The 274,092-nt window shown below is 53.1% G+C and overlaps 3 protein-coding genes, 1 non-coding gene and 2 pseudogenes across 12 annotated transcripts in view; 4 read left to right on the plus strand and 2 right to left on the minus strand.

Moving 5' to 3' along the window:
- The window catches only part of SORCS2 (sortilin related VPS10 domain containing receptor 2), a 527,745-nt gene extending 500,258 nt beyond the window's left edge, over window positions 1–27,487 (plus strand). The window contains 12 exon segments of the mRNA XM_058304358.1: window positions 2,380–2,407; window positions 10,310–10,412; window positions 10,415–10,495; window positions 11,690–11,773; window positions 11,776–11,822; window positions 13,013–13,136; window positions 14,369–14,481; window positions 15,447–15,572; window positions 18,903–19,002; window positions 19,895–19,997; window positions 24,123–24,226; window positions 25,303–27,487. Coding sequence (XP_058160341.1) covers window positions 2,380–2,407; window positions 10,310–10,412; window positions 10,415–10,495; window positions 11,690–11,773; window positions 11,776–11,822; window positions 13,013–13,136; window positions 14,369–14,481; window positions 15,447–15,572; window positions 18,903–19,002; window positions 19,895–19,997; window positions 24,123–24,226; window positions 25,303–25,367 — 1,078 coding nt within the window. The 3' untranslated portion in view covers window positions 25,368–27,487.
- Window positions 27,488–59,650: 32,163 nt separating this feature from the next.
- On the minus strand, window positions 59,651–235,603 carry AFAP1 (actin filament associated protein 1). The gene is given in 19 exon segments (XM_058301303.2): window positions 59,651–59,854; window positions 67,552–67,716; window positions 71,456–71,646; window positions 74,330–74,494; window positions 78,591–78,705; window positions 80,958–81,224; window positions 86,112–86,229; window positions 91,038–91,183; window positions 96,679–96,890; window positions 105,348–105,497; window positions 113,487–113,568; window positions 116,584–116,679; window positions 132,103–132,282; window positions 135,964–136,175; window positions 148,877–148,985; window positions 162,713–162,732; window positions 162,735–162,806; window positions 163,156–163,284; window positions 235,518–235,603. Coding segments are annotated over 18 exon segments (2,454 nt in total). The 5' UTR covers window positions 163,283–163,284; window positions 235,518–235,603; the 3' UTR covers window positions 59,651–59,827.
- Window positions 106,658–109,941, plus strand: LOC139438699 (polyadenylate-binding protein 2-like; annotated as a pseudogene).
- A 4,027-nt stretch (window positions 235,604–239,630) lies between the features above and the next one.
- On the plus strand, window positions 239,631–239,737 carry LOC111761395 (U6 spliceosomal RNA). The gene has a single exon (XR_002794773.2). It is a non-coding gene; the product is annotated as a U6 spliceosomal RNA (small nuclear RNA).
- A 16,179-nt stretch (window positions 239,738–255,916) lies between these two features.
- The window catches only part of ABLIM2 (actin binding LIM protein family member 2), a 161,185-nt gene continuing 143,009 nt past the window's right edge, over window positions 255,917–274,092 (minus strand). For all 9 annotated transcript variants that reach the window (XM_071217458.1, XM_071217449.1, XM_071217452.1 and 6 more), the window contains 4 exons: window positions 272,301–272,355; window positions 271,019–271,144; window positions 270,850–270,931; window positions 255,917–257,500 (listed from right to left, as the gene is read on the minus strand). In XM_071217458.1, the coding sequence (XP_071073559.1) occupies window positions 257,458–257,500; window positions 270,850–270,931; window positions 271,019–271,144; window positions 272,301–272,355 (306 nt within the window). In that variant the 3' untranslated portion in view covers window positions 255,917–257,457. The remainder of the gene's footprint in view (window positions 257,501–270,849; window positions 270,932–271,018; window positions 271,145–272,300; window positions 272,356–274,092) is intronic.
- The window catches only part of LOC139438704 (tissue alpha-L-fucosidase-like), a 1,529-nt pseudogene continuing 936 nt past the window's right edge, over window positions 273,500–274,092 (plus strand).

Here is a 274,092-nt window from a genome sequence, read left to right on the forward strand (position 1 = left end):
ATATGCCTCACACACGCTCATCGAGCCGGGGGCTTGCTCGGCAGTAGCACTGGACTTAGGGGAGTCCAGTGTTTTTATAAATATCTGAGAATTTAAAACAAAGTCCAGAGGAGAACCGGAAATGGACCCCCGAATACACAAGCTGAATTCTTTACTTTGGTGCAAAAGCAGTTCCTTTCAGAAGGACGGCCTCCTCCACGGGTGGGGCTGGGGCATTTGGACATCCCCAAACTGGGAAACGCGATTGACCTACCCTCACACCTGATGTAAATCTTAGCTCACAGGCTTATACGTAAAACTATAAAATCTTTGAAAAAACATGGGACATAATCTTTCAGATCTAGGGGTAGTCAAAAGTCCCTAGACTTGATCCAAAGCATGGCCCATCAAAGGAGAAAGTTAGACACTGAGCTCATCCAAGTGAGACTTTTAAGTCTGAAAGAACTTGCGAATGAGATGAAAAGTCAAGCCACAGAGGGGGAAATATATTTGCAAATCACATATCTGACAAAGGACTGGTATTAGAATACAAAAAGAACACTTAGAAGTTAATGTTAATAAAAAACAATCCAATTAGGAAATGGGCAAAAGTATGATCTTACCAAAGAGGATCTCCAGATGGCAAATAAGCAGATGAAAAGATGCTCAACATCATTAGCCTTTAGGGAAATGCAAATCAAAACCACTAGGAGACGGCACTTTGCACCAATCAGAATAAAATAATCAAATGTGACAACACCAGAAACCAGATCACTCATTTGTTGCTGGGGGCGAATGTAAACTAGAAAACGGTTTGGAAGTTTCTCTCAAAAACGGAGCATGTACTTACCATACATTCCAGCCGTGAGGGTGCTGGGCATTTATCCCAGAGAAGTGAAGACGTGTGCACACAAAATCCTTACAGGAATGTTTATTGCAGCTTTAGCCATAAAGGTCAGAAACTGGAGATCCGGAGGGCCTCCTGCCAGCAAGTGGCTAAACCCACCCATCCAAGGGAAGACGCAGGAGTTTGAAGAAGACAAACTGCCGATGGACCTTCCAGGAACTGGGCTGAGTGGAAGAGAGCCAGTCCCCAGAGCTGGATACCGCAGGGTTCCATCCACTTGTCACCCTTCAGGGCTGTGATGGGGGCTGCGACTGTGCCTCTAAGAGCCCCTGGGCTCTCTAACATATCCAGGTCTCAGCTGTGCCAATGCCTCTGTCCTCATTGTGAAAATACAGTTTTGCGAGCCAGTCGTATCCGGGGAACCTGGGGGAAGGGGCGTGGGTGCTCTGTATCACTTCTCAAGCGTGCATGGGAATCTACAACTATCTCAGCATAAAAGGTTTCTTTATCAGGGAACCAATATGGCTCAGGGGTTGAGCACCAGCTTCCCACATGCAAGGTCCCAGGTTCGATCCCTGACCCTGGTACCTTGGGGAAAAAAAAAGATTTTGTTATTTTTTAAAAGTGCTCAGTGATAAACAAGGAAACAAAAAACCCATCTGGGGGACGGGGCAAGATGGCAGCAGAGTGAGGCGCTCCTAGAGTCAGCTCGTCCTACAGAGCAGTCGGTAAACACCCAGAGCTCTCTAAAGCACCTATTTCAGGGGCTCAGGAGACCAGAAGAGCATCCTGCCACATCCTTGAAGGAGTGGAAGGAGACAGCCCATCTGCAGAGAAGACTCATAAGTAAAGCGCTCCATGCCACAGAGGCTGGTGCCATCCTCCACTGGAGACACAAGCCGCCTTGGAGCTTTTCCACAGCTGGAATTGGGGGCTCCACTTCCCATAAACGGGGGAGGAAGAGAAAGCCACTGACTTCAGCTGATGAGTAAATTTGGTGGGCTAAAGTATAATCCTAAGAACAGCTAAAGTTCAAACCTTTCCAAGCCAGAAAGAGGCCAGGAGCCGCCATTTTAACTCTGGCCCTGGCCTGAGGGGAAGCGGGGCGGACTGAAAATCACAGCGCTGGTGGGACCGGCTTCTTTCCACCCAGATCAGCCTGCAGCCCTAGGCCAGGCATCAGTGGGGGGACCTGCACTGGTCTCTCCAGGCAGATGCAGGTGCTCTCGGCCAGCAGAGACTGAGCAGCTGGACGCCTGGGGCTCCATTCCACACCCCAACAGGATAGGGAGAAGCTGTGTTTCCTTGGCCTCTCTGGGCAACTGCGAGCACTTTCGGCCCCCGCAAACTGGTTTGTTGAGTGCCTTCGATTCCCTCTCCACCTCTGCCCCCCTGGTAAGGTAGGAGGGGGCTGGTGCTTCCTCAGCCCCTCAGGGCCACTGCAGGTGGTTTGGGCCTCGACAGCTCAACCGTTGGGTGCCTGTGGCTCCACCCCCACCCCCAACAGGACAAGAGAGGGACTGTGCTTGCCCAGCCTGTCTGGGTAACTGCAGGTGCTTCCGGCCCACCCAGCCTGGACCGGTGGGTGCTTGTGGATCCACCCCCGTCCCCCAATAGGAAAGGAGGGGAACTGGGTGTCCTCAGACTTTCTGGGCAGCAGCAGGCACTTTGACCTGCATGGACTGGACTGGGGGTGCCTGTGGATCCACCCCTACCCCCCAGTAGGCTAGGAGGGGCTGGTACTTCCTAACACTCTCTGGGCAACAACAGGCCGTTTTGGCCTGAAGGGACTCAACTGCTGGGCACCTATGGAGCCACCCCTACCCTAAGAGGCAGAAGGGACAGCACTCCCTCAGCCTCGCAGAGTAACTGCAGATGCTCTTGGTCCACATGGATTCTTGGGCACTCCAGAGGGTCCATCCCCACCCCTGGCAAGGGTGGATTGGGGCAGGGCTATATTAGTCTGCCTGGGCAACTGTGGTCATTTTTACCCACATGTCATCAACTGCTGCCCACTCCTGCAGTTCCCTGCCCTCCCCAGGCAGAGAAGGGGCATGAAGCTTCATCATTCTCTCTGGGCAACTACAGACAGTCTTGTCTGGCACAACTTGGATTATTCCACACAGCTGTGACTCTGTCCCTATCCCTGGCAAAGGAGAAAGTTGGGAGAAGCCTCATTGGTCCCTGAGGCAATGAGGGCAGCTTCAGCCTCCACAGCCCCAACTATATCTTTGGCTCCTACTGCACAACCAACAAGGGAGGAAGGGCAGGAAGCTCTAAACTAAAGAGAAAAACTATACCCAGAATAAATACTCTAGTAAGCCAGATGCGAAGACACCAATAAAAAATTATAATCCATACCAAAAAACAGGAAGATATGGCCCAGTCAAAGGAACAAGATAAGCCTCCAGATGACATAAAGGAGTTGAGACAACTAGTCACAGATATTCAAACAAATCTCCTTAATAAATTCAGTGAGATAGCTAAAGAGATCAAGGACATTAAGAAGACACTGGGTGAGCACAAAGAAAAATGTGAACACATACATAGAAAAATAGTAGATATTATGGAAATGAAATGCACAATGAATGAAATAAAAAATACACTAGAGGCATAAAACAGCAAATTTGAGGAGGCAGAATAAAGGATTGGTGAGCTTGAAGACATGGCCTCTGAAAGCAAACAGATGAAAGAACAGATGAAGGAAAGAATGGGAAAAAATGAACAGGATCTCAGGGAACTAAATAATGGCAAGAGACATGCAAATATATGTGTCATGTGTGTCCCAGAAGGAGAATAGAAGGGAAAAGGGGCAGAAGGAATATTTGAAGAAATAATGGTAGAAAATTTCCCAACACTCTTGAAAGACAGATATCCACATCCAAGAAGCAAAACATACTCCCATTCAAATAAATCCAAATAGACAAATTCCAAGACACATACTAATAAGAATTTCAAATGCCAGAGTCAAAGATAAAATTCTGAGAGCAGCAAGAGAAAAGCAATGCATAACTACAAGGGATACCCAATAAGATTAAGTGCTGATTTCTCATCAGAAAAATGGAGACAATAAGACCATGGTATAATACATTTGACACTGCAAGAGAAAAACCAACATCCAAGAATCTTATATCTGGCAAGACTATGTTTCAAAAATGAGGACAAGTTTAGAATATTCACAGATAAACAGGAACTGAGAGAGTTTGTAACCAAGAGACCAGCTTTGCAGGAAATTCTAAAGGGAATGCTACAGCCTGAAAAGAAAAGATAGGGGAGAGGAGTTGGAAGAGAGTTGAGAAATGAAGATTAAATCAGCAAAAGTAACTAAAAGTGTAAAAAAGAGTGCTGAACATAAAATATGATAGATAAAATCCAAAGATCAAAATGGGTGAAATAAGAACTGCCTTTATAATAATAGCATTGAATATTAATGGCTTAAACTCCCCAATCAAAATACACAGACTGCCAGAGTGGATAAGAAAATATAGGGAAACGGACTTTGGCCCAGTGGTTAGGGCGTCCGTCTACCATATGGGAGGTCCGCGGTTCAAACCCCGGGCATCCTTGACCCGTGTGGAGCTGGCCATGCACAGTGCTGATGCGCGCAAGGAGTGCCGTGCCACGCAAGGGTGTCCCCCGCGTGGGGGAGCCCCACGCGCAAGGAGTGCGCCCGTGAGGAGAGCCGCCCAGCGTGAAAAGAAGGAGCAGCCTGCCCAGGAATGGCGCTGCCCACACTTTCCGTGCCGCTGACGACAACAGAAGCAGACAAAGAAACAAGATGCAGCAAATAGACACCAAGAACAGACAAACAGGGGAGGGGGGGAAATTAAATAAATAAATAAATCTTTAAAAAAAAAAAAAAAGAAAAGAAAATATAAGCCACTTATATGCTGTCTACAAGAGACTCACCTTAGACCCAAGGGTACCAATAGACTGAAAGTGAAAGGCTGGAAAAGATATCCCAAGCATGCAATAACAACAACAAAAAAGAGCCAGAGTAGCTATACTTAGATGAAATAGACTTGAAAAGCAAAACTGGTATTAGAGACAAAGAAGGACATTATATATTAATAAAAGAGACAATTGACCAGGAAGAAATAACAATCATAAATTTATACGCACCTAACCAGGATGCCCCAAAGTACATGACGCAAACACTGGCAAAACTGAAGGGAGAAATAGATCTCTCTATAATAATAGTTGCATACTTGAATACACCACTCAGCATTGGATAGAATATCTGGGCAGAGGACCAATAAAGAAACAGAGAGCTTGAATAATATGATAAATGGACAAAACCTAGTAGGCATATACAGAACACCTACCCCCAAACAGCAGGATATACATTCTTTTCAAGTACTCATAGATCTTTCTCCAGGATGGACCATATGTTGGGTCACGAAGCAGATCTCAGTAAATTCAACAAGATCAAAATTATACAAAGCACTTTCTCTGATCATAATGGAATAAGGTTGGAAATCAACCAGAAGTGGAAAATGGGAAAATTCACAAATATGTGGAGATTAACAACACACTCTTAAATAATAGTGGGTCAAAGAAAAAACGGCAAGAGAAATCAACAAATATCTTGAGATTGATGAAAATAGGAACACAACATAGCAGAGCCTATGGGATGCAATGAAGGCAGTGCTGAGAAGGAAATTTATAGCTTTCAAGGTTTACATATAAAAAGAAGAAAGAGCTAAAATCAATGACCTAATTAAACAGTTGAAAGGAACTAGAAAAAGAACAGCAAACTATTCCCAAAACAAGTAGAAGGAATGAAATAACAAAAATCAGTGCAGAAATAAATGAAATTGAGAACAGAAAACAATCGAATTAACAAAACAAAAGTTGGTTCTTCAAGATTAACAAAATTTACAAACCTTTAGCTAGACTGACAAGGAAAAAAGAGAGAGAAGATGCAAATAAATAAAAAAATGAAAATAAGGACATTACTACTGACCCCGCAGAAATAAGAGAGATAATAATAAGATACTGTCAACAACTGTACACCATCAAACTAGATAATGTAGATTAAATGGAAAATTCCTAGAAACATATGAACAACCTACACTAACTCTAGAAGAAATGGAAGACCTCAACAAATCACTAACAAGTAAAGAGATTTGAATAGTCATCAAACAACTTCTCAAAATGAAAAGCTCAGGACCAGATGGTTTCATAGGAGAGTTCAACCAAACATTCAAAGAAGTTTTAAAACCAATCTTACTCAAGCCCTTCCAAAAGATTGAACAAGAAGGAATGCTAGCAACCTCATTCTATGAAGCCAATATCATCCTAATACCAAAACCAGATAAAGATATTACAAAAAAAAGAAAATTACAGACCCATTTCCTTAATGAATATAGATGCAAAAGTCAACAAAATACTTGCTAATTGATTCCAACAACACATTTAAAGAATTATTCATCATAATTAAGTGAGTTTTATACCAGGCATGTAAGGGTGGTTCAACACAAGAAAATAAGTCAGCATAATATACCACATTAATAAATCAAAGAATAAAAATGACAATTCTTTTGATTGACACAGAATAGGCATTTGACAAAATTCAGCATCTTTTCTTGATAAAAATGCTATGAAAGACAGGAATTGAAGGACACTTTCCCAACATGATAAAGGCCATATATGAAAAACCCACAGCTAACATTGTACTCGATGATGAAAGACTGAAAGCTTTCCCAGTGAGATCAGGGACAAGACAACTGTCACCACTGTCACCACTGTTGTTTGCTATAGTGCTAGAGGCTCTAGCTAGAGCAATCAGGCAGGAGAAAGACATAAAAGGCATCTAAATAGGAAAGGAAGAAGTAAAACTTTCTCTATTCACAGATGATATGATCCTATATCTAGAAAGTCCCGAAAAATCTACAGTAAAGCTACAAGAGCTAATAAATGATTTCAGTAGAATGTCAGGTTATAAGACCAACAGGCAAAGATCAGTGGTGTTTCTATACACTAGGAATGTGCAATCTGAGGAAGGAGTCAGGAAAAAAGTTCTATTTATCAATAGCAACTAAAAATAATCAAATATTTAGGAATAAACTTAACCAAGAATGTAAAGCACTTGTATGCAGACAACTATAATGCATTGCTAAAAGAAAATTTAAAAGACCAAAATAATTGGAAGAACATTCCATGCTTATGGAGAGGGAGACTGAATATCATAAAGATGTCAATTCTACCCAAGTTGATATATAGATTCAATGCAGACCTGATAAAAATTCCACCAGCATTTTTAAAACAGATGGAAAGCACAATAATCAAATTTATTTGGAATGGTAAGGGACCCCAAATAGCCAGAAACATCTTAGAAAGGAAACGTGAAGTTGGAGAACTCTTGCTTCTGAACTTTAAATAACATTACTTAGCTACAGTGGTAAAAACCACATGGAACTGGTATAAAGATAGACACATAGTCCAAAGGAACGAATTGTTGGTTCAGAAACAGACCCTCACATCTATGGTCAAGTGATTTTTGACAAACCTGTCAAACCCACACAGCTGGGGCAGAAAAGTCTATTCAACAAATGGTGCTGGGAGAACTGGATATCCATAGACAAAAGAAAGAAAGAGGACCCCTATCTCACACCTTATACAAAAAATTAACTGAAAATGGATCAAAGACCTAAATATTAAACTAGAACCATAAAGCTCCTAGCAGAAAAGATAGGAAAATATCCTCAAGACCTGGTGGTAGGTGATGAATTTTTAAACCTTACACCCAAAGCTCAAGCAATAAAAGAAAAATTCGATAAATGGGACCACCTCAAACTTAAACATTTCTGTGATTCAAAGAACTTCATCAAGAAGGTGAAAAGGCAGCCCAGTTGATGGGAGAAAATATTTGGAAACCACTTATCCAATAAGGGTTTGTTTCCATTATATATAAAGAGATCATACATCTCAACAATAAAAAGGCAAGCGATCCAATTAAAAAATGGGCAAAAGACTTAGACATTTCTCCAAAGAGGAAATACAAATGGCCAAAAAGCAAATGAAAAAAAAAGTTCAATATCCCTAGCTCTTAGGGAAATGCAATCAAAACGACAATGAGATATCATCTCATACCACATCGAGTGACCATTATTTAAAAAACAAAAAATAGTGAGCGCTGGAGACCATGTGGAGAAACAGGCACACCCTTCTCTGTTGGTGGAATGTAGGATGGAGCAGCCTCTGAGGAAGTCAGTTTGCTGGTTCCTTAGGAGGTTTAAACAGAGAACTGCTGTATGAACTAGCAATTCCTCTACTGGAAATACATCCAGAAGAACTGAAAACAGGGGCATGACCAGACATTTGCACACTAAAGTTCATAGTGGCGTTATTCGCAATTGCCGAAAGATGGAAACAACCCAAGAGTCCATCAACTGATGAATGGATAAACAAAATGTGGTGTATACATACGGTGGAATACTCTGCTGCTGTAAGAAGAAATGAGATTGGGACACATATGACAACATGGATGAACCATGAGGACACAATGCTGGATGAAATAAGCCAGACACAACAGGAAAATATTGCATGGTCTCACTAATTTGAATTAAATACGAAGAATAAACATATGGAGTTAAAACCTAGAGTGTAGGTTACTAAGGAGATAAGAAGAGGCTGTGACGGGGTGCTGATGCTTAAGGCATGTCGAAGTTTTAATTAACTCGGCTGTAAATGCGTGGACGTGGATAGAGTTGGTGGTAACACATGATAGTGAGTAGCAGCTGGTTTAAAGTGGGATTGTGGCTGAAAAGGGTGGTCTAGGAATGTAAACGTCAGCTGAAAGGAAGCTAGAGAATCACCTAGGGACTGAGTAACACCGAGAACCCAGAGGCGGGTGAGGATTGCGCTTGATGGGCCGGATGCAAGTGTCCTCCTGTGAACTGGAACGCACGTACATCTCCATCGCAGGGTGGTGGGGACGTGGAGAAGCACGGGGAAAATGCAATTCATGTACCCTGCGGACCATAGTTAACAGCGATGCCGTGAGTTCTTCCATCAATGTCAAAGGCGTTCTGCATTAATAACGGGGGGTGTGGAAAAATATGCCCAATGTACACTGGGGACCATCGTGAGGGGTCGTCGTCCAGTGACATTGTTTCATAATCTGTAACAAATGTCCCACCACGGTGTGGTGTGTTGGTGGAGGCGTGCTCTGTAGGAATTCCACACGTGTGTGATTGTTTTGTAAGTCCACAACTTCTGAAATGTAAAAAAATTTTTTTAAAAGATTGGAATGAAATCCTCAAAAGTGTTACCAGTGGTTACCACGGGGCGGAGGCCTGGGGGGGGGGTCATCCTTGTCATTTCCTCCTCTTTGCCCTTTGTATTTTCTATTTTTCTACATTGAAAAAGTACTAGTTTTGGGATTAGAAAAATACTGTTTCACAAGCTCGTCTAGACAGTAAAAGCAGCAGTTAGGCTACTTCAGCCCAGCCCAGCGAGGCCCTGGAGCTGAGGGGGGCAGGTGAGGTGGGGCAGGTGAGGTGGGGCAGGTGAGGTGGGGCAGGTGAGGTGGGGCAGCCTGGGAGCCAAGAGAGGGCAATGGACGGTGAGCCAGCCCACAAGCTGGGGAGAAAGTTAGCGGAGGGTAATTTATGGAGATGTACTCTGTCAACTATTAAGATCTGACAAGGGCGAACTTGGAGGATTGCTAAATGGCAACTAATCCTCCTGTTTCATTCTTGATGACCAGAAAATGATCTCCCGGGTATTCCTGGAGGAAAAGCAGGGGGGAGAGCAGGAGGGTGGGAAGGAGCTATGGAGGAGCAGAGGGAGGGAGAGAACAGAGGGAGGAGTGAAAGCGACAGAGAAAATGGGAACGAATCTGAGACCTCCTTACTGCTGTAAAGTTGAAAAGGCTCAAATTGTTTCCTTCACTCAACTGCCCCAACTCTGTGAGAAACACTGGTTGCCATCTGCGGCTCAGGCAGAGAAGTACAAGGGTGGTCAAACAGCCTTGAGGTGGTGAAAGGCCAGGAGCCCGCTGCCCCCAGCCCGTGCCAGCACGCTGCAGGGAGGGAGGGAGGAGACTAGACTCGGCACAGAGCGGCCAGGGCCCTCCTTCCTTCCTGCTGACGGTTTGGAGGCATTGAGGGTCTTTCTAGAAGCAGCACCAACATCCTCCGCAGTGCGAGAGGCCCCATCTGGGCCTCCTGGACCACTGCCCGTGCCCCCCACTTCCCTCCACGACTTCGCCCACAGGCCCTGCAGCGCCCCCTCTGCAGCCCGGCAGCAGCTCTAAGAGGGAATCTGCGTGGCTGCTGGCCTGGCCCCTGGGAGCTCTAGAGCCTTCTGTGTCTGCCTCTCCCAGCCGGCCCTCCCTCTGCCACTGACCCCAGGCTGGCAGCCCCAGGGAGGGCCAGATCCAGTGTCCAGGGGTCCCAGAGCTGCTCATCTCAAGGGCAGGAGGGCGTGAACCGATGAATGAGCGCCCGAGTGAGTGACGCCAGCGTTTCCCTGCAGGGTGACGTCCTGGCCACGAAGTACCAGGTGGACCTCGGGGACGGCTTCAAGGCCATGTACATGAACCTCACGCTGACCGCGGAGCCTGTCCGGCACCGCTACGAGAGCCCGGCGTCTACCGCGTGTCTGTCCGGGCGGAGAACATGGCAGGGCACGATGAGGCGGTGCTCTTTGTCCAGGTCAACTGTAAGTCTGCCGTCCTTGGGGTCCCGAGGGTTGCCCCCAGAGCGAGAGAGCCTGGCGCCTGGGGACAGCGTGGGGAATCCCTCGGGGGCTATCGGGTCCCGGGCCTCAGGAGGGCCGTTGGGTGGGCTGGGGTCCATAGCCCTGGAGATCTGGATGGTAGGAGGTCTGGGGTGCTAGGATGTAGCTGATTACACAGTGGTGATCATTAGTGCTGGTCATCGTGTTGAAGTAGTGGCGATGGCCATGCCGCCGGTGGTCCTAGAGGTGGTGATGATGATAGTGGTGATGGTGAAGGTGGTCATTGTGATGGAGGACGGTGACGACGGTGATGAGGATGGTGGTGGTGGTGGTGGCAGTGGTGATGGCCATGATGACAATGTTTCTAAAGGCGGTGATGATGATAATGGTGGTGGTGGGTGGTGATGATGGAGATGGTGGTGATGGTGACAGTGGTGGTGATGTTGGTGGAGATGGTGGTAGATGATGGTGATGGTGGTGGTGATTTTGGTGGAGATGGTGGTGGTGGTGATGGTGGTGATGGTGGTGATGGTGGTAGATGATGGTGATGGTGGTGGTGGTGGATAGTGCTGGTAATGGATGGTAGTGGTGGTGATGGTGGTGATGGTAGTAGATGATGGTGATGGTGATGGAGGTGATGTTGGTGGAGATGTGGTGGTGGTGGTGATGATGGTGGTGGTGAATGGTGCTGGTAATTGATGATGGAGGTGATGTTGGTGGAGATGGTGGTGATGATGATGGTGGTGGTGGTGGATGGTGCTGGTAATGGATGGTGGTGGTGGTGGTGTGGTGGTGGTGGTGATGGTGGTGATGATGATAGTGGTGGTGGTAGTTAGTGCTGGTAATGGATGGTAGTGGTGGTGGTGATGGCGATGGTGGTGATGGTAGTAGATGATGGTGATGGAGGTGATGTTGGTGGAGATGTGGTGATGGTGGTGGTGATGATGGTGGTGGTGGATGGTGCTGGTAATTGATGATGATGGTGATGTTGGTGGAGATGGTAGCGATGGTGGTGATGATGGTGGTGGTGGTGGATGGTGCTGGTGATGGATGATGGTGGTGGTGGTGGTGGTGGTTAATCAAGTCACTGGTGACAGTAACCAGGAAGCAGCCCCTGAGATGCCTGCCCAGTGCCCTGATGCCCTCTAACCCCTGGCCTTTCTGGGGACCCGGCAGCCCCGCTGCAGGCCCTCTACCTAGAAGTGGTTCCTGTCGTTGGCATCGACGAGGAGGTGACCCTCACAGCCGTGCTGCTGCCCCTGACCCCAACCTCACCGTCTTCTACTGGTGGATCGGCCACAGCCTGCAGGTACGCCGGGCACAGGCCCTTCTCGTGCCTCCTTCCCACCTGCTGCCATCTGGGCTAGAGAGCAGGGGCAGGGCACTGCCTAAGGACACAGCAGAGGACACAGACTGTCCCTGGGGCGTGGAGGTCCCTGGTGCATGGAAGTCTGTGGGCGTGGAGGCCCTGGGGAGGGGAGGCCCGGGCTGGAGGCCCTGGCTGGAGGACGCACACAAGCCGTTCTTACTAACGCCCCCTCTGAGCATCTGTCCAGATGAGGCGGACCCAGGGGTGCAGGGGCCAGTCCCGCCAACCTGGGGAGCAATGCGAGCAGAGGCCTCAACCAAGTGAGGGCAAGCCTGTGTCCAGGAAAGGGCAGGCGAGGCGCAAGGGCCCCAGGGACAGGGCCCGTGCAGTGGGGAGGCACGGGAAGGCTTCCCGGAGGGGGTGTCACTGAGGCGGTTTCAAGAAAGAAGCTCAGGCTTGGGGAGCCTATGAGCAGCGGGGAGCCCCGGCAGCTCCTGCGCAGGAGGGAGCCCGGGTTAGACTGTCCCACGGGAGGCCAGAGGGCCTGGGCAGGGCGAGCCGCCAGCTGGGCTCAGGGACCCCAAGGCCCGCACTGGGGCACCCGGCATTCCTTCAGCAAACAGCCTCCCACACCCCCCAGCAGCACCCCCCCCCCCAGCAGCAAGGAGGGGCCCGACGCCCAGAGCGTCCCCCAGGACAGGAGGGCGAGCACGGGGCGCGGCTACCAGTCGAGGCTCAGCCCCTTCCGCTGGTGGCTGTGCACCTCAGGCTCGCCCCGTCACCCCAGAGCCCCGTCCTCCTGCCTCCGGGTGGAGCGGCCTTTCCTGCCCCCCAGGTCACTTGTCAACGTGATGAGTATCCACCACCCTCCATCCCAAGCCGGGGATGAAGGCGCCTCAGTTTCCCCAGAGCCACTGCAGCCGGGGAGAAAAGGGGATCTGGGCTGTGATGCCCTGACCTGGCAGCCCTGTTAGGCTATGAGGTCCATCAAGGAGAGGCCCAGGCAGCCACGTGATGGAGCAGCCCCCCGTGTTTGCTCGGTGCTGGGGGGCCTCGGGGGCCTCTCCAATGAGGGGTCCATTGCTCTTGAGCCGTCTCAGCGCAGCTCCGGACAGCAGATCACGGGGCCGGCGTCCCGCTGCCCCGCCACCCCCCCGTGTGGGACCCCTGACCCCCCCTCTGCCCCACAGCCTCTCCTGTCCCTGGACAACTCTGTGACGACGCGGTTCACGGAACCGGGGGACGTGCGGGTGACGGTGCAGGCTGCCTGCGGGAGCTCCGTGCTGCAGGACTCCAGGGTGGTCCGCGTGCTGGGTGAGCGCCCGGGCCCCGTCGGCGGCGCCGGGCAGCCTGGGGCGCGGTCAGGAGGCCCGGCCAGCTGCAGTGGCCTGGGGTGGGGGGGACAAGGAGCCGGGGGGGGCACATCCGAGTCCCCAGCTACGCGGCCTCGTCCTACAGGAGAGCTCCCGGGGTCACCTGCGCCGCCCAGGACACAGGTGAGGCCGTCGCTAGGTGCTCTGTCCTCACCGCACGGCGCACCGTCAAGCCAGGAAGGAGCCCGGCGCTCCGGGTCGGCCTGACCCCCAGGCGCTCTGCGCGGGCCACCGGTCAGCCACGCGCTGTCATGATTAAATTTAGGCAAGAGGACACAGTGCTGCGGGCGGTGGTCAGTCCACGCCCGTCTGTGCTCCTGGGGCGTGAGATTTTTACAAGAGAAAACCGGCCGTGAGATGAGCGGGAGATGCTTCCGGCAGCCCGCGAAGCTGCATTTTGCTCTGAGAGTGGCCCTTCCTGTGGACAGCGGCCATCAGTTAATGCTCCACGGGGGCCTGTGTGCAGGGGGGGAGAGAGGCGAGGCCGCCCACGTCGACCTCGCGCAGCGTGGAGGGGCCTCACTCCGCCCTTCTGCCGTCACACACGTGACGTGTCTGCGCCAGGCACGGGTCGGGGGGTCTCTGAAAAAGTCACACGGCCGTGCATTGAGGCGCAGGGTTTGCAGTTTCCCAAGGCACTTTCCCCTTGAGCCTCTCGGCCCTGCAAAGTCTCCTCCCATTCTTATAAATGGGGAAACCGAGGCTCAAGAGGTAAACTGAAAGATTAAACTGGGCTCTGAGGCTCCTGGAACTGGAGCCTGTCCCCTGCCCCCTGCTCTCAGCTGGGAGCCAGGAGCCTGAGAAATGTGAGAGGAAGCCAAAAGAGGCCTCTGGGACCTGAGGACTTGTATTCTGGAGGGGGGACCCGCCCACTCAAAGTCCTCGAATTAGTGGACCGAGCAAAGCCGATGGACAGGCTCGCTCCGCCAGGCCCTCTCGGGTCGGCGTGGCATCATCGCATCATGGTGGGCGCCTCCATTGTCACTGCCCGGGGAGGTGGGCCCCACCGGGGACCGCCCACGAGCGGATCTTGTTTTCCAAATCAGAATCAGGGCCGCTCTCTGACCCGCCTGAGGAGATGCCGGGGCCGGGGCTGGGGTGGGGCCCCTCGGGGTGGGCTCCCTCCGGGGTGGGCTCCAGCCTCACGGGCTCCTCCCCGTCTGCCTCTTCCAGATCAATTTCAGGTGGTGCCGCTGCAGTTTTCCAAGGCCCTGGACGCGCATAACCCCAACATCCCCGAGTGGAGGGAGGACGTGGGCCTGGTGGTCAGCCGGCTCCTCGCCAAGGTGCGCGCCCACGCGGCACCCGGGGTGGGGTGGGGAGCCAGAGGAGCCCACGGGCCGCGGCACAGGCGGGGTGGGGCGGGGCGGCGGCGCCGCACCTGCAGCCACGGTGCTCGGCCTCCAGCAGGGCGCGCGCGGCAGGAGCCTGGCCGCGCGGGGGAGGGACAGGAGCTGGACCTTCCCGCGCATCCACTGAGCACCGGCTGTTTGCAGGAGGCACAGTCACTGTCCCCCAAGAGTTTAGAATCTTAAAAGCCATTGTCATCTTTCACCAAAGTTCTGTCCTGGGCACAGAGAGAAGATTCAGATGTGATCATTGCACTTTGAGGCTCACAGGAAGCAAACAAAGGCAGTGTGTCAGGGCAGCCGTGGGACACCGGGCCCTTGGCTCCCCAGTGAGAGAAGGACCAAACCCCTAAGGCCATCCAAGGCAGTTCTCAGGAGGAGGCCCTGAACAGCCCGTGCATAATGCTGGGAATATTGCCTGGGGCATTGAAGGATGAGTAGGAGTTTGCCAGATGGAAGTGCAGGGATGAGAGGGACACACACAGCAGAGCCTTGTGGGTTGAGAGGGTTGTAGTTGGGTGTGGCCATGGCTAGGTTTGGGGTATGGGGGACTGGGAAGCCAGAGGCAGTGGGGGCGGCAGAGCCAGGCGACGGTGGCCTGGAGTGCTGTGATGACAAGCCTTGGTGCTCTCTGACATCTGGGAGACCGTTAGCCAGAGAGGAACAAGCGCACTCCAGCCACGGGGAGGCCGGTGGGGCGGGACCCAGGGCCTGCACCCGGGAGGGGGCCGTGGGGGCGAGAGCCGGGGGCAGGGGTGACGCAGGGTGCAGTAGGATTCGGGGCGTGCCCAGGAGGTGGCTCTCAGGACACACGCCCGGGACTTGGGTGGGCAGGTCGGGAGAGGGTTTCCTGGGGCCCAAGATGTGGGCAGGACCGGAGCGGCTGGCGTGTGTCCCTGCAGGAGGCCAGCGTCCCCCAGGAGCTGCTGCTGACTGTGGTCAAGCCGGGGCTGCCCACCCTGGCCGACCTGTACGTGCTGCTGCCCCCTCCCAGGCCCACCAGGAAGAGGAGCCTCTCGGGCGACAAGGTACCCCCCCGCGGCCACCCGGGCCCCGCCCCGCACAGCCAAGGGCCTGGGGCACCCACGGGAGGCCCCGGACTCACATCTCGGCCACCCACCCCTCGCGGTGCCACGGCCCGGGGCAGGGCGCTGGCCTCCCAGGTCCCGGGGTAGAGGTGAGCGGAGAGGGAGGGTGCCCCGGCGCTCAAGCCACGCCGCGGGGTGGCCCGTGGCACTTGCGCTCCGGTGTCATCATCTGCACAGCCCTCGGGCAGCTGCAGGGGCTGCTGGGACGTGTCGGCAGCACCCGCGGCGAGCACCCGGGGAACTGACTCGGGACAGCAGGTGCCTTCCTTGCCCAGGACGTCTTCCAGGCCACAGCCCCCTGGAGGCGCCAGGGGGCTTCCCAGTGCCAGGCGAGCCGGGGTCGCAGAGATGCCCCGGAGCCCCTCCCCAGCCAGGGCACAGCTGCCATCCAAACCACGGCCCAGGACGCTGCGGCCAGGACGCGTGGAGGTCACATGGCGCAGCGCTTGGGGAAACAGCCTGCGTGTCTCCAGGAGGTGGGCCTCGAGTGACCAGGGACCCCGCAGTTGCACTCCTAAGAGCTGGAACCCACGCCCACAGAAAGACCCGCCCATGGGTGCTCATCGAGTGTGGTTCACCATCACCAAGAGGGGGAGACGACCCAAGTGCCCACCCACGGATGAGCGAGATGAGCGCGGCATGCAACGGGGTCCTCCTTCACTGTGAAAGGAAAGCAGCGCCTGCTGCCACGTGCCCTGGCCTTGGAAACGTCGTGTTAAGCCAGAGTCCAACACCAAAGGACAAGGGGTGCACGATTCCATTTATATGAAACGTCCAGAATGTGCAAATCTAGACAGCAAGTCGATTAGTGGGCTGGGGATGGGGAGGGAGATGGGGAGTCGTGTTTTGAGGAGCTGGAAATGATCCACAACTGGAGAGTGGACGTGGCCGCAGGGCTTGGCGGATATGCGAAAAGCCATTGAATCGTACCCTCTAGAAGGGTGAATTTTATCACCTGTGAATTTTATCTCCATTCAAAGAACCAGCTCCGGCAGCCCCTCCCAGGCTAGTCAGGGAGACGGATGCGCATTCAGAACATCAAGATAGAGTGGCTGGCGCTGGACAGGGCGCACAGAGCCCGGCAGGCCAGGAGGGGGGCCGCAGTGTCCCCTTTGCCACCTGAGGCCGGGTGAGGCTGGGTGCCTGGGCCATGGCCAGGAAGAGCGGGGCAGGGTGGGCCCCCAGGAGGCCCTGCGGGCATGGGACTCTGCCACGATGCCCGGTAGGCTCCTCCCCGAGCCCCCCGCCCGGGCGCCAGCCCCTGCGCCGGGCAGCTGCACCTCCTGGAGTCTGAGCGGCGGGCTGAGAAGGGACCTGGGCACAGCTCAGACAAGGAAGTGGCCGGGGAGGCTCAGCCGGGAGGCCCGCTTGGGACACAGAGGCCCTGGCCCCATCCACTCCCTGTCCCCAGAATGCTGACCGCCACATCTCCAGCTCCCCGGGACGGAAGGGACTGGCCAGGCCTTTAGGAACACAGGGTCACCCCTGCACCCCTTCTCCCCAAGAGCCCCGAGTCGAGGCTGCACGCCCGGAGGGCAGCAGAGAAGCCCTGCGACGCGGGCAATGCCGCACCGTCCCCAACCGACCAGGGCAGCCCCCTCGGCTCCGAGCACGGGCTCCGGCCTCGGGGCCGTTCCTTTGAGTCCTCACGGCCACCCCGAGCAGGGGGCAGCGGCTCTTCCAGCCCCACGTCAAGGGGCAGGGCCGGGAGGCTTCCCTGGACACGCAGTCCCAGGGGCGCGGGCTGGACTGTCCCCCAAAAGGACCAGCTGGAGGCCCGGCCCCGGCCCCAGTGGAGGTGACCCTGTTGGGAAATAGGGTCTTTGCAGGTGGACTCAGTTAGTGGAGGTCACACGGGGAAGGATCCTAAGCCCGATGGCCAGTGTCCTCATAAGAAGAGAGGCCCTGGACAGGGGGATGCACAGCAAAGGCCACGTGACGAGGGGACAGCGATGGAGCGGCGCGGCCACGAGCCAAGGAGCGCCAGGGAGGCCCTGCCACCCAGAAGTGCAAGAGGCAGGGGAGGCGCCCCCGGGGGCAGCACCCCGCCCCCCTGGATCTCAGCCTTCCACCTTCCCGAAGGTGCAGGAAGACGTTTCCGCTGTTTGAAGGCCCCAGGGCGCGGCGCGCTTCGCAGCAGCCCCAGGAGAGGAAGGCGCAGATTCAGCTCCGCGTCTCAGGGGCTGACATCGCCGCTTGGTGCTGCCACGGCCTGGCAGAGCACCCCGGAAGTGCTCCGCCCTGGGGACAGCGAACAGGGTCCCAGCCAGAGGCCTCCGTCCCCGCAGGCTCCCGCACCCCAGCCTGCTCACGGGGAAGGCGCCCGCTGGCTCCCGGCGGAGGGCCGGGGAGTGACCCCTGGTGACCTCGCAAAGCAGCCGGGTGCCTGGGGGACCTTCGGCAGGCAGCAGCCTGAGGGCCTAGGCCGGGCAGTCTCCCACGTGGGCCACACTGAGCTGAGGGTACGGGAGGGGAGACGTCTCCTGGAGACCAGGAGCTGGGGGCCAGGGTGGACCCCTGGCTGTGCTCCCGCCAGGGCCCTGGGAGGCTCGGGGTCAGTCCAGTGGGACCTAGTATGGTCGGGGACCCAGAGGCCTGGCAACGGGGGACGTGGGTGGGCGAGCAGCAGTGGGGTCTCCAAGCCGGCAGGCCAGGGGAGGCAGCTGGAGGGTGCCTGGCGCTTGGGGAGGTCCAGGGGTCAGAGCCCCACTGCGCGCCGGGTGCCAGGCAAGGCAGCTGAGTGCCCGCCACCGGGTCCCGGGGCGCCCGTGGCCCCCAGGCTGTCTGGGAGGGGGTGGCCTCCTGCGTAGCCTCCCCCACCCCACCCACCCCTCACCCAACCACCCTGAGATCTCACCTCATCGCCTAAGATTTGCTCTCGCTCGTCGGTGGGGTCCCCTGCCCGGGTCACTTGGCTCATTCCACCTCCAGGAAGCCTTCCCTGACCACCTCCGGGGCTGGGGGTCTCCCGGTCCCCCCGTGCTTCCCCCAAGCCCTGCCAGGCTCCGGGGTCGGGCGTGCTTCCCGGGGGGTCCCGAGACCGCAGCCCCGTGCGGGCAGAGCCATGTCGCGTGGCCTCTGAGCTCCGAAGGCTCTGGGTTCAGGTTGGCTCAGGGGCTGTTATTCCCCGTCTACAGATGGGGAAACTGAGGCCCCCTGGCCCCGGAGGGTCAGAGCGGGGTCAGCACCGCCCGCTCCCGCTGGCCGCCGTGGGGGTCGCTGCCCCGCGCCCTCCCTGACCCGGCCCCCGCCCCTCCCCTGTGCTTCCAGCGGCTCTCGGCCATCCAGCAGGTGCTGAGGGCGCACAGGATCAGCTTCCTCCTGCGGGGCGGCGTCCGCGTCCTGGTGGCCCTGCGGGACGCCGACACAGGTGCGTGGCCGGGAGGACAGGGGTCCAGAAGCTTCAGGCCAGGGCGGAGACCCCTCCCCGGCTGCCCGGCGACCCCGGCTGCCACCCACCCCGCCCCAACCCGACGGGACCCGAGGGCCACGTAGGTCCCGGCCGTGGCTGTCCCACCACCCCGCGCCACGGCGGCCCCTTCCCTCGGGGCGAGAGCCTGGCGGAAGCTGGAAGCTCCTTTCTCCCACCTGTGCCTTGGGAAGCCCCGCGGGCCAGCACGGGGTGCGGCTGGCGTCCCCCTTCCGGAAGGAAGGGCCGGCGCTCAGCCTCCAGGGTGCTCCTGGGGCCGCCCACCCCCGCCCCTCTCGGCCACACCAGGGAGAACGAGGCCAGGTGGTGGGGGGAGCAGCCCCCTCCCCTCCAAGGAGGCCGGGCTGGGTTGGGGGGCCGGGCTGGCAGGCGGGGGCTGGACCAGGTCGGGGGCGGGGCTGGGAGTGCTGAGAGGCGGGGGCCGGGCTGGGAGGCGGGGCCGGGGGCTGGGGCGGGGCCGGGGCTGGGGCCAGAGGAGGCGGGGGGGGGGGACCGCGGCCCGGGGGCCGGGCTGGGGCGGGGCAGGACTGGGCCGGGGGGGCGGGGCCAGGCTGGGGCGGGAGGGGCCCGGGGGCCGGGGGCCTGGCTGGGCCGGGGCGGGACTGGGAGGTGGGGGCCGGGCTGGGAAGCGGGGGCGCGGTTGGGTCGGGGCTGGGCTGGGACGCAGGGGCCAGGCTGGGGCCGGGCTGGGAGGCGGGTGGCCGGGGCTGGGTCGGGGGAGGGGGCCGGGCTGGGGTGCGGGGGTGCCGGGGCTGGAAGGCGGGCGCCGGGCTGGGGCGGGGCTGGGGCCGAGGCTGCCCCCGCGGGTCCTCTGACGCGGCTTGCCTTGCAGGTGCTCAGAGCCCGGGAGGAGGAGGCGGCTACTGGGCCGTCGTGGTCCTCTTTGTCGTCGGGCTCTTTGCGGCAGGAGCGTTCATCCTCTACAAGTTTAAAAGGCAAGCCACCCTGACGTCCCTCGCCGACGGGGCTGTGACCACAGGGACCCTGGGCAGCGCCAGGAAGGCTTCCTGGAGGCAGTGGCTTTAGAGCCGGGCCTCGGAGGGTGGGCGCGCAAACAGGCGCCCCCAGGCCGGGCCGCAGGCGTGTGGGGTGCCCGCCTCGCCCTCCACGGTGCTGTGTAGCTGCAGGTCCGCGGAGCGTGCAACCCCATCTCGGTCGGCCCCACCCACCCTGGAGGGAGGATGCTTTAGATGGGGAGGCCCAGGCTCAGAGAGGCAAACAACGTGCCCCAGGCCTCACAGCTGCTGCCGCAGCCCCCGTCGGTTCCTCCCCTGGAGTACGTGGCAGAGCCGCTGCCCGCCGAGTGGCACCAGGCAGGGGCGTGGGCGCCCGGGTGGGGTGGGAGAGGGCTGGTCCTGAGGCTGGGGGCGCTCCGCCTGCTCCCTTGTGGGTGGAATGGCTTAGTCCCCCCCTCATTCCTCGGGGCGGCCGGGGCTGGGGGATCTGAATTCACCTGGATCCTGGGCCTGGGGCCACAGCGGGTCATCAGGCCCGCGGCCTTCCCAGTGCCCCTGCCAGAGGCACGCGGTTCCCCGCCCGCGCAGGCTGGCTCTCCGGGGCCCTGAGGACTGCAGCGGCCCCAGCTCACCTTCCCTTCATCCCACTTGAAACCCTGGGCACCCCATCCCTGCCACAGCCCCCTTCCCCGGCCTGGTCGCCCCGCCCCCTCCCGTGGACCCCCATCCACCCGCTGACCTTTTGAGCGGCAGGCCTGTGCACCCCTGCTCCTGGAGGAACCGTCTCGCAGGTGCGGGGGGGCGCAGGGTGACGGAGGCAGGTCTGTCCCCTGCCCTCGGGTGCAGGGGCTGGCTGGGAGCTGTGTCCAGCAGCCCCTTACCTTCCTGGACACTCAGGTGCTGCTGAAGGAGGTGCTCTAAGACCTGGGGGCCCGGGTCTAGGCTGGAGAAGCATCCAGGGCTTCTCTGAGGGTATTTCTGAAGGGAGGCCCTGAAGGATGCGTAGGAGTTGGCTGGAGCAGAGTCCAGGCTGATCCGCAAACAGATCGAGGGACTGACTTCTAAACAGGTCTGCCTGGGTGTGCCACGGGCGCCTCCAATGAAAGGGAACTCAGACCCTCACCCCGAAGGTGCCTCCTCAGCGAGGGGCGCAACCCCCTGCCAGGCGCTCCCCTTCCCCTCTGCACTCAGACCCCACAGCCACCCGGGAAGCAGGTTCATCACGGCGAGAGGTGGCGGAGGTGGCATGTGAGCCCAAGGATTGGAAACAAGCAGTCTCAAGCGGGCGCTGGCGAGCCCCCGGGGGCTGCTGGCACCGAGCCTGGCAGGCTGTGGAAGCCCCTCTCAGACCCCTGTGGACGCCCCAGGGCCGGCACCCAGCTCCGGGGGCAGGGAGACCCCTCGGGGGCTCTCCCTCAGGAGACCCCAGCCGCCGCCCCCCTCTGCGTGTCTGCCCCTCAAGCACCCTCACTCTGGGCTGCGGAGCCCTGTCCCAGCCCGGCCCAGCACGGGGACGGGGCGCGGGGTCACCTCGAAGCCTGGGCCTTGACCCTGTCCGGCCACCAGCCAGCTCTGGGGCCAGCCAGTGCTTCCCCTCTCGGAACCTCAGTTTCCTTTTCTGTAAGAGGGGGTTAAGGAAGAGTGGGGGGGGAGGATGACGACGACAATGACAAAGAGGAGAAGGGAGAGGAGGAAGGGAGGATGATGATGAGGAAGAGTAGAGGGGGAGAAGGGAAAAGAGGATGAGGAAGAGGAGGAGGAGGGGAGAAGGAGGGGGGGAGAAGGAGGACGAGGAGTAACAGCAAAAAGAAGATGAGGAGAGGGAGGGGAAGAAGAGGAGGGGAGAGGGAGGGGCGCAGCAGCGAGCAGGAGGGGAGCCTGCGGGCGCCTCCAGGCATGTGCCACGAGCCCCCCTTGCTGTCTGTTGGTGTGTTTGACCTGGGAGCCGCCGGCTCGAACCTGGCCCCCGGCGGGCGTGGGGTCACAGCACCTGGGAGGCTGGAAGGGGGCAGGGGGCTCTCCAAGTGAGAATCTTGTCCGACACTGGGGCTGTTGGAAATTGAGTCCCTGCTCCCAGCCCTGCCCGTTCCCCGTCTCCCCTTGGCAATCGGCTGGGCCTGAATGTCCATTCGGGCTGGCCGGGCACAGGGGCTGCCCACTCAGCAGGGGGCGTCCTGCCCCTGGGGTGGAGAGAGCAGAAGCGGCCAGCCAGGCCGTGGGCGCAGAGGCCGAGGGACGCCGGGGACGGCTTCTGGCCGTGCTCGATTTCTTCCCCATTCTTCATACCCAAGGGCCGCGGGGCAGGTCCCCAAATCGTCCCGGGCTCATGACACGTGCTGCAAAGACTTCTGAAGGGACCTGTCCGCCTGTCCCCCAGACCCCGTGCCAGGCCCACGCAGGCAGGTGCCCCCTGCACACGCAAGGCGGCTCTCGCAGATGGCACACCCACCTGCTGCTCACACAGAGCCCCGCTCGCGGCCCCACGTGGGTAAGGGGCGCTGCGGGGAGGCGGCTTGGCAGGCAGAGCGCGGTCAGCGGGTGGCCGGTCAGGAGGACGGCGACGGCCAGGCAAAGGAGGGCGCGTTTCGGTTTCGGGTTATTTCTTTAGGTAACGGGAGTTTGGGGCAGACCTAGGCCTGGGGACTGGACTCGAGGCAAACAGGTGTTTTGTCCCCATAGTCGCTGGGGAGGGTCAGATCCCCTTGGCAGTGGGTGGGGAAGGGGCACGGGAAAGCCAAGAGAGGGGTCCGGCTGCTCATCCGAGGGACAGCCTTGCCCGCCCTCCCCCAGGACCCCACCCACACAGCCCCCTGGAGCCGGGCCATGGGCACGTCTGCAGCCCTGGCTCAAGGAAAGGCCGCGGTGGCCACGCTGTCCCGAGCTGCTTGGCAAGGGCTCCAGGCCCCGGGCTGCACCCCAGGCCCCGCCAGCACGAGTCAGGGTGGGGGGATTCCAGAGGCTGCAGCCTTCTGTCCAGAGTGAGCAGGGAAGGCTGCTTGGAGGAGGCGGAGCCTCGACGGTGCCCAAAGGGGACAGATGCGAGGGCCCGCCTGGGGCCAGGCACTGTTAGGGCGGGAAGTTGCCATGGACACAGCAGGCGCCCAGGTAGGGGCGAGTGTGCTCTCCCCAGGTGCAGGGCTCCCACAGGGAGGAGAGCAGAGAGGCTGCAGCCCGACAGCCGAGATTGGTGCCCGGTAGCCCCAGGGCTCTGTGCTCTGGTGCGTTCTGTGGAACCAGAGCGAGCCAGGCAATTCTCCCGCGGTGCGTCCATCAGGTTGGGCTGCGCTGCGTAACAAGCATCCCTGAGGGCTCAGGCTCACAGAGGTGGTTTCTCCTGTGATCTGCGTGTCACTGGAAGTTGGCAGGGGTGTGGCCGCTGGCGTCGCTGGGAGACGTGGCCTGGCAGCAGGGCTGCTTGGAGCAGGGTGGGAGCCAGGCGAGAGGGAATGGGCTTCCCAGGAGGGGCTCACGTAGGTGCTGAGACACTGCAGCCTGCAGGTGACATGCCTCCCATCCCCCTCCTCTGCCGGAGCTACCCCAGCACCCCACCCCCAGCGCTCCCCAGCCCAAATTTGCACCCTGCCACCTAAGTCCATTGGAATGTTTCCAGAGAACTGGGAGAGCTCGGCAACCTGCCCTGGGAAAGTCCCGTTCTCCTCCTGGGTCCCATCCCCACCCGTGCACTGGGGACAGTGGTTCTCTCAGGTGTGGTTTGGACTAAACGGGGTGTCGGGCACAAAGGAACCTGCCCCCCAGGGAGGTGGAGGGGCTTGTGCCCGTCTCTCCCCTCCCAGAGCGCAGGCAGCTGCTCTTGCAAAGTGGCCCAGAGATGGGGAACACACGTTTTATTCTCAAAAGAGAATAAAACACCCTGTCCTTGCAAAACCCTACCAGAGGGGACAGGCAGATAGTGAGCCCCCCATGTGCTGGTGCAGGAGGGAGGGCTTCCTGGAGGAAGCGGCTTGGCCCAGAGACTTGGAGGTGGAGTTAGGAGCTCTGGCTGGCTGTGCCCTGCGTGGGGATGGCCGGGGGCCCAGCCAAGGGGCCTGGGGGGCCGGCGGGAGGCGCCCCGAGCTGAGAGGCGTCCCCACCTTTGCCCAGCAGGAAACGCCCCGGCCGGACCGTGTACGCCCAGATGCACAACGAGAAGGAGCAGGAAATGACGAGCCCCGTGAGCCACAGCGAGGACGCCCAGGGCGTCATCCAGGGTGAGGATTTGGAGACGGTGCTCTCGGCGAGCAGGCGCGGTAATGCCCGCCCAGGAGCCCGTCCCCGCCGCCCCGGCCAGCGGAGCCGGAGGACATGGCCAGGCCAGCTCGCCAGCAGGTCACGCGGGGCAAGGCGTGTCCCCTCCTGAGTGCCCTCACCTCAGAGGTGCTACCGCAGACCTGCCCGGCTAGGGGAAAGCGGGGTGTGCAGAAGCGGCTGGCACCCCACCTGGCAGGGGCTCTGGGGACCCCTACGGCCCCCACAGAGGGGGGACAGGGACAGAAAGAAGGGCTGGCTTCCCAAAGACACCCCTCAACCCTCCCAGCCGCTTCCCCGGCCCCACTGATGGGAAATGGGATTTAGTAAGCACCATTCATGTGGACGTAAGCGCCTGTGCACCGCACTTCATAGTTTACAAGCACATTGGTCAACACGACCTCGTTCACTCCCGACCCGCCCGGTGGCGGGTTATCAGTCAGCTCTGGCTGCGTAACAAACCACCCCACTCAGTGGCACGGGCAGCGGCTGTCGTTCAGTGCAGGCGTCTGCCTGGTTCTGAGCTCCGCCCAGGAGGTTTCCGCAGGGTCTCTCTGGGGTGGCAGCGGGTGCTGACCCTAGAAGCATGGCCAGTGGCCCCTGGCTCCGCGTCAGCTCTGCATCCAGGGCCTCCCAGCCCACCCGCCTCTGACCCCTCCGCTCCTCCTCATCCTGTCCCCCCTCCTGACCATCCCCCTACCTTCTCCCCAGTGCTCACCTCCCCAGGCCCCAAAGGGACCCTGCCCATTAGGGGCTGCACCCTGAGCCCCCCACGTCCCATTGCTATGAGGCCAGCCTGGTCCCCCGGAGGTCAGTGGGTGCACTGGCGGCCGCGCCCACCTCCAGAGGCCCCACTGGCGACCTCGCTTTAGAAGGCGGCGGGTGCGCCGTTCCTCAGCCACCACCCAGGAGGGAGGGGCCACCCCCACCCCGCTGGGCTGGAGGCCCCCGCACGCAGGTTCAAGGGCCAGGGCACCCACATGCCCTCCCCTCCAGCCCCCCGGGGCCCGCGCTCACGCGTGTCCCTCCTGTCTCCTAGGTAACCACTCGGGCGTGGTCCTGGGCGTCAGCTCCCGCGAGATGCACAGCTACCTGGTGAGCTGAGGCGCCGCCGCTCCCCCCCAGCCGCGGGGGGCGCCCGCCCGCACATGGCCGTCCCGGGGCGCGCAGCAGCAGCGCCCCCGGGCCCGCGACCGTCCGCCTCCAGCTGCCCCGCGAGGGCGGCCCACGCCCCCTCCTGCTCCTCTCTACCATGCGGGGCCCGCTCTGCCCGCCCTCGCCCTGCCGCGCTCGGGGGTCCTGACTGCGGGCTGGGGAGGGGGTGACGCGGGGGAGGGCCGCCGGGGCGTCTCCTGCCTCGCCAGCTTCATGGCGACCCCACCCCAGGCAAGGCAGCGCCCCCCGCCCTCTGCAGGGAGGTCCGCGGCCCAGGCCCGCCCGTGCAGGTCCTGCACCCACCCTCGCCCACCCCTGCCCTTTTTCAACTTCGGATCTTGTAAATACCTCTCTAGGTAGCTGTTTGGGGTGGTTTTGGGTTTTGTTGAACTTTCGCTGTTTTTTAGGGGCCAGGCGGTCGCCCTCCGGGTTGCTTTGCCAGTGCCCATTCTGGGGAACCCCTTTTTCCAGAGCCCAGGGCTCCTCTCTGCCTCTCCTGGCACCCTCCCCTGGGGCCCAGAGGGGCAAAACTCCCCCAGATCTTGCCCTGGGGCTAGCAGGGGCAGAGGTGTGGGACCCCCGGTGCCTGCACTTCCTCCCTTCAGCCAGCAGGAGGCACAGTCCCTCGGGCCTCCCTTCCCAGCCAGGTCTTGGCTGGTGAAGGGAGCGGGTCTCCAAGCAGATAGGTGGGTGGTAAGAGCCTCGAGGGCACCGATAGCTTTAGGGACCCGTGCAGACCCCAAACCTGAAGTTCAGGATGTCAGAGCTGGCGACAACCTACCCCTCATCCTGGAGGTGGGGAAACTGAGGCCCGGAGAGGGAGGTGACTTTCCCGGTCACCCTGCAGGGACCATTGCAGAGCCCAGCGCTCTGCACCCAGTCCAGCTTGCTGGCCGCTGCCCTGCAGCTGCCTAGAAGCAGGGAGGCTAGCGCCCGTCCACAGGGATAGATGGGGGGGGGGCTTCTCCTTCTGCCTTGAAAAGGGAAGTCCGTCTCCTCCTCCCCACCCCCAGCAGGCCTCCTCGATGGCCATGGCCTTGCCCTCGGAGGTGGGGCTCACCAGGGTCAGGCCGTTGACCGACGGCCGTGGGAGGGCGTGGACAGAAAGACGCGCGGCCAGTTGGAGGGGGCACCCGGGGTGCACGCCTGCACCTCCCAGGCCCTCAGTAGTTGTTGAATGAATGTGCCCGTGCAGTCGGCACCTCCTGTCGCCAATGGGGACCCCGAGTCCGGGAGGAGGAGGGAGCAAGTGTGTCCGGGGCACACGGCAGCTGGTGGAGGCGTCCCGGCCACTCCCAAATCCCTCGCCCACCCGGCACCCCCACGACAGGGCCTCCTGGGCCAGCCCTCCTGCGCCCACCCTGCCGGTGGCGCTCTCCCCCTCGGGGAGGGGCCGGGGCCGGGCACCTGCGAGTGAGGCCGGCCAGGCTGCCGCCCTCCAGGGCCTTCTCCACGGCCCCCGCCCGCCGGCTCGGGGTCCTCGGACGGCAGCAGAGGCCAGCGTGCTGCCCCCACCCGCCTGCCCAGGAGCGCAGACACACAGGGCAGACCCCTGTGAGCACAGCCGGGTCTGAGCCGGCAGGGATCTCCCACAAAGGGCCCCCCACCCCCCCACCCCACCCCTGAACTCACCAGTGCCTGCGGGTAGCCGATGGTAGGTCTTTGGCCCTTCCTCAACCACTCAATTTAATTCTGCTGTTTGGGTAGGGTTTTTTTCCCTTAGTTATTTGTGTTTTTCCTGTATTTTATGCTATTATTTCTATCAAGAGCATTTAGGGTGCGTGGACCAGGGACCTGGGAACCAGGTGGCATCTGCTAAAGCCACGCACATTTCCACCTCTCTCACCGTATCACGTAGGTCCACGGATTTATCGGGTTAGGGGGCTGAGGTTTTGTGTGTTTGGCACGTGGGAGCCTGGGAATGAGATGCCACCTGCTCTCGCTGTGTGGTGTTCCTGCCAACCGGCTCTCACACACGTTGCTGTATGCACATAACAAAGATGCGATGCATTCTTCTCTTATTTTTTCCTCTTGAAAATCAATAAATCATTTGTGATGCTTTTAACAAAGATGAAATGGATGCAATTGACTTGTCCCTTATGATGAAGACTCCAACCCCGAAGCGCACGCCGGCAGGGCCCTGCTCGCTGGACGGGGCCCCCCGAGGCAGCGTGGCCCCAGGGGTCTGGGAGGTGCGGTTCCCAAGCGAGGGAGGGGGATGGCAGGTGGCCTTCACCTTGACCCCAGAAGGGGGAGGGCGGGGGGGAACGTGCCACCTGCAAAGCCAGACCGTCCCGCCCGCTTTCAAAGCTCTTTAGCACAAAGCACTTGGCTCATTTCTCCTCTCAGAGCCCCATAGAGTGACCGGAAGCTGCAGCGACTTGCCAGGCAGGGACAGAGTTGTATGCCTTGCCTGGGAGCACGTCGCCAGGATACAGCATGGCCTGGATTTTCTGTGTTTCTCAAATGCTGATTTGTTTAGTCCCTGCGTCCAGAGACGTGGCACAGATTCACTCACCCCCATTGACGCTCTGACCACAAAAATCGGGCATTTACCGTCCCTGGGGCTAGCAACAGCTTCTCTGAAATTTCCCTCAACAGTATCTTGTAAAGAATGTTCTCCTTTTCCTTTCCCTCGCCTCCATTTCGGCCACATGCGAGAGGAAGAGAAGCCATGACCCCACTTTGTGGGCATGCATACACGTGCCGGGGGTTTCCCAAACCCACTTTCAGAACCAAAGGGGGTGGCACTGCGGGGCCGGCTCCCCAAGGAGGGCTGAGGCTGGGCGACGCTGAGCACGCAAAGCCCCCCCGCGCCGGATGTCTTTTCCATGAGGCGGCCTCCTGGAACTGCTCCTTCACGTGTAATAAACTCGCACGTGAAATATTTTAAGCAGTTTCATAGAAGCAGCGAAGGCTTTCTTTTCACACCATGGCGTGGCCACGGGTCCATCTCCGCATTGTGTCTGAGATGCGCTGCAGAGCCTCCGAGGGGGCCGGGCTCAGGGAAATCCCCCCAGCAGCCATCGCCAAGCGGCACCCACAGAAGGCTCTGGGGGGACCGAAGCAAGCGGCTCTCGGGGGTGGGGATATGGCCAAAATGCTTGCATGCGCACGTGCATACACCCATGCCTCCGTCTCTGGGCCGTGACACATTCTTGTGGGGTAAACACAGTCATTTCCACTATCGGCGTCCCAAGAAGTTTCCTGCCACATCTCGTGTCCTTGGGAGCCTGCGCCGGGTCCTGGGCTGGGCACGGGCCTGCAGCAGTGAATGAATCGGGACAGAGGCCCCGGGACAGGAGGGAGGCCCCAAGCTGGTGGAGCGGCAGACCACGAGCTCACGGCTCCCCGGGGAGCCCCATGCCCCAGCACGGCCTAGGTGCAGGGCTGGAAGCCTTGGCACGAGGCCACATTTGAGCTGGGTGGGCAGGAGAAGTTGCTTACGCAGCAGGGGCAGGAGGGGCCATCCGGGGCAGGGGAGCCGATATGCAGAGGCCAGAGGTGTGTGTGCAGAGAGAAAGAGGGAAGTGGACTTGGCTCAACAGAGCATCCGCCTACCACATGGGAGGTCCGCAGTTCAAACCCAGGGCCTCCTTGACCCGTATGGAGCTGGCCCATGCGCATGCTCATGCACGCAAGGAATGCTGTGCCACACGGGGGTGTCCCCCGCGTAGGGGAGCCCCACACGCAAGGAGCGCACCCCATAAAGAGAGCCGCCCAGCGTGAAAGAAAGTGCAGCCTGCCTAAGAATGGCGCCGCACACACGGAGAGCTGATGCAGCAAGATGATGCAACAAAAAGAAACACAGGGAGCGGACTTGGCCCAGTGGTTAGGGCATCCATCTATCACGTGGAGGTCCGCAGTTCAAACCCGGGCCTCCCTGACCCGTGTGGAGCTGGCCCATGCACAGTGCTGATGCGTGCAAGGAGTGCCCTGCCACACACGGGTGTCCCCCCGCGTAGGGGAGCCCCATGTGCAAGGAGTGCACCCCATAAGGAGAGCCACCCAGTGCAAAAGAAAGTGCAGCCTGCCCAGGAATGGTGCCGCACACACAGAGAGCTGAAACAGCAAGATGATACAATAAAAAGAAACACAGATTCCCAGTGCCGCTGACGAGAATACAAGCAGACAAAGAAGAACATACAGTGAATGGGCACAAAGAACAGACAACTGGGTGGGGGTAAGGGGAGAAAAATAAATTAAAAAAATAAGTCTTTAAAAAAAAGAGACAGACTGAGAGAGGGGGCAGGGAGGGAGGGAACGCAAACCGGGCACTTTGAAGAACCTCAGAGTGTTTTAGTCCTGACAGGCCAGACTCAGGGGCAAGGCGAGAATTTCTCAAACGCTGTTTGACCATTTTAATTCCCACCTCGGGGCGCTGGGGCTCTGCTGAGTCTTTTTCCTGGAAAAGGCTAATTGGTGCGATCAGGTGCTCTGCTGCTTCCACATCCATCGTCTGGAACCTTCCGCAGTGATGATCTATCACAGCGGCAGCAGGAGGCCACGTTTACAGGCGGGAGGCTGGGCAGGAGCCAACAGGCCATCATGCATTAGGATGACAACGATGAAAACCTGCCCATCTGCTCCTCCTAAAAAATGCCGCTCATCTGTTATCACCCGCGAATGCCACACACACGGAGCAGGCACGAGACGAGGAGACCCAGCCAGGGCCAGGGGGCTGCAAAGGGGGGCAATGCTTTTTTAGCCCCGATAGGAGTTATTGCTTCAAGGCGCCTGGTGATCCCCTAACCTGCAGGCGGCCTCGAGTTTGGCGCTCACCGAGCACAACCTCCAATGTGGTGTGCCGCCTCGTTTACCTAGATAACGGTGAGTCTCCAGGGAACAGACAGACCAAGCAACACCATGGACCGATGGCAATGAGGATCACTCAAAGATCCGCTGCCAGTGTTATCTAGTCCTGTGCGTGAAATGGAAATAGCCAGTACCTGGAGAAAACCAAAGCAGTTCTCCATCAGTAAGGGTGGCTGCCCACCAGCCGGTCGCCTCCTTCCGGCGGGTGAGCCCCTGGGACATAGGAGCGTCCGTGCGCTCAGCAGTCCCCCGGGGGCAGGTGGCACCAGTCACCACCCCACCCGGCTGGAGAGCCCTTGCTTCCGGCACTCTCCAGCGGGACACATTCAGCAGATGCCTCTCAGCCCCAGCTCTGGCAAGCGAGGGACGTGGCCCGTTGAAAGGCGCTGCCTTTCGTGCGCTGCTTTTGCAGGGGATCCATGTAAAACGGGGTCCACGGCCCTTCTGCGAACGAGCCCGTGGTAGGAGAAGGAGAAAAGCAGGACTGCTGGGAGCCGGTGCTCTCCTACTGACCGTGGACCCGTTCAGAGAACGTCCCCGTCAGACACGGCCCCCTGTGACATGGTGATGGGGCAAGATGAAAGGCGGCGGCTCGGGAGCCCGTCCTGGCGGGCAAAGCGCGGCACTGTCCCCAGCACAGAGCGGAGAGACACGCCCTCCGGGCAGACCTGAGTGGCCTCCGCTCCCTCACAGCTTTCGCCTTCCCTCCAGGACGAGGTCTTCGGGGGTGCACCCCGTCCTGACAGCACCCCAACAGGGCAAAGCCAACAGCCCCCCTGGAGTCCTCCCCACAGGCCACCCACTTCAGGCCCCGCCCTCAGTTCTCGCTCGTCCCCTGTCACCGAGACACCCGCGGATCCCCACGGCAACGCCGGGCTTGTCCCTCTCCAGGCGTGGGCCTGCGCTCTTTGCTAGCGGAGCCCTGCATCCTCACCTGGGGTGGCCGGGGTCAGCGCGTGGCGGATGTCCCCAGCTGTCCCCAGGCTCACTTCCCTGAAAGCTGGAGGTGGGACCCCCCCGCAGCCTCTGCGAGGGGCTCTTCACAGCCGCTTCTCCAGCTCGTGCCAGCTGTGTTTCTTCAGGCCCCAAATCTAAGTGACAGGGGGCTGCCGAAATGATCGCTCAACGCTGCCGCCCCCGCGGGACTCCCACCCCCACGGGGCTCCCCGGCCCCGCGGCACCCCCGCCCCCCGCCTCTCCTGGGCCTCGGCACGTCCCAGTCACCCTGGACGCCCGGTTTTAGCGCCCGGCGTTGCCAGGCCCGGGCAGGTGTTGGCGGCCCCGTGAGCTGGGCCTGCCAGCTCCAGGCACGAAGCGGCGCCGCCCCGGCCTTCGCAGCACACGGCCCACCCTCCGCCGCGTTTGCACGATGTCCTGACGAGACTGTCCATCACAGGCGGCCCCCAGCAAGGCAGACGGCGCCCCTGTGCTCGCCCGCGGCTTGGTGGCCTGCGACCAGAGGGCCCGAGCCCTGGGCTCTGCGCACGCTGGTGTTGCGGTGGGCGCCGTGGGGCCCGCCAGCATGGGCGGCGGTGAGGCCGGTGGAAGCGGCCGTGGTGGGAACGGCTGTGCCTTGGACCCTGCCCCGTGCCAGCTTCGAGAGCAGCCAGCCCTTCCGTCTTCCTTCCCGGCAACGCCTCCCCGCAACGGGCACGGCTGTGGCCGGTGCGTGGTCGAGGACCGAGGCCGGCGGAATTGCGGGGCGCCAGCAGGGCGACTGCGGCTGAGGACGCGCGGGCCTTCCAGGCACCCGGGGCTCCGCGGGCGGGAGGGTCGGCGCGAAAGAAACGGGAGCCAGCAGGCGCGCGGGGTGGACGGGCCAACCCGAAGGACGAGGGAGGGCGGGGCGGGGACACGCTCGGCCTTGGGGACCGGCACCTGGCTGCCAGCTGGGGACGCGCGCAGGAGGCGGCGACGCGGCTGGGCGGCGTCCGGCACGCGGGGCAGCTGCGGAGAGCCTGTGCGGGGGAGCCGGCAGGACGGTGCCGGGCGCGGCGGCCGGAGGGAAAGCGTCGGGGGAGACGGAGTCTGGGTGAAAAGTCAAGACTCCTATTTCAGACTCGTGGCTAAGAGGCCCGCTAGACATGCACAGGGAGAAGCTCCCCGAGCCTCGAGGGGGTGCCGAGCTGAGAGGGGCAGCCTCAGAGGGGGAAAAGGCGGCGGGGGGAGCCTCAAAGCAGGGGCTCGCCAGCGTGCCGGGGGCGGCTCGAAGTCGAGGAATGGCAGGCCGAGCCCCGGCCCTTGGGCTCGAAAGTTGGAGGGGAATGGGGGAGTGGGCCGGGGGCGTCGAGGAAGGGGGAAACGGCTGGCGTGGAGACAGCGTTGTCTGGGAGCTCTGGGTGTCGGGAGCAGAGGACCAGGGCTGAAGCAGCAAGTGTGAGGCTGCGGGTGGTTTTGTGGAGATGGCGGGTGGGTGGGAGTGAGCAAATAGAGGACACGAACAGAGGATGCAGGAGGAGGCCGTACCGCAGCAGCGTCCTGGAGAAGGTGGTGGGACGGCGCACCGCGTACAGGGGGCTGAAGTACAGGTGACAAGGCTCCCCTCCCGCCTGCTCTGTGTTCTCAGGGAAGCAAAGGTGTCCGAAAGCGAGGCGGGGAAGGAGCCAGGAGAAGGCAGGAGCTGTGAAGCTCTCACCTGCAGAGAGAGAACGTGGATCAACCGAGGAAGTTATTAAAAGTGCGGCTCCCCTCAGCAGACTTGCAACTCCTACCCTCTGGTTTATTGGACTTACCCCCGGCCAGCTAACAGGGAGGTGAAGAAGGTCAACCCCCACACCAGGGAGCCGAGAGTGCCTACAGATGCAAGCAGGAGGATTGCATCCATCATCCATGTGGGATCTAAGCCCCCTCTCGATATAGAGGTGGAGTGGACATCACCATCCCAGGGTCCACAGGATGGAGGAATAGAGTATGGATTAGAGTGGACTTACTGATATTCTATTCATGAATTATTGTGACTAGTAATCGAAGAAAATGTGGCATTGGTGTGGAGAAAGTGGCCATGGTGGCTGCTGGGGCTAGGGAGTGGGAAGGAGATGTTATGTGGGGGCATTCTGGGGACTTGGAGTTGTCCTAAATGATGTTGCAGGGTCAGATGCTGGACATTATATCTCCTGCCGTAACCCACTGAATGGACTGGGGGAGAGTGTGAACTGCAGGGTAAACTGTCATCCGCGTGGTGAGCAGTGCTCCAGAATGTGCTCACCGAGTGCGATGAGTGTGCCACGATGAAGATTGTTGGTGTGGGAGGAGTGGGGTGGGGGGTGGGGGTATACAGGAACCTCATATTTTTTAATGTAACTTTTTTTTGTGATGTGTCTATCTTCAAAAAATATATAATTTACAAAAATGATGCGGTAGGGGAGTGGGGAGTGGGTTATATGGGAACCTCTTATGTTTTTTGCTTTTTTCTTATGTTTTTTTTTTAAAAGATTTATTTTTATTTATTTCTCTCCCCTTACCCCCCCCCCAAGTTGTCTGCTCTCTGTGTCCATTTGCTACATGTTCTTCTTTTGTCCGCTTCTGTTGTTGTCAGCAGCATGGGAATCTGTGTTTCTTTTTGCTGCATCATCTTGTGTCAGCTCTCCGTGTGTGCGGTGCCATTCCTGGGCAGGCTGCACTTTCTCTCGTGCTGGGCGGCTCTCCTTACAGGGCGCGCTCCTTCCATATGGGGCTCCCCTACGCGGGGACATCCCTGCGTGGCAGGGCACTTCCCTGTGCACATCAGCACTGCGCATGGGGCCAGCTCCACACGGGTCAAGGAGGCCCGGGGTTTGAACCGCGGACCCTCCCATGTGGTAGGCGGACGCCCTAACCACTGGGCCAAAGTCCGTTTCCCTCTCATGTTTTTTAATGTAACGTTCCTTGTGATCTATTAACTTTAATTAAAAAAAATACAAGCAATAAAAAAAAAAAAGATGAAGAACGAGTCTTTGTGGGGTCCGCAGCTCAGGCTACCCCGCTTGTCCCTCTGGAGGCGTCTCCGTAGCTGTCGGAGTCTCAAGCCCCTGCTCTCCCCCCAACCAGGGGCGGGACTCCTGACCCAAATGAAGGAGGCCAACCACCCCAACAGCAGCAGCAGCCCCCACGTGTCCTCACGGGGGAGAGGACCACGCGGAGAGCAGCCGCCGGTGCAGGCGCCCGCTCTGCCTGCAGGCCTGACATCAGCCGGGGCCACCGGGGGGAGACCCCTCCTCAGCTCAGGAGGCACACGCGTGGGCTGCTGCAGCGGTCTGTCTGGGGGACTTAGAACCTCAAGCTGCCTACAGTTAATGCAGGAGAGGAGGTTTCCAGCAGCATCTAAGAGGGCGGGGAGGGGCAGACAAGACACAGCCGGGGCACCAGGAAACACCCTTTCCAGGCCGAGTGACCAGAAAGGAAAAGAGCTGTGGCATCCTGGGCCCAGGAAGACAGCCCCACAGGGCTACCCTGCGGATTCAGGGAAAAAGGCCTGTTCTGTGGGTACGTTTATTTAAGGAAACCGAAGTCAATGTTAGAAATTGTACGCATTGTGTCTTCATGTAAAACACAAGAAAACACGCTCTCGGAAACAAGAGGGTGAAAAGTCCATGGGCTGATTGGAAAGGTAGCTCACCTGAGTAAGATGAGCCAGGGAAGTAAAAACTGCCTGAGAATTCAGGATGGCCTTGAGACAGGAAAAGAGCAGACCAAGGCTGTGCGAAACTGTGTCACCACTGAATAGACAGATTAAGTGTCTCTAAAAATAGCCAAGGAATGAGGACTAGAGGAAATAAATGGCATGCAAGAGACTGAGTGAGCTCAGCATAAAAAAATCAGCCTTCCTCGGGAATGAATCAACCCAAGCCACACTAAAAAATCTGAGTCTGCTGATCAAAGAGGCTTACTGAGTAATAGGCAGAAGTAGGTTGTGTGGAAATGTTTGAACTGTAAAGATAAAAACTCCTACAAGCTTGTTAGCAGAAGCAACAGACGACTTACTTACTGGGGGGGTGGAGGCGTCACCACTTCTGAGCACCGGGTGACAGTATTAGAGGGATTTCTAACAGCATTGACAGGAAAAGACAGATTCCATTTCCATCCAGATGGTCCTCATTTGTAAAGGAAGCAGAAGCAGCCTTTCAGATTCGTGAACATTAAAAAATATGATTCATGCACCTTTCAGAAAGAACAAAGTTTCAGGATAGTCTTTTGTCAACCAAGAGTTGAATCCAAAGTCTCCAGTAAGGAGTTGTTAGGGGAATAAGACCCTTGTGAAGGCATCAGCACCTCTTTTCATCTAAACAAATGTGAAAATAAAGCAGAGTAAAAAGTTTGAAATCCCCATGCAATTCCTGAACCCCAAGGTTTGGTGTCTGAGACCACTACAGGGTGAGATTTCAGCAATTAAATTGGCTCCACAGGACTTCTGTTTTGGTTTCCTAGCCAGGAGTTTCCAGACAGCGCCTGTAGCCCGCGGTGAGTTTATTTACTCTGCCTTCTACGTGCTGCATTATCTTTTGTCAACTCAGGATCACTAATAGCTCTGTTAGGCCTCCTCCGGAATACAAAGGAGAAGCCAAGAACTACATTTCACAGAACTGCCGCCATGCCCCATGTTTCAGGAGTAGAATCAGCCAGAGAAGAGGCCTTGTTTGGTTTCCCCCGCCCGAGATGGCTCACTCGTCTGTCTGTTTGTCTGCTTGCTGTGTCTGCTCGTTGTCTGTTCATCTTCTTTATGACGCACCAGAAACCGAACCTGGGACTTCCTATGTGGGAGGTGGGTGCCCGACTGCTTGAGCCACATCCGTTCCCCCTTGTATGGATTTTGACAGTAGAACAAGAGCAGAAGCCACTCTTTGCAGGGGGCAGCTATGGGTAGGCATGTGGGCAGAGGCAGGGTTTGAAGCAGCGTTCAGGAGAACCCCTGTGGGCCACTGGTTCTGCTAGTACCAGCTGAAAACCCTTGGCTGGGGTGGGATTTGGGATTCGGTACCCACATGTCTTACCAAGGCGTCTAGAGAACTTGCAACATTCTCCTCACCAGGCCCGATGAGCGTCTTGTCATAAAATGTAGTGGATCAGCAGGTTCCGTGGACCGGTGCTCAAACCACATCCTGGAAAGAGAGCTGTGAAAGAGAGCTGCTGAAGAGTTTATCTAGCCCCAAGGGAGGATGGGAAGGTGCACTTCTCTTCCTACCTGAAAGCAACCTGCTTGCGATGTTCCCACCTGGAGCATTGGCTGTAAATCACCACCTTTCCGTTCACAAGCATTCACTAGTGCTAACAGGTGACCTGAAGGGAGCTGTGATAGAAATCACCACCCCTGCATCCTTCCAGTCTTGAAATTCCTCTGAAACTCTTCTAGTAATGCAGTATTGCTTTCGTTTACCATTTCAGTAGAAAGAGGACCTTTTGGGGGCTCTTCCTACCAGGATAACCCATTGGGTCTGGAATCCAATGTGCAGATTCTGCCAGTTAGCTAGGTATGCGCTCCACCACCCATTCAGGAACCGAGGACATATTCCCAGGATGGGTCCACGGGCACGCAGAGCCTCTTAGCGCTGATGTGGGCCAAAGCTCCACTGATCACCTGCAGTCCACAGGCCCGTGTTCCACCCAGTGCAGCTCATGCGCCTTCTGGTGCCCAGGAATCAGCATCCTGCAGAGCCGGCCCCACTAGCAGCCCCCTGCCAAGTGTGGGAATTTTCCTTTACCCAGAGGACATCACTCCAGCAAGCACCTCGGGAGGCAGGTTAGGAGGAAATGTGCACTACAGATCATCTGTTATTCAAGGGTGGTGGGTGAACCTTTCAGGTCTCAAAATTGGTGAGGGTCCCAGCTCTTGTGGAGACTCCAGATGGTCTCTGTCGCCTGGACCTAGATCTCTTTCTTCTGTACAGATCTGCTAAGTCCCTAGTGGGCTGTTCACTTATTTCAATCCTACGGAGACCAGGACCGATGACCACTGCCACGTGCCTCTGTGGCTCCAAACATTCTGTTACTGCGATGCCCTGCTTCCAGCACTATAACGACACCCACCTTGTCTTGGGCAATTGATAGCCACCGCCTGGATTCTCCTGTTCCAATCCCGTTGTCCCCACTGAACTTGGGGACCCAGTCTCAGGTGACATCTTCCATTCTCTGCTCTGAGGTGCAAGGTTGTCTTTTCTCTTTGTGCACCTCATTATCTTAATTGTTTGACAGACCCATAGAAAGAGCTAAAGGTCTTGGATGATGTCATTTCTCCCCAAAGAGGACCTTCATTTTCATTTCCTCTGCTAGATGCCCGGGACCTGAAACCGAGACTTGAACTTTCTGGGCCCCAGAGGATCCTCCAGAGAACAGTCCATTCCGCCTTTGGGGTCCCAGGCCAGAGTGTGGCCCTTCACCAGGACTCCACTCTTGAGGCTGTGCCTACAGTGTCGGCTCTGCCTGCCTGCTGCCTCCTGGGCCTTGGCAAATGCCTTCAGACTGAAAGGGCTCTGGATGGCACAGCCCTTGAGGGTCTCGGCCCAGAGCAGGGCAGGGGTGCTCGTGAGGCTCCCCTCCCTTGGAAAGTACCTGACTCCATCCTGCTCCCTGCCCTTCACCTCAGGCCTGTCAAAGGGCAGCCCTGTTGGTCCTTCTTCTCCAGGTGGGAGGATGCCCCCAAGGTGACTGTCACTGGCTCCTCTCTCTGGGCTTAGCACTCTCCTTATAATTGACTTGGAATCGCTCTCAACCTTGTGAGCTATTTGATGGTTGGCAGAAGCTGTCTTTTGAATTTAGTCCCCAGCTTTATTTTGTTGTGTCCATGGGAAGATTGAGGATTGTTCCACATTTTTATTCTGCCATAAGCAGAATAAAATAAAATAAAGCTGAGGACTAAATTCAAAAGACAGCTTATTTCAACCATCACAGAGCTCTCTTTTGTGGATGATAGTTGGCTACATTTTACAAGTGTTCTGTAAGTAGTTCCTGAATGGATGATTTAGTTGAAGAAAATGGGAGTGTTTGTCAGGTTGAAAAGATAACCCAGAGAGAAAACGATTTCAGTTGAATTAAGTCTTATAGATGAATCAATAAGGCAGAGTGAGGTGCTTTGGAGCTCCATTGCCCGAAGAAGCTTTGAACAACCAGCAAGAACTGGCAGAAACATCTTTCTCAAAGCTCCAATAAACAGTTAAAAGACTGAATTAACAAGGTGGGTGTCAAATCAAGGAAAAGGCCATGAAAAGCAGTAGGCTGGCTCCAGTAGGCTGGCATGGGGTGGCCCATATGCCCAGGCTGAACCTCTGGTCCAGGCACCTGTCAGGTGGTGGCCTGTGGGACTCACTATGTGTAGAAAGTGGCTCACAGGGCCCTTTTCCAGATGCAGGAGAGCAGGCAAGGGGCTGCCTGGGGCAAGGGGCTGCTGCTGGAGGACATAGAGGGGGTGCTGGGACCATGAGGAAACTTTCCTAGGGAAGAGGGAAAATGTCTGAGTAAACAGGTCACACGTGCACAGCCAAGAAAAGATGCATGGGCACAAAGATGGATAAGCCCTGAAAGAGAGCACTGCTCCAGTCAATCTGCAGGACTGGGAAAAGCATTTTCTTCTTCTCTTTCTCCTCCTCCTTCTTCTTTTGTTCGCTCCAGGTATTCAAACAAAACTCCGTCCTAATACTAATCTGGATAAATGTTAAGAAACATACACCACAGAGTCTAAATTTCAGCAATAACATACTAAAATATCAAAATGTCCCAGTTTCAACAAAAGGTTACAAAACACACAAAGAAATGAGAAGTGATGGTTCAGGCAAAGGAGATTAGAGGCTTCAGGAATTGTCAGTGGGGAAGACCAGACCTGGGACATACCAGACAAAGGCATTTTAAAAATGGTCCTAGGGAAGCAGACTTGGCCCAATGGATAGGGCATACGCCTACCACATGGAAGGTCCATGGTTCAAACCCCAGGCTTCCTAGACCCGTGTGGAGCTGGCCCATGCGCAGTGCTGATGTGCACAAAGAGTGCCGTGCCACGCAGGGGTGTCCCCCGTGTAGGGGAGCCACACGCACAAGGAGTGTGCCTCATAAGGAGAGCCGCCCAGCATGAAAGAAAATGCAGGCTGCCCAAGAATGGTGCCACACACATGGAGAACTGACACAACAAGATGACACAACAAAAAGAAACACAGGTTCCTGGTGGTGCTGATAAAGATAGAAGCAGTCACAGAAGAACACACAGCCAATGGACACGGAAAGCAGACAACTGGGGGCGGGGGGAGGGAAGAGAAAAAAAATGGTCCTAGATATGTTCAAAAAAAAATAAAGGAAAACATAGACAAAGAACAGAAGGAAATCAGGAAAATGATAGATGAGCACAAAAAGAATGTCAATAGAGAGATGGGAATTATGAAAGGGAACCAAACAGAGCTGAAGAGCACAGCAACAGAAACTAAACCTACCGTGGTGGAGTTCAACAGCAGATTGGAGCTGGCGGAAGAAAGAATCAGTGGACTTGAAGATAGGACAACTGAACTCATCTGGTCTGAAGAACAGAAAGAGGTGAGGATGCTGGGGCTCAGAGAGGTTAGGGAACCCCCAAAGCCAAGGCCAAGTAGCAGATCCAGGCCTGAAACCCAGGTTTGTCTGATGACTCAGAAACCTGCCTTCTTTCTGTGACGACTAAGTGCTGACTCTGTGGGGCAAGAAAAGGCCTCTGGGGAATAGGTGGGGAGGGGCGTGGCTCTTGAGGTTGGGGATGCTGCCAGCGTAGCACGGGAAAGAGGGGGCATCCTGCAGTGGGATTTTGTGGGTGCGCCGAGCTGGTCATCCCAAAGATTCCGTCCCAGCCTGAACCTGTAACGGGCGGAGAGGAACAGAAGTGGCTTCTTGCTGGCCTCCCTGCCTGCACCCTTGTCCCCGCTAGCCCACTCCCCACCCAGCCAGCAGACAGCATGAACCAGACCTCAGTGCTTTCCTGCTGGAAACCCTCCAGGGCCTCCCTTTGGGTGTAGAATAAAATCCCTGCCAATGTCCCTCCTCCCCCTACCCCTCTCTGCTCTGCGGCCTCCCTGCTGGCCCACCCAGAGCTGGGTCTCCACCCCTGGGGCCCAGGGCCAGAGGGCAGGGGCCGCTGAACTGGCCCGATTCCCAGTACACTAAACACCATTCCCCTGGGGGTTTTGGAGAATCGATAAAGCCGCCTCGGGCTCCTCTCCCCCAAGAGTCATCCCAAGGTGTGTCCACCCTGCTCAGAGCGGGCTCTGCCCCTCCAGAGCTCGGTGCCAGGCTCCAGGGGCCTCTCCGAGGGGGGGCACAGGATCCCCATCTGGCCTGGGGACGCCTTCTCCAGTGGGATTCAGAGATTTAGGGACCCCGTAGGGAGGACGCCAGCCAGGGCATTGGAGGTGGCTGAGCCAGGTGGGGAGCTCTCACGGGCTGCACTGGATGGAGTCATGCCCCCCAAATCCACCTCCTGGTGGCTTGCAAACCTCCTGGTGGCTTGCAAAGGCCAACCTGATTTGGAATGAGGGTCTTTGCAGGTGTAATTAAGGTAAGGCCCAAAGATCCACAGGAGAGCATCCCGGGCGGGGGGTGGGGCTAAACCCCACGAGGGTCCCTCGAAGGGCCAGTGCAGGCGTCGACCCCAGCGTAAGCTCTAGACCGTGGTTGGGAGCAAGGCTTCACGATTTGTCCATCAGTTGTGACAAAGGTACCAGGCTCACGTACGATGTCATTAATAAGGAAAAATGTGGGAGGGGTGGGGTACGTGGGAATCCTCTCTACTTTTGATGTAACTTTTATGAAATATGAAACTTCTTTAAAAATGAAGTCCATTGGGAAGCTTATTTGGCTCAATGGATAGAGCCTCCGCCTACCACATGGGAGGTCTGCGGTTCAAACCCCGGGCCTCCTTGACCCGTGTGCAGCTGGCCCATGTGCAGTGCTGATGCGCACAAGGAGTGCCCTGCCACGCAGGGGTGTCCCCCGTGTAGGGGAGCCCCACGCATAAGGAGTGCACCCCGTAAGGAGAGCCGCCCAGTGCAAAAGAAAGTGCAGCCTGCCCAGTAATGGCGCCGCACACACGGAGAGCTGATGCAGCAAGATGACACAACAAGAATAGACACAGATTCCTGGTGCCGCTGACAACAAGACAAGTGGACACAGAAGAACACACAGCGAACAGCCACAGAGAGCAGACAATGAGCAGTGGGGGAAGGGGAGAGAAACAAATAAAAAAATAAATCTTTAAAAAAAAAAGTCCATTATATTTTTAAAAAAGGCTATTATGGGGAAAAAAAAAACTCTTGTACATGATAAAAAAATAAGAGAAGGGCCACAGGTGAGATGGAGGCCGAGAGGGGAGGGAGGCAGCGACCAGCCGGGGACGCCACAGCCGCCAGAAGCGGAGGCGGCGGGGAAGGGTGCCCCCCTAGAACCCGCAGAGCGGCCACCCCACCTGCACCTCGTTTCTGACTCCTGGGGGCCCAAACCACGGGAGAAGACATTTCCGGGCCGCCCAGGTCCCCCAGCCGCCCGCTCACCTGCTTCCTGCTGTCTAGGGGCACACAAGCCCCCACTTGGGAGGACCAGAGGCAGCCCCCGGAGAGCTCCGAGGCGGTGCAGGGGGGACGGGGCACAAGGAGCAGGGTGCTTGGTGTGGGGGGGGTGTCAGCCCAGCAGGGGGGTAAGGAATTTGGGGGTAGGGGTCGGGCAAGTGTCAGGGTGGGCAGCGCTGGTCCTCCCCAGGTACCTCTCCATAGGTGGCCTGCAGGGGCCGGGGCTTGCGCAGGTGTCCCGGGCGGGGCAGGAGTCACAGGCCACTCCCACAGGTGCCAAGGGCACGACTTCCCCCAAGGAGCCTCAGGCCACGGAGCAGCCTGAGGCTGGGGTGCGGGAAGATGTGGAGGCGGAGCTGGGGGCAGCTGAGGGGGAGGGGAGGCCCCGAAGGCCTGGCTGAGCAGGTGGACTGTCCCCGAGGCAGGGAGGAGCACAGGAGGGACACGCGGGGCCCGCATTTCAGAAACCCAATGGCTTGCATGGAAGGGCAGGAGACGAGCAGGTGGGGCACCTCGGTGACTCAGCCAGGGCCCCAGGGAGGGGAGTGGGCACGGGGCAGGGCACAGAATCCGGGCACAAGTAGGAAGTCAGATCTGCAGGGCTTGCCTGGCTAGGGCTGGGGGGCAGGCGAGGGCTGGGGACCCCTCCTGGTGTCCTGGAGCCTGACGTGGTGGGGACAGATGGGGAGGCCCGTGGGGCAGCAGGCTGGGGCCAGGGCGCAGGGGACGAGGTCCGCTCGGACTCGGCCAAGGGGCTTGCTGGCGAGACCCCTGATGAGATCCTCCTAGGGCAGCTGCATCCATAAGGCCCGGGGCTCTGGGTGGAGGCGCACGGGGCAAAGCTGCCTCCTTAGACGTTTTGGGTGGCAAGGAACAGAACGTGCCCAGGGGATGCCTGCTGATGCACACAAGGGTCTTGTGACTTCCAGGGAATAGGGGAACCCCCCCAAGCCACCAGCTCAGCGGTCACACAGCCAGGGCCCACGGGGCACTGGCTGCTGGACAGGCTTGGCAGAGCTGGAGCATGCGCCCACCAAGGGGTCCGGGTCCCCACGGGACCAGAGGGCCGGCCCTGCCCACGGTTGCACGTGCTGCCTTCTGCCCTGTGCTCCACGTTCTGCTGCCTCACAGCTTCTGCTGGCTGCTGGCTCTGGGTTGAGCTTCCAGTTACTATCTTGGGTTGTTTATTCACCAGGGCTACCCACAGATCCATTAACAAGTCATCACATCTCCAACGTGTGAGAAGCTAGCTGGGGACAACCACAGCTTGCGCGCAGATGGCTCCAGGCTTTCAGCCGCCTTCTTCACCCCAGCTGTGGCTTCAGGAGGCCGTTAGGCCTGGTTTCCTGGGGCTGCGTAACAAAGAACCCGAAATGTTTTCTTGTGCTAAAAGCTGCTGGGAGCAATAAAGCAGAACCAGGTTGGCTTTTGTAATGGACTTTATTAGGTTCAAAGCTTATGGTTCTTGGGAAGCAGACTTGGCCCAGTGGTTAGGGCGTCTGCCTACCACATGGGAGGTCCGCGGTTCAAACCCCAGGTCCTCCTTGACCCGTGTGGAGCTGGCCCACACACAGTGCTGATGCACGCAAGGAGTGCTGTGCCACGCAGGGGTGTCCCCCATGTAGGGGAGCCTCACACACTAGGAATGCGCCCCGTAAGGAGAGCCACCCAGTGCAAAAGAAAGTGCAGCCTGTCCAGTAATGCTGTCGCACACATGGAGAGCTGACACAACAAGATGATGCAACAAAAAGAAACACAGATTCCCGGTGCTACTGGTTAGGATAGAAGTGGTCACAGTGAATGGACACAGAGAACAGACAACTGGGGGAGGTGGGAAAGGGGAGAGAAAGAAATAAAAATAAATCTTTAAAAAAAAAAAAAAGACAAAGCTTATGGTTCTGAGACCATGGAAGCATCCAGATCAAGGTGTTATCTGGAGACCGGCCGCCGGCAGTTTGGACTCCTCGCTCATGTGGCAGGGCTTGGGGCGTCTGCTTCTCTTCCAGCTCTTGTGCCTTCAGTTTCTGGCTGCTCTGCCTGTGGCTGCCTCTCTCCCAGCTTCCTCTCTGAGCTGTCCACCTCTGCGGCTCTTTCTCTGTATGTCTGCTTCTCTCAGGCTGCCATTTATAAAGAACTCCAGGGAAGTGGATTTGGCCCAACAGATAGAGCATCCACCTACCACGTAGGAGGTTCAAGGTTCAAACCCAGGGCCTCCTTGACCTGTGTGATGAGCTGGCCCATGCACAGTGCTGATGCACACAAGGAGTGCCATGCCACGCAGGGGTGTCCCCTGCATAGGGGAGCCCCACGTGCAAGGAGTGCACCCCATAGGAGAGCGCGAAAAAAGTGCAGCCTGCCCAGGAACGGCACTGCACACACGGAGAGCTGATGCAGCAAGATGATGCAACAAAATGTGACAGATTCCAGGTGCTGCTGACAAGCATATAAGCAGACACAGAAGAACACAAAGCGAATGGACACAGAGAGCAGACAACTGGGGGTGGGGAAGGGGAGAGAAATAAATAAAAAATTAAAAAATATATATATATATATAAAGAACTCCACCCAAGCACAACAGCAAAGACCAAAAAAGAATGAAGGTCCAACAATGAGCCCTTGATACTGATGACTATGCTTGTGAGCCTGTGCACCAGAAATAAGAACAAGGCCTAGAGCTGCAGGGTGCCTAAGAGTTACCTCCTGAGAGCCTCCGTGTTGCTCAAATGTGGCCAGTTTCGAAGCCAAACTCAGCATGTAAATCCGTTGCCTTCCCCCCAGCATGGGACATGACTCTTGGGGATGAGCCTCCCTGGTGCCGAGGGATTACTACCAAGTACCAGCTGATGATGTAACTAGAAAATGACCTTGAATAAAAGGGTCAACTCGGACCAGCAGAATATCTCAGTCTACATATAATACCAGGAGTTAAAAATGCTTTTTGACCTGAATAAAAGGGGGAAATGGAAAGGACAAATGAGTTTATATGGCTATGAGTCTCCAAAAAGAGCTGGGAGGTTATCAGAGGGGTTGCCCTTATGCACACCTCAGCAGAGTCCCAGAGACAGATAAAGTAGATAAAACCCTGGGTATTGGGTCTTCTGAGGGCTACAGAGACCCACAGGTTCTATGAACATGGCAGACGGAGTTCAGTGCCATGCCAATTGGCCCATCTTTGGAGTTTGTGCTTCTGTGTGATGGAGCTGGACTCAGATGTGATCTTTTTTCACAAGCCTCTCCTATTACTTTTACAAGAACTGTAGTTGGTGCTGGGGTTTAGTGTATACCCAGGGGACCTGAATCTCTGGACTGACCATATGATAGCCAGGCCCTGAGCCTTAACAGACTTCAGCCCCTACACTCTGGTTTATTGGACTTACCCCACTCAACTAACATGGAGGTGAAGAAGGTCAACCACCACACCAGGGAGCCAAGAGTGCCTACAACTGAAAGCAGGAGGATTGCATCCAGCATCCATGTGGAACCTAAGCCCCCTCTTGATATAGATGTGAAGTGGACACAACCATTCCAAGGTCCACAGGATGGGTGAATAGAATATGGATTAGAGTGGACTTAATGATATTCTATTCATGAACTATTGCGATTAGTAATTGAAGAAAATGTGGCATTGGTGTCGAGAAAGTGGCCATGGTGGCTGCTGGGGGTGGGGAATGGGAGGAAGAGATGAGATGTGGAGGCGTTTTTGGGACTTGGAGTTGTCCTGGGTGGTGCTGCAGGGACAGTTACCGGACATTGTATGTCCTCCCATGGCCCACTGTGTGGACTGGGGGAGAGTGTGGGCCATCGACCATGAGGTGCAGCAGTGCTCAGAGATGTATTCACCAAGTGCAATGAATGTCTCATGATGATGGAGGAGATTGTTGCTATGGGGGGAGGAGCGGGGTGAGGGGGGTGGGGGGTATATGGGAACCTCATATTTTTTTAATGTAATATTAAAAAAATAAAGACAAAAAAAAAGAACTCCAGTGGGAGGACCAAGACGCACCCCAGACCATGCAATCCAGTCAGCGGCCCCAGCAGAAGGGATCCACTCCAGGGTTCCCACCCACCAGGGGTTCACACGCGCAGGAACGGATTAGCCCTAAGGACGTGATCTTTTCTGGGATCCACAAAAAGCTGCCAACTGCTACTACTCCACCGTCTGGATCCCCCAAAGACGTGTTCCTTCCATCTGTAGCATACATTCATTCCATCAGTCTTTCAAAAAGCCTCAAGCCATCTCAGTAACAATGCTAAGTTGAATTCCTCTAGGTTCTTGGCTATGTTGCATAAAAGAATTCAAGAGCATGCCAGTTCAGTTAGGCCAGTAAAGAGAATTTTTTTGGAAAATGAGGGAAAGAACTAGAGCTTGCTGAGAAATGGGAGAGAAAGATGAAATACACACCAAGATCTGGTAGAGAGAGTGGGCTCAGCCTTGTGTGACTACCTTTTAAACTGTTAGTTAGGCGGCAGACTTGGCCCAGTGGTAGGGCATCCGCCTACCACATGGGAGGTCCACGGTTCAAACTCCGGGCCTCCTTGACCTGTGTGGAGCTGGCCCATGCGCAGTGCTGATGCGCGCAAGGAGTGCCCTGCCACGCAGGGGTGTCCCCTGTGTAGGAGAGCCCCACGTGCAAGGAATGTGTCCCGTAAGGAGAGCCACCCAGCTCAAGAGAACGTGCAGCCTGCCCAGGAATGGTGCTGCACACATGGAGAGCTGACACAAGATGACACAACAAAAAGAAACACAGATTCCCGTGCCGCTGACAACAACAGAAGCGGACACAGAAGAACACCCAGCAAATGGGACACAGAGAACAGACAACCGGGGGGGGGGGGAGGGGAGAGAAATAAATAAATAAATCTTTAAAAATAAATAAATAAAAATAAACTGTTAGTTATTCCTCCCCTTGCTAATGCTAAGGGGATGGGCCCCTGGCATTACTGGTTACCTCACCTATTTTGGGGGCCAATGGTGAGGTCTGTTTGGAATATCTGGGCCAAGGAGAGGTCCCGGAAAGAGGAACTGGGACCTCAAGGTTAAACTCAAGGTCTCAACAAGGTCTTGCAGCCATGTTGTCTGTCGGCCATGTTGTGGCTTATCATCTCATTTCTCTGGCTGATCTGCCTCAAAAATCTCATCAAAATCAGCTGCAGGTGCATCGGTCTTGGGGCAATGATTCCTCTCTGGCTGTAGGCCTGTGACACTTAGAAAACAAGTTATTTGCTTCTAATATACAAAAGGGAGACAATCACAGGGTAAATATTTCCATCAGCACAGGGAGAAACTGTCAGGAAAACTGGGTCCCAGGTCCCGACAGTTCCGAGACCTGCAGGGTGCACTGCATTAGATTTCAGAGTCTCTGGGAGGATGGTTTTTGCCCCCGGGGGCCCTGTGGAGCAGGCGCCCCGTCCCTGCCAAGGGCTCGCCCAGGGGCCACCCTCTCATCTGCCCCCTCATCGATCATCTGGGTGGCCGCTGAACGCGAGGCCCCTCCCTCTGAGAACACTGGTGTGACGGCCACGCTCTCCCCAGTGTCTGGGGCACAGGCCCAACACCCTCAGAACAGTGGGGTGCTGGCCAAGCTCCCCCCTGCCCCCAGGGAATAGGCTCCGTCCTCTCTGAAGCCTGGGGTGGCCCAGCGCGCCCTGAACCACAGGGCTGAGCGCCCACCCTCAGGCCGCGGGCAGACCCACCCACGCACAGGGAGGGGCCCCTCTTGGCTCTGAAGTCCAGACCTCCGCTTCCACGGGGTCGCCCTCCAAGGCGGTTTCTCTTCAGCTTCTCCTTTCTCGGGCCCTTCCGGGCCAGGCGGGCCGCGGCTTCGTTCACGCTGATCTCACGGAAAGCTTGTTGCTTCCGCGCGTGGCTCAGGGGAGTCCCGCCCATCTGACACGGGGACAGTCCACAGCTCCTGTCTGGACAACGGCGTTTCCGGTCCTGACGGACGCCGCGACAACTGGCCGCCGCCACGTGCAGTTGAACCCTCACGTGGAGCCCTGTCTCCAGGGACTCTTCTCCAGAAGCTCAGAACTGCCCGAACCAACAACTCCTGGCTCCCCTGTCCAGGAGTGCCGTCCTCAGTCTGGCCTTCTCGGCCTCCGGCTTGTGGATGGCCACGCCGGGCTCGCCCCCGTCATCACGTGGCCGTCCTCTCCTCTGTGTCTGTCTGTCCTCTCCCCTTCTGGTAAGGACACTGGGCACACTCGGCTGGGCACACCCTGCTTCTGGGTGACCTCACCAGACCCTAATTCCAAATAAGGCCACATTTCAAAACATGTCTTTTGGGGGGACACGCCTGAACCCCTCTCAGCGACTCTGTGGAGAAAGGGCCCTGCCGCAAAGCCCTGGGGAGTGCGTCCATTTAGGGGCAAGTGGGGGGTGGCAGAGGGGGTCACAGGAGGGGGATTTGGGGCCAGCTGCCTGCCCGGTTTCCACTACCGTCTCCTGCAGTCATTCTCGGGGGGGGGGGCGAGCAAACTCTCCAACCCGTGGAGAGCAGCGGGCCCCTTCCCTGCTTGAACCCCTTGGGCAGCTTCCCATCCCGCTGGAAAACGAAAGAATTCCTTCCTGAAAGGGCCCGTTGGCCGGCTGGGCATGTGGCCCGTTCACCTTGAACTGCCCTTGGCTTGCAGCTGGAAGCATCGCCCCTGCCCACGCGCCGCCAGCTTCCGGCCCTGCAGTCGAGCCCCTGTCCCCTCCTCTCCGGCCTCTTCTTGGGCCGCCCTCCCCTTTCCCACGAGGCTGCCTCCTAAGGGCCGTACCCGGTGCTTCCCTCTGCCAGAACACAGGGAACTTACCCCTTTTAGATATTTCCTGCTTCTGCATCTTTTTGTTCTTGCCCCCACCTCCGGGAAAGTGGGAATCTTGTTCATGAGGTTAGAATAGAGCATTGCTCTTAGAAGAGATGGAGCAGATGCTACGTAAGTGTTTGCTGAATGAATAACTGTGCCCCCCGCCCTGCAGGGACATTGCCGGACGGTGGTCAAAGGCAACGGCGTGACTGGCTCATCTTTGTGCTCCCAGGGCCCAACACATCCGGGCACGTATTAATAGAAGGCCTCCATAAAACCTGATAAATTAAAAATTACTCTTAGAATCATCCCGGGACCTACAACAGTAGTGCCAAAACGAAAGGTCTGTTCTCCGTCCCCTCCCTCCGTGGCTGCCAGGACTGGGGGCAGAGGAGGCAGCGACTCAGACACGAGTGCGTGCAGCGTGGGCCGGTCAGTGGCTTCCCGGGGGGGCGTCGTGGCAGGGACGGTGGCAGCCGCCCTGGGCCTGTGCTCTGCAGCGCCCCAGGGCTCTGAAGCCGTTAGAGGCGGGAGGCGCGGTCAGGGCGCCTCCGCTGACGAGCTCTGAGATGGCCGGCGCCCCCCGGGCCACTTCCCACCCCGTCCAGCAGCAGGGGGGACGGCTGGATGTGACTGCCCCGGGCTCCTGGGGAGGACGCCTCCAAAGCTGTGGCATTTCCCACAGTGGAAGGTCCAGAGTTCACGGCGGGCTCCAGCCCCACCTGACGGGTTTCGCTGAGGGACGGCTCGGGGTGGGGCGGGCCCACCAGAAAGGCCACCGCGTGACAAGGGCGACGGGCTTCCAGCGATGTCACGTGAGCCTGAGCCCTGGGGAGGCGCAGTTGGAGATGGGGGTCTACCACGGGGCGTGGACTCGGTCGAGCCTACGAAGGAGACCCCCCGAAAGCTCGGGACGCAGAAGCACGGGAGAGCTTCCCTGGTGGGTGGCGCACATTCCTGTGCCGGGGGAGGGGGGTGCACCCCGACCCACAGGGGGAGGACTCGGGAGAGGGCCGGCTTGCCCTGTCCCCTGGAGCGTCGCTGCTGCTGCGCCCTCTTCAACGCGATGAACCCACGGGCAGCGCCTCTCCCGAGCCGCAGTGACCACCTGGTGGCGGGACCCCTTACACTGCAGCCGGTTGGTCCGAAGTGAGGGAAGCCCTGGGGACCCGCTGCACTTGGGGCTGGCACCAGGAGGGGGCAGCCCTGGGGTGTCCAGCAGTGGGGTCAGGAGCCACAGCCACGCCTCCTTCGTATTGTGACCAGGTACCTTCCAGGATCAGCGCTGAGGGTGGAGAGTGCACTCCCGCGTAGAGAGGAAGGCCCTGGCACTGTGCCAGGAGCACAGGGCAAGCTGGGCTCAACCTCGCGGCTTTGGAGTCCTCTGTGCCTGGGGGCCTGGCCAGGTCTTGGGGTGCCTTCCCCTGCCCCAAGCACCTCCAGGGGACATGCAGGTGCTGGTGTTTCATGCCTGCCTCGTTGAATGTCCATAAGAAGCTGCAGCAGATCCGCTTGATGGGTGAGGAAGGTAAGAAAGGGGAGTGATGTGAAATATCCACGGCCTGTGCCCAGGATGGGCCACCCCTTACCAGAAGAGGCCCATGCCCCACCCCAGGAAGGGGCAGCCAGCGTTCAGCTCCATCCTCACCCCATCCCTCCAGCCCCAGACCAAACTGTCTGAGGCTCAGGTCCAGCCAACTCCGCACCCAGGTGACAGGTCATACCCAGAGGCTGCACTCCTGCTCTTTGCCACCCTCTTTTTTGACTAATTGGTGCTTCGTATCAAAAGATAGTGTTGTCCCCCCCCAACTCCAAATCGAGAGGGGGCCTAGATCCCACATGGTTGATGGATGCAATTCTCCTGCTTGGAGTTGTAGGCACTCTTGGCTCCCTTGTGTGGTGGTTGACTTTCTTCACCTCCCTACCAGCTGACCTGGGTAAGTCCAATGAACCAGAGAGTAGAAGTTGCAACTCTGCTGAGGCTCAGGGCCCAGGTGGCACCTGGACAGTCCAGAGATTCAAGTCTCCTGGGTATACACCAACCCCAGTGCCAACCACAGATTCAGCAAAAGTGACATAAGAGGCATGTGTAGAAAGGTCACATCTGAGTCCAACTCCATCACACTCAGGAACACAAACTCCAAAGCAGGGCCCATTGAAAAGGCACTGAACTCCAGAGCCCCCTGCCATGATCATAGAACCTGTGTGTCTCTGTAGCCCTCAGGAGCACCAGTACCTGGGATTGTATCTACTTTGGCTGTCTCTGGGATCCTGCTAAGGTGTGCATAAGTGTGATCCCTCTGATGACCTCCCAACTCTTTTCTGAAGACTCTTAGCCATATAAACTCATTTGTCTTTACTATATCCCCCTTTTATTCAAGGTCTTTTTCTAGTTGTGTCACCAGTTAGTGATTGGTAGTAATCCCTTGGTGCCAGGGAGGCTCATCCTTGGGAGTCATGTCCCACTCTGGGGGGAAGGTAATGCATTTACATGCTGAGTTTGGCTTAGAGAGTGGCCACATCTGAGTGGAGGTTCTCAGGAGGTAACTCTTAGGCACCCTGAGGCTGTAGGCCTAGTTCAAATTTCAGGCACATAGGCTCATAAGCATAGTCATCAGTATCAAGGGCTCATCATTGGCCCATCCTTCTTCACTGGTCTTTGCCCTTGTACTTGGGGGATTGTTGCTGTTCCATTGGGGAATGTGATAGAGCTCCCCTGGCTAGGAACTCAGCACTCCCTCAGTTGTCATTTGTAACTGTAACTACTATGAAAATATCCAATGAATATATGAACATTTTTATATACCCTATATACATGCCCTGAAGAGCTCCCTCCCAACCATGTGTCTCCCATCAATAACACCCCACAGCAGTGTTCCTCCCCTGTCATGGTTGAACTCCTCTGTGGTCTAAAATTTCTTCAAAAATGAAACGTAATATAGTGCCAAATTCAATTAGTAGGAAAATGAAATAGTAATGATAGGTTTAAAGATTAGAAATAGAATATATACTAATCTAGAAAAACTAAAATAAAGTAAAAACAAATCGGGGTATTAAAAAATGAAAATAACATAAAACTTTGTCTTTGATATTTTGCCTTTCTTCGCTGTAATAGGTGTTGTCTTGTATATACAGTGGCAAGGCAATTTCTTTCATTCCTTCCTCAGTGTCTACATCCTTTTTTTAAATTTTGTCTTCAAAAAGTTTTATTTTTTTAAAAGATTTATTTATTTATTTAACACCACACACCCCCCCCCGCCACTCCATTTGTCTATTCTGTGTCTATTTGCTGCGTGTTCTTCTTTGTCTGCTTCTGTTGTTGTCAGCAGCACAGGAATCTGAGTTTCTTTTTGTTGCGTCATCTTGTTGTGTCAGCTCTCCGTGTGTGCGGCACCATTCCTGGGCAGGCTTAACTTTCCTTCACACTGGGCGGCTCTCCTTATGGGGTGCACTCCTTGCGCATGGGACTCCCCTATGCAGGGACACCCCTGCGTGGCATGGCACTCCTTGTGCGCATCAGTACTGCACATGGGCCAGCTCCACATGGGTCAAGGAGGCCCGGGGTTTGAACCACGGACCTCCCATGTGGTAGATGGATGCCCTAACCACTGGGCCAAGTCCGCTTCCCTTCAAAAAAAGTTTTAGATCACAGTAAAGTCACATATACAATATAGGGCACTCCCATATATCCCACATCAAACCCATTTCCCTTTTCCCTGGCAATGATCTTTTTACATGTTCATGTTATATTTGCTGTAGTGATGTGCAGATATTGAAACATAGCTAACCAAACATGTTCTATTTTGGTTTACATTATGCTTTACATTTTAGACAGTACAATTTTCTAAATTTCTAGTTACATTATGGTTTATATTATGGTTTACATTTTAGCCTATAGACTTTTATACATTTTTGGTGAAATTTAACATATCCTATATCCATCATGGACCAATGGATGGAGAAATAAAACATGGATTAAAGTGGACTTGCTGGTATTCTACTATAGAACTATTGTGACTGTGATGCGGGGGCATTTTGGGGACTTGGAGTTGTCCTGAATGATATTGCAGCGGCAGATGCTGGACATTATATACCCTGCCATAACCCACTGAATGGACTGGTGGGGGGGGGAGTGTAAACTACAATGCAAACTATAATCCATGGGGTGCAGCAGTGCTCTAAAATGTATTCACCAAACGCAATGAATGTGCCACAGTGATGAAAGAGGTTGTTGATGTGGGAGGAGTGGGGGGTGGAGGTGGGGGGTGGGGTATATGAGACCCTCTTATATTTTTTAATGTACCATTTTTTGTGATCTATGTATCTTTAAAAAAATACAATAAAAAGTTTTTAAAAAATAAAAATAATAAAAAGAAGATACTGTTTTTAACAGCATTGTAATGTGGATGATGATTCCATCATAAAATTTCTGGACCATCTCCATCAGTTAATGTTTTTCCCTGTCTCGCCGAGAAGCCACACTCCTGATTTATGTCAGCTTCATGTCACCTGCTCCCCAAATTAAAACTCACCTGATTAATACCTCGGGGCAGTCGTGGTTTTAAACAGCAAAGCCGAGAGCTCTGCTTTTCTCTTGCCTGGTCTTAGAAGAAATTAAAGAGGCATTTCCTTTGTGTTTGGCAGCCTCTAGAACCTGACCTGTGTTCAAAAACTGAGAAGGCGCATCACTGAAAAAGAGGTGAATACACAATAACGTAGCTTGCTGCCAGAGAGAAACTCCTCACCATCCTGTGTTGCACAAGGGCAGAGAAGGTTGTGCCTGCTCGTTTTCCTGGGCACACGCTGCTCCGAGCGTGTGCAGGGAGCTGAGAGCACTTGGAAAATTATTTCCCTGCAGCCAAGATGGCCTGGAGCATGAGACTGAGTGGGGCTGCTTAGGAAATGAGAAGAGGCGACATACTCCGACCAGAACAGAGTCCAGGTGGAGAGAGCGGCCACACCTGGACGGCGATGGTTCGTTTTACGTGTCCGCTCGGCACGCTGTGACATCCAGCTGTTTGGTCAAGCTCTGGCTGAGGTCCTGAGGTCCTGCCATGCAGGTGATGAGCTTCCACCATCAGCTGACCTCAGTACGGGAGGGCCCCTCCAGGTAGCTCGAACAAGCTTCTGTTCTCCAGACCACGGGCTCTGCTGCGTTTGAAATGTCCAGCCCACCCACCACTCGACAAGACTGCAGCATCAACTCTTGCTGGAATTCTGTTGGGACTTGCCAGCGCCCACCATGACATGAGCCTACTCCCTAAATCTCCTTAGGTATCTCCTGCCAGCCCGGGTGCTCTGGAGAGCACTAAGACCTGGGCCAGCTGGCGCTAGAGCTTGACAGGTGGGTCTAGGTGGCCATTTGCTACCCAGCATGCACCTGGAGCCTGCCGGCACACCTGGGCTGCACAGGGCTATACTCCTGTGCTCACATTGAACCTTCTTACCTCTGACCCACACGTCCTGCAGGCCCCGTCTCCCAGGCAACAGCATCAGCCCGGCCAAGCGAGCACTTTCCATAGGACCAGCTCGAGGCTCTTTCTGGGGGAAGTAAGCCAGAAACCTTCACAGCTTTTACCTGCCTTAGCCATCCTGGTGGGTCCCGGAGCTGACGAACGCTCTCTCGAACCCGTCCCTGCATTTCTGCCCCCGCCTCACTGTGCACCCCCTCATTCTCCACCCGGCTGGCGGTGGTCTTTCCAAAGTCGGCCATCTGCCCACATCCCACCCACGAGAAGCCCTGGATGCACCAGGCCCTCCGCAAATCGAACTCCAATCCGCTATCTAGACGACCTTCCACCTCCTTTCCCGTGCCTTACACAAGCGCCTGTCACTGCCCAGGCAGCTCCCCATTTCCACGCCTGCTGTTGCCTCAGACTACCGGGATAGCTCCTTGCTGAACTCCTACTGATACACCACAGCCCGGCTCAAATACCCCGCTCTCTGCAAAACCTTACCCACCGTCCTCTAAGCTGGCGGCTCTTGCTTCTGTGACTCAGAAGGCTTCATACCTCCCTCTACTCAGAGTCCTCGGGGTTATCTGATGACTGTGTCCTGGACCAGCGTGAGCTCCTGGTAAGCAGGGATCACACCTGTTTCATTCCTGTTCAAACACCGGCCCAGAGCCGGGCATTTGGCAGGCACACAAGCATTTCTTGCCCTGAATATTCGGGTCTGTGGGCTACATGCACTTCCTTTTGTTTGGAGTCTTGCTGCTATAAATGACGCGCCTCCTCCCCACCTTCTTACCCCTTTCTCCCACCCACCAGGTGACCCACTGTCTGCAAAACGCCACCATTCAAAGGGTAGCGGGGACTTGTGGGAGGAAGGCATTGAGACCCCAGGGCTGGTTGAACAGCAAACTTTTATTGATAATACACAAATGGGGCACGCCATCTGGCGCCAGTCTATGGCTACACCGTGTAAAACAGGAGGACAATCAATGAGGAAGGCAGGAAATCCAGGTGAAGCTACAAAATGGAGCAAATGGACTGAAAACTAACATTTCCATTGCAAATTTCTTTTGATAAAATTTTTTACTTTATGAATTAAATACATTGAGAAACACAGTGAAACTATATTTACAGTCATTTAAAACGGGCACTGCCAACATACTTAATTTAAAAAATCTTTCCTGTTTGCCTGTTTCTTTCAAAGAGAATTTTAAATATGACTTTAGTTTTTAAAAAATACAATAAGGAAATAATTACATTCTCAATATGAAAACATTTTACAACGTATAGCCATGGTCAATTAAGTCTGAATATCTATAATTTAAAAATTGATGTTAAAATTTAAAGTGAATATTTCCTTTCTCATTAGAAAATCAAATAGAAAGAGTATCTTATTAAAAACACCTTTGGTCCCTAAGAACTATGAACCGAGGATACCATTTCAAAAATATTTCCCGTGGCAACAACAAAAATACCTGATAATACTTGTCCGCTGTAGAATTGAGATTTTCTGGAAGAACATAACTAGAAATATCTCACAAAAGAGAGGCAAAAGGATGCCAACAATTTCCTAGGTACAAAGATTTCATTTCTTTAAACATGACACATTGTCCTGCTAAGGCTTGGATGGCCGAGGTCGTCGTAGAAGGGGTTGTTTTGTTCTCTGTACAACGTTGCGCTGTACGATAAAAGGGCCTCGTGGCACGAGACTTTTACTTTATTTCACAGTTTGAATTCAGCCCAGCATGGGGATAAAGATAAGACAGTAATCACAAGAATGAAAGAATTGGCTACCCTCTTCAAAACCATGCCATCCATTTGAAATGATTTTTTCCCATCAAAAATGTATTCTAGAAAGAAAAGGAGAAGGCAATAGTTTCACATTTCAATGCCGCCATGACCTTCCTATAAATGGGGGTGCTCGTCTGCTGACGGATGCAATAGGGACTTCTGGCAGCCGTTCTCCTGGGAGAGACCACCAGCATCTGCTGGATTGAAGGGTCCGGCCGGGGGCTCCCAAGGCGAGGAGGGCCCCTGCCAACTACCCCAGGTGCAGGAGCAGGGACAGCGCTACGCCGGCAGCACGCCCCGACCTCTGCAAAACCTCCCCTGGAGACTTCAGCCTTGCAAGGTTTCCAGTCACGTGACTCAGGGAATACACAGGGGATAAATATTGCCTGGTAAGCCGAGTTTACCCTCCCCAGCTACTGTGCTAGGAGACTTAACGGTCCTTTTTGGAAAGATAAAGGTATAACCAGAAACGAGCCGTGCCCAGCAGCCCACGCTGGCCGCAGTTTCCGGCCGTGCCCTGGGAAGCTGAAAGGGCTTCTCCAGCGTCGCCACGATGAAAACGTGGGGGACACTTCTTTTTTGGGGATGGCCTCTGGAGCCCAGAGCACGCGCTTTTGGAAATAGACTTTTCAAAAGGTGGCAAATCTCCAGCCTGTCGGAGCAGTCTGGGATTTTCTGAAACAGCCAAGAGTAATTGGAGGACAAGCAGGCTGAACAAGCAGAGGGCCAGGCTGGCAGCGCCAGGGTGGGCGGCTGGCAAACGGTCACCCAGAGAACACCAAGAGGACAGCGTGGGAGGGCTGCGCCCTGGGGGGGCCGGCGATGCCGCCCTCTGGGGTGACGGACCAGCCGGCTCAGCTACCCTGCAGGGGTGGCACCGCCCCGGGAGGTGGGAAGAGAGCCGCCGGCGGCCTGCAGCCCCTGCCCGGCTGGAGCCTCTGCAGCCCCGGGACGGTGATGTCCGCCCACACCAGGGGTGACAAACACGAGCCTGTTAACCGTCATCTTTGTTTCCGTGCCAAAAGCAGGCTCGCGAATTTCAAAAACTGCGGGAGTGGAAGGGACCTTGAAGGCTGGGGACACCTTTGCAAAGCACAGCCAGCGGCAGGGCTCTGAGAGCGACGCGGGACCCCGCCTCCCGCCAGCCCGCCGTCCTCTCGTGCGGCCGGGACCCCGTGGGAGTCGGGCCAGCACGCGGTGCCCACGACGCCCCGGAGGAGGGACGGGCGGCCTTCAGGGGAACCCGCCGCGGCCCAGGCCGCCCTGCTGCGCCCCGTGCCCACCCCGGCTCTGCCTCCCCGCGCCGGCCGGGCCGTTAGGGGAAGGTCGCCGTCAGAGGTCTGACCACGGGCTACTGCGTGTCTAATATGTACACATATAAATTAAAAACTCTCTGGAACATATACAAATAAATAACTTAGTATTTTGAAGCAAATGCTTTAAAGTAACTTTCTGATCAAATCTAAAAAGAAATCGAGGGGATCGCACGACGCCCAGGGGGCCCAGGGCTGGGGGCTTTGCCTCCCGCCTGGCCCAGCCCGAGCAGGCGCGGGGAGCGGCACGGGGCCCCTTTGGGTTTGCCCTCCTCTCTAAAGGCTAAGTTACGGCCGCGAGAGGGAATGACCAACCTGGGTTTTTAAACACAAAATGTGTACCCCAAGAGGCTGAGGTCCAAGCCCCCAACCCTGCCGCCGGCACCCACTGGCTCTGCGTCATTGGGTGAGAGGCACCCTGTCCAGGCTTCCGTTTCTTCCTTCGCAAAGTGGCGCAAACGGGCTGGGAGTTTGGAGGCCGGCCTGGCTGCCCGGTGGCTCTCGATGACGCTCCCCGCCGGGCTAGAAACGCCTCCCCCGTGCCGGGCTACGGTCAAGGCCCCGGGGTGCTCATGTCTCCTAAGAACCACCGGGCCCTGGCACCGTTTTCGTGGGCAAAGAAGGCGGCCAGTCGGAACGGCCCAGCTGCCTTTGCATGAGAAGCTCTGATGGGAAAGCAGCAACGTCCCGCAATGCGGACCGAGCCCCCAGATTGTACCCAGAAGGACATTCCTTCTTCAGTGGGAAGGGTCAGCTGTGGGAAAGGGAACTCTGTGGTGGATCAACTGTTCTGTCCTTACAGGAAATTGTTTCCGTATGACTCAAAGTGGTCTCGGCTTCCTAGGATGCTAGAAAAACAAACGTGGGAAAGGAGCGAATGGCAGGCCCGTTGGTCAGCCTTGGTGCTTTCTAGAAGGCTCCTTCCCTCTGGGTCCTCCCTATTTGGACCTTCCAGTGGGTAAAGCTCATTTCTAAGGTAAAGCGTGTGGGTGTGACGTGCCTCAACTCGCTAAACCGAGAAGGCCGGTTGGCAGCCTGTGAACCACACACGCTCCTGGACGGTGGCTTTGCAGTGAGTTGACGTTTCGGGTGGATTCTAGTTAAAAGCTTCCGACTCTTGTGGTGGAACTTCCTAATTCACAGGAGACCACTTGCCTGCCCTCGCAAGTAAAATCAACGGGAGGCCCTGCAGGACGGGGGAGCTCTGCTCTGAAACATTACCGCTGACCGCACAGGCCTGTGCCCTGCAGGCGTTTTCTTGCCATCTAGTCCCATCGTCCATGAGAAAAACACCCGGGAGGGTAGAGGAGAGGTTTGCTCCGGTTCCGCCTTTAGGTGGGGGGAGCCAGGGACACATCTCGGGGGTCACTCCAATGACTGGTTCTGCAGAGGCCCTGGGTGACCAACTTCTATTTCCTGGTCTGCGATTGCACCTTCCCCAAACCGAGGGTATCTACAGTGTCCCCCCGGAGACAGGGCGGTTAATCCGGTTCTCAGACCCACAGGGCAGGAACCAGCCCAAGCTCGGAACCGCCTGTTCCCCTCGGGCCTTGGGCGTCTGATCTCCCCAAGACCTATATTGCACAGGAGACGAGCAAGAAGACGGAGGCAGAGGCTCCAGCTCCCCTGCCAGCCCCAGCCCCCCGATTCATGAACGGCTTAGATTCTCCACTGGAGGGCAGGGCTGGAAGGGTACCAGGCGCTCCCGCGGTCCTTCTCTAGCTCAAAGACACCAGGATTCTGCGGCCAGACAATCTCCAGGACCTGCTTCCTCTTCAAAGGCTCGATGCAACCTCATGCGCTGGAAATGCCCGGCAAAGCCGCAAAAGCCAGCCGTGGCCCTTCCGTGGGGGAAGGGGTTGGGAGATTTGGCAGAGGGAGAAAAGGGCTCACATTAACAAGTATTAAAAAACATCTGCTGCCTCTCAAACGCTGTACAAATAATTAATAAAATACGATACGAAACCTCTGAAAACTCCTTAGCTCTAAGGGGGACACACAATAAAGAGAGACATTTAAAAAATGATCTTAAAAAGAAGGCAGCTTTTCATGTCCTGGTGACAAAAGCATCTGTCCAGAGAAAAACAATAATGAAAGGTAAAAAAAAAAAACTGCTTCACAGCACACGTTTTCTCATTCTATGACCTCCGGCGAGCGGGGACCAGGGCACGGGAGGATAAGCCAAGACACAGAAGAGCTCACATCGCAGCAATGAGGAAATTCCTGATCCTCCAGACAAGCAAATGAGTCAGTCCCACTGCTCAAGCATGGGGCCACATTTCCACAATGAGCAACGCCCCGGGGGCTGTCCCAACCCTCCGCTGTCCCAACCCTCCCCGCTCCACCCCAGGGCCCTGGGTCCCTGCTCCACCCCAGGGCCCTGGGTCCCCGCTCCACCCCAGGGCCCCTCCAGGGCCATTCTCCCACCCGTTCATCTTCATTCCTGGGCTGGGTTGAAATGGGTGAACACAATCATTTCACTGGTTTAAAAAAAGGTAACTTCTCCATTTGCCCTATGGCTTCTTTTACAATACCTTTTCTTTCCCTTTTGTTTCTTTAAACAAATAAAGTTGGAAACCAAAGCATTACAAGGAAATGTTTTAAAGGGCACCATTATACAGTAGAAAGAATAAAGTGAGTCAGGCTGCAGGCGTGGGGCTGACACCCGGAGGCAGATGCTCCACGCTGTTAGGCGGTGCTTCCGCTGGGGACGTCGTCCGAGGGTCTGAAGCCTTCTTCGCGAAAGCATTCCTGCCTTCCCCTTATGTTCCGTTCTTCAACTCCCATTCCTAACAAATTAAGAGAGAGGAAAAGTCTGTGCCAGATGAAACAGCACGCTAGCAAGCTGAGATGACGTAATTACATTCCCTTAACCTTTGAGACTTAAAAAGTGTGGGTGTCTATTTGAACCTAGAGTTAGTACTAGAGTTCATAGGTGGATGTCCAAGAGACTTGACTCTTTGGGCTGTCCATGTGCCAGCTGGGCCCTGGATCTCAGTAAGTTGCAGCACCTACTCTCTAGTTCACTGGACTCACCCAGGACAACTAACAAGGAGATGACAATGGATGACGACTATCTCAAGGCACCGAGTCTACAACTGCAAGTAAGAGAGAGCCCCATCCATCTGTTCCATGGGATCGAAGCCCCCTCTCAATTAGAGTGGAGTGGGCCTCACCATCCCAGAATGCTTAGGATTGGGAAATGAACTATGGACTAGAGCATTCTAGCAATGGAAGAACGTATATCGTTGACGTGGAGGCAGTGGGGGTTCTGAGGGCAGGGAGAGAGAAAAACAGGTGTAATAAGCAGGCATTTTTGGGACTTGGGAATTGTCTTGAATGACACTGCAACGACAGATACAGGCCATTATATATCTTGCTGTAACATACAGAATTGTGTGGGAGAGAGCGTAAACTACAATGTAAACTCTAACCCACGCTTAGCGGCAATGCTCCAAAAAAGTGCTCATCACTGGTAACAAATGTACCACACTAACAAAGGATGTTGTTAAAGTGGGAAAAGGTGGGAGGTGTAGGGAGTGGGACATATGGGAATCCCCTATATTTTTATGTAACATGTATGTCATCTAAGTATTTTTTTAAATTAAAAAAAAAATCTTTAAAAAAACAAAGTGGGGGTGTCTAAGTGCACCGCGGCCGCAGTCCGGCCCCGCCGCGGCCCTGTGTGGACGCTGGCTGCAGAGCCCGCAGCGCCCGCCCTGACGCCAGCACGCGAGGACCACGGAGGCAGGCGGCGCGCCGTGCCAGGCGGAAGCGCAGGTGTCCTGACAATGCCTGCGCGTCGCCGTTTCACCAGCGAAGGAGCAAAGCGCTGCCCGAGGCCCAGGGTGACGGGGCTGGGACCGCCAGCTCGGCTCCCTTCCGCTTTGACGTGTCGCCCCCCCAAGCAGGCCAGGCTCTGTCTTCCCGGGCGGCACCCGCCTTCCGATGCCCGGGCCGCCCTCCTCCCCATTCCACGGGCCGGAGTCTCTGCCTCCCCTAAGACCAGGCCCCAGGGCCAGCTCCCGCCCGTGAAGCCAGCCTCTCCTCTGTACCATTTCCAGCCCTTCCGCCTCACGTAACCATCTGTTTGCTTGACTGACCCTAACGGACCACCAGCGCCCTGGGGCTGGCCTCTGTCTTACCCACTTCTCTCTCCCCAGCACCTGCAGCCAAGGGCACGCACAATGTATCCTGCCACATGCCTGCCTCCAGCCACGGGGTGAGCAGAAGCCTGGGTGCCGCCGGCCTCTGAGGAGCTGCGGGACCTGAAGTGGGGCTGTACCCTGGGGGGTAGCTGCCAGGAAGGGGGGCAGCTCAGAACCCGCAGGGCTTCCTGCCTCCCTGCCCCACTGAGGTCTGGAGGGCCAGCAAGGCGCTAAGAAGACGGCAAAGGTCTGGAGTCAGGCGCAGGGAGGTCTGGCCTTGGGCTTGTATTTCCAGGGAGTCAATGACTGGGTGCTGAGTACACTGCACATGTTTGCAACAATTTAAGAACGCATGACCTTTTCTAGAATCAAAACTTCAGGGTTAATTAACAGTGAAAAGCATAGCATTAAACCAAGACGGTGGGGTGAGACACTCGGGGCGCTGTACCCCCACAAAAGCGTTGAACAACTAGCAGTAACAGGCAGGGCCGTCTTTCTCAGAGCTCCAGTTCAAGGGCACAGTACTGGGCAAGCACCGGAAAGAGAGGGAAATTTAGAGCTGTAAGTTAAAAAAAGAACGGTCCCAAATCAGTAACCTAATCTTAGACCTTAAGGAATGAGAAAAGAGCAAACTCAATCCAAATTGAGAATAAGGAAAGAAATGGTAAGAATCAGAGTGCAGATAAATGATATAAAGAAGAGTAAAAGAATTGGGAGAATCAATGACACCACATTGGCTCTTTGAAGAGATCAATAAAATTGACACAAATGAAAATCAGAAACATATGGGAAATAGTATACCAACCTTACAGAAATAAAAAGGTATGTTATAAGAGGATATTATAAACTGAATACGAACAAATTAGATACACTCGATGAAATGGACGAAATCCTAGAAACATACAAACTATATACACTGACGTTAGAAGAAATAGAAGATATCAACAGACCAATAACAAGTAACGAGATTCAGTTCAATCAGTAATCAAAATCCTCCCAATAAAGAATAGCCCAGGACCATATGGCTTTACTGCTGAACTTTATTAAACATTCAAAAAGAAATACCATCCTTCTTAAACCCTTCTAAAAAATTGAAAAGGAGGAAATACTTTCTAACTCATTCTATGTAGCATCACCCTACCACCAAAGACAGAAAGAGATATTACAAGGAAAGAAAATTATAGATTAATATCCTTATGAATTTAGATGAAAAAATCCTCAACAAAACACTAACAAACCAAATCTAATAGCACATTGAAAGGATTATAGAGCATGACCAAATGGAATTTATCCTAGGAATGCAAGAGTGGTTTGACATAAGAAAATCAGTTAATGAATTCACCACATTAATAGAAAGAAGGAAAAAACCCATGTGATCAAGTCAGTTGATGTAGAAAAGGCATTTGACAAAATCCAGCACTATTTCTTGATAAAAACAGTCAGAAAACAAAGACTAGAAAGGAACCTCCTCAACATGATAAAGGGCATATATGAAAGAACCAGCTACGTTATGCTCAGTTGTGAAAGGCTGGAAGTTTACCTGTCAGAATTAGGAATAAGACAAGGATGCTCACTGTCGCCACTGCTATTCAACATTGTACTAGAAATGCCAGTCAGAGCAATTAGGCAAGAAAAAGAAACAAAAGGCATTCAAGTTTGAAATGAAGAAATAAAACTATACCTATTCACAGATGGCATGGCCCTATATATAGTCAATTCCGGAGAGTCTATAAGAAAGCTACTAGAGTTAATCAATTAATTCAGCAAAGCGGCAGGGAACAAGATCAACATGCAAAAATCAATGGTGTTTCTATACAGCAGGAATGAGCAATCTGAATAGGAAACAAAAAAACAATTTATTCACAACAGCAACTAAAAGAGTAAAATAGGAATACATTTAACCAAGAATGTCAAGGACTTGTACACAGAAAAGTACAAAATTGTTGCTGAAAGAAATTAAAGATGTAAACACATGGAAAGATATCCTGTGCTTATGGACTGGAAGACTAAATATTGCTAAGATGTCAAATCTACCCAAAATATTTACATATTCAACACAATCCCAACCAAAATTCCTAGAGTTTTCTTTGCATAAATGGAAAAGCCAATCATCAAATTCATATTCAAAACTTATTACAAAGCTACAATTATTAAAACAGTGTGGTGCTGGTACAAGGACAGGCATATGGATCAGTAGACGACAACTGAAAGCTCAGAAACAAACCCTCACATCATATACAATTGATTTTTGACAAGGATGCAAGTCCACTCGTTCTAGGAAAACTATATATCCACACGTGAAACAAAGTAGATCACTACCTCATACCATATATACAAATTCACTTAAAATGGATCAATGACCTAAATGTAAAAGCTAAAACTATAAAGTTCTTAGAAGAAAACATATGAAAATAGCTCTAGGAACTTGTGCTAGACTTTACACCAAGAGCATGAATGACAAAAGAAAAAATATTGGATGTCATCAAATGAAAAATGTATATACATCAAAGGACATTAACAAGAAAGTGTAAAGACAAGCTACAGAATGGGAGAAAATATTTGGAAACCATATATTTGATAGGAGTTTAATATCCTGAATAGATAAAGAACTGCTACAACTCAACAACAAAAAGACAAACAACCCAATTAAAAAATGGGCAACGCATTTGAGTAGACATTTCTCCAAAGAGAATATGCAAATCAAAGATCACATGAAAACATGCTCAACATTATGAGCCATTAGGGAAATGCAAATTAAAATCAAAACCATCTCAGACCCACTAGAACGGCTATTAAAAAAAATGATGTGGAGAAATAGGAACCTCATACATTGTTGGTGGAAAAGTAAAATTGTGCAGCTACTGTGGAAAAGTTTAGTAGTTCCTCAAAAAGTTAAAAACAGAACTACCATATGACCTGGTAATCCCACTTCTTGGAATACATCCCCCAAAATTGCAGACAGGGACTTGAACAGGTATTTGTAAACTAATATTCATATGTGAATAACATTTGGTTATTCACAATAACCAAATTTGGAAGCTACCCTAGTAACCATCAACAGAAGACTGGATAAACAAAATGTGGCACATACATACAATGGAATATTATTCAGCCCTGAAAAAGGAACGAAGTCCTGATACATGCTACAACATGGCTGCATCCTGCAGACATCACACTGTTATAAGCCAGACACAAAGGACAGATATTGTACAATTCCACTTACATGAAATAACTATAATGTGCAAATTCACAGAGACAAAGTAGAGCCCAAGTTAGTCGGGGTGGAGGAGAAAGAGAATAATGGTGTGGGATTGTCTGAGGTTGACAGAGCAGATCTGCGAATGGACGGTGGAGCTGGGAGCCCACCGTTGTGAATGGTAATTACCACTACTGAATTGTACACTTGGGAGTGGCGGAAATGGGAAATTTTATGTAGAATATGTTAACACAATTATGAAAAAGAGAAACTAAAGGGACAATCACAACTAAATACAATACATGACTCTGGACTGAAACTAAGAGTGGAGAAGAAAATGCCCAGAAGATGATCAGGGAGACAAGGGAGAGGACTGGGATAGAGATTGCAAGCTTTGTACTAACGTGACGATGTCTTGAACTTAGAGTTGAACTCAGTGTGGTCACTAAGTGAATAGCCCTGTTCTTCAGAAACGCACATGGAAGTGCTGATTGGGAAAGGAGCACAGTGTGTGCAACCTACTCTCACAGGTTTAGAAAACAGATTAGAGGGGTAGATGGAGGGATGGACAGACAGATATACAGACAGACAGATATGGATGGATGGATGGATGGATCGACTGATGGATGGACAGACTAATATAACGAAGGGAGCTAAGTCTTAAAAGTCGCTTACTCTGATTATTTGGGTCAGGGGCATATGGGAACTCTCCGTATCATTTCTGAGTTATTTTTTGTAACTTCCTTGTAAGTTTGAATTTATTTCAAAGTAAAAAAGTTAAGTTTTAAAAAGTATGGCATTAGCTGCGGTAGCAGGAACAAAGACAAAACCTGGGCAACCTTTGAAGACGATAAAAACCTGTGGGAAGCACGAGCAGCAGTCAGCAGAAGGAACCCCACTCTGTAAGGAGGGGAGTGACCGCCAGAGCTCCTGTCTTGCACAGACCCTTGCCCTGCCTCAGTTTCCCCCAGAAATCTCCACGAGCTCCTGCAAACGCAGATGCTCACAAGGTAAAGGCCGAGGTTGGCAGTTGCTGGCAGCTCTCTTCTTTACCGTTTATCAGTTTACTCCTGGGCAGTGGAGAGTTGAGAAGACCTGTACGTTCTGTATAAATGTCACCAAGTATGTTTAGCAAACAAGCTTAGCAGGTGTAATGAAACTGCCGAGCTCATCCTGCTGGCCCCGAAAGAAAAGGAAGCGAGCGGGAGCTCCCCGGGGCGCCAGGCAGTGAGAGGGAGGAGGTGGGCTCTATTGGGAGAAAGGCCGGACCCCAAGCTGTGGATTCCAACAAACCAGCGGCATACAAGGGGGGCGTGCCCTTGCTGGCCACATGAGACTCTCCGCAGCAGCCCCGTACCCACTGCCTCGGCCTCGCTGGCGAGCACGGCCGCTTCCGGTCCCTGCCTGTCCTCCCAGCGTCCCACGGCACGCGGCTTTCCAGACAGAGGAACGGACGCTGAGCCCAGAGCTGGGAGTGGGGGCCAATTCCAAGGGCCCATCTAAGAGGCCCTAAGACATATGGCGTTGCACCCATCTGGCTTCCCAAGAACTCTCCCTCGCACTTGGAACGTGCTCCGTAAAGCCCTGGGAATTATTCTAGCAATGCTGCTCGGGGCAGCCTCTCTCCAGCCAGAGTCCTCGGGGCCTCAGGAAAACGTTGGGGACGCGTCTTTGGGACGCACCTAGGCGTGGGTTAATATCCCAGAAAAGGCTGCGCCGCCGTCCCTGCCTCCAGCTGGGGTCCCTTGTCACCGCGTTCAGGAATCCCAGGAAAACTCAGGCTCCATCCCATTTTGCTAGCAAGGCTAAGGACAAGAATTCCAGCTGGGACACTAGGACTGCCTCCCCGGCACTGTCTGGACCTACGAGCAGGGATACCCTTTCCCGGTGAGTGAGCAACAGGGCTGCCCAGGGGCCGTGGCTGTGGTCCAAAGAGAGAGTAAGACGCGGGAAAGGCAGGAGGGCGAGAGCAAGCCGAGCCGAGGGCTCTCAGCAGGGTACGGGCCCCCCAGGCTGGACTCTAGCTTCGACAGCCAAGAAACCCGGGGAATGCAACACTTTCACAGCACTGCTCATCTGCAAGGGGGTTTTGGGGGGCAGCCAATTCTCGTTATCTCTCGGGAAAAATATATTCCTCTGGAAATGAACACACGAGTTACAAATGAAGAACACTTGGTGAGTGCTAAGAAAAGTAATAGAAAGAATGAAGACTAGTTCTTCCTTTCCCCAGGTTTACCAGTACACACAGTTTTACGTAAAAAGCACACAGCAAGGCGTTTAGCGGGCGGCTGCCATCCGTGCTCTTAAATTTGTTTTACCTCATTTGGATTTCAAATGCTGGCAAAGAACAAAAATAACGGCAGCAATTGGAGGGCCCGAGAGAGACAGTGACGGGGATGCTGTACGGCCCGGAGGTCCATCAGAACCAATTAAACTCATCTGGGTTCACCGTCGGTGGTGTTAAACCACGTATGATTTTTACAGGCAATCCGTTTTCAGTTACTGCAGTCAGGGACGGTTTGCTTTAATGAATGAGAAGCTGTTTGACCTTTTTTTCTGGCTTTTTCACATTTAACATTGGAACTTGTCAATGGCTGATCCTATTGAAAGACTGGAAAGTCCTGTTGGACGGAGCCAAGAGGTTTCCTGCTACATCAGATGTGTTCACCAAGGGCACTGACTGTCTCATGATGATGGAGAAGGTTGTTGTGATGGGGGGAGGAGTGGGGTGAAGGGGGTGAGGGGTATATGGGAACCTCATATTTTTTGAATGTAACATTAAAAAAATAAAGACAAAAATAAATAAATGAAGTAGGAAAGAAAAAAAAAAAGGGAGGACTGGGGAGGGGACCGGACCCAAGTTTATTCCTGGACTTTTTTTTTTCTGGTAAGCATCCCAACACTAGGGCGCTGGGTGGGACCTCAACAGCCCCCCAGCCCCGCTCTCCCGCGCCAGTGGGGGCCACGTCCAGGGAGCTCCCGAGCCCTGGCCACCTCCCCCTGGAAGCCCAGCGCCCCGCACCCCGCGCACGCGGAAGCGTCCGTGCAGCGGCCACCCAAGGCCGGGGAGGACCCGCCTCCCTAAGAGCGGGCCGCGACAGCCCCCGGGGCGCCGCCGGGGCGGCCCGCGCCGCGCACCCACCTTGGCCTTCCGAAGCACGTGCCCGCGGCACGGGGAGCTGCCGGCGGCCGGCTGGCTCTTCCTGAGGACGGCAGCGCTGTTGACGGGCACCGCGCCCTCCGCGTCGCTCGTGTCGCAGCTGGAGATGGGCGAGTTCTCCAGGGTCCAGTGCCTAAACACCGGGGACTGGGGGGGGGGGGGAGCCTGGTGAGGGGCCACCGGCGCACCGCGGCGGGCGGCTGGCTGGACAGGACCGGGCTTTGGAAACAGACGAAAATCACCCCACCAACAAGCACGCCCGGAACTCCTTGGAAACACCCGTTTTAGGGGCAGGAAGATGGCGGCTCGGGGTCGCCGTGACTCGCTGGGTGCAAAGGTGGGGTTCGGGCCTGCGCCCTGTGCTTCAAAGCCGGGCTCTTTGGGCTCTAGGACGTTTGTCCACGGGGTTGGTGCTTTGTGATCTTCAAGCTTTCCCACCCACCACCACCCTTGGGACACGCGGGGAGCGGGTACCCTGGCAGCCTGGAGGAGCGGAAGTCTGGCGCATCGGCTGAGGGGCTCTGCTCACGGCGGCTGGCCCACCGGAGAAGCCCCCGGCAACGGGCACGGGGGGCGCCCACTGTTTACAACACGGTTTACGTATGCCAAAGAAAGACACTTTCTGGAAGGCTTAAAATGGAACATGTGTCCCCGTTGCCAAGGCCCCGTGCCTCGTCCCTCCGTATGGGGACACTGCTGCTCTCAGGACAAACAGCCGGCAGCTGGCGGCACCTGCCCGAGTGGAGGCTCCAAGGAATGCACAAGCCTCCTTAGCAACGTCGTATGTGTAACGTAAACGGAAACGTCGGGTGTGCAGAACCTTATTTAGAAGAACGGTGTTTCAGTTACCATTGAAATAGGTAGCTCGGGGGCCCCCGGGGGGTCCCTGACCAGGGGCCCCCAAGTGGCCAGCTCTTACTTGAGCTCTCGCTCTACTTGGAAATGCTTTTATTTTTTTAAGATTTTTAAAATTTATTTCTCTCCCCTTCCCTGCCTCTCTCAGTTGTCTGCTCTGTGTCCATTCACTGTGTTTTCTGTGCCCACTTGTGTTCTTGTCAGCGGCACCCAGAATCTGTGTCTCTTTTTGCTGTGTCATCTTGCTGTGTCAGCTCTCTGTGTGTGCGGTGTCATTCCTGGACAGGCTGTGCTTTTTTCATACGGGGTGGCTCTCCTTACAAGGTGTACTCCTTGAGCATGGGGCTCCCATACGCGAGGGACACCCCCGCGTGGAAGGGCACTCCTTGGGCGCATCAGCACTGCGCGTGGGCCAGCTCATCACACGGGCCAGGAGGCCCTGGGTTTGAACCCTGGACCTCCCATGTGGTAGGCAGATGCCCTATCCATTGGGCCAAATCCACTTCCCCGGAAATGCTATTAAAAGGTGGTGCCGAGCGGCAGGGAACAGTAAGTGCCGTGGTTAGTAAAAAGGACAGATCACTAACTGGACGGTACCGGAAGCTGCCGGGCTGAGCCCTAACTACAGCAGCCCATCACTCCCATCGGGGGCCCTGCTGTTCTCCGAGGAGGGGTCTGGGCAGCGATGACGCTGCAGATGCCCGAGCAGATGGCGGCAACGAGAGGGCCGAGGGCTGACGAGGCACGGCCGCCCACGGAGCTGCGGGGCCTGCCATGGGGGGCTTCGGGCCACGTGGAGAGACGGCGGCAGAGCAGGGGGGCTGACGGGGACCGGGGAAGCTCCAGGGGGCCAGGGGGAGGCCAGCGGATGTCCCCGCCGGTCAGGCCTGGGGGGAAGGCGGAACTAGAGGCCGGGGAAGCAGGGCCAGGGCAGTCACGGGCTTTTCAGCGTGGCTTGGAGGGAGCTGGCGGGGAGGGCGGCTGCAGCCCCGGCACGAGGGCGACCCCCGAGGCGGTGAAGGGGACCGAGTGCCCAGCCCCGGGCCTGCCTTCAGATGGGGTCCCGGCCAGGACCCCAGAGGGCCGAGGCCGCTCCTTCCCCGGGCCCTGCCCCTCACGCGGCGGTCAGGAAGCCCACCCCGCGCCCGTGCCACCGCCTCCAGGGGGTCCTGACCCCGGGCGAGGAGGAGCCCCGAGGGCAGAGCCGCCCACAGCCACCAGGCAGAGGGGACCGAGCGTGGTCGGGGTCCTGCTCCCGCCAGACCCCGGCTCCCCCCCAGCTTACGCCCACCGTGTCCCCAAGCCCCGCACCGTGTCACGGCTCCCTGCGGCCCTCGCAGCCATCGAGTGTGTGCTGCTTGTTTGCGTGAAGACGGGCTTCTCCTCCATCAGCCCCAGCCCTGGGATCGGAAGGAGCGTGAAGAGAAATGTATGTGTGTGTGTGTCGAGTGGCCGCGCGAGCTTGTGAACGCACGCCTGAGGGGACACGCGCGCTGACCCCACGCCGTGCCGAGCGCGTCGAGCTCTGTGACCCGACATGGCAGAGAAGCCCCTTCAAACCCTGCCGGGTGGACTCCGGGGCCCGCCGTCCCGCGGCGCCAAGCAAGGGCAGCCCAGCTGGTGCGCAGTCACGGCGACAGGCGGCTGGCGGGGCCCTGCCTTGCTGTTGGCGTCCGCTGCGTCAGGCCGAGGGAGGGGCCGTGGACGCGGGGGAGGCTGGGGCTTGGAGGAGGAGGGGAGAGCCTGAGATGGTCTCCATGGAAACGGACAGTGCGGTGATGAGGGCGAGCCAGTGGGATGCTGGGTGGCGGGGGGTGGGGGTGGCTGCCGTCACAGTCTGCTCCGTACCCCCCCGGGGGTGGACAGAGGGGTCGTTGAGGCTCGGCCTTTTGCCCAGCGGCACCCCGGATGCTGGCGAGGGGGGGACCAAGCGCTGGGCAGCGGCGCTTTGCTGGAGAAGGCAGGCGCTGAGGTGCAGCCCCACGCCAGCCAAAGCCCTGGGCTGGTTTCCTTCACTTCTCTGGGCCTCAAGCTCCTCATTTGTAAAGGAGAAATACGAGCCTTTGGGAAGTGCACATGGCTCAACAGATAGGGCGTCCGCCTACCACATGGAGGGTCCACGGTTCATACCCCGGGCCTCCTGACCCGTGTGGAGCTGGCCCGCGTGAAGTGCTGATGCGCACAAGGAGTGCCCTGCCACACAGGGGTGACCCCGCGTAGGGGAGCCCCACGTGCAAGAAGCGCGCCCCACAAGGAGAGTCGCCCCTCGTGAAAAAAGTGCAGCCTGCCCAAGTGTGGCACTGCACACACGGAGAGCTGACGCAGCAAGATGATGCAACAACAAAAAAAGAGGCGCTATTTCCCAGTGGCGCCGGATAATGCAAGCGGATGCAGAAGCACACACAGCAAATGGACACAGAGAGCAGACAACAGGGCAGAAGGGGAGAGAAATAAATAACTCTTAAAAAAAAAAAAAAAATAGGAGCCTCCGACTTGGCAGGGAGGACGGAGTCCGTGGCATGATGATGTGGAACAGACAACTGTGACCCTCGGTGACGTGAGTCACATGGAGTGAGGAGTGCTCGTGGAAGGCGGTGCATCCCATCTGAAAAGGGATTTCCACTGCTTCTGTGAGACGCTGAGAGCAGGGAGGCCGTGTCTCCTTCCCACCGTGCCCCCAGCGCCCGGCCAGGCGCCCGCTCAGCGCACGGAAGACAGTTGACAAGAGGACGCCATACTGGATTTCCTTTTCCAGCCAACAAATTGTCCTCGAGTTAGGACATGGCTCAAAGGAGATAAAAGAGCCGGAGCTGTTGTAATCAGATTAGGCAGAGGGGAAGAAAATAGACTCGGGGTTTCCACTGGCTTTAAATAATTTCGGTGAACGATAAGAAAATTGAATTCCTGAAAGCCTGGAATATCACCAATAAGCACCCGAGGCGCGTGCCTGATGCTCGGAGCCGGCGGCGAGGCCACGTCAGACCGACGGGGCCGCCCTCCCGTCCCGGCGGTCACCCCGGCCAGGGCTTACCTGCGGGCTGGAGGCCCCCGACTTGGGCTCGATCGCCAGCCCCAGGGTGATGCCGCCGGCCAGCGCCTTCCTCAGGCTCTCCTTGACCTCGGTCAGCTCCAGCTCCAGGCTGACGCGCTCCGCCTCCTTCTGCTTGCACTCGTCCTCCAGCTTCTTCAGCTTCTCCTCCAGAACCGCCTGGATCTTCCTCCCTGGAACCCCAGAGACACGGTGGCTCCAACAGCAGGCAAAGCCGTTCAGAAGCGCAGGGGGAAGACTTCCGGGGCGCGGCGGAGAGCGGGGGACGGACGAGGCCCCGCCTCGAGGCCTCCCCACGAGACCCAGCTGCTCCCTCAAGGACAGGGGCCTCTTCCCACCCTCTGCTGCAGCGAGACACGGGGTCGAGTCTCCCAAAGTCAAGGCATTGCTGGGTCTGGGCCTCAGTTTACTCCCTTGAGAAGTGCAACTCTATGATTTCCAAAGGTGCCACTGGCCTGAGAAGTTTGTGAACCTATTTCTCTCCCACTCATTATGCTTCCTTGCCCCTGTGGTGTCACAGTGTAATTCTATATACTACAGTGGCACTCATTTCTCTAAAGCATGTTCACTTAAATTATTTTGCTTCAAATTTGTACAGAGACATAAGAAGGCAGGTGTTGTACCCCCTAGAAGATTGAGAAAACCAGCTCAAAGAGGGCAGCTCGCTGGTGCCAAGAGGCCCTGGACGCGTGCGCCTTGGTACTTGAGATTTTCATTATGGGGCCAAAAGGCCCTCTTAGCCACCTCCTCCCCTTGGGCGAGCAGCACGTACAGCTGAAGAGCCAGCCGTGAGCTGCGGCGAAGCCTGTCTAAGCAGCCCTTGGCCGCAGTTTGCGGCTACACCCTGAGGTCCTGCTGCAAGAACGAGCAACGCTGCACCGGCTGCACCGGCGACTTCCGGCCCCCACCTCGCTTCTCCTGCTACGTGTGCCTTTCCTCCTAGTTCCTCAGCTGTGGTTTGAGTTCCACCAGTCTGGCCCCTTGCCCTGAGCCCTCCTGAGATGCGGGCACTGCCCTGCTCTCGCCAGCCCTTCCAGGGGATGGAGCACCTCCTCTCCCCACGGGACCCTCCCATTTGGGTTTCTGAGTTGTACCCGTCCCTGTGCTGTGCCCTCATGTGGGGAAACCCAGCTGCTTCCCCTCGCACAGCGAGCAGGGGCCATGAGCCCTGGATGCAGGGCTTGGCCTCCAGACTGGATCTCAGGTGTTGGCACCTGCAGCTAGACAGCCCCTTGGGCACCTGGGCGGACCCTCGGGCACCTGGACGGCCCCTCAGGCAACTGGGCGGCCCCTCGGGCACCTGGCCAGGCCCTCCAGCACCTGGGCAGCCCCTCGGGCACCTGGGCGGCCCCTTGGGCACCTGGATGGCCCCTCAGGCAACTGGGCGGCCCCTCGGGCACCTGGACAGCCCCTTGGGCACCTGGGTGGCCCCTCGGGCAACTGGGAAGGCCTCAGGCACCTGGGCAGGCCCTCCGGCACCTGGGCAGGCCCCTCTGGCACCTGGGCAGCCCCTCAGGCACCTGGGCAGGCCCTCCAGCACCTGGGCAGCCCCTTGGGCACCTGGGCGGCCCCTTGGGCACCTGGATGGCCCCTCAGGCAACTGGGCGGCCCCTCGGGCACCTGGGCAGGCCTTCCAGCACCTGGACAGCCCCTTGGGCACCTGGGTGGCCCCTCGGGCACCTGGGAAGGCCCCTCTGGCACCTGGGCAGCCCCTCAGGCACCTGGGCAGGCCCTCCAGCACCTGGGCAGCCCCTCTGGCACCTGGGCAGCCCCTCAGGCACCTGGGCAGGCCCTCCGGCACCTGGGCAGCCCCTCAGGCACCTGGGCAGGCCCTCCGGCACCTGGGTAGCCCCTCAGGCACCTGGGCAGGCCCTCCAGCACCTGGGCAGCCCCTCGGGCACCTGGGCAGCCCCTCTGGCACCTGGGCAGCCCCTCAGGCAACTGGGCGGCCCCTTGGGCACCTGGGAAGGCCCCTCGGGCACCTGAGCAGCCCCTCAGGCACCTGGGCAGGCCCTCCGGCACCTGGGTAGCCCCTCGGGCACCTGGGCGGCCCCTCGGGCACCTGGGCAGGCCCTCCAGCACCTGGGCAGCCCCTCGGGCACCTGGGCGGCCCCTCGGGCACCTGGGCAGGCCCTCCAGCACCTGGGCAGCCCCTCGGGCACCTGGGCGGCCCCTCGGGCACCTGGGAAGGCCCCTCGGGCACCTGAGCAGCCCCTCAGGCACCTGGGCAGGCCCTCCGGCACCTGGGTAGCCCCTCAGGCACCTGGGCAGGCCCTCCGGCACCTGGGCAGCCCCTCAGGCACCTGGGCAGGCCCTCCAGCACCTGGGTAGCCCCTCGGGCACCTGGGCAGGCCCTCCAGCACCTGGGTAGCCCCTCGGGCACCTGAGCAGCCCCTCAGGCACCTGGGCAGGCCCTCCAGCACCTGGGTAGCCCCTCGGGCACCTGGGCAGGCCCTCCAGCACCTGGGCAGCCCCTCGGGCACCTGGGCGGCCCCTCGGGCACCTGGGAAGGCCTTCAGCACCTGGGCAGCCCCTCGGGCACCTGGACGGCCCCTCGGGCACCTGGGAAGGCCTCAGCACCTGCAGAGGCCCTCCAGCACGTGAAGAGCCCCTCAGCTACCTGGGCAGCCTCAGTGACAGGTGCAGCCACAGGCCCCGCCTCTCCCCACCTGCTCCTGTCAGACTCCTTCGGCACTGGCCCAGGATTACCGGCAAGACTTCCAAACCCCAAGAAGTGCCCGAGAGAAGGACGCGACCTCACCCGAACGACGCCCTGGTGAGTCACAGAGGCTCGGGCCACGCGGGACGCTGACCCTCTGACGCCAGCGGGCGCCCGGGCCTGGGCCGCGCTCTTACCGGCGTTGACCTCAATGGCCGCCCGGAGGTCCTTCCGCTCCTTCCGGAGCTGGGCCAGCCGGTTCCGCAGCGCCTCCTTCCTCTTCAGCAGCTCCTCCTCCTTGCTCTGCAGCCGCTTCGCGTCGGCCTCCACCCGGTTCTTGCCGTATTTGTACTGTTCAGCATCTTAAAAACAAAAAAAAAGAACAGCAAGAGAAAATCAGGTGAAACAGGCAGGGAACAGGGCAATGCACAAAGCCCGCCTAACCTGCCAACTTGGAACAACACGAAAAGCCAATTCAACGAGAGAAAGATTACGTCCGGTTTGAAGTAAGTAGAAAAGTGCCTGGTTCAAATTCTTCAATATGCTTTGAATTAAAAAAAAAAATTTTTAAAGGAGGTACAAAGTTTTTAGCCCCAGACCTCATACATAGGAAGCAAGTGCTCGACCACTGAGTTACACCCGCTCCCCTGAATCAAATGTTTTAAAAATAAAGAGGGGAAGCAGATGTGGCTCAATGGATAGAGCATCCGCCTACCATATGGAGGGTCCAGGGTTCAACCCAGGGCCTCCTGACCCGTGTGGTGAGCTGGCCCATGCGCAGTGCTGATGCATGCAAGGAGTGCCGTGCCATACAGGGGTGTCCCCTGCGCAGGCGGGGGAAGTAGGGATGGGAAGAGGTGAGAAATAAAGAAAAACTAAATCTAATAAATAAATGAATAAAATAAGAAGAGAATACGAGGAGATGTTCCTGCTAACTCCCCTTTGAGGCATGCACCTTAGCAGGGTGAAAGTGAACAGAAGAGAAAGAACAGACTATTAACATCAGAAGTGTTTTCTTGAATTTGTGTAGCTCTTGACATTTTTCAAAATACTTCCACGGCATGATCGTGGTGGCTTAGAGTTAGGGGGCCCCGGGAAAGCACGTCCTTCATCGCAAGCCCTGCCTGGGGGAGTGGGCTCGCGGGCGGAGCCCCCTTCAGCTGAGGGGTGGTCTTAGTCCTCTCCCTGACAGCCTGACCGGGAGGCCACAGGAGAGGCCACGGGAGCAGCCAGGAGCTGGATGTCCATGGAACCCAGAGGAGAAGGGAGAGGACACCACCATGTGACGGAAAAGCCAAGGAACCCCAAAGACACAGCCGGCCAGGAGGCACTGGCCCCGCAGGACGCAGCCTTCCCGCCTCGGCAGCCCCGAGCCGACACGGCCCGATGGGAAGCCGACACGCCGTGAGGGGTTTGCTTTAGCAGCCCGGAGACGAAACTGTGATCACAGCTGACCCCGGCAACGACCTCGTCAGAGGGCAGCTCTGTCCCAGACTGAGATCATGGCCGGGCACGGGGTCAACATGACAAGTACAATATACAGGACAAAAATAAATGCCTGCTGAATAAACGTACAGATGAACACATCAAGAGTCAACAAAGCCTTCTGGAGGCTGATCTCCAGGCTGTATCCTGCTTGCCACTTGCAAAGCAAAGTGGGGTAACAGTGGGTGTAACAACTCACAGGGTTGTGATAAGGATCATATTAATGAATATTTATAAAGAACTTACAACAAACAAAATAAGCACTACATACATGCTTGATAAACAAAATGAAGGAACGAATGGAGAGGAAACATCTGAGGGAAAATTAAGAGACTTGGCCAATTTCATACCACCCTTTTACATGACAATTCTGACCCAGTGCTCCTTTCCTTTTATTATGTTGACCTGTCGATAACAGACATTGAGAAAAGAAAACTCTGTGGAAAAATACATGGAAGAGATGAAGATTCCAAAAAAAATGCTCATCAAGGGTCAGCAAGTGCAGAGCCTGCCTGTCTCCCCGATACAAGCCACACCGATCAGTCGCCGCTGGTTACATCCGCAAGGCCTGCCACCCTTCCCCACACCAGCTTCCCACATCCCGCCCTGCTGGGCCATGGCTCGTTTCCGTGCCGAGCTCCTGGGACCAGAGGCTGCGGGAAAGGCCGGGCAGGGCGGGAGAGGCAACGGGCTCAGGGGCGGAAAAGCCTCAGCTTTGCCCTGGAGAAAAGAGAAGGGAAGGCCTCCTGGTGGGTGGATCTTAATTATAGGCACACGTACTCTCACAGATCTAACAGAAGGGCACGAGGCCTGGGATGGAGCGGGCGTACACTGATCCACGATCAGTAAGAGATTTCCCAGGCCTTGCCCACAGCGCCAATGGGAACCGCCTCTAGCTGTCGTCCTAGTACTGAACTGGTCATTTCTCGCAAGGCAGACCATCGTGATTTCAATGAAATACTGCATTTATGAAGTTAGATCTAAAGTCATCACTCCCCAATCAATTTTCCCCTTACTCAAAAAAAAAAAAAAAACGCTACTGAGAGGACTGGCAGCACAGAGATGAGCAAGTGGGCAGTGTGAAATAGAAGTATTGCTTAGTGGTGAAGGTGCTGATGTCTTGCAAACTGGGGGAATTCCAAACTCCATCACTTATTTGCAAACTAAGACGTCACCCCAAGAACCTGTATGCAATAGTGACCAATACGTTTCCCCTTCGTTGGGTCCCCCACGCAGTAAGCTCTGTGCAGTGCCTAATGCAACTGACTGAATTCAGCAAAAACACGGAATGCCATTATTTTTCTTTTGTCACCATTAGATGTCACCCAAGTTAATAAAAATTTCCCACAGCAGGACTCATTAAATACAGGAATAAATCATCTGGGAAATAAAATAAGCGTAGGGACCGAAAGTGAAATGCTCTGGAGACAGGCTTCATGAAACAGAGAGATCGCTTAACCAAGCCTTCCCCGGGGCAGATGCCTCCACATCTGGCGGGGCGGGCACGAGCTGGTGCTAACGTGCCTCGTCTCCATTAACAAGGAAACAGACCTGCCGGTGCGTGGGTTCAGATTCAAGGAGCTCAGGCACAAACTACAAGGGGCAGAGACCTGCACTGAGGTCACACCCGCCGCTCACGTCTAACTTGACTCCTCCTGCTCTGGGAAACTGTCCCGACAGCCTCTGGCTGACTTAGGAGCTCCTTAACCTGGCAAGAGCCCCGGGGCAGCCCCTACAGGTGCTTATAGGGCCGCATGCGTCCCGGCTGGGAAGGATGGCAGGTATGCCTTCGTAGCTTTGTAGCACCAGCAGCGAGCCGAGAGCCCTCCGGCTGGATGAATGAACAGGCATCCAATGTGAGCTGAGCTGAGAAAATTAAAATACGCCCTGATGATACTATCCCTGGAGATGAAGGGGAGGCTGAGTCTTCCCTGTGTGTCTTGCTGCTTACGCCACCTTCCCTTCTAGATTTGGAGTCTGGAAACCCAGGAGTCACTCTGGCTCTGTTAGTGACCAGCTGAGAGAACCACTGTGCCTCCCAGATGCTAGGAAAATTAAATGGGATACTAGGAATACCAGCTCACTGTACACTCTAAGATTCTGGAGGAATGATGATGTCATACAAACCCTTCTATTTCTTTAGTGCTTTTAAGTATATGCCCTTGATTATCTCAAGCATGGCAGCCACAAAGCCACTTATGCACACGTCTAAGGGACGAGGACACTGGGCTTACAGAGGTGACATGACCCAGTCAAATCACTAGGTCAGCAGCTCTCTGGGGAAACTGACCACAGCACAGGGCCACTTGTGGCTGCGCTGCCACCTGTGCTGGGTGCCCCCCCATTTAAATGCACTCATCGCGTCACCAGGAGCAAACCCGTTTGTTTTGTCTTACAGCTGTTGGGGATCAAAAGAGGTCGGCCACAAAAGATGTGTTCAGGCCTGCCCCTGCCCTCCTTCGGAAGGGGGGCGGTGAAGAAGCTTCTTTTAGTTAAGGCCTGGCTGAACTGAGCCTAGTGGGCCTCAGAAAGAAAGGAAATTTGGACACTGTCAGAAAAGCCAGAACTTGCTGGAAACCAGGAAAGCAGGGAGTGGGACAGAGGGAGAGAGAGGGGCTGACACCCAAAGCTATGACCCTGGGGGGCAGTGTGCTGGCCCATGCCTTGATTTGGGCCGTCTGCCTCCAAGCTGTGAGCCCCTAGGTGCTTCTTGTTTCAGTCAACCCAGGGTGCGGTGTTTGTCATAGCAGCTCGGGCAAACTGAGACGGCGACATCCCTAAGAGGCGGGTTGAAACGACCACCGCTCTCCCACCCAGGAAACGAAGGCTCGTGATGCACACAGCCCCTCTCCACTCGCCTCCAAACCTGGCCTTCTCTGCCTGGGCAGCTGAGGAGAGAAGGGGGCTCAGACGGTCCCAACCCCGCAAAACGCTCCCCAAACTGGAGAGCGAGGAACGAGCCGACAGACTTACTCGAAGGTGTGCGCTTCACGCCGGCGGCTGAATCGGCTTTTTTCGGCTGACTGGTCAGCGTCTTCCCTTTCCCTGTGATCCCGTTTGAGGCTACTGGGGGCTTTTTGCCCTTGAACTGTTGAAATAAACATATAAGAAAATTAAAAACAAAACAAAATCTTTTTCTTTTTTTCCCCCAAGTAAATTGTTTCAGTCTCTGGTTCTTTAAGCAGAACCTAGCACAGGTGGAAGAAATGAGGGCAGGAGACAAGCAATGTGGTTTCTAGTCATTAGGCTGCAGTGATTCTCCCGGAATGGCTAAGAAGGTTCTAGCACTGAGGTTCAAAGTCAGTGTGCATTTCCAGGATATCTTCAGTTAGAATGCTATCTCATTCCTATTGGGAGACTAGAAATGCTTATCAAGAAATTGTCTCAGGCCGGGGATGATCCAAGAGCATTCAGATGAGATTCCTAACAGTTTGAGTTTCTAAAGATAAGTAGCTTTTACTTCTGGTGAAATTTTTTTCAGAGGAGTGCCATGACTGTGCTGGCAAGTTTCCACTTCTATACTGAGTGATGTCTTAAATGGGACCAATCACTATTTTTTTTATCAGGTCTAAGGAAGGAACAAGAGATGCATGTTACAGAAAGGGTATGAACTTAATTTTGACTAACACAGGCTTGTAAGAATATTCAGTGCTACCCCTAGTGCTTTGATTGCTGCAAGCCAACAAATCTTGTATTTTGTTTAAAGGACATGTGTACCTGAATTGTGTAATAAATTTGGCTTAATGGCAAGGGGTAGCTCTGGATATGCCCACCCATGCATTTCCTGTAATTCTCCACATCCTTCTGCTGAGGGCCTGGGTTCTAAGGAGGCAGGCAGATCTAGCTTCCAATTCTGGCTCCAACATTCAGGAAATCTCTCTGAACCCCTGTTTTCTCATTTAAAAATATAAAGATATGGATACCTACCCAGAGTTCTCCTAAAAAGATTAAATGAATGAACACATCAAGTGTATGGCATATCGTATGTGTTCAAGAAAACTTAGGAGCCTCCATTTCCCTTGACAGTAATGACCAAATGAAGGTGGGAAAACTAAAGGTGCCGTAATTCACCTTGCAAGTGGCTTACTATGGAGAATAAAAACAAAACAAAAGCGAACAAAAAGCAAACTCACAAAAACCATGTATCAAGTGATTCCAAACTAATTTTGGGGCAATTCAAATGTACAAGATGGCACGTTATCTCACGGGTTTTACCTAAGTTGATCCTCATGCTAATAAAAAGACAGATAAACACATAGCTAGACACATGTTTGCTTAGCAAGAGAACACACAGCCTCCAAGAGTTTGATGCAGGTATTCCTAAAAGAACCAGAGACCGAGGGCCTGGCCATACCCAGGATGCCCTCGACTGGTCGGAGCCCCTCTGACTTACTGAATCAGAATCTCCGGGGATGAGGTTTAAGGATCTGCCTTTAAATATTGAAAACAAAAAAGAAAAAATCTTCCAACAGGATTTTTTATGAAACCAATGCATGGGAAACGCTGCTACCAGCCCTGATTACCTGAAATTCTAGGATCTTCCCTGGTAGTCATCATTTTTTTTAAATCGAAAAGCAGAGGGAAAAGAAAAAACTAAAAATGTGTCCATTTTCCATTATTAGAATATTCTTACATACAGTGCTTAGCGGTTTAGGCAAAGCATAAAAGATTCTTAGGCTGAAAATGCATGAAAACACAAAATTAGAATAGATGCACTGAATTGTTACTGTTTGCCACAAATATGGGTGTGGGATGGACCACATTTCAATATTGAAGATATTGCTCATTCAGGGATTGTCGCAAATCATTATCATCATCTCGGGATTTTAGGGAGTGCACTTTTACACTCCTGAGGAAAGATAATGCAGCGATCTCAATTACCTATTTAAAGATCAAAAGGCCATTACTGATGCCAAAGGATGGCGTCAACCACTCCTCGTTTATAGATAATGGGAACTCACTACGGAAACCTGGAGCTCTAGAATGCTCTGAAGAGTCTCACTGCCCCTCTCCCTTTCTTGAAATCTTTGCCTTTAGCTAACATAATTCACAAAATTCACTGCTGTTTTTTTTCCTCTAAAGATGGAAAGAGAGGCAGATGACAGGAAAGCAGCACAGTGCCTGCATAAACTCTAAACTAGTTGGGAATATTTCATCAGCTCCTTGGGAAGCGAACGTTGATTGCATCTCCAAATTATATTCTAGTTGAGGGGAGAAGAAAAGCTTTACTCCTGATGAGCGTCGTCGAGCACAGTCTGGCGAATCTATCACTGCAAACACGTCCAGGAGGACCCTGCTTAAGGAGCATGTGGTGTGGGAGGGATAAAACGGACGCCGTACCTGGGAGCCGAGCCCGAGCGAGCCCCTCCCCACCGCGGAGGTGTTAGTGACAGACTGAGCGGAGGGGGCGGGGCACGAGGCGGGGTGTTTGTAATGGTTAGAAGACAGTTTGTCAGGAGACGCTCTAGAAGCCTTCCTGTCAGCAGGTGAGTAGCGTGCAAAGATTTTCGGAGACGGCAAGTTATCGTACAGGCCCGCGTTATCGTAAAGCACTTCTTCTCCCAGATTTCTGCTACGGGAAGCAGGAAGGCTGTCTTCGGGTTCCCACTGTAACACACATAGCTTTGTTATTAGTGACATGGCCACGGACTTGAGCATATCAAGAGGTTGTTGGGAAGCAGGTGTGGCTCAAGTGATTGAGCTCCTGCCTACCACATGGGTGGCCCGGGTTCGGTTCCCAGTGCCTCCTAAAGAAGACGAGAAGACGGTGAGCTGATGTGATGGGCTGGTGTCGCGAGCTGATGCAACAAGATGATGTGACAAGAGACACACGGAGGAAAACATAATGAGACACATAACAAAGCAGAGGACAGAGACAGTTCAAGTGATTAGGTGTCTCCCTCCCACATGGGAGGTCCCAGGCCTGGCTCCCGGTGCTTCCTAAAAACAGAAGACCCACACCCAACAGACAGATGCAGCAAATGCAAACAGCAATGGGGTGGGGAGAAAGAAATCCGAAAAATAAATATTAAAAAAAAGTGTTGTTAGCACCCCCAAAACACTTTGGTAACCCCCCAGTTGTTATCAGTTACAGCACACGTGTAAGCATGTGGGTTGATTCTAAGGGTTTTTCTCCTTTCGGGGTCTTAAGGAAAGGTTTCTCTTCCCCTTAAATCATTCCCAGTGTTGTTGGCTTATGGAGTTTTTTGTTTTGTTTTTTAAAGCAGAAGAAAAGCCCTGATTTGACATTCCCCTCTTGGGAGAAGTCGCTACATCCAGGAGGTGGGCGCACAGTAGGCCTGCAGGGCCTGGGCGCCGGCTCCGCCGAGGACATGTCGGCAGCCTGGGCAAGCGCTTTGCTTTACTCTGCGCGACTGTGTTCTGGATATTATTTTAAGTGCAAATATTGACTCGCTGAATTCTCAACAGCGATCTGACGTAGCAGGAGGACACCGAGGCCGAGAGGTGACGGCCGGGCAGGGACGGCCCTGGACACTTGGCAGCCTGCCCTCGCGCCTCGGGCTCCTCCTGGGCGACGCCGGGGTGGGGTGAGACCCCCCGAGACCCCCCAAGTCCAGCCGCGGCTGAGCCGATGATTTCAGACCCACGGGTCTGAAGGGACTGGCAACGCCCTCCTGTGGTCCAAACCTGGTCACATCTGGCGAAAGCGCCATCACCAAATCCCAGGCTATTGAAAGAAAGAAACCAAATCCTCATAGCAAACAGGGTGCTTCAAAAACCTCACTCATGGGACGGTATTAGTGTAGGGGAACGCCTTTTGACAAAGGACTAAAATAGCTACAAGCCATTTCATGGGACAAAGCTATTGTAAAATATGGACATTAAAGTATAAATTACAGGTAAACACTACCAACCACAGACAGATCCTTTTAAGGTTTAAAGGTCTTTACAAATTGCCTTGCAGTTTTAAAAAAAGGAAATATTAATTCATATGTTTTGCTCATTTTGCCCTATTTTTATACCCTTCTGGCAGAGTTCCTTTCTGCCAGACTGTAATTACAGCCTTTTGTATAAAAATAGAAAAGATTTAAAACTCCATAGCCGGAGTGTTTTTATTCCTTTGCAATCACTTTGATGCGTCTATTTTGGTGATGCAGGGGACCCGTCTACAATCTAAAAATAATGGTGCATGCAGATAAACTTGGGCATGACCGTTTCCTAATGACAGCCTAGCATCGACTGCCCAGAGTTATTAAAGCGGTCTAGACTAGGCTATCATTTTCCAAAAATACCCAAGGATTAGGTCACATGAAAGTCTTGGATAAACATCTACAGAAACCCCATAGAAGTTTCTAGACTGAAAGCGTGTTTGTGAACGTACATGTACCCATGCACACGTAGAAGATCCTTTCAGAGACTCGCTTTCCTCTCGGGTTAGGCTGCCGGGGGACGCTGACCGGCAAGAACCGCACAAGCGCAAAAATGAGGCTAGGGCATCAGGTGCGGGGTCACCGGGCCACTGCAAAGTAGGAACTTCGTAAAACCCAGAAGCAAAGCTCCCCAAGAGGGCTCAGCACAAAGGAAACTAGTTTAAGGATGGCCGGAGAGGAGCAGCCCTTCAAAAGCCAAACACTGGGCACAGGTCATTCCACGTCTTAAAAAGCTTTTTATCGCCAGCCCAGCAATGTTTACAAATGCAATCCCAGAAGTGAAGGCCCTTCTTCCTTCTGAAGCAGATGAAGCTGTGAATGACCGAAAGAAAGGGAGCTCTGGGGAGAACCTGCACTGGTATAATAAAAATGTGGGAACTTAAAAATAAATGGGACAGATGGCACGAGAGCAGCGTTGTGTGTCATTTCGGGGCTTCTCTAACCCAGCTGGCTCACCCCTATGTTCTCGTGGTCAGTGGGCGATACCTTTGAGAAGAAGGTAGATGAGTGGGGCTTTAGGTGGGAAGTCTAGAGATGGGTTTTTCCACAGGTTCTATGGTCATGGCAGATGGAGTTCACTGCCATGTCAGTTGGCCCGTCTTTGGAGTTGGTGTTTCTGTGTGATGGAGCTGGACTCATATGTGATCTCTTCACAAGCCTTTCCTGTTACTTTACCAGAATTGTAGTTGGTGCTGGGGTTTAAGATATACCCAGGGGATCTGAATCTCTGGACTGACCATACAATAGCCAGGCCCTGAGCCTTAACAGACTTCAGCTCCTACACTCTGGTTTATTGGACTTACCCCACTCAGCTAACATGGAGGTGAAGAAGGTCAACCACCACACCAGGGAGCCAAGAGTGCCTACAACTGAAAGCAGGAGAATTGCATCCAGCATCCATGTGGAATCTAAGCCCCCTCTTGATATAGATGTAGAATGGACACAACCAATCTAAGGTCCACAGGATGGAGGAATAGAGTATGTATTAGAGTGGACTTACTGATATTCTATTCATGAACTATTGTGATTAGTAATTGAAGAAAATGTGGCATCGGTGTGGAAAAAGTGGCCATGGTGGCTGCTGGGTGTGGGGAATGGGAGGAAGAGATGAGATATGGAGGCGTTTTTGGGACTTGGAGTTGTCCTGGGTGGTGCTGCAGGGACAGTTACTGGACATTGTGTGTCCTCCCATGGCCCACTGGATGGAACATGGGGGAGTGTGGCCTACAGTGTGGACCACTGACCGTGAGGTGCAGCGGTGCTCAGAGATGTATTCACCAAGTGCAATGGATGTGTCAGGATGATGGAGGAGATTGTCGCTATGGGGGGAGTAGTGGGGTGAGGGGGGAGGGGGGGTATATTGGGACCTCATATTTTTTAAATGTAATATTAAAAAAATGAATTAAAAATAAATAAATATTTTTAAAAAATAGAGATGGGTTTGTGTGTCCTTCAAAAAATAAAAGCAACACCAAAGGCTAAGATCGCAGGCTGAGGAAAGCGGGGTGCTCTCACAGAGAGGATGGGCTGCGCCCCCAAGCAGGGACCAGAATGCTCCGTCAGGAGAAGAGGAGCGAGCGGGGACAGCCAGGTGCACAGGCCCCGCAGTGAAAACGCTGTGGCGGCCGGAGCGAAGGGCAGGGGGCGGATTCAGATCCCAGGCTGCGTCTTACCCTCCCCTCTCGGTCCCCACCAGAGAGCCTGAATGCTCGGACACACCCAGGAATAAGGCCATGGGGCTGAAGACAGAAGTGGGGGGTCCCCGGAGAACCCAGGGCGGGGCAGTGTACCAACCGCCCTCCGCGCAGCAGCCCCAGGGCGGTGTGACGGGCGGTAGGGGGAGGGCCCGGGGCCACGCCGCCCTCTGCCACACTCTACCCACCAGCTGGCACCTCTGCCCTGGACCGACTGACCTTTCTGCCGTTTGCCCTGCAGCTGTCTCCTGGTACCTGCCTTGGGCAAATCTGGATTTTATGATGATGCAGCAACTGGGTGCTGATGGGTGACATGTATCAAAATATAGGACAGACAAGCAAAAGAGTAAAAAAAAGTCTAAAATACCTCCAAAAGTTGAACAACCAATAATAAACCTACTCTATGCTTACCTTTGAAAAATATCTTAACATAGATGCCAATTTTAAATCCATCCAGTACCAGGAAGCGAAGGGCGTCATGGTGCTCCACGCCCCTTCCAGCACCCCGCTCCTCTCTGAGTGCCTAGAACCAGCCCCCGTGCCTGGGCAGAGAAGGGGCTCAAGAAACAACAGCTCATGAAGAGCGTGGAGGCAGAAAACCACTGCTTACTGATGAGGTCTGCTAATTACCCCCAAAACTCCCATGACTGAGCACGAATCAAAAACTCCAAGGCCAGACAGACCCTGAGGCAGGTTTTACTACACGAAGCTGTTGCTACACGTCTCCAATATTTATATACGGGTGTACAAACAGCCCTGGGCCAGGAGCGGCCCAAGTCTGCCAGGAGGAAGACGACTGGCGTTTAAAGGCATTGAAACTCCGGGGCACGCCGCCTCTGAAACAGCGCCGGCTCAGCCGCTGACCACCCCGGGAAACAACGCAGCACTTCCTCCACGCCGGGGCGCGTGTTCGCTTATACCGGGTTGTGCTTTGATTTATCCAAGTTACAGTCTCTGGCGTGCTCATCCTTCGCCAGTATTTTAAGTGCTGACATGCTAAATTAAGGATGCCGCCTTTAAGTGACAGCCTGTCTGCTGGGGTCAAGTTATCTGCCTGGTCAAAGCCCACTGGGTGGACTGGGGGAGAGTGTAAACTACAATGTAGACCACTGTCCATGGGGTGCAGCAGTGCTCCAAGATGTATTCACCAAATGCAATGACTGTGCCACGATGATGGAAGAGGTTGCTGATGTGGGCGGAGTGGGGTGAGGGGGGTGGGGGCATATGGGGACCTCTTGTATTTTTTGAACATAACATTTTAAAAAAAACAGGCAGATGAGGATGAAGACTGTGTCAAGAGGAGAAGAGAAGAGATGGGGTTAAAACTGCAGGTACTAAAACACAAGGTGCTCACCCAGCCTGGCATCGGGCAAATCCGGCCCTCCAGCCTGCGCCCAGGGCCCACTCACCGAGCCGTTGATGCAGGGGACGTCGTCGTAGTGCAGCGCCGTCCCGCTGGGATGGGCATAGCCGTTGGCGGCGTTTCCCAGGTACGGGTTGGCAGACATCACGCGCCTGTTCATGAAACTGCAAGAGAGGAAACTGGCTAAAATCGTGTCCATGTTTCCCTCCAGTCAACAGGTCTTAAGTGAGTTCAGGCGTTTTGCTGGGCGTGATAGTAGAGGCCACAGGGTGTGGAAAAGCAGTATTAGACAAGACCGAGACGGAAACGGGGGATAAAGCGGACGGCTTGGGACAGACTGCTCACCCCTAAAACCGGGATGTCAGCCAGTCTGCAGAGCTGCGGCTAGGCCGACGACAACGCGGGGCGCGCCGCGCGGGCCTGCGGTGACAGGCATTTGATACCTAATACCTGCCTTGTCACCATCAGTCTGGAACTGGGCTTGGCTGCCACCCACCAACTGTCTGTTAAATAAAGTTTTATTGGAACACAGCCAAGACCAGGGGCCACGTCTTGTCTGTGGCTGTTTTCGCCCCCCACTGGTGGGGCTGAGTGGTGGTAACAGAGACCAGGTGGCCTTCAGAGCCAAAGTGTTTATTTTCTGGCCCTTTGCAGGAATAGTCTGTGGACCCATGATCTATAAATTCTTTAGAAGATTTAGAATTAGGGAAAACTACAGCAGCCTGGAATTTAAAAAATTAAACTTTTTATTTCTGTGGTAACTAGACAAATAAAAAAGAGAAGCAATGAAAAGCAGTGAAAGGGTAGAGTGAAAACTGCCTCTGACGAGAAGCCTTGCAACCAAGCTAAACTGTCTTTTCTGACTCAGAAGAGTGCGAGAAAATGGTGTCTAAGGATTAGTTGCAGCATGAGATTAGTTGGCTTCCCTCAGTTGGCAACCATTAGATTAGCGGGTTTCAGTGCTGCTTGGCAGAAGGGTTTTCAAAGAACGCACATACTACCCTCTGCTGGAAAGCACAGCCCTGCGCTGCTCGTTCTACTTTGACAAATTTACTTTGCACTTTAGAAAATGACTCTGCTTGCTGATTTCTGATAAAAATTAAGGTGATTAAAAAATTTTAATGTAAGCCTTCTACGCTTAAAATACATGAAAGTATACATAGGAAAAGAAGACACATAGGAAAATGTAAGGGAAGACACACCAAATTTTAAAATTTTAAGAGCTACGCAATTCGATTTTTTGACTGGGGCTTTTCCTTTACATCTTTCGGGTTTTCTAGTTGAACTGCCCTGTTCAAGGCTGTTTTTGCGTATGGCGCCATGTTGGCTGTTGATTGGAGAGAGGTGGGGAAGGGATGGGCACACGTGGCGCTTTGTTACACTTGTTTCTTTACACGTTGACGGCAAGCGCCCTGCTGGCCAGGCCATCTCGTCCTTGGCCGGGCACCGACAGCCTCCGGCGCTGTGCCTGGCCAGCCCCCACTGGTGCAGAAGGCGCAGGAAGGAGCGGGACAATGCGGGCCAGAGAAGAGCACGCTCGTCTCCTCGACTGGAGCAGACCTGAGCCGAGCAGATGCGCTGTGGCTTCCCAGAGAGGGGAGTGGGAGAGACGCAGAGGGCCCTGCGCCCCGAGAGTAGAGCAAGTCTCCCAGGCCCTGAGGAGGACGTGGGAGTAAGACGGAGACCAGATACAGTGTCTCTGTCTGCTGACTCACGATCTCTCCACAATACGACGCTTAGCCAAATACAGAAGTGGACACGACTAAGAGACCCCATGTTGCTTGTTAAGTGAAAAACACAAGAAAATTAAAGGACGTGCATTTTAAAAGACTCTCCCAAGGAGTCACACGAGAGGGCGCCTCCAGGCGACAGCTCCCCTGCCAGGGTTCCAACTCCCCCTCTACCGGCCCCCCACTTTGTATCATTATTATTGTTATTATTATTACTATAATTTTCCGATCAGTCTACAACTAAAAACGACTTGAAAAGAGTTCAGGAGGAAATTTTAAAACGTTTCCCTTGTGGTATTTAAAAATACATTTAAAAGTAGGCTCTCAGATTATGTTTCAACTCTTTACCATTGTTATTATTTTTAAATACGCCACTTTCCCTGGTGGGATCTACATTATTATTTTCTCCTTTGTTGTCTTCTTTCCAAAATACACCATTGCCCTTTCTCCCTCCGACAGGTACAGTGCACCCATGCTACCCCTAACACGTTGGAAAGATTTTTAATGGCCGCCGATTAAAAATAAAGGTGAAAAGTTAATTTAATCTCAGAACATAAATCACAGCACCAATTCTGCACATGGCTTCCTTGTGAAATCTCTCCTCTCTTAGGTTTTGCAGAATGTTCAGGTAGAGAACTGAAAAATGAAAGCAAACTTCCTTGCTCACTGACACCTCCTATAAAGCTTTCAATGAGGCAACAAAGATTCTTGCAGCTGTAAATTCAGAACATGCATATTTTAGTCAGTGTTTTTTCAATACCAGGATTTATATTCCTTTCTCTAAAATGTGACCTTCCCACATTTGGTTTAGATTAATCTTCCACTCACTCTAAAGTAAAAGCTAAGTTGTGGTGGAAGAGAAAAATTCTTATTCAGGGTTTCCTTCAAATGTGGTTATCAGTCACAATTTAATTATAATTTAAGTTACACATGGACTTTCTGGAAATCTGATAACTTCTAAATAAATACAGTTAAACAACCATAAACACTTCTTCTATGTCACTCTAGTCATGCTAATTTTGCAAAACTGGATTTAAGGACATTTTATTTCTTTAAAAAGCTTTTTTTTTTTTTTTAAGATGTATTCATTTCTCCCCTCCTACCCTCTGTTGTCTGCTCTCTGTGTCCATGCGCTGTGTGTTCTTCTGTGTCTGCTGTATTCTCATTGGGTGGCTTTGGGAACCAGTCCTGGGACCTTCTGGAGTGGGAGAGGGGCTGTCATTCTCTTGTGCCACCTCAGACCCCTGCTCTGCTGCATCTCTTATTATCTCTCCTCTGTCATCTTGCAGCACCAGCTCTCCACGTGGAGCAGCACTCAGTGTCAGCCAACTCACCACATAGGCCAGCTTGCCTTCGCCAGGAGGCCCTGGGCACTGAACCACATTTCTTCGCCTCAGAATATGCCACCATTCAAGATACAGAGGAAGACAGCTTGAACCACCAGGAACACAACGGGCTGGAAAACTTGATGGTGGCATTGATACTAAAAGACAAATAACTGTGGACACCTGAACTTATCTGTTTCCTCTCCAGAAGTTTCCATCGCTGTAGATGCACTGGCAGGCTGGCCAACAACCATTGGCAAATTTATCGCCATTTGCCAATTATATAACCCAGCAACAATCTGTTTCGGTCCATCTCTCCTCAGCCCCAAAGGCAGGCTCCGCAGATGAGGGAAACCAAGGCAGAAGCCAAGGGCAGAAGTGCTAGAGCCAGAGGAAGTTTCAGTGCACGTGGCCTAACCACTCTCTCCTACACAAGGAAACAGAGGCACTGAGAGGTTAAAAATGACTTGACCCAAATTTTCCAACTAATAATGTCTGCAGTCAGGACTGGGAGCAGGATTCCCTGACCCTCAGCCAGAGCTCCGCAGACCAGGGATCAGCAAACCAACACCAACCACGGTACAGCAAGGGGCTCGGGGCTGGCCGTGGCTGTTTTTGCGCTAAAGGCAGAGCTGAGCAGGTGCAGCAGAGCTGAAGACAGTGAGACACCATCATTGTGCAACATCAAATACACGGCACTCATCAAGGCCACCCCTGGGCCCACCGGAAATGTCCGCAACTGCTGTGAAGCTGCCGGGTCCCAGGGATGGGCGCAGATTTTCCGAAATTCTAATTTCTGAGTGAAAGCTCAAATTCAACCAATGGTCAATTGTTTTCCTTCGGCTGGCTTGCTTAGCTCATTTTTCAGGACAATGTCCGCCAATACCTAAGTCGGAATTAACTGCAGTCGATTGTTTTTTAAGAAAAAATGAAATAAAAAGCAGCTAGCTCCGTTCACACCTCAAAAGGCCAAGTGCATTTCCTCAAGACAGCCCTGAGACTTCAGTAGGCAGAACGCATCCTTTCCTTGACATCGTCCAGAAGGCTAAGGAGAAGTACTCAGGAGGGCTTCTAAACGCATCTGCTGTCCGGCCCCACGCAGGAGAAGCAGCAACTTGTACTGCTTCCCCAACGGCCTCTTAAGCGAAGCCGGCCTGCTCTTGGGCCATAAGTGGGGGCAAAATGCAGAGCGCAGAGTGGCTATTTGATTCATCGTAATGCTTACCCCATGGCCTTCTGGCCACCGATGCAAATGTCAAATCAGTGAAAAAGGGGTTGTTATGAGTACGTTCTGACATTGTGGACCCCCTAAAAGGGTCAGGGATCCTCCGGGAGCCTGCAGCCCACACTTTGAGGACTGCTGCTAAAAATACCTTTGCCATCGCGACATTAAAGAAACATTCATTGTCCAAGAGAAAGTTAACGCAGCAGCGTTAACCACGTAAGTTCCTGAGTGATGGTTGTGAAGGCTCAGCCCTGGTGACAGCAATACGCAGAAGCACTTCTTCTTCGTGGAACTCGTCCTCTGGTACAGGGACTGGCAAACTATGGCCCAAGGGCCTTGGCCTGACACCGGCTTTTGCCAATAAAGTTTTATTGGAACACAGTCATACTCCCCCACGATGCACTGCCAATGGCTGCTTTCACAGGGCAAGAGCAGAGCCGAGTTGCCGTAACAGGACCGCGTGGTACACAAAGCCAGAAACGCTTACTGGCCCTTTCCAAGCAAAGGTGGCCGGCCCCGCCCTAACAGAAAACAGAGGGTTGAACCGACAGGCTGATTTCAGCAAAGCTCATCTGAGGGAAAGTCTTTTGTTGGTTTTTTCCTGGGCCTAGACAGTTGTACAAAGTTACGCTCAAGCACCAGGACACTAAAGCGAGAAGCCCCGTGCCCTTTTGCACAGCGCTGCACCTTACCAGAAGGTCTGCTTGGCCGTCTGGATGACATTTGCGGACATTTCCACGTCTATGTAGTCGTAGTGCAGGGCCCCTGGGTCTGTCGAGGAGCCTGTCTCAGCCAGGAGAATTCCAATCCATCTGCCCATGTCTTCCGAAGAAGACGCCTATGGAGATGGAGAGGAAAGCACATTTTATGTAACTAAGATAAAGGGTTTTAAAGTTTTCATTTAAATATGTCAACAAAGAGACCACACAGCGGGAAAGGCAATGAAACTCACAGTGCTTGAGACGTACAGATGAGAACGGAGACGCAGGCGCTGCCTGGGGAATGACTGGCACTGCGTTCAGGCCAGGCCTCAGTGTGGAAGTCAGAATGCGTACGCCAAAGGAAATTAAAACCTGAGGTGCGCAAATGCCTTCCAGTAATGCAGGAAATGGGCCGTTTGGGGGAAAGACCAAGGGTGTATGGAAATTAATAGGATTAATTAAGTTCTAGAGAGAGTAAGTTGTTTAGAAAGCTTGTTAGTTTAGCAACAAAATCTGGCCATAAAATGAAGCCCATGCCAACTGCTGCCAGCCTTAGAAAACATAGCTGGGCTCAATGGACCTACCTTTCCAAATTTTTCCATTGGTGGTCCTTGTTGTGGACCCCAAAATTACCCTGAAATGCTAATTTTGTTTCTCTTGGTCCGATGTGATAAAGAAATGAGCTTTTGTTTTCATCACTTTTGTTTGCACATGTTTAACAGTGTCTTGTAACCGCGGGCCTGCTTTGTGCAGGCTAGCTTTTAAGACATTTTTAATGCCCCCGGTGACAGTGTGAAGTTATTTTATGACTCCCCAAAAGGAAAAGATTATGTTCTTGAACTAAGCCATCCCTGTGGGCGTAGGGCCCTTTTGATTGGACGACGTCAGCGAGGCGTGACTCAGGGTGGGGCTCCACCTCCTCACTGGAACTTTAGATACATGGAGACGCAGAGAGAGACACACAGAAAGAAAGACGCTGCCATCTTGAATCCACCATGTCAGAGAAAGGAGAAAGCAGAGAGAAAGAGGTCTCCAGGCCCGCCTGCAGCTGCAGAGAAGCCCTGAGGGGCTGAGGGGGTCCTGGACTCTGGAACCAAGTCAGAGGCACAGAAAGAGGCCCCAGGGGGCTGGGCCCACAGGGCAGCTCCAGGCTGAGGAGACGAGCCCGTCCCACGCCTGCGCGCCACGTGGCAGGACGCCACGGTCGCCACTAGCTGGCTTTGGTGCGAAAGCAACTCCAAGGGTGTCTTTAGTTGGACATTTCATGGCCTCAGAACTGTCTGCTCTCCCCCCAATAAAATTCCCATTATAAAAGTCGACCCATTCTGGTACTTTGAATCGGCAGCCCAATGGCAAACTAAGACAACCCCCAAATTTGATCTGCTTAATTGGCAAGTCTGAAATACTATATCTTTTAGATTTCACTCATTAAATTATAAGCTGGTTTTGCTAAGTGATTTAGAAATAAGGATATGTTATGTTTTAATAGCATCTGAAATGTCTAATTTGATTAATCAGATATGTAAATCATGTCTGACGTTTAGGGAAACTTGACCTACCCAATTTATGAGTTAACGGAAGACCAAAGGAAAAAATGTTTTTATTTTTTCTGGAAATTACTCATTTTGTAAAGAAGGAAAGCTCTTAAGTTGAGCTTAAAGGCTTAAGGAAAACTGGGAAGCAAATTGAAGACCTTGACAAACTGAACCGTGCTCAGGATACAAGCAAGTGTGGACATCCCACTCCACGCCACCAGGACTCTGAAGAGGAAGAGCCAGGAATAAGCAGCCCGTGCACAAAACTGGCTCACGACAATGTCCAAGTAACAAATCACTCCGGGTCAGTAGCAGGTGAGGCTATCAGAGCAAACCCCAACCATGTGCCCCGCAGAGCGTGAGAAGCTACTCGACGCTGGCTAAGTTAAAATGAACAGACCTGAATGCCTGGATCAAGGAAATCCCCAAGTGTGCGCTCCTTTACCTTCCGCAAACATCAAGAACGTGCCTAGAACTCAATCTGCATGTATACATCTTGCATTAGCTAGACCCACGTCTCTTCCATCCAAACTTTTAATAAAGTATTTTAAATACCACCAGCATCTAAGAGGTGATCAACACATCACAGCAGACTTTGCTAACTGCTTTAGTCATTGGCCATTTTAAGAGATTGCCTATGTTTTTTAACAACCTTGAGGTGCTGGGCTGGAATTAGAGGTATGAGTTGTGATGTTGTGGTTCATATCTACCTACAGATATGGAGAACAGGTGCATCCACGTGGACGCACATCTGTATATACACCTGTAGATGTGAACACACAAGCTCATAAACCTAAGTATGACTCAGAAAGATGCATGGTCTGTGCAGGTGTGTGTGCGCAGCTCTACCTACTGACAGCTCCTGCCTGGGTCTGTCTGCTGAAAGGCCCCAAAAAGACACCCCAGTAGTGAGCACAGGCCACCAGGTCCTGGTTCCTAATGGCCACTTCCACTCAGAGGAGCCACTGCCCTTTGGAGCAGTGGGCACCTCGGGGCCTGGGGCAGGGAAAGTTCCAGGTGAACCTGGAAAGTCCCGCTCTCTCAGCAGGCGAGGGAAGGCTCCAAGGACAATGGGGACACAGTGAAGGGTCACAAGGGCCAGCAGGAGGGACTCCCATGGACCCAATCTGGGACAACGTGACCAAGATGATGACACTCACTGATTAAAATAACCTATGAATCCCCACTGATCTATGGAGATATGTAAATGCGTAATTAATTAACTAAGTGGGCAGGGAAACCTCTTTCTCAGAGGTGAATGCCAACGAACAAACAGAGAAGGAATGATGGAATTGGAGAATCACCATCTGGCAACTGTCGCTTAATTGACGGTCTCTGGCAAGAGTCCTTCCTGGGAGCTACAAGTCGGGGCTGAAAACCTGAGCAGAGCAGGGCGTTCACCTGGGGTCAAAGCACCTGCTCACGGGACACTCACTGAAGATGAATGGGAAGAGGAGTGAATTCACAGCCGGGACGCCCCACCAGCAGGCAGACACGACGACACCGGGGGCTCCTGGTGGATGCCCTGGGGAAAACCCTGCCCCTCTTCCCTGCCGAGGAGGGCTGCCCTGACTCAACTCGTGTGGAAACTTGAGACTTATTCAAACTGAGGAACTGCCTGCAAACTACCGGGCCTGTCTGCACTCTTCGTAAGTGTCAGTGTCACCAGTGTCACGAGATACAAAGACAGACGGGCCAGGCTACAGAGACGCAGTGGCTGAGCACAACACACGAGCCTGGATTTTCCTTTCCCTTGAAGGACACTGTTGGGATAACTGGAAAAATCAGACTGGGATCTTTAAATCACGCAAGAATGCATGAAGGCTAACTTCTTGATTTTGGTCATTACACTGTGGTTCTGGTAAGAGAAGCCTTCACGTTAGGAAATACATTCAGAGCGGGGCACTTAGCGCTTAAGAGGCAACCTATCTGCGAAAGGTTATGAAACATGAGAGAGAGAGAGGAAGGGAAAGAAAACGGAAAATGTGAACATCTGGGGAATTCTTTGTTACTCTTGCAATTTTTCTGTAATTGGGTCAGAAATAAAAGTTAAAATAGAATGGTCTTGGAAAAAGCACAGGTATTATATTTCAACTCGGTTGGCTGGGTCACCGCATTTCCTCACTGATAGAGGCAGAACTCGCGGCTGATGCTGGAGATGCGCGCTTTTGTTCATGTGCCGGAAGGACCGGAACAGGCAAGGACTTCCGCAAAGCTGGCTTGCCTCAGTCGTGCAGCTGTGGAAACAGTTGTCCTAACCAGCGATACTGGTTGCACTTCACATTCCTGCCATCGCGCAGGAAACTGCGCCCCCTTATCCCGCACGGCCCAGGAATGAGCATCCTCCTCCCAGCGCTCTGGAAGGCAGGGAAACACCTCCCAGCTTCTTTCAAGGGCGGGAGGCTCGCCCCTACGAGGCGCACAGCGGGAGCTCAACTGGCGACGCATGACGGAACCTCTCCCCGTCCCTGCCCCACCCACCCCTCCCTCCGCCTCTCTGGAGACATCTGGGCACCCGCCCAACTGCTCGCTCCGACCACGGCCTCGACTTCTCGCTCTCGTGTGCCAGCTCGCGGCTCCCTTCCCTGCGCCCGCCCTCAGATCTGCTGCCAAAGCACTCGCGTGAGACTGGCATTGTTTTACATCAAGAGCGCAGTTTTAAAATTAAGCTTTTATACCCCTGCCGCCCACCCTCCCGGCTTCAGCCTCCTTAAAATATGGGCTTGCAAAGCACACTGAGTCAACATCGGCACTCCAGGAAGGAGCTCTCAACACCACCTACCCCGGCACTCGGCTTTCCATACAGTGAAATTACGAGAAGAGGAAACATGACTGAGAGCAGAGTCATCTAACAGACCTTCACACGGGAAGCCAGGGTTCCAGGCTCCCGCCAAGTCCAGGCCTTCTGGTAAACCTGCTGCTGTAAAAGCAGCCACCAGGGGGCAGCAGTCCGTCCTTCTGATCTGTGTGTCAAATCACACACAAACTCTGAGGTTAGCAGCCCACAGAAGGAAAGCTGTACTGGTATTCCTTTTCCTGCCCCGCACACAAGAAAGGACCTCCTGTGGAGAGGGTCTCTGAACCAAACCTCCACCAGTGAAATTCAAGCTCTTCTAGGTGCCTCCTGGGTTGCCCCTTGCCCCACCCTTGATCCCCGGCTCCTTCTCCTCCATCGAGCCACGTCACCGTAGCAATGTAGCACACCCATCAGCCTCTTCCACCAAACTTGGCATATCCTCATTTCTCACGACGACACACCTACATGTTCTCTGGAAATTCTACAATCTGATATTTGTGTACGCACGCATGCATTCGTGTGTGTGTCCCTGGCTTTAATTTAATCTCAACAAAACTAAATGGAAACAAAGCCAAAAGAAAAAAAAAAAAAGATCTGAATTAATAAATGAATGACATAAGATAGATACAACTTCAAATTGAAAATTGACAGTATACGGCTAAGAAATTAGGCTTAATTGCTTTTTCTGCCTTAGTGAAAAAGAAGTTCTAGAAAAAAGCCAAACAAATAATCAAGAGTTCTTAAGACTCAAGGGTCTTCTTTTGGCTTCCATGAAATTTGCTCACTAACTATGGTGTATAAAGCAACCAGTTGGTCCAAATACTCCAACTGCAAGGAAGTCAACTTTCCTTTGGAAAAAACACCCTTTCACCATTTCAAAGGTAGACACACACTAGAAAAGAAAAGTTTTATCAGAAATTTTAAAAAAACTGAATTCTCTTCTGGGCACTTTTGAAAAGCACTCCACTGTATGGAATTGGGTACTTAATTTCTGTGCAGGCATGTATGGAAAGAAAATGAAACAAGAAAGCAACTGAGCAAACAAATCTGACAGGGGCAATATAGCAAAAAGTGGCGCTGTGCCGTTTGAGATAGCAATACCTCTGGACAAAGGAACTGAAGGAAGAGAAAACACAGAGATGAACAAAAAGGGCCAAGGGAGAGGAAAGGAAATGAATCAGAACAAAGGTGCAGCCTGGCGAGACGAAAGGAAATCTGATAAAGAAGTCAGAACGTGGCTTCCGGAAGGAGCGCCAGCTTGTGTGTGCGTGTGCGGCGGCCGCGCTGGAACACACGGTACCTCTAGCACAGCCACCTCCTGGCCGTTGCGAAGCAGGCGGAACGTCAGGGGGTGCCTGGAGTCCAAGCCCGGGATCACCTCACAGCCGCGGAGAGGGATGGACACGATGTGCGTCTTGAGGTCGGTCCTGTCCTTGTGGAGGATGAGCTTGCTGTCCTTCACCCTGCACCAGCGCTCCCGCCAGCGGCTGTTGGCCAGCACGTTGAGGTAGCCTGCAACGAGACCACGCCAGATGTCCTTGCCTGCTAGAGAAGACGGGGAGCGGGCAAGGGGGCTGTGGCTGAGCTGTGCGCAGAGCCCAGTGCAGAGGCCCTTACCATCCCTCACCCGACCCGTTCTTAGGTGCAAATTCACATATGCGAGAAGAGCTGCCCCCAGCTGATGGCTAATGGGGAGGCAAGTTTGGGGGCTTTTCATCAGAAAACACAGACCACACCAAGAAACCCCAACTCCATTTTCGTGCTGATGACCAGATCCCACACGGCTACGTCACTGTGGGAATCTAGAACTCATCGGGCATATGTGAAAAGCTCCTGAGCCGTCACTGGGACGATGGAAGGAAATGTGGACAAGGCGGCTGTCTTCAAACAACTGACGGGATGTCAGATGGGAAGGGACACAGATTTACTTCTACAAGCTGAAAATGACACGACTAGGGCAAAAGTTACAGGAAGGCAGATTTTGGTTTCACATGAGAAAAACTAGCCCAAAATGGAAGCTTTCTAAGAAATAGGAGGTCTGGGAAGGTGGTTAAGTTCCGTGGCGTTGGAGGAATTCCAGAAACGACGGAAGGTGCTGGGTGGAGATTCCTACCAGGCCCACTTCAATCGGGTTGGAGCACATCATCCAACTGGCAACGTCTGTGCAACTGAAATCTCAATTCTTGAGTCTGAGTATCTGTAACATTTTGCCATGCATATCTCATACGGCACATTATCTTGATTATACTGAAGAGTATATATATACTTATATATATAGTCATACGTGATAGAATTACAGGGAGAATTACCATCCTCATTAAAAAACAACTAAGACCTCAATCACAGGAAGGAAATAATTTTCAGTTGTCACAAACACAAAATACGTTTTCCTAGAAATAATAAAACGAGAAAAATAAATTCCCCAGTGTGGGCTGCAATTCTCAACCCCTCCATCATGTTAGTAAATTACTGCCCTCCCACCCCACCCCACTCTTTTAGGATTTAGGAAACTGTGAGTCAAATCATGCATAGGTTGACCAGCAATCCAAAAGCAAGGATTTCCGGGTGAGGTCGTTCAGATACTCTTCCAGCTCATATCCACACATACACACACACAAGCGTGCACGTGCACATGCACGCGCGCACACACACACACACACACACACCGACCCAAAAATGTTGAGGAGGCAGAACAAAATTAAACCCTTTCTAATCTTGATTTTTTAAAATGCCTTTCCAAAAGTGTTTCAGAAGATGCCTTTTACTTCTTTCATGTCTAAGCCTTGTGCACTTGCTTAGCAATGAAGAAAGGCTGTCATGACAAAACAAATAGCTGTGTCAGAGACCCAGAAGGATCCTTAACAAGTTCTTTATGGCTATTTGCAAGTTACTTGCTCAATACAGCAACTAGGCAGATACTTAAAAAGTTTAAGTTTTCATTTGATTGAGTATGACATTTCTTCTGAAACTAAGCCTTTGAAAGGTTCGTTGCTTCTCGTGGGACCCGCGTTTGGGTGTGAATTGCTGCGTTGGTGAAATAACCGAGAAGCTGTCTGGCCATTTGCACCATGCTCTGACTGCTGCACCCTCGCGTTTAGAAAACAATTTAAATGTCACCTAAGTTCCTTGAATTTCACACAGACGAGGGACCCTAGGGAGGTGAAGGGAAGTTGGAGAACCAAGGCTGGAATGAGCCCCGGGTCACTGGGTCCACTTCCCAAAGGAGGAGGCACACGCCTGTCCAGGCCCCGAGCCACGTCCTGCTCAGGCCACACGACCACCAGGCGTGGTTCCCTGCTGCTAGTTCTTCTGAGAGTTAAAGAAGGCAACCCGAGCGGTATTCTGAACTCAGCTGTGGCCCTCGCATTGGCGTTTTCAACCTGTGAAGTCGTGTCTGTAAATGACATTCATTCCGGAAACCGGGGCTGTCCTTGAAAACGTGGTCAAGTTGGCAGGTGAACGTCTGGACTACGGGGCCGCTGGGCTGTGGGTGTCATCGCTGAGGACGTGGTCATTAAAGACCGCAAGAATCGAGAAACGTGGCGTTTCTGAAGAGGAACGTACGGGATGGAACTGCTCTCCAGCCACTGGGTCCGCGGGGCACGGGGTCAACGCACGGGAAAATGCATTTTAAGGAAGAGCGCGTTTTGGTGCCACGACCGGCGACAGCAGGGGGACGTGCTGAGGTGGTTTGCTGGGAGGGGCTTTCTCCAGGGCACAGAGACACTCACGGGGGTGGAGCAGACTTGAAACACTCGGGGTCCGACATCCAGACAACCGGAGCCTGGCCGTGAAGCGGGCAGGACGAGGAATCAGGCTCGGCATGTAATTAGGAGCATGTGCGGTGAGGGGGCAGCCGGGGCCACCCGTGCCCGCTCACAAGGGACGAGGCTCATCTTCAATGCCCACCTGACTCTCTTTCTCCAGAGCACGCGCTCGGTGAAGAGGCAGGAAGGCCGCGCGCGGCTCCGCGCAGCTAACGCGCAGACACAGCTCCCGCCACGTCGTCCTCCCTGACGCCATCTGGCCCCGCATCACCCAGCGCTCTGGGCTTCTCGACATCTCATTCCCAGGACTGACCATCGTGGACAGACTCACATCCCGTTTAGAGTCTGGCCTCGTGTGAAAGGACCGTATTTGAGCACCATCCTCAGATTCACAGTTCCAGGAAGAGGACGGCAGAGAATCCCGCTCACGGGCAGTGAACCCACCAACCCACGGGCCCGCGCTGGGCCGCTGGCGCTCCGTCCCGTCCACCACTGGCCTGGCCCTTCTTGGACACGGAGGCCTGAAGCCGTTCTCTGGTGGGGCACGCGGGAGGAGGGCGGGGCGAGCAGGGAAAAGGCGGACAACCCCATCTGAGGGCCCTGGGGTCCTCCCAATAGCCTCCCGCCCCGACCCCCCAGTCTGGCTGATGGAGCCGGCAAGTGGCGCCCACCACCAGGCCGCCCCACCGCTGGAGGGGGTGCTCGAGGCAGGGAGCTTCACAGGCTCACCCCAGACATTTCAACCAACCGCGAAGACATAAGGAGACTCCACATATCGTTTTATTTGGGGGGGGTCCTATTTACCAAGTCACGCAGGCTGCGACTGTACCTTAAAAGTTGGGGACGGGAAACAGACTTGGCCCAGTGGTTAGGGCATCCGCCCACTACATGGGAGGTCCACGGTTCAAATCCCGGGCCTCCCTGACCCGCGTGGAGCTGGCCCAAGAGCAGTGCTGATGCGCGCAAGGAGTGCCCTGCCAGGCAGGGGTGTCCCCCGCGTAGGGGAGCCCCACACGCAAAGAGTGCGCCCTGTAAGGAGAGCTGCCCAGTGCGAAAGAAAGTGCAGCCTGCCCAGGAGTGGCATCGCACACACAGAGAGCTGACACATCAAGATGATGCAACGAAAAGAAACACAGATTCATGGTGCCGCTGATAAGAATTGAAGTGGTCACAGAGGAACACACAGCGAATGGACAGAGAGAGCAGACAACTGGGGGGGGAGAGAAAAAAAAAAGTCGGGGAATTTCAGGTCGGCGTTTTGCTTCCGACACTGAGGAAAGCACTCAACCGTTTCCCACAAAACCGAGGCGCGAGTGCGGGAGGCGACTTCCTGGGAACCACAGACTCACTTGACGAAGCCTGAGGTTAAAGGACCAAGTGCAGACGGAGGGTGGGGGCCGCGGCACCAGCTGTTCTGGGTCCCGGGGGCTCCCCGGCCCCAGCAGCTGCGCCTGGCAGGTGGCGGCTGTTTCACGGGGTGGGGGGCTGCGTCCCGTTTATCCCCTCCCGGCTGGGCGGGGCAGAGCTCCGTGCCTGGGTGGTGAGGGGCCACCTCCCTCTCCGAGACCTAAACACAGCGGAGGGGACTTTCACCCCAATGCAAGTTCTGGCTGACTCTTCGCAGGCGAGCTCGTCACCGGCCGAGGGGATGGCAGGGGCCGCGGGGAGGCAGCGGAGGGGGCCCCCGGGAGGCGCCGCCCAGGGGCCTGGGCCCCCAGCGCCCCAACTCGCCCCTCCTGGTGTTTGGCACACGTCCTCGGGTGGCCACCGGTGCAAAAAACTCGCATATGAGCCCCGACACAGCCCCCCGCCCTGCAAGCGCTCTCCTCCCTCTTGAGTGAAGGTCCCCGGATTTATTTTGGGGGACAGATTACGGTAGAAAGTGAGAAGCGAGCAACTTCCCTGCATGTCCCCTAAAGAATCCTGTCACGGGAAACTTGATAACGTCACAGACGTCTAGAGCTCCAGGGACCTTAAACGTACACAGTAAGGCCTTCAAAGTCAGCTCGGTTATCTGGGCTCCGGGAGGCCCCGTCCTGGCCCCCCGGGGCCCCCGTCCCCCCACTTCTCCAGTTCTCATTATCCATGCCCCTCGCCGCCCCTGAACTTGCCCTGACTCTGTCTGAATCTGTCTGGTACGTGCAGGGTTTTTTAAGACAAGTGTGCCAGGAGAACAAATGAATAAAATGGCAGCCAGCTGCTTAGTCTCAACGTATGAATTACGGGCCGGGTAGCGAGCTCGGCGTTTCACACACGTCATCCTCGCTTTCTGTGGGAACCACGGAGCTGAGTGCTGAGCCCTTTTCACAGCTGAGGCACCCGAGAGCCCCTCGCTGCGGGCCCTCTGCCCGTCACCCAGGACTTAGCAGGTGCTGGAGCGTGCAAGCTGGGTGCGGGGACGGGCTGTGAGCAGGCTCGACCTGAGAAATGCCAGCTAAGACAAGATAGGTAGAGGCCCTGGACTGGTCACCAAAGGGACTCTTTTTCAGCACAGGCTGATATGATCTGTCAAACGCTCCAAAACGTCCCTCTGGCAGCAGAATGGAGGGGGCTGTAGGGGCGGGGATCAGAAGGCAGCTTGTCAGCACAACAGGGCTGGGCAGGAGAGAGAAAAACGAAATGCATTTCTACAGAAAATAGCTGAGCTCCTAAAGGGATGGTGAGTCCAGGGTCTGGACGCACTGGAGAAGGACAAGGAGATGGCCCTGTCTTGGGGACAGTCTCTGTGCAGGTCCCAAGTCATGTGACGTGGGTGCCTGCGTGCAGAGCCACCCTGCGGCTGCTACAGGCCCACCTGGTCAGCGGGGAGAGGAGCAGACGGTGACCTGGTGGGCCAGGCGGGGGCACCCCCTCCCCTGTCTGACCTGGTGGGCTGGGCGGGGGCACCCCCTCCCCTGTCTGACCTGGTGGGCCAGGCAGGGGCACCCCCTCCCCTGTCTGACCTGGTGGGCTGGGCGGGGGCTCCCCCTCCCCTGTCTGAGCTGGTGGGCCGGGCGGGGGCTCCCCCTCCCCTGTCTGAGCTGGTGGGCTGGGCAGGGGCTCCCCCTCACCTGAGCTGGTGGGCCAGTGGGGGCTCCCCTCCCGTCTGACCTGGTGGGCCGGGCGGGGGCTCCCCCTCACCTGAGCTGGTGGGCCAGTGGGGGCACCCCCTCCCCTGTCTGACCTGGTGGGCTGGGCGGGGGCTCCCCCTCCCGTCTGAGCTGGTGGGCTCCCCCTCCCCTGAGCTGGTGGGCCAGTGGGGGCTCCCCTCCCCTGCCCTGCGCAGCACCTGGACGCACGCCCCCTCCCTCCCAGGAAGCCCCTGAGGGCAGCCCTGGTCTGCACCCAGAGGCTCGGGGACCCACTGCTCCTGGACCCTGGCTTCCTCCGGGTGTGCTCCTGCCCCCGCCCTCGGCACCCAGCGCGGCACTGCCCGCTCTCCTCTCTGTCTCCCTGGAGCAGGAGGGCGGCCGTGGAGACCCCCCTGGCCACGTGGGTGCCAGGGCGTGTCCAGTTGCTGCTGCTCCTGCAACTGTGCAGCTGCACCAGAATGACGGAAAACGGTCCCTGCCTCCTGTGTTCTAGAAGACCCCTCCCCTCCTCCTGCCCCAGCAAAGGCCTTGTGACAGTTTTAAACCCCTGCGGGCAGAGGCCACTCCCTGCAGAAGATGTCCACTCAGGCTAAGCACTTGCCAGGAGCCCACACGGCCTGCAGGCGAGCAGGAGACGCGCACGTCCTCTCTGGTTGACCGAACTTCCAGAAAGGGCCGCGTCTGGCCGCCCAGCCCAGTGAGGCCGGTCATCTGGCCTTACTGCAGACACAGGGCCTGCACAGGAGGCGCATGGCCCCGGGATGCACAGAGCGGGGTCGGCTGCCAGCTCAGCCACGGTCCAGCTGTGTGACTCAGGGCAAGCCGCTCCACCTCTCTGAGAGCAGGGTTCTCCCTGGAAAGGGAGCGGTTTGGACCGGCAGCTCTCCTTTGCTTTCCTTATTCACGTTCATTGTTTTCCATAAAAGCACCTCTATTTCCACCACTGCCTAGAGCAGTTTTTTAAAAAAGTCGTTTGCTTTTTGTGGGAAAATTCCCTCTTTCCACTGTGAGTGCCCGACGTCTCTAGGACCCATGTCTAATGGAAGGAGGGGCACAAACACCCATTACCACCGGCTTCTCGGGGCTCCCAGGAAGACAGGAGACGGCAAGGGGACACGCGGTGGCCCCATCCAATCGCTTCTCCGCTCCTGCCGCCGTAGATCAAACCCTCCGCCCCCGACCCGCTCCCCAGCGAGGCCGCCGCTCCGTGCTCTACCCTGGCTGAGGCAGTGGGAGGGCCCTGCCTGGACTCGGGGGCTTGGACTCCTCCAGCACCGCCCGCTGGAGTGGAGGAGAGGCCCTCCTGGACCCCCGGGTCCTCAGCCGCTGCCCCACCCCGCAGGGGCCGCTTCCGCGAAGCTCTCCAGACACCGGCTTCAGATGCGCCAGCTTCCGTCCCACGGCTCCCACGGCCCAACTCGCCGTGCACACAGGGACGCCAGGGGATGCCAAGGGTTAACAGAGCGCGCAACTTCCCCGTGTGCACCAAAAACGTGCTTCCCCGTGTGCACCAAAAAGGTGCTTCCCCGTGTGCAGCACACACGTGCTTCCCCGTGTGCACCAAACACGTGCTTCCCCGTGTGCACCAAAAAGGTACTTCCCCGTGTGCACCAAAAATATACTTCCCCGTGTGCACCAAAAAGGTACTTCCCCGTGTGCACCAAAAATGTACTTCCCCATGTGCGCCAAAAATGTACTTCCCCGTGTGCGCCAAAAAGGTACTTCCCTGTGTGCACCAAAAAGGTACTTCCCTGTGTGCACCAAAAAGGTACTTCCCTGTGTGCACCAAACACGTACTTCCCCGTGTGCACCAAAAAGGTACTTCCCTGTGTGCACCAAAAACGTACTTCCCCGTGTGCACCAAAAAGGTACTTCCCTGTGTGCACCAAAAACGTACTTCCCCGTGTGCACCAAAAAGGTACTTCCCTGTGTGCACCAAAAACGTACTTCCCCATGTGCACCAAAAAGGTACTTCCCTGTGTGCACCAAAAACGAACGTGCCGCAGCTTCCTAGAGTCCCAGCTGCTCGGGTTGGGCGGGGGCTCAGCGCCCCCCGTGCCCTTCCCGCGAGATGCCCGTCTCCCTTCTCTGCAGCCCGTGCAGCGTGCCCGCCTCCATCACACGGGCCCTGCTCACCGCCCGGCACGCGGCACCCGCTGCACGCTCTATCCTTGTGCAGGGCCCCATTTGGGTGGCATGGCACGATCCAAACCATTTCTCTTTTGGTACCTCCCAAATAAAACCCAACACCTCGAACTTAACGGACATTCAATAGGAGAAAAAGCGGGGCGGCGGGGAGAGCGAGAGAGGGGAAAATGGATTTTCTAGAGAAATAAGGAACTGAGGTCTGTACTGACGGGAAGCTGAACGTGCAGGGGTAGTACGCAAGGGGAGGCACAGCCCGATCTTCACTTAATAAAAGAGTAACTATTCAGCGTATGACCTTGTGACCCTTAAAAGGGAGGTGGCTGCTGAGCCACCACGAAGCCGCCCTCCTGACCCCCCATCACACTCCGGAGCCTCGCGCTCGCCCCCCACACGGTGCGTCACCCACATCTGCTTCTGTGACCTCAGCTTTAACGCTCGTCTTTTGCTCCTGAACCAGAAGCTCTCGTCGCCTCCGCGAGCCTCGGGCTTACCACAGCCCAACAGACAGGCAGACAGACAGACAGCAGATGCTCAAGAACGCCGAGGGAACAGAGGCCTCAGGAGACGCGGGCCACTCAGACGGATGGGGAGTCTTGCGTGGGAGAGATGGAATGTTCTAGAAGCTCGGCTTTACTTTAGCCTGGGGAAGGAACGCGTCCGACTTCTCCGAGCACTGGCCACGCTCCCGCTCCCTCCTCCGCCTGGCGTGGCCCAGGCAGGCGCTCCAGTTTGAAAAGCTCAGAAGGAGCGTGGGGCAACTTCGTGGCAGCGAGCAAGAGCTTTTTTATGGATTCAAAGCGTGTCAGCCATTACCTCCAGCCCGGGGGAGTTTTCTAGCAAACGGTGACAGCGTAAAGACTGATCCCGCAGTTCAGAGGACCACGAGCCCCACTCAGAGCACCCACGCGGGGAGACCACGGACGCGGCAGAGGAGAGCGGGAGGCGGCCGGCGGCAGGTGCGCGCCCAGGCGCGCCCGTCTTACCGCACGTCGGCACGTCCTCCTCGGCTGAGGACGTCTGCTCGTCCGTGGACGGCTTCTTCTTTCCTAATCCGATGATCTTGGTGATTTTTTTCCCAGTGACTTTGGACACGGTCCCCTTGGCCTCGGATTTGGAACTCTTCTTCCTCTTAACTGTCAAGAATCAGAACAACAGCAGCAAATATCAGCATGTTTCATTACAGAGGAACTGGGGAAAAAAGCCTAAGTCACAACAGAGGTCTTCCTTCCCCAATTTGTATTTATTGAGCACCTGCTGTGTGCCAGGCAGCAGTCTAGACGCTGAGGGTCACGGCAGAAAACCGCTGCTCTCAGGAAGCTCGCACGTGACGGGCGGGGAAAGGCGCACACGGGAGGGTGGGGGCTGGGACACACACGCACAGACATGTGAAGGGAAGGTGGGGGCGGGCACATGTGCATACACACGTGTGAAGGTGGGGCTGGGAAACACAAGAAGTAGGGGCTGGGACACACACGTGTGAGGGTGGGGCTGGGAAACACACGCACGCACGTGTGAAAGTGGGATGCTGGGAAACACATGCACACCCATAAGGGTAGGGGGCTGGGACACACACGTGTGAACGTAGGGGGCTGGGACACACAGACACACACACAAACAGTGGCCCATGCTAGACAGACTGGAAATGGGTGACTAGGCGGCCACCGGAAGCTTTCCCAAGGGTGGACGCTGCGCTGCGAGTGAAACAAAGAGGACCCGGCCGTGAGAAGCTCAGAGGGGAGAACGGCCCAGGCATCAGGACATCGGACAATGCCAAGGCTGGAAGGCCAGAAGAAGCGAGCGTTCGAGTTGCAGAGAGAAGGCTGGTGCAGCTGCAGCCTGGCTGGCAAGAGAGGAAGGGCAGGGGGTGGAGGGGAAGCCGGGCCTCCTCCAGCGGGGCGCAGCCGCCGCCACCCTGTCCTTCAAACCCTGCCCTCAATCCTGCCCGATCTGAGCAGTCAAACCAGCGGCCTGCATTTCAGCCCTCTCCAGGCGGTCTGGCCTGCACAGCGCTCAATTACGAATTAAGTGCCAATATACAAAATTTGTTAAAAATGAGTTTGGGCTTCTGTTGGAAGACCTGGGAACTCTGAATCCACCCCTGAGCGAGTGACAACAGGCTGCCCAGAGCAGCAGCATGCAGACAGCAGGAGCCGCTTAGGAAGGTTCCGGTCACTTCCTGCGCTTAAGGGCCAGCGGCCACCTGCGACCCTGGCTCCAGACATTTCGGTCGTTCGCGGCCCAGTGGCCTGGGCCTGCGCCCTCTGGCGGGGATGGGATCATGCACGAAACCAGAATGCCCCCGAATCGCATGCAAAGACCCTTCCGCCAGAGCAGCTCTCGGGGGAGTCGTTCACAGCCCTCCAACGCCGTGCCGCGCCGTGCCCGCTGCTGGAGCTACGGGCGGGAGGTGCCCGGGGGACGAGACCCTGCGCTCCTCTGACAGCACAAAGCCTTTTGAAAATTCAAGGAAGGTCAAGGATGTGCTCCCATGACCCAAGGACACACGCATCACCCAGATCAAGTTCAGAGGAATGGGGTCCAGGGATCCGAGGTTCTAGGATACTGGCCCAAGTCCTCGACCTTCCAAAGATACACACCCTCGCTTCCCTGCCTTCTCCCGCTTCGCCGCTCTCTGATGGGCAGCGGGGAAGTCTCCTCTATTTTCTCCCAGTCCCACCTCATCTCTTCCCCTCCCTCTCTCCCCGTCCTCCCCCAGCGAGAGCCTGCCAGGATCAGTCCCCTGTTTTAACACCGATTTTCTCCCTAGAAAGAAATGACAAGTAATAACATCTGAGGCAAGAGATGCTTCTTTAGAGTTAAAAAAGAAGCCAAACCGAAGTTGAGGATAAACGCAACCTGAGTGTTTTTGAGTTATTTTAGATAAATCAGATGAAAGCCAGATATGGGAAACAGGTAAAACAGGAGCACGTCCTCCCCAGACACAAACAGCCTCCTTAAAAACAAAGCACCGGGGAGCAGATGCAGCTCAAGTGTCGAGCACCTGCTTCCCAAGTGCAAGGTCCTGGGTTCAGTCCCCAGAACCTCCCGAAACAAACAAACAAACAAAATAAACAAAAAACCCAGCTCTCATTGGGGAGTGGATGTAGCTCAGTGGTTGAGCGTCTGCTTCCCACGTGCGAGGCCCTGGGTTCAATCCCCGGTACCTCCTTAAAAACAACAACAACAAAGCACCAAGAATCAACCTGAGTCCTACAATGTCCACCCTCTGCTGCAGAGGGCCACGGTGGAGGTCCTGCATCATCTGGGTTTCAGTGCAACCCACCAACGGCGAACGCAGCCCTGGATGACCCCTGGGCTGTTTCTACAGAGCCTCGAGATGACCCTTCGCCAGGGTGACACTCAAGTCAGGTTTTACAAAGAAGATGCTGTCAGCCGAGGACAACAGCAGGGCCTTCCGAAGGACGTGTGGGCCACGAGGCAACCTCCCTGGCAGAAGAAGCCGCTTCTTCACGGTAAGACAGGGGGCCGGGCCGCGTGTGCCTTCAGGTTCCTTCTGGTTCTGCCAACACGGACTCCTGTGGAGAAAGTACTTGCTGACTCTGACTACAAAGTAGTGAGACACTGGTTATTATTTTTAATGCCTTGAATGTCACTGTTTTTTTGTTGTTGTTGTTGTTTGTATACTTCAATAACATTTTATTAAAATAAAAAGGAAAAAAAGCTTTGGGTACATATTGCCGAAGAGCAGAAAGATTGTACTGGTTCCTTTTTTTCCTATGCCATTAAAAAAAAAATTATATATGCATAGTTGTAATCTTCTTTAATATACAATTTTTACATTTTGCTACTTTGCCTAATAAAAATATTTTTGCATGTTATGACACACTGTTGTAAACCTTTTAATGGGTGCAAAGTAATCTTTGGATGTTGTATTAGTCAGCCAAAGGGGTGCTGATGCAAAACACTAGAAATCTGCTGGCTTTTATAAAGGGTGTTTATTTAGGGCAGGCGCTTACAGCTACCAGGCCATAAAGCATAAGGTACTTCCCTCACCAAAGTCTATTTGGAGCAAGATGGCTGACAACGTCTGCAAGGGTTCAGGCTTCCTGGGTTCCTCCCATCCAGGGTCTTGCTTTTCTTTGGGCTCAGCGTTCCTCTCTTCCTGGGGCTGGCTTCTCTTTCCTCTGGGAGCTTACTTCCCAGGGCTCCAGCTTAAGGTTTCAGCATCAAACTCCAACATCAAAAGCCCTCAACTCTGTTCTTTGCCATGCCTTTTATCAATGCCCTAATCATAACTCAATCATGCCCAGGTACAGATCGGATTACAAACATAATCCAATATCTATTTTTGGAATTCATAACCATATCAAACTGCTACAGATGTAATCATAGTTTACTTAAGTGTTGGTCTGTTATTGGGATTAGTTTTTTTCCAATTTTCAGTATTATACATAATTTCTGGGTATTAAAGCAGATCTTTTAGTCATTATGATATGAGCTTTCAAAACTGCCTTTGAATTTCCTGCTCACTTCTAATCAGCTTCATGATTGGATAACATACTTCTCTTCTTTAAAGTCTCTTTCTTCTCTGAAGAGGGTATAGATTTGCAAATCCCTACTTCACAGGGTTGTTTGAGAATTCAATGAGATCGTATGAGAGGCAGCCTCAGGTGGTGCCTGTTACAAAATCAAGTGCTCAACAAAAATAGGATTCAAGATCATTTTTTAAAAAATATCAGTCCCCATAGTGGGTTGATTAGATTAAGAGAGGCCCAGGTCTTCAAAAGGTAAAGATCAGTATAAAAGACCTTTCTTCCAGCAAAACTGCATCATGTAGAACTTGTCCACAGCGCTCAACTACAGTTCCCAGACTGCTGAAGCTGAGATGGATGCTGAAGCAATTTTAAGCTCCTGTGATCCTGTGACAAGTTTCCCAGATCCTGAGGAGCTAGAAGCAATCAAAGCTCGAGTCAGGGAGATGGAGGAAGAAGCTGAGAAGTGGAAGGACCTGCGGAGTGAGAGAGCGACGGAGACGAACATGTGTTCACCTTCAGGCAGCACTGCCCAGGGGCCACGTCCACCGAAGAGAAGACAGAGGCTGAGGCTGGCTCCGTCTGGGTTGGCAAGGTGGGCTATGCTCAGTGGTCACGTCCATGAGGACGGACGCTGAGGCTCACTCGTCTATGATGCCCAGGTGGACACGTCCGTGAGGACGGACGCTGAGGCTTGCTTGGTTGGTGAGGTGGACAATGTGCAGCCGCGGACGAGCCGGAAGCACTCTCTCGTGGCTGTGGTTCGGTCAGCCGTTACTACGCTGGGTGACAAATTCAGGGGCCACCCCAAAGGGTCTGCTTATAAGAGTTTTCTGATAAGAGTCCGTATCTCCCTGGCCTTTAAGAAAGACAAATCAAGGTGATCCCAAAATGAACGAAGAGACCAGGCATCAGTACGACCGACTGGGGTTTCCCATGAGCCGCCACCGTCCCGGACCACCAACTAGGACAGATCCCGCTCTCCATTCTACGGGGGCGTTGACAGCAGGCTCGGGGCTCGTGTCTCCAGGGGCCGGGCAGAGGGGCATCGTGGTGCTCCCCTTACTTAAAAAGTGTGTATTAGGAGGAGAGAGAGGAACGAAAAAGGCAAGAAGGGGGGACATTTAAATTTAAAAAAGAAGAAAAACAGAAGATGACGATGATGGAAAAAAAATTTTTTTTTACAAAAAAACGACATCCTGTGGAAGGAGTGAGAACCCCGTAAGCACCGCAGAGGAGGGCCCTGATCTGGGGAGGGGGGCAGGGGCTGCCCGCTCCCGCCCACGGGGCCCTGCACGGCCACGTCTCGGCTGCACGGGCGGCTCCCGTGGTTCCCCGGCCCCTGGGCCCCTCAGGGGCTGCTCACGGGGAGGTGGGCACGGAGGCAGGAGGGCTCTTCCACCCGGGCCCTGGAAGGACGGCAATCCGTTCCGTTGCCACCTTCCCTCCACCCCCTCCCTGCCCGGCTGCACTGGTTCCTCAATTCTCTTTCTCCAGGTCAGCTTCCGAATCAGTAAAATGCTGTCCTGGTTTCCTGGGGCTGCCGTCACCAAAAACCCAGAAGGGCGGCTGAGAACACCAGAAAGTCATCGTCTCGTGGATCTGGCCATCAGGAGTCCAAAGTGAAGGAGTGGGCAAGGCCACGCTCCCTCTGAAGGCTCTAGGGGAGGGCCTCTCCCCTGCTCTGGTGACCGGCCACCCTCACCGTCCGGTCTCTCCCCTGCTCTGGTGACCGGCCACCCTCGCTGTCCCGGCCTCTCCCCTGCTCTGGTGACCGGCCACCCTCGCCGTCCCGGCCTCTCCCCTGCTCTGGTGACCAGCCACCCTCACCATCCCGGCTTCACCCCTGCTCTGGTGACCAGCCACCCTCGCTGTCCCGGCCTCACCCCTGCTCTGGTGACCGGCCACCCTCACCGTCCGGCCTCTCCCCGGCTCTGGTGACTGGCCACCCTCACCGTCCTGGCCTCTCCCCTGCTCTGGTGACCAGCCACCCTCGCCGTCTGGGCCTGCAGCTGTCCAGTCTCTGCCTCCGGCCACCACCATCACTGCTCTCTCTGAGCCCCAGCCTCCCTCCTCTCACAGGGACACCAGTCTTACTGGATGAGGCCCGCCCCAACCCACCTCACCTCTCCTCAGCCAATCACATCCTCTAAGAACCATTTCCAAATCACACGGCACGTGGAGATCCTGGGGTTCAGGACTTGAACATTCTTTTGGGGGAACAAAATTCAACCCATAAGAGATAGACACCAAGTCACCAAAGATCACACTGCATAGTATTTATTAAATACTAAAGAGTGTCACCTTGAAAAGAGAAACAGGAGTTCTAAGGCCACTCCCCGTGGCTTTGACTATACTTATCTGAATTGCTCTGTATTTAACCAAGATTCTAAGCCATTTAGGAAAAACCGCATGTGGTCAGGATTCTCTCTTTGCAGCCAGCAGAGAAACACAGCTGAGTCAGGACACACCCGAGATTAGGGAGCTTTACTGAAATCTCTCTACTGCATATTGGCCAAGGGTGAAGAGCGAGAATAAAGGCTCAGATAGAAGGTTAGAGGGTATTTAAACTACTAATGCCGTCAGAACCTATTTATTGATTGTCTGCTAACCCCAAAGCACCATGTCAGGCAAAGAGAAAATACTCAAACCTAAAGTCACCTTTTTAATTTCAGAGTATAGAAGGTCGTGCTTGTTTCAAGCAAAACATACGAGGAAAGAGGAGACTTTTAAATATAGACGTATGCACTTACATGCACACTCAGACATATATAATTATATTCTAATTTTATGTATGTCCCTTGGGAGAAGAAATAGTAAACAAAAAAACAGACCAACCAAACCACCGTCTACTGCTCCTCAACAGCCAAGCAGGAATGCTGAGATTGCATGTTATTTCATTGCAGGGCAACACTTAAAGGCAGCTTTCCTGGTTTTGATTACACATACTCTGCCCTGGAAGACAGAGATACTACTTTTCCTGAATAACTTCCGATGGGGAGAACTAAAATTACACACGACTAGAACTGAGTTAGAAAACCACACATGAAAAAAGCAGAGTGCATGACCTTTAGAGTGACCTTGTAATACCAGATAGTCCAGCTCACTGGGTTCCAAGACTCTTAACAGCCTGGACTACTATTTGGTTAAGGTGACATCATTTCAGAGATTGGAAACCCACGATTCACTCCAGCGACACAGTGCAGGTTGGCGTGGCTGGGTAGTTCCCTCATCGGGAGGCCAGGGTCTGAAGTTCAAGAGCCACACGGGGCCATTTTGGTTTTGCGTAGGGAAAACTGCTCTGCTGCCCACAAACCACACTTCTTGCCTCGTTCACACACTGGCAGGGAAATTAAAAGTCAAGCCATAGACTGTTCACAAAACACATCTGATAAAGTACTTATATCAAGAACATATAAAGAACTCTTGAACCTGAAAAATAAGAACAAAGAACCCAATAAAAACATGGGCAAAATAATTGAACAGACATTTCACCAGAGAAGGTACACACATGGCAAATCAGCACATTAAAACATACTTCAGCCTTAGTCCTTAGGGAAGTATGATTAAAACCACAATTGGATACCATGACATGCCTATGACAGTGGCTAAAAACAAAAACAAAACACAACAAAACTGCCCATGCCAAGGCGAGGGGGACAGCCAGGACTCAGCACTGACACACCAGGGCTTCACGCCAAGAGAAATGAACGCCTGTGTCGAGAGACAAACCTGTCCACGAGCATCAGCAGCTTGATCCATCTCCCCAGCCCGGAACAACCCAGATGTTCCTCAATGCATGATAAACTAATGGAGGTGCAGCCTCACCATGGGATGAGAAGGAGCCACCTGCTTACACGTGCTACACCATGGAGATATCGCCAACACATGACGCTGCGTGAAAGAAGCCAGCCCCTAGAGGCGACCTGAAATGTGAGGCCACGTAGATGCCATTCTGGTTGAGACAAAGCTACAGGGACGGAAAAAGCCAGGGGCCGGGGTAGAAGCGGAGGTGACTAAAAGGAGCACAAGGGAACACGCCAGGGTGACAGCAGTGCGCGCCTCTTCACTGCGATCGTTCCACGTCTGCGCACCTTCTTGAACACTCAGAGACTTGTACGCCAAGTGGGTGGATTTGACCGTATACACACTAGACCTCCATAAGCTGACTTAAAAAAAAAAAGACCTCAGAACTCTGCAAGTCTGGCCTCCTATTTGAAAGACGGGGAAACTGAGGCTCTAAGAGGAAATAAGACTTGCGCAGCATGGCGTGGCTGAGCAAAAGGGGCTGGGCTGAGAACCTGCGTTTCCTGCATCTCTTCACTGGACAAGCAGGTGTCTCAGCAAGATGCCGGCTGCTCCCCAGTGCCTCTTCTTCTAGGCAATAAAGTAAAGGAGGAAATAACCTGGGAGCCATAAATTTAAAGTGAGTGTGGGGCGCCTATACACAACAGGAGAAGGAAGTAGGCCAAAGTTTGGTGGGATGGGAAATGAGGATTCCACAGGGCTGGCAGGAACCAAATGACGACATCTGCACAAGTGAACCGGAAAGGAGAAGTCTGTACAACCAGCTTCAGCACTGGCGATAAAGTTTTTTAGTGTGTGTGTTTCTGGCAAAGCAGGACTCACCTTGTTCTTTCCCGTTACACATCGAGACGCCATTTTCTACAGCCCCCTCCCCATCTGAGCTCGGTCTCTCTGAAGACAGTTTCTGGAATGATAAAAAGAATTCAGTTATTCCTACAAAGATCCTAAAGCCAAGTGATGAATTATGGCTTGACTGAAAGACATCTCAAAAGTCAAACAAAATGAAGGCCAGCCTCTCAATCCAGAGATGGGGCTCAAAGGTAAGAGTCCAGAGGCTTAGGTTGCTACCAAAACACCAAAAACCTCAAAAATGAAGGAAAAATGCACTGAAGGTCACCGTTACAAGCTCCAGAACCATGCCTGTCTCCTTCAGATCATTTTCTCGTGCCAATGATTTTGTAAAATTAATAGGACTACCAAAAAGTCCTCCCCTCACCAAGCCTCATTATCCCTCCCGAGGTAAGTTCCACCACTCATTTCATTCTTCCTGCCGTTCACCGTGAATTGTGCACCAAGTATTTGCTTGTAACAAATACATCCGGGATGTACCCACAGAGAGACAAGATGCTGTCAAAACCCTCAAGGGGCATGTTATTTCACTCCCAATTTGTCACTTTATTAGCATAATTAGGGCTCCAAGTTAGTATCTGAATAAGAGCCAGTGTTAGACCGGACCCTTCCATCCCAACTGGGAACCCGTGGGGTACCGCGGGGGCAGTGGCCTCCAAAGCCCCCCTGCCCAGGTCCTCGGCTGGAGGCATCAAGCCCAGGGCTGCAGGGATTGGCCAGCTGCGGAGACAAAAGATCTGGGGCAACTACAAAGAAGCACATGTTCAACTGAGAGTCAGAGCCGCGGCAATGTGCGCGAGGATGGTGGACCCGTGTCTGCACCTGCCAGGGTGCTGGGAAGGGCTCGACGCGAGAATCAGCGGCACCCAGTGGACTGCGCGCCCGGTTCCAGCGGGTGCAGCAGGGCCACAGCTCTCAAACCCACGGGCGCCCTGTGCGCCCAGGCCAGGGATCTGGGTGGCTTTAGATACCCAGGCGAGTCCCTGCGGATTTACCAATTCCGGCGCTCGTGTGGTGGAGGGGAGCGCGGGTGCGCTGCCGATGCAAACGGAAATGGGCTCCACCTTTTTGGAAAGCAGTTTGTTTCTGGCAACATGAATCCAGATCTTTACCAAAAAAAAGTTATCCTTTGGCTTAGCAATTCCACTTCTAGGAATCTACTCTCAGCTAACAGAAAGGCAGGAAGACTTGATGCAAAAGATGTCAAGTCCGTGTTCTTTAAGATGGCTTTAAAAAAAAAAAACAAGCCAAAGGGGTGGGAAACGAGGGGGTGGGGAAGTATAATTATATAAGTGATGGCACAGCCCTAGAAATGAGACCGGGACAAGGCAGCCAAAGAAACCTGGAAAGCTGCCAGTAGAAGTACAGGTCAGTCAACAGCTTTTCCGAACATAAAAGCGGAAAAAAGAGCAGTATAAGACATTTTATGCACAGATCATTCAAATCGCAAATAAAAATTATTCCTAGAAGAGCAGCAGTTTAGAAAATGTTCAAGAGGAGCTGCCTCCGCTAGGTGGTGGACTTGTGACTCTCTTTCCCCCCTTCTATTTCTGTTTTTCTGAACATGGGCTGGCATTAGTTCTTTAATCAGGAAAAAAGGCACAGGCTGCTGGGTCACAAATGGGGTGTGGGTAGACCAAGAGGCGGGGATTCCTGGCCCGTGTGAAGCTGGGAGGGCTCGGAAAGCCCCTTGGCCACGCGCTCAGAGCACAGGCAGGGAGCCAGGGGCTCTGAGGAGACGAGGTCGGTTCTGTACGGAGAAGGAAAGTGCAGTGGACAGCGGGGCATGCGGTGCCACGGGACGGCTGTATACACTCGGGGCAAGCAGCTGGTAGGGTGAGAGGTAATGTTTGTTTGATGTTTATATGTTTGTTTTGTAAGTTCACACCTATTACACACTTATTGTTTACGTATGAGTGGTATATTTCAATAAATTTAAAAAAAAAAAAGGAACAACTGCTTGAAGCACCCCACCCCGCCCTGCCCCCTTGCTCCCAGACCCTGCCTGAATTTCAAGTATCAGCACAAGGAAGGCAAGGCAGGAGGGCCAGGGAGGGTAATATATCCTGGTCTACTGGGAACCGACTTTGTGGAAGCTACATCTAATTGGCACCTACTGTATTCCAGCTACCAGCTCATCCGGTCGTCACAGCAAGCCGAGGAGAAGGCGTGTTATTTCCACATATGAGATGGGGTAATGGAGACTCCACATGCTGCTGGAGTCCAGAGGAGCTCCTGCCTCGGGGGGCCCAGGCCCCCCAGCTCGAGGCCCCAAGCCGGCCTTCAGGGCGTCTGGGCTTAGCAATCCCAGCTCCATCTTCCATTTTGACCTTCATGAGGGTCTTAGGAAAAGGGCAGAGGGAATCTTGCCATGCCCATTCCAGAGGGCCGGAGCACGACATGCAGAGAGAGCCCGAGCCACGGCCAGGGCCACGGAGTAAGTGCAAAGCAGAGGCCGGGACACCCGGCTCGGCCGTCAGGTGCCACCAGACGGGGGCCCTCTACAAACCACAAGACTAAGGGCTCGGCTAGGACTGGGCGAGGCGACCTATGACTGGAATGCAAAAAGGACCCCACTTGCGTAAAAAAGGGTTTTAAAAACGGACAGTCCTCTAAACAGAGTGTAAAAGTGCCCTCTAAGAGCAGGGGATGGGAGGTGGGTCGGGGGCAGCTTCCTCATCCCCGCTGCGCAAAGCAATCTGCGCAGGTGGTCAGAGTCCTGAGAAGGATCTGGAACATCTCGACGCCCTTTGCAATGGACCTGGAAAGTGGGCTGCACCCTGGTTCCGAGGCTGCCGTTTCAGAGCTGGGTGGTCCTGCACAAAGCTCGAGACACCTTTACGTGCATCTCACCTTCCACCCTGGGGTCTGCCAAACGACTGACTAAGCTTAGCACCAAGCAGACACTTCAAACTGGGGGCTATGCACGTTGTGCCCACCTGAACGGAAGGGGCAAGACTGCATTTTTTTTTTAAACTATGAAGGGCTGAGATTCACAGAGCACGTTAGTAAAACTTTGAGGATGGCCTAGATCAACTCAGAGAAGACTTGCTAGGAGGAAACGCCTTACCTTCTCCAGCTCCACCTTGTGCACCGGGGAGCTCGACGGCGGGGGGCACTCGGGGCCCGCGGGCACACTGCAGCCGCTGTAGACCTCCTTTATCACCTGCAATAAACGCAGACGTTGCCTGAGCGCACCTGAAGGCTAAGCGGCTCATCGAGGGGAACCGGGCAGCGGTGACCGCGGAGGACAGGAAAGCCACCGAGTCAGGGCCCCGGGGTTGGATTCAGGCTGCCAGGGGGCCATTGCTTTACTCCTGTACTCATTCCCCTCAAAAGCCTGGGGAGGGACGCAGGAGGGGCCCCTGCTCTGGACAGCTTACCCTTTCCAGGAGGATTTACACCGTACCACAAGCAATGACTATCACAACAAAAAGAGGAGGAGGGATGGGAGGCGGATGGGCTCAAGTGACAGAGCTTCTGCCAACCGTATGGGAGGACCTGGGTTCAATCCCTGGGGCCTCCTGGTGAAAAGAAGAAGAGAAATCATGCCTGCGTGGCGAGCCAGTGCCCACGCAAGTGCCCGCGTGGAGAGCCAGTGCCCACGCAAGTGCCCGCGTGGAGAGCCAGTGCCTGCGCAAGTGAGGCACACAGCAAGATGACGACGCATCAAAAGAGAGACAAGGGAGAGTCAAGGTGAAGCACAGCAGAAACAGGAACTGAGGTGGTGCAGCTGACAGGGAAACTCTCTCCACATCAGAGGTCCTCAGAATTGAATCCCAGTGAATCCCAGAGGAGAGAAAATGAGAAGAGAAGACAACACAGACAGCAAAAACAGCAGGGTGGAGGGGAAGGGGGGAAAATAAGGAAGTAAATTTGGGGAGAGTGTAAACTACAATGTAAACTACAATCCAGGGGTGCTATGAAATGTGTTCACCAAATGCACTGAATGTGCCATGATGATGAAAGAGGTTGTTGATGTGGGAGGAGTGGGGGGGGTGTTGGGGAACATCTTATATTTTTTATTGTAACCTTTCTGTGATCTATGTATCTTCAAAAAAAATACAATTTAAAATATCAGGTGGGGAGTGGGAGTGGGGTATATGGGAATCTCTTACGTTTTTTAATGGAACCTTTTGTGTGATCTATTAACTTTAAAAAAAGATAATTAAAAAATAAAATAAATCTTTTAAAAAGAGAGAGAGAGAGAGGAGAGAGGGAGAGGGAATGGAAGACAGCAGTGAACACTATGAAGAATGAGAGAGGGTGCTTCAGCCGAAAGCAGGGGGCTGACCCAGATCGGGAGGCCAGGGGCGGCTCCTGGGAGCAGCCCACCTGCCAGCCGGATGCACAGGGCACCCGGCCCTGCCACAGCTGGCGGAGGAGGCCCTGGGCACGCGGGGGGTGTGGGTGCCGCGTGGCAGACGCGGGGCAGGGGCGGAGGTGAGGCTGGAAGGCAGGCTGGGGGGTGGGTTGCCCGGAGCCCCCAGGCAGGGGGAGGGCTGGGCTGCACTGTCCAAGGGGCAGCGAGGGGGCGTTCCCAGGGGAGGGGGACGGGGGCGTCTTTCTGGGAAGCAGGAGGCACAGAGGCCCAGGGCGAGGGCTCTGCAGCACGCTGGAGCGGATCCTGGCTTGAACCTCGGGTGGAAGGAGGAGGTGCTCCGGCAACTCTCCCCCCTGAAGAGTGCAGGTGCAAGCGTGCTCACCCCCTGGAGGCACTGCCAGCGACGGGCATGTGGGGAGCTGCCAATCAGGCTCACATTTCAAAATCTGCTGGTTGTGGGCGGTCAGCGAGGGGGCCGCAGCAGCTGGTGAGCGAGGCCGGGGCGGCTGGGGCTGCTGTGGGGAAGTGAGGGGCTTGGGGCACCTTTGCGGGAAGCCGTGGCAAGGCTTTAGGTGTTAGATCTGAGGCCTGAGGATAAGAGAGACCCAGGACAGGGCCTGGGCTTCTGTCCTTGTGGCTGGTGACCGGCGGGGCCACTGACTCAGATGGAGAGGCAGAGAGCCACGGGCTGGGCGGCCGAGCGGCCGGGCGGGTCTAAGGCAGGGTCACGGCTGCGGCTGGAATTGGACCTGGATGTTGCCGGCAAAAAAAGATGATCCTTGAAGCTCTGGACTGGATGAGTTCGCCAAGGGGGAGCGGGAGATAAAAACGAGGGATCAAGGGCACAGACCAAGAGCTGCTGGCATTTAGGGGCAGAGTGAAGAAGGCAAGCCGGTAGAGGAGACGGCAGTGGACTGGGCAGGGAGGCGGGGGAGCAGGGGAAGTGGCCTCCGAGGGGCGTGGGGGGAGCTCCAAAGGGGGGGGGTACTCCAAGGGGCAGGGGGAGAACTCCAAAGGACCAGAGACTGGGGAGCTCCAAGGAGCAGGAAGGAGGAAGCTCCGAGGGCCAAAGCTCCAAAGGGCAGGGGGTGGCTCCAAGGGGCAGGAAGGGGGGAGCTCAGAGGGGCGGTGGAGGGGGGAGCTTTAAGGGGCAGAGAGGGGGAGCTCCAAAGTGTGTGTGGGGGGCTCCAAGGGGTAGGGAGGGGGGAGCTCCAAAGGGTGGGTGGGGGGAGCTGCAAGGGATGGGGGAGAGCTTGAAGGAGGAGGGAGGAGGGAGCTCTGAGGGGTGGGGGGAGCTCCAAAGGGCTAGGGGGGCTTGAAGGAGCTCCGAGGGGCAGGGGGGGCTCCGAGGAGAAGAGGGCCAGCTGAGGAAAGCACAGACGGGCTTCTGTGGAGGGGAGTGGGAGCTGGAGGGAAAGTGAAGAGCTGGGCCTTTCTAGAAGGAACCCACACTTCATCCATTTGACCAGGTGGCAGGAGGAGGGTCAGCGCACGGGGTGGGGGCGGGCGGGCCCCCGTGCGGTCAGGAGCCAGGACCTGTCAGCAGATGCGCGGCCTGCGGACGCCGTGTCTTAGACAAATGAACAACACGCCTCGCTCTCCCCACCCCTTGAAGAAGCTGCCTGTCCTTCCCACGTTTTCTCTTAGCCAAGCAGGGCTCCCCGTCGGTCCAGAGGCTCCGGGAGGGCGCAGGGCACCCCACGGCACGGCTGCCCTCCACGCACGCGCCCAGAGCCGGGCCTTCCTCTCCCCACGCATCGTCGTCCTGCGAGCAGGTCTGCGGCTTCTGCCACACTGGGCCCATTTCCACAGAAGGGACCGTGCCTGCTTAGCTCGGCACGGCCAGTGCCTGGCACCAAACGGCAAGTAGGGAAAAGTTCGATTAAAGGAAAAAAAGAGAGAGAGAGAATGGAGAAACAAATTGGAGATTTTCTAAGATTAAAAAACAGAAGGAAAGAAAATAGGTTGTCACATACAATGAGCAGAAGGCCCACGACAGAGCTCCCCCAGGCCTTTGCACGGATTTCTGGAATGTTCAACCTCAAAAGCGTTAGCGGGTAGAAGCCATCCCCGGCTCGCCGCACTGACTCCGTGGTCATCTGAATGTCCCCTCTGCTCTCCCCACCCCCGTCCATGACATACAGTGACGCTGGACACTGAGCGATGGGCAGGTCAGCCCTACAAGGCTGCTGAGTCGTAAGGCCAGCTCACGTTGTGACCCCGAGCAGCCTCCCCGGTAAGCCAGACCCACATATCTGGACGCCCAGGATCTTTTACGTAGGTAAATTATACTATTTTGTTCTCTGATGGTTCATTTTTCTCCCACGCTGGAACTTGAACTTCTTGTGGAGAACAGCAGCATTTTCCATAGTCTCTGGGAAGGAGCTGGGCACCGAGTCGGCCAGAGGGACCCAGACCCAACCTGGGGTCGGGCTGGGGGGTTGCTCACGGCATCCTGGTGCTGTGACATTATCTTCCAGATTAAGCAAATAAATGATAATTATGCCCAAGGTACAGACAGAGACATGCTGGAAAGATCAAGCACATGAGCCAATCCCAAATTCATGTATTTCTCAACCAGTTGGAGAGACCAGGTTATTTTCCTCCAAGTCTTTCACTCCCAACTCTACTTATTGCCAGATTACACCTACAGGGTTCATTCGTAAGTAATAAACAAAGGGCTTATCACTCCACATCTTTGAACAGCTACAAAGGAGGTTGTGAAATTCATATATTTCTTTTTAAAGCACTGTATTATTCTATTGGAGGTCTGGTATGTATTTACCAGAATTGGGTCCAGGGATCGCCAATCCTTCAAGAAGCAAATTGTGAGATGTTTTGTGGGATTTTTGTTTGCTTTTAACCTGAGACCTCATCTCCAGAAACACAATCTCTGCACATTTTTTAAGGAAACCCGAGCGCCCGGTTTCTGGGAACACTGGCTCTTGTCTTCTGTGTGACCTCCGTGTCATGGCTCATGTTTTCAGCATCTGCGTACACACAGGCGGTTAACTTTGGCAAGAGCTGCTGGTAATGGGAGTTGCAGACAGAAAGGAGAGAAACAAATTTGGCAGCGACTCTCGAAGAAGTATGTGCGAAGTCATGGGCTGGGGTAGCACACCCCTCACGCTGCTCATTCCAGATAAGGGCGTGTGTGGCTCCACTAAAAGGTTCTGAATTGTTACATTAAAGCTCTTTTTCAAGATATGGAGAGACAAGTTTAGGAAATATGGGATAAGAGCAATTTACATTAATAAAAGACTTGGCATTGGTTTCATAAAAGCTGCTAGAGTTCCTACAGAAGATGTACATTTCAACTGTTCATTTTAATTCTAAAACTGCATTCATGCAGTCTTCTCACTCTACGTTTGTGGTGACTCTGATAGGATGGGGGGGGCAACAACGAGTTTGGTGACCTCCCAAATATCACAGGAGTTAAGCGCATAGCCAGGGAGAGACACCCGCTCTCCAGGCGCTTCATTCCATCTTCTCTCTCTCGCACATGTGCTCTTCCAGCTAAACTGCAATTGCTCCCTTTACAATAAGAGTTGTTTAATTTTCAAAAACTCATCAATCATAAAGCTGTGGCCTCTATGAGGTGAAATAAAATACATGATAATGGCACTGCCTTATTTCACGGAAAACTGTGATTAAGAAGTTTTACGCCGGGAAGCAGACTTTGCCCCAGTGGTTAGGGCGCCCGTCTACCACATGGGAGGTCCGCGGTTCAAACCCTGGGCCTCCTTGACCCGTGTGGAGCTGGCCCACGCGCAGTGCTGATGCATGCAAGGAGTGCCCTGCCACGCAGGGGTGTCCCCGCATAGGGGAGCCCCATGTGCAAGGAGTGCACCCCGTAAGGAGAGCAGCCCAGGGCGAAAGAAAGTGCAGACTGCCCAGGAATGGCACCGCACACACGGAGAGCTGACACAACAAGATGACGCAACAGAAAGAAACACAGATTCCCGTGCCCCTGACAACAACAGAAGTGGACAAAGAAGAACACGCAGCAAATAGAACAGAGAACAGACAACTGGCGGGGAGGGGAAATAAATTTTTTTAAAAAAGTTTTACGCCATTTTGAGATGTGTGGAACGAAGTAGGTGGACACAGACAATCTGAGGTGAAGACTCCCCACAAAGCTGCAGCGGTCAAGGCCGTGGGGTACTGATGGAAGGAAATGGGCGGGGGGGGGGGGGCAGGACAGGAAGCCCAGGGAGAGGCCCACCCAGGCGGGATTGTCAATGAACTGGGACAACTGGATATCCCAGTGGGAGAAATGAGCCTCAACCCCTGAAGCCCACACCCCCACAAAAAAGATCACTTGAGCTCAATCAGGGACGCAGATGTCAAAGTCAGGATCACAAAGCTGGAAGGAAACCTAGGAGGTGCCTTTGTGACTTGGTGTAGGCTAAGATTCATTGGGTGGGACACAAAAAGGACTGACTATATAAGAAAAACTTCATACACCGGATTTCAGATTTAACATGTTCCGCTCATCGAAAAGCACCACTGAGAAGGCTGCGTGAGTTATAGATTAATCAGACAGGTATGCATTGAGCCAAGAGACATGGCAATAAAGAGGCAAAGGTTATATGCACAGAAGGGACTTTTTGTTGTTTTTTTTTTAACCCCCCCCCCCGCAGCTTTTTGCATGCTGTCTGCTCTTTGTGACCATTTGCTGTGCCTTCTTCTATGTATATGTTTTTATTTATTCCCCCCGCCCCCGCCGTGGCTTGCTTACTGTCTGCTCTCTGCGTCCGTTCGCTGCGTGCTCTTCTGCACTTTTTTGCTTGTCTCCCTTTTTTTGGTTGTTGCATCACCTTGCTGCGTCGGCTCTCCCCAGCGCCTGTGGGCCGGTGGCTCTCCGCAGTGCGCGGGCGAGGCTGCCTTCACAAGGAGGTCCCAGGACGCGAACCCAGGGCCTCCCATATGGTAGACAGCCCAGCTGATTGCGCCACAGCCGCTTCCCCATGGAAGGGTTTTAACCAGCGTACAGCAGAATGACTTAACAGTCACCTGCCGGGGATGGGGAGTGACAGCTTCATGGAGACAGCTTCCTTTTGGGGTGATGAAATGTTTGGGGCCTATTTAAAAAAAAAATGTTCGGGGCCTAGACAGGGGCGTTAGTTGCACCACCCTGTGAATGCACAAACACCACCGGATCGTTCACTCTCAACGTGAAGCCTGCTGGTAGGATGGGCAATCAGTAGATGGATCTGGAACCTGGCAGAGAGCCCACGTGGACATCAGGAACCCCCAAGATGGCAGCTGGGGGACCCTCCCCAAGGTTCTGCCGTTCAGAACAAAGGCTTCTTCTAGAAGCCAGGAGAAGCCTGGGATATTCCCCAGGGACTTTATCATTGGGCCCTGACGGGGAATTGATGGGTGGGGTGACCAATCAAAACAGCAAACAGCTGGAGCCCCTCCCCCGCCATTAGCAAAGGGGTGGGATAATTAACAGTTTAAAAGCCGGCACAGGCCTGGGTGCTGGAGTGCCACTCTCTCGCCTCTGGACCCGTTCCTGCCCTCTGTGCGCCGCTGTCGCCATTTTTCCAGTGCCACGTGGCCACACAAGTAAACCTGGGGTTTTATAACCTATAATGGGGAATTGTAGCTTATAAATCGGCCCTCTACCTGTTTCCACCGCCTTCCTCTTTACGTGGGACCCCTGCTTTACCTGGGACCTTATTTTCTCCCATTTCTCTTCCCTCCCTACCTGAATAAATTCCTGGCCTAACTCACCTGGCGTCCTTTTGAAATCCATTTTTGCAGCATAGCCAAGAATCTACACAAAATCCGGTAGCAGGGAAGCGGCTGTGGCGCCATCAGATGAGCGCCCATCCACCATATGGGAGGCCCTGGGTTCGTGTCCTGGGCCTCCTTGTGAAGGCAGGCTCGCCCGCACGCTGCGGAGTGCCACCTGCCCGGGCATCGCAGAGTGCCGCCCGGCCTGCAAGTGCCGCAGAGAGCCGACGCAGCAAGGTGACGGCGGCTCTGTGAGATGACCACCAGCCTCTCCTGCACCTGCACCCCGGACCCGAAGCTTGAGGAGGTGAGGCAAAAAGCAGGGTCCAGTCTGTCGGGGTTCCGGTCTCTCCCCATTCTTGTCCAAGTCCACCTTCTCTTCCTCCTACCGCTCGGGCTGACCCCAAGTGGCTTCAGGCCAAACGCCAGATCCAGGGCCACGGATGCTCGGCCGGCTCCCAAAATTACCTCCTCCACCACGGCCGTGTTCTCTGAACCCCGATGGGTTCACAGGAGATGGGCCAGTCCCTTCACTAGCACACACAAAGGAGACGAACCTGTACTGTGCCAAGCCACTGAGTCTGGGGAAATCACTTTTTATTGCAGCGTAGCCTATCCTAACCTGACTACAACAAGGAAGGAGTAAGCACTTGCCTACGTATCAAAATTACAAATGCCTGTAACCTTCCTACAGGCAAGCCCTCTTTCTGGGGATCTAGTCTATGGACAAAGTAGCAAAAGCACGAAGAAATGAATGCCCAGGGTTATTTGTTGCACAAATGTGTGTCATACCTACAGGTTGAAATCGATTGAAATGCCCAGAAATAGGAGACAAATTTTTAAAGTATGATCTGTTTATACAGGAAAATGCTACATACCATAAAGAAGAAAGAGGGGACAATCTATTCTCTAAATTGGAAAAATCTCCAAGATACTTTGCTTAGGGGAAAAAAGCCCAGGATATATTTTCTAAGCTGGAGGTGGGTGTAATAAAACCTCAGTTCTACATCACGTGTACCACTGAAAGGACACCTACAAAACACTGCTTAATCGCATACATTGCTGGTAGAAATATAACTGCGCGGACAACCCTGGCCAACAATTTGGCAAGATCTGGTAATGCTGAAGACGTGCATTTCCTACCCCCAGCAGTTCCAACCCAAGGTTCGTGCTGGGATGGACCCGCGCCCCCATAGAAGACACACTCGAGTGTGAGGCGGCGCTGCCCGGGGATGGGCCATTTGCTAAGAGACCTCTGAAGGTGGATTATTAGCAGGCTGTGGGCTCATCGGAGACGAGGGGCTTCCAAGATCCCCCTTAGATGAGGCCAAGCTGACTCATCACGCGCCGGCGTCCTGTGAGCAGAGGGAAATCAGCTGCACGGCAGAGGAGCCAGAAGTCAGAAGCAGCCAGGGGAGCGGGCGCCAGGAGAGCTGGCCCCGTGGTGGAGGGTGGCCGGGACACAGTGGACTTGGGGACCCTGCCCAGACCCCGATGTGGGCCTTCCAGGTGCCAGAGCTGTGAGACCAGGAATTGCTGCCGTGTGAGCCACCAGGGTGTGGGGTTTGCCGCAGCTGCCCTGGCTGTCGAGGGCCAGCTGCCTCTTAGACACACTAGGGCACGCGTGACACCGAGGGCACGCCTGGGGGTGCCTGTGGAGCCACAGCCTGTCGCGGTGAGAGGCGTAAGCAGACCACGTGGCCACCCCCACCAGAGCGGTGCAAAACCTCACGCATGGAAGAACAAGCCACAGAATCTTACACAGGGCTGAAGCCACTGACGTGGAGCTTGAAAACCAGTATCCTTTATCACGTAGGGGAAACACATAAGTAAAAGTATTTTTAGAAGTATACCTAGGGGAAGTGGATGTGGCTGGCTCAACTGATAGAGTGTCCGTCTACTACGTGGAGGGTCCAGGGTTCGATCCCCAGGGCCTGCTGACCCATGTGATGAGCTGGCCCATGCGCAGTGCTGCTGTGTGCAAGGACTGCCCTGCCACACAGGGGTGTCCCCGCGTAGGGGAGCCCCAAGTGCAAGGAGTGAGCCCCGTAAGGAGAGCCGCCCAGCGCGAAAGAAAGTGCAGCCTGCCCAGGAATGGCGCCGCACACACGGAGAGCTGACACAGCAAGATGATGCAATAAAAAAGAGACACAGAGTCTCGGTTCCACAGGATAATGCAAGTGGACACAGAAGAACACACAGGGAATGGACACAGAGAGCAAACAATGGGGCGGTGGGAGAAATAAATAAAAGTAAATATATCTTTTTTTTTTTTAAAAGTATACTTAGAACAGGGCTCCTGTTTGGAACGATGGCAAGGTTTTGGAAATGATGGGGGCGACGGCAGCACGATACCGCGAATGCAGTCAACAGCACTGAAACATATATCGGAATGTGATTAAAAGAGGAAATGTTAGACTGTACATATGGCAACAGAATAAACAATTTTAAAAACTTGATGAAACTACACTAGCAGTGAACCCCATGGACTACAGTGAGTAGTACAATTATAGAGTGCTGTCATTGGGCGTTACAGGTGCTCCCTCCACGCCAGTGCAAGGTGTGGGTGGCGGGTGGCGCCGGGGGATCCTGTGCTTCACGCAGGCTTGTCCTGGCCACCCACAACTTCTCTAGCAAAGGGAAAAAAAGCATATCTAGGTAATAATAAGGACCAAATTCACAAACACTAAGTAATTAGTCATTTTCAACGTTTTAGAAAAAGATAATTTACCATGTATTATTTACTTCCCTTTTTAAAAATATTGGGAAACGCTAAGCACAAAACAAAAAAAACTCTTGCAATTAATCTTTCATGCACAACTGAAGTCACCACTCTATCATCAGCCTCTGGTGTGTAAAGCTCGCACAGCTGGTGGACTTGAGTGTAAGATTATTTCACACAGTCAACACCTGACACCGTGACACGTTTTCGGCTGGCGATCCATCAGCTCGATGATTAGCTCACCCAGCAGCACCGGGTGACGGCAGGAGACCCACAGCATAGAGACAGGAGCTGGGCTCTGGTGTGTGCGAAACCTCTAACAAACCTTAGGAGAGAGGAGAAAAACGAAGAGGCAAGCTGGAGTTTCCGAATAGCCTCTCTTGGGTCTCCTCTACGGAGTTGGCTACAGGTGAGAACGCAGAAGAGCGGACACAGGGAAGCAAAGAGTGGGGCCAAGTGAGGAAAACAGCAGAAAAAGTTTTTCACTTATTTTGTAATTGTCCTTCTCCCATATTGAAGCGGAGGTGCTGATATCATAGAAGTGAGGAATAAAAGAGAAAATGGTAAATTGTCAGCACAACAGAATGAGAATGAAACGGGACGCCAGAAAAATCGGAGGTGAGCCGCAGCTCTGCCTGGAGCCATCGCCCACTGAGCCTCTCACCTGTAAAGTGAAACTGCTAATCCTAAATCCTTTCTCCTGTCGCTGTTTGGAAGACTAAGACACCATGTGGTGAAAAGTACTTTATAAAACTTTTAGGGCTGGAGAGAGGTTGGTGGCCATGGAGGCTGATACGTAATGATTCACGTTTTGTGTCTGGAAGACGGAGTAAACAACACTGAAAATGCCTGGTTGCGTGATTTTTTTCTGTAAATCCACAACTTCTCTTTAAAAAAAAAATTCCTGATCACAGGACTTCCGGGGGTGGGGTGGGGAAGCCCTGTGCCATCTCCCATATGTTGCAGATACATAAAAAATTCACAGCCTCTGCCAACGAAACTAAGAAAAGGGCATCTCCATCTTCTCCTCGAGGAAGAGCCTAGAAATGCAGCAGGCACCACACAGCCCCCGAGAAACCACGACTGCCGGCCTCAAGGGATTCGATCTCGACACCTCCCTGAGGGATGAGGGGGGAAGCAAGGAGCCTGGGAAGCGCCACGCAGGTAGACTCCAGGTTAAAGAGGCCTGCAGGTTGTAAGAGCCATTGTTCTAAGAATCTTCCATCAGATTTTACCACCCCATCCCACATCCCCAACCCTGTTTTTAAAACAGGCACCAGCAGGCAACGATGGACAGCACGGTTTGGACCAATCTTCCTGATAAAGGCAATTTAGGGAAGCAAGATACAACATAAAAAGCATCTTCCTACGAGCATTAAGGAGAGACTATGATAGTGACGGACGACTGGGTTATGACAGAAGATGGAGGTCCAGGAGGCAGCCCAGCTGCGGGGACAATTTCTGCCACTCAGAGGAGTTAGCCAAGAGGCCGGGCAGCACCTCAACAGTTCTACGGGGCCAGTGGAGCAAAAGCTAGCATCCAGGACGTGCTGGGATGGGGTGCCTGGTAAAACACTCACAGTTAGGATGGGAATCCCAAAGGGCTGTACCCTGGAGTACCGGTGAGATAAAAATAAACCTGCTCCTGAATTCACGGCAGCCGGACTTCAAGCTTCCTGGGTGGCTCCGAAAATCTCAAGTCCTAAAATTAGATTAAACCGATTTCAGAGAGCCATGGCCCCCAGTCACAAGGCAGAGGCAAATGAAAATGCTGGCTGAATGGAGAAAGCACTGTCCCAAGAATCAAATTATTGTGATGGGGACAACTGGATATGCTCATGAAGAAGAATGGATTTGGATCCCTACCTCACACCGTCAACCCAAATTAACTCAAAATAGATGACAGACCTACATTTAAAAGCTAAACTATAAAAGTATTAAAAAGAAACAGGCATAAATCTTTAAGACCTTGTATTAGGCAAGAGTTTCTCAGATATGACTCAGAAAATATAAGCAACTGGGGAACAGATGTAGCTCAGCAGATGTAGCCTGCTCCCCATGTACGAGGTTCTGGGTTCAATACCTGGTACCTCCTAAAAAAGAGAAGAAAAAAAAAATACAAGCACAAAAGAAAAAAGCAAATTTGAACTTTGTCAAAATTTGAAACTTTGGGGCTCAAAGGACACCATCAAGAAAGTGAAAAGATGGGAAGTGGACTTGGCCCAATGGTTAGGGCATCCGCCTACCACATGGGAGGTCTGCCGTTCAAACCCCGGGCCTCCTGACCCGTGTGGAGCTGGCCCATGCGCAGTGCTGATGCGCGCAAGGAGTGCCGTGCCACACAGGGGTGTCCCCCGCGTAGGGGAGCCCCACGTGCAAGGAGTGCGCCCCGTAAGGAGAGCCGCCCAGCACGAAAGAAAGTGTGGCCTGCCCAAGAATGGCACCGCACACATGGAGAGCTGACACAAGAAGATGATGCAGCAAAAAGAGACAAAGATTCCCGGTGCCGCTAATAAGGATAGAAGCGGTCACAGAAGAGCACAAGGCGGATGGACACAGAGAGCAGACAACTGGGGAAGGGGAGAGAGAAATAAATAAAAAATAAATCTAAAAAAAAAAAAAGTGAAAAGATATCCCACAGCAAGGGAGAAACTATTTACAAGTCATACATATGAGAAATAGAAGACTGGAACGACATACTTAATAAGCTTTATCTAATAGGCATATATGAAATATTGCACACAATTCCGTTCTCTCTTCATGCATACACAGAAAATTTACAAAAAATTGACCATATGCAGGTTGACCTAGAGCAAGACCCAACACACTTGAAAATACTGAAATCAAAAAGAGGATATTCTCTGACTACAGGGTAGTTAAACTAGAAATCAATATTAAAAAGGATAACTGGAAACTATACATATTTAGAAATTAACAAATTTCATGGATCAGTGAAAAAAGATAAATGAAAAATAATATTTTGAAACGATAGCATAAACAATGACGTCTAAACTTGCGGAATAGTGCTAAAAGACACTTAGAGGGTAATGTGCAGCTTAAATGCATATGTTAGGGGAATAAAACCAATGAGAGAAACTTTCCCTATCTCAAAAGACTAAAAGAACAAAAATAAACCCAAAGAAAGTGAAAGGAAGAAAATTCTCAAGAGCATACATGAATTACATAGAAAACAAAGAGTGTCAACAAAAGTAAAACTGCCCAATGCCCAGCTTGTTTCATGAGTGTGGCAGTTTGAGATTATTCATGAACCTCAAAAAAGATAAGGATTATGTTTGTAAACTGGTCTGTCCCTATGGGCATGACATTCTCTGTAGTAAATTGAAAGGTTTGATGTTTACTTGGTTAAATCAGGATTAGGGCTTTGACTTGGCCATGTCATTAGGGGGACTGAGGGTTGACGCCCCGGCCCCTTGGTGGACTATAGAAATGACACACACAGAAGAGACACGGGAACACAGGAAGTTCCACAGACACGGCAGAGGAGAGGACTTTGATCCTGGGGCCCTGGAGAGAGCCAAGCCATTCGCCTGATAGAATGCAGGGCTGACCAGAGCCCTGAGCAGCTGAGAAGGACTGGAAAGAAACAATCCCTCCAGACTACAGCTGAGAGAGGAAGAAGCTGGGCCCACGCAGCCTTAGGTGGGAAGAGGAAGCCTGAACACTCACAGAGATCAGCAACCACCTTGCTCCAACATGTGGCAACAGATTCTGGTGAGGAACTACCTCTTATAGTACCTTGTGTTGGACTCTTTAGGGCCTTGTAACTGTAAGCCTCTACCCCAAATACCCTTTATAAAAACTAACAGTTTTATGGTACTTTGTACCGGCACCCCTTTGGCTAACAGAATGAGGTTAGCATAATCTTGTTACCATGAAAAAAAAAACAAATGAAATTCAACATCCATTTATATTTTTTTAAAATATACAAATGAACACCGGAAACAAAAATCTCTCAGAGTAGGAATAAGAATTCCCTTAATCTGAGAAAGAGTACCTATAAAGTCTACAACAAACATCATAATTTATGGTGAAAGTTTGAAAGCTTGCCCTTTGAAATTGAGAAAGACACAAGCATGCATGCCAGCCCTTCAATTCACTATGTATTGGAAGTCCTATCCAATGCAATAATGCAAGAAAAAGAAATGCAATGTAAGAAATGGAAAGGACTGCCACCACTCTCAAATAATAAAATCCAAAAGAATCTAAAGAGAAACTATTATATTCAATAAAAGAGTAGCTGGATTAAAAAAAAATCAGTTGAACTTCTAAAATAGCAGCAACATACCATTAGAAAGAGAAATCAGCATAATTTATTTTTTTAATACTGTAATAGCCATTTGTAATAGCACAGAAAACATCAAGAAATAAATACGCCAGATACCAGCTATGCTAACCCCCCTTTTTAGGGCTTAGAGCTATAAAGATGCATTGATTACCAATTCAAGAGAGCAGAGAAGAAAACTCTACCAGCTTGCACATTTGAAACTTAGAAGAATAGAAACTAAAACTATTTGGCATAACACCTAAGTTTATAAGCTATTGCTAGTTATCAAAAATTGACTGCTAAGATTTATTGAGTATTTACTATGTGCCAGCTTTGTGCTGACTGTGGATTATCTGCTTCTTGCTGTTATTGTCATCATTCTGCAGGTTAATAAACTGAAGCCCAGAAAAGATAAGCAACGTGCCCGTTCAAGGCAGGCAGCTGGTAAAGGCCTGGGCCACCAGGGAAGGCAGAGGTGGCTGCCTCCGGAAGCCGAGGTAATCCTGTCTGGCAGGCATGCTCAGGATTTCTACTTGCCAAGCATCAGCCAAGTGCCCGGTCAGGCACGGTGACAGATGCTGAGGCTGCAGCAGCATAGTTTTAAGGAGGCAGAAGCACAATGAGCAAGCCACTGAAGAGGTAAGAAGTGGCTGGTGATGACGGAGGCAGGTAGTGGAGAGGGAGCGAGTGGGATTGGTATTGGGAGCATAACCAGAGGGGAAGGCACACTTGGGTGACTGGAAGGCTTCTCGGAGGAGGAGACCTTTAAAACAAAAACGGAAGGGTGAGAAAGGCTAGCCTTAGGAACCGCACGTGGAGAGTGACCAGCAAAGTGACAGTCCAGAAACAAAGAATGGAGGCTGAGGGACAGGGGAGAGAGCCCAGGAAGTGGGTCAGGAAGGAGAGGAATGGGGGGGGGGGGGAGGAAGCAGAAGCGAAAGTGGAAGCCATGTTTCTCTCACCAAATGTTCCCATGGGTCGACAAACTCAGGATTAAAGTTAAAAGTCTGGCCTAGAGAGGAGCTACTGAATTGCCCACGGTTTCTCCATACTGTGGACATTCACTTACACTAAAATCTTCAAGCTCAACACAAGACACACATGCTGGAACCCTCAACGGGGCTGAGTCCTGCCCCGTCCTGGTTGTAGAGGAGACTGAAAATTAGCAAGAAACTAAGAAGACGCACTGAGTCGGTTCAAAGAACAAGCTCCCCGAGTGCACCCCGTATCACTTTACATCCGACGCAGGCAACTCAAGTGCCACGAGAGCCTTTCTACCCTGAGGGGCAGTAGTGTTTGCAACAAGCAAGTATCATCTAGCAAGTCCACAGACGGAGCGTTACATGAAATGGGCTCTAGGTTGCCTTAAGGTGATCAGAACACTCAGTTATCAAAGAAAAAACTATTTGGGCTAAGCAATGTACGTCTATGCTTAAAAATACATATATATTTTTTAAGTATCCCTCAGATAGAGGGCTGGAGAGGAAATTGGCTCCGACGGGCGCCCGCTTACCTTCAACCACTGCTCGGCTTGCTCCTTACTCTGCACCGCGAGGACAAGTGGGTCTGTTCCTTGCTGGGTGATTTTCAGCTCGTGTTTCTTCTTCTTGCTGTCTTTCGGGATGTATGTGATGTTACAGCCTTGGAGGGGCAGCTCCATCTGAGGCTGCTGGTCCTTGGAACTTTTATAGCACTGCACGTAACAAATCAGTAGACAACAATGCTGTTTTATGACAGGGTTAAAACACGCATCGGTAAAACACCAGCCTAACGCACACCTGCGTATGGGCATCTGGGGGCCTCCCTGAAGAGAGGAAAGACCTGCTGCTGGACAACGGACCTGCAGCCCGGTGGGGCTCCGTGAGCATGAAAGTCCATTTAGTCCTAATTCAGAAGATCTGATCAAGGCTCTACTACATGACGCAGCGGGAAGCAGAGAGACCCCAAACTCATGGGGCTGCTAGAGTTACATCAATGTATCTGATTAGAGCTGCTGAAACTGCAGAGCCCCAGTGAGGGCAGACAAGAGAAGGGTTTGGAAACTTACATCGATAGCCTACATCATGAGGAATCTATTTCATCTCTGTCTCCCTTCAGAACGGCAGTTGAGCGAGATCAAAAGTAGAAATATCAACACAGAGTGGACCAAAATTCCTACAAACGCCTCTCTGCTCGTTGAGTAATGTTCCAAATGCACGCTGCTCCATTTACCCAGCGAGCTTCACTCTAAAGATTCCCATCAGTGTGGTTAAAATGAGATTTAGCTCTTACTGTTCTTCTTCAATCTATGTTTGTAAAACTTACAATCAAATCTTTGTCCAAAGGTTTTGTTCCCTCTCTTTTTTTGTTTAATTTTATTATTTGTATGTCTCCTAATGGAAATACACTGTCGAGGAATTCATATATTTGGGTCCTAGTTTTGTTACTAATTTACTTTGGGTCCTGGGAAGTTTCTCAAGTTTTCTGTTTCCTTGTTTGTAAAATGACTCATCGCTATTGTTATTTACTAAATTATGTTGTAAGAATTTTTTCAATTTGTAAATTTTACTGATTTTTTAAAATTAGTAACAACAACAGCTGCTACCAAGAATTGAGTATCAACATCACATGAGGCATTTCACACACTTATTTAATCATCACAGTTGTCGATTTTGCAGATTAGGAAACTGAAGTTCAGACTGTTTAAGAAACTTGCCCCAAGTCTGAGAACTGGGTAATGCAGAGCCCGCAGGCCCTGCTCTAGCCATCCCCTGAGGAATGGACAGACACCTATTTGCAGAAATAATTTCTAGCATCCTTTCCTGTTTCACAGTTCCGAAGCCACTGCCCTGGCATGGTGTAGATATGGAAAATGGCCACTTGACTTTTAATGGTTATGGACGGTTACCAGACGTTTTGCATTTTGATTAAGTGCAAAAAAAAAAAAGGGAGTGAAAGGAAGGAGTCAAAAAGGATATTCCATCACTTATAGTTGTCCTTATATTAAATGCTTCAAAAGAGATGGATCAGCAATGAGCACTGGGGATGGCCAGGGCTGGATGGCCAGGGCGGTCAGCTCTAGCAGAGTGAGCGCCAAGGGGACTCCCTAAGGTGAGCCCTGAACCGCCACACCGGCAGAGGGGCGGGGCCAGAAGCAGGAAAAGCCACGCTGTGACGCAGTTCTAGAAAAGGCCTCCGCCGGCCCACGGGGAGAGCTGCCGCTGGACTGCTCTGCGGTGTGTCCACTCGGGGTCAGGGAGCTGGGCCTTTTTACCCGGGCACTGATCAGGACAGGATGCAGGTCCCTGGGAAGGCGGCAGGACAGTGGGTAGGGGACAGTCCCCTGCGGGTGCAGGGAGCTAAGCGCCTTCTGCAGGCTGCACTCCCTGGCGCGCGGAGAATGAGTCCTTCCACCCTGAAGCGGGAACCTGGGCACACAGTGGCCACCAGAGCAGCTGGGCACGGAAAGGTCAAGCTCTACAAGTCCGTACAGACAGCCATGGGGAGACAGACGTACAGGGGCGAGCATGGCCTTTGTCTTCTGTGTATAGCTGTCAGTACTATTAAAAAAATAAAACCAACAGGGGTACGTGGGTGGTTGGATCCAGGGTCATTTTTCACATAATATAAATAGCTAACTTGGGTCCTGTACTTGACAAAAGATGGTGCTTTCACATGGCTTTCCATGAATTTGTTATTTAATAGTGAGAACTCCTCTCGGTGGTACTAGGATCCTGGTTTTGGCGATGGGAAAACCAATAGGAGAACAAATGGAAGGAAAAGTAGGGGAGAGGGGAGAAGGTGAGGGGGAGAAGACAGGAAGGGGGGGGCGGGGAAGGGGCAGGAGACTCAGAACCCGCAGGGCTAACCCCAGCGTCACCCTCGGGTCTTCCCTCCCTGTGCCTGGAAACTTCTCTTTGAAATGAGAGTTGAGGGGGATTTCATAATATTTATATAATAGAGCCACATCTTTAGGCCATTAGGTCAGATGGTAAATAATGATCATATTAATTCTTTCCCCCCCATTCTTTACTTTTCAAAGCTCCGTGGCATCATTTTTGGCATATTCTGAATTTGGGAGAAATTCAGGCCACATACGAGGTATACTCTCACTGTTATTTAAAAAAACTGAACAAGGCAATCACCGGACATTGTAAATCCTCACAGGGCCCACTGGATGGAATGGAGGAGAGTATGGGCCATGATGTGGACCATTGACTATGAGGTGCAGAGGTGCCCAAAGATGTACTTACCAAATCCAATGGATGTGTCATGATGATGGGAACGAGTGTTGTTGGGGGGGGAGAGGGGGGGTGGGGGGGTGGGGTTGAATGGGACCTCACATATATATTTTTAATGTAATATTATTACAAAGTCAATAAAATAAATAAATAAATTTTAAAAAAAAGAAACAAAAAGATAAAAAAATAAAAAAATAAAAAAACTGAACAAAAGAATTCATTTTAAAATACACAGTTCTAAGACTCTGATAAAATAAGATTGCCAAAATTCACAGATAAAATTTAGTAAAATCAAATTAAAAAAACAATGGGCTATCTGCTTCACTGAAGAATGACATATGGAAGTTTTGTTTGAATGGTGAATGATTTTTCCCCCAAGGTTAATACGAAGGGAAAATAAAAGGCAAAAAGGCACATAATTCTGATAATCAACCATGCTTTCTAAAGCTAGGGAAGGAGGAAGGAGGGAAGGAAAGAAGGAAGGAGAGAAAGGAAAGAGGGTAGAAGAGAGAGGGAGGGAGGAGAGGAGGGAGGGCAGGAAGGAGAGAAGAAGAGAGGAAGAAGGGAGGGAAGGGGAGGGAAGGGGAGGGAAGGGGAGGGGGGCAGGGAGGCGCCCCGCGCTCTGCAGGGCCCTTGCTTCCTCTCTGAGGCCCTGCTGGATCAAGGCCCAGAGCAGAGGGTCTGCGTCCTCCTGTGACTTACTCTATCTTCCTGTTCTCCCTCTCAGGTTAAAAAAAAAAAAAAATGCCTTTAACTTTCCAAAAGAATGTCCTTCCCTAGTCCCTCCCCCTGCGCTGGAGCAGCCACAGGCCCCTGGCTATGACCTGGCTTTCAGGAATGCTCTGACTCACACAAACGAGAAACTACATCTCGCAGCCTCTGGCAAGTTAAACTGCTGTGCACTTCCACCAGCACAAACCACAGAGGCTGCAGCGGCTGCTGCGTCCCCTGACTGTCCAGGGCCTTGCCTGGGGACACAGCGCTGGCCGTGCGGGAGCCTGGGCGTGGGAGCACCCCCGGCTCACCAGGGGCCCCCCCTGGGCCCCCCCAGCGGTCCGAGGGCCTCCTCGTCCTCCTCAGGTGGCCGGGTCTGCGCCCCACCCTGGGCACCGACCGCAGAGCCCCCCGCCGCCCGCCGAGCCCGCGGCGCTCACCAGCAGCTTGGTGTCCCTGATGACGCACAGCAGCTTGGCCCACTGCCCGAAGCGCTTCTTGCGCAGGAGGAAGGCGCAGATCTTGGCGTCCTTCACCAGGTCCATGGAGGCCTCCTCGGACGGCCACTGGTGCCGCGTCTTCTTCCCCTTGCCATCCTCCTCCTCCTCGTCGTAGGACTCGTACGAGCTGCTCAGCGCATCCGAGTCGTAATCTTTCAGAAACGAGAGGAGCAGTGAGCCGGGGACACGGGGGCCAGGCACGAAAACCTTTCCCTGAATCCCACCCGTGGGCCTCGGGGCACATGACTACGCTGAAGGAGCCCAAGAACTTAGTGAGGAAGGGGCGTTCTCCTTCAGGGCACTGGAGAACCTTAGTCAACAGAAAGAAGAAAGGAGAAACGCTTAGACAGGCAGCGGAACTCAAAGTTTGAAACCAAAGGGACTAAAATTTACTCCCGTGTTCACGACGTCATTCCCGCTCAGGACAGGCTGGCGCTCGGCCGGCGGCCGCCGACTCCTCGCCCCCTTCCTGCAGGGCCCCCTTCCTGCAGGGCCCCCTTCCTGCAGGGCCCCCTTCCTGCAGGGCCGCCACCATCCTCAGACTGCCCGCGTCGCTCCTTTAGGCGGAAGTTCTCTCAAGCCTGCAACCCCCCTAACCCTCCCTAAACTACCTACTCCTCTTAACCTACCTAACCTACTAACCCACCTAACCCTATCTAACCCTCCCTAAACCACTAACCAACCTAACGCCCCTACTCTACCTAACCCTACCTAACCTACCTAACCTGCTAACCCACCTAGCCTACCTAACCCAGCTAACTTGCCTAACCCACCTAAACCGACCTCACCTATGCAACCCCTCCAACCTCGTTAGCCCAACTTAAATCACCTATCCCTGCCTAGCCTCCCTAGTCCTACCTGGGCTTACCTAGCCCTATTAACCTTGGCTAACCTAGCTAACCCTACCAGCCTGGGCTAACCTGCCTACCGCTCCTACCTAACAGGCCAGTCCGCCCAGCGGCCATCCTTGGAACGGTCCTGGAGCTGGCGCCCAGCCTCCCAGCTGCTGGCCTCAGCCGCCGGCAGGAATCCTTGCTCCGGACTCTATTTCCCAAGGAGAGCACGTCCCCCTCACCTCCAGGTCCCTGAACACACTGCCCCTCCTCCCGTCCTGCTCGTCCCACCTGCGCCTGCCACTGCTGGACAAACGCTGCTCGTCGTTCGGGATGTAGCCTCCCGGCACCTCCTCCAGCAGGCCTTCCCTGAACTGCCATGGCTGGGCCGAACGCCCTCCTTGGGGCCCCCACACCTCCAGGGTGAAACTCGCCAGCCTGTACCAGGACAGCTGCCTGCCCACGGGACCCCCGGCAGGTGCTGTCTGCAGTGACAAAGAACACGCACGTGGCAGGTGCGCAAGGGGCTGCTGTATGAACTTAAATTGCACCTGCAGAGGCTCGGCAGTGGGGCTGGCCCGTTAAAAGAGTTTAATAAGAATGAGCGGCCATGATGAAGAATTACTTCTGGCTCTACTGGGTTATACGCTCCTTGAGGCAATATCTGAGCTATCCCAGAATTGCCTTCAACCCTCAAAAGCATCTGGAACTTATTAGCTTTTCAAAAGTAGTCGAGGAACGAGCGCACGGTGATGGAGGGATGCTGCATTGGAAGGAATGCTGGCTAAAGCAATAGGTTATACAACTCAGCCAACGTAGCAGACACAGCTGTCCCTGTACAGAACAGAACTCATGAGTTTTAGTCGTTGGAAACTGGAACAGAATCTGTAACCAGCTGTCATTTTTGCATTTTACTTAACTTCCCTGCAAAGAATCACCATTAAAAGGAGAGGACACGTCCAAGTGGGAATTAAGGCATGACTAAGAAGTCAATGAAGGGTTCGAAACAGGAAGGAGAGGGAGGATATAAGGAGAGAAGTTCCGCGACAGCGTTGAGAAGGGGCCGCAGCAGGGGCGACCGAGCAGGCTGGGACGGGTCAGAGCCACCTGCCAACTCAGCAGGAAGACAAAGAAGCTGAGTGTGTCCCGGGGGTGCGAGGAGGGCTGACCCCAGGGACGCCGGGAGATGGGCTGGCGGTCCCGGCCACACCTCACCGTGGACCATGAACCAGACAGTCCAGAGCTCCTCCCAGGTGGCTTCTCATCAACCCGTCCCCCTGGCAGGGGCTTCTCTCACGCGGCTGCCCAGCACCCGCTCACGTGACAGCTGTTACCCACGTGTAAAGTAAAAGTACATAAAACTGAAACATCAGTTCCTGCGTTGCATTGAACACACTTAAAGAACCCCATCGTCACCAGTGGCCTGGGGATAACATATGGATGGCTCAGATGAAGAAAACTGTCACCATCGCAGAGGTGCTAATGAAAATATTGACGGAGACTGCGACGAGCGCTATTTTAGAGAGAAGGAATGGAAGGAAAAGGCACATGGGGCGCAGAGAACAAACACGAGGTCATCCTGGATCTGGCCTGAAATTAATATGGGCTGCTTGGCGTCGGAGGAGACCACGAGGCCTGACTGGTCTAACCCCAAGACCCCCGCCCCTTCGCTCTGCGGACGAGGGCCCCTGGCCAAACAGCCTCCTGGACTTGGGGACCGGGTGCAGGGCCTGCTCGTGCTGCGCAGAGAGCGTCGGTGCCCTGCCGGCCGCAGGATTATCCACACGGGCCAGTCGCATCCTCCATGGCGACCAGGGGGTACCCCACCCCCTTATCACGACAAAGCCTGCCCCCCAACCCCCGCTGGATCCCGCTGCTCCCGCGTGGATGCCCTGAGGGGCCCTGCGTGGCTTGTGGCATCCCCCTCCCCCAGGCTGGACGAAGAGGAGGCAAAGGAACCATCTAGACGCGGGGGGGTGCTCTGCAGGTAGGGCACCGTGAGCCAAAGACTGAAAAATCGGCACATAAAGCAGTTTAGCCTTTCACTCCTCAATAGTGCTAAGCGCCCGCCATGCACATCGAGTTAGGGGTTCCCTCTGGGGGGATGAAGGGGGTGGGGAGAAAGACAGGCAGGGTGTCTGGGAGCTGATGATGCCCTATTTTGTCACCAGGGAGGTGCTGGCACAGGCTTCTGCTTTACGATTAATTGTGAAGCTGTGTGATTTTTTTAAATAAATGCATTGTATTTTACATTAAAAGGACTTTTTAAAAGTTTGGCATGGCTAGGACACAAGTACAGGAGGGAGTGAGGAAGCTGAACCTGGAACCACCGCGTGTTATGCCATGATCTAAAATAAACCGAGAGGGAAGCGGACTTGGCCCAGTGGTTAGGGCATCCGCCTGCCACACGGGAGGTCCACGGTTCAAACCCGGGCCTCCTTGACCCGTGTGCAGCTGGCCCACGCGCAGTGCTGATGCACACAAGGAGTGCCGTGCCACGCAGGGGTGTCTCCCACGTAGGGGAGCCCCACGTGCAAGGAGTGCGCCCCATAAGGAGAGCCGCCCAGCGCAAAAAAAGTGCAGCCTGCCCAGGAATGGTGCCGCACACACGGAGAGCTGACACAACAAGATGACGCAACAAAAAGAAACACAGATTCCCGATGCTGCTGATAAGGATAGAAGCGGTCACAGAAGAACACACAGTGAATGGACACAGAGAGCAGACAACTGGCGGGGAAGGGAAGGGAAAGGAGAGAAATAAATAAAAATCTTTAAAAAATAAAATAAAATAAACTGAGAGATGTGCAATGAGCAAGCGACAGAATCGTGGTTTTATTTGAGAAAGATCATCCCACAATGGTTTGGACACCTATGAACCCCTCAGTGCTTGGCTCACTTTCTAGAATATCAGGTTGCTGTTCTGTGACCAAAGGAATGGTGAATAAATTAGTTATAAATGGAAGACCTGCTTTGATTTAACAAATATGCCCTAGCTGCCTCCAATATGCCCAGCTATATTTTGGTGCCGAGGATAAAGCGGAGAAAAGACAAGACCTGCTCGAAATGTACAAAGGGCCTCGCACTGCTGTGCCACGTGCCACCCCCACCCGGCCCCGGCCATCCTGAGATCGGGCGCAGGCGCTCAGCCTTATTTCAGATAAAAGGGAGCTGGGGCTCAGGGCACGTAGCTGGAGAACGGTGGGCTGGCTGTGACTGTAAGCTCACGGTGTCAGCTATGTCCCTGGTAGGCCTTTCACCCTCAGAAAGGGTGGAGCGCTGCAGCGCTGAGAAGGACAAGGCGCTCGTTGTCCTGCCTTCCTCACTGACCACTTTGTTTCGAGAAAAAGCTCGGACAACTCAGCAGGAAACCGAGAGCGGCCGGGAGGGACGGCCAGCGCCGGAAAGGGAACCTGCTCCCCGAAAACTCCCTCCAGCGTTACCCCGGGAAGAGAGAGGAGCCATCATCATTTCTACGGTCAGTGTTTCCTGGTGGTCTACCAGGCTGGGAGCTCAGTGTTCAGCGAGGGGCGGTTTCCGGTTGTTTGGAGGTAATGGGGGCTTTGTCAAAAATGAACGTGCAGTCCTCAGGATGGAGCAATAAAACATTGATTAGAGTGGACTTACTGGTATTCTACTATAGACTTACTGTGACTCCAGTAATGGAAGAAATTATATCATCGATGTGGAGACAGTGGCCGCAGGAGGTGCTGAGGGCAGGGAGAAGGAAGAAGAGGTGTGATGTGGGGGCATTTTTGGGACTTGGAATTGTCCTGGGTGGTACTGCAGGGACAGATGCTGGACAGATGCTGGACACTGTGTGTCCTGCCATAACCCACTGGGTGGACTGGGGGAGAGTGTAAGCTACAATGTAAACCACTACCCATGTGATGCAGCAGTGCTCCAAAATGTATTCACCAGGCGGCAGACTTGGCCCAGCGGTCAGGGCGTCTGCCTGCCACATGGGAGGTCCGCGGTTCAAAACCCGGGCCTCCTTGACCCGTGTGCAGCTGGCCCATGCGCAGTGCTGATGTGCCCAAGGAGTGCCGTGCCACGCAGGGGTGTCCCCCGCATGGGGGAGCCCCACGTGCAGGGAGTGCGCCCCGTAGGGAGAGCCGCCTGGCACGAAAGAAGGTGCAGCCTGCCCAGGAATGGTGCCGCACACACGGAGAGCTGACACAGCAAGATGACGCAACAAAGGGAGGCACAGATTCCCGTGCCGCTGACAACAACAGAAGCAGCGGACAGGGAAGACGCAGCAGGTGGACGCAGAGGGTGGACAACCGGGGTGGGGGGGGGAAGGGGAGAGAAATAAATCTTAAAAAAAAAACAACAAACAAACGTGTTCACCAAATGCAAAGAATGTGCCACGATGATGAAAGAAGTTGCCGAAGTGGGACTAGTGGGGGGGCATGGGGAGTGGGGCGTATGGGAATCTCCTATCATTTTTAATGTAATATTTTGTGTGATCTATGTATCTCTTAAAAATAGATTAAAAATATATTTTAAAAACATTAAGGTTCAGGGTGGGGAGGGGAGGGCAGAGAAAAGAATCTGTGTTCACTTCCAGGCCCCATAGGAACGGTAGGAGAACCCACAGGGACGAAGCAGGGGACAGGGAGCGATGGCTGAGAGGGTTTGTTTCGGGGGCAAAGTCTGGGAGGCTGTGAAGTAGGAACCACTGGCCCCTGGCATGCCCTGGCGCACCGTGCAGGCACTTCCCACATGCAGTGGGGGGGGGGGGCCAAAGAGCCGACGGCAGCAGGAGGTTTCACGGACGCTGCTGCTTCAGAAATGCTCTTCTCCTCCAGAAACTCGTTTCATGGGCAGGAAATCCCATCAAGCTTGCAGTTCTGACGAAACTGAAGGACTCTGCAATAAACTACCATTTTTATCTATAAAATGTCCACCCCAGAGAACAACAGCTGAAAACCACGGCAATGCCAGACACGAATCTTCGAGCAGGCCATCGGGCCCCGAGAGGTGGCTAGGCTAGCGTCACGTCCAGAAAGGCGAGGCCTTCCTCCCACTCAGGTGAAGCGGAAAGTCACCTTTCAGAGCGCAGGACCTACAGACAGAGCTAAGTGAGGAGCGAGTGAGGGCACCTGGTCTCCTGGGCCACTGCATTTAGCTTCCAAAGGTGGCGGGGGCCCCCTGCAGACCCCACCGCTGCGTCTCGACATGCTGGCCCTGACGAGGGGAGAACCTCCAGGCCGCCCTTCTGGCCTCTGACATGACCGGCCAGAAGGGAAAGGGGGAGACTGACGGAAGACGGTGCCTCCAGGTAGCAGCTGCTTGTCTCTTCTCTCGAGTTTCGGGGGTTCTGAGCACAAAGCTGGGGTTACTAACCGTTTAACCAAAACCAACTGAAGTAAATTCCACATGGAAAAATCAGCAGAGCAAGGGGTCAAAAGAGCAAGGCACTGATTTATTCAAGGAGTGTTTACTGAGCACTTTTTTTATGACAGCGCCAAACAGACAAAACTTCTTCCCTCACACTGTAGGGACAAGACTTCTTCCCTCACATTGATCTCACATTGTAGTGGGGACAGATAGACAATAAACAATTGCATTACAGGGGAACAGGCGGTGTGTCCAAACACACAGGAAACGCAGCGACCTCTGGGCCCCTCCAGCTTTGGCATCCGGTTGTTATAGTAATAATCCCAGCACGTGGCGGGCGTGGCGAGTGTTTGCAGGTTCCCAAAGAGCAACCCGGATGGTTCCACTTGGCCCACACGACAGCCCTGGGAAGGACAAGGCATTTGGAGCAGCGTGGCCGAGCGGGGACTCCCCAGCAGGCAGCGCGAGCTGCAGAGCCCTTGAAAGGCCTCCAGCTCGGAGGTGAGTGGGCTGGACAGCCACTGGAGGGTTCCGAGGAAAGAATGGCCAGACATGGTTTTTCAACGGCCACTCTAGCTCCCACTCTAGAGGAAGACAGGAAGTCCTCTAACTTCCCGGGTGCTTGGTGTCTTTAAAATGCAGCAGTGCCCCAAAATGTGTTCACCAAATGGAATGAATGTGCCACGGTGACAGAAGAGGTGGTTCATGTGGGAGGAGGGGGGTGAGGGGGGTGGGGGGTATTTGGGGACCTCTTACATTTTTTGAATGTAACATTTTTAAAAAAGAGAAAAAAAAATTTTAAGTGAATAAAAATATTAAGATGTCAACCTAAAATAAACAAAAAAACAAATAAATAAGTAAATGCCTTGTCCTGCTCAGTGCTACGGTGAGGCTCAAGCAAGGAGACACAGAAACACTCTTTGTGAACCTGAAAACCTGGACACAGGTTTATTACCTTCCAGTACCAAGGCCTGTGGAAGCTAGTAACCATTTTTGTAACATATGTCCTATTTTATTTAGGCACCTACCCCTGAATTCAGAAATGGCATTTCAACCAATCCCCAGAAGAGAAGAGAAGATTAGAAATCTGAAGTCAAACATGAAACATAAATCTGGAAGCAAAAATCCCAGCCAGATCTGTTGGGACTCTGTCAAACTGACTAAGAGAGAACTTCGAGTGCCACCTCCCGGCCTCGGGGGTCTGGGTTAGGTTTGATAACGAGAGGAATGTGTCAGCCATCTGGAGGCAGGAGAGGAAGCCGCCACCATTGGACCGTGCACTCAGGGCGCGTAGAACTCAGCGCTTACGCTCCTGTTGACCGTCGGCTCGTGGCTCCTCTCCCTGCTGGAGCACCTCCTGTGGCATCTCTGCCCCTGGGCAGGTGCACGAGCACCCCACGGCCAGTGGCACCAGCATCTTCAACAAGTCACCTCCGTCATCAAGTGTGGAGGGGCCGCCGGCCAGGCAGGCTGCACTTTGTCCTCAGACTTTAGCCCCTCTTCCGTCTCCCCCACTTGTAGGTGGCAGCTGCTCCCAGGGCAGAGCCAGCGGCCTTCCAGACTTCTTTGACAGCTCCCGTAACTGCACCGGGGCCGCTTCCTGCGCTACACCTCCTGGCCCTGCTTCTCTGATCAAACCCTAGTGGCTACAGGACTCGGGGGGGCAAGCCTTGGGCAGGCTCCTACAGGGGAGGCTCCAGGGCAGCCCCGTAGGATGCTGGAGCACGGCCCTGCCATTCTCGGAAGGGAACTATCTTACTTTTGGGAAGCTGTTCTGCACTCGCTGACATCCTGGTAGAGGCTGATACTTGACCTGGAGACACCAAGTGACAACGCAACCTGAGCTGCCCGCCGTGGGCAGGGTGACCCATCAAGGAGCATTCCGTCACCAAATCAGCATGGTCTGCATCACAGCAGCCACAGGTCCTCGGGACACCGGCAAGCTGCAGGTTCAAGCAGCCACGAGGCCAGAGCCCTGGCTCCTGCTGCAGCCCCCTCGCACCGTGGCCAGCTGACGACGGAGGACCTTCAAGCCCGGCTGACGGGCGAATGTGCTCAAGGCGCCAGCACCGAAGGAACGTGCCAGGCTGACCCCTCAGCCGTGCTCCAGGGCGGACCTGAACAGGTAAGGGAGGCCCTCCAGGTGGGTAGAACCCGGCGCAACGCGCCTGCTTGTTCATTCTGCCTGCGAGGGGAGGTGGTTGGAGGCACTGATTCATGAACACTGCCTGACGGTTTAATCAGACGGTGAAGACTCGAGAGGAGCGTGATGAGAAAACTGGCAACAAGGTCTACGGAAGAGGCTGCGAACAGGGCTCTGAATGTGAAGTTGTTGGGTATCAGGTGAATGCTCAGAAGAGCTTGATAACCAGGTAGACAAGATGACTCATGCAGGTGGCAGAGGCTTCCTCCCTCCTTTTCAAATGGGCTCGTGTCTAAAACGGCCACGGTGGCAGAGACAGGGGTTACACACGGCTCAGCCCCGTGGACTTCCACTCGTGAAGACCGGCCTACCTGCCACAGCAGAGACCAGCACCGGCTCCCCAAGACGACACAGGACACTGGTCACCTCCTCCCAGGACGGGCTCCCTGGACCAAGGGACGCGCCGCGGTGGGCTCGTGCTCGTGAAATCCCTTGCTCTTCCCGCCTTCCACCTCCCTGGAGCAGCTGGCCCGCTAGGGCGATGGACGGCGTTTTCAGCAGCAGTTGCGGGGCCAGCGGGTCAGTCCCCTGCGGGCTGGGGCAACGTCCTCCCGAGGGCAGTACATGCTCCGCGCCGGTGACCAGGATCTAGTGCTCTTTCTGCGCAGCCAGGATTCCTGCGCCTGGGAACCCGGGGCTGAAAGTGGTGGCAGCTCCTCTCACTACCGTCCCTCGTGGTCCTCCAGTGAGGGTTTTGCTTCCCTTCCCTGAAATGTTGGGCTCTGCTGACCCAGAGGCCTTAGTTTCTAAGGGCGTAACGTTCTCTCCAAAAGAACACGGCCATGGACCCCCAAACTGGAAGTTGGCACAGCCGCCTGGCCACTTGGGATTAGGAATTGATCCTGGCCACCGAGAAGCTGCTGCCACATGGAGGGGACCAGCGAGTGCATGCCTGGGGCCAGGTAACCCCCTGGGGAGCCCCGAGGACTCCCACGCCCTGCGGTGGAAGTCACTAGACAATCCCAACCAGCCAGGACGGGCCGTCCTGCTGAAGGGCCTGACTTCGGGGGAAGGAAAAGACAAGAAACCACAATCAGTCCAGGTGGGAGGAGAAGGAAACGACAAGCACTAGCGGTGGCCATGAACCCGTTGCAGAAATGAGCCCTGGACTAGTTAGGAGTTTCTCCTTGTTCTGAGATGGACACGTCTGTGTGTACATTCACTTTCTTCTTTCTTGGCCTCTCACATTCTCCCACCATCTAAATAAGACGTGCTACCAGCACTTAATCCTCTATCTCAGAACTGACGCTACAGGCTGGTGGGGTGGGGGCCGCTCAGTTGGAAGAGGACAACCATCACCCAAAGGTGGAGAAAGAGCCTCTGCGTGCCCATTGGGAGAGGTGAGCGAGCTGACTCTGCAGAGGACAGCTGAGTCATGTGAGTCAGAACCACGCTGGGCTCTTGTCTTTCGGTGGAGATTCGGTGTGGTTACGAGGGGGTGGTCTCGCACTGTGTTTACTTAGCAAGGCAGGAGCCTCATTCCCCCAGATGCTTCTCCTGGCACGATGCCGTGACGCTGGCTAAGGCTGCCGTGGGAGGAATCGTGAGCGCTGGAAGGCAGCAGGGAGGCAGCGGCCAGCCCCTCCCAAGGCCAGCGCAGGCGGCCGGGCGCCGGGGCATCTCACACGCACTGCCAGGGGCCCGTGCGCCGGCCGCGTCTGTCTGGCCGCAGCTGGACCGGCAGCGCCTGCAGCCCTGCTGGACCTGCCCCCTCATGCCCGAGTCCAGGGCCAGGGGCATGCACGGCTCAGGCTTCAGCTTCTCCTGCCGGCCGCCCCCGCCTCCAGGGAGAACGGGTGAGGGACACAAGGGGCTCCTGTCTGTCCTTCATGGATTCAATCCTGGCTCCTTCTTCCCCAGTTCTTGTGCACTTTTCTTCACAAATCCGGCCCTACCAGGCACGGCCACGACAGCCTTCCAGAGACTTCCTCTCAGACTCCCATAGCTGATGAGGTCCAGGGTCTACTTTAGACGCTTTATTCCGCAGTGCCCACGATGGGTCTTTCTCCCTGACAAAGGCACGTGGGATTCCACGGGGCTGTCGCAAAGTTCATGATGAGCTGAAGGTCACAAGACCCTGGACTCGTCCAACAAGTCAGCTCATTCCCACTGGCCTTGGAGGGGACGGCACTAGAGCCACGGCCGGCAGCCGGCCCAAGATGGCAGCGCGTCCAGAAGAATCCGTAGCCAGCACTGCTGACCGCGTCTCCCTGAGCAGGAGTCCCTCCGAGACTCTTCTGGAATTAGTGCAAAAGTTGCTGCCACCCAGCACAGCCACACTGAGGGTCAGGGCATGACCCCTCACTTACAGGAGCTACTCAGACGGAAAATTACAAAGGCCTCCCCCAAAACCGCTCCTGGTTTTTAGCCCTTGAAGGTATATTGGGAGTGGAGGGCAGGTGAGAGGAAGGCTAGAGCCAAACACTTTGAACGCAGGGAACTACCCTATAACCTAAGTTTTTTTTCTTTGCTTATTACCAAGAAAAGGGAAATAGTCCAATGAAGGGGAATTTTCACGCTATTTTGCTTTTTAGATACCGGGGAGTGAACCCAGGACCTCGGGTGTGGGAAGCCAGTGCTCAACCACTGAGCCACGTCCGCTCCCCTCCAACTGAGTTGTGAATTACATCGTGCCATTTAATTGTTTGTGTTTTCCAATAATCTACTGTCTTCTTAAAATAACTGATACTTAAAAATTACATGATTGCATTGTGCCCAAATAATTTTTAAATGATAGAAATTAAAACGCTTCTCTTACAGATCTCAAAACCTGTTACTTCATCACCTCCTCAGAAGAACCATCCCTTTACTCGTTCAGCGTGTAACAAAAATTTCCTGAACGCTCAGCCTGGGCCAGGACCGGTCCAGATGCTGGGACGGGAGGCACGGGTGGGGCGGTGGGTCTCAGCCCGCGAGATGCGCGCAGACGCCGGGGGGCGTTTCCTCCAACAATCTCCTTCTAACCAGCAAGTCAGGTTCTGCCTACTGAAACGGCTGCTCGTTTACTGTCAAGGAAGAGAAAAGATCAGAAAGTCTGTCTGTGGTGAGGTTTCGGTATTCTAACACGATATTGGGAGGAGGAGGCCGTTTCCACCAGACGCCGAGGAGGTGGGGGAGCATGGCACAGGAAGGGAACGCGCTGGAGTGCTCTTCATTAAAACAGCAACCACGCTCCCACTTCCCACTTCACCTACCACTTACAAGAAAAGCAAATGGGATTCCCCGAGTTAGCACACACTCGAATATTCTATTTCAGTTTCATTATGATGTGACAATACAGCACTGCCCGTTGGGATATTTAGGGCAGAAATAAAGGCAATGTTTCAAAAACTAATTCCAGAAGGTAGTGATCAAAACGTTTCAACATCAGCGTGAATTCTTTAGCTGAATTTGAGAGTGGAGTTACTAACAAAGAGATCCTTCTGAGATTATCATCATGCAATTACTGGAGCTGTGACAACTATCATTTAGGCAAAGGTTTCTCTGGTGAAACCTGTAACAACAGAGAAAATGAGAAATAAGAAGGCTATGGCTGAGATGCCTATTTGTTTGTCTCAATTATTTTCAACGCAACAGTCGATCCGCTAGAAACTAATCACACAACAAATGTCAACTAAGGGGGGAAATTACTGGTTCAAAAACCCTGGGGTGCTGCAGCGAGAGTGTAACCTGCACCAGGAAAACATACAACAAAAAGTCATTCTCTTTCAACCACCGAGCACACATTTCATTTACGGATAGAAGATTTCACAGCAAAAGCATTGCCCTAATTTTGAGTCCTGGGCAAGAGAAGAACTGAATTATCAAAAAGTCTGACAGAATGTTCCAGTGAAACAAATGTCACTGGGGACATTTCTTTCAAATCCATATAGTAAGTGGAGTGAGACCAGCACTAACTGCTCGGTAGAAGGTCGCTGGGGGTCTGCTTTAAAGGTAGTTTACAACTCGCCTTTTCTAACTGTAAATTAATGTTCGTAGTTGACCAAAAAACCTTTTAAAATAGGTTAAGTGACCACTTGGAGATTTACTTTTACCCCACATTTTTTCAAACCACCCTTTTGAGCCTTGGACGCATCACTTCCATATTATCAAAGTCTTGAAAGGAAGAAGCTATGCTCCGGCCAGCAGCTGCTTCGAGGCTGATGTATTAGATGCAGCCCTGTCCTGGCCCTTCGCCTCTCGAGGCAACGCTCCCAGCCCGCAGCCGGGTGCCACCAGCGCCAGCCCACACCGACCCCGCCAGCCCGTCCTGACTTTTATTGACTTGGGTTGTTGCTGAATTAACAGTGATGAAATCCATCCCAGTATTCAAAGGCACGTGAGCCTTTCAAAGCCCTTTCCATACGTCCTCTTTGGACTCCCTCCCGCGGTGTGTGATCGTGCACCCATTCCCCGCCGTGCCCGGAAAGGGGCGCGCGAGGCTCTCTGACAGCCCCGCACGCGGGAAGCCGGGCTCTGCAGGGCACGGCCCACTCACTTGACGTGACGTATTCCGGAGCTTTCCCAGGACTCAGCGGCACGGCCTCCTCATAGTAGCCTTCCGGGAGGGACGTCGTCGGCAACGGCGGAGGCCCGCTGTCGGGTGGCTGGGGAGACAGGGCAGAGAGCGCAGGTGTGAGCGGGCACCGGGGGAGCGCGGCGCTCCAGCCAAGGGCACGGTCAGTGTTTCCCTGCAAAGGGGAAGGAGCCCTGTCCTCAAGGGGCCGAGTTCCCAAGTGGGTCCTTCCCGCTCATGGCCAGCCCCCCCCGCAGCCTGGCACAGACCCTCCCACCTGCTGCAGCTCACAAATAACGCGGCACCGGCCCACCCAGCGGTCCTCTGTCCAGGCTGCTTCCGGGGCGAGGGGAGCCCCCTTCCCCTAACACACCTGGGGGAATTCATGCTCACCCTTCCAGGTGCCTCTCCCCAAGCCGAGACGGTGCCCCCTCCTCTTTATCCCCAAAATGCTGCACATGCCCCTGACCACCCAAAGCCAACTGCCTCAGTGGAGAGCTCCTAGAGGACAGGAGCTGTTGAGATTCCCCTGTACGCCCACACTGTGCCCACCCCAGGGTAAGCATGAGATAAAGGCAGCTGAGCAGATGAAGGCGTGAAGGGCTGCACACAATCTCAATACATGCCAGGACGTGCCAGGGCAGCTGTGATGGTCTGAAGGCGTGTGTACCCCAGAAAAGGATGCCCTGGCACGTAACCCATTCCCACGGGTGTGAGCCCATTGTAAGCGGGACCTTCTGATGAGGCTCCTTCAGTAGGGGGTGGCCTCCTCATTCGGGGTGGGGCTTCGTCTCTTACTGGAGTCCTTTCTAAGAGGATGGAATTCAGACAGCAAGGGACCACGCGGGAAGCAGGAGGCTGGACGGCAGCAGAACCCAGAGGAGGCGGGGGAGGCCAGGAGAGGGTGCCGTGGGCCACGAGGCAAACTAAGAACGGCCACCAGCCCCACAACGCCAGCCTCCGGGAAGAAGGCATTGCCTTGGTGAGCCCGCATCTGGACCTTCTTTGAGCCTCAAAGCCATGAGCCAATAAATTCCCATGTTGAACCCAACCCATTGCATATCTGCTTGAGCAGCCAAGGAAACTAAAACAACAACTAAAACAAAAAAATAAGGAAAGCAGATCTCCTCTGAGACACCATCTGAAAGAAACTGGAAATGACAATCTTGGCGAAGAAGGATTCTGCTCCTCTCTAAAACCAGCCACATCGTAACTTCTTGGCAAATTCTTGAGAGTGGAGTCTGGTTCTGAGAGCACAACTTTAGAGCACAGAAGAGCCCACCGGCTTGCCCTGATTCTCAGGACTGTCCAAACTCTAACCAGTCTTCAAGACCGAGCCACAGGGCCATCCTCTCTTACTCTAACCCACACTGGCCTCTTGGCCCTCTGAGTATCTACAGGATTGGCTGATGGTGCCGCTGGCTGGTCCTCAAGTCAACAGAAAAGGAGAAGCAGAGAAGGCCCAGCATTTGCCGAAACCTGCTGTTTGCCTGGCACCGTCCACGCACTTTCACCCTGGTGATGGGTCAATCAGCCTAACAGGAATCCCTCAAGACCTACTGGATTACCTTGTATTTTCAAATAGAGAAATCACGGCTCAGACCCTAAAACCGCCTGCTCAACATCAGACACCAGTAAGTGACAGAGCTGGTGCCTGAATGCTGGCAACTTAGTAAGTTCTGACAATTGTTTAAAGATGCAATGCTAAGCTAAGGTTTACAAAAAGCTGGCAAACTGGATCTCTGTCATTTGCTAAAAAATGCTAATGTATATGGTGAGAAAAAAAAAACCAAGTGTAACGACCTCACACTGCCTACATTCTGTAAACAAATTGGGAAGAAATGTCACAGAATGGAGCAGAGCAGAGGCCCCAGCTTGACGTCTACCAAGGTCAGATTCCAAAGGGAGCAATGTTCCAGTGCAGTCACAGGGTGTTTTCTTTATCTAAACTTTCTAGAAAGCTCCACCACTCTCCATATAATTCAAACTTCTGAATCCAAGAAATCCTTCTCGAATGACGAACCCCCCCACTGCACCGTCCACCCACTCCCTCCCCTCGGCGGATGGAGGAAGTGAATTCCCTCAAGAGCTCCTGCACTGGATCCTGCCTACACTTGCAGTCATCTTCCCCCACCCCCAGGCTGTATTCCCTAGACTAAATAACTCCCGTTCCTTTGCACTCCTCTCCCTGGGCTGCCTTCCCAGCATTTCATCACCCTGTGGTATTGTGTTGGACTGTCCCCAGGTCCTTTCACATCATCCTGAAGAGGGAGGACTTGAAATGGAGCCTGACGGACCATACTCAGCACCAGACAAAGCCTGTCCAGAAGCCATATTCATGTTAGACGCCAGCCTGTGCAACGTCCCAGAGGCAGAGCAGACGGCAGGAAGGGTGGGGACGGGGAGAGGAGAATTCCACTTAACGGGTGCAGAGGTTCCTTCTGAGACGATGAGAACATTGGGGTGACAGACGGTGACCCAGGTAGCACGACATGGTGAATGCAGCTAATACCAACGAACTGTACACTTGGACATGGGGAGGACGGGACATTTCAAGCTTCACTACAATAAAAAGTTACCAGCAGGCAATTACTAGAGCCATGGTGCTCGCGAGAAAGGTTGAAAAGGAAAATAGAAATCTCTTTCTTTTGGAAAACGACTATTTGATTCACTGTGTGCCTTTTATTCATGAAATGGACAGTGTTTCAATTTCCTACTCTAGTATGTGCAGAGAGTCAAATTATTCATGCCCCGGGAATATTTGAATCAAACAAATGTTTATTAAAGAGTCGGAGTCAGGGAAGCGGACTTGGCCCAGTGGTTAGGGCGTTCGTCTACCACATGGGAGGTCCGCGGTTCAAACCCCGGGCCTCCTTGACCCGTGTGGAGCTGGCCCATGCGCAGTGCTGATGCGCGCAAGGAGTGCCGTGCCACGCAGGGGTGTCCCCGTGTAGGGGAGCCCCACACGCAAGGAGTGCGCCCCGTAAGGAGAGTCACCCAGTGCGAAAGAAAGTGCAGCCTGCCCAGGAATGGCGCCGCACACACAGAGAGCTGATGCAACAAGATGACACAGCAAAAAGAAACACAGATTCCCGTGCTGCTGATAAGGATAGAAGCAGTCACAGAAGAACACACAGCAAATGGACACAGAGAGCAGACAACTGGGGGGGGGGGGGAGAGGAGAGAGAAATAAATAAATCTTTAAAAAAAAAAAAAAAAAGAATGGGAGCCAGCTTCTCCTCCAGAGTTCTGCCAGGAACAGCAACGTAAGAGCTTGCCTCTGAACGGATGGGCCCGGACGAGCCACCAACCCTCCCCGTGGGGGAAGCATTCTGTACCCCCTTTCAATCCACAGGCCCGTGGAGTCAATAATTCCGCTTCCGGAAATGCAAGCCAATTGAGCAGGTGAGCAAAAATGTGAAAGAAACAAAAATGCTTCTTAGCTAAATCTAGAATAACCTTGCTGTCGCTCAAGAGCGGGACGTTTACGCTACCAGCAGGTCCGTGTGGAGACGGTTAGAAGGACTGCACGTATCCAGAGCAGGGGTTCTTAACCAGGGGTCTGTGGAAAGATTCCAGGGGGTCCGTGAGCTTGAACCGAAAAGCCAGGAAAAAACCGAAACATTATTCTTACGGGGATGTGCTGGTGAGATTTATTAAACAATACACAGCACAGTGTGGGCTTAATAAGGGGGCTGTGGTTTTCACCTGACTGGTAAGGGGGCCCATGGAATAAAAAAGGTTAAGAACCCCTGATCTACAGCCATTTATTTACTTGGAAACTCTCTACTAGATAACGTTGAATGAAAAAATAGAAATAAAAAAATGTAAAAACAGCATGTTTATGCTTACAAACGTACAAAGAGAAAAGACCATTCGTCAAAATGTTAATAAATGGTTGCCTCTGGGTGAGTTTTATTCTTTCTTTTATACCTATCTAATTTCTTGGATTTTCTACATAACAGTCATCATTTTTAAAGTTAGAAAAAAAATCGAACTATTTTCACTCTGAAATAATACCCCCGGAGAGTCCGGGAGGCCCCCCTCCACGGGGCATCAGCAGCCCCCTCCCCAGGTACACTCTGCCCTCGAAACCCTGCCCAGGTGTCCGGCCCTGGGCAAGGGAATTAGGTTTTTCAGAGGGCAAAGGGGAAGAGGCTGAGAAGAGGTCACTGCACTGGTTTGGTACCACTGCTTTCAGAAGACAAAGCTCTTTCAGATTCATTCCAGAAAGTAAGACTTGGCTGAAATCACAATCCACAGGCATTTTAAAAAGCAGGTATGAAGCAGGGAAGGCAGGGGCCAGATGGGATCACGGAAGGGTGGGGGCGGGCAGGAAGCCAAAGGAGCAAAGGAGGCCGAGGAGCCAAATGCCCCGTACGCCGCAGGCCCCGCCCAGCCCTCCCGCACCCCAATCCCACTTGCCTCCTCTGTGGATGAGGGCCCTGGAGCTCAGTCACCCACTGCCCCTTCCAGCTCTGGAGCAGTGTGATATAGTTATGAACTAAAAAATAGATACTGGACTATGTTTGTTAACTGGTCTGTCCCTAGGTGTGATTAAATTATGATTAGGGCTTTGATTGGGCCGTGTCAGTAGGATGTTGGGTCCCCTTGGTGGGTGGGGACTCAGCAGATAACAGGCATGGCAAAGGACAGAGTTGGAGATTTCGATGTTGGGAGTTTTGATTTGGAGTTTGATGCTGGAGTCTTGAGCTGGAGCCCTGGGAAGTCAGCACACAGAGGAAAGAGAAGCAAGACCTGGGAAGAGAGGAATCCTGAGCCCAGGAAGAAGCAAGCCCTGGGAAGAAACGATCCCTGAGCCCAGAGAGAAGCAAGACCCAGGAACGTAGGAACCCAGGAAGCTTGAGCCCTCGCAGACGTCGGCAGCCATCTTGCTCCAAATAGACTTTGGTGAGGGAAGTCACTTATGCTTTATGGCCTAGTATCTGTAAGCTCCTACCCCAAATAAATACCCTTTATAAAAACCAACCAATTTCTGGTATTTTGCATCAGTACCCCTTTGGCTGATGAATAAAAGCTCCAACAACACTCTAGTTCCAATATTCTCATAAATGTGCTGGGCAATCAAGCCAACTTACTTCTTTCAAAGTTTTAGGGCGAGCCGACCTTGTGGCCTCCCAAAATGATAAACGGATAGAAACACCCCCTGGCTCTGCGCCTCTCCCCCCGCAGTGGGAGGCCCGCTCTGCGCACACAGCTTGAGGGGGGTGCTGCTTGTGTCACTGTGCGGCCCCTGCTCTGGCTTTCATAAAACACGTGCTCATAAAGCAGGGACTCCAGCTTAGCCACCCCAGCCTTTTTCAATACTTAAAGAGGAACATGAGAGAAATCGTTTTCCTCCAAGATAACTGCTCCTTGCCTCTATCTTCTAGACATAAGATACATACGGACATTTTAAAAATAGCACAGTGCAAGTTACTAGATAACTTTTAAACTCACTGAACTGTTTCCTCTCAAATTTATACGTAGGTGAAAATGACTTTTTAGTTTATAAAATCTACCTTCCTTAAGGTAAAGTAAGCTTCTCCTTTAAGATTTCCATGTCTTATGAGAGAAAACCAGTGCTTACAACTAGGCAGTAACGCAGTCTACGGGCACGGATGGATTACAATACTGGCCATACTTTAATTCCCATGTTTTGGGGAAGAAAAGCCCATTAGTATTCATCTTAGCTACTTTAAAGAAAAGCCTCAGAAAGAATTCTCTTTCCAACAACAATAAAAACAATCTATTTAATAATGCTTTTAAGTTAAAAACAAAATACCATAATTATTAATTTATGCGGCTGAAACAAAACTGTGTTTAATAATTGCCTTATTATACGATAATAAAATCGCTATTTTATCATGGTTATTAAGTGTTAGCATTCGTCTTAGCATTATTTCAAAAATATAACCATAACAATGACTCTCTTTTTTTTTTTAGGATACTTAGATGACATAAATGCTACATAAAAACAATGACTCTTTGCTGCCTGCCTAGCATGTGCCAGAAACTGTTCTGGGACACTTTTATACATTTCCTCTCGTTCACAAAATAACACTGAGATGTGGGTATTTCAATTTTGATTTTACAGACGAGGAAACTGAGGCTCAGGGCACTGGAGAACTTGCCAGGGGCGGGCATGCTGCACTGGGCAGGTGGAGAAGGCAGAAGCAAGCCTGAGCAGGCCCGCGCCGCTAAACCAAAACGCTGCAGCACCGGGGAAGAACGCGGCCGCGCTCCACGTGTCCCTCGCGCCTGGCACTGCAGGTGGCCGAGCCTCCGTGTCGCATGTATGACCGGATCCACCATCTCCCAAGGATGCGCGCCACTGGCATCCCGTGAGCACCACGGGCACGTCCTCTCTCCTCAAACCCGTCACCCACCTGGCTCTTGCTCCCCCAGCTTCCCCTCTTCCCACCCCGACCTCTTACTTAGTCCTTAGAACTGGACGCTCCCATAGCAGAGAAATAGCAAGTTAGCTTTGGAATCACTTTCTGATTTCAATTCTAGACAGACAGACAGAAATGGTTCCACAAGGGTCTGTTTCACTGGTGACAGTGATTGACAACTGCACAGAGTAAGAGCCAGAAGTATGCGATCTGAAATAAGGGAAGTGGGGGCCAAGTTCTAGCCTGCCAAATACCAGCAAAGCCTTTTTCTGCCTGTCAGGAGCCCGCCGAGGCATTCCACGGCGATCTGTCCCTCCCACCTGGCAGGTCGCCCTCACGGAGGTGCAGCAGCTGCCCTGGAGACTGCGGACCAGGTCAAAGCCATTTTCAAGGGATAATAAAAGTCCACAGAGTCTAAACTGCAAACACGTCTCAGTCCTAACACCAAGAACAGTAAGTGCTCTCCTGGCAACTTAGAGGTTTCCCCCTATACGGTACCCCGCTCCCTTCTGACTGCTCTGTAGCTTGCATTCCACACAGCCCGTGGGAAAACAAGGAGAAAATTCACACCTGTCTCCCTAGGCTTTCTCACTTCTTATTCACGCATGCACGGAACGAAGGCCTTGTGCCATCAACATTTCCTTCTCTAGCAGGAGGCACGTGCCCTTTGGGAAAGCAAATGCCACAAAGGTGCAAGCGGGATGCACATCTGGAGCGAAGCCTCGGGGTAAATTTAAGCTGAAGAGGTCGCGGTAATTATTCATGAGACAAAACTCTGAGGTTCCCAACAGACAGCGAGAAAAGGGAACAAGAGAGTTCACCTCCACTAAAAGGATCTCATTGGACTGTACCGGGAAATAAACGGTTTTCTTTTTTGAAGTCGGGCTTCAGTCCCAACTCTGCAGCTAGTAAAATATCTAACTCTGTCATATCATCTCGAGGAGCCCCAGTTTCCTCATCTGTCAAGTAGAGATAAGGAGGTGGGTGGGAAAATTCATTAGAAAGGATGAAATGCAGCTGACAGGAGTGTAAGGGCTGTCACCAATGCCACTGTGTTATCTGCTGGCACGAAAGGCACCAAATCTGCGTATGCCCTCCCCCATCCCTCTAAATGCGATGTGACCTGGTGCTGCAAGTAATTAAATGTATTTCTAGAAAATGCCTCGATTGGGCATCACACCCACTGTGCCATGGCCCCAAAGAAGTATCCTTGGCTCTGTCTCCTCAGTCATAAAGATCTGAAGTACTCCTGTTTCCAGACTCGAAATTATTCTGAGACAGAAGTGGGGTGGGGGTGGGGGGTGAAGCGCAAAGGGCGCTCGTCTGAACTGGAGCCCTTTAGTGAAATGCGGGTGGAGGGGGCGGGCGGCTGGCGCAGCGGCGGCCACACAGATGGAGTCCGCCCCCGAGCACGCCGCTGGCCTCTGCGAGGGTTCCCGGGCCGCTCGCTGCATGCTAAGGACGTCAGTTTGAATGACGCAGGGCTCTCGGTGTGAAACAAAAATGAAAGCCCAGCTTTTTCCAGAAACATTTTTTATCAGGCGAACACACATGTTGGCCTATTCTGGTCTCCCCTAGAACAAAATCTGTGCCCCGCATCCTGCATACCACACTGGTGATTTCAGAGAGTCGGGAGGAGTTCTGAACTTCACCAACACACGCCTCCGCTCGGAGGTCTCAGCGGGGGAGAAGGAGCTGCCTGCACACAGGTCGCCGCAGGCTGCTTGGCCATCTCCAGGGAGGGCGCAGCAGGCCTTCAGATTCTCCCTCCCTTCACTGAAGTCAGACCTTCCTGACCAGTTGTCGGTCTTTCCTACCCACCAGGAAATGGGAGAGGCACAGAGGAGCATAAGAAAGGAGTACCATCTTCAAAGCTTAGAATTTGGTTGGAGTAAAGGAATGCCAACAGATGGGAAGGAAAAGTGCTCTACAAGTGCTGTGTCGGACACAAGAACACACAGCGGGTGGACACAGAGAGCAGACAAAAGGTGGGGAGGACAAAGAGGGGAAAGAAAGAAATAAAAAATAAATCTTAAAAAAAAAACAGAATGCTGTGTTAGGCACTGGAAGGGGACTTCCTAGCTTTCAGAAATTCTAACACAGATAGGATGATAAAAGGCAGTGTTCAACTCCATACAAGCCATGGAAGAGAGAAAACCAAATACTGCAGTGGCTCAAACAAATAAGAAATTACACCTGGGTGGAGTATCATAAATCATACAGAAAAAAATCCCTCAGTGGTTTCCCATGGCCTTGAGGATAAATTCCCCACTTCAGAGGGCCCACAGCTCCTTCTTCATTTAACCCCTGCACAGCCTTCCACTGCAAATCCCCTGCCCAAGCCCCACTGCCCAGCAACCCAGAGTGCATCGGACACCCCCAGGGCCTCTGGCTCCTCTGGGTCTCTGTGCCTTAATTCGAGGCCCACCCTCTGCCCAGCACAGCTCCCGACGCCCCCACCTCCACCCCACGGAAGCTCACTCTCCCAAGTCAGGGAAAGAGAGAATGGCCAACCGGCCAAAAGGCCAGTACTTTTCCGAATGACTGACTGACCTGCTGTAGCAGTTTGATATAATTGATAAATTCAAAAAAGAAATATTGACTTATGCTTGTAATCTGATCTGTACCTGGGCATGATTGAGTTATGATCAGGGCGTTGGGGACTCACAGATAAAAGGCATGGCGAAGAACGGAGTTCAGGGCTTTTAATGTGGAGTTTTGATGTTGGAGTTTGATGCTGAAGCCTTAAACTGGAGCCCTGGGAAGTCAGCACGCAGAGGAAAGAGAAGCCAGCCCCAGGAAGGAAGGAACCTTGAACCCAGAGAAAAGCAAGCCCCAGGAACAGAGGAACCCAGGAAGCCTGGACCCTGGCAGACGTCGGCAGCCCTCTTGCTCCAACACGTGAAAATAGACTTTGGTGAGGGAAGTACCTTGTGCTTTATGGCCTGGTATCTGTAAGCTCCTACCCCAAATAAATGCCCTTTATAGAAAGCAACCAGTTTCTGGTATTTTGCATCAGCGCCCCTTTGGCTGACTAATACACCTGCTGGCAAATGAATTCACCAAAAAAATCCAGCAAAGCTATCGTAACCAATCTCCACTTAACTGACTCAGGGTATCAACTGATGTTCTTCGCTGCCTCTGTGAAACACCCTGACCGCTGTCCACAAGCGTTCCTCATCGAGAGGCCTCTCTGGAGGGTCTATAAAAGGGTTCCATTCGTTCAGTTACACATTGACCATAAGTCAGCTGTGTGCTTCTCATTCTTACACTTAATACTATAATTAGTGACTTTAATTTTACCAACCATTAATTAACAATTCAAAGAAAAATTTAGTGTGAAAACAGAGTTGGTGATCTTCTGAGAAGCTTTAAACAGGTTCAGTCACGACAAACTGCCTGAAAAAGCGGCGATTCGATTAGATGTTGGCAAGTCCATTAAAAAAGAAGAGGCCAACACATATAAAGTTCTAGGAATCCAGATTGTTTCACGAGTGGCAAACTTTTCATTCCACTTGGAGGAAACAAAAACTGGAAATGAACACCCATTATCAATGAGTAGAGATTGTACAGAAAAGGCGAGCAAAATCCGCGTGGCCCCACACTCAAAGAACGCTGGCCTCGGCCCTATAACAAAAACGTGGCAGTTTTGTCATAAGGGACAGCATGGCTCGGGTGCTGAGGGAAATACTGTCTTAATACCAATGTATTCAGCACTAGTAGGGAGAAATCACCCATTGATCAAACTGCGACTGGAAAATTACATGCTTAAACTTGAAATATGTAAAGCACATGCATTATTCACAATGTCTCACTTTAACCGACTCTTCTGACTAAATCCCTCATCGGTTCTAACCATGCCAAAGGCAGGAGCAGAGCAGAAGCTACAGGAGAGTGGAAGACGGGGAGTGAGGAGAGAGGCAGCGGTAGCCAGCGCTGGAGAAGGAACCGCCTCCGAGGGAGGCGAGCCTGCAGACGAGGCCGGTGCTGGGTGAGCACGCCTTGCCTGACAAGGGCGTGTGGTCTGACATTCCTTCACCCCGGGCCGGCACGCCAGGGCCGTGCGTTCAGTCCAGCCCGGCCGTGGCGGTGCTCTGTGCAGGCCTGGAGAAGAGTCAAAGCAAACCCAGCGGCCACTGCCACTCAGCTGGCTGCTTCTAGACGCTTCCTTTTTCACCCTTCATCTCTAAACATCTTTTCTGATCTAAACGGGATGATGAACCACAAGACCCCAAACACTGAGACATGTCACGGGAGATGCACAGGGTTAAGACAGACGCAAACCTGAACAGGAAACCCAGTACATTACTGAACTAATTTCCCATCTGGTTCTTCATCTTTTAGATGAACAGTGTAAAAGTAATGAGGGTTAAAATTGTTGAATTATGTAGTGCTCGATTATAATTTTGTATTATGTCTAAAAACTAGAATGAAGAAACAGAGTGGCTGTGGCTCAAGCTGCTGGGCACACCTCCCTCATGGGAGGTCCCAGGTTCGGTTCCTGGGATGTCGTGAAGACAAATAGAAGCAATGAGCTGACACAATGAGCTGATGAATGAGCAGACACAAGAAGCAAGGAGTGGATGTGACTCATGCAGTTGGGGACCACCTCCCACACGATGGGAGGGAGATCCCAGGTCAGTACCTAGTGCCTCCTGGAGAAGACAAAGAGACAACAAGCAGATACAACAAGCAGAGACAATACGCGGACAACGAGCAGATACAACAAGCAGAGACAATACGCGGACAACATGCAGACAGGCGAGGGAGCCATCTCAGGGGTGGGAACATTTATGAAGCACAGCTATGGTGCTGAGAGAGAAACTCATTATCACTAAATGAATACATTAAAAAAGAGGAAAAGTCTCAACTCAGTAATTTAAGATTTCATGTTAATGTAGAAAAAGCTGAGCAAAAATAAGACAAAGCAAGCAAAAGGGAAAAACACTAAGAATCAGCACAGCATTCAATAAAATTTTTAAAAAGAATGAAAAAAACACAGAAAAGCTAATCAAGTCACAAGCACTTCCACAACAGGATGAGATTATTTTCAAAGAGGAAAACAATCATTAAAAAGTTTTATCAAGAAGTAAAAATACATAATTGATAATGTTTAAAAAAAAAAAAGGAAAAAGCATATAAAAGCTGCATATTCTACATGGTCTTAAGTGAAGTTCAGTGCAAGCCACATATGTCATTTAACTTTTTCTAGTAGACATGTAAAAAGTAAAATGAAGGAAGCGGATTTGGCTCAACGGATAGAGCGTTCAAACCCAGGGCCTCCTGACCCATGTGGAGCTGGCCCACACACAGTCCTGATGGGCGCAAGGAGTGCCCTGCCACGCAGGGGTGTCCCCCGTGTAGGGGAGCCCCATGCACAGGGAGTGCACGCAGCGTGATGAAAAGCACAGCCTGCCCCGGAGTGACACCACACACAGAGAGAGAGCTGATGCAGCAAGACGACGCAACAAAAAGAGACACAGATTCCCAATGCTGCTGACCAGACTATAAGCGGACACAGAAGGACACACAGCAAATGCACACAGAGAGCAGACAACAGGGTGGGGAAAGGGAGAAAAATAAATCAAAAATAAATCTTAAAAGTAAAATGAGATAGGTGAAATTGATGTTATATTTTAATTCAAAATATCCAAAATACGATCACTCAAAATGTTATCAATTTAAAAATGATTCAGACACTTTACTTTCGTTTTGCACGAGGCCTTCAAAACCCAGGGAGCCTCTTAAACCTAGAGGGCATCTCGGCTGGAGGCAGGCACGCTGCGAGCGCTGACCGCCCCACGAGCTGGCAGCCCGTCGTGGGCGGCTCAGGTGCTGGACACAGACTGGAAGGAAGCGTGCCCGGCTGATGGCAGAGCTCCCCTGGGAAAAGGGGAACACCGATGGCCACCATTTCCTCCTTCAGTCTCGCCCCCATACTTTCCGTAGAGATGTCGGTAGCAACTCAGCATCCACCTGAGGCTCCCGGTCAGACCACAAGAACCAGAAGCTGCATTTTCACAAGCTCCCCGCGCGACTCCCTGGGCCGCTGCAGTTTGAGAAGCTCTGTTCTAAATATTAAGGGCTGGCTCTGACCCAGGGCTCACGAAATGGGAGGCCCTGCCCTAGCACGTGAGGTACGAGCTCTTCTCAGCCGCACAATAATCCCATAAGGTAGGTGCTAGGAGTATCCCTTTTAGAGATGAGGGCCCCAAGGCACAGAGAAGTCAAGTCACCTGCCCGGGATCGCACAGCCCACGGGCGAGCGGGAGCCTGACCGCAGGTAGCCTTGCTGGAGGGCCCGCTCCCCGCCCTCTGCTGCCGTCTGTGAGCCTGTGTCACCCCACAGGCTCGCGGTTCCTGACACCACCATCGCGACTCTGGGCCACGCTTCCACGGGCTTGGCCGTCACCAGCTCCCAAACAAGCAGGGGTGAGAAAAGGCTGGACTTGGAGTCAAAGATTAGGTACAAATTTTTGCCTTTCCTACTTACTATATGATCTTGAGCAAAATCATACATCTAGTGGAAAACAGACATGCTCGTTGCAGGATAAGAGATGTTGTAGGGGTTTTTTTTTTGAGGCCAAACTGTGAGGATTAAATGAAACTATCAGTGAAAAGCTAACGGGCATCCCATCTCCCTCCACAGGAGGTGCTGGGTGGCAGCTACAGGCGGTCAGGACTGTGCTAGGCCGAGGCAGGGACAGACACGCGGACACGGTCCCTGCCGTCAGGAGGTCCCGCCCCGGGAGGGGAGAGAACTCGATGACTTGCACTGGTAACGCACGCGGGGAAGAGAGGTGCCCTGTAACTGATTTTGCCCCAATTTTGAGCAAAGCCCAATTTCTCTGAGTAAGCAAATTTAAAGCTCCCGATGTAGATAAAGCAGAATGATGCACGATCACCTGCCTACGCGGGTGTTCCCAGACTGAACGCACAGCAAAAAGCATCACAAACATTTGACTGCATACAGTCAAATAAAACATACATTTCTGAAATAGATCCGCCTTCTCTTCTTGGAACAAGATGGATATTTAATCCCAGAAGAAGCATAAAGGCAATATTAAAGGTTCCAACAAAGGTATTCACAGTGAGAGTCAACTCAGGAAGAGGACAGGGTCTCCAGGCTCTGTCTTCGTTACCCTCTGTTTTTATTTTCATTTTGTTAGTGTGACTTCAGCGCAGATTCCTCTGCACGTGTGACGACAGCAGTTGTCAGGCCCGCCAGCCTCGGAAGGGAAAGCTAAACTGACGGCCCCCCAAGCCGCAGCTTCTCCACCCCTCAGCGACCCTCAGAGAGCGCCCGCCTCTGAGAAGCCCCCGTCCGCCCAGGCCACCCAGACTTCGGCCACCCGTCGCCCCGGCCCCATCAGGACCTGCGCCCTGGGGGCTCCTGCGGGCGGTGGGGTGCCCCTGGACTCACCAGCCACGGCTGCGGGATCTCGGCAGAGGCATCTGCGGCGGCGCCGGCAGGCCACTGGCCGCCTCTTGCTTCTGGGCATCTTTCACCTCCACGCCTGTAAGGACGAAGCAAAGCACAGGCTCCTGGCAGAACCATGGTGTGCGCTGCTGCCGCTTTGCCGCCGGGGTGGACGGTGGCCTGCAGGACCCTCGAGGGAGGGCGAGGGCAGAAGGAGCCCACGGGGGGCTTCGGCAGCCCCCGCAGGCCACCCCTTCCCAGCCTGGCAGGTGCAGTAAACCCGGCTACTTGCCGAGCCCCGGCGCCCTCCCGGTGCGGGGACGGTGCCCGACAGCGAAAGCGTGAGAATGAATGAGCTAAGAGATGAATGACGGGGACGGGCGGGCTCAGGAGCCGGCGGGTGGCAGGCGGGGCGCGGGCAGGGGCGGGCGTGAGCCCACACTCACCTCCGGACGTCTGGATCCGCAGCAGGATGTTGGTGATCACCGCCTTCTTCTCCCTGACGGTGGACGTCAGGTACTCGTGGTCCAGAAGCTCAAGAAAGAGGCGAAGCTCCACGATTAACTCCTCCATCGCTGAAAACGAAGGCGACAGGGCGGGCATCACTAGGCCTGCTGCTGTGGACGTGACAAAGCGCGCGCGCCGGGCCTGACCCAGAGCAGCTCACGCCGAGCTTGCTGCGCGGGTGGCGGCGCAACCTGCAAAACGAGCCGGCGGGCCCCGCCAGCGGAGAGGCCCCGACCTTCTCCCGGCCGCACGCAGCTGTCCGTCCCTTCTGCCCTGGGAAGCCCCGCTGGGAGAGCGCCGGAGCCGCTGCCGGCAGATGGAGCCGGGACCCAGGAGTCTGACCTCATCGTCTGGTGTCCATTTCAGGAGATTAGATTTCAGACTCAAGGAGGACAGGGGAGGCTAAAGTGCCACGTGGCTTTCTGATCACCACGAGGGCTGGATTTCAAAAGCTCGGCACCCACGCGTCTGCCTCCGCGGGGCTCCTGCGGCCCCAGTGGAACCGGGGGGTGCTTGTAAGGTTCTTGCAAGGATGCTGGGCTCCCAGGAGGACCCAAACATCAGCTCAGGAGCCACCCGGCTGGCCCACCTTCTCCTCCGAAGATTACGGCAGCCATTTCCTGCGGCAGCCGCAGGACATCAGCAATTTTCAAACTGTGGTGGCTGCAAGGTACACGTTATACCCCAGAAAAGCACGTTCTTCCACCTGACCCATTCCCGGGCGTGTGAGCCCCGGCGAGCAGGACCTGCAGATAGTGTCACTTCAGGTCAAGTGTGACCCGCCTCAATTAGGCTGGGTCTTAATCCTCTTACTAGGCCCCTTTAGAAACAGAATGAATATATACAGAAAGAGGGAAAGGCACGGTAGCCGGAAGTCCTGAAGCCCCGGAGAGAAGGGCAGCCCAGCGGACGTCACCTTGTGCCACGTGTGGCAGAGGAGCCAGGGACGGCCGGCGGCCGGTCATCGGTGAGAAAGTGCCACCTCGTATGATGCCCTGATCTGGCCTTTTCCTGGCCTCAAACCGTAAGCTAATAAATGGCTATTATTAAAGCCGTACCACTTCATCCCATTTGCTCCGAGCAGCCTAGGAAAGTGAAACAGTGGCCCATGGGCCCAGAGGGGACTCCAAACCCACGCAGTCACAACCATTTTCCATGGTGATACTAAGGCAGGACTCCTTCGTGCACCGGTGGGGCAGGTGTAGTGGTGGAAAAGCGCTCGCACCTGCGCTCGAATCAGAGCAGGGACACCCCGGGCACTACCAGTCCCTGCGCGCTTCCCCCAGCGCTGACAGTTTTTAAAAAGCCACTTTCACTTAAGAGCGTGCTTGACGAAGCCGTACACATCGTACACATCGTTACTTTTATCAGACCTCGACCTTGGGCACAAATCCTGTCCTATCCCGTGCGCTGGAACGGGAAGCATGCCAGAAGCATTGCCCCTGCAGACTGAACTGTGACCGCCGTCCAGAGCAAGGGCGCTCCAGCAGCTGCTGGTGCCTCCACGTCAAAGGACAAATGACAAACTACGACCACTCAGAGTCGAGGATGTGGCAGACGTCTCAAAAAGGGACACGTGAGCAGCTCACTTCTAGGAGGACAGTTAACAACAGTATTTTTTGCCAAGGGTAAAATCTGAGCACCCAAGGGGAAATGAGAATTTTGAAAACTGGCATCCCCCGCCACTGTGACAGCTTCCCAATATGTACCGACTTTTCTAACGAGATCAATCGTCAGGGCTATCACCAGCGGGATTCTTGTGGTGGTGTGTAATGCAATGCATCAACGTTTGGAAGATCTGCATAACTCAGTGAACCATGTAATAAAATGCATATTACAAAATCATACACGAGTGAAAGAGCCATCTACAGTGCAAAATAAACTCAATGTAACCGTCTGAGAAATGTCTTTGATATAACTCCAGATTTGACATCGCAACTAACCTAAGGAAGCTACCGCTGGTGAGTTTTGCTATAGTACCACAGAAGAATAATCACATTATCTGAAAAGACTATTCAATACTCTTCTCTTTTCCAACTCATTAGCTGTGTGAGGCCAGATTTTCTTCAGACACTTCAACCAAAACAACATCTTGCAACAGTCAAATGCAGACACAGACGCAGACTTAAAAATCCAGGACTTTTCTACTAAGCCAGCAAGTAAGAGGTTGGCAGGAATATGAAACAACCCCATTCTTCTCACTAATTCCCTTGTTTTGGTAAATGTAGTTATTTTTTATAGATACATGTTAGTTATGTTAACATGTAATGGGCTTATACTGATATTTTAATGAATTAATAAATACCTTAAATGTTCCCATCTTTAATTCCTAATGTGATAAATATCTATAGACATATTCACATAAATAAAAGCTCTTCTGGGGAAGACAGATGTGGCTCAAGCAGCTGGGCTCCCGCCTACCACATGGGAGGTCCCAGGTTCAGTTCCCAGTGCCTCCTAAAGAAGAAGAGCAAGACAGCAGGCTGACAGGACGGGCTGGCTCAGTGAGCTGATGCAACAAGAGGATGCAATGAGATGACACAACAAAGACACAACCAACCGGGAGCGGAAGTGGCTCAAGCAATTAGGCGCCTCCTCTTTTGGGTCTTCAATAAACATTTTGAGATCAAAAGGTCTGAGAACCACTGAAGTATGCAATCACTTTAAGTTCTTCATTCATTCCTTCATCAAACACTTTATCTATGATATGAATTATGCATCTTATTTTTTTACTTTTTAAATTGAAATTTAGCATTTATTCATGAGCATACATAAACAATAAGTGTATAGCAAAAGTTGTGAACTTACAAAACAAACATGCATGTCATCGTACAGGGCTCCCTTATATCAGCCCACCACCAACATCTTGCATTTTTAGGAAATTTTGTTACAAACTATAAAAGAGCACCGTCCAAGTATTACTACTATGCGTTTTCCCCCAACCCACACAGTTGTTAACACCCTGTAGTAGTAGTATATATTTGTTAGATGGTTCATGAGAGAACATGCTGCTGTCTGTCCTGTTAACCACAGTCCATCTCCCACCCCTGGATTCCCTGTGCTATCCAGTCCCACGCGCTGCACAAGCCATTCAAAGTGGACACTCTGCGGCTCTCATATTCATCACACAGTTACGCTGTCATCACCTCAGTCAATTTTAAAACATTTCACTATTCCAAAAGGAAAAATCCCATATACCCTCATAGCGCCCTATTGCTATCCCTTTGAACTGATATATCCTCTTTGCCATTGCTATAAAAATAGTAAATATTAGTGTTAAGTATCATCCATAAGTTACATTAGTTGTAATTTCCCCCATACCACCATATTCTTAACACTCTGTACAAGAAGAACATTCTTATATTTATACTCTCAACCACAATCTTCATCTACCACGAAATCACTGTCATGCAGTCACTAGCTTATCCTCTAGCTTCATTTCAATGGAAATATTACACCCACAGACTAACCCTGTCAGCCACAATCACATTTATGAATCAGCAATGTTAGTTATACTCACTACACATTTACAATAAAACTTACTAAAAATTCTACATACTTTAAGCATCAGCTCCCATTCTCAACCCACATTCTTTTCTAAGCGGTTGTACTGAGATATATTCACATAGCATATGATCTATCAAAAGGGTATAAGCAATGGCTTTGAGTATAATCTCAATGTTTGGCATTCATCACCACAAAAAAATCTAAAACAATTTCATTACTCCAAAAAGAAAAACTCCACATGCCTTAGCCACCTCGCAATCCCTCTATCCTTGCCCAGCCCAACATAACCGCTAATCAATTTTATCTTTATAAATTGATTTATATTTACATTTTATATAAATGGAATCATACAATATGTAGTACATTGTGTCTGGCTTCTATCACTTAGTATAATATGTTTTTGTCTGACATTAATATCTTGCAATATAACAAAGGTGCTCAGTTTCAAAGAAAAACATATATGCAATTGTACCCATATTCATATTTCACATGCAGTTTTCTGTGCTATCTGGTCCCATGTTACATTTTTTACCTTTCCTTTCAGTAATGTAGGTGAATTTACACTTGGCCTTTATACCACTGTCATCCAGATATAACAGCACTGCCAGTTACAAACACAATCTTATGCTTTCACGTTTTCTGTTCATTTCCAAAGATTAACACACATCCTTTTTACCAATTCTGCACAAGTTAACCCTCAGCTTTCCATTCTAAAAATTTTATTTTCTGATGACCTATATCCAAGTTATTAACTCCATGAGATTAAACAACATATTTGGTTCATAGTAATGCAATCATACAGTATTTGCCTTTTGTGTCTGGCTTGCTTCACTCAACCTAATGTCTCCCCAGTTCATCCATGTTGTCATATGCTTTACGACTTCATTTCTTCTTAGAGTTGCATAATATTCCATCATGTGAATACACAGTTAGTTTTATCCATTCATTGGTTTATAGACACCTGGGCTGTTTCCATCTTTTGACAATCATGAATAATGCCACTATGAACATCGGTGTTCAGTTGTCTGTTCACGTCATTGCTCTCCTTTCTTCTCAGTACATACCCAGTAGTGGTATTGCAGGGTCACGTGGCAAATCTATACTCAACTACCTTAGGAACTGCCAACAGTCCTCCACAGCAGCTGTACCATTCTGCATTCCCACAATGAGTACACGTTTCTATCTCTCCATATCCTCCTCAGTGCTTATAGTTCTCTTTTTAATAGTGGCCATTCTAATAGGTGTGAAATGATATCTCATTGTAGCTTGCATTTGCATTTCCCTAATTGCTAATAATGTATATTTTTTCATGGTTTTTTTTTTTTTTTTTGCCATTTGTATTTTTTCTTCAGATAAGTGTCTATTCAGGTCTTCTGCCCATTTTTTTAATTGGGTCATTTGTCTTTTTGTTGTTGAATTGTAGCATCTCTTTAAAAATCAGGGATATTAAACCCTTACCAGATATGTGATTTCCAAATATTTTCTCCCATTGAATTGGCTGTCTTTTCACCCTTTTGACAAAAAAGTACTGTGAGGTACAAAAGTGTTTAATTTTGAGGGGTCCCGTTTAGCTATTTTTTTTGTTGCTCATGCTTTGAGTGTAAGGTCCAAGAAACCACCACCTACCCCGAGGTCTTTAAGATGTTTCCCTACATTTTCTTCTAGTAGTTTCATGGTCCTAGCTTTTATATTTAGGTCTGTGATCCATTTTGAGTTGATTCTTCTATAGTGAGTGAGATAGGGGTCCTCTTTCATTATTTTGGTTGTGGATATCCAGTTCTCCTAGCATCATTTGCTGAAGAGACTGTTTTGTCCCATTAATGCGGCTTTCATAGGTTTTCAAAAACCAGTTGGCTGTAGAGGTAAGGATCTATTTCTGGACTCTCAATTCTATTCCACTGATTGATGTGTCTACCCTTAAGCCAACACCATGCTGTTTTGACCACTGTAGCTTTGTAATGTATTTCAAGGTCAGGCAGTGAAATTCCTCCCATATTGCGTTTCTTTTTTAGAATGCTTTTGGCTATTCAGGTGCACTTTTCTGTCCAAATGAATTTGGTAATTGCCTTTTCTATTTCTGTAAAGAGGGCTGTTGGAATTTTGATTGGTATTGCACTGAATCTATAAATAGTTTGGGTAGAACTGACATCTTCACGATATTTAGTCTTCCAATCCATGAACAAGGAATGTTTTTCCATTTGTTTAGGTTTTCACTGATTTCTTTTAGCACTGTTTTGTAGTTCTCAGCATATAGGTCCTGTACTTCCTTGGTTAAATTAATTCCTAGGTATTTGAGTCTTTTTGTTGCTATTGTACATGGAATTTTTCTCCTGATTTCATCCTCAGATTGTTTAGTATTAACGTAAACATTTCTGCATGTTGTTCTTATATCCTGCCACTTTGCTGAACTCATTTATTAGCTCAAGTAGCTTTGTCATAAACATTTCAGAATTTTCTAAATATAGGATCATGTCATCTGCCAATAATGAGAATTTTACTTCCTCTTTTCCTATTTGGATGCCTTTTTTTTTTTCTTGTCTAATTGCTCTAGCAAGAACTTCTAGCACAATGTTGAATAACAGTGGAGACAGTGGGCATCCTTGTCTTGTTATCAAGCTTAGAGGGAAAGATTACAACTTTTCCCCACTGAGTACGATGCTGATTGTGGGCTTTTCATATATGCCCTTTATTACATTGAAGAATTTTCCTCCTGTTCTTATCTTTCAAAGTATTTTTTTATCAAGAAAAAATGCTGGATTTTGTCACATGCCTTTTCTGCATCAATTGAGATGATCATGTGGCTTTGTTCCCTTCAATTTATTACCGTGGAGTATTACATTAATTGATTTTCTTATGTTAACCCACCCTTGCATGCCAGAAATGAATCCCACTTGATCGTGGTATATAATTCTTTTTTTTTTTTTTAATTTTTTTATTTTTTATTGACTTTGTAATAATATTACATTAAAAATATATATGTGAGGTCCCATTCAACCCCATCCCCCCACCCCCCTCTCCCCCCCCCAACAACACTCGTTCCCATCATCATGACACATCCATTGGATTTTGTATAATTCTTTTGATATGCTGTTGGATTCTCTTTGGAAGAATTTTCTTCCAAATTTTGCATCTATGTTCATTAGAGAGATTGGTCTATAACTTTCTTTTCTTGTAGTATCTTTATCTGGCTTTGGTATTAGGGTGATGTTGGCCTCAGAAAATGTGCTGGGTAATTTTCTCTCCTCTTCAATGTTTTGGGGGAGAGTTTAAACAGGATTGTTAATTCTTCTCAAAATGCTTGGTAGAATTCACCTGTGAAGCCATTTGGTCCTGGACTTTTCTCTGTTGGAAGATTTTTGAAGACTAATTCAGTCTCTTTAAATGTGATTGGTTTGTTAAGTTCCTGTATTTCTTGTAGCATCAGTATAGGCTATCTAGTTGTTGGCATACAGGTTCTCCTAATATACTATTACGATCCTTTTTATTTCTGTGGGATCAGTCTAACTTTGCCCCTTTCATTTCTGATTTTATTTATTTGCATCTTCTCTCTCTTTTTTGTCACCTTAGCTAAGAGTTTGTCAATTTTATGGATCTTCTCAAAGGACCAGCTTTTGGTTTTCTTGATTTTCTCTGTTGTTTTTTTGTTGTTGCTGTTGTTCTCATTTTCATTCATTTCTGCTCTAATCTTTATTGTTTATTTCCTTCTGCTGGCTTTGGAAATAGTTTGCTGTTCTTCTCTAGTTTGTCCAGTTGTTCGCTAAATCTTTGATTTTAGCTCTTCCTTCTTTATTAGTAGGCTTTAGGGCTACAAATTTCCCCTCAGCACTGCCTTCACTGTATCCCATAAGTTTTGATAAACTGTGTTTTCGTTTTCATTCATCTCAATATATTTACTAATTTCACATACAATTTCTTCTTTGGCCCACTGAATATTTAGAAGTGTGTTGTTCAGCCTCCACACATTTGCAAATTTACATATTTCCTCTCTATTATTGATTTCCAGTTTCATTCCATTAGGATCTGAGCACGTGTTTGTATAATTTCAATATTTTTATATTTATTGAAACCTGCCTTGTGACTTAACTTGGGGTTTATCCTGCTAAAAGATCCATAAACATTTGAGAAGAATGTATAAACTGCTGAGTTTGGGTGCAGCGTTCTGTATATATTTATTAGGTCTAGCTCGTTTATCATATTTTCAAGTTCTGTTTCCTTGTTGATCTTCTGTTTAGTTCTACTTAATGATGTGAGTGGAGCATTGAAGTCTCCAACTATTACTGTAGAGATGTCTATTTTTCCCTTCAGTCTTGCCTCATGTATTTTGGGGCACTCTGGTTAGGCGCATGGATATTTATGACTATTATTTCTTCCTGGTGGATTGTCCCTTTTATCAATATATAATGGCCATCTGTATCTCTTACAACTTTTTTGCACTGTAAGTCTGTTTTGTCTGATGTTAGTATAGCTACCCTGCTCTTTTTGGGATATTGTTTGCGTGAAGTATCTTTTTCAAACATTTCACTTTCAGCTGGTTTGTATCCCTGGGTCTACGGTGAGTCTCTTGTAGGCAGCCTGTATCTGTTGATTGGGCAGTTCAATCCATTCACATTCAACGATATTACCGTAAATGCCTTATTTACTTCTACCATTTTATTCTTTGGTTTTCATGTGTCATATATTATTTTCACCTGCCTTTTATTTTGGTTATTTTTTAACTTTTTTGGTTATCCATTCTCCTATTCTTGTCTTCTATATGCTCCTCCAAGCCTTTCTATCCTGTCTTTTTTTCTTTCAGAGTGTAAGGTTCCCTTTATTATTTCTTGAAAAGGCAGATTCTTTTTTATGAACTCTCCTAGTTTAGGTTTATTTGTGAATATCTTAAATTCACCTTCATATGCAAAGGAGAATTCTGCCAGATAAAGAATTCTCAGCTGTCAATTTTTCTCTTTCAGTATCCTAACTTTATCATCCACTGTCCTCTTGCCACCATGGTTTCTAATGCAAAATCCACAGGAAGTCTTACTGGGTATCCCTTGTATGTGATGGTTTTTCTTCTCCCTTGATACTCTCAGAATTTTCTCTTTATCTTTGATGTCTGACATTCTGAATAATATGTGTCTTGGAGTAGGTCTATTCACATTTATTCTGATTGGGGTATGCAGTGCTTCTTGGACACGTAATTTCATTTCTTTCATGAGAGTTGAGAAATTTTCAGCTATTATTTCCTCAAATACTCTTTCTGCCCCTTTCCCTTCTTTTCTCCTTCTGGAAGTCCCACGAAACGCATGTTGTTGCACTTAGTATTATCATTCAACTACCTGAGACCCTGCTCAATTTTTTCCATTCTTTTCTTTTTTTCTCGCTCTTCAATTGCAGCTGTTCTGTCTTCACTATCACTTATTCTTTCTTCTTTCATTTTGAGTCTGTTGCTGAATGCCTCTAATATATTTTTTTATTATTTTTAAAAGATACAGAGGGATACATGGGTGGGAGTTCTCTAGGCATGCATATAGGGTATATAATATGTTTGGATGTTCACTGGATATTGTCATAGTGGATAGAGTTACACATGACAACTGAGGGAGTGCTCAGTTCCCATCCTGGGGAGCTATGTCACTTTCCCCAATGGAATAGCAACAGTTCCCCAGGTATAAGGACAAAGATCAGTGAAGAAGGATGGTCCAATGATGGACCCTTGATATTGATGACTAGGCTTATGAACCTCTGTGCTGGAAATTTCAACTAGGCCTAGAGCTGCAGGGTGCCTAAGAGTTACCTCCTGAGAGCCTCCATGTTGCTCAAATGTGGCCACTCCCTAAGCCAAACTCAGCATGTAGGTGCATTACCTTCCCCCAGCATGGGACAGGACTTCTGGGGATGAACCTCCCTGGCATCAAGGGATTATTACCATCACCAGGTGGTGATGCAACTAGAAAAAGACCTTGAAAAAAAGGGGGAAATGGTAAAGACAAATGAGTTTATATGGCTAAGAGACTTCAAAATGAGTTGGGAGGTCATCAGAGGGGTCACACTTATGCACGTCTCAGCAGGATCCCAGAGACAGCCAAAGTAGATACAACCACTTACTGATGAAAGGAGATGTTGACATAGAAGAAGCAGGGTGGGGAGATGGGGAGTACAGTATATGGGAACCTCTTATGTTTTTTATTGTAACATTTTGTCTGATCTATGTATCTTTTTTAAAAAAGACAATAAAAAACAAACAAAAAAATACATAGATCAGACAAAATATTATAGTAAGAAATACAGGAGGTTCCCATATGCCCCACTACTCACAACCCCCACTTTTCCCACATGAACAACTTCTTTCATTAGTGTGGCACATTCATTGCATTTGATGATACGTTTTGGAGCACTCTACACAGCATGGATTATAGTTTACATTGTAGTTTACACTCTCCCCCAGCCCATTCAGTGGGTTATGGCAGGATATATAATATCCTGCATCTGCCCCTGCAATATCATTGAGGACAACTCCAAGTCCTGAAAATGCCTCCATAGCACACCTCCTTTTCCCTCTCCCTGCCTTCAGCAACTCCTGCGGCCACTATCTCCGCACCAATGATATAATTTCTTCAATCTCATCTACTGTGTCTTTCATTTCCATGAGCTCTGTTACTTTTCTATTCTTGTTTTTAAATTCTTCTGTGTGCTTGCTCAGTGTCTTTTTAATGTTCTTTATCTCTTTAGCCATATTTTCTTTTAATTCATTAATTTGATTTTGGAAATTTATATGAATGCTGTTGATTAGTTGCCTCAAATCCTGCATCTCATCTGGGGCTTTGATACATTCCTTTGCTTGGGCCATTTCTTTCATTTTCTTAGTATGGTTTGTAATTTTGTGCTGATGTCTAGGCATCTGATCAGGATGGTGAGTTTATTCAGATGCTCAATTTCTCTCTATTTCATAGGATTCAGTGACAGGAGGCTGTATGTTACTGCTGTTTTTTGACTCCTGGTTCAGCCTGCGTCTTTGGGATTGTCCCTGTTAGTTGCTCAAATCTGGGCCCTGGACCCAATAATGAGTTGCAGACCCACTTCCAAGAGCCTTAAGGAGGGAGACGATAAAAGCGAGGAAGAACTATCTTACTTATTTAAAGTTCCTCACATGTACTTTCTTGACCCACCAGTGGATGAAACTCTTTGGCAGCCCTCTCAGTGCAAAGCCTGGTCAACGTTTGCTGCAATCTAGACTAGATGAGTTTGATAGAGGTTCCTGCCTGGAGGCTAAGAGCCTCTAGTTCAAACTTTCTCGGAGGCAGTTCTCCAGCCTTTGCTGGCAGCTCCCTCCCTTTCCCCCAGGTAGGAAATAATTCTACTCCCCTCTGCATCCTCAACAACTAGTCCCGGTCAGTAGAGAGGGAGATTAGGGGGGTCATCTCTCTTTAGCCCCTTGCTGTCTCCCAAGACAAACAGTGCTGTGGCCCTAACCAGCCTGGAAGGGCTCATGGGACACAGAAGACCAGATCTGTGGGTCAAAAGCTGAGTCAGCCTTAGCCTTTGTCCCTCTCTCTCCCCTTTCCTAGGGAGGGGGATCCCTGCAGCTGCCCCTGTCTGAAGCTGTGGGCCCCTAGGCTGGCTCAAAAGTGTCTACAGGGTGGGGGAGGGTGCCAATAGGTGCAGCTACAGCTTTTAACTCACAGTTTTGCAGTCACAATTCTTTTCCTTTGTGTCTCTCTCTTCTGGACAGTGTCCAGCCTTCCCATGGTGTCCTAAACCCAAGAACATTCTTTTCCAGACCATTTCTGGGTATCCTCTAGCTATTTTTCTGAGAGAGAAGAGAGTCCAGTGTCTTTCCACTCTGCCATCTTCCCAGAAGTAACTAAATTATGCATCTTGGTGCAGGAAAGCATAAAGAAAACGATTCATAGAAAACCTAAGCAAGAAAGCTTGAGAGTCACTGGTCTTAGTAGCATTCTTTCCAAATCTGCTATTCTGAGTTACACCCTCCAGGATGAAAGATCCTAACTGATTCACACTTTTATAATTACCAAAGCTCTCATAATTGAGAGAAGTGGGCAGAAAAATGGAAAGTGAACCCCAAGGCCTTCAGCTGTTCACTTTTCCTAACTGGGCGACTTTTCCGACTATGGAGTGGAAAGGTTGGACAAAGCAGGGCTTTAAAGTCATCTTCATTAGGAAAACACGTTCTTGATGATTCTAAGTGGAAAGCAATCTCGTCGATACTTTACAAATGATGAGTCGCTAAAAGTTCTCAGCAAAAATGTTAAAACTGGTTATGGGTCTAAGTTCAAAGTCAACATTCTCCATCTTCCTTCACATGCTCTCCTTCTCAAAAAATGCCTCCCCGGTCTCCACAATCTTGAGTCTCCTGCAAGCTTTCACCAGCTGCACCTAGCAGCATTAGAGCACCTGACGAGGGCCTCAGGACGCCGCCCCGGAACTCCTCGTGGAAACCTGAGGTCCTTGACCGCACCCCCCTCCCCCCAGGACTTCCTCGAAGCTCCCAGAAACGGGGGGCCATTGTCGGAGGTCTGCCTCGCCCAGACTCTTCTCAGGGCACAGCTCCCTGGACACAATGGTGGCCTCTGGCAGCCCTGTCCAGACCACAGGGGCTTGCCCAGTCCACCCACCCCAGGGCTCCAACAGCAGGTCCCTAACCCAAGCCCGGCTACTCGGATGCTCCTTGCTAGCTGTCCTGCCTGGGGACAAGAACTCCTAGTCTTTGGGATGGGATCTTGGACTGGGGACACGTAAACTCGGCAGCTTTGGGAGACCCGTGTTCAATCATCTCAAGAGATGAAAGCCATCTGATGAGAAGAGAGAAGGAAGGTGATGACTTGGAAGAATCAGGCAAGATGAGAGGGGACATGGTAGGGCCTGGCACTGCCCAACGCTCTCCTGGCCCCTTTCCAGTTCCCATGACACTGGGCTCCCTGGAATTCCATGCAACAGCTCTGAGGCCTCCTAATAAATGCCTGTTCCATTCTTTTTTATTGTTAGTAAGCCATTCTGAGTGGTTTTGTTTTTTTTTAGATTTTTTATTTCTCCCCCCTTCCCCCCCACCCCAGTTGTCTCCTCTCTGTGTCCATTCGCTGTGTGTTCTTCTGTGTCCACTTCTATTCTTGTCAGCAGCACGGGAAATCTGTATTTCTTTTTGCTGCACCATCTTGCTGCATCAGCCCTCCGTGTGTGCGGCACCACTCCTGGGCAGGATGCACTTTTTTCGCACTGGGCAGCTCTTCTTACGGGGCGCACTCCTTGTGTGTGGGGCTCCCCTACACTAGGGACACCCCTGCATGGCATGGCACTCCTTATGCACATCAGCACTGTGCTGGGCCAGCTCCACATGGGTCAGGAGGCCCTGGGTTTGAACCCTGGACCTCCCATGTGGTAGGCGGACGCCCTATCCATTGGGCCAAGTCTGCTTCCCCTGAATGGTTTTCTGCTAACCTGAAATTGCAACCAAAAGACCCTCAAGGAAACACGGCTCACAACCCACCTCAGAACGCCAAGCAAGCTGGCTCCAGATGGTTGTTATTGTTAGAAGAGATGCTCTTTTTTAGGGTCTACATGGACTAAATTAGCCATATTTTCCTTGACAGTCCCTTCAAGAACTTACTGCAGATGCTGCTCCCCTAGTTCTCCCAGGCTCCTCCAACTAAAAAGACCCCACTGGCTCCTCCTCCAGAGTCTTTCTCAGTTACCACAATCCACCCATCTCTGACAGCTGCACACTCGGCGGCCTTACGGTTGGTTGATTGGTTGGTTGGTTGGCTGGTTGGTTGTTTGGCTGGTTGGTTGTTTGGCTGGTTCGTTGGTTGGTTGGTTGGTTGGTTGGCTGGCTGGTTGGCTGGTTGGTTGATTGGTTGGTTGGTTGATTGGTTGGTTGATTGGTTGGTTGATTGGTTGGTTGCCTGGTTGGTTGGTTGGTTGGTTGGTTGGCTGGCTGGTTGGTTGGTTGATTGGTTGGTTGGTTGGTTGGTTGCCTGGTTGGTTGACTGGTTGGTTGGCTGGCTGGCTGGTTGGCTGGCTGGTTTTCTCATGTCTGACACTTAACTCATGTCAGAACACTTCATAGCCGCCGACAGCCCAGTCCTCAAGAAGGCTGCAACTCTTTTTGAATGAATGAATAACTTATAAAGGAAAACAACCTTTTCTGAGAGCATGTTATGTGATGGACATTGTGAGGCACCTCCATGGACATTTCATTGACTCCTCAGGGCCACCCTGCAAACACACAGCCACCCCTATGCCTCAGGGAGAAGTGAGCTCCTCGGTGCCAATCCTCCTATTTTAAAGCCAACGCTTCCCTGGCTGGCTGTCACCCTCCTGGCAGCGCACGGAGTCCTTCACGTGCTTTCATCCATTTGCTTTTCACAACAACTCAGTGTGACAGACACTGTCCTTATCCCCATTTTACAGGTGAGGAAACTGAGACACAGAGAATTTGCCTAAGGTTCCCAAGCAAATAAGTGGCAAAGCCTCTCCAGTTAATAATTTGCTCACAGAACCTAGCAGAGTAAGACTCTGAATGCAGATCTGCCTCCCAAGGCCAGGCTTTGACCGTTTCACTGTAATAACCCTAAGGATTGTTTTTGGAGGAGGAAACCTTGGCCTGATGAGAGGCAATGACCATGTGTTAGTCCAAAAAAAAAAAAAAAATAGGAAGAAGAAATTCCAGTGTAATCTACACGTCGCCTCACAGAGAATTAAGGCTGCTCATTGCGATGTGTATCTTCCCCCTGCCCTGCAAGTTCCCAGGTGGCAGGTGCAATTCCTTTCAGTGCCTAACGGGCTCCAACATGAGGCAAGTCCTGTGACTGCCTGGGGAGCTGTGAGCCCAAATGCATGACCTGCAAAAGCTCATTGCTGGCACACAGCAAGGAAGAGAATTTAAAGTTTTCAATCCCAACATACCTTCTTGCTTAAAATCTAAGGGTAACGGCCACTAGCCTTCAGCCCTAGAGACTAAAATAAGGCACTTAGGAAATAAATGTGCTAAAGCAGGAGGTGATTCCAGAAAGCATGAGGAACTAGACACCTTCCCTTCACCCTGCAGGGCTCAGATGTCACTCCGTCACCAGCTGGCAGCCAGGATGGCTGTTAAGGCAGGCAACTCAGCCCGGAGACCAGGGATTTGGTGCCTGCGCACTGATTGGAGTGGCCTTCCAATGCTTCCCATCTCTGACAATGGCTCTCTCCTCATACCTGGAGGAAAGACTGCTCCTCCAGGACCAGGCAGAAGAGCACACCTGCCCCTGGCTTTCTCCTGCCACATCCAGCCCAGACCCCCTTTGCAGGATGGAGCCTCTCCTGCTGTCCTGGAGCCTCAGGTGCTCCTGACAGGTGTCTAACAGAGAACTACAGCTCCCGCGGAGCACCCACCTGCACCCAGCAGAGCGCCAAGTGCTTTGTGCGCATTGCATCTCAGCTTCACCAAACCCTGCAAGGTAAGTGACATCCTCACCACTGTACAGATGCAGAGATGGAGGGGAAGGAACAAAGGCCACACAGAAATAAAGGGCCAGAATGGGAAGCAGAATCACAGCCTGCTGGCTCAAATGTCACCCTTTTTGTATGCCAGGAAGCTGACTCGGCAATTTTCTTGCGGTGGAAGAGGATGAATTCCAAGCAGGCTGCCTTCCAACAGCTTATCCCCGTGGGCAGCACAAACTATCTACACAGCCACAACTCGTCACCACTAAGAGTTCTAACATTAAAAAAAAAAAAAACCACAAAACTTAGAATTGGAGAAGGAGCTGCAGGAAATCTACGCAATGCGCTCATTTCACAGATGGAGAAACTGAGGCACGGAGTGTTGAAGAGACTTGCCCGAGCCAGAGCAAGCCCGCCACACCGTGTGGACAGCCCTGAGGGAATAAGAGCTAGTGCTCTTCTACGTTAGAGAGTGCACTCCCGTCCTTATCTCCTCCACGCCCCCACCCTGGTATCTTCCAAAGAGCGAATGGATGTGGGGGTGAAGGGCCAGCCCAAGCCTAGCTGGTCGGGCAGCTGCACCAGAACCAGCTCCTGCCTCCTGTCTGACACGCCTGCGTCATCTGTGCCCCTATTCTGGGCAGAAGGGCAAAGCCCCTGAGCAAAGACTGGGACTAAGTGCACGGGGAAAAATCACAACCTTCCAGAACAATGTTTGTTCCCAGATGCTCACACCAAACAAAAGACCTGATCACAGGATGTGTTATTCCTAAGGCAGCAAGGAAATCACCTGGAGGCATCTCTGGAAATATTTCAGGCATCTGAAAAGCAAAAGTCCCTTTCCCCCCAGCAAACAGGTCCTTTGCACCCATCAGAAGACTCAACTCTTTTATTTCCAGAGTACTTTCCATAGTCCTAAACAAGATAAGGAAAGACTGAGCAAAGACTAGAAAATACAGGAGACAAAGGCCCTGAAATAAGCAAGCATGTTTAATCATTATCATTTATACTCCATGTCAGGTTGAGGCTTGACAGTGAGTTCATTTATTTCAACAAAAGAAAAGAAATGGGCCGTGCTTGGCAAGACCCAAAAACTGCTTAAAAGAGAATTTCTTTATTTGCCTTAATGCCTAAATCATAGCATCTGAAAACGAGAAGGGCCCCTGGAATCCAGTGCCTCTATTCTGCAAGGGCGAGGCCTGGAGCCCAGGGAACAAAGTGGCCAGCAAAGGCTACACAGGATTTGCCTGAAAAAAAATAATAATGCCAGAGCCAGAAGCGGGTGACCCGCTGCCCTGTCACAGCATCACACCGTCGTCCTCGCCCGCTAACGGTGGGCGTGAGGTCAGAGGTCTTAGCTCTACCTAGTTTCAGAGGAAGCTGAGCCATTGTGAACAAATAACCTCAGTTCTCCTACAATCAGCAAGAAAAACACCAACCACCTCTGGTTAATACCTAAGAAAACAGAATTCACCGCCCTATCATTTCCTGCTTCTTTTTCAGGAAGGGCACGGACGTTTCACATATTTGTGACATTCAGCTTTTCATGGGCTACAAATTTTGCAAATGTTGCAACATCTATTTTCTCCTAAGTCTCCAAACATTTGTGAGTGTAAAACGTATATGGCTATTTGCATTCTGAATTACAGTCTGGGTACAGCCCAGGGAGTTGCTGATTGTCTTTTTTTATTTTTTAAGATTTATTTTATTTATTTCTCCCCATCCCCACCCCCAACCCCCGGTGTCTGCTCTCTTGTGTCCATTCGCTCTGTGTACTTCTTTGTCTGCTTGCATTCTCGGTGGCTCGGGGAATCTGTGTCTCTTTTTGTTGCGTCATCTTGTTGCATCAGCTCTCCATGTGTGCGGCACCATTCCTGGGCAGGCTGCGCTTTCTTTTGCGCTGGGCGGCTCTCCTTACGGGGCGCACTCCTTGCGCATGGGGCTCCCCTATGCGGGGACACCCCTGTGTGGCAGGGCACTCCTTGCGCGCATCAGCACTGCGCATGGGCCAGCTCCACACAGGTCAGGAGGCCCGGGGTTTGAACCCTGGACGTCCCATGTCGTAGACAGACGGCCTATCTGTTGAGCCACATCCACTTCCCTTGCTGATTGTCTCTTGATCATTGTATATTTTTATCAGAGCTCGCTTCCACAGGCCATGTCTCCTCAGTTCTCTCAACCAGTGCAGAACTCCCAGCAACTAGACCTTGCTCACTCCCGATCATCTAGTCTAAGCTGGAAAACAGTATCTGTTTTTTCCTAGTCCCAATGCCCTTCGCTCTTCCTCTCCATCCATATGACTGACCCCAGTACCTTGCCAGCCCCCCCATGGGCCTTCCAGGAGGGGATTCTCTCATCCAGCCACTGCCCATCGCCCCGCCCAGGGCCCCTCCCTGACTGCTCCCACCCCTCAAAATCCTACCAGCCCTCTCGAGTGGGGCTCGACCCCCACCCCTTGGGGAAGAGCCCCCGCTCCTCCTCTCCACGCCCACCCCTCCTTCTCAGAATCTCTTCTGCCCAGGCCGCTCCTCGAGCCCTGGGCCACGGTTCTTATAAAAGCCCGGGCTCCGGAGTCACACAAACCTGGACTCAATCCCCGGTGGCCCGGCCCGGGGTGAGCAGAGCCCCCAGAGTCATCTCATCCTTAGATGAGGCACCGATGACATCCTACCGTGTATGCCTAAACGAGCGATGTAAGGACAGCGCCGAGCGCGTCACGGGGCGGCTGCGGCCACCGTTACCACGAGCGCATCTTCTGAGAGCCAGGGGGCTCTTACCATCCAAAGCTGGGAGGTCCCCAAGTCCCCCAGCCCACAAAGAAAAGGCATGAGAGACTATCCTGCACAAGGCTATGCAAATAAAACTGAATCATTTCACAGGAAAAATACAACTTACCAAATTGTTTTAGAAAGCATACCCGGACGCATGTCAATAGAAGAAGCAGAGAAAATTGTCACAAAAAGATCAGCAGACCTAGATGGTTCCATGGAGGAATTCTAGGAAAAAGACCAACAACCAATCTTACTTATAAATATCGATCATATTTATAAATAAGAGACTAGCAAGCAGAAGTCAATGCACTGCATTAAGACCACACCGTGACCAAATGGGATTTATTCCAGGAAAGCCAAGAGGATTCAGCATTAGGAAATCTAACAATAGGAGTCACCACATTAACAGTTCTAAGGAGACAATAGTTTCATTAACAGAGATGATGAGAAGACTTTCAACAAAATTCAATACCTATCCCTGATTAAAAAAAAAAAAGTTCAATTAAATTAGAACTGATAGATATGCCCCTTTACATGATAAAATGCATGTACTAACCTCAAAAAGCAAGTCTCTTAATGAAGAAACACAATGGAAATTCCCTCGAAGGTCAGAGACAAGCTCTCCCCCAAGACAATAAATAAATTTAGTGCAGTCTCAATAAATATACCAAGTATTGTTCTGTTTTATTTCTGGATGTAAATGAGTGGGTTCTGAGGTTCATGTGGGAAAAGCAGCAAGCAGGAATGTCTAAAAGCAAGGAAGTGGGAGCAGCCCCTCATCACTGAAACATAAGGGAAAGGTTCTATCAGTAAAATTGTGTGGAACTGCCATACAGATTCCCAGCTGGGCCAGAGGAGAAGAGAAACTTCATGAACAGACCTGCATACATAGGGAAACAGCATGTGGTCAGCCGGTGTCTGACATCAATGGGGAAAAGAAGGGCTTCTCGGAGAACTGGGGTCAGAACAACTGGTGGCCATCTGGACAAAAAGGTAAAGCTGACTAATCACCTTATCTCGTACACCAGAAGAAGCTCCAAAGGTATTTTAGGATCTAAACATAAGAAAGGAAAACAAGTTCTAAAAGAAAGAAAAGGTGAAGAATTCCTCTATAACCTGGGTGTGGGAAAAGATTTCCTAACTATGACTCAAAATCCAGATGTAAAGAAGTAAAAGGTTGAGGAATTAGACTGTATCAAGACAAAACTGTGCGCTCCCTGAGGCTAAACACTGAAGAATGGACTTTGTGGTCTCCATTCAGCCCGGCGGGGGGGGACGTGTCCTTGCGGTGTATTCCATAAACTTTGGAGGGGCAAACAGGTGTCCGTGGCCTGCCCCTCATCGGCCCTGTATGCTGCCCCTGCCAGTGGTCAGTGGTTAGAGCCGTTCTCAAAGGGGTTCAGTGTTAGAGCTGTTCTCAAAGGCAGGACGCCAGAATCGGCTTCCCCGTGCGATCCTGTCCTCTAGCGGGAGACCACTGGGCCAGCTCTGAGGCTCCAACGACGACACAGCCTCTGGAGCCCGGCTGTTCCCAGGACTGTTCCCAAGGGCAACCTGCTTGTCACAGAATTCCCATGGCGTCCTGCCTTCCTCTCTCCAATGCTGTCGCCTGGCCTTGCGCCACCACCTTAACTAAACCAGCCCCACTGATTTTCCCAGACCGTCTCGGTCCATGCCTCGCCGTGGCACCCCAGGCCAGTTTTGTCTCCCACAAACGACCCCCTTGCTTCTGCCCATGGACCTCGGTGTGCGGTCACTCCTCGGGCTGAAGTGTGGTTTGCTGGCCTGGCGGGGGAGCAGCCGCGGCAGGCCAAGCCGCTGCCCCCATAACAGGGTGGCTGGTCGGGCCCACCGCCACCCCTGAAGGGAGCTCGGCATGGGCGCAGAGTGCCCTCGGGTCTCCCCTTCTCGGCAGCCATGCTTCCGCGGCCGCCCCTCCTCCCGGATGGCGCCACACGATGCCTTGTGGGGCGGCACCCTTCTTCTTCCTTCTCCCTGCGCAGGCGCAGGGCGGAAAAATCCAGTCTGCCCTTTTCCCCTCCCCCCGACAGCAGCAACAGCCAGGCGTGGGTGGGAAACTCAAGTCTGCCCTCCACCCCAGCAACAGCAGCCACCAATCCCTAAACCCTGCCCCTTCCCCCAGCAACAGCGACAGCCAATCCCTAACCACCACCCCTCCCCCGTCCAGTACCGCCCACTGACCTTTCGCCGGCAACCAATCAGAACAGGGAGTGGCTTCGACCAATCAGCCTTCCCCAGTCCCTATAAAACTGTTGCCTCTCCCTCAATAAAGTGGACTTGCGGGTTTACCTTGTCTCCGCGGTAGTTCTTCTGCCGTGCGCCCTCCAGTCCTGAGAGCCCCGGACAAGGGCCTGGCCTCCCTTGTCCCCAGTTCGTCGCCGGCTTCGCCGGGCGACCCCGTCAGCCGAACCGCGCAACCCCTGTGAGACCGATCCCTCGTCTGCTGCCGGACCAACCCCTCGTCCCAAGCGGGACCGACCCCTCGTCCAGAACTGGACCGACCCCTCATCCGCAGCCAGACCTCACCTCTACCGACCGAGCAAACAGTCGCATCGGTGCCCACAGCTGTCCTCTCTACCTGGACGTCTTCGACCCCACGCATCCCTGCCTCGCCCCTAACACGACACGCCGCCACCACGGCCTCCTGCACGACGCCGCTCGGAGCACCACCTCCGGGAAGCCACCCCAGATCTACCACCAGCCCTTTCCTCATCCTGTGCTGCGAGTGTGAGCTTCCGTGGCTTTCTCTTCCACTAGCCGGGAGCGGCTGAAGGCATGGGCCTCGTGTTCCTTCCCTCTGGACCTACAGAGCCCGGGACCACGCCTGGCCCGGCAGCCAGAACACAGAGACGCTTGGCGAGTTAAATGACTCGTTTGGTCCTAGTTCTCCACAGCAAAACAAGAACTCCTGAGGTGAGAGTTGCAGAGGAAGCACCAGGGGCCGTTTCCTCCCAGTGAGTAACCGTGCCTTCCAAACATACACATCCAAAGGGAGAAAGGAAAGCGTGTTTCCCCAAATGAGCCCGTGGCCTCGGCCGCCAGCGCCGCCAGCACCGCGGGAGAGTCGCAGCAGGTGCTCAGCGGCGCCCGGCTTGGGCAGCAGGGACGCCCAGTGGCTGGAGCCCAGCAGCCGCGGGCAGGCTTTCCCTTACAGGGTGGCAGCGGAGACACCTCAGGCAGACCCTCCAGGACTTCCGGGGGCCTCTGCAGGTCATCCAAGGGCCGCCTCAAGGTGGAGCCTCGGAGCCTCGGGGGGCAGCACCCCGCGTTGCACACGGTCTGGCTGGGAAGTTTCCCCAGACTCCCAACGACATGAAAAACGCTTTAAATTCCAGATGAACCCAGCCCCGTTACCAGAGGGGGACACTGAGTGAAGTCGCTGAGCGTCCATGGGTCCCGGGTCCCTCGCCTATCCCAGGGTGTAAGTTCTGCACCTGGCAGGACAGCTGCGGAGACCCAAGAGATGGACGCGAACGAAAGCCTCTGCCTTCCAGGGTGCTCAACGAATGCGAGTTTAATCTGCAAGGGGGCATTTGCAGGACTTGGAGCTGTCCTGGGTGGTGCTGCAGGAACAGATGCTGGACGTGGTATGTCCTGCCACGGCCCACTGGGTGAACTGGGGGGGAGTGTGAACTACAATGTGGACCGCTGTCCATGTGGTGCAGCAGTGCTCCAAAATGTATTCACCAAATGCAGTGAACGTGCCACGATGAGGGAAGAGGTTGTTGATGTGGGAGGAGGGGGGTGAGGGGGGCTGCGGGGGTATATGGGGACCTCATACTCTTTGAATGTAACATTTTGTAAAAAACAAAGAAGGAAAAAAAAAGAGAGATGGCAAATACTGCCTCTGCCCATCCCTCCCCAGGGTCTGAAGTCACTCAAGACAATCACGTCCAGTTAGAACACAGACCCCAGAGTTGAATTTTTTTTAAGATTTAAGGATACCCCACAGGCCAGCCTGCACTTCTAAAAGGGCGTGTGCACATGTGGCCATTCTGAATCCTGAAAACCTTCCTTTCTGGATTATAAGGCCAGCGAGGAGTCAGTCCCCAAAGGACCTGGTGTAAAAAATCCATCGAACGCGGTCTTTCAGGAAACTGGTGATCCTTGAAGGCCAGATGGACACATGGATGGACAAGTCAAGCCCCAGGGGAAAAGATCTTTCTATTGTTTCATAGAATGCAAAGGGCAAAACCTGGGTTTGGGTATTTTTGATTTGTTTACTAATCATAGTAATAGATGTAACCCGACAATGCCATTGGAACAGAATTTCTTGATTCCTGAAGCTTGATTTCTAAGACTGGTAGGCAATGATAAACTGGCAGAGCAGCATGATATAAACCAAGCCAGTAGCAAACAAAACGTTTTAAAAAGGATATCGAAAGGGAAGCGGCTGTGTGGCTCAATCAGTTGGGCTTGCGTCCATATCGGAGGTTCTGGGTTCACGTCCCGGGGCCTCCTTGGAAAGGCAAAGCTGGCCCGTGCGCTATGGAGAGCTGACGGCCCGTGTGCCACGGAGAGCTGGTGCAGCAAGATGATGCAACAGAAAGGGAGACAAGCAGATACAGAAAAAACCCGCAGCAAATGGGCACAGAGAAGAGACAGCAAAAGAAAAGGAACAAGTCGCATGGGGGGAGGAATTTAATTAATTTTTAAAAAAAGGATATCGAGAGCCCAGTGCTTCCATTCCATTTATACCAACTCGGTGTTATTCAATAGCAAGTTGTTAAACACCGATGTTCAAGGCATACTGCACATGAAATTTAGCAATGAGTAGAACACAGCCCCGAATCCAAGGTTCCCCATCTAGAGCAGCAGATAAACATGTGGCTTCCCAGAAGTGCTATTCTATGAAAGGAAGAGGCGCAAAAGGTTTTTAAAAAGAAAAGCCTCAATGGATCTCCAGTCTGAAAAGACAATCCTGGCTTAACGTGAGCTTGGTCGGGGAAGACTATGCCCGGTCAAGGGAATATGAAGAAAGATAGTGTATCAGGAAGACAGCAAAGGGAAATGCAAATGCACGCTACTCGCTGTAAGATATTTTAAACGTGTGCTACAAAAACAAAACATGCACGAATGTTTGGGTACCTACCACGTACCAGACACTAAGCAGAGTGTGGGAAAGCAAGCATGACCCCTAACATTCAAGTGAGAACAAACAAATTACATGTGAGTAAATAAAGAGAAAATCATGATGGAGGCTATGAAAAAGCCTGTGGCCAAAAACATGTATGTCTGATTTTCAAAACCTGATTTTCACTCTTACAGATCAATTAAGTTAAAAGATATTGTAAAAGTTGGAGGAATGTGGGTGAGAAGGGGGAGCTGATGCTGAATGTGTGTAGAATGTTTATTAAGGTCGATTGTAAATATGCAGAAGTAGACAGAATTGATGGTAGCACATTATAATGAGTATAACTAACACTGCTGATTTATTCAGTGATTGTGGCTGAAAGGAGTAGTCTAGGGAGAGTAAGTGAAAAACAGCTGGAGGATAATCTAGGGACTGTACGACAGTGATTTTGGTGGTAGATGAGAATTGTGGTTAATAATATAAATACAAGACTGTTCCTCTATTACAAGGTGTTAAAAATACGATGATACAGGGGAAAATGCAACTAATGTAACTTACAAACTATAGGTTACAGAAATATTGTAATATTTTGTAGCAAAGGCAAATAAGGTACTATATCAATGCTAAGGGTCAAAAAAATATGTGATTAAGTTCTATGAGATACAAATATGATCAAGCGCTGTCTTCTTCATTTTCTTCACCAAGGAGGAAACCTTGGTCGCGTCAGTTAACCAGTCTGTATTCATTTATTTATACTCCTGAACACCGGAGAAATAACTGAGTTTGTTCTTAGGATTAAGTAAGATAAATGTACCTGGACAGCATGCTTTAAGGCAAAGCTTCCATAATTTGTTAAGCTGCCTGTTGTCTATTTCATTTTTTGAAGTTGAAATAAAGTTTACTTAAAGAAAAAAGGTCGGAGCAAAGCCACCTACACTGCACTGCAAGCTCTATTCCAAAACAAAACCAAAACCAGGGAGCCAAAAACAACAATGACAAAACCATTTGCAATGAGCATTTATAAGGCTCCAAATCATTTCTTACATGCCTATTTTTAAGGATCCTTGTTCTCAGCACTGTAAAGTTAATTAGCAACATATAAAAAATTTGCCACAGGCAACAGATTTCAATATTGTCTTAGATACAAAGTAACATTTTGTCATTCTTTTGGTTCAGCACTATAATGGGCCATTTAATTGTGATATTATTTGTTTTCATTCCATCAAGAACAATTATTAATTTCAGAAATAACTTCCTTTGACTAAATCTGATACATGAAAACTTTCATTTTCAAAAATAAAATTGTGATCAAGTTTTTCGAAAAATGAATTGTTATGCACAAAAATTTATGCTACGATTCACCTAAATGCACGAGCGTGCATTTCACATTACAAATTCTCTTAGCTGCCATCCCCTCACTCCTCCTACAATGAACAGTAACTAGCTTCCAACTCCTCCGAGTGTATGCGGCTGGGAAGCTACTTGCCAATAAATTCCTGCACCCCTTCTAGCTCCAGAGTCACGAATGAGAAGGGGACATCAGTTTATAGGCAGCAGACATTTAAAGCATTTTTTTTTTTAAGATTTATTTATTTATTTATTTCTCTCCCCCCACCCCCCGCCCCAGTCGTCTGTTCTCTGTGTCTATTTACTGCATCTTCTTTGTCCGCTTCTGTTGTTGTCAGCGGCACGGGAATATGTGTTTCTTTGTGTTGTGTCATCTTGTTGTGTCAGTTCTTAATGGAATATTATGAACAACTTTATGCCCATGAATTCAACAATTCAGATGAAATGGACAAATTCCTTGAAAGACACAAACTAGCAAAGCTCACCTGAAGAAGAAATACTCTGAATGTCTCTATATTAAAGAAAACCCCACACCCAGGTGGCTTCTAGTGATTTCTACCAAACAGTTAAATAAGAAAAAACACCAAGTCCATACAAACTCTTGCAGAAATTTAATGAGATTGGCCAACACCACTCAGAAAAAGATACTACAAGGAACCAAAACAGATGAACACACCTCATGAGCACAGACAAAAACTTAACAAAATTCTTAGCAAATTAAATGGAGCAACATTAAAAAGGATAACATATAACAGCCAGGTGGGGTCCCCCCAGGAAAGCAAGGCTGGTTTAGCCTTAGAAGAGCAATAAACACAGTTCACCACATTAGCAGACTATCAAAGACAAAAATTCACGGCTATCTCTGACCCATGACTGGGAAAACAAACTTCTCAGGAATAAGAAATACGAGGGAAAAGCCCCCAACCTAACAAAGAAGACTGGACTTCTTGTTTCTTAAAACGAGGCTGTAGTCTTGTTTTCTGGCGAGGTGGATGAAGAGTAGAGGGTCAAAAGCCTACGGCTGGAGGACACAGGAGCAAATTTCAAACCAGGCCAGTCCTGTTTTACGGGAAGCTAAAAAGAGCCCGCGAGGCACGGAGCACCCCCCGGGAGGCCAGGGCAGGCAGGACTTCCACTCCTTACACACCCGCTTCGAGGGGGGGCGTCGCAGCCTCTGGGTCCCGCAGGCTCCATCAGCAGAGCGGGGAGAAGCAGGCGGTCCAGGGGCCAAGCCCGCAACTGCCCAGACCAAGGCAGGTGCTGACACACCTTCTGAGCCGACACACCTGGCGTGGAGTTCCCCCAATGGCCACGGCTTCTAAAGCAGGAGGAATCCTTCGAAATCATCTCATCTAAGCCACCCGTTTTCTAAACGTAGACACACTAAAGCCCCGTGCGGAGAAGCTGACTTTCCAGAGCATAAATCTAGTTAATGGCACAGGAAGGATGAAAATGCAAGCCTGGTTGCCAAAAACGGTTCTCTTTCCTGCGAGCAGGGCTGATTCCAGACGGCAGGGCGACAAGGGGGCCTGGCCCGACTCTGAATAAAGGGGCACGGCTTAAAACCAGGCAGGTCTCCGGGTCTGGAAGGAAAGCTGGCCCTGCCGGCCCACGCCGCACCAGCAGCTGCTCGGGCACGAGCCCAGAGGCTGCGCAGGTGTCCGAGGCGACAGGCTGTCCCCTGAGGAATGGGCCGGCAGGCTCTGGGCACGAGGACACAATCAGGGATTCCAGATGGGGACTTCTGTGCACAGGTGGCTGCACTCCCCGAGGAGCGGAGGAGGGGAGAAAGGCAGCTGGGGGGGGGGGGGCGGGGCGGGCTGCAGCAGAGAAGGGCCACGTCTTCAGTAGCTGAGTTTCCCATTAAACTCCATCTCTTCTCACTTCCCGCTCGGTGACATGCATCTCTCCAGTTGCTCTTTTATTTAAACGGGAAGTCCAACCGAATTAAGGAATCAAACTATCATTTGGGATTTGGTAGATAAAACGGATCTTGGCAGATGCTGAGACCAGCGGCCTGCGAGCCTTTTAGCCCTGGCCCCTCTGGGCACACCTTGACCACCTATAACTCCCCGACACTATCTCAGAAGAGCAGACTCTGAATTGGCGCCCCTCTGCCTTCCAGCTCTCCGGCAGTTCCGGGGCTCTGCAGGGGCAGTGGGTGTTCGAGTGCCCGGCACCCGGCCAACGGCGCTGAAATCATGCCCCTCGGCCAAAGGTGGGGCGGGCTCCTGCCCCGACATCAGCGATGAGTGAATGTATCCTCCAGGAAACGGCAGGAGGCTGGGGAGCAGGGGTGGCCAAAATACAGCCCGAGAAGATGAAATAGTAATAGAATACTCAAATTTAAATAGTATCTGCTATCGACATCTCATTCTATACAGGAGAAAACTAAGGCACCAACAGATGAAAGGATTGGCCCAGGTACTCTGCAAGGAGGTGGCAGAAGCCAGCAGGCTGCTCTAGTATTTTTTCACTGGTCCAGGACTTTTAAAACTGTTCCACGTGAGTGAAAATAACATGCCCTCTCTAGAAGGGAGTAAACAATTAGGACTTTCATAAGCCATCTGAGAAGACATAAAGCTGCCTTCATAGCTCAAAACTGTCTCACTGTACCTTCAACATAAAACAGCTGAAGATAAAGGATGTGAAATGTCTTCTCTCTGTCCTCCCCACTGCAATGCTCTCAGCCGGTGCTTTTCAAATTTTCGTGGGGCTCCGACGCATGGGGGTTCCGCTCAGCAGGTCTTGGTGGGGGCTGGAGCCCTGCGTTTCTAACCAGCTCCAGGCTCAGGCCCCAAGCCCCAGGAGCTGGAGGCACCAAGGAAAGGGTGTTTCAGAATGCAGAAGTAGGGGGGACAAGAAGTGGGGGGGCAAGAATGCTTTTTTTTCTCTTTATTTTTTTTAAATGTTACATTCAAAATATATGAAGCCCCCATATACCTCCCACCCCCTCACCCCACTCCTCCCACGTCAACAACCTCTTGCATCCCGTGGCACATTCCTTGCGTTTCGGGACTACACCTTGGAGCACTGCTGCACCACATGGACAGTGGTTGACACTGTCGTTGACACGCCCTGTCATCACACCTCCCACCCACCAGCTCAGTGAGCACCAGTGGCCTTTGACAGGGGCTGAAGTCAAATAACCAGCACAGATGGAGAGGGGACAGCTCGAAAAATAACAAGGCTCCCAAAGCGCTCGTGGTCTCTGGCTGATTTCTCCAAACTGTCAGGCTCAACCAGCTCTAAAAGGACCCGGTATCAGTTTGGGTTCAATCTGTGCATAGGCTTACCTGTATCCTCACCCCACCCCCCAAATCAGGGGGCCGAGGACAGCCCCAGGCCAAATCCGGCCCCAGGCCACTTGCTCAAAATGAGGATTCACTGGAACACAGCCACGCCCGTTCGATTCTGTATTGCCCACTGCTGCGTTCACACTGCAACAGCAGAGTTGAGACCTAGAGACTAAAACATTCTCTATCTGGCCCTTTACAGGAAAACTTTGCAGACCCCTGCCCTACATGGTGAGGAAAATAAACTCCAAAGTGGAAAACCTGAAGTTCAAGGCGAAGGACGCAATCCTAAGCTTGCAGGTGCATTGAGAAGAGTCTGAGTTCAGAGGCAGGTAAGGAGTATTCTTTCAGGCCAGCCCAGTAGAGGCTGGAAAGCAGTGGCCCAGCCAGGAAGCAGCAGGCCTCGGCCCCTGCATGAGTGATCGTTTTTTTGCCAAAATGCTGAATCCGCATCACAGGGGGACAAAAGGAAGCAGCTCCTCTGTGTTCCAAATCAAGCCCACTGCGTCCAAAACCTCCCTCCCTGTGTCAGCTCAAGGAGACATCGGGCTCACCCCCCTCGTTTTCACTGACATTGGAGACTGCGACCCACCAGTGAAGAAGCCTGGGGGGGGGACCCCTGGGTCCACTGGGTTCCCATCATCCGGCCATCAGGAGGGGTCAGCAGGCCCTGGGCCCCCCAGCATCCAAGTCTCTCCTGACAGCAAAAGAGCGAAAGCCCCCAGGGCCCCTGGCGGCAGCAGGTGCAGGGCTGAGGCTCCAGCTGCAGGGGTGAGGGGTGGGCTCCCAAAGCTGGCGGGCAGCTCCCTGGGGGGAGGGGGGCCAGCTGTCTCGCCCCTGCCCCCCCCCCACCGCCGGCAGATGGCGCCCACCCCAGGCCTGTGGGGGTGGGGGGGAGGGCCAGGGGGCTCCCAGGCTGGCAGCATATGCCTGTGTGTTCAAGGAAGTAAATTCTAGAAGCTGGGGCCCGTCCCACATGCTGGATTTGCAGGGCTCAGAGCTGCCACACGTGCACGGGATGGATGAGACTCAGGTGCGGCTGGAAGACTGGCTTCTCTGGGTACCGTGAAGGAGTACAGAGGCTGGTGTGAAAAAGAACTGGGTTACAATCCAGCTCCTCCACCTCCTAGCTGTGTGGGCTGGAGAACCACAGGGTGTGTCTTCACCTCGCTCTGTAACACCTGGATGGCCAGGGGGTTGCGGTCAGATGAGAAGATGTGCTCGGGTGAAGAGCCTGGCACAGTCCTTGGCACGTAGGAAGTTCTCAATAAAACTCGACTATTAGCATCCTCATCAGTACAGTTACTATCGATAAAAATTTTAAAAGAATCATCTCTATCTACTTCAGTGAGTAGATGTAAGGACTAAATAAGATACTATGTATGTACAGTTGCAGAAGGCAAGGAGAGGGAGGAAGAGGTGTGATGTGGGGGCATTTTGGGGACTTGGAGTTGTCCTAAATGATACTGCAGGGACAGATGCTGGACATTATATCTCCTGCCATAGCCCACTGAATGGACTGGGGGAGGGTGTGACTACAGGGTAAACTGTCATCCACGTGGTGCAGCAGTGCTCCAGAGTGTGTTCACCGAGTGCGATGAGTGTGCCACGATGATGGGGGAGGTTGTCGGTGTGGGAGGAGTGGGGTGGGGGGTGGGGGTATACAGGAACCTCTTAAGTTTTTTTTTGTGATGTATATATCTTCAAAAAAAACACAACTTACAAAAATGATGGGGTGAGGGGTGGGGAGTCAGGTAAATGGGAACCTCTCTTTTTTTTTTTATGTATTTTAGTGTAACGCCCTTTGTGATCTATTAACTTTAATTTTAAAAATATATTTTTAAAAAACTATGTAAATTCCCTGATGCGAATGACAGTACATAGCAGCTGCTCAGAAAACTGTAGCTGTTTCTTCCCCAGGAAACTCAAACCCAGCCTCCCTCACCTATTTCCTGAGACGACCCAGTAAGCCTAATGAGCACGGCTGTTCCATAGGAGCTGAAATGTTCAAACAGCAGCAGACATTGTCACCACCTCCACCTGCAGGGGAGATGTTAGTTTCTATTTTCTTTTCTTAAAGATTTATTTTATTTATTTCTCTCCCCTGCCCCCCTGTTATCTGCTCTCTGTGTCCATTCGCTGTGGTGTTCTGCGTCCCCTTGCATTGTCAGGCAGCACTGAGGAAACTGCGTCTCTTTTTTGTTGTGTCATCATGCTGTGTCAGCTCTCCGGTGTGTGCAGTGCCACTCCTGGGGCGGGGGCTTGCACTTTTTTCATGTGGGAGGCTCTCCTTACGGGCGCACTCCTTGCATGTGGGCATCCCTCCACAGGGGCGTCCCTGTATGGCACGGCACTCCTTGCACGCATCAGCACTGCGCGTGGGGCCAGCTCACCACATGGGCCAGGAGTCTCTGGGTTTGAACCCTGGACCTCCTGTATGGTAGTTGGATGCTCTGTCAGTTGAGCACGTCCACTTCCCAGAGATGTTAGTTTCTAGATGAGAAAACTACCTCGCAGGAAGAAACAAGGTCTTCCCCATCAAGCCACAGCTACCTCTCAAAAACAGCAGCAATTGGAGCAATTACCAATATGATAAACTTTGCTTTACTCTTTTTCTTTTTAAGATTTATTTATTTATTTCTCTCCCCCTCCCCCCCCCCCCCCCCCCCCCGCCCCCAGTTGTCTCTTCTCTGTGTCTATTTGCTGTGTCTTCTTTGTCCGCTTCTGTTGTTGTCAATGGCACGGGAATCTGTGCTTCTTTTTTTGTTGCGTCATCTTGCTGTGTCAGCTCTCCGTGTGTGTGTGGCGCCATTCCTGGGCAGGCTGCACTTTCCTTCGTGCTGGGCGGCTCTCCTTACGGGGCGCACTCCTTGCGCGTGGGGCTCCCCTATACGGGGACACCCCTGCGTGGCACGGCACTCCTTGCACACATCAGCACTGCACATGGGCCAGCTCCACACGGGTGAAGGAGGCCCAGGGTTTGAACCGTGGACCTCCCATGTGGTAGACGGATGCCCTAACCACTGGGCCAAGTCTGTTTCCCAAAAGAAATCTTTCTACACATTTAGTTTTCCAGCTAAAGGATGTTCATCCCTCCAGGATTAGGAAACAGAAGTTACCAGATAAACTAAATATACTTAACCCCTTCTTCAGTAACCAGCCAAAATAAGCACCGTCTGATTAAAACAGGCCCCCAAAGAGAGGTCTGTGCTCAGTTCTAACTTCCCACTTTTGATCCAGCTTCCACCAGGTTGGCCTCCCCCAAAACAGCTCGTGTCAGGGTCACTGATGACATCCATGTCACCAAATCCAACGGCAGTTCTCAGTCCTCATCTCAGCCCTGCAGTGGCCTGGGACATGCCCAGCACCCATTTTTTTCTGGAAAGTTTCTACACGTGGTTTCCGAGACCCTGCTGTCTTGTTTCGCCACCTACACCTCGGGTCTCCCCTGCCAACCCTAAATGGGAAAGCGCCCCAGTCTGGACTCAAATTTTCTTTCTTCTCCTAATGATACTCATTTCCTCCTTGATTTCACCCAGTGCCACAGGGCTAAACACCACCGTTACAGACTCCCAGCTCTTCTTTCCAAGTCTAACCTCCGCGAGCAATGTGGAAGGACGTGACGAATGATGGCTGGAGGCGCTGTCAGAGGCAGCCGTGGGGTAAAGAATTATGAAAACAAGATGTCCGAGGACGCCACAAAGGAAGAGGAAAAGCCAGGCATCAGAGTGGTGCCACGCAACTCCCGCTGCAACCCGGGGTGCCACGCAACTCCCGCTGCAACCCGGGGAGCTGCTGGCTGCTCGCCAAGGCTGGGAAGACGCACGCCCCCCGTCCATGGAGCTGGAAGCCCACCAAGGCTCTGGAGCCGCCTGCCCGCTACCCCGCCTGCCTCCGGGGTGTTTGTCTTGCATGATGGTAAAAACTAATTCTACCTTTCCGAATTAGGCAAGTTCTTTGGGGTCTTGATTATTCCTTTTTTTTTCCACCCCAACACTTCTGGACATCACCACTTGAATGTCATAACAGGCACCTCAAATCGAGCATGACCCAAAGCAATTTCTGATGCTGCCTGCCCCGCCCCGCCCCCACCCAGCCCCTCAAAGCCCACCCGCCCCATGACCGTCCCTGCTCCATACCCAGGGTCTCTGCGCCTCTGTTCCTCCACTTCCTCCCGCCAAAGGCTTTAAGGCTTCTCAGAACCTCTTCCTCTCACCCCCCACCCAGCCCTGCAGCCAACCTTTCAGCCTCGCCCTTCACAGGGGTGACCCCCCCCCCCCCACTCGCTCCAAGCCTGCTGGACAACAAGGCTGGTCCCTTTTTTCCCACCTTTTCAACCCACTCCTATAATCAATGCTCCAATCCCAAACACTTCAGGAAAAAATCTATGTATGGAGAGAGAAAGAGAGCATATGTGGGCAAATGCTTGAAGAATCCGGCTGAAGGGCATGCAGGAATTCTTTGTACTGCTTTTGTAACCTTCTGTATGTCTTAATTATTTAAAATAAAGAGTTAAAAGTAAAACCTTCCCTCCCCCTGGCCAGCTGAGGGCCTCCCTCCCCTAAGCTCTTCTATTTTCTCAGGAGACGGTGAAACAGGCCTCACCTCTTTTGTCCCCTGTGCTTGGCAGTGGGCACGTGAGAGAGAATTGGCTGTGGAGCGAAACAAGCCAGTCACTAAAGGGCAGAGAGTGTGCAATCTCACCGATGGGAAATAATGCGAATATGCAAATTCATAGTCGGAAATTAGAATACAGCTCCCAAGGGCTGGGGGTGGGGGAGGCAGCTCCTAACCGGGGCGATGGCAGTGTTGGGTAACGGATGGCGGTGCAGGGAGCACAGCACCCGGGGACGACTTTGGCAGCACGGCGTGGCCTCCTCGCGTGGTTAACATGGGAGCCTGCTGCTGTATATTACAAGCCGCCTTTTAAAAACCCACAGAACTGCACAGCACCGAGTGAACCCTGACGTCAACTGGGGACTACAGTTAGAAATACAAGAACAGTGTTGGTGCATCAACTGTAGCAAAGGCCCCCGGCTGACGGAAAAGGCTAACGAGGGGCTAGGCACTCTGCACAGGATTCGCCTAGTAAACCTACAACTGCTCCAAAAAAGAACTGTGCCCACTGCCGGGCTCAGAGAGCGCTCGGCTGAAGGGGAAGGAGAGGCGCAGAGCAGAACATCTCCCCAGGCTGGGTGGGGCTGTGACATGCAGGCAGAGGTACCGGCCGACAGCTCAGGGACCCCCAGACATGCAGTCCCACGCCTTGCAGGCACCCGCTGGCGCACCCAGGAAGCTTCCCGTCCAGCTCTGCCATGGAGCAGGGACCCCGTCCAGCTCTGCTGTGGAGCAGGGGGGCCCCGTCCAGCTCTGCCAGCGGAGGGGACTGCAAATGACAATCCAGACACCCGCACACACAAACACAGTTTACTCTAAGTCGGTTCTAAGCAGCCTGTCCTTGAAACAGAAATGTAAATATAACACGCGGGATCTGATTCTGAAAGCATACCCCACAACCAACAAGAAACTGTAAGAAAAAAACCACATCTCACTTAACTACGCCGCTGAAAGCCTCAGAGATGTATAAACACGCCACCGCGGAGGCCGGTTACACGCAACAACGCAGTAGCTCGCCCGACAGAAGGACGCACACCGGAGTAAGTCTACACAGCGCGGGCGGCGGTGTGCTTGGTTGGAGAAGCAGATCAAGGGGCTGCTCGTCTCCACGGCCTGGAGAAGGGCATGGGCCGGGGCACAGCCGCCCGTTGCTCCTAGTTCTGAGCATATCAAACCTCAGCCTTGGGCCCTGCCACCTGCTTCTCTCCGATGCCACCACTCCACGGTGGCAGGAGTCCGTCTCGGGGTGGAATGCAGCTCCGCGGTCTCCTGGGTGAGGAGGAAGAGGACTGGGTCTCTTTAGGGGATGGCAAGCCTGCTCACGAGGAAGGGAAGCCGGGAGACGCGGCCAGAGGGCTGCGGGCGGCTGGGCACGCAGGGGACGGCTCCCGATGGCAGCGCGCAGCACCGATCCCAGCCCCACCCCCCATTCCAAGACCACCGCACCCAGAGCCCCCGCCGTCCCACTGACACCAAGTTGGAGGCATCACCCACTTTCCTGGGCTGTGCCCATGGACGGGACGCCGGGGGCTCCTGGTGAAGATGCTGCGTCACCACCGTGCAACCTTCCACTCTGGGACGCGCCTCCTATGGGGCCGGCCACTGCCAGGCGGCGCGGCCGGTGAGGCGGGTGTCCCCAGGCCCAGCGGGTGGCACGGCAGCACCGCCCCGCGGTCCTCACCCCGGCTCTGGAGAACTGCGGCCGCCTGGAGGTGGAAGGTCGGGGGAGGTGGGGAGAGGACGAGCGGGCAGCCAGGAAGGAAGCTGTGCCCCCAGAGCTGCCCGAGCCCCTGCACGCGGGCCGCGGATTTTATGAAGGAAGGGGCAGGAGGCTGCGCTGGGCAGAGAGAGCATTCCTCCAAGACCTCCCGCTGCTTACGAAAGCCTCATCCCGGCTTGTCCTGGCGCCCAGGGTCACGCCTGGACAATCGTTTAGCAAATCCCCTCGCTCCCTAAAGTGCACACCCTTGTGCCAAGAAAGTCCCAGGGCTTTTGCAGGGGTGGGCACCGCTCGTTTGCATTAACCACACAGACCACCAGCCAGCCAAGGCTTTACTCTTAAGTAACTCAAAATAAAAAACTCTCGCCCAGATGGGAAATAGCGCAGGGAAGATGACCTTCCCACAGCTCTGCTTTCGGGGACAACAATCCACCTTAACAGACCACCGGGCGCACACCTTCCGGACCCAGCGCGCAGGGGCCCCGGCTGGCCGGGGGCGGATCACCATTCTCGGGGGGCTCAGGCACCTCCCGTCCCACCGCCATCCGCGGAGGTGACAGCTGCCAGGACCCAGCACAGACACGCGCCCCCCGGCCACCTGCCCCCGTCAGTCACATGCATAATTAATACGACGGCCCCGGAGGATAGAGCTGTGCCGCATCTGTCTTTCTAAGATGACGGGGTAATTACTGGCTGCGCAATGGCTTCGAAGCAGATTTCAGTTGGGCCTTAAAAAGGAGTCTAAGGTTCTAAATTTTAGGCTGAAAACAACCGAAATGGTAACTCTCCACTCTGATTCCTTTTTCTAATAATGCTATTCCCAAAAGTCCTGCAAAGAGCTTATTTGTTTTATAAAGTAGAACTGTAAAAGAAATGTGAAAATTGCCATTTTCTCTAGGTACAAAAATCGTTAACATTATTTTAAGCCATTGGATTTTTCCCTATACCCGTGACAGGGGAGGAAATTCCCTCGTTAGTACATATTTAGGGTCAAGTAAGAGAGGCTCAGCAGTGAGGAGGGCAGGGAGTGGGAGGCTGAAGGGGCCTGGGAGGGGGTGCAAGCCTGGACCACCCGCCCTGTGCGCCTCAGACTTCACTTTTCTCCCTGTACAAGGACCCCAAAGCCTAGGATTCTGGGCTATGACAGCTCTTCCCACCAATGCAAACACCACACCCGGGCCTGAAAAGCTGCGATTCTAACAGGGCTACCCACAGCACATGTCCTCCAGGGCCAGCCCGTCTTCCAGGGAAATAAATATATTTGAGCGTGATAAGCCACCCCGCGGCGGCCTGCTAACTCCTGCCCGTTGCGGTCCTCTACGCCCGGCTCATATTGCTTCTCCCAAAGCTGTTTTCATGAGGCGATGGAAGGAGGAAGGTTCTTTCAGCCCACTCATTCATTCATTCATTCATTCATTCAGCAAATACTCCTCAGGCATCCAGGCGCTGGGCCCTGCCACGAAACAACAGACCTTCCACAGTTACATTATTGTGGGCGCAGAAGGACAAACCCAGACATAAACGTGTTGAAGACTGATAAGTGCCGTGGAGAGAATTAAAGCAGGAAAGGGCAGAGACGGCCCCTCCCCTGCGCTGATGCCGACGCCACGAAATGCAAACTGGGAAGAGGGTTCCAGAAGGCAGGAGGGTGACAATGGAACAAAACGCTTTGCAAGCGAACCCTTTCCACTGCTTGATTCTTCTCGCCTCCTACATGGCTAAAAACGAGGGGGGACGTCAAAACAGGGGTGATGTCTTAAGATGCCTCGGGTTTCAGCCACCACCGCGCCAGCCTCAGGGAAGGGTCTCTCTAAGTCATCTGGGCAATGGGTGAATATCTCTTTTAAGGGCAAACGTGTTTGTTTATTGGGATGATTTGTGCCTGCACACAGGCACATGGTGCTGACAGATTTTCCCATGTTTTCCCGAATGTGCTAGCTTGCCATAAACAGGCTCCCATGTCTCTTCTTAATTATTTATAAATAGCACAAACACCCAAAAATGCAAATCGAAGCAATCTGTCCCTTGAATTGCTGCCATGAAGATGGCAGGAAGTGACAGCTGGCCCAATCCACGTGGAAATCCGGGGTGGGGGGACGGGCCCCGCAAAGCAGCCTCCTCTGCTCTAACATTCAAAGATTCAGAAGAGCCACCTCCTGTCAAGGTGGCCGCACGCTTTGGTCTTCCGACACGAAGCTTTTGCTCTCGTGTTTGCTGCATGTCACGTAACCCTCACAACAGCCCTCCACACGCAGCGCTGCTGCTCCCATTCTACAGAGGAGAGAACCGAGGACAAAGCAGCCAAGTCACCTGTCCAAGAGTCCCCACCGAACGCAGGACCCATAGTGGGGTCTTTTTTTTTTTAAAGATTTATTTTATTATTTATTTCTCTCTCCTTCCCCCGTTGCCTGCTCTCTGTGTCCATTTGCTGTGTGTTGCTCTGTGTCTGCTTGCACCGGGAATCTGCGTCTCTTTCTGTTGCATCACCTTGCTGCATCAGCTCTCCGTGTGTGCGGCGCCACTCCCGAACAGGCTGCACTTTACTCGCGCAGGGGAGCTCAATGCGGGGCACACTCCTTGCACGTGGGGCTCCCCTATGCGGGGGACACCCGTGTGGCAGGGCACTCCTTGTGCGCATCAGCACTGCGCATGGGCCAGCTCCACACGGGTCAGGAGGCCCGGGGTTTGAACCCTGGATCTCCCATGTGGTAGACGGACATGCCATCAGTTGAGCCACGTCCGCGTCCCCACAGCAGGGTCTTGAGGCCCAAGGCAGGCTTTGGCCATCATCAGGTTCTTTCCAGTACAACGGGCGAGCCCGGTGGCACCGATACACTAAACCATGACGACCCACTGGCCTTCTTTGAGATGTTGAAGTGTAACAAAGTAAAAGCCACGGGCCTGTTATACAAACACACGGCCGCACGCCCCTGCCCCCACGGCGTGCACGCCTGCGCAGGTCTAACCTGAGGTCCCTGCCGGCAACGAGAAGCGGCTGGCATCTGTGGCGGACAGAGATGTGCCTCCCCTTCTAGGAGGGGCTGGCAGCAAAGCGGGGGTCAGGCCTCGGGCTCCGTCTGGGCACAGAGGGTAGCACCCCTCCCAGGGCGGCCCGGCCTCTGCTGCTGGGCGAGGCCAGGCTCAGGCCCAGCAGGGCACCCCAAGCCCCGGGCGCTGGGGGCCGCGGCTCTGACCAGCCACTGGGCGGCCGCCGCTTCCTCCACCCGCCCTGCCCCGCCACCCTCCCTTCACAGGGGACCGGAGGCCTCCGCTGCAGGAGCGCCCCCCGCCAGGGTGGGCCCCTGCCCAGGCAGCTGGGAGCCCGGGCGCCGCCTGCCCGCCGCCCCCTCTGCCGCCTCCTGTGTGACCTCAGCGATGACGGGAGACCAGCTCGCTTACTGCGGTGTTCACATTACTGGATTTTTTAACATTGCTAGAACCGTGGAGAGCTGGAGTAGTATTCCAAGCAGGAAGTGCAGAGAAGGCCGCCCGCTCCGCGCCACCCCCACAGAAGCCACCACTGCCATCATCTTTCACGGCATTTTTCCATGGTTAATACGGATTCCAGTGCACAGACCAGCACCCTTTTTTAAATTTAACAGTGAGCCTTGTCCATGGGCAAAAAATATGTCACGTGTTTTGTAAGACCCGGAGCCCACTGCTTAAGCTCCTCTCACGGACGGGAGGCCTGGGGGCCTGTGGCGGGCGTGCGGGAGGGAGACTGCACAGCTTCTGAGTCAGCCACGGGCTGGGAGAGTAATCTCAAACTATCCGACAAGATGAGAACCTCCCCTTACTCTCAATCAAAAGCCATGAACAGCAGAGTCACAAAGGAAAACCCAAAGTCAACACACACGACACAGCAGCCAACCTCACAGTATTCGAAAATGCCAATTAAAGGAAGCGGACTTGGCTCAATGGATGGAGCGTCCACCTACCACCTGGGAGGTCCAGGGTTCAAATCCAGGACCTCCTCACCTGTATGGAGCTGGCCCACGCGCAGTGTTGCTGCGCACAAGGAGTGACATGCCAGGCAGTGGTGTCCCCTGCGTAGGGGAGCCCCACACACAAGGAGTGCGCCCCATAAGGAAAGCCACCCCATGCACAAAAAGCGCAGCCTGCCCAGGAAAGGCACTGCACACACGGGGAGCTGACACAGCAAGATGACGCAACAACAACAAAGCAAAGAGACACAGATACCCGTGCCGCTGACAAGAACACAAGCGGACACAGAAGAACACACAGCGAATGGACACAGAGAGCAGACAAGGGGGGCGGGAGCGTGTGGGCAGGCAGGGAAAGGGAGAGAAATAAAGAATAAATCTAAAAAAAAAAAAAGTGCCAGTTAAAATGGGAGCATCTATTATTTATCCAATGGGTAAGTGCATCTTTCCATGGTAACGCACGGCACAAGCAGATCCGCGAGACGACGGCCTGCACCTGCTGCTGGCGTCAGGACGGAACAACCTGCCGTGCCGGGATAGCTAACATCCGTGTCAAGCCCATGCCTCGGAGCTCACCCACAGGTCACCTCGCCCCAGGGAAAACCTGCTGTGGAGGCTGGGAGCTCCGTACCCAGGAAAACACGTTCTTCAACTTAGCCCAGTCCCACGGGTGTGAGCCAGGTAAGCGGGGCCTCTGGATGAGGCAGCTTCAGGCACGGTGGGGCCCAGCCCAGTCAGGGGTCTCTATTCTATTACGGGAGTCCTTTATAGGAGGATGGAATCCAGGCAGAGAGAGAAAGGCACAGGAAGCAAGAAGCTGAGAGTCAACGGAACCCGGAGAAGGGAGAGGGCGGGACGGCCGCCGTGCGCCACGGGACAAGTTCCCGACCCAGGACCGCCGGCAGCCAGCCCCGGAACCCCAGCCTGCAGGAAGAAAGCACCGCTCGATGGTGCCTTAATCTGGACCTTCTTTTTGCTTCAAAACCGTGAGCAAATAAATCCCCACTGCTCAGCCCGACCCATTTCATGACACCTGCTTGGGCAGCCAGGCATCGAATGCACCTGCACCTCTCCTTTGTAAATAAACAGGGAGGCACACTGAGCTCTGTGAGCAAAGCAACAGACACAAGTTCACTTACAGACAAACAGATTATACTTTAAATGTTTACAGAGCCACGATAAATTGTTTTTGAAAGGATACTGAGTGACACAGCGAAATGCTCATTTGACATCTGTTAAATGAAAAAAATGAGATCTCAAAAAGTTATATAGGGAGCAGATGTGGCTCGGGCGACTGGACTTCCGCCTACCCCATGGGAGGTCCCGGGTTTGGTTCCCAGTGCCTCCTGGAGAAGGAGAGCTGGCGCGGCGGGCAGGAGCGGTGAGCTGACGCAACGCAATGACACAACTAAAGAGACACAAAGAGGAAGACAAGGAGAGACATGACAAGCAGGAAGCTGAGGTGGCTCAAGTGATGGAGGGCCTCTCGTCCACATGGGACGTTCCAGGCTGGGCTCCCAGGGCCTCCTAAAGAGGAGATGAGCAGACACAGAGAGCACATAGCAAATGGACACAGGGAGCAGGCCGGAGCGCAAACAATGCGGGGGGGTAAATAAAATAAATCTTTAAAAAAAAAAAAGGTATATAGGAAGTGGATGTGGCCCAAGCAGTTGAGCACCTGCTTCCCACATGGGAGGTCCCACGTTCAGCCCCCAGCCCTGGTACCTCAAAAAAAAAAAAAAAAAAGCTATATAACATGCATTTTATTAAAATAATGTATACATATTTATGCTTAGAAAAAAGAAAGAGACCTTTATCAGGGTCCCCAAGACCACCACCAATTTATTAAAGCAAAACCAGCAAGAGGAAAAGGCGCTGGGGACAGGCTTCCAGAGTCTTCTCCCAGTGGCATCAGACAGGACGCGCTTGCTCCCCCAGCAAGCTGTGACAATACGTGAGCAACTGCTGACCAGGGAAGCTGGCGAGAGACTCAGAGTCCAGGGTTTTACTGGGGCCGGGCCCAGGGGCATCCTTAGCCCAGCTTGGCCCAAAATCCCAGAACGCAGAAGGAAGCAGGTGTTTCGTACGCGCCACACCGTGCAGGCCGGGAGCAGGGAGCCCCACTCCGCAGCCAGGGGCTGGGAACCTTGTTCCATCCACGTTCCCAGACGCCGTCCAAGGACACGCCCAGCAAGTGGCCCTGCTAAGGACGGCAGTCGGGCTGCCGTGGTGACTCTTTTCTGCATAAAACCGAAATGGTGACAGTGGTTGTCTCTGGTCATGGGACCCATTTTCTTCTTTATCCTCTTCTATTGACAAATTTCCTATAACAAACACACATTTCTTTTATAATCGGGGGAAAACTGTACTGTTTTAAAAAATGAAAACAGGGACACAGACATTTGTACACCAATGTCCATAATTGCCAAAAGATGGAAACAACTTAAGTGTCCATCAACTGATGAATGAATAAAATGTGGTGTATACATACGGTGGAATACTCTGCTGCTGTAAGAAGAAATGGATGAACCTTGAGGACATTATGCTAAGTGAAATAAGCCAGACACAAAAGGAAAATACTGCATGGTCTCACTAATATGAACTAAATACAAAGAATAAACACCTAGAGTTAAAACCTAAAGTATAGTTTATTAGGAAACAAGAAGAGGGCTGTGAGGGAGTACTGAGGCTTAATGTATAGAGAAGTTTTAATTAACGTGACTGTACAAGTGTGGACATGGATAGAGTTGGTGGTAACACATTATAGTGAGTAGGAGCTGCTTTATAAATGGAACTGTGGCTGAGAAGGGTCGTCTAGGGATGTAAATGTCAAATGAAAGAAAGCTAGAGAATAATCTAAGGGCTGATTAACACAGAGAACCCAGAGATGGATGAGAATTGTGGTTGATGGCACAAATGCAAAAATGTCCTTCTTGAGCTAGAGCAGATGTACGTCGCTACTGCAGGGTGGTAGGAATGTGGAGAAGGATGGGAAACACAATTAATGCAACCTATCCAACAGCAACGCTAATAATCTTGCATCAGTGCCAAAGACGTACTGTGTTAAGAGGGGGGTATAGAAATATATGCCAAATGTATTCTTTGGACCACAGTTAGTCATACAGTCTGATGATATTGTCTCATAATCTGGAACAAATGTCCCACAACAGTATGGTGTGTGGCTGAAGGGGTGTTGGATGGGAATTCCACACGTGTGCGTGATTGCTTTGTAGATCACAACTTCTATGATAACAGGATATTTTGAAAAATGCACAGAGGATTTAGATTTTCCAAAGTGTCCAATTACAAAGCACTCTGACATACATTAACTCCCTGATTTTCGCAAGAACCAGAAGGGGAGCCTAAAAGATTCAGAAAGACTTCCAGAAGGCATGCGTGAGATCCTGTCCATTCACGCTGACAAGGGAGAAGTAAGGCTCGGGCCAGGTCTTGCGCGGGCGCTCCTCTCCCCTCTCCCCCCTTTCCCCACTCCCCCCACTTAGCTCCTGAAGGTCGGAAGGGGCGCCCCAGCTCCCCAGCTCTGCAGGTGCTTCTCTCCCCTGGGTGGGGGCGGAAGGCAGACCCCATTCCGGGGGCCTACGGCGGTGCAGCTCTGGGTTCAGTGACCCCAACACCAGCCCATACAACCTGGGCTGCACTTTACAAAAAGGAAGTGTGACATTTACAGGAAACATCTCTTCCCTTTGGGAGAAAGGTCTAATGAAACCGTGAAAGAATAATACGTTCACACAACAACAAACTGCATTCATCTGTCACAACGTGAAGTCCCCAAGCCCTCTGGGCGCACAGCTGCTTTTCTCAGCCGGAACTGAACTCCAGTTGTGAAACAGGTCAGCTTTTCTAAAAAGATTCCTTCTGCAAATGTCTTACACAAAGATTCCTTCCGGTCGCTTGTCAGTGTGCAGATCTGACGCCTCCGCCCGCCTTTCCTTCCCTCGGGCCACAGCTGCGGGGGGACGCACAGGGCGCAGGCACCTGAGGGGGCCGCCGTGGGCAGGGCAGGGCAGACCACACACACCGGACATTACACCGCGGGGCGGGAGTCGCCCGGCTGTGCAAGGACAGCCACCTCCTCCTGGGAAGGCGGGAGGGGGTTTCCCGGTAATTAGTGCAAAACAGACAAAAAGGGGGCGGCCACAGGGCAGAACCCAGACAGAGGCGTGCACGCTGGCACGCCAAAGCCCCGCAGTGCGGGGGCACAGGGTGCTCTGCTCCGTAACTGGTTCTGAGTCAACTGCAGAGCCCGATGGGGGAGACGAGCCTTAACTCCCACCTCACACCACGGACAGGAACATCCAAGGGAAACAGACGTGGCTCAACAGATAGGGCGCCCGCCTACCACATGGGAGGTCCGCGGTTCAAACCCCGGGCCTCCTTGACCCGTGTGGAGCTGGCCCATGCGCAGTGCTGATGCGCACAAGGAGTGCCCTGCCACGCAGGGGTGTCCCCGCATAGGGAGCCCCAGGTGCAAGGAGTGCGCCCCGTAAGGAGAGCCACCCAGCGCGAAAGAAAGCGCAGCCTGCCCAGGAATGGTGCCGCACACACGGAGAGCTGACACAGCAAGATGACGCAACAACACAGATTCTCTCTGTCCGATGAGGGTGCCACAATGATGAGGGAGGCTGGTGGTGTGGGAGGAGTGGGGTGCGGGGGTGGGGGTATACAGGAACCTCATAAACATTTTTTGTGTGATGTATATATCTTCCAAAAAGTACAATTTACAAAAATGATGTGGTGGGGTGTGGGGAGTGGGTTATATGGGAGTCTCTTAAGTTTTTTGGTTTTTTGTTTTTTAATGTAATATTCCTTGTGATCTATTAATTTTTAAAATTAAAAAAAATAGAATACAAGTGGACACAGAAGAACACACAGCGAATGGACACAGGGAACAGACAACAGGGGGTGGGTGTGGAGAGGTGGGGGGAAGGGGAGAGAAACAAATAAAAATAAATCTTAAAGAAGAAGAGAGCTGGGCTCCGAGCTCCTGAGTTGTCCCTCCAAGATGCCCATGTGGGAGTGGGCCCAGACGCCGTCAGCACGCGGAGCAGGAGGCCCCCTCCCCAGCCCGCTTCGCTCCCGCTCCACCGCAGCCCAGGGTCCTGGCCGAGGTCCCCCCCCCCCCCGGAATGAGGGGTCTTGTCGGGATTCCCCAGCCAGAGAGAGCCCCCCAGATGCCACCTGTCGTGCAAAAGTCACCTCCCGCAGTCCCCACTCCGTGCCTGCCTGGCCACCAAACGCCCTGCCTAGCACCGCCCTGACCGCAGTAACCCTCTGCCACCACGGGCGAGCCCCGGTCATCAGCCGGCCCAACGCCCTCGGGCACGGTCACCACCCCATCCGCGGGAGGCGAGCGGAGAACCGGACGTCAGACAGCGAAGCAGGGACTGCAGCGAGAGGAGAAGCGGCCCCCACTCCCAAGGCAGAAACGAAAAGGGGTGACGTGAGCAGGAAAGCTTGAGCAGGACAGTGACTGCACAGGGGGAAGAGAAGACAGACGAGGCCCTGACCAGCTCAAATTTAAAATCAAAGGCCCTGACCCACGCCGCGTCCCATCACCACGGAGGGCGAGGCTCGGCCGCTCGCTTACCCAGCGTTCCGGAGGAGCTGGGGGCGTGGGGGCGGCACGGGGGGGCCCATCTCCAGGCAGAGCTGTTCTCAAGGCAGAGGAGACGGGGAGGTCACCCGAGGACAGGGGTCGGCCCCGACGCTGGAGCCGGAAGAACGGGGACCCGCCAAGAGCCACGCGGGGCAGGCGTAGGGCGCGGCGAGGCCCCGCGAGCCTTGGGGCGCACGGGACACCAGCCTGGCGGCAGGCAGGAGCGCGCGCCTCCCAGCTGCTGCGAACCACACAGTCAAGCCACCTGGAGAGCAGAGGCTGTAAAAACTGCCCTCGCCTTTTCACAGGACTGCTGGGAGAACCAAATAAGGTCGTGGATTTTAACATGTTGCGAGGTAAGAGGCAAAGGACGAATGTAAGAAATCGCTATCAGTGACGCTGCAAATGGAGCCAAGAGCAGGGCACTGTCCACCCGTTCCTCCCAACCAAACCAGCCCAGAGGGAGCCGGGCTTCCGGGCCGCGCCAATAGGCAAGGGCTTGCGGGGACTTTCACAGATTTTCACCGGGTCGCTCCTTCCAAGGGGCCACTTCAGTGAATATACATGAGCATGAGTTCCTCACGGCAGCACCAGTTACAACTGGAAACTCCCTGGTGAGGTCTGGGCACAGCTAGAGCCTGCAGGAGTGCACCCTGGCGCACTGGGCGTGGAGTATTACGCAGCTGAGAACAAGGAGGAGGAAGTCTCTAGCAGTGATCTGGACTGACTTCAGGATGACACTAGTAAGTGAAAACAAGGCACAAAAAGCAGATACAGTATTCTACCTGTTCTGTAAGACATAGGGAGAACAAGAAAACATTCACAGATCTGCTGGTCTTTATTGATAAAGAGAAACACTGGGCAAACAAAACAGGAAACGCTGGCATGGCTTTCCCGCAAAGGGCAAGCGGGAACGGGGGGAAGTGAGCAGGGACGCTGCACTGAGGATTCCTTTTTGTATAGTTTTGGCCTTTGAAGGCCTGTTGAAGATCTACGGATTTTTAAAATAACCTTCAATCAATCTGAATAGGAAGGGAAAAAGCAAAAACTGAAAGCAAACCAAACAGATCAACCTAGGTGGACTTGCAGTCAACGTCACAGTCACCGGGAGAGACGGAGGGGGAGGAGGGAGGCCGGCGAAGGACGGAGGGAACCGCTCAACCCAGGATTTGACAAGTCAGCTCAGGCTTCGGGGGGAGAGGGGGCTGCCAACAAGCCTGCACTCTTCCAGGAGGCTTGCTCCCTGCAACGAGCAAAACTATCTCAGCTACATGACAGGACTGAGCAAGTGTAAATGTGCTGATAACGATGGGACACAGGAGCTCGCTGTGGAAGAAGGGACAGATAAATAAGGGATGGTGGAAGGCAAAAATGAAAGCCCTGCAGGGAAGAAGGGGGCCTGGAGGCGTCAGCGTGAACGCGTGGTTGCTAGAAGCGTACGTGAGAGAGAAGAGGCAGGCATCTAACCATGCATTCCTGCAGGCATGCACGAGCACTGACGCGTCTGTTCCCACACGCACCATTCCGAGCTGCCAGCAGGAAGGCGAGAAGTAACGCCACCCCAGGTGCAGGGGTGCCCCGACAGGAAACCAGGGTCCCTCGGAGGCTCCGGGGCTCAGGGCCGGGCAGCGGGGGTCAAGGCGAGCCTGGGCCGTCGTGGTTTGCCAGGAAGCAAGCAAGCGCTCAAAACAACAATGGTGGCACGTCACAAGACGTGGGAGCCAGCTCAAAGGGACTCTCGCTGGGCAAATGTGGGACCAGTTTAGTACAAAAAAGTGCAGTAATGATGACAAGCCGTTGGGGGGGCGTCGATACCAGTAATAACCAAACAATACGTAAATAAATAGGGGAGAAGGGAACACTCTCTAAAGTAGAATGACGAACGCTAACGGGGAAATGAGGAGAGTGTGGGAGTTGGAAAATGACCATTTTCCAATTATCGTCACAAAGCCTGAGTCAGAAAAGAATCATCAATGAAGGCTAAACATAAGGGGAAATTCTATGAGGAAGAGGATATCTGCATGGCCGAGCAGTGCATCACCAGGGACTGCCTCCCGGTTGCAAGGTAGGGGCAACCCATAACCCAGTGGAGAAATCAAGACACCACCGAAGCCCGGTAATGAAACACCGCGAGGGAGGGGCGCACGGAGCGCATATGCTCCAGAGCGTGGCGCCCTGCGGACAGGTGTCACCTGTGCAGAATTCTGCCCTAGAAGTCCTTTTTTTTTTTTAAAGATTTATTTATTTATTTCTCTCCCTTCCCCCCTCCCCCCATCGTCTGTTCTTCTTTGTCTCTTTTTTTTTTTTTTTAAAGATTTATTTATTTCTCTCCCACCCCCATCCCGGTTGTCTGTTCTCTGTGTCGGTTTGCTGCGTCTTCTTTGTCTGCTTTTGTTGTTATTAGCGGCACGGGAATCTGTGTCTCTTTTTGTTGTGTCAGCTCTCTGTGTGGGCGGCGCCATTCCTGGGCAGGCTGCACTTTCTTTTGTGCTGGGCGGCTCTCCTTACCCGGCACACTCCTTGTGTGTGGGGCTCCCCTACGCGGGGGCCACCCCTGCGTGGCAGGGCACTCCTCGCGCACATCAGCACTGCGCATGGGCCAGCTCCACATGGGTCAAGGAGGCCCGGGGTTTGAACCGTGGACCTCCCATGTGGTAGACGGACACCCTACCACTGGGCCAAGTTCGCTGCCCTGCCCTAGAATTCCTAGCCTGACTAACCACAAGGAAGCATCAAATAAACGCAAAATACAAGAAGTTTCATTTACAAGGGGGGCAGGGTTTAGTCTTCAGAAAGGTCAATGCCAAAGACAAAAGACAAAGGAAGGCTGTAACGATGTCCCTGACAAAAGGAGCCAAAGAGTCAGGGCAACGAAACCCTGTACATGGCCCCAGACTGGGGGGAAAATGCACAAAAGATGTTACTGCATCATTAACAGCAATTGAGTACCAATGGCATATTAGCCATATCGCATGCATATTACAATTATGAAGCTGAAAACTGCACTGTGCTGATGTAAGAGAATATCCTCACTCTTGGGAAATATGTGAAGGTGTCTCGAGTAAAGTCCATCCAAACCTTTAAGAGGTTCAGAAATGTATGTGAATGCACATGCTAGATAAATAAATAAATGGATGCTGATAATGATAGATGATACATAGATAGAAAAATAATAAAACAAATACGGTAAATGTTATTAAGCCTCTTAAGAAACAGAAAATTTTATGCATCTTTTTATCACCCAGCACTCTGCCTCAAAACCCTACACAATTGGTCTTTAGTAAATAAGGAAAACAGAAGGAAAAGAAGAATATTAAATGTTATCAATACCAAAATGTCATTTTTCAAGACAACTTAGTGTGCTTGGGAAAGAGAAAACAGACTTGGGCCAGGTCCTTGGTTCAAACCCGACCTGTGACCCTGGACAAAGTTTCTTAGCATCTTCTGATCTTCTTTTCTTCATGTTTGCATGTTTTTATTTTAAAATGGAACTAATACCTTCCTTGCAGGATAGGTACGGGATTAAATAAACTATCACATGTGAAGATATTGGACTATATACCAGACACAGAAAGAGTCCTCAATAAATGAGTTTCCCTTTCAATTCTTTCTTTTAACAAAAATCAAGCAGGAGTGGATGTAGCTCAGGGGTTGAGCGCCTGCTTCCCATGGACAAGGTCCCGTGTTCTATCCCCGGTGCTTCCTGGAAAAAAAAAAGTCAAGCTTATGATTAAGGTACTCTGTCTGAACGGCTGGAAACGAGGCATTTCAACGAGAAGACGTGTGTGTTCTCCAGGCAGGCAAGATGTTTCTCTCAAGACTGGACAAGTCAACCCATGCTTTAGGGCTTACCCTCTAAGGGAAAGAGAGAAAGGATTAGAACACATAGCCCTGCTCTCAAGAAACGAACAGCCCTAGTCAAAATTAATACCCACATTTAAACGGTAAGAGAAAACATCAAGTTTGATGCCAAAGTCTGCTCACAAAAAAACCAATAGATTCTATTAACAGTCGGGGGGATCTCCCAGGGTCAGGAGGCAAGGTGTGAGGAGGGGAGCAATTAGATGAACCGCAAGGAGGGCATCCCGGACCGCTGGCCACTGGGCCGCTCTCGGAAGGCAGCAGGTGCTTGGGGCTACTTCTCAGCCGAGGTAAAAGGCGATAGGGAAGATGTAAAATTCCTACTTCCTGACCCAGATGGACAACGGAACTTAATCCTCAATCTCTGTCTGCAAAGTTTGGGACGTCAGAGCTTCCACCAACCCCTCCCTGGTCGTGTAATTGACACTCTCAGAATATTTGGAAATTTGTCCAATTTGGCCTTCACCGGAGTAAAGCACTCTTTCTCACTTGGGAGCAATGAAGGGGTTCGTCTGAGGAAACAAAAACAGTTTTAGTTTGTCAATTTAATTGACAATGTGAAAATAAGTAAATAGTTTAATTCTTTCTCAAAACATTCTGGCTCCATTCAACAAAACCTTACTGAGATTCTAAACACCAGGGATATTGGGGTTGGGTAAGACAGGTTGGCCTCTACCCCTAAAGAAGTTTGCAGAACACTCTGCTCTTAGGATTTGAAAAAAAAAAAGATTTATCCCCAGTCCAGTCCACGCTCCCAGGGGGCAAGAGTACTCATAAAGGATTACATGCCCAACACCTCCTAGATCTTCCTGGCCTATAGGTGGTAAGGATTTTGAACAAAATAAAAATTCGAATCTGACCCAATCGCCACAATTAAAGACCTCCCAGCATCCCCAAAAACGGGCAGGGCTACATTTTCAATGTATTGTGTTAACAAGGATAGAAACTGGGACAAGCACCACGATGCAGAAAGCAGAGCTGGTGTGGGGCAGGGCTCGGGGGCCCCTCCAGGCCCCGCTGCCCACTGGCAGTGCCAGCAGGGGGGCGTCGCCTCGCCTCGCCGGTCTTAGTTTGGCTAACATTAATGACAGGGCGAAAGCACAAACACGCAGACGTTACTTCAAGCTCCGGCATCCTAACAGCTATAAAAAGGCCTGTCTGCGGTCAACCAGGACAGGTTTCTTTTTCCATTCTTAAGAAACCAAAAGCGAAAGCAGAGAATTCAGCAACTATCCTGGCAAGGAGACTCAGGCAAGGGAAGACACATGCACGAAATCTGTTCCCACAGCTGGGGGAACAGAATCAGATTGAGTTCTGGAGCTTTTCCTTCATTCGTTCATCCACTCATTCTGCAAATATCTGAAGAGACTAGTATGTGCCAGATGCTACTCATCCCACCTGATTCTAACCTTCATTTACTCCAAGTAGGTTGCAGCATCTGTTATCATACGCCTACATAACTCTTGCCGAAACCCCGGACTGCAGGTAAGGCTGTTAGAGATGAAAGTAAATGAGGCCTAAGGAGGTTAAGAAATGGATTCAGAAGGGAGAAGAGTGTGCCTGCACCCTCCACTTCTCCCTTCTCAGCCAGCACCCCCAGATCAGAGCAGCAGGAGTCCATCTCCAGCCAGCACCCCCAGACCAGGCAGCAGGAGTCCATCTCCTCCCTCTCGCTTCTTTCAGTCCCTTGGCTGACCCCGCGTTTCCCACAAAGCTTTCGAGCCCTGGCAGCTCTGTCCCTGGCTGTCTTGAGGCCACAAAAGCCATAAACGTCCTGGACTAATGCAGTCCATCTGTCTCTACCAGATAGCGTGCTGGTACGCGGTCACTCCTGCGAGCAGGCGGCCGCGCAGGACGGCGGCGTGCTGCCACGAAATGACTCGTCTCCACCCCCCACGGGGGCCGAATGAGCAGGGGACAGCTTCCTCCTTCACAGGGAAGGCCAGGCGGAGGGGTCTCCTTTGACTTTTCCAACTCGGGGACAGAACATGACCTTGAGCTGTATGAACTGAGCCCGCACCCATGTCCTAGAGATGTGCACGGCGGGTCCGCACCGGTGTGATGAGGCAGAACTACAAACGTGCTTTCAAAAGCTGCATGCAGCTATCCCAGAAACGCTGGTTATCCCATGGCATTGCCCACCCGCGTGGGATGCCTTCCAGCTTCCAATGCACCTCCACCGTGCAACTCCCGTGCTCCTCCCAGCAACCCTCGGTGATAGGCCGAGTATGTTTCCTTATTCCCATTTTTCAGATAAAGAAATCAAGGTACACAACAATTAAGTGACTTTTTCCCAGGATGTCCAACTAGTGTACTGGACCTGAGACCTTTTGATTCTGGAACCAATACTTTGGCCAAAATTCCACATGGCCCTTCCAGGGATCCTTCCCTGCCCTTAGAAATGCAAACAGCAAGTTTGTCTCTCTGGAGTTCTTGGGTTTCCTAATGGTAAGTAATGAAATTTCTTAACAGAATACACACACTTATTTGATAAGGCTGCCTTTTTTAAAAAAGGAGCCCACTCGTGTTTTGGAAAGCTCGCTCGAATGACCATGTGAAAATGAAGCCAGAACGATGGTGTGATGAGGCAGGGAAACAACTGAGAGGCTATCACAACAGCGCGAATGCCACAAGATGAGGTCCAAGGCCAGGGCTGTAAGAGCGGAAATAGATGGAGGAAAAAAATGCAGTTGAGAGTCCAATTAGATATAGGGATGAAGGGAGGGCACTAAGAATGAGGGAGGTTTCCCATTTAAAAGAGCGGCAATGCCATCATTAACTAAGGAAAAACAAACAAATGGTTTGGAAGAAATGGTGGATAGGCTGAATTTGAGCTATGTGAACAACTCAAGGTGGGAAACACTCATCTTTCATTTCCAAAGTTTAGCACAGACCAAGCACTTCATCATGCCTGTGCAAGAGAGAAAGTCGAGGAGGCAAGGAAGAGAGCCGGGTGGAGAACCCCTCAGTGGCTGGCCTCTAGAGCTCTAGGAGGGAAGCCGGGTGGAGAACCACTAGGTGGCTGGTCTCTAGAGCTCTAGGAGAGAAGCCGAGTGGACAACCCCTTGGTGGCTGGCCTCTAGAGCTCTAGGAGAGAAGCCAGGTGGAGAACCCCTCGGTGGCTGGCCTCTAGAGCTCTAGGAGAGAAGCCGGGTGGAGAACCCCTCGGTGGCTGGTCTCTAGAGCTCTAGGAGAGAAGCCGGGTGGAGAACCCCTCGGTGGCTGGCCTCTAGAGCTCTAGGAGAGAAGCCAGGTGGAGAACCCCTCGGTGGCTGGTCTCTAGAGCTCTAGGAGAGAAGCCGGGTGGAGAACCCCTCGGTGGCTGGCCTCTAGAGCTCTAGGAGAGAAGCCAGGTGGAGAACCCCTCGGTGGCTGGTCTCTAGAGCTCTAGGAGAGAAGCCGGGTGGAGAACCACTAGGTGGCTGGCCTCTAGAGCTCTGGGATGGGACCTAATGAAGACAGTACCTAGGTAGCTGGTCATAGAGCTCTGGGATAGAAGCTGGGTGATCTTCAATGTGTTAAGGCTCATTTGTCTAGTCAACAAATATTTGGACACATACTGTGCACTCACAAACACCACGGCAGACCTTGGAGGACAGGTTATAGCACTGACTCGGAAAGAACAAGGAGCCGGGGTTAAACACGGGATTGGGCAGTCAATGAATTACGAGAGAGGTGAGTGCGATGATGGAACAGGAGGAGGAGTGGTTAAAGTTCATTCACATTTTGCCAGTGCCCTGCTCAAACATCAACACGAAGGTGACGTACCTTCAAGTCTCCAGAATGGACGTTCTCAAACTTCAGCAGGCAGAGGGCTTATCAAAGGAAGGATTCTGATCCAGAGGGCCAGGAGGCAGGGAGGAAGGGCATCATACCGGGCGTTTCTAACAATTTCCCGGGTGACTGTGGAGCTCCGGGGCGGCGTATCAAGAAGCACCCAACGCCCGGGAGCTAACTCTGGTTCTGGCCGCTGACTCCTTCTGTGACCCTGAGCCAGTCATTGAAATTCCCTGAGCTTGGAGTCCTGTGATCGAAAGGCACCACCAGCAACACCTCTTCGAAAGCCTCTTCTGAGGTGCACACTACGTCTTATAGGTAGGAGAGATGCAAAAAAGACTTTACAAAAGTACAGTAAATGACATAGGGATTCCAGGAGACAGTGCCAAGTGAAGTTAGGGCCATCGACAAGGAAAAGGCTGACGTGACAGCAGCTTGAGTTTGCCAATACTGTGACGACCTCAGCGTGTTAGGTCTAACTTTCTTTATGGAGCACCACGTTGTTTGAAAATGAACAAACTGTAGGATACACAGAATAGCACAAATTACGTGTGTGCTGAAGGAAACCAGGCATTTTAAATATTCACCTTTTATGGGCATTTCTGATGGGTGGGAATAGGGTGATTTTTAAAACATTCATCTGTGTACTTTCTGTTTGATTTCTTTATAATGAACATGTAATACTTTTATTAGAATGTCAGTGATTGTTTTTAAAAGCTAAAAAAAAAAAAAAAAAAAAAAGCCCATATTTAAATTCTCCGGGAAAGTTTTCCAGTAGATCATGGGTCAAAGGCACGCTTAGCAACCAGCATTTTTCAATGATTACACTTGTATTTTGAAATAGCCGGGAGGGCTGCAGGCGCTCCTCACGGGTCAGGCGGCAGACCCCAGAGAGCGGGGAGTCCGGGGGGGGGGCATCTATTTGGAAAGCAGCTTCAGAGACACTCGGAAATCAGCTCCCCCTTGGAATGGGCTCTGGCGGTTTGGGCAGGAGAGCTATAGGCCATTTCCTCAGAGAAACCACAGCACAGAAAGTGACCCACGGCTGCTATAAATTCTGGGCGGCAAGAGCTGACGTCGCTCCTCCTATACAGGAGACACCCAAGTAAAGGCTGCCAAAACGGCAAAGAGAACAGAAGGAGCCATCTAATGCCGCTGTGGGCAACTGCAGGGACGCCACGCGACGGGGGCACGCAGAGGCCCGTGGCAGGCACCCAGCGGCCAGCCCCGCTGCACCCCAACTATTTCCACGTTTCTTAAGAGCTTCCCACCTCTACTCACACCTCGGCCTACGAATCTCCAGCCCGTGGCTCTCGGCAATAAACAAACATGAGTGCAAATCTTTCCCCAAAAGCAGGAAAGCGCAGGCCGTTCTGGCCCTTTGCAGCAGCACCGGGTCCGCCTCCTGTGACAGCCCCACTTGGCTCTCCCCGCAGGTGGCCCGTCCAGGACCCGGGGAGGCCCGTCCCACAGGAGGTGGCAGGTGAGGCGGGCAGCCTGGAGGGTTAGCCAGCGCCCCTAGCTTGCTCCCCTGGGCATCGAGATGGGTCACCCAGGCTCAGGTGAGCCAAAACGCACACAAAAGCCAGGGTCTCCAAATGCCAAGCGGACAAGAACTGCCCCTTGGGCCAGACGGGCGCAAACGTGGCTGCAGCAAAGCTGGCAAAGAAAACTCCTCTGTGGAACCCCCCCCCCCCGACAGTGCCCCACCCCCTTGCTCCACTGGGTCCCAGCGCCTTTGAACCTTCTCCCCTTTGCCTCATTCCCAAAGACGTTTGCAAGAAAAGCTCCCAGGCAGGACCTGGCACACGGAACACAACATTCAACAAACACTCCTGGAAATGAAGGAAGGCAAATTACTTGCACTTTTACCAAGAATTCTTTCTCAGTGAGTTCTCCCTTACGAATACAGCGGCTTGAGCTTGAACAAGTGACTCAGCTTGTCTGTGCTCCGGCTCTACAATTTGGAAAACATTAACGATAGCAGTAATCCCCTACAGGGTGGAGAAAATCACGTTGCGAGCTTAGCACCCAGCCACATGGTAAGTGCTCAGCACGTGCTAGCTGCCGCCAGCTTTGTTATCTAGCACACCCGCGATCGAAGGGTGTCTATTATATGTCTAAGCATATCATCATGGAAGGAAGTGCCCATATACTGTTGAGTGCAGGGATAAAAGGAAGTAGCAGAACACTGTGACTCACGTGCTCACTATTTAGTTTTTAAAAATGCCAGAAAATCCTGCATATATATCGTACGTGTACTCCAAAAATCAGGAAGGAAATAGACCAAATGCAAATAGTGGTTACCCAGAGAGAGTGAGAAAAGAAACATTCACCTCCTGCTTTATAGCCTTTACTACTATTTGGGTTATTTTCAGGGAGTATTCCATTTGCAAAGTTTCTCAAAAGAATCCGTTGCAGTTTTTCTAAAGAAAGGAGCAGGTGCATCAGAGAGGCAGAAACAGAAGATAAAGCAGATGAACCTCACTCAGTGTCAAGTCAAGGCTCGGCTACTTTTGTGACTCCACACGACGGCATGCAGGTGCAAAGCACAACGCCGCTTTCCACAAGCACAGAGCACCCCCGCCCTTGCTTCTCTCTCGGTGTCTGACAATCCAAGACGCGGGCACTGAAATTCTTCTAGGCAACGGTGCCACTTCATGCAAAGACCTTTTTCAAAGCACTTGGTAGGTCTGGATCAGCCCGCGACACCGAGGGGTCTGCCATCCCTTTTCCAAACTCCCACGGTTCCTGCAGCCCATGCGGCTGAGGCTGCACACCTGCCCAGGCTGTTGGCGACTCTGTCCCAACTTGGCTCAGCCGCTGGGCCCAGGGGCTGAACCGCAGCTCCCGTCTGCTGTCCTTTGCCCAGCCCTGAGCACTGACCGTGCCGGAAGGCGGCCACTGTCGCGGACGCCTACTTCCTGGGATGGGGCTGCGGGGGTGGCGGCGACCCGCCGTGGTACCTCCACTCGCGGTGGCCAGGAGCGGGGCAGAGCATCTCCTGTCGCCCGGAGACGGGCTGCCTGGAGCCCCAGGAGAGCAGCCGGCTGCGCTGTGCTTGCCTGGAAGACACGCACTGCTGGAGCAGGTGAGCTTGCTTCCTCGCGGAACTGCTCGGCTGGGAATCTTGAACTCAGATCAGAAAGCAACCACACTCAGCGTGACTTCAGAACACCACGAGAGAGGGACCTGGCGGAGAGGGAGGAAAGGGCTCGCTGGTCAGCGCTGGCCAGAGGACAAGATTTTTAAAAGGTAGACAGTCCAAGACTGACTTGCAAATTCAAAATAGAAACACAATAACTACTAACATGCATCATGAACATATACAGCTATCAGAGAACAAGTGGGTGTATTTTAAGTATGAATGTGAAATTTCCATATTTTTAGAATAAGAGGGCTATTCTGAATTCGTCAGAAAGGCCATCATAAACAGGTAATGAGTCCCACATCCTAAATAATTATATATTTATATACACATGCACACGATTAATCCATATGTGAATTGCATTATTCAATTCATTTATTAGGATAGCTTTATGACGTCCAAATTACTACACATAATCTTTCTGGATTCAATTTATAATTTGATATACAATGGTGCATATTTGTGGACTCACACTTTTCTGGATAATGACTAAGTTCAGTTCATATTTATAGGTTTTTACACTCACTGTAATGGATGATAGAAAGAAGGAAAGACAATTTAATCTCAGGGGAGTGAATGTCATCGCTAAACTGCACTTGCTTCCCAAAACAGTCTTCAAAGTAATATGGAAAATACAATTAAACACAGAAGATTTTCACTAACAAGGCCACCTACCTTTCCCTTACCAAGAAAATTGCAATCCTTAAGACTCTTTCAAATCGGGGCAAACTTTTTGTAGTTATCTAGAAGATCGACAAAGAGCAAAATGCTGTGGTGGTTAAGGGAAAACATGCAATCTGGCATGTTAATAGTGGGAGGATAAAAAATATTTAACCCTGATGAAAGGAGTACAAAAAAAAATTCAAAATTTTAAATGCACACACCCATTTCTAGGAATTTATCCTGTGAGTACATTCACGCAGACTCGCAAGAATTCACACAACACAGCAATGCTCGTTCTGCCCAAAGACTGGAGATAACCTAAATCCCTTCCATAGGGACCTTATAGTTTGCTAACGTTTGGGATTTTTAAAGAGAAGATACAATTATCTACAAGTGGTTGACTATGCATAGAATCCTTCTAGAAGGATTCAAAAGACCTGGTCACAGCAGGTAACAGGCTAGGATTCAGGGATGGGAGAAGGACTCCCTGTGCACGCTACAGCACCTTTTGAATCGTTCTTCCATTGCCTTTATTAAATATTCAAAATATGCAATAACTGACGGGAAATTAATAATACCTAACTCACAGGATTGCGGTGCTATTAAATGAGAAAAAAAAATAAGTACTATCAGTATGAAAGGATGAGCGAGAACTTCCGTTTGGATAGCAGGGGAGGAGGATTTCCAGCAAGCCGTGAGGGACGGAGGAGGTCTGAACAGGCAGCCGTGGGGTGAAGGCCTTCCAGGCGGAAAGGCCAGCACAGGCAAGGATGAGGAGATGGGGGGGACCCGGAGCCCACGCCCCGATCAGAAGGGCCTCGATGGCCAGGCCAGGGGGTTTACGCTCCATTGAACAAGGGAGAAGCACTTAAAGAGACTGGACAGCAGAGACTATGAGGTCAAAGCAGGGTACCAGATGTGCCTTAATCCAGACACACAAGACAGGCTGGTGTGGGAAAAGAGCAGTCGGGAGACTATTACACCAAAGATAAGGGGCATCGTGGCAAAGGCACGGGCCTTGGGTTTTCAAGGCCGTCGTCACACGCGAGGGAAGGGAAGCCGGCTAGCAGGTAGGGAACTAGTAGACAGATCTGGAACCTGGCGGAGAGGCCACGTGGACATCAGGAACCCCCAAGGTGGCTGCTGGGGGACCCCCACCCCTGGGACTCTGCCATCCAGAACAAAGACTCCTTCCTGGGAGCAAGGAAAAGCCCTGGAAGTTCCCTAGGGACCTTATTATGGTTGGGTCCTCGCTAAGGGACTGATGGGCGGGGTGATCAGTCAAACAGCAAACAGCCGGAACCCCCCCCGTCCCCTGCCATGAGCAAAGCAGTGGAGTAATTCAGAGTGTAAAAGCCAACAGCGAGGCGGGAGTGTCGGCCCCGCTCTCTTGCCTCTGGACCCCTCCTGCGCTCTGTGCGCCTCTCGCCACTTTTCCTCTGCCACGGGGCCACGCAAGTAATCCTGGGGACTTATAATCCATAATGGGGAAGTGTAGCCTGTAAATCCGCCCTCTTTATCCCTTTTCACCCCCTTCCTCTCTACCTGCTCTGTTATTTTCTCCCATTTCTCTTTCCTCCCTACCTGAATAAATTCCTGGCCTAACTCACCCGGCGTGCTCTTGAAATTCATTTCTGCAGCACAGCCTCCCCTTCATACAATGGCACTATGCCCCAACCCCGTCCTCCCAGCCACGAGGAAAACAGAACCAAATGAGGATGAGAAACAAGGATACCCTACATGTAAACAAACCATATTTTTTTACATTTCTGATAACACACAAAGCCAACTGAAATTTTCTTTGACAGTAAAAGTCAAGCAGAGATAAAGAAACATCAATTACAAAAACATTTCACTTTAGGATACAATCGAGCACTCTTGGGGCAGAGAGAGCAACGAATCATGCCTGGCCCTGCCACCCACGGGGCTGACGCCTTCCTCTGCCTCCCAGTTCATCTATAAAATCATGGGCTGACCTAGGAGGCCTCCAAGCGCCCTCCCAACTCCCAACTCCCACAGCCAATACCCTTGTACCAATAAATAGTACGAAAAATAACCTACACTCCCAAGGAGAAAGAACTAACCCTAACATAGAAATGCACAAGGTAAAGTTGGAGGATTTGTGTCAACCACAGCTGGAAGGTAAGAGAGCTGGGAGCTGTGGATAAAACCAGATTTTCACAATAATGGATGAAAAAGTTGTCCAGGCAATACTGTTAAAGACTTTCTATTTTTAAAATGTCAAGGCTAACGGCCCAACAATTTACATTCATTCTGATTCAATTCCAATGTGAAAAATCTCTTCCAGTGGACATGTGCAGGGAAAATTTTAGAAGTCCTATCTAATTTGTCATTTCATATTTTTACAAACAAGAGAAAGAATGAGTCTTAAGCCAGGCACTTCTCCCCATTTGGTCGATCCAGAATTCCACAGATTCCCAGAGTGACAGATTCCAGGTCCGGAAGGGATCACGTCCCCCAGACCCTCTTCCAAAGCCACCAGCCAAAGCCTGCTTACTGAAGTTGTGCAGCCAGCCACTCCCCAGCTTTCAGGGAAGGGACGCCGTGCTGATGGGAAGATCAAGGGCTTGCCCGTCAAGCCCCTGAGTTCACCAAGTGTTTCATTCTTCCATTTAGAATTTTGTGACCTCAAACAAGCCTCTTAACTTCTCTCAGCCTCTATCTTCATCTTCAATAAAAATAATCTTTCCTCCAAAATTCTGAGTATTAAATGAGTCACCATACCGTACAAACAGCTAACAAATGTTGGGGGCACAACACCCCTGCCCGCCTTCCCAAGGGAGAAAGGTAGGCTGTCCCAGGAAAAAAGGTCCCCACACCACGGCATCTTGTAATCACACAATAGTCAGCGACATCATTTTCCACCCGGCCATCCAGACTTAATGCAGAGTGATACAGAACACTAGACTGCCTTTCATTTTCCCATTTAAGTATGGGTCCCTTGTAACTTTCCCGGTACACCCTGTCAATAAGAAGTGATTTTTCTAGACTACCCCATACTTTTATATTTAACAGACTTGGATAGACCATCTTACCACATTCTTTAAGGCACTTTTCTGAACAAAACCAAAACTTTAATCTGTAACAGCAATAGTAGAAAATGTACCCATGAATCAAAATGACCTTGGGTCAAAAAAGAAAGGGAAGGTTTTACATCCAGGATATACAAAGAGATGTTACAACTCAACAATTAAAAGACAAATGACCCAATTAAGCAAATGGGCAAAAGACGTGAATAGACATTTGTCCAAAGAAGAAACACAAATGGAAAAAAACACATGAAGAAATGCTCAACATCACTAATGATTAGGGAAATGCAAATCAAAGCTACAATGAGATATCATCTCACACCTATCAGAATGGCCACTACTAAAAAGTCAGAGAACTACAAGTGTTGGAAAGGATGTGGAGAGATAGGAACACTTATCCACTGCTGGTGGGAATGCAGAATGGTCCAGCCACTGTGGAGGACTGTTTGGCAGCTCTTGAAGAAGTTCAATATAGACTTGCCACGTGACCCTGCAGTACCACTACTGGGTATATACGCAGAAGGACTGAGAGCAGAGACACGAACAGACATCTGCACACCGATGTTCATAGCAGCATTATTCACGATTGCCAAAAGCTGGAAACAACCCAGGTATCCATCAACTGATGAGTGGATAAACAAACTGTGGTGTATTTACATGACAGAATATTATGCAGCTGTAAGAAGAAATGAAGTCATAAAACACATGACAACATGGATGAACCTGGAGGACATTATGCTGAACAAAGCAAGCCAGACACAAAAGGACAAATACTGAAGGACTGTATTACTATGAACCAAATATATTGTGCAATATACTGTATGAGATTTTAAAAAGTACATGTATCCAGCACGTCATTGAGAAATGGATGTTTTCATTCAACTGTGCTTTCTTTTTATTTAATTGTTTGTATTTTCAATTATTAAATGTACAAAATAAAGTTTAAAATGTTTAAAAGAAAGGGGAAAAAATGGGAAGCAGACCTGGCTCAATGGATAGAGCGTCCACCTACCACATGGAAGGTCTGTGGTTCAAACCCAGGGCCTCCTGACCCGTGTGGAGCTGGCCCATGCGCAGTGCTGATGCGCGCAAGGAGTGCCCTGCCACGCAGGGGTGTCCCCGTGTAGGGGAGCCCCACGCACAGGGAGTACGCCCTGCAAGGAGAGCCGCCCAGCGCGAAAGAAAAGTGCAGCCTGCCTAAGAATGGTGCAGCCCACACAGAGAGTTGACACAACGAACGCAACAAAAAGAAACACAGATTCCCTGGTGCCACTGATAAGGATAGAAGTGGTCACAGAAGAACATACAGTGAATGGACACAGAGAGCAGACAACTGGGGGGAGGGGGGAATGGGGGAGAAATAAATAAAATAAAATAAATCTTTAAAAAAAAAAAGGGAAAAAAGAGCAACACTTGGCCTGGCCTAGAGAATGCCATTGTATTCTAGCAGAGACAGACAAGTGCCCGCCCCCGCTGAGTCAGAAGTCGCATTTACTGGCCTGCAGAGGGCAAAACCCTCCTCCCAGGCTCACAGGGTCTCCTCTAGGGGAAGGGAGCCTGGGAGGGCCCAGCTTCCGGGCGGCCCCGTGGGCAGCGTTTCGTTCCCATGGTCAAAACGCCTCCATCCTGGCCATTTGGGTGGCAAGTTCCCTCCCTTCTGCTCCCGCCTTCCAGGGAGCCAGGTCAGGGGGGCAGGGCCTTGGGGGCCCTCCGGGGAAAGGCCCCCATTTCAGAGCTCCAGCGACAAGAAGTAAAGAAACTTCATCTATACTATTCCAGCAAATTCCAGGTTAATTTTTGTCGGAGCAAGTTTTGAGAGGCAGGCATGAGTAGTCACCCTACCTCCACCTGGCTGTGTGCAGCCCGATGAGTTCCCCAATCTGTCTGGTCCCCAATTTCGTGTATGATTTCACATATTACAAAATTTAACGGTAATTAAGAGTTCCCGGCAGGTTTCCTCCTTGCTCTAAGAATTAAATGAGTCCCCACATGTAAAGCATTTGGAAGAGGGCTCGGCACATAGTGGAACTTCAATAAATGGGTGTTGAATAAATAAATGAATGAGGGCTACCCTTAGATATATACATACACACACACTGTGTTTTCATGTACCAAAACATACTGAACTGTGAACCATGGTGACCTCTAGAGATGGGGAGGTGCGAATTTCAGTTTTTCATTCTTACATGTCTATTTCTGCATTGCCTGAAATATTTAAACAAACGTGTGTATATAAATTTGCTCCAAAACAGGTAGCTGGACAATGTGATTTTGCCTCAAAAATCTTCAAAGTGGGGTGGGGTTGTTTTGGGAAGATAAAAGTTATGGAAATCAAAACTCTGTTTTCAGCCTCAGTCCAGTGTGCTTTCATGTCACTGGAAGTGAACCATATTACAGAAAATAGACAAAGGCACTCCGATTCTTTTTTGTAAAAATAGAAACAAAAATTCCAGTTAGGTGTACTTCCTCCACATTCTCCTCTAGATCACACTTCCAGGGCCAGCACTCGATTTGGACTCAGTTCTGCTTCACAGTCCAAGGCTCCTGATACATTATCTATGAGTTTTTCAGCCAATAGCTTTCGCCCCATTTAAACTCCCACCAATCCCAATCCCACATAACCAGACCTCTCGGTTTCAACAGATGCAGGAAGCCCTGAGATCCAGCAGGCATCCCGGAGTAAATAAGCCTTCCAAATTTCACCTCTCTGCTCATACCCACTCCTGCCCCCTCCTCTGCAGGTCTTCTCCGCTCTTTTTTCCTGGCTCTTTTATTCAGCTCTAGCCCAAGGACTCAAGCCCCACGTGGAGGCTTGGAGCTCTGTCCCTCAGAAAAGCCGGTTCTTCGCCTGAACCCAGCCCTGTGGGCGTGGACCCACTGTAAGGACCCTCTCCTGAGGCTCGTGCAGGCAAGGGGTGGCCCAGCCCAATTCCTGGAGTCCTCAGTGAGAAGGCCACAGAGGAAACTCCCCGGGCAGCGGCCAGAGCCCGAAGTCAGCGGAACCCAGAGAAGCCAGGAGAGGCCGCCACGTGCGGTGCCAAGTGATGGGAGAGCAGAAAAGCCACGGGCCGAGGACCGCCGGCAGCCAGCCCGGTGCCACCATCTCGTGGGAGAAACAGCACTTGGATTTCTCCTAGCCTAAGACCAGAAGCCAATAAACTCCCTTTGTCGAGGCCAACCCATGGCATGGTACTGTTTTAGCAGCTGGGAAACAGACACATTTGGTAACCACTTCCCCAGTTTTCTCCATCTCTACCAAGACTGCTACTCCCCCCACTTCACTCGGGGCTCACTTAGGCCTTGCACCATGCAAAGCACTTCGTGTTCACATCTCGTTTAATATTTTTACCCTTATGAAATTGACATAGCATCCCCCATTTTATAGAAGAAGCTCAGAGAAAGTGACCTATCCAGGATTACACGGTACTGGTAATTAAGAGCCAGAGAGCCAGAATGCAAACCCGAGTCTGGCCAAGCCGTGGCTTTTCTGTTACACCTGGTTGCGTACCTAAGGTGCACTGGAAAACCTGGAGACCACCACTATGTCAGAGGCCTGAGAGATTCTTTTCACAGCCAAAGTGGGACAAAAGATGGTTCAGTCTTGGCGAGAGGAGATGGGTGGGAATCAGCAAACCCCTTTTGTTCTGTTAGGTTATCTCACTCAGGCCAGAGGATGTACCCATGCCTCACCTTTTCAAGTGAAAATCTCACACCCAGAGCAGCAGAGCTTTCTCTGTCTTCTCTCGGCACATCCACGATAACACCACCCCACCTGGCTGATAAGCACTGCTCCTCCTCCCCGGCTGCACCGTGCTGAACACCAGAAACTGAACAGAGGCTCTGTCCACCATCAGGAGGAGAGACGCCTGCCTTCCTCGTCTTGACAACTTACTGTTCTGCCCTCCAAGGTAAAGAGGATCCAGGTAAAGGCATCCAAGTGGGACCAGCTGTCCGCATGCTTCTGAGAGCTGAGCACCTGCGCTGCCCAGGTCCACTCCACAGCCCGCTTCCTCCTTTTCAGAAACCTTCTCTCCCACCGAAGTGCCCGGGCATCCCCTGTAGACGCCCGGCCAGCACCCGTCAGGCTCCAGCCTGTCGACTCAACACACGTCTGCCTCCCTCCCACTGCGCGCCTACGAGCTGCGCCTGGGCTGGAACTCTGATGTCTTCCCCTCCACGGAGAAGAGCTACTCCATAGTGAATGGATGAATGAATAAGTGAGTGAATGAAAGAATGAACGAATGAGCAGGAGAGCACAAGTACTTCCTACTGGCCAAGTCCAGCAAGGGACTCCCCGCAGTTCAACAGCCGGAGCAGCAGCGGAGCAGTGAAGAGCTCTGTTAAAGAGCGCTCCTGGGCAATCACATCAGCCCGGCGTCATAGCACATAAAGAGGCAGCGCGGCATGCTGGTTGCAAGCGCAGGCTTTGGAGCGAAGAGTTCGAATTCTACTTCCTAGGTGACCTTGAGCCAGTCACTCAACGCCTCCACCTCATTACCCTATTGTTATAGCAGATCATCTACCTCGTAGGGTACTGAAAAGAGAGTATATGGAAAATGTCTAGCACAAAGCCTGGAACACCCAACAAATGGAGGTAATGATGACAGTGACACTTCAGACAACCAAGGAGTTCAACAGTAATATCAATATCATAGCCTTGTTTTTGAACCATTCGATCTCCCTGGAGCTTGTTGGAGAGTGACTCTTGAAGGAGAGCATAATTATCCGGTATCCATGTGGAATCTGAGCCTCCTCTTGACATAGATGTGCAATGGACACAACCAATCCAAGGTCCACAGGGAAAATGTGACATTGGTGTGGGAAAAGTGGCCATGGTGGCTGCTGGGTGCGGGGAATGGGAGGAAGAGATGAGATGTGGAGGCAACTTGGAGTTGTCCTGGGTGGTGCTTCAGGGACAATTACCAGACATTGTAGATTCCCCCAGGGCCCACTGGATGGAACGTGGGAGAGTATGGGCCATGATGTGGACCACTGACCATGAGGTGCAGCGATGCCCAGAGATATACTTAGCAAATGCAATGGATATGTCATGATGATGGGAAAGAGTGTTGCTGTGGGGGGAGTGGTGGGGTGAGGGTGGTAGGGTTGAATGGGACCTCATATTTTTTGAATGTAATATTTTTTAAAAATGAATAAAAAAATAAAAAATTTTAAAAATTTAAAATTAAAAAAAAAAAAAAAGGAGAGCATAATTTAAAGAATTAACCCATCTGGAGAAAGAAATTTCAAGAACCCTAATTATGACCTCCGAATACACAAATCTGAATTAATTGGGAAGGAGGGATTTGGAAAATAAAACATCAGGCTGTATGGCCTCAATAATGTTATGCTTGGGTGTTCTTGAGATTACCACTTTCGCTTGTATTTCCACATCTAAGACTTAAAGTATCTGCGGTTCAGTCATCTATACAAGTGTGGGAAACTCTCAGCAGGCTTCAAATGTCACTCAAGATGCACGGCTCCCAAACCGTCTTTAGGCCTTGCCTCTTTTCCTCTTGGGGCGCCTGCCAAACATCTCTGGTCCTCAAACACTACCTAGGAGGCACCATGTCCAGCTCCCAAGAAGCTATTTCTCTAAACTGTTTCTGACCGAAAACTCTAGACTTGATGACAGCACCCCAAAACTAGCTCTCCCTAGCAAAAAATTACTCTAGTTCATCACAGCATCATCTAATCTCCAGGACAAGAATCCATCAATATCACTTCTTTTGCTCTTTTTAATAATTTTTATTTTTAAAAAATGGCCCAGAAAACAAGGGTTTTCAATGTCACTCATCTCCCCTCAGGTGCCCCCAAAAACACTGCCTCCCCCACTCCATGGCAGTCAGCTGTCATGTGCTAGGTCAAGGAAATGGAAACGGAGATTTCTAAACACCAAATTCGCCAACAGCAGCACCACCCAGGACACTGCGTGGGCAGCAGCACAATTTTAATCTACAAGGTAAGCAAAAAAAAAAAAAAAAATTAGCAACAACGTGACCGTGAATAGAAGAGAAATAGTTTAAGTTTACGTCTTTAAGGACACATAATGGTTGTATTCTAATACCTCCAAGGACTCAAAAGTATGCCTTTTTTTATATATTAGAAAATAGATAGTGGATTGAAAGGTTATTCTTTCCAACCATCCAATGGTTCAGGCTTTATCAGATAGCCAAGTCAAAAATCCATTTCAAGGTAAACCTCTCATCCAGGATGTAAAGAACACTAAAACCAAATAACAGCATTGTTGAAACAAGAAAAGGACGGTATTTTTTTTAATGTTTTCAGGGAATATAAAGGAGTTCATAAAATTAAAAATATTATAGCAATAAAAATTCATAGAAGAGCCTAGAGAAAAAGTTGAGGAACTTTCCCAAAAAAGAAAGCAAAGAGACAAAGAATTGGAAATACAGAAGAAAAGTATAAGAAATGTAACAGGACTCATGCTCAAACAGAGAACAGGATTTTACAGATGGAATGAGTCTGACATGTTGCCAACGCAATGAATGAAAAAATGACCCAAATGATGGTGCTAACGTCATGAAATTCTAGACACCAGAAGCACCGAAAAGACTGCCCAGGAGGAAATGCAGCTCACCCACAAAGGGCTGCTTTGCACGTACTGGCAGACTCATCGCGAGTGACAGGCAACTGAGCAAGATCTTCAGATTCTGCAGGAAAAGTATTTCTAGTCCAGAATGCTGTACCCAGCCAAACTAGCAGTTAAATGTGCGCATAAAATATTCAAGGATACAAGGTCTCAAAAAATCCTTTCTTAGAAAGCTACTGGTAAAAATGCTCTACCAAAATAATACGGTAAACTTTGAAAAGGAGGACTCCCATTCAGGGAGTAGGTGACAGGAATTTTCACAGTGACAGGAAAGATCTTGAGTCTATATGCCTAGAAAACAGCCAATCTAGAGCCCAGCAGGAGAAAGACAGGTCCAGGAAGAATTATCCTAAGAAAAGCATGAAACGGATAGACTGCCTGATGCACGTGAATATACACTGATGAGAGATTTATACTTGGAGGAGGTAGGGGAGGAAGGGGGAGGCATGTCAATAAATAACAGATACAAAGAAAACAAAGCCAGGCGATTATACACTCTAGAAAAAAGAAAGAAAAAAAAAACTATAAAAGGAAATGTAATCAAAACAGACCAAATATCTCAGCTATGAGTAACACATTACCATAAAAAGTGCTGCTTAATATTTGTTGCACCAAAACCTTTAACAAAATTGTCCTGGAAGGATGAAGGAGAAAGAAGTGGGCTACAGAGGAGAGGGTAGGATCAGTGCCCTAAATCCAGAGTAGGATGGCAACAACAACAAAAACATCTAGAAGAAATAGCCAAAAGTTTAAACTGCTTGCCTCTGGGGAGCAGGAATCAGGGTAGAGAAGGGGGGCAAATGGGGAATTTTACTGTTTTCTGTTCTACGCCTTGTATAACTCTTGACTCTTAAAACAATGTGCCTGTTTAACTTTGTTAAAAATGGATATTTTGTTCAAACAAAATCTGACACTAGACCAACAAGAATATTAGGGTACTTTGGAATCCAACTCCTTAGAAAATGTATGGAAAGCTATAAATCCTTTCCCCAGGAAACACACATATGCACATGCACAGAAAACTTCTGCACAGAATTTCAGGCAGTTCATAAATCCCTGATGACCAGATTAAAACTTTAGGATTATAGGTTCTGGGTTTACCGAAACTTCATTTTAAATCAGAGCTTGCCATTCTTCGCAAAGGAAAAAATATCTTAGCGAGAAACTATGGAAAATATTAACACGATAAAATGAGGTCATGTTTCATCTTATAGTACTTGGAGACCATCAGGGGTTGCTGTCTCCCCTAATTCCTACCTGCCGGTGAAGGCACAAACTTCATTTACAGGTCTTCGTTTCAGCCTTGAGGCGATTCAAGGCTCCAGCACTCAGGAGAGTGATCATTATTGGGTTGACTCAGCTGTTTTTATTCTAGAAATGGACATGGACTCGTGCACTTTTCACCATTGAAGAGTCCTTCATAGAAACCTTGAAAAGTCCAGAAGTCCAGGTCCCAAATTCCCCACATGCATGTTTTTCTAGCAAAGGGAAGAACTCTAACCACATCTTGGCAAAACTGTGATCACAGCCGTTCGTTTAAATACTCCAACACGCCAAGTGTAGCTTTCCTTCTGACTGACCTGTCTTCACTGCTATCGGCCTCCCCCACAGAGACGGAAAGAAGGTCCGAGGTCATTCACAAGCACCCTTGCCCTTTCATGGGGATCTTGCGGGCCACGCCAGTTTCCTGGAAATTTCAGAGTCTCAGCTTATTTATTTGCTAAATGAGGTTAATCACAACCTCACAGGATGTTGCAAGAAATCGATCAGGTTGCTGTGGAAGGCAGGACGGTGGCCCTTAAAAGAAGCCCCTTCCCTCAGCCCGAGCGCCTGTGGATATATTACACTGCCCAGCAAAAGGGACTTGGCTACAGGCTTGACAATAGGGAGGTGGCCCTGGATTTGCCAGGGGGGCCCAGCCTAATCCCATGCACCTTAAACACAGAAAACGCCCTCAAGGTGGAGGGAGAAGCGAGATGGGGCGGAAATGGACAGGGGGCTGCTGATTCTGAGATGTAGGGCCACGTGCAGGGACCAGAGAGCGGGCTCTAGGAGCTAAGCGCAGCCCCCGCCTGGCAGCCGGCCACCAAGTGCGGCCCTTGGTCCGCCAGCTTCAGGGACCCGAATCCAGCCACAGTCTGCAGGAGCTCGGAAGGGGATCCCCCCAGAGCCTCCAGGAAGGGCGGCGGCCCCGCGACACCTTCATTTTCGCCGGGTGCGACCCATGTCAGGTTTATAACCTGCAGAACTGGGAAGCAGTAAATGTGTGTTGTGTTAGCCACCAAGTGGGTGGTAATTTGTTACAGTAGCAATAGAAAACTGATGCAGCAACATATGCGAAAATTCCTAACAGAGGGTCTGCAACATCGTTGACATTCAATAGGAATCGAATCTTCTCCTTAAAGCAAAAGGCAGAGGTGGCCATAGCCCATCCCAAACAACTTTACAGACTTGCATTTAACTGAGTCTGATAAAAGCAGATCATTGCCCAGCAGACATACACATTTCAGGATTTAGCCATCACTACTCTTCCTTTTAAGTTATACATCTGCCTGATAAAGTTGAAATGCCACATAGGAGAATAAATGCTAGACTGCGTACACCAGCCAGCCCCAAACACTCCAGCCATTCCTCCCAGCCTTCAGCACAGCGCCCCGAGGCTAGACCAGGTCTGCTTCTCCCCTAGGCTGGGACTGGGCTCAGCACAAGGCAGCCCCGCATCCCCATCTCTTCGCAGCTCCGGCTTCTAATCTAGCCTGGTACTTGGGCAGATACTAAGGCATCTATGTCAAGGTGAGATAAACAGAGTACCTCAATGTTTGTGCCGTAATGTAAGTTCTGTGAGGACCAGTGCCATGTTTTGTGATCTTCTGTATTCCTCCCCCTCCCAAAGACCCTCCGGGGGGCCCTGGGGAGAAGCTGGTAGAGCAGAAGGAAAAAGGAGGGAGGGACCGAAAGGACTGGTAGTTGGGTACCGTCTGCACAAACAGCTGCCCACGAGGCTGGAGCAGAGAAGGAACCAAGCCCTGGCGCTTCCTGCTCACAGGCACTGCCGATTCAAAAGCCGACAGGTGGATGCTCTGCCCACATTGACTTCAGCTGCCCCCCCTGCCTTTCTCAACCTCAAGGTAGGTCACTTAGGAACTGACATGCCAAAAAATTATGCTGCATTAAAAGAAGCAGACGTGGCTCAACAGATAGAGTGTCTGCCTACCATATGGGAGGTCCAGGGTTCAAACCCAGGGCCTCCTGGCCCATGTGGTGAGCTGCCCATATGCAGTGCTGCCGCGCGCAAGGAGTGCCCTGCCATGCAGGGGTGCACCCTGCATAGAGCCGCCCCACACGAGAAAAAAAAGCGCAGTCCGCCCAGGAGTGGCGCCGCACACCCGGAGAGCTGACACAGCAGGATGACGCAACAAAGAGAGACACAGATTCCCGGTGCCACCGGGAATGCAAGAGGACACAGAAGAACACACAGCAAATGGACAGGGAGAGCAGATAATGGAGCGGGAGAGAGAAATAAATAATAAAATAAATCTTTAAAAAAAAAAAGACGCTGCGTGGGAATGTAAACAGTTGACACAGCTGTTAAGGGCTCAATTATGCACATTCCATCGCTTTGGAAAAGAGTAACAGTAACTGAAACATGACTTTGATGTTTCCCGCAAATGCTGAACTATCGAACAATACTGCAATTAAGGATAGAAAAGAATCCTAAATGAAATTGCCTCGCTACCTCAAAGTAAGGACCGCGGGGTATCAAACCCCTGGGGTTAAAAGGGAAAATCACATTCATTACATTTTTAATGAAGTATTTTTTAAAATCCTTGGAAGCACAGTATTTTATAATGTAAAATATTCCATTACATCATTGGATCCTCAAAACAATCTCTTAAGGTAGGTAAAAACGGTATCATTTCATTATTAATTAATTCTGTTTTACAGGTAAGGCAACTGAAGTTCAGAGAAGCACTGGCCTTAACAACGCCTCACGAGGGCCCGGTCTCCCATTCAAGTTTCCTGTTCAAAAGCACTCGACCAAGCTACCCTTTATATATTATTCATACTATAGCTTGTTGACATCCAAAAAGGTGTTTTGCAGTAGCTTGCAACAATAAACACCCATACAAGAAGAACTTCAAACTTGAAAAGGAAAAAGGAAAACCTCCCGGGAGATGGCCTGGCAGGCAGGGAGACTTATCATGCCTGGCGAGGGTAGAAAATAATACATAAAGGAAACAAGATAGTTTTTAGGCTCATAATCTGAAAAGGGCATGAATTTTTGAAAGCACTGGGATCTTATCAGCCACAAGAAATCTCGAAAAACCACAGTAATGACACCAAACCAAGGGTCCTTCCTGGAGAAGGTGAATGAAGCTCTTGGACTAAGCCCTACTCAGCACCAAGATTTACCTTCCTCCGTGAAGAGCAAGACAGGGCACCTGGGAAATGCAGACTTTAAAGCTGCTCTCCTCTAGCCCCAGGAACCCCCTTCCAGGAGACACTTCTTTTCCATGTAATCGATATAAAAAGCAAACCTGCTACAAATGAAATTACATGCTCTCAACACAGAACAAGCGGTAACAAGTTAACTTCCAGGGAAAACATTAATACACCTAAGGAAATTATATAGGAAATGCAGTTGAAGTTTTGAAGACCCTCCTAAAATGAGATTTCCTAACAGAATAAGCCACCTGTGGAAATCTCAGCCTCCACAGGAAGCACGGAACAAAGAACTTTTTTAAAATATTAAGACTGCAAATCAAAATAAAGACAAAAATGCTATTAAGTAAAAATTATCATTCAGTAGCAGCACTACTCTACCAAATAGCCACCCCAGGATTGAATTTATCTCATTATAATCATCCAAAAACTTTAGACTGCAGAGAAAGTGGTGTATCCTTTCTATAGACCAACACATCTCTCACAAAACGCCCACCTTACCAAAGGCAAACAGGAAGGGGGTGTAATATGTTAAAGGATTAATTACCATATTCCTTGAACTTGGAGCACCTTACAGGTCCTTTAATTTATGATGTAATTTTTTGCAAGCAGTCATTTTAAACTAGGCTTGTCAGAAATATACCCATCCTACAAAAGCTTCGCACACCTACTCAAGGCACTCCCCAAATTCCACTGATTTCAGACTCCCTAAAATAAAATCCTTCAGACACTGGGACATACTTCAGAAGCCTGCAGTTGGCCAATGTCATACGACACTTAAAGCATCAACAGAATGCTCCAGACAAAAATAAAAAATCCCGCACCAAAGAGCCTCATTAAGAAAAAAATCCACCACGTTTGAAACAGGGATGATAAGGCAAGTAAAGCCTGATAAAGAATGTGCAGGAGAGCCCAAATGGTCCTCCAAGTTCTCCAGGTTCCACCTTAGACGCCTGCCCTTAAGGCTGACACAAGGTCAGAGGTAAACATTTTTTTTAAAGAAATGAAAAACGAGAGAAAAAGAACCTTCACTTCGGCATCTGCATTTTCAAAGACCTCCACTCTTTCTGCCCTGGCCACTAACAGAGCTGCCCTCCGCTCGATGTGGTTGATAGAATTAAAGGCCCAGGGCTGGGGAGCAGCTGTGGCTCAAGCGATTGGGCTCTCATCTACGATATGGGAGGTCCAGGGTTCGATTCCCAGGGCCTCCTGGTGAAGGCGAGCTGGCCGGAGCAGAGCGCTGGCCCGTGTGGCGTGCTGCCCTGCGCAGAAGTGCTGGTCCACATGGAGCGCTGGGCGATGCAGAGAGCTGGTGCGGCAACAAAAAGAGACACAGAGGACTGACAATAAGAGACGCAGCAGTCCAGGGAGCTGAGGAGGCACAAGACATTGAGTGCCTCTTTCTACTCTGGAAAGTCCCAGAATCCGTTCCTGGAGCTGCCTAATGAGAAGACAAGCAGACAGAGAAAAATGCACAGTGAATGGACACAGAGAGCAGACAACAGGGGGTGGGAAAGGGATGAAATATATAAATAAATCTTTTTAAAAAAGGTCTAGGGCTGAGGTGGTTCTTAAAAATTACCTGGTTAAGATCCTCATAAATGAGGAAACTGAGGCCCAGAAAGGTGGTTTTGCCGGAACATCCAGTAAATTAATTCCAGAACCAGGACTAGACCCAATAAGTCCTAACCAAGCTGTCTATACTATGCAGCCAACACCAGGAATTAATAGAAGCGCAGATTTTAAATAACAGAAAATGCTTGGATTCATGGTCGAGAAAAAGGACCTGTCACTGAGCTGGACCTCTTGCCTGCTCTCCCTGCATTCCATCAGAGCATTTATCAAGCTGCCCACAGCTGCCCACGGACTACCCAAACCCTTGGAGACCATACATCCCCGGAGGCCCAAAGTTCAGGAAATCAGGGAAGGCTTCAGAGAGAGGGCGCCACAGAGACCACAGGAAAGGTGGCCGACGGCAGCCGGGGGGTGGACGGCGGGGGCCAGAGAGAGCAGGAGGTAGAAGAGCCAGATGTGGACAGGCCTGGCCTGGCTGCTGAGTGCGGGCCTCATGGCAGCGGTGGTCACTGCCACATGTTTGTCTTGTATGCACCGTCCTGTCCAGAAAGAACTTCAGGGTGGCCACTGGAGATCCCGGATCCGTCCCGGCGCAGGGCCCTGGCTCTCCTAAAAGGGAATGTCTGGCTTGTTTGAGTCTGCATCCCCTGGGGAACAGAGCAATGCCTGGGGTGGGAGCGCTGTTTGCTGATTATTTGTTTGAAGAAAGGATAAGTTCATGGATGGGCCTGCTGGGTGACAAGGGGCCCTAAGTCAGGCTGAGGCGGGATGGCGCCCGCCCACCACCGCCGCCCCAGCAATTCCTCCATAAATTGACCTCTGAGTGCAACGGCCTCGGCCTCGGCCCGTGGGTGTGGATGCTCCTGCTTCCGACGCTGTCTTCCAGCCGGCCAAATTCTTGGGGGAGCGTCCTCCACTCTCCCTGCACTGAGAGCTGCAAAATTAGATCTGGGTTTCCAGATTTTTTTTTTTTTCCTTCCCAATCCTAACGGAAGAAATCAAGAAGCGCCAGGCAGAGGGCTCTGTCCCTCCAGCCAGAGGCGGCTCCTGGAGAGCAGGAAACGCGGCGGCCGCCACCAGCCGGACGGTGGGCGCGGGGACAGCCCCGCGCCCCTGGGGGCGGCCTAGGCCCGGCCCTCCCCGCTGCCCCCACAAGCCCGCGCTCGCGGACGTGTGCTCATCTGGCAAATGAATCAATAAATAAAGGGGTCCGCCTGCGGTCCGACCCGGGCCAACTGCACCCTGAGCACAGTCCCCTGCACCCCGACGAGCGCCGGGACCCGCACTCGGCCCCACTAGAGACGCGGGACCGACCCCACCCCAAAAAAGGGCGACACCCCCAACCCGCGCGCAAAGGGGCGGGCTGCAGCCAGACGAGCTAGGGATCACAGCCGGGCACCCACGCGAGAGACAGGGGGCCCGAGCAGAGCCGCCACTCGCAGGGCGCCCGGAGCCCCCCGCGCGCGGGCCCACGGAGGGCGCCCTAGGCGCCAGGCGCACGGAGGAAGGGACAGAGGACCCCGCGCGCGGGCCCACGCTGGGTGGCCCCTGATGACAGGCACGCGGCGAGGGAGTCACGGCACGCCGGGAGGGCGCAGGGGCCGAGAGAGCGCGCTCCGCTCGCCCCGTGCCCGCGCCCCCCACGCGCGCGGGGCCGCGCAGGACCCTCGGGCTCCCCCGGGGCGGGACAATGCCCCGGGCCGCGCCGGGCCGCCCGGTCGCCGACCCGGTCCTGCCGGCTCTCGGGGCGGCGGCGCCTCCCGGGGCACACGCCCGGCCCGCGCCCCGCGCCCCTCGCCCCGCACGGCCCGCGGACCCCCGGCCCGCCGCCCCGCTCACCTCGGCCGCCGGGCAGCGCTCGCTCCTCGCCCGCGGCGCGGGGCCCAGGGGGGCAGTCGAGCCGCCGCCGCGACAATGGGGCCCCGGGGGCCGCTGCTCCGCGCCTCGGCCGCGTCCGCGCTCCGCAGCTGGGGCTCCGCTCGGCCCGCACCGCGCGGCAGGACCCCACCGCGCAGGCGCACTCGCCGCGCCCCGCCCCGCCGGCCGGGCGCCCAGGGCCCGCCCCCCGACCAATGGGCGGAGAGCCGAGCGGAGGGGCGGGGCCCGGGAGACAAAGGGAGGCGGGGCGGGGCGGGGCGGGGCGGGGCGGGGCGGCCCGAGGGTGCGGCTCCCGCATCCTCATCCCCGGGGCGGGGCTCGGCCCGACGCCCCCCTGTGCGCCACGGACACTCGCTAGGAGGTCTCGTCCTCTCCCGGCTTCAGAAACCGTCTCCACTCGCTGGTGGCTGTCGGATCGGAGACTCCAGCGCCGACCTCCCCGCACCCGCAGCCGGGGGCCCAGAGGCGGGTCAGACTTCGCGTGGCCAAAATAAAGGGCGTTTTCGGGCCCCGCCACCCGCGGCTCCCCTGCTCCCCTCTCAGCTACGGGCCCTCCGTCGGCGCAGTCGCTCCCGGCGCCCTTTCTCCCCAGCTCTGGAGCCCTCCTGCGCACCCCCACGCCTCTCAGGGCCCCCGGGGGCAGCAGCAGCTGGAGCTTGTCTCTGGTTCTCCACCTGCAAAGCGTGAGCCCCTCTGGGGCAGGGCAGGGGGCCCGAGAGTAATTCACTCCTGTGCCCCCTGTGGGGGCTCGGGGAAAAGCTGGGGCACACCCCAGCCCCAGCCCCCGCAGACGCACTTGCTCACCCTCGTCCACCCTCGTCCACCCTCGTCCACCCTCGTCCACCCTCGTCCACCCTCGTCCACCCTCGCCCACCTCCTGAAAGCCTGGCTTCTTAGATTTGCCAAGCGAGTTCCCCGGGGAGTGAGACGGCCCCTGCCGCTCCCCCGTCAGGCCCGCCTGTGGAGCGCGGACAGGATTCAGGAGAACAAAGTCCAGGGAGCAAGGGGGCCAGATGGTCCCCCCAGGCGTCAAGACTTTGCACCCCCCTCCCTGTCCCTGGGCAACTCCCCCGGCCTTCGAGTCTCACCCTGAATGTCCCTTTCCCCAGGAAGGCTTCTTGGCCACCCCTGCTCCAAATACAACTGTGACGACTCCCCCTAAATGGACTGCCAGTGCTGCCAGCCCTTGTGCAGGCAGAACCTGAGACTTGCTTCTACCCAACAGAACAGGGCAAAGGTGACGGAGGAGTTAGGGCATCTTCTATAAGGCTCCACCTCTGGGGACTGGAGAGCAAGAGAGAGGGTTCCATCTGCCAGCTTGGAGACACAGCCGCCTTGTTGGGAGAGGGCCTTTGGGGGAGCCCACCCGGCAAGGAACTGTGGGTGGCCGACAGCCAAGAGCCAGCGAAAGGCTGGACACGAATCCTCCAAGGGCCTGGATGAGCTGGGAAGCAGGTTCTTTCCTAGTCGCACCACCAGATGAGAGCGCGGCCCAGACAACCCCTTGAGTGAAGCAGGTGGGTCCCCGAGCAGAGGACTGGCTCAAAGTGCCACGCTCTGGACCCACGGAAACTGTGAGTTAGCAAACGGGTATGCAGTTCTAAGCTGCTACGTTTGTGCTGATTTGCTTTGGAACAATAAATGCTGAGACGAGGTCCCTTCCCCTTACACCTCACAGCCCCCTGATTTCCTCCTGGCATTTCATCACGATTGTATTTATTTGTCTAGCATTTCTCTTGTGTCTAGTCCGGAAGCCCCAGGAGAACTGCCATGGAAAGTGTCTTCGACACGCTGCCCCAAATGCTCAGTGCAGGTTTGTTTTAGAACTGGCGTTCTTAACCCTTTTTGTTGTTGTTCCATGGATTCTTTGCCAATCAGGCGAGAACTGCAGATCCTTTACTAAGTCCATACTGTACCGTGTATTATTTAACTTCAGTTCAAGCTCACGGGCCCCTGGCTAAACCCCTGTTTTAGAGGAGTTGGTCGATGGTAGACACTCCGGGTGCCTGGCACAGCTGTCCCTCCACCTCCCTTCTCCCTGCCATGCTCCAGAATGGAGATGGGAATCGTTTCCTGCATTTCCAGCTTCCCTGATGACCGGGGGTGGCCTGTGATGCTGTCGCACAAACAGAAGGGTTTTTGAAGAGGTTTGCTGGTCAATTTGGACTACCTCATGGGAGCTGATTGTTAATTGTTCAGGAATTTTGCGAGTCACTTTCAAACAGAGCTGTTACTTAAATTATGTGAACTTACGATTAAATATGTTAAAAACAAAGGTAATAAATACTTCAAATTCATCACTTCTTAGTTATTTCACCGTGGTTTTCTATTCTCTGTGCTCTCGAGGTTGTTCATGTCTGTTATACCCTTATGGTAGAAATACTGGATAATGGGGAGCCACAGGCAACTCTTCCCAACAAAAGAGTCAGTGAGAGCATGTTGGCAGCTTGAAATAAGACATGTGGGTGGGGGAATTTACACCACAAAAATAGACAACTGCTACAAATCAGAGCTTTCTTCCGCCCCCCCCCCCCCCCCCAAAGCTGGTTGTTGATGATTTACCAGCACACCCCGGGTCTCTAGGAAGATTTTGCTCTCTTGAAAAAAAAAAAAATAGACACAGCTGATACTGCTTCTTTCTCAGCTGCAGGGTTTATTACCTTGAACATATATCTGATGCCTGGAGCTATAGCAGCCATCTCGCAGCCAGGAGGGAAAGGCAAGAAAATCAGATTCTGACTCTCGCACTACTGAGCCAGTGAATCAGGACTAGCAATAACCTACCTCCACATTCACTGTTTTGTGGGAAAAACAAACCCCTACTTGCTTAAGGCACTACCAGTCCTTTTTTCTGTTACTTATGGACTTCCTAACTAACGTATGTGGGCATTCAACAAATATTGGCTGAATTAAAAAATGAAGAACTCAGCCCACCTCGGGAAGGTACGCTTAGAATCCTCTCACACGCCCCTGACCAGTGGCCCTCCAACCTGTGCTTCCACCTACTAACAAGTAGCTCACCACCCAGTGAACCAGTCCAGAGCTGGTTTAGGCAGCTCTGATTAGTAGAAAGTTTTCCCCCATGTGAAACTAAAATTTGGAGACTTCCTGGGATCCCCCAAAATAAGTTATGTTCCTCTTTTTGAAAATAGCCTTTCTGGTATAGAGAAAGTTTTAATTCTGTGGGGAAATAAATTAGGGTTTCTTGATCCAAGGGCCAGATAACCCAGTTTGTGGAAATTCCTGATACTATGAAGGGCAGGTTGGTGGAGTTAGTGGCCCCAGACCTCTTCGCAGACTTTTCGAACAACACGTCTCTGGAGGAAAAGAATTAATTATGAGCTCTGTGTTTGGCAAGGTAAGCTGCATTTCCATGACACGGTTGGCTCAGCCTTCCCCGATTCTGAAGCCCAGAGGGAGCAAATATCATCTATAGCAACTGGGCACCTATGGGAAACTCCAGGCCCAATTTAGATGTGATGTCAGCTCCCCAGTGCAGCGAAAGCCCGCGGGGCTTGCCGTGTAACAAACGATTCCCAAACGTTAAGGGCCTAAACAACCAATACTTATCATCTCCCGGTTTCTGTGGGTCAGGAGTCCAGTCCAGTTTAACTGGGTGCCTCTGGCGCAAGGTCGCTTGGGAGGCTGTGGTCAAGCTGCTGGCCGGGGCTCTGGAGGGCCGTCCCAGCCTGGCATGTGGCTGTCCCCCCAGCTGTCGGCCTCCCTCAGTTCCTTACACAACCCACAAAGGACAGCCACCTTCACTCGGAGCAACTGAGGGAGGGAGGGAGACGCTCACGTTGTAACCTCACAGGGAAGTGACTTCCCATCACTTTCACTGTCTTCTCTTGGTTAGCCCGGAGCCACTAGGCCCAGCCCCCACACAAGGGGAAGGGGCTGTATGAGGGTGGGGTTGCCAGAAGGCTTGGGGCCACGTAAGAGGCCTTCTACCGCAGCTGCTAAAAACCAACGATTTAAAAAAATCTTAAAATCAACCCTAGGAAACAAACACTCTGGAGAATAATAAAATTACAGATGTCTCATCAGAAACAATGGAAGCCAAAAGGAAATGGAGTGCTCACATTGGCAGCACATATACTAAAATTGGAACGATACAGAGAAAATTAGCATGGCCCCTGCACAAGGATGACACACAAATTCGTGAAGCATCCCAAATAAGAAACAAAACAAAACAAAACAAAAAAAGAAATGGAATGGCAGTTTTATAATGATGATTGGGGTGAAAAAACTGCCAATCAGCTCCTCCAAAATCTACCACTTGCAAGTCCTTTCTTTGGTCTTCTTCATTGCACGTAGCACAACATGAAAAACAAAAGCTTCCCAGAGGCCGGAGGCAAGCCGTGCCATGCACCACCCAGGGCCTTGCAGCATCCAGTGCCCTCGCTGAGGCTGGTGATTATGGTAAACACGGCGATGCCACGTCTTGGAGAACGCATACATTTGAGAGCATAAAGAGGCACCTCCTGAAACCAGCTCTAACACTTCATGACCTTGGACAAGTCTCTGAGCTTCTCAGAGGCTCAGCACCGTGACCTAAATGAGCTGCTCTAGGTAAACTGCCCCAAACAAAGTAGGCACCTAGAAGAGAGATGTTTCTTTCCTTCTCAAGCCGCCACCTTGCAAATGCCTCGTCATTCTTCAAAACCCAGCTCTGATGTCACCTCCTCCGGGGAGCCACCTCAGCTCCCCGGAACAGCATCCCTGCCTCTCCTATGTTCTCTGCTGCTTGACCAGCCTGCCCTCCGTTACTGCACAGAACAGCTCGCCCTGGCTGTCTCGACGCTTCCTGACCTAATCCATCTCTTTCCTGCAACAGTGAGCTCCTCCAGGACGCTCCCAAATTTGGGACTCGTTTTATCCCTTATCTCCCTGGCACCCACAGGCCACCTGGCCCCATAGTATGTGCCAGATGAATATTTGATCTTAGATTGCCTATTGGAAAATGAGTTGCCCAGCCCCTGAATGTAGAGCTAAGTGTATTTATGTCACAAACGAAGCTGCATCCCAGCCAGCCTGCCTTCCCCGCCCCAGGTCGACAGTCCTCACCCTCACTCTCCGCCCCTTCTCCGGTTAGTGTTTTTCCATAGCGTCTACCATCCCCCGAGGCATGCGCTCTCTGCTCCACCCACCCCAGCTAGAAGGTTAAGTTCCAAATTATGTTTCGTTCAGTTCCGTGTTGTATTCTCAGATCCAAGAGCAGGGCCTGGCACACAGTAGGCACTCAATAGTTACCTGGTGGATTTTTTTAAAAAGATTTATTTATTTATTTATTTATTTCTCTTCCCTCCCCCCCCCCCCCGCCCCGGTTGTCCGTTCTCTGTGTCCATTTGCTGCGTCTTCTTTGTCCGATTCTGTTGTCAGTGGCACGGGAATCTGTGTGTCTTTTTGTTGCATCATCTTGTTGTGTCAACTCTCCGTGTGTGTGATGCCACTCCTGGAGAAGCTGCACTTTCTTTCGCACTGGGTAGCTCTCCTACGGGGCGCACTCCTTGCGCGTGGGGCTCCCCTACGCGGGGGACACCCCTGCGTGGCAGGGCACTCCTTGCGTGCATCAGCACTGCGCATGGGCCAGCTCCACACGGGTCACGGAGGCCCGGGGTTTGAACCGCAGACCTCCCATGTGGTAGGCGGACGCCCTAACCACTGGGCCAAGTCCGCCGTCCTGATCAGAACTTGACACACTTTTGCACAAGAAGCGGGCTTGAACCAGGCCCATAGAAGCCATCAACCTGCATTTTACTATTGTAATTTTTCAAAATCACAGGGTTGTACATAAATGGATTTCTGACCACATGGTCCATCAGTGACAAAACATAGATATAGGTACCCCAAACCCTGAAGCGATTGCCTTCCACAGCAGCACGTGCCAGGTATCTTTTCCACACTCCTCTCTGTACAGTTAGTCTGCATTTATCTTGGCCAGCCCTGGGATGTGGGCCTAAGCTCTTTTTCCTGGCTTTGGGACTGGGGCTAGACTCTTCTTTCGTTTGGCCTCAGTTTCCCGACCTGTAGAATCTGGATGTGGCACTAGAGGTTCTCTGTGGGCAGGACTCTGAATCTGGTCTAGGATGAACACAATTGTTTGCAATGAGCTATGCATTCATTCATTTACTATTTATCTTTTGGCAGTGATATGAAAGCTGTGCATCTAGACTGGGAAATCACAAGACGATGATTCATACAAAAACCCGGGCCAACAAGTACCTTCTCTATGGGGCTCTTTGCTGAAAACCATGGCCACATGCTGGGCACCACCCAGTGTGTCTGAATTCAACCCTTGTGTGTGGGAGATATCAAGCGGAGGGTACCAGGTGCTGGAGAATGATGGGCTTAGAGCGGGGTGGTCCTGGGCTCGCACCCCAGGCCCTCGGTCACCAGCTGGATAACTTCAGATACATGTCCTAACGTGTCTGAGCCCCAGTTGCTCGTGTGTAGAGTGGGATTGCGGTGCCTGACAAGTCAGATGACAATGTCCATAAACCTTCTAGCATCACATTTAACTTGCTAGTCCTTCTCCATCGTGGCAAAGCGAGGGATAGAGACGTGGGTTTGGAGTCAAGGAGCCCTCGGTTTGTCTCCCAGCTCAGCCCCTCACCACCTGTGCGATGCCAGGCAATTATGTAGCTTTTCTGAGTCTCAGATTCTTCACCAGTAAAGTGGAGAGACTAATACAACCTTACCAAACTGTTCTGAGGAATGAATCATATAATGTCTGTGAAATGCCCAGCTTCATGTGCAGCACAGGGCAAATGCCGAATTAGTGCGAGATGCTATGACAGTGAAGGTGATGTGATGATTATGATGATGATGATGATGATGATGATGATGATGATGGACTTCTGAGGAATAAAAGAGGGGCAGCATTTGATTGAAATTGATAGGGCTTAACTAGCTCTTAGATACATCATTTCAAATGAATGATTATTTTTCTTACTTCTGTTAACAAAATAGTTGATTAAAGACAACACTTCCACTCCTGGTTCTTTTCAGACTCTAATTCTAAATGCACACCATTGTTCTAAATACATTTTATATGAAATTCTCACGAATTCTGATGGACTTCTGAGGAATGGCAGAAAACATGATATCATGCTTAAATGCTATCAGGAACAATGAAAGAAAATGCTCTGTTTTCTAATTTAAATTGTATGTGTATGTTGAATTTAGTTATACAATTCCACTTCCCATATCTTTTGTGGAGTTTAATGATTTCCCAAAAGTAATGTGGATGATAGATGTATTCCTCTAGAGCATGGATTCTGAAGTGTTTTTAACAAAGGCTCCGTGAGCTTGAATTGAAATTCAAAAAGCATTATTCTTGTGGGGACGTCTTGGTGTGGGTGTGATGTACTTATCACATAATACACAGTAGAGTCTGTGCTTTTCTTTCTCTCTCTCTCTCTCTCTTTTTGTTGCGTCATCTTGTTGTGTCAGCTCTCTGTGCGTGTGGCGCCATTCTTGGGCAGGCTGCACTTTCTTTCGTGCTGGGCTGCTCTCCTTACAGGGCTCACTCCTTGCATGTGGGGCTCCCCTACACGGGGACACCCCTGCATGGCACTCCTTGCGCGCATCAGCACTGTGCATGGGCCAGCTGCACACGGGTCAAGGAGGCTCGGGGTTTGAACCATGGTCCTCCCATGTGGTAGACGGACGCCCTAACCACTGGGCCAAGTCCGCTTCCCTCTGTGCTTTTCACCTGACTGGCAAAGGGGTCTGTGAAACAAAAAAGGTTAAGACCCCTGCTCTAGAGACTTTTGTGAGAAACACTTTACCCAAAATCAATCTCACTTACGGATGTTGTAAAACTCTTAAATAAAACATTAGCCATCAGAATCCAACAGCACATAGAAAGAATAAGTAGAGTTTATCCCAAGAATGCAAAGATGGTCTGATACTTAAAAATCCATTGCTATATTGGGCTGTATTAATAGATCTAGGGAGAAAAATAACATGTGATCATATCGAAAAGTGCTGAGAAGCCATTTGATAAAATGCAATATCCATTCTTGATTGGAAAACCACCCAATGAAAGAGAACTGGCTGCATACGAGCGTTTCCTTAACAAGACATGATACATCACTTGAAAGCCTGCAGTGGGCTTGGGGAGGAACTTCAGAAAGATTCCTGCTCAAGTCAGAAAGCAGATGCCCGCTTAAACTGTACCTGAAGTGTGTCGTTGAGCCACAGGTGAGTGGAGGGACCGGGGGTGGGGGTGGGGACTGGAGGCAGGTGGGAAAAAGGCTTTTCAATGTATCTTTTCATTTTTAAAAAATGTGGACTGTGCAAATCTATTGTGTATCAAAGACTAGTTAAATACATTAACCTCAGAGCCAGACCTCCAAACCCTCAGGTCTGGACACTTGCCGTGGAGGGACACAACCTGTTTGATGAGGAGCGAGGAAGCCTCTCCCCTCCGCAAGTTGTGAAAACGATGGGGCTGTTACAAATTCTGCAAGCCGTTAGGAGCACCTGCTTGTACCAGGCACTGGTCCCAGGGCTGCAGACAGCGAGAGTCCTCAGCACAGGGGCAGTAGACCTGGTGTAAAGTGTGTAAAGTGTCCCACGGTAAGCATCTGTGGGTCTTTAACCTAAGCCATCGTCTGTTTCCACTTCTGCTCCCACTGTCTGCTGAGCGGACCTCCTGATCCACCCATTTCAGCTTTCAGAGGTTGGACCTTTGGCCCAGTTAATCAGCCCTTCTTCTGTCGGACAGAGCTTCCACATCAGACCCCCTCATGGGTTGCTGGCCGGCCGGTAGGCTCGCAGTCTGAGTCTGTGCCACCTCTGGTCCAACAGTTGTAGAATTTGAGAATGGCTCAATTATTTGTGTATAGAAGACCAGAACTCAGGAATGATTTTGAGAAGGAAAAATGATTTCTTGAATGCCGGCGGGACTCGGGAGCTTTCTGTTTCAAACCCAAGCCTCGAACAAGATTTTCAAGTTGAGGAGTCAAATGGTGCTTTTATCAAAGAAAACAACTTTCTTTGTTAGTTAAGTCTTTGCCTGAGTACCAGGTAGGTTTTGAATGAACATATCACTCACACTTCAGGTGAGCTTGAATTAGCATCTTGCCCATATTCAGTCTGGATGCAACTTTGAATACACATTTAGTCTTTTCATCCTTTCTGAACACTCAAAGCCCATGTCACTTAACTGGATTTCCAGAGACTAAACACACTTGGATACAGAATTAGATGATTTTGAATTTATGTGCTGGCTATATTAAATTTCCTATTCAAGGCCAAGTCCAAGTTCCCTTAAGTTTTGGCATCACCACCATCAGAGTCTCCCTGGACTGGTATGTATACAGAGTTTGCATTGCTAAATGGCTCCTGGGACTGGAGTCGTTGCCATGGTCACCAAGGGCAGGACTGCAGCCTCTTACCGTCCCACACCCACAAGTCAGGACAGACAGCTTAGGTTGTCTCTGCAGAAACAAAGAGCCTCCCACCCATAGCCCACATCACAACCAGATGTGTCCAGGGGTACACACCCAGTGGCCCAGAAGGTGGTCTCTCCATGTAAGGAGACTTGGAGCAATGAGCTTGGAATGGGGCCACAGGCTGGTCAGTGCTGAAAGGTGGTGACACATGGCCCTGGCCTGGCCCCAGGGTCTTCCCCCAGAAGATGGGAGAGACCTCGCACTCCAGGCTCTCTTTGGTCTTGGGAGAATATATCACTAGGGGTTGAGTCCAGAGAACAACCCCAAATTCCAGCCAGTAGGCTATACCTTTATCCACTTTCCTGGGGAATAAAAATGCTCAGAAATATTTGAGAGTCGGCAAGAATTTTAGTGTAAAGAGGAATAAAATGTTTTACCTGGCAATGCAAAATAGTATGGCCACTTTGGAAGACAGCCTGGCAGTTTCTTATAAACCTAAACCTCACTTCACCGTGTGATCCAGCAGTCGTGCTCTTAGGCAGTCACCCAGATGAGCTGAAAACCCACGTCCACGTGGAAACTTGCCCAGGAATGTTTATTCATAACAGCTTTACTCATAACTGCCCCAGATTGGAAGCAGTCAAGATGTCCTTCCATAGGTGAATGGGTAAACCAACTGTCGTCCCTCTACACAGTGGGATATTATTCAGTGACGGGAAGAAATGACCAATCATCTCACCCTGTAGTATGCCCACAACCCATGTCTCGGGTTGTGCGCTTCTCCCATGTCTAGTTTTCTTGTTTCTAATAAACTCTACTCCCTTGCCTACCCTATGGCGTGTCCTTAAATTCTTTTATGCAACATAGCCAGGAACCTAGAAGCCCGGACCCCAGGCTTCTACTACGGTATTTGGCCCCTGTAGAATGAGGAGCCTCCTCAGACGTGATCAATTAAGATTAAGAAGCTCCTGGAGAACGGCTTCCAGCAGGTCTTTCCCAGTGCCAAGGAAGTGTCCAAAATTCTCTCCTCTATTCTAATCTGTGCTTAAATTTGGGTTTAACTTTTTAAAATCTGTGTTTTTTGTGTGTTTAAGTCTGCTGGTGCCTAGGAATTCAGATTTGGGGTTTGCCTGTTCCAAACTGGATAATGGTGAAAGGTAACCTAAAAATGCGTCTTTAAATGTCAATACTATCTTGCAATTGAATTTGATGTATAAATCACAAGTGGAATTAATTCAATTGCTGGAAAAGCAGAAAAACTTAGCAACATTTTTACTAATGAAGTTGTTTGAGTTGCTTAGTTAATAAACAAAAATGCCCAATTTGTTTTAAAGTAAAAACTCACTAGAAACTGTAACTACTAAGAGTTAAGATCATTATATAGATGCATTTATATTATAAAACAGCAAAAGGGTAATATCTGAAATTGTCGTAACTGAGTAGATTTAGCTTAGATATACTATTGCGATGGTAATTCTAAATTAAATTTACCTTTGATTATAGTTATTTTGTGACTAGCTTACTAGCTTTGCCCTTAGACTTGAGCTATTGTAATGGTAATCCCAGACTAATTTACCTTTGTTTATGGTTACTTCAAGTCAAGCCTTACCTTCCTGTTTTCTTGCTATTGTGATGGTAATTTTAACCACAGTTTGCCTTTGCTTATGGTTATTTCAGGCCTGCCCTCACCCTTGGGTGTACTTGCTCGCGTTGTAATGGTAACCACTCTAATCTCCCTTTGAATCTGTGGCTTTAGGGAAGGCAAATTTAAGACACCTCTGTCTCCATCCTTCCACTGGTGTTAAAGGCTCTGCTTTCTCTCCTGATTATACAGGTGTGAACTCCAATTTGTCTACTCTGAGCAAGAGTCCAGAGGTACACCAAGCTCCTTGAGGAAATTGCTGCATGGTGAGAAACTTGGCCCTTGGGATTGGACATCCGCTCTCCCAGTCCAGCAGCCATCGTTATCTCCAAGGACTGGGAATTGGGGCAACTCCCACCTTGAGTGTTAAGAATTCTGAAAGCATCCGGGCAGGAGAAGAAACCAGTTTTCCTTGAGACTTCAAAGACCTCAATGAATGTATACTGGAATTAGAGTTGCTCGTCCAAGTTTTGTCAAAGTAAAAATGGGAAATCAAAGCTCTGAAATAAAGGAAAATGTTATAAATTGTATTTTAAAGCACTCGGAACAATTTGGCTATAAGCCAATAACTAAAGAACAAAATTGTGTAAAACTGCATAGTCACAGTGCAGATTAATTAGAAACAACCTTTGAAGATATCTTTTGAATGTTATTTTACAGTTAAGCTTTTTTTGTAAGAGAATGAAAATTATAAGTAACATTTGTGAATTGTGTGTTTGTCTAACTATTTGTGTCTGCCTATTTGCTCAGTGTATATTTTCATATGTTGGATGATAATATCAAATTAACAAATGAAAACTTATAGAAGAGCTCCATTCAAATTGTTAAAAATTAAATAAGTGCTTACTTGGCTGGGGAATTAAGAGTCGTAGTTTGTCCTGTAATTCCCCAATTTAAATCTTTTAACGGCCTTAAAATCAGTGTAATTAATAATCCAATTGTCAAATTTCAACAAATAAAGGAAAAGTCCTTGAAAGCTATGGAAACATCTTTTCTAAGTTATGATTTAAAAGAATTAAACAATTATATTCCAGAAACTGGCCGTCAGTATGCTTTTAAAATTATTCACAATTTTTAAATTTTATTATAGAAGAAAAGAGGTTTTAGCCTCCCGTGAAGGAAAGAAAAAGAACATTTCATGGCATTAACTATAATTGTTTCAGTTTGTATTTAGCTTGGGTATAATCTCCCTAGGTTTATAAGCTGTTAATAAGAAATTAGCATTATATGTATTAAATCTTTAACATGATGAAATTTTTAAGTTCTTGTTTTATGGAATATAGATATTTCCTAAAATGAAATGACTAGGTTTTATAGAACAGAATGAGGAATGTACGACAAAACTTAATTGGATAAAGTAAATTTCATTGGTTGCTAATTGTAATTTAATAGGCTTATTTAAAAGTAAAGTAACTTATGATTAATTATAAGGAGTCTGCAAAAGAATTGTCTAAACTGAAGTACTTAAACGGCTAATTCCAGGAAGTCATTATTAATTAGAAACCTAAAGTGATTGATGATAACAAAAAGTAGCTTCATAACGGAGAAATCCGTCAGAGGCCACCTCAGTCTGCATGTCAAGGTGGTTGTATTAGTCGGCCAAATGGGTGCTGATGCAAAATACCAGAAATTGGTTGGTCTTTATAAAGGGTATTTATTTGGAGTAGGAGCTTACAGATACCAGGTCATAAAGCATAAGTTACTTCCCTCACCAAAGTCTATTTGGAGCAAGATAGCTACCACGTCTGCAAGGGTTCAGGCTTCCTGGGCTCCTACGTTCCTAGGACTTGCTTTATTCTGGGTTCAAGGTTCCTCTCTTCCTGGGGCTGGCTTCTCTTTCCTGTATGTGCTGACTTCCCAGGGCTCTAGTTTAAGTCTTCTGCATCAAACTCCAAAATCAAAACCCTAACATTAAAAGCCCTCAACTCTGTTCCTCACCATGCCTTTTATCTGTGATTCCCACCCACCAAGGGGCAGGGACATAATGCCCTAATCATAACTCAATCATGCCCAGGTACAGGTCAGATTACAAGCATAATCCAATACTTCTTTTTGGAATTCATCAACTATATCAAACTGCTACAGTGGCAGTAAGGGAAAGATAATCTTGATTCCATTGGTAGTCTTAGGTTTTCATAAAATAATGGAGAAAGTAGTTTTTCCTGAACTGCTAAAGTAAAATACACTATTAATTAACATAATCATGGTAAAGGTGTAAAAGGAAAGTACTAACATAGTTAAGTTCATTTGCTTTGTTATAAATTGCATTGAAAGTATTTAGAAAATGTATAAAAATTAAAAGTGATAGACTTCAGCATTGTCAAACTCCATTGTGTATTCACACCAGGCCCCCAGTACCCTTCATGGTGCCTCTCCATTTGCGTTATTGGCTAGGTGGGTCACATGACCCCTAAAATAATAAAAGTACCTACCGCATCTGGACCTGCTCCTGAGGAGATGGACAGTACATTGCAGTTTTGGACTCCTGCAGCAATCAGCAATGGCTCAATATGGAGATGTACAGTGGACATTGCTTCCAGACTGGCTGCTTCATAGTGCTAAAAGGGTGCTATGCACCAGACCGGCGAAACACTGGAGCTGCCCTCCAAGGGCCAACAGTGCTGCAGCACGTTGGCTGTGTGAAGACATACCAAATGGAGCAATAATTATCAGAGTGATGTAAATAGAAAAACAAACACAATTGGCATTATGGCCTGCTCCCATGGAGGGACAACATATATGGTATTGCAAATCTGGAGCTTAGATCTATTAACTACAGCCCGAAAAGAAACATGTACATTGATTAGAAATAAATGCTATACCTATATCCAATGAATATAATGTTTCTTCTATTCTAGATCATATGCAAAGGATATTGAACATGTTAAAAGTCCTGATAAACTTAATTCACCTTCTAAGCAGCTAATGAACGTACCTATAAGATAAAGGAATGGCTGTCTTAACTACAGTCTTTCTTTTGCTTGCCATATGCTTGTCTTGTTGTGGCCTCTACTGTCCTTGTGAGTTTATGTCTAGGACAGTGCCTCTTCTCATACCTCTCCTAACTGTCTTAGGCATAAGCACCACGGGGAACTGGGGTTGGCAGTTTATACCAAACCCAGCAGGTCTACCACAATCTCTCCCTAGAGTTATCCAACAGCATGAAAGAACTCAAGGAAGAATGCTGTTTCCCATCAACTTTGGGAGGAGGCAGCCTCTGGAGGCGCCTGGTCTTTCTTGCTCCCATGGTCCAGTATGTCATGGCTGGCCCCTCTTTTTGGGCCTGCTTATCACAGTCTTCTTTATCCTTTCAGTAGGACCATGTGCCTTAAATTCTAACTAAGTTTGTTTCTTCTAGAATCAATGCCTTCCAGAACAAGGTTAGATTAGTCAAGCGGGGACTTCATCCAGCTCCAGCCACGGTGCTGGACCCATCTTCCCTCAGCCTCAATAGAACAGACAGAGGGTTTCACACCCCATCAGGCAGGTCCACTGCCCCTACCCAGACGGAGGCAGCTACAGAAGAATGACCATCGCCCTTCAGCTCCCCCTTTAGAATGAGGGTGTAAAACTCTCTGGGTGGGAAGTCAAGGCAGGTTAGTAAAGGGAAAGAGGGAAGGGGGCTGGGACCTGGCGGAGAGCATGGATTTTACCCAGAAACCCCCTGCTGCTAAGGACGAAGCTGGAAAGCCCCACTTAGACCCTGGCCACGAGGTCCTATTTGGAACTCTTTCCGGGGTCAAGGGGAAGCCCCAGACAACTCCAAACAGGCCTCCCTTTGGTCCCCTCAGAGCCAACAGGTGGGGACTGTAAGGCAACCAAATCAGAAAAGCCAACCGCGGGGCCCCACCCCGCATTAGGAAGGGGAGGAGGGAAGGTCTTCAGAAGGCCTGACCTGAACTCCCCGTGCACGTCCCACCCGTAGCATGCCCGTAACCCATGCTTGGGTTTGTACTTATCTCATTTCTAGTTTTCTTTTTTTAATAAACTCAATTGAGGGAGAGGAAAGGACCTAGAGAGCACGGTGGCCTGTACGCCTGCGCAGAGAGAGTTTCAGGAGAAGGACTGTCCGAAGGGCCCTGCCTGGGTCAGAGGAGCTCCAGGAGGAGGCCACGGGCCACAGCGAGGAGGAGCAAGTGGGCGCCAAGAATGCCTGGACAGGGGCCCATGGGGAGACCGGGTGCCTGCTAAAGAGGGGCGCAGGGTGCAGAGGGGGCTTCAGTTTTGCAAACTGATTGTTTTTTTCCTGTGATATGGAAGGGGCGTGGGCCAACGTGGATGCCCTGGTGGAGGAGGAGGCTGAAGCCGCAGGAGAGAGGCGCTCACTGATGGCAGGGCATACCAGCCAAAGGGGCGCTGATGCAAAATACCAGAAAGTGGTTGGTCTTTATAAAGGGTATTTATTTGGTGTAGGAGCTTACAGATACCAGGACATAATGCATAAGATACTTCCCTCACCAAAGTCTATTTTCACGTGTTGGAGCAAGATGGCTGCTGAGGTCTGCCAGGGCTCAGGCTTCCTGGGTTCCTCCCTTCCAGGGTCTTGCTTCTCTCTCCTCTGGGAGCTTACTTCCCGGGGCTCCAGCTTAAGGCTTCAGCATCAAACCCCAACTCTGTCCTTTGCCATGCCTTTATCTGTGAGTCTGCACCCACCAAGGGGCAGGGACTCAACTCCCTACTAACACAACAGGTTTACATAATGACTTAATCAAGTAAACCTACGAACCCAGTATAGTCTAATATGCCCCGAGGAAAAGACCAGTTTACAAACATAATCCAGTATTTCTTTTTGGAATTCATCAATAATCTCAAACTGCCACACCGGGTGTCCTGGAGGAAGCGGCGGCAGGGGCAGGACAGGCCAAGAGGCGGTGCGGCTGTGGGCTTGGGAGGACGCGGTGCTGCACCTGGGCCTGTGCTGCTGCACGCCCCTCTCTCGGGCTGGGAGAAGGAGGCACAGCGAGGATCCACCCAGGGCTGGAGGCAGGAAGGTCCTCGGCAGACAACGGGGTGGGGAAGGGGCAATGAAGGCCCCGACGGCGGCTTAGGCAGGGGTGTGGGGGGACAGGTGGGCTGTGCGGAGCCCCCGAGGGCCCAGCTGGGGTCCAAGGCCAGACGCAAGTCCGCCCTCTGGTTGCACCTGACCAGGGGAGGCTCCGAGCCGCTGTGAGCGTTCGGGGTCCAGGCATGGCGGAGCAGGTGGCAGCCCCCCGGACAAAGGGCAGCGGGAAGCAGCCTCAAGCCTCGGGCAGGCCTCCCTGAGCTGGGACCGTTCAGGGCACAACTGGCTGCCACCCTCACGGGCACAGATGTGACCGTCCCCAGCTGTCACCTGCAGCCAGGGCCCAGGAAGGCCAGACTCAGCCAAAGGGGGTTACGACAGGCCCCTCCTCTGGGAGGAGGCAGCTCGACATAGCATCTCTCTCCCACCTCCCAGCAGCTCCTCCCCGGCCCACAAGGGGCTTCTCCAACTGCTGGGGAGAGACCATGGCCCCCGGCCTGCTCAGAAGCTGACCCCAGGCCAAGCCCCTCTCGGGAGAAGCCTTGCTTCAGGTGTCGTACGTGTGAGACGACACATCTTATCAAAACCCGTAAGCCTGACATTTACCACTTGGCCAATCGTGGGCAACGAGCTTAACCTTTCTCTGTGCCTCAGTTTCCTCATCTGTAAAGTGGGCATTACCGAAGGCCCCGCCTCGTGGGGTTATCGCAAGGCCCCCGAGAGCTCAGAGCCCGCAGGTGGTTAAGAGCTGAGGAACGGACCCCAGAACCCCCAAGAGACGGGCCCAGGCAGGGCTCGGGGGCTGCATCGTGGGGGCTGAAGACCAGCTCGCCCCCCTCTCCTTTGGGCAGTTGGCCGGGTAGGGGGCCTTCTACTCGGGGATTTTTCTGCTCTGAAGTGGACTAAGCACTGTGCTCCCTCTTAGCTGTCCCGGAAGCTCTGTGTTTGGGGGTTTGGGGTCTGCTGTGCCTCATTCCTCACCCAGCTCCTCTCGTTGCTTCTCAGAACCCAGAGCGGGGGGCACTGCCCCAGCCCTGCGCCAGGCCCAGCCCCCGACGGCCGTGCTGCAACTCCACTGCGCAGCGTCTCTCTATCTTCCTCTCCCCCAGCCCTCCAAGCCCCCCAGGGGATGGATCTACCTGCAAAATAAAGACCTCCCTGGTGGGCCCGGGCTGCAGGGGGCTGCCTTCCGGCTGGGGACCCTCCCCGGGCTGGTCCCCTGACCTGGGGGCAGCTGGTCATGTGGCTCAGAGCATGGGCTTGGGGTGAAGTGCATGAAGCTGTCCCGCAAAGGCCGCCTGCTGGGGGATTCGAACCAGCCGCCGCTCTGCCAAGCGACAGGAAGAAGATGAGGGGTTCACGGGAGAGGGGTGGGTGAGCCCAGGCACTCCTAGGGCCCTGAAACCGTTCTGTGGGATACGGCAGAGGGGAGCCATGTCCTCATGAACTTGTCAAAACCCACGGGAGTGCACGGCAGCAAGAGTGAACCCAAGTGTAAACCAGGGATTTTGGGGACAATACTGGGCCATCAGTGCAAGCCCCTTTGCAGTTGGTTGGGTCATGTGTGGCCATGGCCAGTGGGCTGTGCTAGAGGTCCCGTGTCCCCCGAGCCAGGCCCTCACCACGTGCCGTGGCATTTGCTGCTCTCTGCCCCACTGCAGCTTTGGGTCAAGAAGCAGCTCGGAAGGCCTAGCGACCCTAGGAGAGGGCCCAGGAGGCCCTGCAGGCGCTGGCGTCTCCCTGCCCCACCTGTCCCGGGGCTCCGAGACGAGCCCAGGCGGGTGCCCATCGGGGGAGGAGGGTGGGCAAGGTGCCGTTGGCAGACCGGCAGGGAGGACTGAGCCCACGTCAGTGGCTGGTGTTTTGGGATGGGCAGACTCTGGGGATCTGGGACGAGGAGGTGCAGGCGCCACGTGTCGTGAGCACTCTTCTCCAGCTCCTAGGGCACAGCTGGCGGCTCGGCACGTGCGCTCTGGGCAGAATCTACAGACCAGCACTAACTGAACCCTCGTTGCCAGGCAGACCGACCCGTCCCGGGCCCTGCTGTGGAACCCAGCTTTAGTGAGGGCAGTAGAAGTTTCCAGTCTTCTACCGCCGCACTGTCTAATGTGTGGCCACTAGCCACATGTGGCTATTTAAATTTATTTTATTTTTATTTTTTTAATGGCCTCACTATTTTTTTAATTTCTTAAAAAATTTTTTTTCCTTCTTTATTTAAAAAAAAAAGTTACATTAAAAAAATACCCCCCACATCATATACCCCCCACCCCCCTCACCCCACTCCTCCCACGTCAACAACCTCTCCCATCACCATGGGACATTCCTTGCAGTTGGTGAACACATCTTGGAGCACTGCTGCACGGCACAGATAATGGTTTACCTTGTAGTTTACACTCTCCCCCAGCCCACCCAGTGGGCCATGGCAAATTCAAATGTAAAACCTAGTTCTCAGTCGCTCTAGCCCCATTTCAAGTGCTTGTGGCTACTCTCCCGGGCAGAGCAGCTAGAAAGCACTTCCAACGCCTCGGGAGACTTTGGGGAAAGCTGAGGGTCCAGAGGGCTCCAGTTCAGTTGCAAAATATTCCCCGGATGTTCCCAGTTCCTAGGACACTGTTATCACGCTGCCAGCTGGGTGAAGGGAAGCAGCCAGCCAGCAGGAAAGAACCGTGTGGACCCAGGCAGTGGAGAGAAGGTACCGCAAGGGGTTCTGGGGATGGACGGGGAATTGGCTGAAGAGTCAGCAGGGCAGCCACGGCGGGGACTTCTCAGCTGATTGAGAAGGGAGGGAAGGCTCCTGCAGCGAGCGGGCCTGCTGCATACATGACCTCTACGACGGCAGTGCGGCTGGGACGTGCGGGAGGAACGAGAGGTCCCAGCAGGGCGGGCAGGGGGCGTGGGGGCAGCTGAGGCTCCGCTCTGGGAGCCGTGGAAGTGCGCTGTGGGGAAGGAGCGATGGGATTGGTGTTTTCGAAGCATCGCTCCGGCTGTCGGGAGACAGTGGACGGTGCAGAGGCACGAGCGGGCCCGGGCAGGCCAGTGGAAGTGGTAGCAGGTGTCCAGGTGAGAGGGCGGGGGGCTGGGAGGAGAGTGGTTTGCCTGTGGCAGGCCGGGCGGGGGGCCCAGCCTGGACAGGGCCACTTTCCCTCCCAGATATCCCTGCTTGGGGACAATTCCATGATGGGACCGGGGGGATGGAGATGTAGAGCGAGGCTTAGCAGGTGCAATTAGCAGGATGTGCTGACGGCTGACCCTGGGGGAAAGGACCAAGGAGAATTCGGGGTCTCTGGCTTGCGTAACTGGCTTTGTGGGGTGCTGTGAACTAGAATGGGGTGGCTTTGTTTGGGGGAAGGTTCCAAAGTTCACCAGAGTCTAACATCATTGGAGGAAGGTAAGAAACGATGGAAACGTGCCTGCCCACCTGGGAGCCCCCACATCCTTCCCTCTAGCCCTTCCCGCCCCTCAGCTCCAGCCGTAACCAGACACCCAGGACTTGACTGTGCTGCGCGGTGGCTTCCTGCCTCTGCGCCTGCTGATCCCTCTGTCCAGAATGCTGTTCCCTTCGCTGTCCTCCACCGAACTCGTCTTAATTTTTATTTGTTTTTTCTTTTGAGGTACAGGGGCCGGGGATCAAACCTGGGACCTCGTATGTGGAAAGCTAGGCTCAAGCACTGAGTGACATCAGTGCCCTGGAGTTGTTTTCATTTGTTTGCTTGTTGTGGTTGTTTTTAGGAGGCACCGGGAACCGAACCCGGCACCTCCCATGTGGCAAGCAGGAGCTCAACTGCTGGAGTCACAGCAGCACCCTCATCTTTATTTTTTAAGATTTATTTATTCCCCCTCTTCCCTTCCTCCTGCCCTGCTGTTTTTGCTGTCTGTGTCATCTCCCCATTTTTTTCTCCTCTAGGATTCCCTGGGATTCTCTTGTCTTTATTTTTTGAAGACTTACTTTGGGCAGCTCCTTCCCTAGAGACCCCTCCGACCCAGGCGGTGGGTGGCGGCTCCTTTGGGCCTCCTGCCCAGCAGCCACCCATCCTTGTCGTCACTGTTTACCCTCAGGGTCCCCAACCTGACTTGGGGGCAGGCCTCGGGGCTCGCTCACCTCTGACCTCAGCACCGAGGGCCTGGCCCAGCAAGCACAAGTTCAAATCCCAGCTGCGGTGGTCCCCACGCAGCCGCCCGGGACGCGGTCTACCCTGCTCGGCGGACAAGCCCGAGGCCGCCCCTTCCAACGGCCGCTCTCCTCAGCACCGGGGAGGGGGGGCCGCGGCCTGAGTCGCCAGCAATCACACACGCTTGTGACAAGAGGTTTCGTACGTTTGCAAGGAACGTCCTCCTTTATTTTCCAGGCTCCCCTGGGGCCCGACGTGACATGGCGCTCGTGAGAAAATGGGGCCTTCCAGTGCTCGGGCTCGGATGGCTAAACGAAAGAAGCCGCTTCGGGGCGCAGAATGCCCCTCCCCGGCCGGGCGGGCTGGCGAGAAGCCGGGTGCAAAAGCGGGCTCGGCGTGTTACGGGGCCGTAGGGCGCTGGGAGGGGCGGCGACATTCAGGACACGCGACAGAGGTGCCACCTCGGGGACCGACAGACTGGGGGGGCCGCGGGAGCCTCTCGGGGCACTTGAAAACCACCGGGCAGGTGCCGCGGTGGAACCCACGCCGGATTACAGACCCTAGCGGCTCTCCGCTGGGCACGGGGCGGCCCCCGCTCCGCCCGCTTTGCAGGTCGACAAGGGACAGCGGTGCCGTCCCCTGACCCCGGCGTCTGCTCAGCTCTTCAGGAGTGTGCACGGCTGTGCCGGTGCCCTGGGCGAGGGGCTCGCCACGGGCCACGTCGCCAGGAGGGCAGAGCCCACGGCCACGTGGCTGACCTTAACGCCGGGACTTTGGCCGTCTGAGAAGGGTGTCCCCTCGCCAAGACCTGAAGAGTGACAGCGAGGCAAACGGCGGAGGCTCTGCTTGACGCCTATTTACAGAGAGCCCTGCTCGGAAGGGGCTGGTGGCGCGCAGGAAAGAAAAAGAAAGAGACGGCGACAGACGGGAAGGCTCTGTGGCGGCAGGAACACGCGGGGTGGGGAGCCACGGGGGATGACGGGGGATAAGGCTGAAGGCTGGAGGCGCGCCTCTTCAGAGGGGCCCTAGAACCAACTCTTCATGTATGTCGCTTACGCGTACGTAGGCGCTACTTTTTACTAAAATAAAAACTTCTGTTTACCTTAGCGAGCTTGTTTAGGCATCTAGGGGTGTTTTGGAAGAAGACAGCGTACTTGGGCACCGGAGGAGGAGCGAGGGCAGGCTAGCATTGTCCCCAAAGGAGCTCAGCTGCGCCAGCCGCAGAGACCGCACCTGCCACCCGGAGGCTCACTGCCCGTCTTGCTGGCCCAGCCACGCGGGCTGAGTGGGGGCGACGCAGAGGCCGTGGGCCCACCCGCCACCCACCACGCTGGCCCATCGGGCACGTCCTCCTTGAATCTCCAGTCCGGTCCCTGTCGGCCAGAGGCTGGGGCCTGGCAGGGACAGTGGACAGGGGCCCCCGGCTGTCCCGTCCCCTCCCCGGGGGCGGCGGGTCTGACCCTCTGCCTGGACGCCGAGCCTCAGCGGGGAGCGTGTGCGGGAAGCAGGCGTGGTGCCCGGAGCCGCGGGAAGGAGGGCCCCGGCAGACACGGGGCCTGCAGCTGAGGCCCCTGCCCCGGCCGTGCGCAGAGCCCCGAAAGGGCACGGGGGCAGGCCGTGTGCGGTGCCACAGGGGGCCACGTCGCTGCCCGCGCGGTGCCCGGGCGTGGCCGTCAGAAGAGCTGCGCTTTCTTCTTGAGCTCGTTCCGCTTCCAGAGCGCCAGGCGCTCGAAGGCCTCTACGCTCATCCCGAACACGTCCCGGAACTCCTCCGGCGACAGGTGTCTCTGCAAAAGAGGAAGCAGAGCAGAGAGGCGGTTAGCGGGCGGGCAGCGCCGGGGGCCAGCTCCCCGCAGTGGGTGCCCAGAGGCGGGGGCTGCGTCGGGGTAGCGCCCTGGGCACGGTCGTTGGGGCTGTGCTGCTGGGCCCCCCGTCATGCCCATCTGCAGGCAGAGGAGGCGGGGACGCAGACGCGGTGAGGGACACACGGCGACCAGCGTGGCGCTCGGCCGGGACGCGCATGCCCTGCCAGCACCCAACGTGTCTTCAGCCATGTTCCACACGTCCCACAGACCACCCTCACCTCACGCCCCACGCCCCACAGACCACCCTCAGCACACGCCCCACAGACCACCCTCAGCACGTTCCACACCCCACAACACAGCACACGCCCCCATGTACCACATCTCACCACATACCACACGCCCCTCACCATGTACCACACGCCCCTCACCACATACCACACGCCCCTCACCAACACACCCCTTACCACGTATCATGCCCCTCACCACGTACCACGCCTCACCACAGACCACATGCCCCTCACCACGTACCATGCCCCTCACCACATACCACACGCCCCTCACCACGGACCACGCCCCTCACCAGGTACCACAGCCCTCACCACTGAGCACACGCCCCTGGGCCATGGCTTCTACCTGCCGGGGACGCCTGTGCTTCTTGTAGATTTCCCTAAAGGCCGCATCTGCTCTTCCACTTAGTTTTCTCAGGCACCGCCGGAGGGAGGCGGCTCATCTCATCCTCCTCCCACGTCACGGAAGGGAAGTGGAGGGGTGGCAAGTGACAGACGGCACGCAGGGCCCCGGCCCCGCCCTGAGCCCCCGCCCGATCTCTGGTGTGTGCCCGTGTGCGCCCGGTCTCGTCTCGTCCCGGGCCGTGGTGATGGAAAGGCCGCCCAGCACGCCCGTGGAGGACAGCGCGCCCCCGCAGCCTCGCTTTCCTCATCTGCCACGGACCACCCAGTACCCACCCCTCAGAATAGTGAGCCGGGTGCGACAAGGCAGGCGGCTGGAGCCCCGAGCCGGCCCCAGCTCTCTCGAAACCCCCCAGGCCCACACGAGCCAGCCTCAGGCCCCTCCTCTTGCTCTCAACTCCTGCTCACCCTGCGAGACCCGGCTCAGGCGGCGCCCCCTCCGTGAAGCCCTTGCCGTGGGAGAGGACTTCTGCCCACCGCGGCTCTGCCTGGGCGCGGCTGGAGGCACAGCCCAAGGGCCTGGGGCCTGGCCGTGGCAGGCAGCCTCGGGCTCTGTCCCTGGAGGACCTGGTTCAAATCCCCCCCCCCGGCCACCTAGTGAAAAAGTGTGGATTTGAAGCAGCCCCTGGGGCAAACAGGCTGGCGATCCCCCAGGGACACGTCAGTACCTTGTGACCCCACAGGTCCACCCCAAGGAGAAAGTAAGACGTAGATTTGCGCAGAAACGTACAGGCGAGCCGTCCTGGCCCCAGGATTCAAGGAGTGGCGCCAGCCCGAACGCCCAGAGCCCGGTGCATGGTGGAGCAGGCGATATGGTTACGAGTTCCAAAAATAGATATCGGATTCTGTTTGTATCTGGTCTGTACCGGGGCATGACTGAGTTATGATTAGGGCTTTGACTGGGCCACGTCATTAAGGCGTTGAGGCCCCACCCCTTGGTAGGTGGGAATGCACAGATAAAAGGCATGGCACAGGACAGAGTTGGGGTTCTGATGCGAGGTTTCTGATGTTGGAGTTTTGATGTTGGAGTTTGATGCTGAAGCCTTAAGCGGGAGCCCCAGGAGGTAAGCTCGCAGAGGAAAGAGAAGCCAGCCCCAGGAAGGGAGGAACCTGAGCCCAGGAAGAAGCAAGCCCTGGGAAGAGAGAACCTGAGCCAGAGGAAGAACACAGAGGAGTAGAGACGGCTCCTTAGACACAGCAGAAACTCCATGGAGAGAGACAGAGTCGTTCACCTGATAGCCTACAGCTGACCTTGTGGAGCAGAGAGAAGCGAGACCCTGGAAGGGAGGAGCCCAGGAAGCCTGAGCCCTCGCAGACGTCGGCAGCCATCTTGCTCCAACATGTGGAAACAGACTTTGGTGAGGGGAGTAACTTGTGCTTTATGGCCTGGTCTCTGTAAGCTCCTACCCCAAATAACTACCCTTTATAGAAACCAACCGATTTCTGGTGTTTTGCATCAGCGCCCCTCTGGCTGACTACTACAAAGCCCCTGGAGCAAACAGACTGGCGATCCCCCAGGGACACGTCAGTACCATGTGGCCCCACAGTTCCACCCCAAGGAGAAAGTAAGACGTAGATCCGCGCAGAAACGTACAGGCGAGCGGTCCTGGCAGTGGGATACGCGGCCGTGGAGCCAGCCCAAATGCCCAGCGCCCGGGGCCACAGTGCCCGCGCATACCGCGGATGATCACTCGGCCCTCAAAGGACCGATGTCCTGACACCTGCGGCGACGTGGACGACCTTGAGGGCCTGAGGCTGGGCGAAGGAGCCAGACACAGAAAGACTCAGGCTGCGTGGCTCCCCCGAGGCAAGCCCAGGAAGGCGGGTCTGCTTGAGGCAGGTGGGTGATCGCCGGGGGCCGGGGGTGGGGAGCAGAGTGACAGCTAGCGGGGGCGGGCGTCCTTTTGGGGGTAATGAAAATGTTCTGGAAATAGAGAGTGGTAGTGGCTGTGCAACCCTGACTAGACCAGGTGCCACTGAACAGTGCACTTTAAATGGTTACAAGGGGACGTTTTATGCTATATGAACTTCGCCATAAATTTGAAAAAAACTTCCTGCCAAAAAAATGTGGTTCCCTGGACTTTAAAACAAAGCTGTTGAGATTGAAGTTTTTTGGGACAATCTCGAGATCAAACCAAGTTGAGAAGACATCCAGTCAACTCCCAAAGGAACAAACACAGGTCAGGACAATCTGTGTCTTTTGCAAAAATCCGCCCAGCCTGTGGACAAGCACTGGGTGGGGGTCCCATTGTTGGGGTGATCCGGGGGAAGGAAGCCAAGAAGCCCCCGGAAGGCCCTGTCCTGCTGAGCCCGGGAGCCCCTCCTTCCTGAATCTCGGCCCAGAGTCCCCCCACCCCCCGCAGGCAACACCAGGCACGTCCAGACGCCGCCAGGAAAAGGCCTCCAGCCACCTGCTGCGAGCGCGACGGCGGAGGCTGGCGAGCAGGCGGCCACCTGCGCGGCGCCGACACAGGGCTCTCTAGGTGCGCCTAGGCACCCACCACCCAGCCCTGGGAGACGCAGGAGGGGCTCCGAAGGCCAGGGCTTTGAAGATAGGGAGACCTTAAACGTGCCGTTGCAGGCAGCAGCACCCCGCTCCGGGCACCGAGTCACCTCCTCTGGCCAAAGCGCCCCGTCTTCAGAACAAACGTGGGACTAGCACGATAAGATCAAAGGGACGACAGGAACGGAAGCACTTCCTGAGGGGCAGGATGTGGGCAGTGCTGGCGTGGGGGCTGGGGAGGGCGCAGGCTGCGGCTGGGCGCGGACGTCGGGGGCCAAGGGTGGAGGGTGGACGTCAGGGGCCAGGGGCAAGGAGTATGTCAGGGGCCAAGGGGAGGAAATGGAGTTTGGGGGCCAAAGGTAAGAAGTGGACATTGAGGGCCCAGGGCAAGGAGTGGGCATCGGGGGTCAAGGGCAGGGGGTGGACATTGAGGGCCCAGGGCAAGGAGTGGACATTGAGGGCCCAGGGCAAGGAGTGGACATCGGGGGTCAAGGGCAGGGGGTGGACATTGAGGGCCCAGGGCAAGGAGTGGACATCGGAGGTCAAGGGCAGGGGGTGGACATTGAGGGCCCAGGGCAAGGAGTGGATATCGGGGGGTCAAGAGCAGGGGGTGGACATCCAGGGCTAAGGGTAGCCATGCCTGGAGTGTGGACGTCGGGATCCCAGGGTACTCCAGGAAGGGACGCTGTGACCCAGTCCTGCGGCCAGTGGGTGGGTGAGAGGAGCAGGGAGAGCTGGGGCATTTCAAGGCCTGAGCTGGGGCTCTGGGGTCAGCGTGGGTTGGACCGGGCTGCCGCGGGGTGGAGATGGAGCGCAGGACATGCGGCTGTTCTGGGTTGACGTTTGTCCCCCCCAAAGGCACACTGGGGTCCTGAGCCCTTGTCCTGAGAGTGTGGCCCTTTTTGGGAGCAGGGTCTTTGGAGAAGTGGTCAGTGAAGACGTGGCCAAACTGGGGCAGGGCGGGGACCTGTTGGGGCTGCTGAGGAGAGGCCTGCAGGGGAGGGGAGGGCCAGGCAACGAGGCGCAGAGGCACACCTGGGGGCATCATGGCCGGGGGGGGGCCCCCCCCCCAGCCCTGGAGCTTCCCCAGGGAGTGTGGCCCCGCCCACTCCTGCATTTGAGACTTCTACCCTTCTGTCGGAATGGGACTTGGCCATGGCAGCCCCAGGCGATAAAGACGGAGGCCAAGGGTTCGAATCCCAGCTCCGGGGCCTGGGAGCAGCCCCCTTGATTGCTGCCGATCCCACCCACCCATTCCTTCCCATTGATCCAGCAAAATATGCTGTGAGCCCCTCCACGAGGTGCCAGAGGTAGCAGGGAGGCACGGGGGCAGGGCAGCGGGCAGGCTGGACGGGCTCCTGCCTTGGGGCCAGCATCCCATTTGGGGGCAGGTAATCCACACATGCCCACTCCAGCAAACGCACGATAGTCAGGGGGAGGCAAATCCTGGGGAGGAAGCTAGAGGTAAGGGGGCGGGGCGTACTGATGCTGGGCGGGGCACAGGTGGCTGGGGCAGGGCCTGGGGGGATTTGACGAGCTCCCCCTCGGCACTCTCCCCGGCACCCACTCTCGGCCCCAGCACAAAGCACCTTCTGCTCCTTCCTGGGTCAGCTGGGACCATGGAGGGGGGCCGGGGCAGCTTGGGGCCCTTGGCGCGGGTGGAGGGACCCACTGGACAGCACACCCCGCGCGGTGCACCTGCTGCGCCCTCCCGTGACCTGTGGTGGCCAGGGGGGTCCTGAGAACCGAGTGAGAAAATCTACGGAGAAATCCCAGTTCTGTGGAGACCTATAAAGTGGGAGGGGGGGGGGGGCTGGGGGGCAGCAGGGGCCCCAGCAGGAGGGGGAGGAGAGGGGGGACTGACTTGGGTCGGCAGATGAGGGCCACCTGTCCCACACCTGAAAACCGCGGGGCCAAGAAGGGCGGAGGAGGTGGGTCCTGGCCCGAGGGAGGCCCTTGGGGTTCCTTGTGGGGTGTGGCCCCCTAAGGACGGTTGCATCAGCTTGAGGGCGGCCTCTGGGACTCTCCATCTACCCTGACCCCTCATTCCAACTCCCTGGCTGGGAAGAGGGGGGGCACCCCAGGGTCCCCCCTCGTTGACTCCCATCCCCGGAGTCCGGTCGCAGTGACCTGGGACCCCTGAGGCCCCCCAGACAGGGTTTCAGGGTATCTGTCACCAGCCTCCGGGAGCAGCCATCAGCCCCCCGCCCTGCTCCAGCCCTGCTCCCTCGTCTACCAAGCGAGGCCTCCGGAGGGCTGGGTGAGGTTCAGGTACCTGCACAAGCCACCTGACTCCAGGTGAGTCTCGGTGCCTCACCTGGTCCAGGTAAGAGCAGGCCGAGGGCCCCTGCCTGAGACAGATGAGCGTGGTCAAGGTCACGGCAGAGCCAGGCGCCCCTGTCCAGGGCTGGCCGAGGCTGGGCGCCGCAGGGCCTGGGGCTGGGGCCAGCTCCTCTGGCCTCGGGTCCTTCCCCTCCAGGAGCCGGGGTGGCCTCTCCCCGCTGGTGGCTGCCGAGCCCACGCAGGGCCGGTTCCTTCCTGAGCAGGCAGGAAGGGAGGCCAGGGCGCGGCGCCGGGGAAGAGGGGCAGGGCAGCTCCACCCCAGGAGGGGCTGCTCCCCGGGGGTGCTGGGAAGCCAGGCCGCGCCCAAGCTGACCGCCTGTCTCCACGTGCTCCCATGTAAGGCAGGGTCCTGCGGAGACCCCAGGCCCAGGCACTGGACCCCTGCTTCCTGTTTCAGCTCCATCCCTGTCCAGCCGCATCGAGCGAGGTGATGAGGGGACCTTGGGCGTGACGCCTGAAAATGGGAACGACGAGGCCGATGTCCCTGCTCTACCCGCCAGGCCACCCTGCCCACGATCAGCAGCTCCCCAGAAGGCAGTCCAGTGCCCCGAGGGTCGTAGGAGCCGGAAACCGGTGGATGTGGGAGGATGGGGTGCATCCTACGTGGAGGAAGGGTTGGCAGAGCGGTGCCACCAAGTGGAAACCCTGGGGCTTCATGCAGCGTCAACGACGCCTTCACCAGCAGCTTACCGCAGCGGCCAGAAACGGATCTCCAACTCAACTCTGTGTCAGCTGGGTCACCTTAGGAGCTCCTGGAAAGGCTCCTCAGCACCTAGCGAGCTCACTGAAAGAGGGCTGGTGCATCGGGGGACGGCCAAGGGACAGCCAGAGAAGGGGGCTGCTTCCCCAGGCGGGCGAGCTCGTGCTCTTCTTACAGTGGCCCCTTCCACAGCCCCAGATGGGGACGTCTCGTGGGCCACCGGGGACAAGCGGCACACTCGGACTCGGCACTTTGGCCACAGGTCCCAAGCTCTTCAAGATACCAGGCAGGGAAGTGGACGTGGCTCAACTGATGGAGCGTCCGTCCACCACATGGAGGGTCCAGGGTTCGATCCCCAGGGCCTCCTGGCCTGTGTGTGGAGCTGGCCCATGCGCAGTGCTGCCTCGTGCAAGGAGTGCTGTGTCACGCAGGGGCGTCCCCCATGTAGGGGACCCCCACGTGCAAGGAATGCACCCCATGAGGAGAGCCACCCCGCGTGAAAAAAGCACAGCCCGCCCAGGAGTGGTGCCGCACACACGGAGAGCTGACGCAGCAAGATGATGCAATAAAAAGAGACACAGATTCCCAGTGCCCGCTGAGAATGCAAGTAGACACAGAAGAACACACAGCGAATGGACACAGAGAGCAGACAACGGGAATGGAGGGGAGAGAAAAAAACAAAACAAAGACACCTGGCGGCGGCGCCTGCCCAGGGCGCAGGCTCCCACGGGCCGCCTGCAGCTCTTAGGGACAGGGAGGGCCCAACGCCCCCGCTCTGCTGAGCCGCAGGCCAACCCGTCCACGGCAGAGGGCCACCGCCCATCCACCCCCCACCAGGGCTGGCCCCGGCCGCCCCGCGGTCCCGCAGAGCAGAAAGACTGCGCTCCATTCTGGTCACGGACCCCTCGGGACGATGAAGTGGCCTCGGAAGACGAGCACTCACGCTCAAGCTGGCGTCCTGGGCCAGGCGCCGGGGACCCCCAGGCCCACGCAGGCCCTTCAGGGACCCCGAGCCGCGGCCAGCCTGGGGAGAGGGGCTTGCCCCTTACCCACCCTGGGAGGCCTGCCCTGATCTCATGGCCCCAGGAAAACCCAGTTCAGAGAGGTTGTGTGACTCAGGCAAGGTCACACAGCTGGGAAGCAGCAGAGCCAGCCCAGGGGGAAGGAGGAGGGAGGCCAGGCCCTGTCCTGGGCCCAAACTTTTTTCCTGCCTCCCGGATGCCACTCCCAGGCTGGGCCTGATCTGCAGCACTGGCTCCAGCAGAGGGTGGGGTGCGACCTGGCCCAGCCCCCTCCCACAGGGTCTTAACCGCCTCCACCCCCAGGCAGCCTTTACCCACCCCCCCAGGCTCCACCAGCCTCCCCCCACCGGGAGGGCCAGCGTCCGTGTCTGGAAATGTCCTCTGGCCAGCTCCTCCTCGTCCTCCGAGGCCCAGCACCAATGTCACCTCCTCCGGGAGGCCCGCCAGGACTAACCCAGCCAAGCAGGCCCCGGGGCCCCACCGTGGGCCTCAGAGCCAAGGCACCGCTGGCACCCCTCTGGGTCCACGTGTGGGCAGGCGTGGGCCGGCCTCGCTCCCCTCCCACCAGTCAAGGTCCACACTGCTCTCTTGCCTTCCCCCCACTCTCCCCTCCAGCTCCCTCCCACCCTCTGGGCCCAGCAGCTGGCGCCCACCCCACAGCCCGCCCGTCCTCGCCCCATCTGCCCCGTCGGTGCTCTCAGCACCCTCGGCCTGGCCGCCAAGCCCCTCCGGCCACCGAGGCCGTCCCCAGCCCCACGGAGCTGCTGCGCTGCCCTCCATGCCCCGGAGGCCAGGGCCGAGCTCCGGGAGGCTTCTCGGGGGTCCTGTGCCATGCCTGCCTGCCCGGGTGTGAGGAGGGGTGGCACGTGCCCCCTCAGTCGGGCGAGGCTAGACAGACGGGCTCTTGCCCAGGCCTGTCCGTCACCCCAACCTGGCAAACCCCCCCCCCGCCCCCTTCCCGTGGGCAGCCCTGCCTGGCAGAGCCCCTGAGGAGCAGCCGCCCGCCCCCTGGCGTGGGTCCCCTGGACTCCCTTGAAGCCCGCGGCCAGCGAGAACTGCCTCCACGTGCCGCCTTTCTGCCTGGGAGCCGAAGCCCGCGTGGGCTGGGGGGCTGGGGGTCCGGACCAGGAAAGAGGGAGGTGAGAAACTCCTCTCAATATCGCCATCAACTGGGGGTGCAGCCCCCTTAGCGGCCCAGATCCCACCCGCCCTGCCTCGCTGGCAGAGCCCCCCGGCTCCCACGTCCAGGAGTGAGGTTCAAGGGCACGAGTGTCTGTCTGTCCAGTGCCTGGCGCCAGGCGGGACAGATGTTCGTTAAAGAAACCCAGTCCCCTCAATTCACAAGCCTCCTGCTTCTGCCCAGCGCTCAGAGAGGGGGTTCCCTTGGCCCCGAGCAGCAGAGCCATGGGCTGCCCCTGCTCCCGCATGCGTAGTGGCCGTGGCCCCGTGGAAAGCTTCCTCTGGCCCTGGCGGCCCCCACGCCCGTCCGCGCCGGCTCATCGACTCCCTGGGCCCCCAGCTCCTGCTGGTGCTCACGTGCACTCGCGGCTCAGGGAAGCCTCCACCACAACCGAGTCGCCGCTCCATCCGCCCCAGCCACTGCCACTCGTTGGGCTCAGAGTGGTTGAGGAACGTGCCTGGGGGACACACAGCCACAAATCGCGGGGCCCGCAGTCACACCCAGGTCGCCCCGACTCCTAGGGTGTGCACCCGCCCTCCCCCAGGGACGCCACGCCGGGCTGGCAGGAGGCGGACCCCACGCACAGCGTGGGATGGATGGGGGTTTGTGGGGGGTCTGGGGAGCCTGGGCACCAGTTCTGCCTGGAGGTCAGCAGGGGCTCCTCCTTGTCGGATGGCCAGCTCGCAGCCCAGCAGGCCCGCAAAGGGGGGGTCCGTGGTCTGCAAGGTGGGAGGCCTCGGGGGCCCACGGCCAGGCCACCCCTCGGAGGGCAGAGGGCGGGGTCTCAGGAGCACCCTCCCGGGACGTCTGCCTGCCATCCTCCACCTGCCACCGGGATCGCGCGAATCCTCTGCACACGGTGGCCCTTCCAGGTGGAAGAGCGCCGTCAGGCCGCCTCCACGCTGAGTTGCCGTTTAGCGTGCACCCACTGCGTGCTGCAAGCACCCACGTGGCACCTTCCATGGGCGCCGGGCTGAGCATCCTGAACGCCCTTGGCCATGCCGCAGAGGCCAGGTGCTCGTCCTCGTAGGGGCCCGGCCCCGCCTGCCCACCGCGGTGACCGCCGCGTGCCCTCCCTGTCCAGACGTCCCGGAGGATCGCCGGGCACCACCCGCCCCTACACGCGACGCTCCTCCCGTCACTGCACGCGGCCGGGCTCCACCCACTGCCCGCCCCCTGCGCGGCCGCCGTCTATTCCCAACGTGCCACCGTGCTCTGCCTGGAGGACCCCAAGGCCTCACAAACAGGCTCTGTCCAGCCAGCTCGGGCCTCACGAGGCGCTGGAGGGACCGTTTCAAGTGACAGGTCTAATCACGTAAACCCTGCGGCCCCCAGCTTAACGGCTCTTGGCCCCCGGCCGGCCTGCTCATCCTCACTCACCGGCTCAGGTCTGGCCACCTCGGCTCCCCACAGGCTCCTCACAAGGCCAGGCTCCCTCCTGCCCCAGGGCCTTTGCACACGCACGGGCCTCTTCCTAGGACTCTCTCCCCTACCTCCCCCCTTGCACGCACAAACCCCCCCACACACATGGGCACGCCCGCTTCACTCTTACCCACGTCAAGCACCCCCAGGCCCAGCCTTCTCAGACTCGCTCATTGGTGTTTCGCTGTCTGACGGGCGTTTCCCTGTCACCCTGGGGGCCCGCGGCGGGCCTCACGTCCGTTCTGCCCGTCGGCGAGCCCAGAGCCCGGCTCCACGCCTGACGCAGTGGTCGGCTCCGCGCTTGGCAGTCAGTATCGATAGCACGCAGCGCCCGTTTGGCCGCGCGATCCTCCCTCCAGGGGTTACTTGTATAGCATGGCGTGGCGGACGCTGCTGGCTGTGACCCCCAATCCACCCCTCTCCTCCTCCGGCATCCCCAGCTGCCCCTCCACTCGCTCCAGCACCTGACCCGAGCTCAGGCGGAGGTGGTGGGAGCAGAAGAGGCGCGCGCAGCCCAGCCCCCTGCCGCCCCCCGGCGAGGGACACGCACACGCTGGAAACGCCACGGGGCCCCGGCAAGGCCGGGCAGCTCTGCTGGAAAAGGTGCACGTCAGCCCCACCTGGTGGGAGCCCCATGGATCCAAAATAGGACGCAGTCCCCCTCTGGGTGGGGACGCACAAAGAGGTGGCTCCTGGAGCCTGGCCACCTCAGCTAGCATGGTGCCTGGGCGGGTGACCCCTCCTTTGCCTTTTTCTGGACGTTGACAATGGTTATGAATTGCTTTTCTATTCAAAGCAAAAGCTGTCTCACCCGAAACAGAAACGTCAGAATCCCCCCCCTGCTGCCGGGAAGCCGCCCCTCCCCAGCCTCTCCTGGCTCCAGGCTGCAAGGGAGGGCCCCCCCCGGGGGCGGACGAAGATGAGGGACATGCCCTGTCCGGGTACACGTGTCCACCCTGCCTCCTGGCTCGGCTGAGCTGGCTGGAGGGGAGCACACACGGACGTGTGCTTGCAGCCTGCACTGCTGGAACCCCGGCAGCAGGCTGTGGGGAACTCTCGTCAAAGGGAACAACTTGCGCAGATTCCCCGCTGGACGCTTGGGTGCCTTTCCTTCCGTATCGAAGGCAAAGAAGGGAAAAGGGAAGAGAAGTCATTTCAGGCAGCTCCTCCAGGGGCAGCAGCAGGCCCCTGGGCAGTCGGGAGCTGGGAGCCGAGGCCTGCCTGCCCCCTTTGCAGGCGGAGCTGCTTTCCTGGCCGGAGGACACACGGCAGACAAATAGGAGCCCTGACGTGGGTCCCGACCCGCTCAGCCCCCAACAGGCACGAAGCCGCGTTTACAACAGCACCCGTGCACCTGGGGCAGGACGCAATCAGCAAGGACTCAGCCTCCGTGCACCGAAGAGCGCGCGTCCCTGCAGGAAAGGGCCGGGCAGGGGCCTTGCGACCTGCCGAGTGCCCCCCGGCTGCTCACCACTGTGCCCTGGACAGCCCCGGACCGAGGCCACCCAGCCTTCACCGCCAGCACGGCGGGCCCTCACCCGAGCACGCACTCGTTCAGCATGTGCGTCGCTGGGCGCCGCAGGGCAGAGCTGGCCTCCTGCGTGGTGGCACCCAGCCCCACCCGGACCCCTCACGCCAGCTTGCCAGCGGTCCCCTGCAGCCCCAATGGTGACCCACGCCCCGTCCCAACAGGACAGAAACTAAGTGCAAATATCCCACGAGACCACCGGCCTTCCGAGCCAAGGGCCGGCCCACCCCCCGTCCTGGGTGCCCAGGGCATTCCAGCGTGTCGACCGGTGCCCTTGAGGCCCACATGGCTGTATGGCCCTCGTCCTCCGGCCTCCCCCTGGTGCACCTCCAGCGGGGGACCCTGGCCGCCTGCTCGCTGCCCAGCATCCTCCTTTCCCCTCTTGGGTCCTCTAGGGGCCCCCTGGTCCATTCAGCTGCAGTGGTGACAGCTGCCCCTTGCTCCAGGGCGGCCTGTGGCCGAGCCTGGCCGGTTGGGCAAGGCATTCCTGGGTCTGACGGGTTGGCTCGGGGATGCCGTGTAGCCCACCCAGAGCGGGTGATGAGGCATCTGTCGGCACTCCCAAGAAGGAGAGGGGAGGGGGCCTCTTTCCTGCAGACTCTGAGCCTGGAGGGGGGGAGGCAAAGTCTACGAACGGCCTCAGCAAGGAGGCAGCACATCAGGAGGTGGGAGGAAGGAATGTGGTCCCTTGATCAAGCCACACCTGAGGGGCTCATCGAGCCCCTTTTTGCTTAAGTGACTTTGGGTCAGGTTCTTATCATTTGCAACAAAAGGGGTCACACGGATGTGCCCCCTGCTCTCCTCCTGCAGCCCACCTCACCCTTGCCCTCCCCTCCCCTGAGTCTTTGTGCTCAGTAACCGCTCTTAGCCAGGCCCCCAACAAGGGGCTTTGGGGACATCTCGTCTATACGTGACCCTGCTAGGTGGGTGACAATATCCTCGTGAAAGATGCAGAAATGGTGACTCGTGATCGCAGGGCAGTAAGGGCAGCCAGGACCACACCTGGGGGGCGCTCCGGGCGAGAGCGTCCTCCTGGCACAGAACACGCCCTGCGGGGTCCCCCCCAAGCCTTCGTCCACGCCTTTCCTTGGCTTGGGGGTCCTTCCATGGAAAGCCCACCCACCCTCCAAGGGCCACCTCGAGCGCGTCCTCAGGAGCACCGCCCGCCGATGCCTGCCAGGCGAGGCTGGCCCGAACCCCGGCCCCCCAGGTGCCCCCTGCCCGGCCCCCGCCCACCCTACTCAGGGCGCCTGTAGGCCTTCATTCCGTCCAGATCCCCCGGCCCCCGCTCCGCCCTAACTTCCTCTCGGCAGCCCCTTCCCGAGCCCTTGGGGTGCTGGGCGCCCTCGGGCATCCACGCCCCACGGCACTCCACTCCTGCAGCCGGCCCAGCCAGGTCAGCAGCTGGAGACACGCATGCCGGCCGCACGCACTCCCCAGGACCTGCTGTGCGCCCAGCCCTGGAGCCCGGGTGGGGTGCCAGGACCCCCCCAGCCCTGCCCCATAGTGAGATATGAAGTAAGGGGCAGCTAAAGCTCCACGGGACTGGAAAGGTCGACTGTGGCTTCCTCTGTGGGCGGTGGCAAAGGAATAAATGAAACGCTGCACTTCAGCACCCAGTCCCCATCCCGTTGTTTTCGGCGCCCACTGGCTCTCCGCAGTCATTCTGTATCTGCGTGGAGGGGTCAGGTGAGAAGGCGTGAAGCTCCAGGGCTGGGCAACTTTCTCACCCACGGTGCCCGTTGCCCACGGGCCGATGACGGCTCCGAAGCCCCCCGTCCCCGCCTGGTCCACAAGCAGGTGCGTCCTGCTTGGCAAAGCCTCTTTGGGGCCCGTAAGCCCCTTCTTTGACCTTGATCCCCCAGCAGCCCCCCAGGGCGCGACAGGTATCAACCCCGCTTGGCAGGGCCAACTCCCCACGAGGTCCCCAGCCCCCCTTCTTACCTCCAGCCTCGTCCGGTCCCACGTCTTTGGGCAGTTTCACGCGAATTCGGTTTGTGACGATGAGGCTGTCGTAAGGATAGATCTGTCGGGGGAAGAAGCCGCAGGTTCACGTCCGGAAGCGAGGGGGGGCCGGGCGCGGCGCCGACAGAGGCCGACTGGGGTTACGTACTTGCGCCTGCCTCGGGCCACGCACATTCCACAGGGAAAGCGCAACAGAGAGGCCCGCTTAACCCGGGCGGGCGCGGCACGGCCGGGGCGGTCGGGGTGGCGGCGCGAGGCCCGCTTACCTTGTATTCTGTAAGAGAGAGAGAGGGGGACCGCGGGGAGCCGTGAGCGTGCGGCCGGGGGCTGTGCGGACACGGCGCTCGGGGCACGCTCCACGCCCGCCCCCGCTGTCAGCTGGGCGAGGGCTGGCCTGTCCCCAGGGGCCTGCGCTCGCACCCCACCCCCCAGGCCTGATGCAGAATCTTGGACCTGGTGGGGAGGGGCTCAAGAGGGTCCTGCGGGAAAAGCCAAGAGCCAGAGGCACGGTCTGGAGGGCGGAGGCCAGACTGGGAGCCGGGAGAGCCACCCGGGGCGCTCCTGACCACCCGGAGAAAGCTGCCTGCCTCAGTTTACCCCCCTGCGGAGTGGGCAGCCCAGGGCGCTTTTTGGGGGTGCTGTGGAAACTGATGTCCTCATTGAGCTCTTCCTGTCTCTTCAGTACTCCTCTAAGGCCCTAGCTCAGCATTCCAGCCCCGTAACACAGGGGTCTTACAGACCAACTGCTCAATTAAGAAACGAAGTGGCCAGGCCTCGGGGAGCCCACAAAGGCCACAGAAAGCAGGGCCTCTAGAAGCTGGGCCCCGTGCCCTGGCCGGAGGCCTGCAGGGAGCCCCCAGCACGGGGTGGTCCCCGAGGTCCCCCCACAGGCCTGCCGGGACCCCAGACTTGCCAGCTCTGAGGCCTGGGGACTGGCCAACGCCGCGCAGAGGGGGAGGCTGCCCTCCCCTGGCTGGCGTCCACTGGGCTCAGGGCCGCGAGAGCGGCCTGCTGCCAGCCCTGCCCTGGACCGCCTTCCCCGGGGGCACCTGGCCGGAGCCCAGAGGTCACAGGGCGGACAGAGGCTCGGACCCTGCGCGTCTCGCCTGGACTCCACCCCCTTGCATCGCGTGAGATTTTGACAGGGGGGGCGTGGGGGCCAGTCCGGCATGGGGCAGCTCTCCTCCCCAGCACCCAGGGGTGGTCAGGCCGAGGGTGGGCCGACTGTCCCGGGGATGGGGGGCTGCAGCATCTTGGGCAAGAACGGATCCTGGACCCGAAGAGGCAGGAAAAGGCACGCCCCCCCACCATGCCTGCAGCCTGAGCCCGGCGGGCCCCGGAGGGGCGGTTTCGGGGGGAGAGACTTGTGGAGGCACCTGAGCGAGCCCCTGCCCCAGCCAGAGACTCACTGGGGTCCCCACTTCCTGTACCTCGGGTGCCCCAGCTGGTATCCGGGTCTGCTCCGCAAGGGGCCACATTGGCATTCTGGAAGAGAGAGAGAGAGCGGCCAGGGGCAGGTTGAGGGGGGCGGGCAGTCCAGGGGCGGGGAGGGCCCTCCCCACGTGCCTCCGCCCTCGCAGAGCCTGGGGAGAGGACCGTGTCAGCATCATGGTTGCTCCTGCTGCTGGGGTTCTGGAAGGTTCTGGAAGGTTCTGGGAGCGTACCTGAGTGGAAGCTTGTGAGCGTGGGGCAGGCTGGCTTTCGCATTAGGCGGGCGTGCCCACACAGCTCCCGCCCCCCTTCGGTGTCAAGGTGTGTCCGGCGGCCACTCATTCTGAGCTGGCGCAGAGCACAGAGGTGGCGTCAAACCACTTCCTTGGTGCACGCCATTGGGTGTGGCACTCTACAAGGGCACCCCGCTGGACCCCGCAGCCCCGTCCAAGGGGCGGGGAGCCCTGACCTCGCTTTCCCCGGGTCCGCGCAGCACCCTCGGGGACTCTCCACCTTGAGTCCCGGGCACCAGCTACTAGCATAGAGCAGGGCCTCCGTGTCCCAAGTCCATCTACTCTGGACCAGCCGACACAAGAGGGGCCCCCACTTCCTCCTCTGAAGCCACGGTCCTCCCAGCAGCACCCCAGTGACTGATTTAAGAACTAACCGCCCCACAGAGCACCAGGCATGATATAAACCCTCTAGAGCAGGTGCACCGAGGAAGGCACCCAGGCCGGCACTCCAAGGGGTCCTGACCCGGAGCCTCACCTGTCACAGATGCTGCCCTCACCTGCTCACGGCGCCCAGCAATGCCCGGACTTCTCTGTCCCCCTCTGCCCACCTGAAAGCCCCATCTCTGCATCCTGCAGACCTCGATGCAGGGCCTGTCCCCGCCAAGCACACACTGAGACCCTTGCCGGGCGAGTCAAAGCCTCGGCGGTCCAGCTCCTGCACCTGGCGGGTGTTGGAGTGGCCCTGTGAGTCCCCTTCAATGGCGTCCGCGCATCTGTCAGCCACAGGGGGACCGAGCCCCTTGAAGAAAACGCCTTATTCATGCCGTCGCCCCAGCAGCTGGTTCAGTTCCGACACAGGCAGGGCTCTTGGCCCGCACTTAGGGAACTCAGTCCAGGGGTTACGTTTCAGTGGAGAGAGGTCCACAGTTGAAGAGGAGATTATGGGCAGCTCTGTGGGCCTCGACATGTCATGGGCACAGGGCAGCACACAGCTGCCAGTGCTGGCCATGCTGGTGCCACTGCTGCCCGGAGGGGCTGGCAGACGTGCAGGGCCCGACCCTGATACACCCCAGCCTGGGCGAGTGTGGACACATGGGCACTGTCAAGTTCAGAGTGCTTGTGCCCTGGGGCGTGTCCTCAGTGCCGGCCTGGGGCAGCACGTGGTTCTGGTGGCACCAGAAGGCGAAGGACGTCCCCAGCACCGGGGCTTCACCAGCAACAACTACCCGTCCAGCTTCAGCCCAGCCGACTTCAGGCCACCGTTCACGGTGGGCTTCTTCCAGCCGCAAGTCTGGCCGGCCTCTTCCAGGCCACAGAGGGCCCCTACGTGGTCCTGGCCACAAGCATTGAGAAGGCTTCACATACGGCGGAGACCCGGGTCTTGGAACCAGAACTCGCAGGACCTGGGCCCCGTCGTGATTTGGTTGGTGAGTTGGGAACAGCTCTCCAGAAGAGGGGCAGATGCTATAGACTCAACGCTCACTCTTAGAATGGTTCCATCACTCTACAGCATTCTGTGAGTGCAAAAAACAATTCCAGCGCTGCTTGACTGGGTGAA

The sequence above is a fragment of the Dasypus novemcinctus genome, chromosome 1 (assembly GCF_030445035.2).
Source record: "Dasypus novemcinctus isolate mDasNov1 chromosome 1, mDasNov1.1.hap2, whole genome shotgun sequence".
Lineage (NCBI taxonomy): Eukaryota > Metazoa > Chordata > Mammalia > Cingulata > Dasypodidae > Dasypus > Dasypus novemcinctus.